The following is a 288,358-nucleotide window of genomic DNA, read 5'->3' as shown; positions in this document are numbered from 1 at the left end:
AAACTCCAAAACTCCGAAACTCCTAAAACTCCGATACTCCGAAACTCCAAAACTCCAAATCTCCAAAACTCCGAAACTCCGAAACTCCGAAACTCCAAAACACCAAAACTCCAAAACTCCGAAACTCCGAAACTCCAAAACTCCAAAACTCCGAAACTCCGAAACTCCGAAACTCCAAAACTCCAAAACTCCAAAACTCCGAAACTCCAAAACTCCAAAACTCCAAAACTCCAAAACTCCAAAACTCCGAAACTCCGAAACTCCAAAACTCCAAAACTCCAAAACTCCGAAACTCCAAAACTCCGAAACTCCAAAACTCCAAAACTCCAAAACTCCAAAACTCCGAAACTCCAAAACTCCAAAACTCCAAAACTCCAAAACTGCAAAACTCCAAAACTCCAAAACTCCGAAACTCCTAAACTCCAAAACTCCAAAACTCCAAAACTCCGAAACTCCAAAACTCCAAAACTCCAAAACTGCAAAACTCCAAAACTCCGAAACTCCAAAACTCCAAAACACCAAAACTCCAAAACTCCGAAACTCCGAAACTCCAAAACTCCAAAACTCTAGAACTCCGAAACTCCAAAACTCCAAAACTGCAAACTCCGAAACTCCAAAACTCCAAAACTCCAAAACTCCGAAACTCCGAAACTCCGAAACTCCGAAACTCCAAAACACCAAAACTCCAAAACTCCGAAACTCCAAAACTCCAAAACTCCGAAACTCCAAAACTCCAAAACTCCAAAACTGCAAAACTCCGAAACTCCGAAACTCCAAAACTCCAAAACTCCGAAACTCCAAAACTCCAAAACTCCAAAACTGCAAAACTCCAAAACTGCAAAACTCCAAAACTCCGAAACTCCAAAACTCCAAAACACCAAAACTCCAAAACTCCGAAACTCCGAAACTCCAAAACTCCAAAACTCTAGAACTCCGAAACTCCAAAACTCCAAAACTGCAAACTCCGAAACTCCAAAACTCCAAAACTCCGAAACTCCAAAACTCCAAAACTCCGAAACTCCGAAACTCCAAAACTCCAAAACTCCAAAACTCCGAAACTCCAAAACTCCAAAACTCCGAAACTCCAAAACTCCAAAACTCCAAAACTGCAAAACTCCGAAACTCCGAAACTCCAAAACTCCAAAACTCCGAAACTCCAAAACTCCAAAACTCCAAAACTGCAAAACTCCAAAACTGCAAAACTCCGAAACTCCAAAACTCCAAAACTCCGAAACTCCGAAACTCCGAAACTCCGAAACTCCAAAACTCCAAAACTCCAAAACTCCGAAACTCCGAAACTCCGAAACTCCAAAACTCCGAAACTCCAAAACTCCAAAACTCCAAAACTCCGAAACTCCAAAACTCCAAAACTCCAATACTCCGAAACTCCAAAACTCCGAAACTCCGAAACTCCAAAACTCCAAAACTCCGAAACTCCAAAACTCCGAAACTCCGAAACTCCAAAACTCCGAACCTCCAAAACTCCAAAACTCCAAAACTCCGAAACTCCAAAACTCCAAAACTCCAAAACTGCAAAACTCCAAAACTCCAAAACTCCAAAACTCCAAAACTCCAAAACTCCGAAACTCCAAAATCCAAAACTCCGAAACTCCGAAACTCCAAAACTCCAAAACTCCAAAACTCCAAAACTCCAAAACTCCGAAACTCCGAAACTCCAAAACTCCAAAACTCCAAAACTCCGAAACTCCGAAACTCCGAAACTCCAAAACTCCAAAACTCCAAAACTCCGAAACTCCGAAACTCCAAAACTCCAAAACTCCGAAACTCCGAAACTCCGAAACTCCGAAACTCCAAAACTCCAAAACTCCAAAACTCCGAAACTCCAAAACTCCGAAACTCCAAAACTCCGAAACTCCAAAACTCCAAAACTCCGAAACTCCGAAACTCCAAAACTCCAAAACTCCGAAACTCCAAAACTCCAAAACTCCAAAACTGCAAAACTCCAAAACTGCAAAACTCCGAAACTCCAAAACTCCAAAACTCCGAAACTCCGAAACTCCGAAACTCCGAAACTCCAAAACTCCAAAACTCCAAAACTCCGAAACTCCGAAACTCCGAAACTCCAAAACTCCGAAACTCCAAAACTCCAAAACTCCAAAACTCCGAAACTCCAAAACTCCAAAACTCCAATACTCCGAAACTCCAAAACTCCGAAACTCCGAAACTCCAAAACTCCAAAACTCCGAAACTCCAAAACTCCGAAACTCCGAAACTCCAAAACTCCGAACCTCCAAAACTCCAAAACTCCAAAACTCCGAAACTCCAAAACTCCAAAACTCCAAAACTCCAAAACTCCGAAACTCCAAAATCCAAAACTCCAAAACTCCAAAACTCCAAAACTCCGAAACTCGGAAACTCCAAAACTCCAAAACTCCGAAACTCCATAACTCCAAAACTCCGAAACTCCAAAACTCCAAAACTCCAAAACTCCAAAACTCCGAAACTCCGAAACTCCGAAACTCCAAAACTCCAAAACTCCAAAACTCCAAAACTCCAAAACTCCGAAACTCCGAAACTCCAAAACTCCAAAACTCCAAAACTCCAAAACTCCGAAACTCCGAAACTCCAAAACTCCAAAACTCTAGAACTCCGAAACTCCAAAACTCCAAAACTCCAAAACTCCAAAACTGCAAAACTCCAAAACTCCGAAACTCCAAAACTCCAAAACTCCAAAACTCCGAAACTCCAAAACTCCAGAACTCCAAAACTCCAAAACTGCAAAACTCCAAAACTCCAAAACTCCGAAACTCCGAAACTCCGAAACTCCGAAACTCCAAAACTCCGAAACTCCGAAACTCCAAAACTCCAAAACTCCGAAACTCCGAAACTCCAAAACTCCAAAACTCCGAAACTGCAAAACTCCAAAACTGCAAAACTCCGAAACTCCAAAACTCCAAAACTCCAAAACTCCGAAACTCCGAAACTCCAAAACTCCGAAACTCCGAAACTCCGAAACTCCAAAACTCCAAAACTCCAAAACTCCGAAACTCCTAAAACTCCGATACTCCGAAACTCCAAAACTCCAAATCTCCAAAACTCCGAAACTCCGAAACTCCGAAACTCCAAAACACCAAAACTCCAAAACTCCGAAACTCCGAAACTCCAAAACTCCAAAACTCCGAAACTCCGAAACTCCGAAACTCCAAAACTCCAAAACTCCAAAACTCCGAAACTCCAAAACTCCAAAACTCCAAAACTCCAAAACTCCAAAACTCCGAAACTCCGAAACTCCAAAACTCCAAAACTCCAAAACTCCGAAACTCCAAAACTCCGAAACTCCAAAACTCCAAAACTCCAAAACTCCAAAACTCCAAAACTCCGAAACTCCAAAACTCCAAAACTCCAAAACTCCAAAACTGCAAAACTCCAAAACTCCAAAACTCCGAAACTCCTAAACTCCAAAACTCCAAAACTCCAAAACTCCGAAACTCCAAAACTCCAAAACTCCAAAACTGCAAAACTCCAAAACTCCGAAACTCCAAAACTCCAAAACACCAAAACTCCAAAACTCCGAAACTCCGAAACTCCAAAACTCCAAAACTCTAGAACTCCGAAACTCCAAAACTCCAAAACTGCAAAACTCCGAAACTCCAAAACTCCAAAACTCCAAAACTCCGAAACTCCGAAACTCCGAAACTCCGAAACTCCAAAACACCAAAACTCCAAAACTCCGAAACTCCGAAACTCCAAAACTCCAAAACTCCGAAACTCCGAAACTCCAAAACTCCAAAACTCCAAAACTCCGAAACTCCAAAACTCCAAAACTCCGAAACTCCAAAACTCCAAAACTCCAAAACTGCAAAACTCCAAAACTCCAAAACTCCGAAACTCCGAAACTCCGAAACTCCAAAACTCCGAAACTCCGAAACTCCAAAACTCCAAAACTCCGAAACTCCGAAACTCCAAAACTCCAAAACTCCGAAACTGCAAAACTCCAAAACTGCAAAACTCCGAAACTCCAAAACTCCAAAACTCCAAAACTCCGAAACTCCGAAACTCCGAAACTCCAAAACTCCAAAACTCCGAAACTCCGAAACTCCAAAACTCCAAAACTCCAAAACTCCGAAACTCCTAAAACTCCGATACTCCGAAACTCCAAAACTCCAAAACTCCAAAACTCCGAAACTCCGAAACTCCGAAACTCCGAAACTCCAAAACACCAAAACTCCAAAACTCCGAAACTCCGAAACTCCAAAACTCCAAAACTCCGAAACTCCGAAACTCCGAAACTCCGAAACTCCAAAACTCCAAAACTCCAAAACTCCGAAACTCCTAAAACTCCGATACTCCGAAACTCCGAAACTCCGAAACTCCGAAACTCCAAAACACCAAAACTCCAAAACTCCGAAACTCCGAAACTCCAAAACTCCAAAACTCCGAAACTCCGAAACTCCGAAACTCCAAAACTCCAAAACTCCAAAACTCCGAAACTCCAAAACTCCAAAACTCCAAAACTCCGAAACTCCGAAACTCCAAAACTCCAAAACTCCAAAACTCCGAAACTCCAAAACTCCGAAACTCCAAAACTCCAAAACTCCAAAACTCCAAAACTCCAAAACTCCAAAACTCCGAAACTCCAAAACTCCAAAACTCCAAAACTCCAAAACTCCAAAACTCCAAAACTCCAAAACTCCAAAACTCCGAAACTCCGAAACTCCAAAACTCCAAAACTCCGAAACTGCAAAACTCCAAAACTGCAAAACTCCGAAACTCCAAAACTCCAAAACTCCAAAACTCCGAAACTCCGAAACTCCAAAACTCCGAAACTCCGAAACTCCGAAACTCCAAAACTCCAAAACTCCAAAACTCCGAAACTCCTAAAACTCCGATACTCCGAAACTCCAAAACTCCAAATCTCCAAAACTCCGAAACTCCGAAACTCCGAAACTCCAAAACACCAAAACTCCAAAACTCCGAAACTCCGAAACTCCAAAACTCCAAAACTCCGAAACTCCGAAACTCCGAAACTCCAAAACTCCAAAACTCCAAAACTCCGAAACTCCAAAACTCCAAAACTCCAAAACTCCAAAACTCCGAAACTCCGAAACTCCAAAACTCCAAAACTCCAAAACTCCGAAACTCCAAAACTCCGAAACTCCAAAACTCCAAAACTCCAAAACTCCAAAACTCCAAAACTCCGAAACTCCAAAACTCCAAAACTCCAAAACTCCAAAACTGCAAAACTCCAAAACTCCAAAACTCCGAAACTCCTAAACTCCAAAACTCCAAAACTCCAAAACTCCGAAACTCCAAAACTCCAAAACTCCAAAACTGCAAAACTCCAAAACTCCGAAACTCCAAAACTCCAAAACACCAAAACTCCAAAACTCCGAAACTCCGAAACTCCAAAACTCCAAAACTCTAGAACTCCGAAACTCCAAAACTCCAAAACTCCGAAACTCCAAAACTCCAAAACTCCAAAACTCCAAAACTGCAAAACTCCAAAACTCCAAAACTCCGAAACTCCTAAACTCCAAAACTCCAAAACTCCAAAACTCCGAAACTCCAAAACTCCAAAACTCCAAAACTGCAAAACTCCAAAACTCCGAAACTCCAAAACTCCAAAACACCAAAACTCCAAAACTCCGAAACTCCGAAACTCCAAAACTCCAAAACTCCAAAACTCCGAAACTCCGAAACTCCGAAACTCCGAAACTCCAAAACACCAAAACTCCAAAACTCCGAAACTCCGAAACTCCAAAACTCCAAAACTCCGAAACTCCGAAACTCCAAAACTCCAAAACTCCAAAACTCCGAAACTCCAAAACTCCAAAACTCCGAAACTCCAAAACTCCAAAACTCCAAAACTGCAAAACTCCAAAACTCCAAAACTCCGAAACTCCGAAACTCCGAAACTCCAAAACTCCGAAACTCCGAAACTCCAAAACTCCAAAACTCCGAAACTCCGAAACTCCAAAACTCCAAAACTCCGAAACTGCAAAACTCCAAAACTGCAAAACTCCGAAACTCCAAAACTCCAAAACTCCAAAACTCCGAAACTCCGAAACTCCGAAACTCCAAAACTCCAAAACTCCGAAACTCCGAAACTCCAAAACTCCAAAACTCCAAAACTCCGAAACTCCTAAAACTCCGATACTCCGAAACTCCAAAACTCCAAAACTCCAAAACTCCGAAACTCCGAAACTCCGAAACTCCGAAACTCCAAAACACCAAAACTCCAAAACTCCGAAACTCCGAAACTCCAAAACTCCAAAACTCCGAAACTCCGAAACTCCGAAACTCCGAAACTCCAAAACTCCAAAACTCCAAAACTCCGAAACTCCTAAAACTCCGATACTCCGAAACTCCGAAACTCCGAAACTCCAAAACACCAAAACTCCAAAACTCCGAAACTCCGAAACTCCAAAACTCCAAAACTCCGAAACTCCGAAACTCCGAAACTCCAAAACTCCAAAACTCCAAAACTCCGAAACTCCAAAACTCCAAAACTCCAAAACTCCGAAACTCCGAAACTCCAAAACTCCAAAACTCCAAAACTCCGAAACTCCAAAACTCCGAAACTCCAAAACTCCAAAACTCCAAAACTCCAAAACTCCAAAACTCCAAAACTCCGAAACTCCAAAACTCCAAAACTCCAAAACTCCAAAACTCCAAAACTCCAAAACTCCAAAACTCCAAAACTCCGAAACTCCGAAACTCCAAAACTCCAAAACTCCGAAACTGCAAAACTCCAAAACTGCAAAACTCCGAAACTCCAAAACTCCAAAACTCCAAAACTCCGAAACTCCGAAACTCCAAAACTCCGAAACTCCGAAACTCCGAAACTCCAAAACTCCAAAACTCCAAAACTCCAAAACTCCGAAACTCCTAAAACTCCGATACTCCGAAACTCCAAAACTCCAAATCTCCAAAACTCCGAAACTCCGAAACTCCGAAACTCCAAAACACCAAAACTCCAAAACTCCGAAACTCCGAAACTCCAAAACTCCAAAACTCCGAAACTCCGAAACTCCGAAACTCCAAAACTCCAAAACTCCAAAACTCCGAAACTCCAAAACTCCAAAACTCCAAAACTCCAAAACTCCGAAACTCCGAAACTCCAAAACTCCAAAACTCCAAAACTCCGAAACTCCAAAACTCCGAAACTCCAAAACTCCAAAACTCCAAAACTCCAAAACTCCAAAACTCCGAAACTCCAAAACTCCAAAACTCCAAAACTCCAAAACTGCAAAACTCCAAAACTCCAAAACTCCGAAACTCCTAAACTCCAAAACTCCAAAACTCCAAAACTCCGAAACTCCAAAACTCCAAAACTCCAAAACTGCAAAACTCCAAAACTCCGAAACTCCAAAACTCCAAAACACCAAAACTCCAAAACTCCGAAACTCCGAAACTCCAAAACTCCAAAACTCTAGAACTCCGAAACTCCAAAACTCCAAAACTGCAAAACTCCGAAACTCCAAAACTCCAAAACTCCAAAACTCCGAAACTCCGAAACTCCGAAACTCCGAAACTCCAAAACACCAAAACTCCAAAACTCCGAAACTCCGAAACTCCAAAACTCCAAAACTCCGAAACTCCGAAACTCCAAAACTCCAAAACTCCAAAACTCCGAAACTCCAAAACTCCAAAACTCCGAAACTCCAAAACTCCAAAACTCCAAAACTGCAAAACTCCGAAACTCCGAAACTCCAAAACTCCAAAACTCCGAAACTCCAAAACTCCAAAACTCCAAAACTGCAAAACTCCAAAACTGCAAAACTCCGAAACTCCAAAACTCCAAAACTCCGAAACTCCGAAACTCCGAAACTCCGAAACTCCAAAACTCCAAAACTCCAAAACTCCGAAACTCCGAAACTCCGAAACTCCAAAACTCCGAAACTCCAAAACTCCAAAACTCCAAAACTCCGAAACTCCAAAACTCCAAAACTCCAATACTCCGAAACTCCAAAACTCCGAAACTCCGAAACTCCAAAACTCCAAAACTCCGAAACTCCAAAACTCCGAAACTCCGAAACTCCAAAACTCCGAACCTCCAAAACTCCAAAACTCCAAAACTCCGAAACTCCAAAACTCCAAAACTCCAAAACTGCAAAACTCCAAAACTCCAAAACTCCAAAACTCCAAAACTCCGAAACTCCAAAATCCAAAACTCCAAAACTCCAAAACTCCGAAACTCCAAAACTCCAGAACTCCAAAACTCCAAAACTGCAAAACTCCAAAACTCCAAAACTCCGAAACTCCGAAACTCCGAAACTCCGAAACTCCAAAACTCCGAAACTCCGAAACTCCAAAACTCCAAAACTCCGAAACTCCGAAACTCCAAAACTCCAAAACTCCGAAACTGCAAAACTCCAAAACTGCAAAACTCCGAAACTCCAAAACTCCAAAACTCCAAAACTCCGAAACTCCGAAACTCCAAAACTCCGAAACTCCGAAACTCCGAAACTCCAAAACTCCAAAACTCCAAAACTCCGAAACTCCTAAAACTCCGATACTCCGAAACTCCAAAACTCCAAATCTCCAAAACTCCGAAACTCCGAAACTCCGAAACTCCAAAACACCAAAACTCCAAAACTCCGAAACTCCGAAACTCCAAAACTCCAAAACTCCGAAACTCCGAAACTCCGAAACTCCAAAACTCCAAAACTCCAAAACTCCGAAACTCCAAAACTCCAAAACTCCAAAACTCCAAAACTCCAAAACTCCGAAACTCCGAAACTCCAAAACTCCAAAACTCCAAAACTCCGAAACTCCAAAACTCCGAAACTCCAAAACTCCAAAACTCCGAAACTCCAAAACTCCAAAACTCCAAAACTCCAAAACCGCAAAACTCCAAAACTCCAAAACTCCGAAACTCCTAAACTCCAAAACTCCAAAACTCCAAAACTCCGAAACTCCAAAACTCCAAAACTCCAAAACTGCAAAACTCCAAAACTCCGAAACTCCAAAACTCCAAAACACCAAAACTCCAAAACTCCGAAACTCCGAAACTCCAAAACTCCAAAACTCTAGAACTCCGAAACTCCAAAACTCCAAAACTGCAAAACTCCGAAACTCCAAAACTCCAAAACTCCAAAACTCCGAAACTCCGAAACTCCGAAACTCCGAAACTCCAAAACACCAAAACTCCAAAACTCCGAAACTCCGAAACTCCAAAACTCCAAAACTCCGAAACTCCGAAACTCCAAAACTCCAAAACTCCAAAACTCCGAAACTCCAAAACTCCAAAACTCCGAAACTCCAAAACTCCAAAACTCCAAAACTGCAAAACTCCAAAACTCCAAAACTCCGAAACTCCGAAACTCCGAAACTCCAAAACTCCGAAACTCCGAAACTCCAAAACTCCAAAACTCCGAAACTCCGAAACTCCAAAACTCCAAAACTCCGAAACTGCAAAACTCCAAAACTGCAAAACTCCGAAACTCCAAAACTCCAAAACTCCAAAACTCCGAAACTCCGAAACTCCGAAACTCCAAAACTCCAAAACTCCGAAACTCCGAAACTCCAAAACTCCAAAACTCCAAAACTCCGAAACTCCTAAAACTCCGATACTCCGAAACTCCAAAACTCCAAAACTCCAAAACTCCGAAACTCCGAAACTCCGAAACTCCGAAACTCCAAAACACCAAAACTCCAAAACTCCGAAACTCCGAAACTCCAAAACTCCAAAACTCCGAAACTCCGAAACTCCGAAACTCCGAAACTCCAAAACTCCAAAACTCCAAAACTCCGAAACTCCTAAAACTCCGATACTCCGAAACTCCGAAACTCCGAAACTCCGAAACTCCGAAACTCCAAAACACCAAAACTCCAAAACTCCGAAACTCCGAAACTCCAAAACTCCAAAACTCCGAAACTCCGAAACTCCGAAACTCCAAAACTCCAAAACTCCAAAACTCCGAAACTCCAAAACTCCAAAACTCCAAAACTCCGAAACTCCGAAACTCCAAAACTCCAAAACTCCAAAACTCCGAAACTCCAAAACTCCGAAACTCCAAAACTCCAAAACTCCAAAACTCCAAAACTCCAAAACTCCAAAACTCCGAAACTCCAAAACTCCAAAACTCCAAAACTCCAAAACTCCAAAACTCCAAAACTCCAAAACTCCAAAACTCCGAAACTCCGAAACTCCAAAACTCCAAAACTCCGAAACTGCAAAACTCCAAAACTGCAAAACTCCGAAACTCCAAAACTCCAAAACTCCAAAACTCCGAAACTCCGAAACTCCAAAACTCCGAAACTCCGAAACTCCGAAACTCCAAAACTCCAAAACTCCAAAACTCCGAAACTCCTAAAACTCCGATACTCCGAAACTCCAAAACTCCAAATCTCCAAAACTCCGAAACTCCGAAACTCCGAAACTCCAAAACACCAAAACTCCAAAACTCCGAAACTCCGAAACTCCAAAACTCCAAAACTCCGAAACTCCGAAACTCCGAAACTCCAAAACTCCAAAACTCCAAAACTCCGAAACTCCAAAACTCCAAAACTCCAAAACTCCAAAACTCCGAAACTCCGAAACTCCAAAACTCCAAAACTCCAAAACTCCGAAACTCCAAAACTCCGAAACTCCAAAACTCCAAAACTCCAAAACTCCAAAACTCCAAAACTCCAGAAACTCCAAAACTCCAAAACTCCAAAACTCCAAAACTGCAAAACTCCAAAACTCCAAAACTCCGAAACTCCTAAACTCCAAAACTCCAAAACTCCAAAACTCCGAAACTCCAAAACTCCAAAACTCCAAAACTGCAAAACTCCAAAACTCCGAAACTCCAAAACTCCAAAACACCAAAACTCCAAAACTCCGAAACTCCGAAACTCCGAAACTCCAAAACTCCAAAACTCTAGAACTCCGAAACTCCAAAACTCCAAAACTGCAAAACTCCGAAACTCCAAAACTCCAAAACTCCAAAACTCCGAAACTCCGAAACTCCGAAACTCCGAAACTCCAAAACACCAAAACTCCAAAACTCCGAAACTCCGAAACTCCAAAACTCCAAAACTCCGAAACTCCGAAACTCCAAAACTCCAAAACTCCAAAACTCCGAAACTCCAAAACTCCAAAACTCCGAAACTCCAAAACTCCAAAACTCCAAAACTGCAAAACTCCGAAACTCCGAAACTCCAAAACTCCAAAACTCCGAAACTCCAAAACTCCAAAACTCCAAAACTGCAAAACTCCAAAACTGCAAAACTCCGAAACTCCAAAACTCCAAAACTCCGAAACTCCGAAACTCCGAAACTCCGAAACTCCAAAACTCCAAAACTCCAAAACTCCGAAACTCCGAAACTCCGAAACTCCAAAACTCCGAAACTCCAAAACTCCAAAACTCCAAAACTCCGAAACTCCAAAACTCCAAAACTCCAATACTCCGAAACTCCAAAACTCCGAAACTCCGAAACTCCAAAACTCCAAAACTCCGAAACTCCAAAACTCCGAAACTCCGAAACTCCAAAACTCCGAACCTCCAAAACTCCAAAACTCCAAAACTCCGAAACTCCAAAACTCCAAAACTCCAAAACTGCAAAACTCCAAAACTCCAAAACTCCAAAACTCCAAAACTCCGAAACTCCAAAATCCAAAACTCCGAAACTCCGAAACTCCAAAACTCCAAAACTCCAAAACTCCAAAACTCCAAAACTCCGAAACTCCGAAACTCCAAAACTCCAAAACTCCAAAACTCCGAAACTCCGAAACTCCGAAACTCCAAAACTCCAAAACTCCAAAACTCCGAAACTCCAAAACTCCAAAACTCCGAAACTCCGAAACTCCGAAACTCCGAAACTCCAAAACTCCAAAACTCCAAAACTCCGAAACTCCAAAACTCTGAAACTCCAAAACTCCGAAACTCCAAAACTCCAAAACTCCGAAACTCCGAAACTCCAAAACTCCAAAACTCCGAAACTCCAAAACTCCAAAACTCCAAAACTGCAAAACTCCAAAACTGCAAAACTCCGAAACTCCAAAACTCCAAAACTCCGAAACTCCGAAACTCCGAAACTCCGAAACTCCAAAACTCCAAAACTCCAAAACTCCGAAACTCCGAAACTCCGAAACTCCAAAACTCCGAAACTCCAAAACTCCAAAACTCCAAAACTCCGAAACTCCAAAACTCCAAAACTCCAATACTCCGAAACTCCAAAACTCCGAAACTCCGAAACTCCAAAACTCCAAAACTCCGAAACTCCAAAACTCCGAAACTCCGAAACTCCAAAACTCCGAACCTCCAAAACTCCAAAACTCCAAAACTCCGAAACTCCAAAACTCCAAAACTCCAAAACTCCAAAACTCCGAAACTCCAAAATCCAAAACTCCAAAACTCCAAAACTCCAAAACTCCGAAACTCGGAAACTCCAAAACTCCAAAACTCCGAAACTCCATAACTCCAAAACTCCGAAACTCCAAAACTCCAAAACTCCAAAACTCCAAAACTCCGAAACTCCGAAACTCCGAAACTCCAAAACTCCAAAACTCCAAAACTCCAAAACTCCGAAACTCCGAAACTCCAAAACTCCAAAACTCCAAAACTCCAAAACTCCAAAACTCCGAAACTCCGAAACTCCAAAACTCCAAAACTCTAGAACTCCGAAACTCCAAAACTCCAAAACTCCAAAACTCCAAAACTGCAAAACTCCAAAACTCCGAAACTCCAAAACTCCAAAACTCCAAAACTCCAAAACTCCGAAACTCCAAAACTCCAAAACTCCAAAACTCCAAAACTCCAAAACTCCGAAACTCCAAAATCCAAAACTCCAAAACTCCAAAACTCCAAAACTCCGAAACTCGGAAACTCCAAAACTCCAAAACTCCGAAACTCCATAACTCCAAAACTCCGAAACTCCAAAACTCCAAAACTCCAAAACTCCAAAACTCCGAAACTCCGAAACTCCGAAACTCCAAAACTCCAAAACTCCAAAACTCCAAAACTCCGAAACTCCGAAACTCCAAAACTCCAAAACTCCAAAACTCCAAAACTCCAAAACTCCGAAACTCCGAAACTCCAAAACTCCAAAACTCTAGAACTCCGAAACTCCAAAACTCCAAAACTCCAAAACTCCAAAACTGCAAAACTCCAAAACTCCGAAACTCCAAAACTCCAAAACTCCAAAACTCCAAAACTCCGAAACTCCAAAACTCCAGAACTCCAAAACTCCAAAACTGCAAAACTCCAAAACTCCAAAACTCCGAAACTCCGAAACTCCGAAACTCCGAAACTCCAAAACTCCGAAACTCCGAAACTCCAAAACTCCGAAACTCCGAAACTCCAAAACTCCAAAACTCCAAAACTCCGAAACTCCAAAACTCCGAAACTCCAAAACTCCAAAACTCCAAAACTCCAAAACTCCAAAACTCCAGAAACTCCAAAACTCCAAAACTCCAAAACTCCAAAACTGCAAAACTCCAAAACTCCAAAACTCCGAAACTCCTAAACTCCAAAACTCCAAAACTCCAAAACTCCGAAACTCCAAAACTCCAAAACTCCAAAACTGCAAAACTCCAAAACTCCGAAACTCCAAAACTCCAAAACACCAAAACTCCAAAACTCCGAAACTCCGAAACTCCGAAACTCCAAAACTCCAAAACTCTAGAACTCCGAAACTCCAAAACTCCAAAACTGCAAAACTCCGAAACTCCAAAACTCCAAAACTCCAAAACTCCGAAACTCCGAAACTCCGAAACTCCGAAACTCCAAAACACCAAAACTCCAAAACTCCGAAACTCCGAAACTCCAAAACTCCAAAACTCCGAAACTCCGAAACTCCAAAACTCCAAAACTCCAAAACTCCGAAACTCCAAAACTCCAAAACTCCGAAACTCCAAAACTCCAAAACTCCAAAACTGCAAAACTCCGAAACTCCGAAACTCCAAAACTCCAAAACTCCGAAACTCCAAAACTCCAAAACTCCAAAACTGCAAAACTCCAAAACTGCAAAACTCCGAAACTCCAAAACTCCAAAACTCCGAAACTCCGAAACTCCGAAACTCCGAAACTCCAAAACTCCAAAACTCCAAAACTCCGAAACTCCGAAACTCCGAAACTCCAAAACTCCGAAACTCCAAAACTCCAAAACTCCAAAACTCCGAAACTCCAAAACTCCAAAACTCCAATACTCCGAAACTCCAAAACTCCGAAACTCCGAAACTCCAAAACTCCAAAACTCCGAAACTCCAAAACTCCGAAACTCCGAAACTCCAAAACTCCGAACCTCCAAAACTCCAAAACTCCAAAACTCCGAAACTCCAAAACTCCAAAACTCCAAAACTGCAAAACTCCAAAACTCCAAAACTCCAAAACTCCAAAACTCCGAAACTCCAAAATCCAAAACTCCGAAACTCCGAAACTCCAAAACTCCAAAACTCCAAAACTCCAAAACTCCAAAACTCCGAAACTCCGAAACTCCAAAACTCCAAAACTCCAAAACTCCGAAACTCCGAAACTCCGAAACTCCAAAACTCCAAAACTCCAAAACTCCGAAACTCCAAAACTCCAAAACTCCGAAACTCCGAAACTCCGAAACTCCGAAACTCCAAAACTCCAAAACTCCAAAACTCCGAAACTCCAAAACTCTGAAACTCCAAAACTCCGAAACTCCAAAACTCCAAAACTCCGAAACTCCGAAACTCCAAAACTCCAAAACTCCGAAACTCCAAAACTCCAAAACTCCAAAACTGCAAAACTCCAAAACTGCAAAACTCCGAAACTCCAAAACTCCAAAACTCCGAAACTCCGAAACTCCGAAACTCCGAAACTCCAAAACTCCAAAACTCCAAAACTCCGAAACTCCGAAACTCCGAAACTCCAAAACTCCGAAACTCCAAAACTCCAAAACTCCAAAACTCCGAAACTCCAAAACTCCAAAACTCCAATACTCCGAAACTCCAAAACTCCGAAACTCCGAAACTCCAAAACTCCAAAACTCCGAAACTCCAAAACTCCGAAACTCCGAAACTCCAAAACTCCGAACCTCCAAAACTCCAAAACTCCAAAACTCCGAAACTCCAAAACTCCAAAACTCCAAAACTCCAAAACTCCGAAACTCCAAAATCCAAAACTCCAAAACTCCAAAACTCCAAAACTCCGAAACTCGGAAACTCCAAAACTCCAAAACTCCGAAACTCCATAACTCCAAAACTCCGAAACTCCAAAACTCCAAAACTCCAAAACTCCAAAACTCCGAAACTCCGAAACTCCGAAACTCCAAAACTCCAAAACTCCAAAACTCCAAAACTCCGAAACTCCGAAACTCCAAAACTCCAAAACTCCAAAACTCCAAAACTCCAAAACTCCGAAACTCCGAAACTCCAAAACTCCAAAACTCTAGAACTCCGAAACTCCAAAACTCCAAAACTCCAAAACTCCAAAACTGCAAAACTCCAAAACTCCGAAACTCCAAAACTCCAAAACTCCAAAACTCCAAAACTCCGAAACTCCAAAACTCCAAAACTCCAAAACTCCAAAACTCCAAAACTCCGAAACTCCAAAATCCAAAACTCCAAAACTCCAAAACTCCAAAACTCCGAAACTCGGAAACTCCAAAACTCCAAAACTCCGAAACTCCATAACTCCAAAACTCCGAAACTCCAAAACTCCAAAACTCCAAAACTCCAAAACTCCGAAACTCCGAAACTCCGAAACTCCAAAACTCCAAAACTCCAAAACTCCAAAACTCCGAAACTCCGAAACTCCAAAACTCCAAAACTCCAAAACTCCAAAACTCCAAAACTCCGAAACTCCGAAACTCCAAAACTCCAAAACTCTAGAACTCCGAAACTCCAAAACTCCAAAACTCCAAAACTCCAAAACTGCAAAACTCCAAAACTCCGAAACTCCAAAACTCCAAAACTCCAAAACTCCAAAACTCCGAAACTCCAAAACTCCAGAACTCCAAAACTCCAAAACTGCAAAACTCCAAAACTCCAAAACTCCGAAACTCCGAAACTCCGAAACTCCGAAACTCCAAAACTCCGAAACTCCGAAACTCCGAAACTCCATAACTCCAAAACTCCGAAACTCCAAAACTCCAAAACTCCAAAACTCCAAAACTCCGAAACTCCGAAACTCCGAAACTCCAAAACTCCAAAACTCCAAAACTCCAAAACTCCGAAACTCCGAAACTCCAAAACTCCAAAACTCCAAAACTCCAAAACTCCGAAACTCCGAAACTCCAAAACTCCAAAACTCTAGAACTCCGAAACTCCAAAACTCCAAAACTCCAAAACTCCAAAACTGCAAAACTCCAAAACTCCGAAACTCCAAAACTCCAAAACTCCAAAACTCCAAAACTGCGAAACTCCAAAACTCCAGAACTCCAAAACTCCAAAACTGCAAAACTCCAAAACTCCAAAACTCCGAAACTCCGAAACTCCGAAACTCCAAAACTCCAAAACTCCAAAACTCCAAAACTCCGAAACTCCGAAACTCCAAAACTCCAAAACTCCAAAACTCCAAAACTCCGAAACTCCGAAACTCCAAAACTCCAAAACTCTAGAACTCCGAAACTCCAAAACTCCAAAACTCCAAAACTCCAAAACTGCAAAACTCCAAAACTCCGAAACTCCAAAACTCCAAAACTCCAAAACTCCAAAACTCCGAAACTCCAAAACTCCAGAACTCCAAAACTCCAAAACTGCAAAACTCCAAAACTCCAAAACTCCAAAACTCCAAAACTCCAAAACTCCGAAACTCCAAAACTCCGAAACTCCAAAACTCCAAAACTCCAAAACTCCGAAACTCCAAAACTCCAAAACTCCAAAACTCCGAAACTCCGAAACTCCAAAACTCCAAAACTCCGAAACTCCAAAACTCCAAAACTCCAAAACTCCGAAACTCCAAAACTCCAAAACTCCAAAACTCCAAAACTGCAAAACTCCAAAATTCCAAAACTCTAAAACTCCAAAACTCCAAAACTCCGAAACTCCAAAACTCCAAAACTCCAATACTCCGAAACTCCAAAACTCCGAAACTCCGAAACTCCAAAACTCCAAAACTCCGAAACTCCAAAACTCCGAAACTCCGAAACTCCAAAACTCCGAAACTCCAAAACTCCAAAACTCCAAAACTCCGAAACTCCAAAACTCCAAAACTCCAAAACTCCAAAACTCCGAAACTCCAAAATCCAAAACTCCGAAACTCCGAAACTCCAAAACTCCAAAACTCCAAAACTCCAAAACTCCAAAACTCCGAAACTCCGAAACTCCAAAACTCCAAAACTCCAAAACTCCGAAACTCCGAAACTCCGAAACTCCAAAACTCCAAAACTCCAAAACTCCGAAACTCCGAAACTCCAAAACTCCAAAACTCCGAAACTCCGAAACTCCGAAACTCCGAAACTCCAAAACTCCAAAACTCCAAAACTCCGAAACTCCAAAACTCCGAAACTCCAAAACTCCGAAACTCCAAAACTCCAAAACTCCGAAACTCCGAAACTCCAAAACTCCAAAACTCCGAAACTCCAAAACTCCAAAACTCCAAAACTGCAAAACTCCAAAACTGCAAAACTCCGAAACTCCAAAACTCCAAAACTCCGAAACTCCGAAACTCCGAAACTCCAAAACTCCAAAACTCCAAAACTCCGAAACTCCGAAACTCCGAAACTCCAAAACTCCGAAACTCCAAAACTCCAAAACTCCAAAACTCCGAAACTCCAAAACTCCAAAACTCCAATACTCCGAAACTCCGAAACTCCAAAACTCCAAAACTCCAAAACTCCAAAACTCCAAAACTCCAAAACTCCAAAACTCCGAAACTCCAAAACTCCAAAACTCCAAAACTCCAAAACTCCAAAACTCCAAAACTCCGAAACTCCAAAACTCCAAAACTCCGAAACTCCAAAACTCCAAAACTCCAAAACTCCAAAACCGCAAAACTCCAAAACTCCAAAACTCCGAAACTCCTAAACTCCAAAACTCCAAAACTCCAAAACTCCGAAACTCCAAAACTCCAAAACTCCAAAACTGCAAAACTCCAAAACTCCGAAACTCCAAAACTCCAAAACACCAAAACTCCAAAACTCCGAAACTCCGAAACTCCAAAACTCCAAAACTCTAGAACTCCGAAACTCCAAAACTCCAAAACTGCAAAACTCCGAAACTCCAAAACTCCAAAACTCCAAAACTCCGAAACTCCGAAACTCCGAAACTCCGAAACTCCAAAACACCAAAACTCCAAAACTCCGAAACTCCGAAACTCCAAAACTCCAAAACTCCGAAACTCCGAAACTCCAAAACTCCAAAACTCCAAAACTCCGAAACTCCAAAACTCCAAAACTCCGAAACTCCAAAACTCCAAAACTCCAAAACTGCAAAACTCCAAAACTCCAAAACTCCGAAACTCCGAAACTCCGAAACTCCAAAACTCCGAAACTCCGAAACTCCAAAACTCCAAAACTCCGAAACTCCGAAACTCCAAAACTCCAAAACTCCGAAACTGCAAAACTCCAAAACTGCAAAACTCCGAAACTCCAAAACTCCAAAACTCCAAAACTCCGAAACTCCGAAACTCCGAAACTCCAAAACTCCAAAACTCCGAAACTCCGAAACTCCAAAACTCCAAAACTCCAAAACTCCGAAACTCCTAAAACTCCGATACTCCGAAACTCCAAAACTCCAAAACTCCAAAACTCCGAAACTCCGAAACTCCGAAACTCCGAAACTCCAAAACACCAAAACTCCAAAACTCCGAAACTCCGAAACTCCAAAACTCCAAAACTCCGAAACTCCGAAACTCCGAAACTCCGAAACTCCAAAACTCCAAAACTCCAAAACTCCGAAACTCCTAAAACTCCGATACTCCGAAACTCCGAAACTCCGAAACTCCGAAACTCCGAAACTCCAAAACACCAAAACTCCAAAACTCCGAAACTCCGAAACTCCAAAACTCCAAAACTCCGAAACTCCGAAACTCCGAAACTCCAAAACTCCAAAACTCCAAAACTCCGAAACTCCAAAACTCCAAAACTCCAAAACTCCGAAACTCCGAAACTCCAAAACTCCAAAACTCCAAAACTCCGAAACTCCAAAACTCCGAAACTCCAAAACTCCAAAACTCCAAAACTCCAAAACTCCAAAACTCCAAAACTCCGAAACTCCAAAACTCCAAAACTCCAAAACTCCAAAACTCCAAAACTCCAAAACTCCAAAACTCCAAAACTCCAAAACTCCGAAACTCCGAAACTCCAAAACTCCAAAACTCCGAAACTGCAAAACTCCAAAACTGCAAAACTCCGAAACTCCAAAACTCCAAAACTCCAAAACTCCGAAACTCCGAAACTCCAAAACTCCGAAACTCCGAAACTCCGAAACTCCAAAACTCCAAAACTCCAAAACTCCGAAACTCCTAAAACTCCGATACTCCGAAACTCCAAAACTCCAAATCTCCAAAACTCCGAAACTCCGAAACTCCGAAACTCCAAAACACCAAAACTCCAAAACTCCGAAACTCCGAAACTCCAAAACTCCAAAACTCCGAAACTCCGAAACTCCGAAACTCCAAAACTCCAAAACTCCAAAACTCCGAAACTCCAAAACTCCAAAACTCCAAAACTCCAAAACTCCGAAACTCCGAAACTCCAAAACTCCAAAACTCCAAAACTCCGAAACTCCAAAACTCCGAAACTCCAAAACTCCAAAACTCCAAAACTCCAAAACTCCAAAACTCCAGAAACTCCAAAACTCCAAAACTCCAAAACTCCAAAACTGCAAAACTCCAAAACTCCAAAACTCCGAAACTCCTAAACTCCAAAACTCCAAAACTCCAAAACTCCGAAACTCCAAAACTCCAAAACTCCAAAACTGCAAAACTCCAAAACTCCGAAACTCCAAAACTCCAAAACACCAAAACTCCAAAACTCCGAAACTCCGAAACTCCAAAACTCCAAAACTCTAGAACTCCGAAACTCCAAAACTCCAAAACTGCAAAACTCCGAAACTCCAAAACTCCAAAACTCCAAAACTCCGAAACTCCGAAACTCCGAAACTCCGAAACTCCAAAACACCAAAACTCCAAAACTCCGAAACTCCGAAACTCCAAAACTCCAAAACTCCGAAACTCCGAAACTCCAAAACTCCAAAACTCCAAAACTCCGAAACTCCAAAACTCCAAAACTCCGAAACTCCAAAACTCCAAAACTCCAAAACTGCAAAACTCCGAAACTCCGAAACTCCAAAACTCCAAAACTCCGAAACTCCAAAACTCCAAAACTCCAAAACTGCAAAACTCCAAAACTGCAAAACTCCGAAACTCCAAAACTCCAAAACTCCGAAACTCCGAAACTCCGAAACTCCGAAACTCCAAAACTCCAAAACTCCAAAACTCCGAAACTCCGAAACTCCGAAACTCCAAAACTCCGAAACTCCAAAACTCCAAAACTCCAAAACTCCGAAACTCCAAAACTCCAAAACTCCAATACTCCGAAACTCCAAAACTCCGAAACTCCGAAACTCCAAAACTCCAAAACTCCGAAACTCCAAAACTCCGAAACTCCGAAACTCCAAAACTCCGAACCTCCAAAACTCCAAAACTCCAAAACTCCGAAACTCCAAAACTCCAAAACTCCAAAACTGCAAAACTCCAAAACTCCAAAACTCCAAAACTCCAAAACTCCGAAACTCCAAAATCCAAAACTCCGAAACTCCGAAACTCCAAAACTCCAAAACTCCAAAACTCCAAAACTCCAAAACTCCGAAACTCCGAAACTCCAAAACTCCAAAACTCCAAAACTCCGAAACTCCGAAACTCCGAAACTCCAAAACTCCAAAACTCCAAAACTCCGAAACTCCGAAACTCCAAAACTCCAAAACTCCGAAACTCCGAAACTCCGAAACTCCGAAACTCCAAAACTCCAAAACTCCAAAACTCCGAAACTCCAAAACTCTGAAACTCCAAAACTCCGAAACTCCAAAACTCCAAAACTCCGAAACTCCGAAACTCCAAAACTCCAAAACTCCGAAACTCCAAAACTCCAAAACTCCAAAACTGCAAAACTCCAAAACTGCAAAACTCCGAAACTCCAAAACTCCAAAACTCCGAAACTCCGAAACTCCGAAACTCCGAAACTCCAAAACTCCAAAACTCCAAAACTCCGAAACTCCGAAACTCCGAAACTCCAAAACTCCGAAACTCCAAAACTCCAAAACTCCAAAACTCCGAAACTCCAAAACTCCAAAACTCCAATACTCCGAAACTCCAAAACTCCGAAACTCCGAAACTCCAAAACTCCAAAACTCCGAAACTCCAAAACTCCGAAACTCCGAAACTCCAAAACTCCGAACCTCCAAAACTCCAAAACTCCAAAACTCCGAAACTCCAAAACTCCAAAACTCCAAAACTCCAAAACTCCGAAACTCCAAAATCCAAAACTCCAAAACTCCAAAACTCCAAAACTCCGAAACTCGGAAACTCCAAAACTCCAAAACTCCGAAACTCCATAACTCCAAAACTCCGAAACTCCAAAACTCCAAAACTCCAAAACTCCAAAACTCCGAAACTCCGAAACTCCGAAACTCCAAAACTCCAAAACTCCAAAACTCCAAAACTCCGAAACTCCGAAACTCCAAAACTCCAAAACTCCAAAACTCCAAAACTCCAAAACTCCGAAACTCCGAAACTCCAAAACTCCAAAACTCTAGAACTCCGAAACTCCAAAACTCCAAAACTCCAAAACTCCAAAACTGCAAAACTCCAAAACTCCGAAACTCCAAAACTCCAAAACTCCAAAACTCCAAAACTCCGAAACTCCAAAACTCCAAAACTCCAAAACTCCAAAACTCCAAAACTCCGAAACTCCAAAATCCAAAACTCCAAAACTCCAAAACTCCAAAACTCCGAAACTCGGAAACTCCAAAACTCCAAAACTCCGAAACTCCATAACTCCAAAACTCCGAAACTCCAAAACTCCAAAACTCCAAAACTCCAAAACTCCGAAACTCCGAAACTCCGAAACTCCAAAACTCCAAAACTCCAAAACTCCAAAACTCCGAAACTCCGAAACTCCAAAACTCCAAAACTCCAAAACTCCAAAACTCCAAAACTCCGAAACTCCGAAACTCCAAAACTCCAAAACTCTAGAACTCCGAAACTCCAAAACTCCAAAACTCCAAAACTCCAAAACTGCAAAACTCCAAAACTCCGAAACTCCAAAACTCCAAAACTCCAAAACTCCAAAACTCCGAAACTCCAAAACTCCAGAACTCCAAAACTCCAAAACTGCAAAACTCCAAAACTCCAAAACTCCGAAACTCCGAAACTCCGAAACTCCGAAACTCCAAAACTCCGAAACTCCGAAACTCCGAAACTCCATAACTCCAAAACTCCGAAACTCCAAAACTCCAAAACTCCAAAACTCCAAAACTCCGAAACTCCGAAACTCCGAAACTCCAAAACTCCAAAACTCCAAAACTCCAAAACTCCGAAACTCCGAAACTCCAAAACTCCAAAACTCCAAAACTCCAAAACTCCGAAACTCCGAAACTCCAAAACTCCAAAACTCTAGAACTCCGAAACTCCAAAACTCCAAAACTCCAAAACTCCAAAACTGCAAAACTCCAAAACTCCGAAACTCCAAAACTCCAAAACTCCAAAACTCCAAAACTGCGAAACTCCAAAACTCCAGAACTCCAAAACTCCAAAACTGCAAAACTCCAAAACTCCAAAACTCCGAAACTCCGAAACTCCGAAACTCCAAAACTCCAAAACTCCAAAACTCCAAAACTCCGAAACTCCGAAACTCCAAAACTCCAAAACTCCAAAACTCCAAAACTCCGAAACTCCGAAACTCCAAAACTCCAAAACTCTAGAACTCCGAAACTCCAAAACTCCAAAACTCCAAAACTCCAAAACTGCAAAACTCCAAAACTCCGAAACTCCAAAACTCCAAAACTCCAAAACTCCAAAACTCCGAAACTCCAAAACTCCAGAACTCCAAAACTCCAAAACTGCAAAACTCCAAAACTCCAAAACTCCAAAACTCCAAAACTCCAAAACTCCGAAACTCCAAAACTCCGAAACTCCAAAACTCCAAAACTCCGAAACTCCAAAACTCCAAAACTCCAAAACTCCGAAACTCCGAAACTCCAAAACTCCAAAACTCCGAAACTCCAAAACTCCAAAACTCCAAAACTCCGAAACTCCAAAACTCCAAAACTCCAAAACTCCAAAACTGCAAAACTCCAAAATTCCAAAACTCTAAAACTCCAAAACTCCAAAACTCCGAAACTCCAAAACTCCAAAACTCCAATACTCCGAAACTCCAAAACTCCGAAACTCCGAAACTCCAAAACTCCAAAACTCCGAAACTCCAAAACTCCGAAACTCCGAAACTCCAAAACTCCGAAACTCCAAAACTCCAAAACTCCAAAACTCCGAAACTCCAAAACTCCAAAACTCCAAAACTCCAAAACTCCGAAACTCCAAAATCCAAAACTCCGAAACTCCGAAACTCCAAAACTCCAAAACTCCAAAACTCCAAAACTCCAAAACTCCGAAACTCCGAAACTCCAAAACTCCAAAACTCCAAAACTCCGAAACTCCGAAACTCCGAAACTCCAAAACTCCAAAACTCCAAAACTCCGAAACTCCGAAACTCCAAAACTCCAAAACTCCGAAACTCCGAAACTCCGAAACTCCGAAACTCCAAAACTCCAAAACTCCAAAACTCCGAAACTCCAAAACTCCGAAACTCCAAAACTCCGAAACTCCAAAACTCCAAAACTCCGAAACTCCGAAACTCCAAAACTCCAAAACTCCGAAACTCCAAAACTCCAAAACTCCAAAACTGCAAAACTCCAAAACTGCAAAACTCCGAAACTCCAAAACTCCAAAACTCCGAAACTCCGAAACTCCGAAACTCCAAAACTCCAAAACTCCAAAACTCCGAAACTCCGAAACTCCGAAACTCCAAAACTCCGAAACTCCAAAACTCCAAAACTCCAAAACTCCGAAACTCCAAAACTCCAAAACTCCAATACTCCGAAACTCCGAAACTCCAAAACTCCAAAACTCCAAAACTCCAAAACTCCAAAACTCCAAAACTCCAAAACTCCGAAACTCCAAAACTCCAAAACTCCAAAACTCCAAAACTCCAAAACTCCGAAACTCCAAAATCCAAAACTCCAAAACTCCAAAACTCCAAAACTCCGAAACTCGGAAACTCCAAAACTCCAAAACTCCGAAACTCCATAACTCCAAAACTCCGAAACTCCAAAACTCCAAAACTCCAAAACTCCAAAACTCCAAAACTCCAAAACTCCAAAACTCCGAAACTCCGAAACTCCGAAACTCCGAAACTCCGAAACTCCAAAACTCCGAAACTCCAAAACTCCAAAACTCCAAAACTCCGAAACTCCAAAACTCCAAAACTCCAATACTCCGAAACTCCGAAACTCCAAAACTCCAAAACTCCGAAACTCCGAAACTCCGAAACTCCAAAACTCCAAAACTCCAAAACTCCGAAACTCCGAAACTCCGAAACTCCAAAACTCCGAAACTCCAAAACTCCAAAACTCCAAAACTCCGAAACTCCGAAACTCCAAAACTCCAAAACTCCAAAACTCCAAAACTGCAAAACTCCAAAACTCCGAAACTCCAAAACTCCAAAACTCCAAAACTCCAAAACTCCGAAACTCCAAAACTCCAAAACTCCAAAACTCCAAAACTCCAAAACTCCGAAACTCCAAAATCCAAAACTCCAAAACTCCAAAACTCCAAAACTCCGAAACTCGGAAACTCCAAAACTCCAAAACTCCGAAACTCCATAACTCCAAAACTCCGAAACTCCAAAACTCCAAAACTCCAAAACTCCAAAACTCCGAAACTCCGAAACTCCGAAACTCCAAAACTCCAAAACTCCAAAACTCCAAAACTCCGAAACTCCGAAACTCCAAAACTCCAAAACTCCAAAACTCCAAAACTCCAAAACTCCAAAACTCCGAAACTCCGAAACTCCAAAACTCCAAAACTCTAGAACTCCGAAACTCCAAAACTCCAAAACTCCAAAACTCCAAAACTGCAAAACTCCAAAACTCCGAAACTCCAAAACTCCAAAACTCCAAAACTCCAAAACTCCGAAACTCCAAAACTCCAGAACTCCAAAACTCCAAAACTGCAAAACTCCAAAACTCCAAAACTCCGAAACTCCGAAACTCCGAAACTCCGAAACTCCAAAACTCCGAAACTCCGAAACTCCGAAACTCCATAACTCCAAAACTCCGAAACTCCAAAACTCCAAAACTCCAAAACTCCAAAACTCCGAAACTCCGAAACTCCGAAACTCCAAAACTCCAAAACTCCAAAACTCCAAAACTCCGAAACTCCGAAACTCCAAAACTCCAAAACTCCAAAACTCCAAAACTCCGAAACTCCGAAACTCCAAAACTCCAAAACTCTAGAACTCCGAAACTCCAAAACTCCAAAACTCCAAAACTCCAAAACTGCAAAACTCCAAAACTCCGAAACTCCAAAACTCCAAAACTCCAAAACTCCAAAACTCCGAAACTCCAAAACTCCAGAACTCCAAAACTCCAAAACTGCAAAACTCCAAAACTCCAAAACTCCGAAACTCCGAAACTCCGAAACTCCAAAACTCCAAAACTCCAAAACTCCAAAACTCCGAAACTCCGAAACTCCAAAACTCCAAAACTCCAAAACTCCAAAACTCCGAAACTCCGAAACTCCAAAACTCCAAAACTCTAGAACTCCGAAACTCCAAAACTCCAAAACTCCAAAACTCCAAAACTGCAAAACTCCAAAACTCCGAAACTCCAAAACTCCAAAACTCCAAAACTCCAAAACTCCGAAACTCCAAAACTCCAGAACTCCAAAACTCCAAAACTGCAAAACTCCAAAACTCCAAAACTCCAAAACTCCAAAACTCCAAAACTCCGAAACTCCAAAACTCCGAAACTCCAAAACTCCAAAACTCCGAAACTCCAAAACTCCAAAACTCCAAAACTCCGAAACTCCGAAACTCCAAAACTCCAAAACTCCGAAACTCCAAAACTCCAAAACTCCAAAACTCCGAAACTCCAAAACTCCAAAACTCCAAAACTCCAAAACTGCAAAACTCCAAAATTCCAAAACTCTAAAACTCCAAAACTCCAAAACTCCGAAACTCCAAAACTCCAAAACTCCAATACTCCGAAACTCCAAAACTCCGAAACTCCGAAACTCCAAAACTCCAAAACTCCGAAACTCCAAAACTCCGAAACTCCGAAACTCCAAAACTCCGAAACTCCAAAACTCCAAAACTCCAAAACTCCGAAACTCCAAAACTCCAAAACTCCAAAACTCCAAAACTCCGAAACTCCAAAATCCAAAACTCCGAAACTCCGAAACTCCAAAACTCCAAAACTCCAAAACTCCAAAACTCCAAAACTCCGAAACTCCGAAACTCCAAAACTCCAAAACTCCAAAACTCCGAAACTCCGAAACTCCGAAACTCCAAAACTCCAAAACTCCAAAACTCCGAAACTCCGAAACTCCAAAACTCCAAAACTCCGAAACTCCGAAACTCCGAAACTCCGAAACTCCAAAACTCCAAAACTCCAAAACTCCGAAACTCCAAAACTCCGAAACTCCAAAACTCCGAAACTCCAAAACTCCAAAACTCCGAAACTCCGAAACTCCAAAACTCCAAAACTCCGAAACTCCAAAACTCCAAAACTCCAAAACTGCAAAACTCCAAAACTGCAAAACTCCGAAACTCCAAAACTCCAAAACTCCGAAACTCCGAAACTCCGAAACTCCAAAACTCCAAAACTCCAAAACTCCGAAACTCCGAAACTCCGAAACTCCAAAACTCCGAAACTCCAAAACTCCAAAACTCCGAAACTCCGAAACTCCAAAACTCCAAAACTCCAATACTCCGAAACTCCAAAACTCCGAAACTCCGAAACTCCAAAACTCCAAAACTCCGAAACTCCAAAACTCCGAAACTCCGAAACTCCAAAACTCCGAACCTCCAAAACTCCAAAACTCCAAAACTCCGAAACTCCAAAACTCCAAAACTCCAAAACTCCAAAACTCCGAAACTCCAAAATCCAAAACTCCAAAACTCCAAAACTCCAAAACTCCGAAACTCGGAAACTCCAAAACTCCAAAACTCCGAAACTCCATAACTCCAAAACTCCGAAACTCCAAAACTCCAAAACTCCAAAACTCCAAAACTCCGAAACTCCGAAACTCCGAAACTCCAAAACTCCAAAACTCCAAAACTCCAAAACTCCAAAACTCCGAAACTCCGAAACTCCAAAACTCCAAAACTCCAAAACTCCAAAACTCCGAAACTCCGAAACTCCAAAACTCCAAAACTCTAGAACTCCGAAACTCCAAAACTCCAAAACTCCAAAACTCCAAAACTGCAAAACTCCAAAACTCCGAAACTCCAAAACTCCAAAACTCTAAAACTCCAAAACTCCGAAACTCCAAAACTCCAGAACTCCAAAACTCCAAAACTGCAAAACTCCAAATCTCCAAAACTCCGAAACTCCGAAACTCCGAAACTCCGAAACTCCAAAACTCCGAAACTCCGAAACTCCAAAACTCCAAAACTCCGAAACTCCGAAACTCCAAAACTCCAAAACTCCGAAACTGCAAAACTCCAAAACTGCAAAACTCCGAAACTCCAAAACTCCAAAACTCCAAAACTCCGAAACTCCGAAACTCCAAAACTCCGAAACTCCGAAACTCCGAAACTCCAAAACTCCAAAACTCCAAAACTCCGAAACTCCTAAAACTCCGATACTCCGAAACTCCAAAACTCCAAATCTCCAAAACTCCGAAACTCCGAAACTCCGAAACTCCAAAACACCAAAACTCCAAAACTCCGAAACTCCGAAACTCCAAAACTCCAAAACTCCGAAACTCCGAAACTCCGAAACTCCAAAACTCCAAAACTCCAAAACTCCGAAACTCCAAAACTCCAAAACTCCAAAACTCCAAAACTCCAAAACTCCGAAAGTCCGAAACTCCAAAACTCCAAAACTCCAAAACTCCGAAACTCCAAAACTCCGAAACTCCAAAACTCCAAAACTCCAAAACTCCAAAACTCCAAAACTCCGAAACTCCAAAACTCCAAAACTCCAAAACTCCAAAACTGCAAAACTCCAAAACTCCAAAACTCCGAAACTCCTAAACTCCAAAACTCCAAAACTCCAAAACTCCGAAACTCCAAAACTCCAAAACTCCAAAACTGCAAAACTCCAAAACTCCGAAACTCCAAAACTCCAAAACACCAAAACTCCAAAACTCCGAAACTCCGAAACTCCAAAACTCCAAAACTCTAGAACTCCGAAACTCCAAAACTCCAAAACTGCAAACTCCGAAACTCCAAAACTCCAAAACTCCAAAACTCCGAAACTCCGAAACTCCGAAACTCCGAAACTCCAAAACACCAAAACTCCAAAACTCCGAAACTCCGAAACTTCAAAACTCCAAAACTCCGAAACTCCGAAACTCCAAAACTCCAAAACTCCAAAACTCCGAAACTCCAAAACTCCAAAACTCCGAAACTCCAAAACTCCAAAACTCCAAAACTGCAAAACTCCGAAACTCCGAAACTCCAAAACTCCAAAACTCCGAAACTCCAAAACTCCAAAACTCCAAAACTGCAAAACTCCAAAACTGCAAAACTCCGAAACTCCAAAACTCCAAAACTCCGAAACTCCGAAACTCCGAAACTCCGAAACTCCAAAACTCCAAAACTCCAAAACTCCGAAACTCCGAAACTCCGAAACTCCAAAACTCCGAAACTCCAAAACTCCAAAACTCCAAAACTCCGAAACTCCAAAACTCCAAAACTCCAATACTCCGAAACTCCAAAACTCCGAAACTCCGAAACTCCAAAACTCCAAAACTCCGAAACTCCAAAACTCCGAAACTCCGAAACTCCAAAACTCCGAACCTCCAAAACTCCAAAACTCCAAAACTCCGAAACTCCAAAACTCCAAAACTCCAAAACTGCAAAACTCCAAAACTCCAAAACTCCAAAACTCCGAAACTCCAAAATCCAAAACTCCGAAACTCCGAAACTCCAAAACTCCAAAACTCCAAAACTCCAAAACTCCAAAACTCCGAAACTCCGAAACTCCAAAACTCCAAAACTCCGAAACTCCGAAACTCCGAAACTCCAAAACTCCAAAACTCCAAAACTCCGAAACTCCGAAACTCCAAAACTCCAAAACTCCGAAACTCCGAAACTCCGAAACTCCGAAACTCCAAAACTCCAAAACTCCAAAACTCCGAAACTCCAAAACTCCGAAACTCCAAAACTCCGAAACTCCAAAACTCCAAAACTCCGAAACTCCGAAACTCCAAAACTCCAAAACTCCGAAACTCCAAAACTCCAAAACTCCAAAACTGCAAAACTCCAAAACTGCAAAACTCCGAAACTCCAAAACTCCAAAACTCCGAAACTCCGAAACTCCGAAACTCCGAAACTCCAAAACTCCAAAACTCCAAAACTCCGAAACTCCGAAACTCCGAAACTCCAAAACTCCGAAACTCCAAAACTCCAAAACTCCAAAACTCCGAAACTCCAAAACTCCAAAACTCCAATACTCCGAAACTCCAAAACTCCGAAACTCCGAAACTCCAAAACTCCAAAACTCCGAAACTCCAAAACTCCGAAACTCCGAAACTCCAAAACTCCGAACCTCCAAAACTCCAAAACTCCAAAACTCCGAAACTCCAAAACTCCAAAACTCCAAAACTCCAAAACTCCGAAACTCCAAAATCCAAAACTCCAAAACTCCAAAACTCCAAAACTCCGAAACTCGGAAACTCCAAAACTCCAAAACTCCGAAACTCCATAACTCCAAAACTCCGAAACTCCAAAACTCCAAAACTCCAAAACTCCAAAACTCCGAAACTCCGAAACTCCGAAACTCCAAAACTCCAAAACTCCAAAACTCCAAAACTCCGAAACTCCGAAACTCCAAAACTCCAAAACTCCAAAACTCCAAAACTCCGAAACTCCGAAACTCCAAAACTCCAAAACTCTAGAACTCCGAAACTCCAAAACTCCAAAACTCCAAAACTCCAAAACTGCAAAACTCCAAAACTCCGAAACTCCAAAACTCCAAAACTCCAAAACTCCAAAACTCCGAAACTCCAAAACTCCAGAACTCCAAAACTGCAAAACTGCAAAACTCCAAAACTCCAAAACTCCGAAACTCCGAAACTCCGAAACTCCGAAACTCCAAAACTCCGAAACTCCGAAACTCCAAAACTCCAAAACTCCGAAACTCCGAAACTCCAAAACTCCAAAACTCCGAAACTGCAAAACTCCAAAACTGCAAAACTCCGAAACTCCAAAACTCCAAAACTCCGAAACTCCGAAACTCCAAAACTCCGAAACTCCGAAACTCCGAAACTCCAAAACTCCAAAACTCCAAAACTCCGAAACTCCTAAAACTCCGATACTCCGAAACTCCAAAACTCCAAATCTCCAAAACTCCGAAACTCCGAAACTCCGAAACTCCAAAACACCAAAACTCCAAAACTCCGAAACTCCGAAACTCCAAAACTCCAAAACTCCGAAACTCCGAAACTCCGAAACTCCAAAACTCCAAAACTCCAAAACTCCGAAACTCCAAAACTCCAAAACTCCAAAACTCCAAAACTCCAAAACTCCGAAACTCCGAAACTCCAAAACTCCAAAACTCCAAAACTCCGAAACTCCAAAACTCCGAAACTCCAAAACTCCAAAACTCCAAAACTCCAAAACTCCAAAACTCCGAAACTCCAAAACTCCAAAACTCCAAAACTCCAAAACTGCAAAACTCCAAAACTCCAAAACTCCGAAACTCCTAAACTCCAAAACTCCAAAACTCCGAAACTCCAAAACTCCAAAACTCCAAAACTGCAAAACTCCAAAACTCCGAAACTCCAAAACTCCAAAACACCAAAACTCCAAAACTCCGAAACTCCGAAACTCCAAAACTCCAAAACTCTAGAACTCCGAAACTCCAAAACTCCAAAACTGCAAAACTCCGAAACTCCAAAACTCCAAAACTCCAAAACTCCGAAACTCCGAAACTCCGAAACTCCAAAACTCCAAAACTCCAAAACTCCGAAACTCCGAAACTCCAAAACTCCGAAACTCCAAAACTCCAAAACTCCAAAACTCCGAAACTCCAAAACTCCAAAACTCCAATACTCCGAAACTCCAAAACTCCGAAACTCCGAAACTCCAAAACTCCAAAACTCCGAAACTCCAAAACTCCGAAACTCCGAAACTCCAAAACTCCGAACCTCCAAAACTCCAAAACTCCAAAACTCCGAAACTCCAAAACTCCAAAACTCCAAAACTGCAAAACTCCAAAACTCCAAAACTCCAAAACTCCGAAACTCCAAAATCCAAAACTCCGAAACTCCGAAACTCCAAAACTCCAAAACTCCAAAACTCCAAAACTCCAAAACTCCGAAACTCCGAAACTCCAAAACTCCAAAACTCCAAAACTCCGAAACTCCGAAACTCCGAAACTCCAAACTCCAAAACTCCAAAACTCCGAAACTCCGAAACTCCAAAACTCCAAAACTCCGAAACTCCGAAACTCCGAAACTCCGAAACTCCAAAACTCCAAAACTCCAAAACTCCGAAACTCCAAAACTCCGAAACTCCAAAACTCCGAAACTCCAAAACTCCAAAACTCCGAAACTCCGAAACTCCAAAACTCCAAAACTCCGAAACTCCAAAACTCCAAAACTCCAAAACTGCAAAACTCCAAAACTGCAAAACTCCGAAACTCCAAAACTCCAAAACTCCGAAACTCCGAAACTCCGAAACTCCGAAACTCCAAAACTCCAAAACTCCAAAACTCCGAAACTCCGAAACTCCGAAACTCCAAAACTCCGAAACTCCAAAACTCCAAAACTCCAAAACTCCGAAACTCCAAAACTCCAAAACTCCAATACTCCGAAACTCCAAAACTCCGAAACTCCGAAACTCCAAAACTCCAAAACTCCGAAACTCCAAAACTCCGAAACTCCGAAACTCCAAAACTCCGAACCTCCAAAACTCCAAAACTCCAAAACTCCGAAACTCCAAAACTCCAAAACTCCAAAACTCCAAAACTCCGAAACTCCAAAATCCAAAACTCCAAAACTCCAAAACTCCAAAACTCCGAAACTCGGAAACTCCAAAACTCCAAAACTCCGAAACTCCATAACTCCAAAACTCCGAAACTCCAAAACTCCAAAACTCCAAAACTCCAAAACTCCGAAACTCCGAAACTCCGAAACTCCAAAACTCCAAAACTCCAAAACTCCAAAACTCCGAAACTCCGAAACTCCAAAACTCCAAAACTCCAAAACTCCAAAACTCCGAAACTCCGAAACTCCAAAACTCCAAAACTCTAGAACTCCGAAACTCCAAAACTCCAAAACTCCAAAACTCCAAAACTGCAAAACTCCAAAACTCCGAAACTCCAAAACTCCAAAACTCCAAAACTCCGAAACTCCAAAACTCCAGAACTCCAAAACTCCAAAACTGCAAAACTCCAAAACTCCGAAACTCCGAAACTCCGAAACTCCGAAACTCCAAAACTCCGAAACTCCGAAACTCCAAAACTCCAAAACTCCGAAACTCCGAAACTCCAAAACTCCAAAACTCCGAAACTGCAAAACTCCAAAACTGCAAAACTCCGAAACTCCAAAACTCCAAAACTCCGAAACTCCGAAACTCCAAAACTCCGAAACTCCGAAACTCCGAAACTCCAAAACTCCAAAACTCCAAAACTCCGAAACTCCTAAAACTCCGATACTCCGAAACTCCAAAACTCCAAATCTCCAAAACTCCGAAACTCCGAAACTCCGAAACTCCAAAACACCAAAACTCCAAAACTCCGAAACTCCGAAACTCCAAAACTCCAAAACTCCGAAACTCCGAAACTCCAAAACTCCAAAACTCCAAAACTCCAAAACTCCAAAACTCCGAAACTCCGAAACTCCAAAACTCCAAAACTCCAAAACTCCGAAACTCCAAAACTCCGAAACTCCAAAACTCCAAAACTCCAAAACTCCAAAACTCCGAAACTCCAAAACTCCAAAACTCCAAAACTCCAAAACTGCAAAACTCCAAAACTCCAAAACTCCGAAACTCCTAAACTCCAAAACTCCAAAACTCCAAAACTCCGAAACTCCAAAACTCCAAAACTCCAAAACTGCAAAACTCCAAAACTCCGAAACTCCAAAACTCCAAAACACCAAAACTCCAAAACTCCGAAACTCCGAAACTCCAAAACTCCAAAACTCTAGAACTCCGAAACTCCAAAACTCCAAAACTGCAAAACTCCGAAACTCCAAAACTCCAAAACTCCAAAACTCCGAAACTCCGAAACTCCGAAACTCCGAAACTCCAAAACACCAAAACTCCAAAACTCCGAAACTCCGAAACTCCAAAACTCCAAAACTCCGAAACTCCGAAACTCCAAAACTCCAAAACTCCAAAACTCCGAAACTCCAAAACTCCAAAACTCCGAAACTCCAAAACTGCAAAACTCCAAAACTCCAAAACTCCGAAACTCCGAAACTCCGAAACTCCAAAACTCCGAAACTCCGAAACTCCAAAACTCCAAAACTCCGAAACTCCGAAACTCCAAAACTCCAAAACTCCGAAACTGCAAAACTCCAAAACTGCAAAACTCCGAAACTCCAAAACTCCAAAACTCCAAAACTCCGAAACTCCGAAACTCCGAAACTCCAAAACTCCAAAACTCCGAAACTCCGAAACTCCAAAACTCCAAAACTCCAAAACTCCGAAACTCCTAAAACTCCGATACTCCGAAACTCCAAAACTCCAAAACTCCAAAACTCCGAAACTCCGAAACTCCGAAACTCCGAAACTCCAAAACACCAAAACTCCAAAACTCCGAAACTCCGAAACTCCAAAACTCCAAAACTCCGAAACTCCGAAACTCCGAAACTCCGAAACTCCAAAACTCCAAAACTCCAAAACTCCGAAACTCCTAAAACTCCGATACTCCGAAACTCCGAAACTCCGAAACTCCGAAACTCCGAAACTCCAAAACACCAAAACTCCAAAACTCCGAAACTCCGAAACTCCAAAACTCCAAAACTCCGAAACTCCGAAACTCCGAAACTCCAAAACTCCAAAACTCCAAAACTCCGAAACTCCAAAACTCCAAAACTCCAAAACTCCGAAACTCCGAAACTCCAAAACTCCAAAACTCCAAAACTCCGAAACTCCAAAACTCCGAAACTCCAAAACTCCAAAACTCCAAAACTCCAAAACTCCAAAACTCCAAAACTCCGAAACTCCAAAACTCCAAAACTCCAAAACTCCAAAACTCCAAAACTCCAAAACTCCAAAACTCCGAAACTCCAAAACTCCAAAACTCCGAAACTCCGAAACTCCAAAACTCCGAAACTCCGAAACTCCAAAACTCCGAAACTCCAAAACTCCGAAACTCCGAAACTCCGAAACTCCAAAACTCCAAAACTCCGAAACTCCAAAACTCCGAAACTCCAAAACTCCAAAACTCCAAAACTCCAAAACTCCGAAACTCCAAAACTCCGAAACTCCAAAACTCCAAAACTCCGAAACTCCGAAACTCCAAAACTCCAAAACTCCGAAACTCCAAAACTCCAAAACTCCAAAACTGCAAAACTCCAAAACTGCAAAACTCCGAAACTCCAAAACTCCGAAACTCCGAAACTCCGAAACTCCGAAACTCCAAAACTCCAAAACTCCAAAACTCCGAAACTCGGAAACTCCAAAACTCCAAAATCCAAAACTCCAAAACTCCAAAACTCCGAAACTCGGAAACTCCAAAACTCCAAAACTCCGAAACTCCATAACTCCGAAACTCCGAAACTCCGAAACTCCGAAACTCCAAAAGTCCAAAACTCCAAAACTCCGAAACTCCAAAACTCCAAAACTCCAAAACTCCAAAACTCCAAAACTCCGAAACTCCGAAACTCCAAAACTCCAAAACTCCAAAACTCCGAAACTCCAAAACTCCGAAACTCCAAAACTCCAAAACTCCAAAACTCCAAAACTCCGAAACTCCAAAACTCCGAAACTCCAAAACTCCAAAACTCCGAAACTCCGAAACTCCAAAACTCCAAAACTCCGAAACTCCAAAACTCCAAAACAGCAGAACTCGAAAACTGCAAAACTCCGAAACTCCAAAACTCCAAAACTCCGAAACTCCGAAACTCCGAAACTCCGAAACTCCGAAACTCCGAAACTCCGAAACTCCAAAACTCCAAAACTCCAGAACTCCAAAACTCCGAAACTCCGAAACTCCGAAACTCCGAAACTCCAAAACTCCAAAACTCCAAAACTCCGAAACTCCAAAACTCCAAAACTCCAATACTCCGAAACTCCAAAACTCCGAAACTCCGAAACTCCAAAACTCCAAAACTCCGAAACTCCAAAACTCCGAAACTCCGAAACTCCAAAACTCCGAAACTCCAAAACTCCAAAACTCCAAAACTCCGAAACTCCAAAACTCCAAAACTCCAAAACTCCAAAACTCCGAAACTCCAAAATCCAAAACTCCAAAACTCCAAAACTCCAAAACTCCGAAACTCCGAAACTCGGAAACTCCAAAACTCCAAAACTCCGAAACTCCATAACTCCAAAACTCCGAAACTCCAAAACTCCAAAACTCCAAAACTCCAAAACTCCGAAACTCCAAAACTCCGAAACTCCAAAACTCCAAAACTCCGAAACTCCAAAACTCCAAAACTCCAAAACTCCGAAACTCCGAAACTCCAAAACTCCAAAACTCCGAAACTCCAAAACTCCGAAACTCCAAAACTCCAAAACTCCAAAACTCCAAAACTCCGAAACTCCTAAAACTCCGATACTCCGAAACTCCAAAACTCCAAAACTCCAAAACTCCGAAACTCCGAAACTCCGAAACTCCAAAACACCAAAACTCCAAAACTCCGAAACTCCGAAACTCCAAAACTCCAAAACTCCGAAACTCCGAAACTCCGAAACTCCGAAACTCCAAAACTCCAAAACTCCAAAACTCCGAAACTCCTAAAACTCCGATACTCCGAAACTCCGAAACTCCGAAACTCCGAAACTCCGAAACTCCAAAACACCAAAACTCCAAAACTCCGAAACTCCGAAACTCCAAAACTCCAAAACTCCGAAACTCCGAAACTCCGAAACTCCAAAACTCCAAAACTCCAAAACTCCGAAACTCCAAAACTCCAAAACTCCAAAACTCCGAAACTCCGAAACTCCAAAACTCCAAAACTCCAAAACTCCGAAACTCCAAAACTCCGAAACTCCAAAACTCCAAAACTCCAAAACTCCAAAACTCCAAAACTCCAAAACTCCGAAACTCCAAAACTCCAAAACTCCAAAACTCCAAAACTCCAAAACTCCAAAACTCCAAAACTCCGAAACTCCAAAACTCCAAAACTCCGAAACTCCAAAACTCCGAAACTCCGAAACTCCAAAACTCCGAAACTCCAAAACTCCGAAACTCCGAAACTCCGAAACTCCAAAACTCCAAAACTCCGAAACTCCAAAACTCCGAGACTCCAAAACTCCAAAACTCCAAAACTCCAAAACTCCGAAACTCCAAAACTCCGAAACTCCAAAACTCCAAAACTCCGAAACTCCGAAACTCCAAAACTCCAAAACTCCGAAACTCCAAAACTCCAAAACTCCAAAACTGCAAAACTCCAAAACTGCAAAACTCCGAAACTCCAAAACTCCGAAACTCCGAAACTCCGAAACTCCGAAACTCCAAAACTCCAAAACTCCAAAACTCCGAAACTCGGAAACTCCAAAACTCCAAAATCCAAAACTCCAAAACTCCAAAACTCCGAAACTCGGAAACTCCAAAACTCCAAAACTCCGAAACTCCATAACTCCGAAACTCCGAAACTCCGAAACTCCGAAACTCCAAAAGTCCAAAACTCCAAAACTCCGAAACTCCAAAACTCCAAAACTCCAAAACTCCAAAACTCCAAAACTCCGAAACTCCGAAACTCCAAAACTCCAAAACTCCAAAACTCCGAAACTCCAAAACTCCGAAACTCCAAAACTGCAAAACTCCAAAACTCCAAAACTCCGAAACTCCAAAACTCCGAAACTCCAAAACTCCAAAACTCCGAAACTCCGAAACTCCAAAACTCCAAAACTCCGAAACTCCAAAACTCCAAAACAGCAGAACTCGAAAACTGCAAAACTCCGAAACTCCAAAACTCCAAAACTCCGAAACTCCGAAACTCCGAAACTCCGAAACTCCGAAACTCCGAAACTCCGAAACTCCAAAACTCCAAAACTCCAAAACTCCAAAACTCCGAAACTCCGAAACTCCGAAACTCCAAAACTCCGAAACTCCAAAACTCCAAAACTCCAAAACTCCGAAACTCCAAAACTCCAAAACTCCAATACTCCGAAACTCCAAAACTCCGAAACTCCGAAACTCCAAAACTCCAAAACTCCGAAACTCCAAAACTCCGAAACTCCGAAACTCCAAAACTCCGAAACTCCAAAACTCCAAAACTCCAAAACTCCGAAACTCCAAAACTCCAAAACTCCAAAACTCCAAAACTCCGAAACTCCAAAATCCAAAACTCCAAAACTCCAAAACTCCAAAACTCCGAAACTCCGAAACTCGGAAACTCCAAAACTCCAAAACTCCGAAACTCCATAACTCCAAAACTCCGAAACTCCAAAACTCCAAAACTCCAAAACTCCAAAACTCCGAAACTCCAAAACTCCGAAACTCCAAAACTCCAAAACTCCGAAACTCCAAAACTCCAAAACTCCAAAACTCCGAAACTCCGAAACTCCAAAACTCCAAAACTCCGAAACTCCAAAACTCCGAAACTCCAAAACTCCAAAACTCCAAAACTCCAAAACTCCAAAACTCCGAAACTCCAAAACTCCGAAACTCCGAAACTCCAAAACTCCGAAACTCCAAAACTCCAAAACTCCAAAACTCCGAAACTCCAAAACTCCAAAACTCCGAAACTCCAAAATCCAAAACTCCAAAACTCCAAAACTCCGAAACTCCAAAACTCCGAAACTCCAAAACTCCAAAACTCCGAAACTCCGAAACTCCAAAACTCCAAAACTCCGAAACTCCAAAACTCCAAAACAGCAAAACTCGAAAACTGCAAAACTCCGAAACTCCAAAACTCCAAAACTCCGAAACTCCGAAACTCCGAAACTCCGAAACTCCGAAACTCCGAAACTCCGAAACTCCAAAACTCCAAAACTCCAAAACTCCGAAACTCCGAAACTCCGAAACTCCAAAACTCCGAAACTCCAAAACTCCAAAACTCCAAAACTCCGAAACTCCAAAACTCCGAAACTCCAAAACTCCAAAACTCCGAAACTCCGAAACTCCAAAACTCCAAAACTCCGAAACTCCAAAACTCCAAAACAGCAAAACTCGAAAACTGCAAAACTCCGAAACTCCAAAACTCCAAAACTCCGAAACTCCGAAACTCCGAAACTCCGAAACTCCGAAACTCCGAAACTCCGAAACTCCAAAACTCCAAAACTCCAAAACTCCAAAACTCCGAAACTCCGAAACTCCGAAACTCCAAAACTCCGAAACTCCAAAACTCCAAAACTCCAAAACTCCGAAACTCCAAAACTCCAAAACTCCAATACTCCGAAACTCCAAAACTCCGAAACTCCGAAACTCCAAAACTCCAAAACTCCGAAACTCCAAAACTCCGAAACTCCGAAACTCCAAAACTCCGAAACTCCAAAACTCCAAAACTCCAAAACTCCGAAACTCCAAAACTCCAAAACTCCAAAACTCCAAAACTCCGAAACTCCAAAATCCAAAACTCCAAAACTCCAATACTCCAAAACTCCGAAACTCCGAAACTCGGAAACTCCAAAACTCCAAAACTCCGAAACTCCATAACTCCAAAACTCCGAAACTCCAAAACTCCAAAACTCCAAAACTCCAAAACTCCAAAACTCCGAAACTCCAAAACTCCGAAACTCCAAAACTCCAAAACTCCGAAACTCCAAAACTCCAAAACTCCAAAACTCCGAAACTCCGAAACTCCAAAACTCCAAAGCTCCGAAACTCCAAAACTCCAAAACTCCAAAACTCCGAAACTCCAAAACTCCAAAACTCCAAAACTCCAAAACTCCAAAACTGCAAAACTCCAAAATTCCAAAACTCCAAAACTCCGAAACTCCGAAACTCCAAAACTCCAAAACTCCGAAACTCCAAAACTCCGAAACTCCGAAACTCCAAAACTCCGAAACTCCAAAACTCCAAAACTCCAAAACTCCGAAACTCCAAAACTCCAAAACTCCAAAACTCCAAAACTCCGAAACTCCAAAATCCAAAACTCCGAAACTCCGAAACTCCAAAACTCCAAAACTCCAAAACTCCAAAACTCCAAAACTCCGAAACTCCGAAACTCCAAAACTCCAAAACTCCAAAACTCCGAAACTCCGAAACTCCGAAACTCCGAAACTCCAAAACTCCAAAACTCCAAAACTCCGAAACTCCGAAACTCCAAAACTCCAAAACTCCGAAACTCCGAAACTCCGAAACTCCGAAACTCCAAAACTCCAAAACTCCAAAACTCCGAAACTCCAAAACTCCAAAACTCCAAAACTCCAAAACTCCGAAACTCCAAAACTCCGAAACTCCAAAACTCCAAAACTCCAAAACTCCAAAACTCCAAAACTCCAAAACTCCGAAACTCCAAAACTCCGAAACTCCGAAACTCCAAAACTCCGAAACTCCAAAACTCCAAAACTCCAAAACTCCGAAACTCCAAAACTCCAAAACTCCGAAACTCCAAAATCCAAAACTCCAAAACTCCAAAACTCCGAAACTCCAAAACTCCGAAACTCCAAAACTCCAAAACTCCGAAACTCCGAAACTCCAAAACTCCAAAACTCCGAAACTCCAAAACTCCAAAACAGCAAAACTCGAAAACTGCAAAACTCCGAAACTCCAAAACTCCAAAACTCCGAAACTCCGAAACTCCGAAACTCCGAAACTCCAAAACTCCAAAACTCCAAAACTCCGAAACTCCGAAACTCCGAAACTCCAAAACTCCGAAACTCCAAAACTCCAAAACTCCAAAACTCCGAAACTCCAAAACTCCGAAACTCCAAAACTCCAAAACTCCGAAACTCCGAAACTCCAAAACTCCAAAACTCCGAAACTCCAAAACTCCAAAACAGCAAAACTCGAAAACTGCAAAACTCCGAAACTCCAAAACTCCAAAACTCCGAAACTCCGAAACTCCGAAACTCCGAAACTCCGAAACTCCGAAACTCCGAAACTCCAAAACTCCAAAACTCCAAAACTCCAAAACTCCGAAACTCCGAAACTCCGAAACTCCAAAACTCCGAAACTCCAAAACTCCAAAACTCCAAAACTCCGAAACTCCAAAACTCCAAAACTCCAATACTCCGAAACTCCAAAACTCCGAAACTCCGAAACTCCAAAACTCCAAAACTCCGAAACTCCAAAACTCCGAAACTCCGAAACTCCAAAACTCCGAAACTCCAAAACTCCAAAACTCCAAAACTCCGAAACTCCAAAACTCCAAAACTCCAAAACTCCAAAACTCCGAAACTCCAAAATCCAAAACTCCAAAACTCCAATACTCCAAAACTCCGAAACTCCGAAACTCGGAAACTCCAAAACTCCAAAACTCCGAAACTCCATAACTCCAAAACTCCGAAACTCCAAAACTCCAAAACTCCAAAACTCCAAAACTCCGAAACTCCAAAACTCCGAAACTCCAAAACTCCAAAACTCCGAAACTCCAAAACTCCAAAACTCCAAAACTCCGAAACTCCGAAACTCCAAAACTCCAAAACTCCGAAACTCCAAAACTCCAAAACTCCAAAACTCCGAAACTCCAAAACTCCAAAACTCCAAAACTCCAAAACTCCAAAACTGCAAAACTCCAAAATTCCAAAACTCCAAAACTCCGAAACTCCGAAACTCCAAAACTCCAAAACTCCGAAACTCCAAAACTCCGAAACTCCGAAACTCCAAAACTCCGAAACTCCAAAACTCCAAAACTCCAAAACTCCGAAACTCCAAAACTCCAAAACTCCAAAACTCCAAAACTCCAAAACTCCAAAACTCCGAAACTCCAAAATCCAAAACTCCGAAACTCCGAAACTCCAAAACTCCAAAACTCCAAAACTCCAAAACTCCAAAACTCCGAAACTCCGAAACTCCAAAACTCCAAAACTCCAAAACTCCGAAACTCCGAAACTCCGAAACTCCGAAACTCCAAAACTCCAAAACTCCAAAACTCCGAAACTCCAAAACTCCAAAACTCCGAAACTCCGAAACTCCGAAACTCCGAAACTCCAAAACTCCAAAACTCCAAAACTCCGAAACTCCAAAACTCCAAAACTCCAAAACTCCAAAACTCCGAAACTCCGAAACTCCAAAACTCCAAAACTCCAAAACTCCGAAACTCCAAAACTCCGAAACTCCAAAACTCCAAAACTCCAAAACTCCAAAACTCCAAAACTCCGAAACTCCAAAACTCCGAAACTCCGAAACTCCAAAACTCCGAAACTCCAAAACTCCAAAACTCCAAAACTCCGAAACTCCAAAACTCCAAAACTCCGAAACTCCAAAATCCAAAACTCCAAAACTCCAAAACTCCGAAACTCGGAAACTCCAAAACTCCAAAACTCCGAAACTCCATAACTCCAAAACTCGGAAACTCCAAAACTCCAAAACTCCAAAACTCCAAAACTCCAAAACTCCGAAACTCCAAAACTCCGAAACTCCAAAACTCCAAAACTCCAAAACTACGAAACTCCGAAACTCCAAAACTCCAAAACTCCGAAACTCCAAAACTCCAAAACTCCAAAACTGCAAAACTCCAAAACTGCAAAACTCCGAAACTCCAAAACTCCAAAACTCCAAAACTCCGAAACTCCGAAACTCCAAAACTCCGAAACTCCGAAACTCCAAAACTCCAAAACTCCAAAACTCCGAAACTCCAAAACTCCGAAACTCCGAAACTCCAAAACTCCAAAACTCCAAAACTCCGAAACTCCGAAACTCCAAAACTCCGAAACTCCAAAACTCCAAAACTCCAATACTCCGAAACTCCAAAACTCCGAAACTCCGAAACTCCAAAACTCCAAAACTCCGAAACTCCAAAACTCCGAAACTCCGAAACTCCAAAACTCCGAAACTCCAAAACTCCAAAACTCCAAAACTCCGAAACTCCAAAACTCCAAAACTCCAAAACTCCAAAACTCCGAAACTCCAAAATCCAAAACTCCGAAACTCCGAAACTCCAAAACTCCAAAACTCCAAAACTCCAAAACTCCAAAACTCCGAAACTCCGAAACTCCAAAACTCCAAAACTCCAAAACTCCGAAACTCCGAAACTCCGAAACTCCAAAACTCCAAAACTCCAAAACTCCGAAACTCCGAAACTCCAAAACTCCAAAACTCCGAAACTCCGAAACTCCGAAACTCCGAAACTCCAAAACTCCAAAACTCCAAAACTCCGAAACTCCAAAACTCCGAAACTCCAAAACTCCGAAACTCCAAAACTCCAAAACTCCGAAACTCCGAAACTCCTAAAACTCCGATACTCCGAAACTCCAAAACTCCAAATCTCCAAAACTCCGAAACTCCGAAACTCCGAAACTCCAAAACTCCAAAACACCAAAACTCCAAAACTCCGAAACTCCGAAACTCCAAAACTCCAAAACTCCGAAACTCCGAAACTCCGAAACTCCAAAACTCCAAAACTCCAAAACTCCGAAACTCCAAAACTCCAAAACTCCAAAACTCCAAAACTCCAAAACTCCGAAACTCCGAAACTCCAAAACTCCGAAACTCCAAAACTCCAAAACTCCAAAACTCCGAAACTCCGAAACTCCAAAACTCCAAAACTCCGAAACTCCGAAACTCCGAAACTCCGAAACTCCAAAACTCCAAAACTCCAAAACTCCAAAACTCCAAAACTCCAAAACTCCAAAACTCCGAAACTCCAAAACTCCGAAACTCCAAAACTCCAAAACTCCAAAACTCCAAAACTCCAAAACTCCAAAACTCCGAAACTCCAAAACTCCGAAACTCCGAAACTCCAAAACTCCGAAACTCCAAAACTCCAAAACTCCAAAACTCCGAAACTCCAAAACTCCAAAACTCCGAAACTCCAAAATCCAAAACTCCAAAACTCCAAAACTCCGAAACTCCAAAACTCCGAAACTCCAAAACTCCAAAACTCCGAAACTCCGAAACTCCAAAACTCCAAAACTCCGAAACTCCAAAACTCCAAAACAGCAAAACTCGAAAACTGCAAAACTCCGAAACTCCAAAACTCCAAAACTCCGAAACTCCGAAACTCCGAAACTCCGAAACTCCAAAACTCCAAAACTCCAAAACTCCGAAACTCCGAAACTCCGAAACTCCAAAACTCCGAAACTCCAAAACTCCAAAACTCCAAAACTCCGAAACTCCAAAACTCCGAAACTCCAAAACTCCAAAACTCCGAAACTCCGAAACTCCAAAACTCCAAAACTCCGAAACTCCAAAACTCCAAAACAGCAAAACTCGAAAACTGCAAAACTCCGAAACTCCAAAACTCCAAAACTCCGAAACTCCGAAACTCCGAAACTCCGAAACTCCGAAACTCCGAAACTCCGAAACTCCAAAACTCCAAAACTCCAAAACTCCAAAACTCCGAAACTCCGAAACTCCGAAACTCCAAAACTCCGAAACTCCAAAACTCCAAAACTCCAAAACTCCGAAACTCCAAAACTCCAAAACTCCAATACTCCGAAACTCCAAAACTCCGAAACTCCGAAACTCCAAAACTCCAAAACTCCGAAACTCCAAAACTCCGAAACTCCGAAACTCCAAAACTCCGAAACTCCAAAACTCCAAAACTCCAAAACTCCGAAACTCCAAAACTCCAAAACTCCAAAACTCCAAAACTCCGAAACTCCAAAATCCAAAACTCCAAAACTCCAATACTCCAAAACTCCGAAACTCCGAAACTCGGAAACTCCAAAACTCCAAAACTCCGAAACTCCATAACTCCAAAACTCCGAAACTCCAAAACTCCAAAACTCCAAAACTCCAAAACTCCGAAACTCCAAAACTCCGAAACTCCAAAACTCCAAAACTCCGAAACTCCAAAACTCCAAAACTCCAAAACTCCGAAACTCCGAAACTCCAAAACTCCAAAACTCCGAAACTCCAAAACTCCAAAACTCCAAAACTCCGAAACTCCAAAACTCCAAAACTCCAAAACTCCAAAACTCCAAAACTGCAAAACTCCAAAATTCCAAAACTCCAAAACTCCGAAACTCCGAAACTCCAAAACTCCAAAACTCCGAAACTCCAAAACTCCGAAACTCCGAAACTCCAAAACTCCGAAACTCCAAAACTCCAAAACTCCAAAACTCCGAAACTCCAAAACTCCAAAACTCCAAAACTCCAAAACTCCAAAACTCCAAAACTCCGAAACTCCAAAATCCAAAACTCCGAAACTCCGAAACTCCAAAACTCCAAAACTCCAAAACTCCAAAACTCCAAAACTCCGAAACTCCGAAACTCCGAAACTCCAAAACTCCAAAACTCCAAAACTCCGAAACTCCGAAACTCCGAAACTCCGAAACTCCAAAACTCCAAAACTCCAAAACTCCGAAACTCCGAAACTCCAAAACTCCAAAACTCCGAAACTCCGAAACTCCGAAACTCCGAAACTCCAAAACTCCAAAACTCCAAAACTCCGAAACTCCAAAACTCCAAAACTCCAAAACTCCAAAACTCCGAAACTCCGAAACTCCAAAACTCCAAAACTCCAAAACTCCGAAACTCCAAAACTCCGAAACTCCAAAACTCCAAAACTCCAAAACTCCAAAACTCCAAAACTCCGAAACTCCAAAACTCCGAAACTCCGAAACTCCAAAACTCCGAAACTCCAAAACTCCAAAACTCCAAAACTCCGAAACTCCAAAACTCCAAAACTCCGAAACTCCAAAATCCAAAACTCCAAAACTCCAAAACTCCGAAACTCGGAAACTCCAAAACTCCAAAACTCCGAAACTCCATAACTCCAAAACTCGGAAACTCCAAAACTCCAAAACTCCAAAACTCCAAAACTCCAAAACTCCGAAACTCCAAAACTCCGAAACTCCAAAACTCCAAAACTCCAAAACTCCGAAACTCCGAAACTCCAAAACTCCAAAACTCCGAAACTCCAAAACTCCAAAACTCCAAAACTGCAAAACTCCAAAACTGCAAAACTCCGAAACTCCAAAACTCCAAAACTCCAAAACTCCGAAACTCCGAAACTCCAAAACTCCGAAACTCCGAAACTCCAAAACTCCAAAACTCCAAAACTCCGAAACTCCAAAACTCCGAAACTCCGAAACTCCAAAACTCCAAAACTCCAAAACTCCGAAACTCCGAAACTCCAAAACTCCGAAACTCCAAAACTCCAAAACTCCAATACTCCGAAACTCCAAAACTCCGAAACTCCGAAACTCCAAAACTCCAAAACTCCGAAACTCCAAAACTCCGAAACTCCGAAACTCCAAAACTCCGAAACTCCAAAACTCCAAAACTCCAAAACTCCGAAACTCCAAAACTCCAAAACTCCAAAACTCCAAAACTCCGAAACTCCAAAATCCAAAACTCCGAAACTCCGAAACTCCAAAACTCCAAAACTCCAAAACTCCAAAACTCCAAAACTCCGAAACTCCGAAACTCCAAAACTCCAAAACTCCAAAACTCCGAAACTCCGAAACTCCGAAACTCCAAAACTCCAAAACTCCAAAACTCCGAAACTCCGAAACTCCAAAACTCCAAAACTCCGAAACTCCGAAACTCCGAAACTCCGAAACTCCAAAACTCCAAAACTCCAAAACTCCGAAACTCCAAAACTCCGAAACTCCAAAACTCCGAAACTCCAAAACTCCAAAACTCCGAAACTCCGAAACTCCTAAAACTCCGATACTCCGAAACTCCAAAACTCCAAATCTCCAAAACTCCGAAACTCCGAAACTCCGAAACTCCAAAACACCAAAACTCCAAAACTCCGAAACTCCGAAACTCCAAAACTCCAAAACTCCGAAACTCCGAAACTCCGAAACTCCAAAACTCCAAAACTCCAAAACTCCGAAACTCCAAAACTCCAAAACTCCAAAACTCCAAAACTCCAAAACTCCGAAACTCCGAAACTCCAAAACTCCAAAACTCCAAAACTCCGAAACTCCAAAACTCCGAAACTCCAAAACTCCAAAACTCCAAAACTCCAAAACTCCAAAACTCCGAAACTCCAAAACTCCAAAACTCCAAAACTCCAAAACTGCAAAACTCCAAAACTCCAAAACTCCGAAACTCCTAAACTCCAAAACTCCAAAACTCCAAAACTCCGAAACTCCAAAACTCCAAAACTCCAAAACTGCAAAACTCCAAAACTCCGAAACTCCAAAACTCCAAAACACCAAAACTCCAAAACTCCGAAACTCCGAAACTCCAAAACTCCAAAACTCTAGAACTCCGAAACTCCAAAACTCCAAAACTGCAAAACTCCGAAACTCCAAAACTCCAAAACTCCAAAACTCCGAAACTCCGAAACTCCGAAACTCCAAAACTCCAAAACTCCGAAACTCCAAAACTCCAAAACTCCAAAACTGCAAAACTCCAAAACTGCAAAACTCCGAAACTCCAAAACTCCGAAACTCCGAAACTCCGAAACTCCGAAACTCCAAAACTCCAAAACTCCAAAACTCCGAAACTCGGAAACTCCAAAACTCCAAAATCCAAAACTCCAAAACTCCAAAACTCCGAAACTCGGAAACTCCAAAACTCCAAAACTCCGAAACTCCATAACTCCGAAACTCCGAAACTCCGAAACTCCGAAACTCCAAAAGTCCAAAACTCCAAAACTCCGAAACTCCAAAACTCCAAAACTCCAAAACTCCAAAACTCCAAAACTCCGAAACTCCGAAACTCCAAAACTCCAAAACTCCAAAACTCCGAAACTCCAAAACTCCGAAACTCCAAAACTCCAAAACTCCAAAACTCCAAAACTCCGAAACTCCAAAACTCCGAAACTCCAAAACTCCAAAACTCCGAAACTCCGAAACTCCAAAACTCCAAAACTCCGAAACTCCAAAACTCCAAAACAGCAGAACTCGAAAACTGCAAAACTCCGAAACTCCAAAACTCCAAAACTCCGAAACTCCGAAACTCCGAAACTCCGAAACTCCGAAACTCCGAAACTCCGAAACTCCAAAACTCCAAAACTCCAGAACTCCAAAACTCCGAAACTCCGAAACTCCGAAACTCCGAAACTCCAAAACTCCAAAACTCCAAAACTCCGAAACTCCAAAACTCCAAAACTCCAATACTCCGAAACTCCAAAACTCCGAAACTCCGAAACTCCAAAACTCCAAAACTCCGAAACTCCAAAACTCCGAAACTCCGAAACTCCAAAACTCCGAAACTCCAAAACTCCAAAACTCCAAAACTCCGAAACTCCAAAACTCCAAAACTCCAAAACTCCAAAACTCCGAAACTCCAAAATCCAAAACTCCAAAACTCCAAAACTCCAAAACTCCGAAACTCCGAAACTCGGAAACTCCAAAACTCCAAAACTCCGAAACTCCATAACTCCAAAACTCCGAAACTCCAAAACTCCAAAACTCCAAAACTCCAAAACTCCGAAACTCCAAAACTCCGAAACTCCAAAACTCCAAAACTCCGAAACTCCAAAACTCCAAAACTCCAAAACTCCGAAACTCCGAAACTCCAAAACTCCAAAACTCCGAAACTCCAAAACTCCGAAACTCCAAAACTCCAAAACTCCAAAACTCCAAAACTCCGAAACTCCTAAAACTCCGATACTCCGAAACTCCAAAACTCCAAAACTCCAAAACTCCGAAACTCCGAAACTCCGAAACTCCAAAACACCAAAACTCCAAAACTCCGAAACTCCGAAACTCCAAAACTCCAAAACTCCGAAACTCCGAAACTCCGAAACTCCGAAACTCCAAAACTCCAAAACTCCAAAACTCCGAAACTCCTAAAACTCCGATACTCCGAAACTCCGAAACTCCGAAACTCCGAAACTCCGAAACTCCAAAACACCAAAACTCCAAAACTCCGAAACTCCGAAACTCCAAAACTCCAAAACTCCGAAACTCCGAAACTCCGAAACTCCAAAACTCCAAAACTCCAAAACTCCGAAACTCCAAAACTCCAAAACTCCAAAACTCCGAAACTCCGAAACTCCAAAACTCCAAAACTCCAAAACTCCGAAACTCCAAAACTCCGAAACTCCAAAACTCCAAAACTCCAAAACTCCAAAACTCCAAAACTCCAAAACTCCGAAACTCCAAAACTCCAAAACTCCAAAACTCCAAAACTCCAAAACTCCGAAACTCCAAAACTCCAAAACTCCGAAACTCCGAAACTCCAAAACTCCGAAACTCCGAAACTCCAAAACTCCGAAACTCCAAAACTCCGAAACTCCGAAACTCCGAAACTCCAAAACTCCAAAACTCCGAAACTCCAAAACTCCGAGACTCCAAAACTCCAAAACTCCAAAACTCCAAAACTCCGAAACTCCAAAACTCCGAAACTCCAAAACTCCAAAACTCCGAAACTCCGAAACTCCAAAACTCCAAAACTCCGAAACTCCAAAACTCCAAAACTCCAAAACTGCAAAACTCCAAAACTGCAAAACTCCGAAACTCCAAAACTCCGAAACTCCGAAACTCCGAAACTCCGAAACTCCAAAACTCCAAAACTCCAAAACTCCGAAACTCGGAAACTCCAAAACTCCAAAATCCAAAACTCCAAAACTCCAAAACTCCGAAACTCGGAAACTCCAAAACTCCAAAACTCCGAAACTCCATAACTCCGAAACTCCGAAACTCCGAAACTCCGAAACTCCAAAAGTCCAAAACTCCAAAACTCCGAAACTCCAAAACTCCAAAACTCCAAAACTCCAAAACTCCAAAACTCCGAAACTCCGAAACTCCAAAACTCCAAAACTCCAAAACTCCGAAACTCCAAAACTCCGAAACTCCAAAACTGCAAAACTCCAAAACTCCAAAACTCCGAAACTCCAAAACTCCGAAACTCCAAAACTCCAAAACTCCGAAACTCCGAAACTCCAAAACTCCAAAACTCCGAAACTCCAAAACTCCAAAACAGCAGAACTCGAAAACTGCAAAACTCCGAAACTCCAAAACTCCAAAACTCCGAAACTCCGAAACTCCGAAACTCCGAAACTCCGAAACTCCGAAACTCCGAAACTCCAAAACTCCAAAACTCCAAAACTCCAAAACTCCGAAACTCCGAAACTCCGAAACTCCAAAACTCCGAAACTCCAAAACTCCAAAACTCCAAAACTCCGAAACTCCAAAACTCCAAAACTCCAATACTCCGAAACTCCAAAACTCCGAAACTCCGAAACTCCAAAACTCCAAAACTCCGAAACTCCAAAACTCCGAAACTCCGAAACTCCAAAACTCCGAAACTCCAAAACTCCAAAACTCCAAAACTCCGAAACTCCAAAACTCCAAAACTCCAAAACTCCAAAACTCCGAAACTCCAAAATCCAAAACTCCAAAACTCCAAAACTCCAAAACTCCGAAACTCCGAAACTCGGAAACTCCAAAACTCCAAAACTCCGAAACTCCATAACTCCAAAACTCCGAAACTCCAAAACTCCAAAACTCCAAAACTCCAAAACTCCGAAACTCCAAAACTCCGAAACTCCAAAACTCCAAAACTCCGAAACTCCAAAACTCCAAAACTCCAAAACTCCGAAACTCCGAAACTCCAAAACTCCAAAACTCCGAAACTCCAAAACTCCGAAACTCCAAAACTCCAAAACTCCAAAACTCCAAAACTCCAAAACTCCGAAACTCCAAAACTCCGAAACTCCGAAACTCCAAAACTCCGAAACTCCAAAACTCCAAAACTCCAAAACTCCGAAACTCCAAAACTCCAAAACTCCGAAACTCCAAAATCCAAAACTCCAAAACTCCAAAACTCCGAAACTCCAAAACTCCGAAACTCCAAAACTCCAAAACTCCGAAACTCCGAAACTCCAAAACTCCAAAACTCCGAAACTCCAAAACTCCAAAACAGCAAAACTCGAAAACTGCAAAACTCCGAAACTCCAAAACTCCAAAACTCCGAAACTCCGAAACTCCGAAACTCCGAAACTCCGAAACTCCGAAACTCCGAAACTCCAAAACTCCAAAACTCCAAAACTCCGAAACTCCGAAACTCCGAAACTCCAAAACTCCGAAACTCCAAAACTCCAAAACTCCAAAACTCCGAAACTCCAAAACTCCGAAACTCCAAAACTCCAAAACTCCGAAACTCCGAAACTCCAAAACTCCAAAACTCCGAAACTCCAAAACTCCAAAACAGCAAAACTCGAAAACTGCAAAACTCCGAAACTCCAAAACTCCAAAACTCCGAAACTCCGAAACTCCGAAACTCCGAAACTCCGAAACTCCGAAACTCCGAAACTCCAAAACTCCAAAACTCCAAAACTCCAAAACTCCGAAACTCCGAAACTCCGAAACTCCAAAACTCCGAAACTCCAAAACTCCAAAACTCCAAAACTCCGAAACTCCAAAACTCCAAAACTCCAATACTCCGAAACTCCAAAACTCCGAAACTCCGAAACTCCAAAACTCCAAAACTCCGAAACTCCAAAACTCCGAAACTCCGAAACTCCAAAACTCCGAAACTCCAAAACTCCAAAACTCCAAAACTCCGAAACTCCAAAACTCCAAAACTCCAAAACTCCAAAACTCCGAAACTCCAAAATCCAAAACTCCAAAACTCCAATACTCCAAAACTCCGAAACTCCGAAACTCGGAAACTCCAAAACTCCAAAACTCCGAAACTCCATAACTCCAAAACTCCGAAACTCCAAAACTCCAAAACTCCAAAACTCCAAAACTCCAAAACTCCGAAACTCCAAAACTCCGAAACTCCAAAACTCCAAAACTCCGAAACTCCAAAACTCCAAAACTCCAAAACTCCGAAACTCCGAAACTCCAAAACTCCAAAGCTCCGAAACTCCAAAACTCCAAAACTCCAAAACTCCGAAACTCCAAAACTCCAAAACTCCAAAACTCCAAAACTCCAAAACTGCAAAACTCCAAAATTCCAAAACTCCAAAACTCCGAAACTCCGAAACTCCAAAACTCCAAAACTCCGAAACTCCAAAACTCCGAAACTCCGAAACTCCAAAACTCCGAAACTCCAAAACTCCAAAACTCCAAAACTCCGAAACTCCAAAACTCCAAAACTCCAAAACTCCAAAACTCCGAAACTCCAAAATCCAAAACTCCGAAACTCCGAAACTCCAAAACTCCAAAACTCCAAAACTCCAAAACTCCAAAACTCCGAAACTCCGAAACTCCAAAACTCCAAAACTCCAAAACTCCGAAACTCCGAAACTCCGAAACTCCGAAACTCCAAAACTCCAAAACTCCAAAACTCCGAAACTCCGAAACTCCAAAACTCCAAAACTCCGAAACTCCGAAACTCCGAAACTCCGAAACTCCAAAACTCCAAAACTCCAAAACTCCGAAACTCCAAAACTCCAAAACTCCAAAACTCCAAAACTCCGAAACTCCAAAACTCCGAAACTCCAAAACTCCAAAACTCCAAAACTCCAAAACTCCAAAACTCCAAAACTCCGAAACTCCAAAACTCCGAAACTCCGAAACTCCAAAACTCCGAAACTCCAAAACTCCAAAACTCCAAAACTCCGAAACTCCAAAACTCCAAAACTCCGAAACTCCAAAATCCAAAACTCCAAAACTCCAAAACTCCGAAACTCCAAAACTCCGAAACTCCAAAACTCCAAAACTCCGAAACTCCGAAACTCCAAAACTCCAAAACTCCGAAACTCCAAAACTCCAAAACAGCAAAACTCGAAAACTGCAAAACTCCGAAACTCCAAAACTCCAAAACTCCGAAACTCCGAAACTCCGAAACTCCGAAACTCCAAAACTCCAAAACTCCAAAACTCCGAAACTCCGAAACTCCGAAACTCCAAAACTCCGAAACTCCAAAACTCCAAAACTCCAAAACTCCGAAACTCCAAAACTCCGAAACTCCAAAACTCCAAAACTCCGAAACTCCGAAACTCCAAAACTCCAAAACTCCGAAACTCCAAAACTCCAAAACAGCAAAACTCGAAAACTGCAAAACTCCGAAACTCCAAAACTCCAAAACTCCGAAACTCCGAAACTCCGAAACTCCGAAACTCCGAAACTCCGAAACTCCGAAACTCCAAAACTCCAAAACTCCAAAACTCCAAAACTCCGAAACTCCGAAACTCCGAAACTCCAAAACTCCGAAACTCCAAAACTCCAAAACTCCAAAACTCCGAAACTCCAAAACTCCAAAACTCCAATACTCCGAAACTCCAAAACTCCGAAACTCCGAAACTCCAAAACTCCAAAACTCCGAAACTCCAAAACTCCGAAACTCCGAAACTCCAAAACTCCGAAACTCCAAAACTCCAAAACTCCAAAACTCCGAAACTCCAAAACTCCAAAACTCCAAAACTCCAAAACTCCGAAACTCCAAAATCCAAAACTCCAAAACTCCAATACTCCAAAACTCCGAAACTCCGAAACTCGGAAACTCCAAAACTCCAAAACTCCGAAACTCCATAACTCCAAAACTCCGAAACTCCAAAACTCCAAAACTCCAAAACTCCAAAACTCCGAAACTCCAAAACTCCGAAACTCCAAAACTCCAAAACTCCGAAACTCCAAAACTCCAAAACTCCAAAACTCCGAAACTCCGAAACTCCAAAACTCCAAAACTCCGAAACTCCAAAACTCCAAAACTCCAAAACTCCGAAACTCCAAAACTCCAAAACTCCAAAACTCCAAAACTCCAAAACTGCAAAACTCCAAAATTCCAAAACTCCAAAACTCCGAAACTCCGAAACTCCAAAACTCCAAAACTCCGAAACTCCAAAACTCCGAAACTCCGAAACTCCAAAACTCCGAAACTCCAAAACTCCAAAACTCCAAAACTCCGAAACTCCAAAACTCCAAAACTCCAAAACTCCAAAACTCCAAAACTCCAAAACTCCGAAACTCCAAAATCCAAAACTCCGAAACTCCGAAACTCCAAAACTCCAAAACTCCAAAACTCCAAAACTCCAAAACTCCGAAACTCCGAAACTCCAAAACTCCAAAACTCCAAAACTCCGAAACTCCGAAACTCCGAAACTCCGAAACTCCAAAACTCCAAAACTCCAAAACTCCGAAACTCCAAAACTCCAAAACTCCGAAACTCCGAAACTCCGAAACTCCGAAACTCCAAAACTCCAAAACTCCAAAACTCCGAAACTCCAAAACTCCAAAACTCCAAAACTCCAAAACTCCGAAACTCCGAAACTCCAAAACTCCAAAACTCCAAAACTCCGAAACTCCAAAACTCCGAAACTCCAAAACTCCAAAACTCCAAAACTCCAAAACTCCAAAACTCCGAAACTCCAAAACTCCGAAACTCCGAAACTCCAAAACTCCGAAACTCCAAAACTCCAAAACTCCAAAACTCCGAAACTCCAAAACTCCAAAACTCCGAAACTCCAAAATCCAAAACTCCAAAACTCCAAAACTCCGAAACTCGGAAACTCCAAAACTCCAAAACTCCGAAACTCCATAACTCCAAAACTCGGAAACTCCAAAACTCCAAAACTCCAAAACTCCAAAACTCCAAAACTCCGAAACTCCAAAACTCCGAAACTCCAAAACTCCAAAACTCCAAAACTACGAAACTCCGAAACTCCAAAACTCCAAAACTCCGAAACTCCAAAACTCCAAAACTCCAAAACTGCAAAACTCCAAAACTGCAAAACTCCGAAACTCCAAAACTCCAAAACTCCAAAACTCCGAAACTCCGAAACTCCAAAACTCCGAAACTCCGAAACTCCAAAACTCCAAAACTCCAAAACTCCGAAACTCCAAAACTCCGAAACTCCGAAACTCCAAAACTCCAAAACTCCAAAACTCCGAAACTCCGAAACTCCAAAACTCCGAAACTCCAAAACTCCAAAACTCCAATACTCCGAAACTCCAAAACTCCGAAACTCCGAAACTCCAAAACTCCAAAACTCCGAAACTCCAAAACTCCGAAACTCCGAAACTCCAAAACTCCGAAACTCCAAAACTCCAAAACTCCAAAACTCCGAAACTCCAAAACTCCAAAACTCCAAAACTCCAAAACTCCGAAACTCCAAAATCCAAAACTCCGAAACTCCGAAACTCCAAAACTCCAAAACTCCAAAACTCCAAAACTCCAAAACTCCGAAACTCCGAAACTCCAAAACTCCAAAACTCCAAAACTCCGAAACTCCGAAACTCCGAAACTCCAAAACTCCAAAACTCCAAAACTCCGAAACTCCGAAACTCCAAAACTCCAAAACTCCGAAACTCCGAAACTCCGAAACTCCGAAACTCCAAAACTCCAAAACTCCAAAACTCCGAAACTCCAAAACTCCGAAACTCCAAAACTCCGAAACTCCAAAACTCCAAAACTCCGAAACTCCGAAACTCCTAAAACTCCGATACTCCGAAACTCCAAAACTCCAAATCTCCAAAACTCCGAAACTCCGAAACTCCGAAACTCCAAAACTCCAAAACACCAAAACTCCAAAACTCCGAAACTCCGAAACTCCAAAACTCCAAAACTCCGAAACTCCGAAACTCCGAAACTCCAAAACTCCAAAACTCCAAAACTCCGAAACTCCAAAACTCCAAAACTCCAAAACTCCAAAACTCCAAAACTCCGAAACTCCGAAACTCCAAAACTCCGAAACTCCAAAACTCCAAAACTCCAAAACTCCGAAACTCCGAAACTCCAAAACTCCAAAACTCCGAAACTCCGAAACTCCGAAACTCCGAAACTCCAAAACTCCAAAACTCCAAAACTCCAAAACTCCAAAACTCCAAAACTCCAAAACTCCGAAACTCCAAAACTCCGAAACTCCAAAACTCCAAAACTCCAAAACTCCAAAACTCCAAAACTCCAAAACTCCGAAACTCCAAAACTCCGAAACTCCGAAACTCCAAAACTCCGAAACTCCAAAACTCCAAAACTCCAAAACTCCGAAACTCCAAAACTCCAAAACTCCGAAACTCCAAAATCCAAAACTCCAAAACTCCAAAACTCCGAAACTCCAAAACTCCGAAACTCCAAAACTCCAAAACTCCGAAACTCCGAAACTCCAAAACTCCAAAACTCCGAAACTCCAAAACTCCAAAACAGCAAAACTCGAAAACTGCAAAACTCCGAAACTCCAAAACTCCAAAACTCCGAAACTCCGAAACTCCGAAACTCCGAAACTCCAAAACTCCAAAACTCCAAAACTCCGAAACTCCGAAACTCCGAAACTCCAAAACTCCGAAACTCCAAAACTCCAAAACTCCAAAACTCCGAAACTCCAAAACTCCGAAACTCCAAAACTCCAAAACTCCGAAACTCCGAAACTCCAAAACTCCAAAACTCCGAAACTCCAAAACTCCAAAACAGCAAAACTCGAAAACTGCAAAACTCCGAAACTCCAAAACTCCAAAACTCCGAAACTCCGAAACTCCGAAACTCCGAAACTCCGAAACTCCGAAACTCCGAAACTCCAAAACTCCAAAACTCCAAAACTCCAAAACTCCGAAACTCCGAAACTCCGAAACTCCAAAACTCCGAAACTCCAAAACTCCAAAACTCCAAAACTCCGAAACTCCAAAACTCCAAAACTCCAATACTCCGAAACTCCAAAACTCCGAAACTCCGAAACTCCAAAACTCCAAAACTCCGAAACTCCAAAACTCCGAAACTCCGAAACTCCAAAACTCCGAAACTCCAAAACTCCAAAACTCCAAAACTCCGAAACTCCAAAACTCCAAAACTCCAAAACTCCAAAACTCCGAAACTCCAAAATCCAAAACTCCAAAACTCCAATACTCCAAAACTCCGAAACTCCGAAACTCGGAAACTCCAAAACTCCAAAACTCCGAAACTCCATAACTCCAAAACTCCGAAACTCCAAAACTCCAAAACTCCAAAACTCCAAAACTCCGAAACTCCAAAACTCCGAAACTCCAAAACTCCAAAACTCCGAAACTCCAAAACTCCAAAACTCCAAAACTCCGAAACTCCGAAACTCCAAAACTCCAAAACTCCGAAACTCCAAAACTCCAAAACTCCAAAACTCCGAAACTCCAAAACTCCAAAACTCCAAAACTCCAAAACTCCAAAACTGCAAAACTCCAAAATTCCAAAACTCCAAAACTCCGAAACTCCGAAACTCCAAAACTCCAAAACTCCGAAACTCCAAAACTCCGAAACTCCGAAACTCCAAAACTCCGAAACTCCAAAACTCCAAAACTCCAAAACTCCGAAACTCCAAAACTCCAAAACTCCAAAACTCCAAAACTCCAAAACTCCAAAACTCCGAAACTCCAAAATCCAAAACTCCGAAACTCCGAAACTCCAAAACTCCAAAACTCCAAAACTCCAAAACTCCAAAACTCCGAAACTCCGAAACTCCGAAACTCCAAAACTCCAAAACTCCAAAACTCCGAAACTCCGAAACTCCGAAACTCCGAAACTCCAAAACTCCAAAACTCCAAAACTCCGAAACTCCGAAACTCCAAAACTCCAAAACTCCGAAACTCCGAAACTCCGAAACTCCGAAACTCCAAAACTCCAAAACTCCAAAACTCCGAAACTCCAAAACTCCAAAACTCCAAAACTCCAAAACTCCGAAACTCCGAAACTCCAAAACTCCAAAACTCCAAAACTCCGAAACTCCAAAACTCCGAAACTCCAAAACTCCAAAACTCCAAAACTCCAAAACTCCAAAACTCCGAAACTCCAAAACTCCGAAACTCCGAAACTCCAAAACTCCGAAACTCCAAAACTCCAAAACTCCAAAACTCCGAAACTCCAAAACTCCAAAACTCCGAAACTCCAAAATCCAAAACTCCAAAACTCCAAAACTCCGAAACTCGGAAACTCCAAAACTCCAAAACTCCGAAACTCCATAACTCCAAAACTCGGAAACTCCAAAACTCCAAAACTCCAAAACTCCAAAACTCCAAAACTCCGAAACTCCAAAACTCCGAAACTCCAAAACTCCAAAACTCCAAAACTCCGAAACTCCGAAACTCCAAAACTCCAAAACTCCGAAACTCCAAAACTCCAAAACTCCAAAACTGCAAAACTCCAAAACTGCAAAACTCCGAAACTCCAAAACTCCAAAACTCCAAAACTCCGAAACTCCGAAACTCCAAAACTCCGAAACTCCGAAACTCCAAAACTCCAAAACTCCAAAACTCCGAAACTCCAAAACTCCGAAACTCCGAAACTCCAAAACTCCAAAACTCCAAAACTCCGAAACTCCGAAACTCCAAAACTCCGAAACTCCAAAACTCCAAAACTCCAATACTCCGAAACTCCAAAACTCCGAAACTCCGAAACTCCAAAACTCCAAAACTCCGAAACTCCAAAACTCCGAAACTCCGAAACTCCAAAACTCCGAAACTCCAAAACTCCAAAACTCCAAAACTCCGAAACTCCAAAACTCCAAAACTCCAAAACTCCAAAACTCCGAAACTCCAAAATCCAAAACTCCGAAACTCCGAAACTCCAAAACTCCAAAACTCCAAAACTCCAAAACTCCAAAACTCCGAAACTCCGAAACTCCAAAACTCCAAAACTCCAAAACTCCGAAACTCCGAAACTCCGAAACTCCAAAACTCCAAAACTCCAAAACTCCGAAACTCCGAAACTCCAAAACTCCAAAACTCCGAAACTCCGAAACTCCGAAACTCCGAAACTCCAAAACTCCAAAACTCCAAAACTCCGAAACTCCAAAACTCCGAAACTCCAAAACTCCGAAACTCCAAAACTCCAAAACTCCGAAACTCCGAAACTCCTAAAACTCCGATACTCCGAAACTCCAAAACTCCAAATCTCCAAAACTCCGAAACTCCGAAACTCCGAAACTCCAAAACACCAAAACTCCAAAACTCCGAAACTCCGAAACTCCAAAACTCCAAAACTCCGAAACTCCGAAACTCCGAAACTCCAAAACTCCAAAACTCCAAAACTCCGAAACTCCAAAACTCCAAAACTCCAAAACTCCAAAACTCCAAAACTCCGAAACTCCGAAACTCCAAAACTCCAAAACTCCAAAACTCCGAAACTCCAAAACTCCGAAACTCCAAAACTCCAAAACTCCAAAACTCCAAAACTCCAAAACTCCGAAACTCCAAAACTCCAAAACTCCAAAACTCCAAAACTGCAAAACTCCAAAACTCCAAAACTCCGAAACTCCTAAACTCCAAAACTCCAAAACTCCAAAACTCCGAAACTCCAAAACTCCAAAACTCCAAAACTGCAAAACTCCAAAACTCCGAAACTCCAAAACTCCAAAACACCAAAACTCCAAAACTCCGAAACTCCGAAACTCCAAAACTCCAAAACTCTAGAACTCCGAAACTCCAAAACTCCAAAACTGCAAAACTCCGAAACTCCAAAACTCCAAAACTCCAAAACTCCGAAACTCCGAAACTCCGAAACTCCGAAACTCCAAAACACCAAAACTCCAAAACTCCGAAACTCCGAAACTCCAAAACTCCGAAACTCCAAAACTCCAAAACTCCAAAACTCCGAAACTCCAAAACTCCAAAACTCCGAAACTCCAAAATCCAAAACTCCAAAACTCCAAAACTCCGAAACTCCAAAACTCCGAAACTCCAAAACTCCAAAACTCCGAAACTCCGAAACTCCAAAACTCCAAAACTCCGAAACTCCAAAACTCCAAAACAGCAAAACTCGAAAACTGCAAAACTCCGAAACTCCAAAACTCCAAAACTCCGAAACTCCGAAACTCCGAAACTCCGAAACTCCGAAACTCCAAAACTCCAAAACTCCAAAACTCCGAAACTCCGAAACTCCGAAACTCCGAAACTCCGAAACTCCGAAACTCCAAAACTCCAAAACTCCAAAACTCCGAAACTCCAAAACTCCGAAACTCCAAAACTCCGAAACTCCAAAACTCCAAAACTCCGAAACTCCGAAACTCCTAAAACTCCGATACTCCGAAACTCCAAAACTCCAAATCTCCAAAACTCCGAAACTCCGAAACTCCGAAACTCCAAAACACCAAAACTCCAAAACTCCGAAACTCCGAAACTCCAAAACTCCAAAACTCCGAAACTCCGAAACTCCGAAACTCCAAAACTCCAAAACTCCAAAACTCCGAAACTCCAAAACTCCAAAACTCCAAAACTCCAAAACTCCAAAACTCCGAAACTCCGAAACTCCAAAACTCCAAAACTCCAAAACTCCGAAACTCCAAAACTCCGAAACTCCAAAACTCCAAAACTCCAAAACTCCAAAACTCCAAAACTCCGAAACTCCAAAACTCCAAAACTCCAAAACTCCAAAACGGCAAAACTCCAAAACTCCAAAACTCCGAAACTCCTAAACTCCAAAACTCCAAAACTCCAAAACTCCGAAACTCCAAAACTCCAAAACTCCAAAACTGCAAAACTCCAAAACTCCGAAACTCCAAAACTCCAAAACTCCAAAACTGCAAAACTCCAAAACTCCGAAACTCCAAAACTCCAAAACACCAAAACTCCAAAACTCCGAAACTCCGAAACTCCAAAACTCCAAAACTCTAGAACTCCGAAACTCCAAAACTCCAAAACTGCAAAACTCCGAAACTCCAAAACTCCAAAACTCCAAAACTCCGAAACTCCGAAACTCCGAAACTCCGAAACTCCAAAACACCAAAACTCCAAAACTCCGAAACTCCGAAACTCCAAAACTCCGAAACTCCAAAACTCCAAAACTCCAAAACTCCGAAACTCCAAAACTCCAAAACTCCGAAACTCCAAAATCCAAAACTCCAAAACTCCAAAACTCCGAAACTCCAAAACTCCGAAACTCCAAAACTCCAAAACTCCGAAACTCCGAAACTCCAAAACTCCAAAACTCCGAAACTCCAAAACTCCAAAACAGCAAAACTCGAAAACTGCAAAACTCCGAAACTCCAAAACTCCAAAACTCCGAAACTCCGAAACTCCGAAACTCCGAAACTCCGAAACTCCAAAACTCCAAAACTCCAAAACTCCGAAACTCCGAAACTCCGAAACTCCAAAACTCCGAAACTCCAAAACTCCAAAACTCCAAAACTCCGAAACTCCAAAACTCCGAAACTCCAAAACTCCAAAACTCCGAAACTCCGAAACTCCAAAACTCCAAAACTCCGAAACTCCAAAACTCCAAAACAGCAAAACTCGAAAACTGCAAAACTCCGAAACTCCAAAACTCCAAATCTCCGAAACTCCGAAACTCCGAAACTCCGAAACTCCGAAACTCCGAAACTCCGAAACTCCAAAACTCCAAAACTCCAAAACTCCAAAACTCCGAAACTCCGAAACTCCGAAACTCCAAAACTCCGAAACTCCAAAACTCCAAAACTCCAAAACTCCGAAACTCCAAAACTCCAAAACTCCAATACTCCGAAACTCCAAAACTCCGAAACTCCGAAACTCCAAAACTCCAAAACTCCGAAACTCCAAAACTCCGAAACTCCGAAACTCCAAAACTCCGAAACTCCAAAACTCCAAAACTCCAAAACTCCGAAACTCCAAAACTCCAAAACTCCAAAACTCCAAAACTCCGAAACTCCAAAATCCAAAACTCCAAAACTCCAATACTCCAAAACTCCGAAACTCCGAAACTCGGAAACTCCAAAACTCCAAAACTCCGAAACTCCATAACTCCAAAACTCCAAAACTCCAAAACTCCAAAACTCCAAAACTCCGAAACTCGGAAACTCCAAACCTCCAAAACTCCGAAACTCCATAACTCCAAAACTCGGAAACTCCAAAACTCCAAAACTCCAAAACTCCAAAACTCCAAAACTCCGAAACTCCAAAACTCCGAAACTCCAAAACTCCAAAACTCCAAAACTCCGAAACTCCGAAACTCCAAAACTCCAAAACTCCGAAACTCCAAAACTCCAAAACTCCAAAACTGCAAAACTCCAAAACTGCAAAACTCCGAAACTCCAAAACTCCAAAACTCCAAAACTCCGAAACTCCGAAACTCCAAAACTCCGAAACTCCGAAACTCCAAAACTCCAAAACTCCAAAACTCCGAAACTCCAAAACTCCGAAACTCCGAAACTCCAAAACTCCAAAACTCCAAAACTCCGAAACTCCGAAACTCCAAAACTCCGAAACTCCAAAACTCCAAAACTCCAATACTCCGAAACTCCAAAACTCCGAAACTCCGAAACTCCAAAACTCCAAAACTCCGAAACTCCAAAACTCCGAAACTCCGAAACTCCAAAACTCCGAAACTCCAAAACTCCAAAACTCCAAAACTCCGAAACTCCAAAACTCCAAAACTCCAAAACTCCAAAACTCCGAAACTCCAAAATCCAAAACTCCGAAACTCCGAAACTCCAAAACTCCAAAACTCCAAAACTCCGAAACTCCAAAACTCCGAAACTCCGAAACTCCAAAACTCCAAAACTCCAAAACTCCGAAACTCCGAAACTCCAAAACTCCGAAACTCCAAAACTCCAAAACTCCAATACTCCGAAACTCCAAAACTCCGAAACTCCGAAACTCCAAAACTCCAAAACTCCGAAACTCCAAAACTCCGAAACTCCGAAACTCCAAAACTCCGAAACTCCAAAACTCCAAAACTCCAAAACTCCGAAACTCCAAAACTCCAAAACTCCAAAACTCCAAAACTCCGAAACTCCAAAATCCAAAACTCCGAAACTCCGAAACTCCAAAACTCCAAAACTCCAAAACTCCAAAACTCCAAAACTCCGAAACTCCGAAACTCCAAAACTCCAAAACTCCAAAACTCCGAAACTCCGAAACTCCGAAACTCCAAAACTCCAAAACTCCAAAACTCCGAAACTCCGAAACTCCAAAACTCCAAAACTCCGAAACTCCGAAACTCCGAAACTCCGAAACTCCAAAACTCCAAAACTCCAAAACTCCGAAACTCCAAAACTCCGAAACTCCAAAACTCCGAAACTCCAAAACTCCAAAACTCCGAAACTCCGAAACTCCTAAAACTCCGATACTCCGAAACTCCAAAACTCCAAATCTCCAAAACTCCGAAACTCCGAAACTCCGAAACTCCAAAACACCAAAACTCCAAAACTCCGAAACTCCGAAACTCCAAAACTCCAAAACTCCGAAACTCCGAAACTCCGAAACTCCAAAACTCCAAAACTCCAAAACTCCGAAACTCCAAAACTCCAAAACTCCAAAACTCCAAAACTCCAAAACTCCGAAACTCCGAAACTCCAAAACTCCAAAACTCCAAAACTCCGAAACTCCAAAACTCCGAAACTCCAAAACTCCAAAACTCCAAAACTCCAAAACTCCAAAACTCCGAAACTCCAAAACTCCAAAACTCCAAAACTCCAAAACTGCAAAACTCCAAAACTCCAAAACTCCGAAACTCCTAAACTCCAAAACTCCAAAACTCCAAAACTCCGAAACTCCAAAACTCCAAAACTCCAAAACTGCAAAACTCCAAAACTCCGAAACTCCAAAACTCCAAAACACCAAAACTCCAAAACTCCGAAACTCCGAAACTCCAAAACTCCAAAACTGCAAAACTCCGAAACTCCAAAACTCCAAAACTCCAAAACTCCGAAACTCCGAAACTCCGAAACTCCGAAACTCCAAAACACCAAAACTCCAAAACTCCGAAACTCCGAAACTCCAAAACTCCGAAACTCCAAAACTCCAAAACTCCAAAACTCCGAAACTCCAAAACTCCAAAACTCCGAAACTCCAAAATCCAAAACTCCAAAACTCCAAAACTCCGAAACTCCAAAACTCCGAAACTCCAAAACTCCAAAACTCCGAAACTCCGAAACTCCAAAACTCCAAAACTCCGAAACTCCAAAACTCCAAAACAGCAAAACTCGAAAACTGCAAAACTCCGAAACTCCAAAACTCCAAAACTCCGAAACTCCGAAACTCCGAAACTCCGAAACTCCGAAACTCCGAAACTCCAAAACTCCAAAACTCCAAAACTCCGAAACTCCGAAACTCCGAAACTCCGAAACTCCGAAACTCCGAAACTCCAAAACTCCAAAACTCCAAAACTCCGAAACTCCAAAACTCCGAAACTCCAAAACTCCGAAACTCCAAAACTCCAAAACTCCGAAACTCCGAAACTCCTAAAACTCCGATACTCCGAAACTCCAAAACTCCAAATCTCCAAAACTCCGAAACTCCGAAACTCCGAAACTCCAAAACACCAAAACTCCAAAACTCCGAAACTCCGAAACTCCAAAACTCCAAAACTCCGAAACTCCGAAACTCCGAAACTCCAAAACTCCAAAACTCCAAAACTCCGAAACTCCAAAACTCCAAAACTCCAAAACTCCAAAACTCCAAAACTCCGAAACTCCGAAACTCCAAAACTCCAAAACTCCAAAACTCCGAAACTCCAAAACTCCGAAACTCCAAAACTCCAAAACTCCAAAACTCCAAAACTCCAAAACTCCGAAACTCCAAAACTCCAAAACTCCAAAACTCCAAAACTGCAAAACTCCAAAACTCCAAAACTCCGAAACTCCTAAACTCCAAAACTCCAAAACTCCAAAACTCCGAAACTCCAAAACTCCAAAACTCCAAAACTGCAAAACTCCAAAACTCCGAAACTCCAAAACTCCAAAACTCCAAAACTGCAAAACTCCAAAACTCCGAAACTCCAAAACTCCAAAACACCAAAACTCCAAAACTCCGAAACTCCGAAACTCCAAAACTCCAAAACTCTAGAACTCCGAAACTCCAAAACTCCAAAACTGCAAAACTCCGAAACTCCAAAACTCCAAAACTCCAAAACTCCGAAACTCCGAAACTCCGAAACTCCAAAACACCAAAACTCCAAAACTCCGAAACTCCGAAACTCCAAAACTCCGAAACTCCAAAACTCCAAAACTCCAAAACTCCGAAACTCCAAAACTCCAAAACTCCGAAACTCCAAAATCCAAAACTCCAAAACTCCAAAACTCCGAAACTCCAAAACTCCGAAACTCCAAAACTCCAAAACTCCGAAACTCCGAAACTCCAAAACTCCAAAACTCCGAAACTCCAAAACTCCAAAACAGCAAAACTCGAAAACTGCAAAACTCCGAAACTCCAAAACTCCAAAACTCCGAAACTCCGAAACTCCGAAACTCCGAAACTCCGAAACTCCAAAACTCCAAAACTCCAAAACTCCGAAACTCCGAAACTCCGAAACTCCAAAACTCCGAAACTCCAAAACTCCAAAACTCCAAAACTCCGAAACTCCAAAACTCCGAAACTCCAAAACTCCAAAACTCCGAAACTCCGAAACTCCAAAACTCCAAAACTCCGAAACTCCAAAACTCCAAAACAGCAAAACTCGAAAACTGCAAAACTCCGAAACTCCAAAACTCCAAAACTCCGAAACTCCGAAACTCCGAAACTCCGAAACTCCGAAACTCCGAAACTCCGAAACTCCAAAACTCCGAAACTCCAAAACTCCAAAACTCCGAAACTCCAAAACTCCAAAACACCAAAACTCCAAAACTCCGAAACTCCGAAACTCCAAAACTCCAAAACTCTAGAACTCCGAAACTCCAAAACTCCAAAACTGCAAAACTCCGAAACTCCAAAACTCCAAAACTCCAAAACTCCGAAACTCCGAAACTCCGAAACTCCGAAACTCCAAAACACCAAAACTCCAAAACTCCGAAACTCCGAAACTCCAAAACTCCGAAACTCCAAAACTCCAAAACTCCAAAACTCCGAAACTCCAAAACTCCAAAACTCCGAAACTCCAAAATCCAAAACTCCAAAACTCCAAAACTCCGAAACTCCAAAACTCCGAAACTCCAAAACTCCAAAACTCCGAAACTCCGAAACTCCAAAACTCCAAAACTCCGAAACTCCAAAACTCCAAAACAGCAAAACTCGAAAACTGCAAAACTCCGAAACTCCAAAACTCCAAAACTCCGAAACTCCGAAACTCCGAAACTCCGAAACTCCGAAACTCCAAAACTCCAAAACTCCAAAACTCCGAAACTCCGAAACTCCGAAACTCCAAAACTCCGAAACTCCAAAACTCCAAAACTCCAAAACTCCGAAACTCCAAAACTCCGAAACTCCAAAACTCCAAAACTCCGAAACTCCGAAACTCCAAAACTCCAAAACTCCGAAACTCCAAAACTCCAAAACAGCAAAACTCGAAAACTGCAAAACTCCGAAACTCCAAAACTCCAAATCTCCGAAACTCCGAAACTCCGAAACTCCGAAACTCCGAAACTCCGAAACTCCGAAACTCCAAAACTCCAAAACTCCAAAACTCCAAAACTCCGAAACTCCGAAACTCCGAAACTCCAAAACTCCGAAACTCCAAAACTCCAAAACTCCAAAACTCCGAAACTCCAAAACTCCAAAACTCCAATACTCCGAAACTCCAAAACTCCGAAACTCCGAAACTCCAAAACTCCAAAACTCCGAAACTCCAAAACTCCGAAACTCCGAAACTCCAAAACTCCGAAACTCCAAAACTCCAAAACTCCAAAACTCCGAAACTCCAAAACTCCAAAACTCCAAAACTCCAAAACTCCGAAACTCCAAAATCCAAAACTCCAAAACTCCAATACTCCAAAACTCCGAAACTCCGAAACTCGGAAACTCCAAAACTCCAAAACTCCGAAACTCCATAACTCCAAAACTCCGAAACTCCAAAACTCCAAAACTCCAAAACTCCAAAACTCCAAAACTCCGAAACTCGGAAACTCCAAACCTCCAAAACTCCGAAACTCCATAACTCCAAAACTCGGAAACTCCAAAACTCCAAAACTCCAAAACTCCAAAACTCCAAAACTCCGAAACTCCAAAACTCCGAAACTCCAAAACTCCAAAACTCCAAAACTCCGAAACTCCGAAACTCCAAAACTCCAAAACTCCGAAACTCCAAAACTCCAAAACTCCAAAACTGCAAAACTCCAAAACTGCAAAACTCCGAAACTCCAAAACTCCAAAACTCCAAAACTCCAAAACTCCGAAACTCCGAAACTCCAAAACTCCGAAACTCCGAAACTCCAAAACTCCAAAACTCCAAAACTCCGAAACTCCAAAACTCCGAAACTCCGAAACTCCAAAACTCCAAAACTCCAAAACTCCGAAACTCCGAAACTCCAAAACTCCGAAACTCCAAAACTCCAAAACTCCAATACTCCGAAACTCCAAAACTCCGAAACTCCGAAACTCCAAAACTCCAAAACTCCGAAACTCCAAAACTCCGAAACTCCGAAACTCCAAAACTCCGAAACTCCAAAACTCCAAAACTCCAAAACTCCGAAACTCCAAAACTCCAAAACTCCAAAACTCCAAAACTCCGAAACTCCAAAATCCAAAACTCCGAAACTCCGAAACTCCAAAACTCCAAAACTCCAAAACTCCGAAACTCCAAAACTCCGAAACTCCGAAACTCCAAAACTCCAAAACTCCAAAACTCCGAAACTCCGAAACTCCAAAACTCCGAAACTCCAAAACTCCAAAACTCCAATACTCCGAAACTCCAAAACTCCGAAACTCCGAAACTCCAAAACTCCAAAACTCCGAAACTCCAAAACTCCGAAACTCCGAAACTCCAAAACTCCGAAACTCCAAAACTCCAAAACTCCAAAACTCCGAAACTCCAAAACTCCAAAACTCCAAAACTCCAAAACTCCGAAACTCCAAAATCCAAAACTCCGAAACTCCGAAACTCCAAAACTCCAAAACTCCAAAACTCCAAAACTCCAAAACTCCGAAACTCCGAAACTCCAAAACTCCAAAACTCCAAAACTCCGAAACTCCGAAACTCCGAAACTCCAAAACTCCAAAACTCCAAAACTCCGAAACTCCGAAACTCCAAAACTCCAAAACTCCGAAACTCCGAAACTCCGAAACTCCGAAACTCCAAAACTCCAAAACTCCAAAACTCCGAAACTCCAAAACTCCGAAACTCCAAAACTCCGAAACTCCAAAACTCCAAAACTCCGAAACTCCGAAACTCCTAAAACTCCGATACTCCGAAACTCCAAAACTCCAAATCTCCAAAACTCCGAAACTCCGAAACTCCGAAACTCCAAAACACCAAAACTCCAAAACTCCGAAACTCCGAAACTCCAAAACTCCAAAACTCCGAAACTCCGAAACTCCGAAACTCCAAAACTCCAAAACTCCAAAACTCCGAAACTCCAAAACTCCAAAACTCCAAAACTCCAAAACTCCAAAACTCCGAAACTCCGAAACTCCAAAACTCCAAAACTCCAAAACTCCGAAACTCCAAAACTCCGAAACTCCAAAACTCCAAAACTCCAAAACTCCAAAACTCCGAAACTCCAAAACTCCAAAACTCCAAAACTCCAAAACTGCAAAACTCCAAAACTCCAAAACTCCGAAACTCCTAAACTCCAAAACTCCAAAACTCCAAAACTCCGAAACTCCAAAACTCCAAAACTCCAAAACTGCAAAACTCCAAAACTCCGAAACTCCAAAACTCCAAAACACCAAAACTCCAAAACTCCGAAACTCCGAAACTCCAAAACTCCAAAACTGCAAAACTCCGAAACTCCAAAACTCCAAAACTCCAAAACTCCGAAACTCCGAAACTCCGAAACTCCGAAACTCCAAAACACCAAAACTCCAAAACTCCGAAACTCCGAAACTCCAAAACTCCGAAACTCCAAAACTCCAAAACTCCAAAACTCCGAAACTCCAAAACTCCAAAACTCCGAAACTCCAAAATCCAAAACTCCAAAACTCCAAAACTCCGAAACTCCAAAACTCCGAAACTCCAAAACTCCAAAACTCCGAAACTCCGAAACTCCAAAACTCCAAAACTCCGAAACTCCAAAACTCCAAAACAGCAAAACTCGAAAACTGCAAAACTCCGAAACTCCAAAACTCCAAAACTCCGAAACTCCGAAACTCCGAAACTCCGAAACTCCGAAACTCCAAAACTCCAAAACTCCAAAACTCCGAAACTCCGAAACTCCGAAACTCCGAAACTCCGAAACTCCGAAACTCCAAAACTCCAAAACTCCAAAACTCCGAAACTCCAAAACTCCGAAACTCCAAAACTCCGAAACTCCAAAACTCCAAAACTCCGAAACTCCGAAACTCCTAAAACTCCGATACTCCGAAACTCCAAAACTCCAAATCTCCAAAACTCCGAAACTCCGAAACTCCGAAACTCCAAAACACCAAAACTCCAAAACTCCGAAACTCCGAAACTCCAAAACTCCAAAACTCCGAAACTCCGAAACTCCGAAACTCCAAAACTCCAAAACTCCAAAACTCCGAAACTCCAAAACTCCAAAACTCCAAAACTCCAAAACTCCAAAACTCCGAAACTCCGAAACTCCAAAACTCCAAAACTCCAAAACTCCGAAACTCCAAAACTCCGAAACTCCAAAACTCCAAAACTCCAAAACTCCAAAACTCCAAAACTCCGAAACTCCAAAACTCCAAAACTCCAAAACTCCAAAACTGCAAAACTCCAAAACTCCAAAACTCCGAAACTCCTAAACTCCAAAACTCCAAAACTCCAAAACTCCGAAACTCCAAAACTCCAAAACTCCAAAACTGCAAAACTCCAAAACTCCGAAACTCCAAAACTCCAAAACTCCAAAACTGCAAAACTCCAAAACTCCGAAACTCCAAAACTCCAAAACACCAAAACTCCAAAACTCCGAAACTCCGAAACTCCAAAACTCCAAAACTCTAGAACTCCGAAACTCCAAAACTCCAAAACTGCAAAACTCCGAAACTCCAAAACTCCAAAACTCCAAAACTCCGAAACTCCGAAACTCCGAAACTCCGAAACTCCAAAACACCAAAACTCCAAAACTCCGAAACTCCGAAACTCCAAAACTCCGAAACTCCAAAACTCCAAAACTCCAAAACTCCGAAACTCCAAAACTCCAAAACTCCGAAACTCCAAAATCCAAAACTCCAAAACTCCAAAACTCCGAAACTCCAAAACTCCGAAACTCCAAAACTCCAAAACTCCGAAACTCCGAAACTCCAAAACTCCAAAACTCCGAAACTCCAAAACTCCAAAACAGCAAAACTCGAAAACTGCAAAACTCCGAAACTCCAAAACTCCAAAACTCCGAAACTCCGAAACTCCGAAACTCCGAAACTCCGAAACTCCAAAACTCCAAAACTCCAAAACTCCGAAACTCCGAAACTCCGAAACTCCAAAACTCCGAAACTCCAAAACTCCAAAACTCCAAAACTCCGAAACTCCAAAACTCCGAAACTCCAAAACTCCAAAACTCCGAAACTCCGAAACTCCAAAACTCCAAAACTCCGAAACTCCAAAACTCCAAAACAGCAAAACTCGAAAACTGCAAAACTCCGAAACTCCAAAACTCCAAAACTCCGAAACTCCGAAACTCCGAAACTCCGAAACTCCGAAACTCCGAAACTCCGAAACTCCAAAACTCCGAAACTCCAAAACTCCAAAACTCCGAAACTCCAAAACTCCGAAACTCCGAAACTCCAAAACTCCGAAACTCCAAAACTCCAAAACTCCAAAACTCCGAAACTCCAAAACTCCAAAACTCCAAAACTCCAAAACTCCGAAACTCCAAAATCCAAAACTCCAAAACTCCAATACTCCAAAACTCCGAAACTCCGAAACTCGGAAACTCCAAAACTCCAAAACTCCGAAACTCCATAACTCCAAAACTCCGAAACTCCAAAACTCCAAAACTCCAAAACTCCAAAACTCCGAAACTCCAAAACTCCGAAACTCCAAAACTCCAAAACTCCGAAACTCCAAAACTCCAAAACTCCAAAACTCCGAAACTCCGAAACTCCAAAACTCCAAAACTCCGAAACTCCAAAACTCCAAAACTCCAAAACTCCGAAACTCCAAAACTCCAAAACTCCAAAACTCCAAAACTCCAAAACTGCAAAACTCCAAAATTCCAAAACTCCAAAACTCCGAAACTCCGAAACTCCAAAACTCCAAAACTCCGAAACTCCAAAACTCCGAAACTCCGAAACTCCAAAACTCCGAAACTCCAAAACTCCAAAACTCCAAAACTCCGAAACTCCAAAACTCCAAAACTCCAAAACTCCAAAACTCCAAAACTCCGAAACTCCAAAATCCAAAACTCCGAAACTCCGAAACTCCAAAACTCCAAAACTCCAAAACTCCAAAACTCCAAAACTCCGAAACTCCGAAACTCCAAAACTCCAAAACTTCGAAACTCCTAAAACTCCGATACTCCAAAACTCCAAAACTCCAAAACTCCAAAACTCCAAAACTCCGAAACTCCAAAACTCCGAAACTCCGAAACTCCAAAACTCCAAAACTCCAAAACTCCAAAACTCCAAAACTCCGAAACTCCGAAACTCCAAAACTCCGAAACTCCAAAACTCCGAAACTCCGAAACTCCAAAACTCCGAAACTCCAAAACTCCAAAACTCCAAAACTCCGAAACTCCAAAACTCCAAAACTCCAAAACTCCGAAACTCCGAAACTCCGAAACTCCGAAACTCCAAAACTCCAAAACTCCAAAACTCCGAAACTCCAAAACTCCAAAACTCCAAAACTCCAAAACTCCGAAACTCCGAAACTCCAAAACTCCAAAACTCCAAAACTCCGAAACTCCAAAACTCCGAAACTCCAAAACTCCAAAACTCCAAAACTCCAAAACTCCAAAACTCCGAAACTCCAAAACTCCGAAACTCCGAAACTCCAAAACTCCGAAACTCCAAAACTCCAAAACTCCAAAACTCCGAAACTCCAAAACTCCAAAACTCCGAAACTCCAAAATCCAAAACTCCAAAACTCCAAAACTCCAAAACTCCGAAACTCGGAAACTCCAAAACTCCAAAACTCCGAAACTCCATAACTCCAAAACTCGGAAACTCCAAAACTCCAAAACTCCAAAACTCCAAAACTCCAAAACTCCGAAACTCCAAAACTCCGAAACTCCAAAACTCCAAAACTCCAAAACTCCGAAACTCCGAAACTCCAAAACTCCAAAACTCCGAAACTCCAAAACTCCAAAACTCCAAAACTGCAAAACTCCAAAACTGCAAAACTCCGAAACTCCAAAACTCCAAAACTCCAAAACTCCGAAACTCCGAAACTCCAAAACTCCGAAACTCCGAAACTCCAAAACTCGGAAACTCCAAAACTCCAAAACTCCAAAACTCCAAAACTCCAAAACTCCGAAACTCCAAAACTCCGAAACTCCAAAACTCCAAAACTCCAAAACTCCGAAACTCCGAAACTCCAAAACTCCAAAACTCCAAAACTCCAAAACTCCAAAACTCCGAAACTCCAAAACTCCGAAACTCCGAAACTCCAAAACTCCAAAACTCCAAAACTCCGAAACTCCGAAACTCCAAAACTCCGAAACTCCAAAACTCCAAAACTCCAATACTCCGAAACTCCAAAACTCCGAAACTCCGAAACTCCAAAACTCCAAAACTCCGAAACTCCAAAACTCCGAAACTCCGAAACTCCAAAACTCCGAAACTCCAAAACTCCAAAACTCCAAAACTCCGAAACTCCAAAACTCCAAAACTCCAAAACTCCAAAACTCCGAAACTCGGAAACTCCAAAACTCCAAAACTCCGAAACTCCATAACTCCAAAACTCGGAAACTCCAAAACTCCAAAACTCCAAAACTCCAAAACTCCAAAACTCCGAAACTCCAAAACTCCGAAACTCCAAAACTCCAAAACTCCAAAACTCCGAAACTCCGAAACTCCAAAACTCCAAAACTCCGAAACTCCAAAACTCCAAAACTCCAAAACTGCAAAACTCCAAAACTGCAAAACTCCGAAACTCCAAAACTCCAAAACTCCAAAACTCCGAAACTCCGAAACTCCAAAACTCCGAAACTCCGAAACTCCAAAACTCCAAAACTCCAAAACTCCGAAACTCCAAAACTCCGAAACTCCGAAACTCCAAAACTCCAAAACTCCAAAACTCCGAAACTCCGAAACTCCAAAACTCCGAAACTCCAAAACTCCAAAACTCCAATACTCCGAAACTCCAAAACTCCGAAACTCCGAAACTCCAAAACTCCAAAACTCCGAAACTCCAAAACTCCGAAACTCCGAAACTCCAAAACTCCGAAACTCCAAAACTCCAAAACTCCAAAACTCCGAAACTCCAAAACTCCAAAACTCCAAAACTCCAAAACTCCGAAACTCCAAAATCCAAAACTCCGAAACTCCGAAACTCCAAAACTCCAAAACTCCAAAACTCCAAAACTCCAAAACTCCGAAACTCCGAAACTCCAAAACTCCAAAACTCCAAAACTCCGAAACTCCGAAACTCCGAAACTCCAAAACTCCAAAACTCCAAAACTCCGAAACTCCGAAACTCCAAAACTCCAAAACTCCGAAACTCCGAAACTCCGAAACTCCGAAACTCCAAAACTCCAAAACTCCAAAACTCCGAAACTCCAAAACTCCGAAACTCCAAAACTCCGAAACTCCAAAACTCCAAAACTCCGAAACTCCGAAACTCCAAAACTCCAAAACTCCGAAACTCCAAAACTCCAAAACTCCAAAACTGCAAAACTCCAAAACTGCAAAACTCCGAAACTCCAAAACTCCAAAACTCCGAAACTCCGAAACTCCGAAACTCCAAAACTCCAAAACTCCAAAACTCCGAAACTCCGAAACTCCGAAACTCCAAAACTCCGAAACTCCAAAACTCCAAAACTCCAAAACTCCGAAACTCCAAAACTCCAAAACTCCAATACTCCGAAACTCCAAAACTCCGAAACTCCGAAACTCCAAAACTCCAAAACTCCGAAACTCCAAAACTCCGAAACTCCGAAACTCCAAAACTCCGAACCTCCAAAACTCCAAAACTCCAAAACTCCGAAACTCCAAAACTCCAAAACTCCAAAACTCCAAAACTCCGAAACTCCAAAATCCAAAACTCCAAAACTCCAAAACTCCAAAACTCCGAAACTCGGAAACTCCAAAACTCCAAAACTCCGAAACTCCATAACTCCAAAACTCCGAAACTCCAAAACTCCAAAACTCCAAAACTCCAAAACTCCGAAACTCCGAAACTCCGAAACTCCAAAACTCCAAAACTCCAAAACTCCAAAACTCCGAAACTCCGAAACTCCAAAACTCCAAAACTCCAAAACTCCAAAACTCCGAAACTCCGAAACTCCAAAACTCCAAAACTCTAGAACTCCGAAACTCCAAAACTCCAAAACTCCAAAACTCCAAAACTGCAAAACTCCAAAACTCCGAAACTCCAAAACTCCAAAACTCCAAAACTCCAAAACTCCGAAACTCCAAAACTCCAGAACTCCAAAACTCCAAAACTGCAAAACTCCAAAACTCCAAAACTCCGAAACTCCGAAACTCCGAAACTCCGAAACTCCAAAACTCCGAAACTCCGAAACTCCAAAACTCCAAAACTCCGAAACTCCGAAACTCCAAAACTCCAAAACTCCGAAACTGCAAAACTCCAAAACTGCAAAACTCCGAAACTCCAAAACTGCAAAACTCCAAAACTCCGAAACTCCGAAACTCCAAAACTCCGAAACTCCGAAACTCCGAAACTCCAAAACTCCAAAACTCCAAAACTCCGAAACTCCTAAAACTCCGATACTCCGAAACTCCAAAACTCCAAATCTCCAAAACTCCGAAACTCCGAAACTCCGAAACTCCAAAACACCAAAACTCCAAAACTCCGAAACTCCGAAACTCCAAAACTCCAAAACTCCGAAACTCCGAAACTCCGAAACTCCGAAACTCCAAAACTCCAAAACTCCAAAACTCCGAAACTCCAAAACTCCAAAACTCCAAAACTCCAAAACTCCAAAACTCCGAAACTCCGAAACTCCAAAACTCCAAAACTCCAAAACTCCGAAACTCCAAAACTCCGAAACTCCAAAACTCCAAAACTCCAAAACTCCAAAACTCCAAAACTCCGAAACTCCAAAACTCCAAAACTCCAAAACTCCAAAACTGCAAAACTCCAAAACTCCAAAACTCCGAAACTCCTAAACTCCAAAACTCCAAAACTCCAAAACTCCGAAACTCCAAAACTCCAAAACTCCAAAACTGCAAAACTCCAAAACTCCGAAACTCCAAAACTCCAAAACACCAAAACTCCAAAACTCCGAAACTCCGAAACTCCAAAACTCCAAAACTCTAGAACTCCGAAACTCCAAAACTCCAAAACTGCAAAACTCCGAAACTCCAAAACTCCAAAACTCCAAAACTCCGAAACTCCGAAACTCCGAAACTCCGAAACTCCAAAACACCAAAACTCCAAAACTCCGAAACTCCGAAACTCCAAAACTCCAAAACTCCGAAACTCCGAAACTCCAAAACTCCAAAACTCCAAAACTCCGAAACTCCAAAACTCCAAAACTCCGAAACTCCAAAACTCCAAAACTCCAAAACTGCAAAACTCCAAAACTCCAAAACTCCGAAACTCCGAAACTCCGAAACTCCAAAACTCCGAAACTCCGAAACTCCAAAACTCCAAAACTCCGAAACTCCGAAACTCCAAAACTCCAAAACTCCGAAACTGCAAAACTCCAAAACTGCAAAACTCCGAAACTCCAAAACTCCAAAACTCCAAAACTCCGAAACTCCGAAACTCCGAAACTCCAAAACTCCAAAACTCCGAAACTCCGAAACTCCAAAACTCCAAAACTCCAAAACTCCGAAACTCCTAAAACTCCGATACTCCGAAACTCCAAAACTCCAAAACTCCAAAACTCCGAAACTCCGAAACTCCGAAACTCCGAAACTCCAAAACACCAAAACTCCAAAACTCCGAAACTCCAAAACTCCAAAACTCCGAAACTCCGAAACTCCGAAACTCCGAAACTCCAAAACTCCAAAACTCCAAAACTCCGAAACTCCTAAAACTCCGATACTCCGAAACTCCGAAACTCCGAAACTCCGAAACTCCAAAACACCAAAACTCCAAAACTCCGAAACTCCGAAACTCCAAAACTCCAAAACTCCGAAACTCCGAAACTCCGAAACTCCAAAACTCCAAAACTCCAAAACTCCGAAACTCCAAAACTCCAAAACTCCAAAACTCCGAAACTCCGAAACTCCAAAACTCCAAAACTCCAAAACTCCGAAACTCCAAAACTCCGAAACTCCAAAACTCCAAAACTCCAAAACTCCAAAACTCCAAAACTCCAAAACTCCGAAACTCCAAAACTCCAAAACTCCAAAACTCCAAAACTCCAAAACTCCAAAACTCCAAAACTCCAAAACTCCGAAACTCCAAAACTCCAAAACTCCGAAACTCCGAAACTCCAAAACTCCGAAACTCCGAAACTCCGAAACTCCAAAACTCCGAAACTCGAAAACTCCGAAACTCCGAAACTCCGAAACTCCAAAACTCCAAAACTCCGAAACTCCAAAACTCCGAAACTCCAAAACTCCAAAACTCCAAAACTCCAAAACTCCGAAACTCCAAAACTCCGAAACTCCAAAACTCCAAAACTCCGAAACTCCGAAACTCCAAAACTCCAAAACTCCGAAACTCCAAAACTCCAAAACTCCAAAACTGCAAAACTCCAAAACTGCAAAACTCCGAAACTCCAAAACTCCGAAACTCCGAAACTCCGAAACTCCAAAACTCCAAAACTCCAAAACTCCGAAACTCGGAAACTCCAAAACTCCAAAATCCAAAACTCCAAAACTCCAAAACTCCGAAACTCGGAAACTCCAAAACTCCAAAACTCCGAAACTCCATAACTCCGAAACTCCGAAACTCCGAAACTCCGAAACTCCAAAACTCCAAAACTCCAAAACTCCGAAACTCCAAAACTCCAAAACTCCAAAACTCCAAAACTCCAAAACTCCGAAACTCCGAAACTCCAAAACTCCAAAACTCCAAAACTCCGAAACTCCAAAACTCCGAAACTCCAAAACTCCAAAACTCCAAAACTCCAAAACTCCAAAACTCCGAAACTCCAAAACTCCAAAACTCCAAAACTCCAAAACTGCCAAACTGCAAAACTCCAAAACTCCGAAACTCCAAAACTCCAAAACTCCGAAACTCCGAAACTCCGAAACTCCAAAACTCCAAAACTCCGAAACTCCGAAACTCCGAAACTCCGAAACTCCAAAACTCCAAAACTCCAAAACTCCGAAACTCCAAAACTCCGAAACTCCAAAACTCCAAAACTCCAAAACTCCAAAACTCCGAAACTCCAAAACTCCGAAACTCCAAAACTCCAAAACTCCGAAACTCCGAAACTCCAAAACTCCAAAACTCCGAAACTCCAAAACTCCAAAACAGCAAAACTCGAAAACTGCAAAACTCCGAAACTCCAAAACTCCAAAACTCCGAAACTCCGAAACTCCGAAACTCCGAAACTCCGAAACTCCATAACTCCAAAACTCCGAAACTCCAAAACTCCAAAACTCCAAAACTCCAAAACTCCGAAACTCCGAAACTCCGAAACTCCAAAACTCCAAAACTCCAAAACTCCAAAACTCCGAAACTCCGAAACTCCAAAACTCCAAAACTCCAAAACTCCAAAACTCCGAAACTCCGAAACTCCAAAACTCCAAAACTCTAGAACTCCGAAACTCCAAAACTCCAAAACTCCAAAAGTCCAAAACTGCAAAACTCCAAAACTCCGAAACTCCAAAACTCCAAAACTCCAAAACTCCAAAACTCCGAAACTCCAAAACTCCAGAACTCCAAAACTCCAAAACTGCAAAACTCCAAAACTCCAAAACTCCAAAACTCCAAAACTACGAAACTCCAAAACTCCGAAACTCCAAAACTCCGAAACTCCGAAACTCCGAAACTCCAAAACTCCGAAACTCCAAAACTCCAAAACTCCGAAACTCCGAAACTCCAAAACTCCAAAACTCCGAAACTCCAAAGCTCCAAAACTCCAAAACTGCAAAACTCCAAAACTCCAAAACTCCGAAACTCCAAAACTCCAAAACTCCGAAACTCCGAAACTCCGAAACTCCAAAACTCCGAAACTCCGAAACTCCGAAACTCCAAAACTCCGAAACTCCAAAACTCCAAAACTCCAAAACTCCGAAACTCCAAAACTCCAAAACTCCAATACTCCGAAACTCCAAAACTCCGAAACTCCGAAACTCCAAAACTCCAAAACTCCGAAACTCCAAAACTCCGAAACTCCGAAACTCCAAAACTCCGAACCTCCAAAACTCCAAAACTCCAAAACTCCGAAACTCCAAAACTCCAAAACTCCAAAACTCCAAAACTCCGAAACTCCAAAATCCAAAACTCCAAAACTCCAAAACTCCGAAACTCGGAAACTCCAAAACTCCAAAACTCCGAAACTCCATAACTCCAAAACTCCGAAACTCCAAAACTCCAAAACTCCAAAACTCCGAAACTCCGAAACTCCGAAACTCCAAAACTCCAAAACTCCAAAACTCCAAAACTCCGAAACTCCGAAACTCCAAAACTCCAAAACTCCAAAACTCCAAAACTCCAAAACTCCGAAACTCCAAAACTCCAAAACTCTAGAACTCCGAAACTCCAAAACTCCAAAACTCCAAAGCTCCAAAACTGCAAAACTCCAAAACTCCGAAACTCCAAAACTCCAAAACTCCAAAACTCCGAAACTCCAAAACTCCAGAACTCCAAAACTCCAAAACTGCAAAACTCCAAAACTCCAAAACTCCGAAACTCCGAAACTCCGAAACTCCGAAACTCCAAAACTCCGAAACTCCGAAACTCCAAAACTCCAAAACTCCGAAACTCCGAAACTCCAAAACTCCAAAACTCCGAAACTGCAAAACTCCAAAACTGCAAAACTCCGAAACTCCAAAACTCCGAAACTCCAAAACTCCGAAACTCCGAAACTCCAAAACTCCGAAACTCCGAAACTCCAAAACTCCAAAACTCCAAAACTCCAAAACTCCTAAAACTCCGATACTCCGAAACTCCAAAACTCCAAATCTCCAAAACTCCGAAACTCCGAAACTCCGAAACTCCAAAACACCAAAACTCCAAAACTCCGAAACTCCGAAACTCCAAAACTCCAAAACTCCGAAACTCCGAAACTCCGAAACTCCAAAACTCCAAAACTCCAAAACTCCGAAACTCCGAAACTCCAAAACTCCGAAACTCCAAAACTCCAAAACTCCAATACTCCGAAACTCCAAAACTCCGAAACTCCGAAACTCCAAAACTCCAAAACTCCGAAACTCCAAAACTCCGAAACTCCGAAACTCCAAAACTCCGAAACTCCAAAACTCCAAAACTCCAAAACTCCGAAACTCCAAAACTCCAAAACTCCAAAACTCCAAAACTCCGAAACTCCAAAATCCAAAACTCCGAAACTCCGAAACTCCAAAACTCCAAAACTCCAAAACTCCAAAACTCCAAAACTCCGAAACTCCGAAACTCCAAAACTCCAAAACTCCAAAACTCCGAAACTCCGAAACTCCGAAACTCCAAAACTCCAAAACTCCGAAACTCCGAAACTCCAAAACTCCAAAACTCCGAAACTCCGAAACTCCGAAACTCCGAAACTCCAAAACTCCAAAACTCCAAAACTCCGAAACTCCAAAACTCCGAAACTCCAAAACTCCAAAATCCAAAACTCCAAAACTCCAAAACTCCAAAACTCCGAAACTCCAAAACTCCAAAACTCCGAAACTCCAAAACTCCAAAACTCCAAAACTCCAAAACTGCAAAACTCCAAAACTCCAAAACTCCGAAACTCCTAAACTCCAAAACTCCAAAACTCCAAAACTCCGAAACTCCAAAACTCCAAAACTCCAAAACTGCAAAACTCCAAAACTCCGAAACTCCAAAACTCCAAAACTCCAAAACTGCAAAACTCCAAAACTCCGAAACTCCAAAACTCCAAAACACCAAAACTCCAAAACTCCGAAACTCCGAAACTCCAAAACTCCAAAACTCTAGAACTCCGAAACTCCAAAACTCCAAAACTGCAAAACTCCGAAACTCCAAAACTCCAAAACTCCAAAACTCCGAAACTCCGAAACTCCGAAACTCCGAAACTCCAAAACACCAAAACTCCAAAACTCCGAAACTCCGAAACTCCAAAACTCCGAAACTCCAAAACTCCAAAACTCCAAAACTCCGAAACTCCAAAACTCCAAAACTCCGAAACTCCAAAATCCAAAACTCCAAAACTCCAAAACTCCGAAACTCCAAAACTCCGAAACTCCAAAACTCCAAAACTCCGAAACTCCGAAACTCCAAAACTCCAAAACTCCGAAACTCCAAAACTCCAAAACAGCAAAACTCGAAAACTGCAAAACTCCGAAACTCCAAAACTCCAAAACTCCGAAACTCCGAAACTCCGAAACTCCGAAACTCCGAAACTCCAAAACTCCAAAACTCCAAAACTCCGAAACTCCGAAACTCCGAAACTCCAAAACTCCGAAACTCCAAAACTCCAAAACTCCAAAACTCCGAAACTCCAAAACTCCGAAACTCCAAAACTCCAAAACTCCGAAACTCCGAAACTCCAAAACTCCAAAACTCCGAAACTCCAAAACTCCAAAACAGCAAAACTCGAAAACTGCAAAACTCCGAAACTCCAAAACTCCAAAACTCCGAAACTCCGAAACTCCGAAACTCCGAAACTCCGAAACTCCGAAACTCCGAAACTCCAAAACTCCAAAACTCCAAAACTCCAAAACTCCGAAACTCCGAAACTCCGAAACTCCAAAACTCCGAAACTCCAAAACTCCAAAACTCCAAAACTCCGAAACTCCAAAACTCCAAAACTCCAATACTCCGAAACTCCAAAACTCCGAAACTCCGAAACTCCAAAACTCCAAAACTCCGAAACTCCAAAACTCCGAAACTCCGAAACTCCAAAACTCCGAAACTCCAAAACTCCAAAACTCCAAAACTCCGAAACTCCAAAACTCCAAAACTCCAAAACTCCGAAACTCCAAAATCCAAAACTCCAAAACTCCAATACTCCAAAACTCCGAAACTCCGAAACTCGGAAACTCCAAAACTCCAAAACTCCGAAACTCCATAACTCCAAAACTCCGAAACTCCAAAACTCCAAAACTCCAAAACTCCAAAACTCCGAAACTCCAAAACTCCGAAACTCCAAAACTCCAAAACTCCGAAACTCCAAAACTCCAAAACTCCAAAACTCCGAAACTCCGAAACTCCAAAACTCCAAAACTCCGAAACTCCAAAACTCCAAAACTCCAAAACTCCGAAACTCCAAAACTCCAAAACTCCAAAACTCCAAAACTCCAAAACTGCAAAACTCCAAAATTCCAAAACTCCAAAACTCCGAAACTCCGAAACTCCAAAACTCCAAAACTCCGAAACTCCAAAACTCCGAAACTCCGAAACTCCAAAACTCCGAAACTCCAAAACTCCAAAACTCCAAAACTCCGAAACTCCAAAACTCCAAAACTCCAAAACTCCAAAACTCCAAAACTCCGAAACTCCAAAATCCAAAACTCCGAAACTCCGAAACTCCAAAACTCCAAAACTCCAAAACTCCAAAACTCCGAAACTCCGAAACTCCAAAACTCCAAAACTTCGAAACTCCTAAAACTCCGATACTCCGAAACTCCAAAACTCCAAAACTCCAAAACTCCAAAACTCCGAAACTCCAAAACTCCGAAACTCCGAAACTCCAAAACTCCAAAACTCCAAAACTCCAAAACTCCAAAACTCCGAAACTCCGAAACTCCAAAACTCCGAAACTCCAAAACTCCGAAACTCCGAAACTCCAAAACTCCGAAACTCCAAAACTCCAAAACTCCAAAACTCCGAAACTCCAAAACTCCAAAACTCCAAAACTCCGAAACTCCGAAACTCCGAAACTCCGAAACTCCAAAACTCCAAAACTCCAAAACTCCGAAACTCCAAAACTCCAAAACTCCAAAACTCCAAAACTCCGAAACTCCGAAACTCCAAAACTCCAAAACTCCAAAACTCCGAAACTCCAAAACTCCGAAACTCCAAAACTCCAAAACTCCAAAACTCCAAAACTCCAAAACTCCGAAACTCCAAAACTCCGAAACTCCGAAACTCCAAAACTCCGAAACTCCAAAACTCCAAAACTCCAAAACTCCGAAACTCCAAAACTCCAAAACTCCGAAACTCCAAAATCCAAAACTCCAAAACTCCAAAACTCCAAAACTCCGAAACTCGGAAACTCCAAAACTCCAAAACTCCGAAACTCCATAACTCCAAAACTCGGAAACTCCAAAACTCCAAAACTCCAAAACTCCAAAACTCCAAAACTCCGAAACTCCAAAACTCCGAAACTCCAAAACTCCAAAACTCCAAAACTCCGAAACTCCGAAACTCCAAAACTCCAAAACTCCGAAACTCCAAAACTCCAAAACTCCAAAACTGCAAAACTCCAAAACTGCAAAACTCCGAAACTCCAAAACTCCAAAACTCCAAAACTCCGAAACTCCGAAACTCCAAAACTCCGAAACTCCGAAACTCCAAAACTCGGAAACTCCAAAACTCCAAAACTCCAAAACTCCAAAACTCCAAAACTCCGAAACTCCAAAACTCCGAAACTCCAAAACTCCAAAACTCCAAAACTCCGAAACTCCGAAACTCCAAAACTCCAAAACTCCAAAACTCCAAAACTCCAAAACTCCGAAACTCCAAAACTCCGAAACTCCGAAACTCCAAAACTCCAAAACTCCAAAACTCCGAAACTCCGAAACTCCAAAACTCCGAAACTCCAAAACTCCAAAACTCCAATACTCCGAAACTCCAAAACTCCGAAACTCCGAAACTCCAAAACTCCAAAACTCCGAAACTCCAAAACTCCGAAACTCCGAAACTCCAAAACTCCGAAACTCCAAAACTCCAAAACTCCAAAACTCCGAAACTCCAAAACTCCAAAACTCCAAAACTCCAAAACTCCGAAACTCGGAAACTCCAAAACTCCAAAACTCCGAAACTCCATAACTCCAAAACTCGGAAACTCCAAAACTCCAAAACTCCAAAACTCCAAAACTCCAAAACTCCGAAACTCCAAAACTCCGAAACTCCAAAACTCCAAAACTCCAAAACTCCGAAACTCCGAAACTCCAAAACTCCAAAACTCCGAAACTCCAAAACTCCAAAACTCCAAAACTGCAAAACTCCAAAACTGCAAAACTCCGAAACTCCAAAACTCCAAAACTCCAAAACTCCGAAACTCCGAAACTCCAAAACTCCGAAACTCCGAAACTCCAAAACTCCAAAACTCCAAAACTCCGAAACTCCAAAACTCCGAAACTCCGAAACTCCAAAACTCCAAAACTCCAAAACTCCGAAACTCCGAAACTCCAAAACTCCGAAACTCCAAAACTCCAAAACTCCAATACTCCGAAACTCCAAAACTCCGAAACTCCGAAACTCCAAAACTCCAAAACTCCGAAACTCCAAAACTCCGAAACTCCGAAACTCCAAAACTCCGAAACTCCAAAACTCCAAAACTCCAAAACTCCGAAACTCCAAAACTCCAAAACTCCAAAACTCCAAAACTCCGAAACTCCAAAATCCAAAACTCCGAAACTCCGAAACTCCAAAACTCCAAAACTCCAAAACTCCAAAACTCCAAAACTCCGAAACTCCGAAACTCCAAAACTCCAAAACTCCAAAACTCCGAAACTCCGAAACTCCGAAACTCCAAAACTCCAAAACTCCAAAACTCCGAAACTCCGAAACTCCAAAACTCCAAAACTCCGAAACTCCGAAACTCCGAAACTCCGAAACTCCAAAACTCCAAAACTCCAAAACTCCGAAACTCCAAAACTCCGAAACTCCAAAACTCCGAAACTCCAAAACTCCAAAACTCCGAAACTCCGAAACTCCAAAACTCCAAAACTCCGAAACTCCAAAACTCCAAAACTCCAAAACTGCAAAACTCCAAAACTGCAAAACTCCGAAACTCCAAAACTCCAAAACTCCGAAACTCCGAAACTCCGAAACTCCAAAACTCCAAAACTCCAAAACTCCGAAACTCCGAAACTCCGAAACTCCAAAACTCCGAAACTCCAAAACTCCAAAACTCCAAAACTCCGAAACTCCAAAACTCCAAAACTCCAATACTCCGAAACTCCAAAACTCCGAAACTCCGAAACTCCAAAACTCCAAAACTCCGAAACTCCAAAACTCCGAAACTCCGAAACTCCAAAACTCCGAACCTCCAAAACTCCAAAACTCCAAAACTCCGAAACTCCAAAACTCCAAAACTCCAAAACTCCAAAACTCCGAAACTCCAAAATCCAAAACTCCAAAACTCCAAAACTCCAAAACTCCGAAACTGGGAAACTCCAAAACTCCAAAACTCCGAAACTCCATAACTCCAAAACTCCGAAACTCCAAAACTCCAAAACTCCAAAACTCCAAAACTCCGAAACTCCGAAACTCCGAAACTCCGAAACTCCGAAACTCCAAAACTCCGAAACTCCGAAACTCCAAAACTCCAAAACTCCAAAACTCCGAAACTCCTAAAACTCCGATACTCCGAAACTCCAAAACTCCAAAACTCCAAAACTCCGAAACTCCGAAACTCCGAAACTCCGAAACTCCAAAACACCAAAACTCCAAAACTCCGAAACTCCAAAACTCCAAAACTCCGAAACTCCGAAACTCCGAAACTCCGAAACTCCAAAACTCCAAAACTCCAAAACTCCGAAACTCCTAAAACTCCGATACTCCGAAACTCCGAAACTCCGAAACTCCGAAACTCCAAAACACCAAAACTCCAAAACTCCGAAACTCCGAAACTCCAAAACTCCAAAACTCCGAAACTCCGAAACTCCGAAACTCCAAAACTCCAAAACTCCAAAACTCCGAAACTCCAAAACTCCAAAACTCCAAAACTCCGAAACTCCGAAACTCCAAAACTCCAAAACTCCAAAACTCCGAAACTCCAAAACTCCGAAACTCCAAAACTCCAAAACTCCAAAACTCCAAAACTCCAAAACTCCAAAACTCCGAAACTCCAAAACTCCAAAACTCCAAAACTCCAAAACTCCAAAACTCCAAAACTCCAAAACTCCAAAACTCCGAAACTCCAAAACTCCAAAACTCCGAAACTCCGAAACTCCAAAACTCCGAAACTCCGAAACTCCGAAACTCCAAAACTCCGAAACTCGAAAACTCCGAAACTCCGAAACTCCGAAACTCCAAAACTCCAAAACTCCGAAACTCCAAAACTCCGAAACTCCAAAACTCCAAAACTCCAAAACTCCAAAACTCCGAAACTCCAAAACTCCGAAACTCCAAAACTCCAAAACTCCGAAACTCCGAAACTCCAAAACTCCAAAACTCCGAAACTCCAAAACTCCAAAACTCCAAAACTGCAAAACTCCAAAACTGCAAAACTCCGAAACTCCAAAACTCCGAAACTCCGAAACTCCGAAACTCCAAAACTCCAAAACTCCAAAACTCCGAAACTCGGAAACTCCAAAACTCCAAAATCCAAAACTCCAAAACTCCAAAACTCCGAAACTCGGAAACTCCAAAACTCCAAAACTCCGAAACTCCATAACTCCGAAACTCCGAAACTCCGAAACTCCGAAACTCCAAAACTCCAAAACTCCAAAACTCCGAAACTCCAAAACTCCAAAACTCCAAAACTCCAAAACTCCAAAACTCCGAAACTCCGAAACTCCAAAACTCCAAAACTCCAAAACTCCGAAACTCCAAAACTCCGAAACTCCAAAACTCCAAAACTCCAAAACTCCAAAACTCCAAAACTCCGAAACTCCAAAACTCCAAAACTCCAAAACTCCAAAACTGCCAAACTGCAAAACTCCAAAACTCCGAAACTCCAAAACTCCAAAACTCCGAAACTCCGAAACTCCGAAACTCCAAAACTCCAAAACTCCGAAACTCCGAAACTCCGAAACTCCGAAACTCCAAAACTCCAAAACTCCAAAACTCCGAAACTCCAAAACTCCGAAACTCCAAAACTCCAAAACTCCAAAACTCCAAAACTCCGAAACTCCAAAACTCCGAAACTCCAAAACTCCAAAACTCCGAAACTCCGAAACTCCAAAACTCCAAAACTCCGAAACTCCAAAACTCCAAAACAGCAAAACTCGAAAACTGCAAAACTCCGAAACTCCAAAACTCCAAAACTCCGAAACTCCGAAACTCCGAAACTCCGAAACTCCGAAACTCCATAACTCCAAAACTCCGAAACTCCAAAACTCCAAAACTCCAAAACTCCAAAACTCCGAAACTCCGAAACTCCGAAACTCCAAAACTCCAAAACTCCAAAACTCCAAAACTCCGAAACTCCGAAACTCCAAAACTCCAAAACTCCAAAACTCCAAAACTCCGAAACTCCGAAACTCCAAAACTCCAAAACTCTAGAACTCCGAAACTCCAAAACTCCAAAACTCCAAAAGTCCAAAACTGCAAAACTCCAAAACTCCGAAACTCCAAAACTCCAAAACTCCAAAACTCCAAAACTCCGAAACTCCAAAACTCCAGAACTCCAAAACTCCAAAACTGCAAAACTCCAAAACTCCAAAACTCCAAAACTCCAAAACTACGAAACTCCAAAACTCCGAAACTCCAAAACTCCGAAACTCCGAAACTCCGAAACTCCAAAACTCCGAAACTCCAAAACTCCAAAACTCCGAAACTCCGAAACTCCAAAACTCCAAAACTCCGAAACTCCAAAGCTCCAAAACTCCAAAACTGCAAAACTCCAAAACTCCAAAACTCCGAAACTCCAAAACTCCAAAACTCCGAAACTCCGAAACTCCGAAACTCCAAAACTCCGAAACTCCGAAACTCCGAAACTCCAAAACTCCGAAACTCCAAAACTCCAAAACTCCAAAACTCCGAAACTCCAAAACTCCAAAACTCCAATACTCCGAAACTCCAAAACTCCGAAACTCCGAAACTCCAAAACTCCAAAACTCCGAAACTCCAAAACTCCGAAACTCCGAAACTCCAAAACTCCGAACCTCCAAAACTCCAAAACTCCAAAACTCCGAAACTCCAAAACTCCAAAACTCCAAAACTCCAAAACTCCGAAACTCCAAAATCCAAAACTCCAAAACTCCAAAACTCCGAAACTCGGAAACTCCAAAACTCCAAAACTCCGAAACTCCATAACTCCAAAACTCCGAAACTCCAAAACTCCAAAACTCCAAAACTCCGAAACTCCGAAACTCCGAAACTCCAAAACTCCAAAACTCCAAAACTCCAAAACTCCGAAACTCCGAAACTCCAAAACTCCAAAACTCCAAAACTCCAAAACTCCAAAACTCCGAAACTCCAAAACTCCAAAACTCTAGAACTCCGAAACTCCAAAACTCCAAAACTCCAAAGCTCCAAAACTGCAAAACTCCAAAACTCCGAAACTCCAAAACTCCAAAACTCCAAAACTCCGAAACTCCAAAACTCCAGAACTCCAAAACTCCAAAACTGCAAAACTCCAAAACTCCAAAACTCCGAAACTCCGAAACTCCGAAACTCCGAAACTCCAAAACTCCGAAACTCCGAAACTCCAAAACTCCAAAACTCCGAAACTCCGAAACTCCAAAACTCCAAAACTCCGAAACTGCAAAACTCCAAAACTGCAAAACTCCGAAACTCCAAAACTCCGAAACTCCAAAACTCCGAAACTCCGAAACTCCAAAACTCCGAAACTCCGAAACTCCAAAACTCCAAAACTCCAAAACTCCAAAACTCCTAAAACTCCGATACTCCGAAACTCCAAAACTCCAAATCTCCAAAACTCCGAAACTCCGAAACTCCGAAACTCCAAAACACCAAAACTCCAAAACTCCGAAACTCCGAAACTCCAAAACTCCAAAACTCCGAAACTCCGAAACTCCGAAACTCCAAAACTCCAAAACTCCAAAACTCCGAAACTCCGAAACTCCAAAACTCCGAAACTCCAAAACTCCAAAACTCCAATACTCCGAAACTCCAAAACTCCGAAACTCCGAAACTCCAAAACTCCAAAACTCCGAAACTCCAAAACTCCGAAACTCCGAAACTCCAAAACTCCGAAACTCCAAAACTCCAAAACTCCAAAACTCCGAAACTCCAAAACTCCAAAACTCCAAAACTCCAAAACTCCGAAACTCCAAAATCCAAAACTCCGAAACTCCGAAACTCCAAAACTCCAAAACTCCAAAACTCCAAAACTCCAAAACTCCGAAACTCCGAAACTCCAAAACTCCAAAACTCCAAAACTCCGAAACTCCGAAACTCCGAAACTCCAAAACTCCAAAACTCCGAAACTCCGAAACTCCAAAACTCCAAAACTCCGAAACTCCGAAACTCCGAAACTCCGAAACTCCAAAACTCCAAAACTCCAAAACTCCGAAACTCCAAAACTCCGAAACTCCAAAACTCCAAAATCCAAAACTCCAAAACTCCAAAACTCCAAAACTCCGAAACTCCAAAACTCCAAAACTCCGAAACTCCAAAACTCCAAAACTCCAAAACTCCAAAACTGCAAAACTCCAAAACTCCAAAACTCCGAAACTCCTAAACTCCAAAACTCCAAAACTCCAAAACTCCGAAACTCCAAAACTCCAAAACTCCAAAACTGCAAAACTCCAAAACTCCGAAACTCCAAAACTCCAAAACTCCAAAACTGCAAAACTCCAAAACTCCGAAACTCCAAAACTCCAAAACACCAAAACTCCAAAACTCCGAAACTCCGAAACTCCAAAACTCCAAAACTCTAGAACTCCGAAACTCCAAAACTCCAAAACTGCAAAACTCCGAAACTCCAAAACTCCAAAACTCCAAAACTCCGAAACTCCGAAACTCCGAAACTCCGAAACTCCAAAACACCAAAACTCCAAAACTCCGAAACTCCGAAACTCCAAAACTCCGAAACTCCAAAACTCCAAAACTCCAAAACTCCGAAACTCCAAAACTCCAAAACTCCGAAACTCCAAAATCCAAAACTCCAAAACTCCAAAACTCCGAAACTCCAAAACTCCGAAACTCCAAAACTCCAAAACTCCGAAACTCCGAAACTCCAAAACTCCAAAACTCCGAAACTCCAAAACTCCAAAACAGCAAAACTCGAAAACTGCAAAACTCCGAAACTCCAAAACTCCAAAACTCCGAAACTCCGAAACTCCGAAACTCCGAAACTCCGAAACTCCAAAACTCCAAAACTCCAAAACTCCGAAACTCCGAAACTCCGAAACTCCAAAACTCCGAAACTCCAAAACTCCAAAACTCCAAAACTCCGAAACTCCAAAACTCCGAAACTCCAAAACTCCAAAACTCCGAAACTCCGAAACTCCAAAACTCCAAAACTCCGAAACTCCAAAACTCCAAAACAGCAAAACTCGAAAACTGCAAAACTCCGAAACTCCAAAACTCCAAAACTCCGAAACTCCGAAACTCCGAAACTCCGAAACTCCGAAACTCCGAAACTCCGAAACTCCAAAACTCCAAAACTCCAAAACTCCAAAACTCCGAAACTCCGAAACTCCGAAACTCCAAAACTCCGAAACTCCAAAACTCCAAAACTCCAAAACTCCGAAACTCCAAAACTCCAAAACTCCAATACTCCGAAACTCCAAAACTCCGAAACTCCGAAACTCCAAAACTCCAAAACTCCGAAACTCCAAAACTCCGAAACTCCGAAACTCCAAAACTCCGAAACTCCAAAACTCCAAAACTCCAAAACTCCGAAACTCCAAAACTCCAAAACTCCAAAACTCCGAAACTCCAAAATCCAAAACTCCAAAACTCCAATACTCCAAAACTCCGAAACTCCGAAACTCGGAAACTCCAAAACTCCAAAACTCCGAAACTCCATAACTCCAAAACTCCGAAACTCCAAAACTCCAAAACTCCAAAACTCCAAAACTCCGAAACTCCAAAACTCCGAAACTCCAAAACTCCAAAACTCCGAAACTCCAAAACTCCAAAACTCCAAAACTCCGAAACTCCGAAACTCCAAAACTCCAAAACTCCGAAACTCCAAAACTCCAAAACTCCAAAACTCCGAAACTCCAAAACTCCAAAACTCCAAAACTCCAAAACTCCAAAACTGCAAAACTCCAAAATTCCAAAACTCCAAAACTCCGAAACTCCGAAACTCCAAAACTCCAAAACTCCGAAACTCCAAAACTCCGAAACTCCGAAACTCCAAAACTCCGAAACTCCAAAACTCCAAAACTCCAAAACTCCGAAACTCCAAAACTCCAAAACTCCAAAACTCCAAAACTCCAAAACTCCGAAACTCCAAAATCCAAAACTCCGAAACTCCGAAACTCCAAAACTCCAAAACTCCAAAACTCCAAAACTCCGAAACTCCGAAACTCCAAAACTCCAAAACTTCGAAACTCCTAAAACTCCGATACTCCGAAACTCCAAAACTCCAAAACTCCAAAACTCCAAAACTCCGAAACTCCAAAACTCCGAAACTCCGAAACTCCAAAACTCCAAAACTCCAAAACTCCAAAACTCCAAAACTCCGAAACTCCGAAACTCCAAAACTCCGAAACTCCAAAACTCCGAAACTCCGAAACTCCAAAACTCCGAAACTCCAAAACTCCAAAACTCCAAAACTCCGAAACTCCAAAACTCCAAAACTCCAAAACTCCGAAACTCCGAAACTCCGAAACTCCGAAACTCCAAAACTCCAAAACTCCAAAACTCCGAAACTCCAAAACTCCAAAACTCCAAAACTCCAAAACTCCGAAACTCCGAAACTCCAAAACTCCAAAACTCCAAAACTCCGAAACTCCAAAACTCCGAAACTCCAAAACTCCAAAACTCCAAAACTCCAAAACTCCAAAACTCCGAAACTCCAAAACTCCGAAACTCCGAAACTCCAAAACTCCGAAACTCCAAAACTCCAAAACTCCAAAACTCCGAAACTCCAAAACTCCAAAACTCCGAAACTCCAAAATCCAAAACTCCAAAACTCCAAAACTCCAAAACTCCGAAACTCGGAAACTCCAAAACTCCAAAACTCCGAAACTCCATAACTCCAAAACTCGGAAACTCCAAAACTCCAAAACTCCAAAACTCCAAAACTCCAAAACTCCGAAACTCCAAAACTCCGAAACTCCAAAACTCCAAAACTCCAAAACTCCGAAACTCCGAAACTCCAAAACTCCAAAACTCCGAAACTCCAAAACTCCAAAACTCCAAAACTGCAAAACTCCAAAACTGCAAAACTCCGAAACTCCAAAACTCCAAAACTCCAAAACTCCGAAACTCCGAAACTCCAAAACTCCGAAACTCCGAAACTCCAAAACTCGGAAACTCCAAAACTCCAAAACTCCAAAACTCCAAAACTCCAAAACTCCGAAACTCCAAAACTCCGAAACTCCAAAACTCCAAAACTCCAAAACTCCGAAACTCCGAAACTCCAAAACTCCAAAACTCCAAAACTCCAAAACTCCAAAACTCCGAAACTCCAAAACTCCGAAACTCCGAAACTCCAAAACTCCAAAACTCCAAAACTCCGAAACTCCGAAACTCCAAAACTCCGAAACTCCAAAACTCCAAAACTCCAATACTCCGAAACTCCAAAACTCCGAAACTCCGAAACTCCAAAACTCCAAAACTCCGAAACTCCAAAACTCCGAAACTCCGAAACTCCAAAACTCCGAAACTCCAAAACTCCAAAACTCCAAAACTCCGAAACTCCAAAACTCCAAAACTCCAAAACTCCAAAACTCCGAAACTCGGAAACTCCAAAACTCCAAAACTCCGAAACTCCATAACTCCAAAACTCGGAAACTCCAAAACTCCAAAACTCCAAAACTCCAAAACTCCAAAACTCCGAAACTCCAAAACTCCGAAACTCCAAAACTCCAAAACTCCAAAACTCCGAAACTCCGAAACTCCAAAACTCCAAAACTCCGAAACTCCAAAACTCCAAAACTCCAAAACTGCAAAACTCCAAAACTGCAAAACTCCGAAACTCCAAAACTCCAAAACTCCAAAACTCCGAAACTCCGAAACTCCAAAACTCCGAAACTCCGAAACTCCAAAACTCCAAAACTCCAAAACTCCGAAACTCCAAAACTCCGAAACTCCGAAACTCCAAAACTCCAAAACTCCAAAACTCCGAAACTCCGAAACTCCAAAACTCCGAAACTCCAAAACTCCAAAACTCCAATACTCCGAAACTCCAAAACTCCGAAACTCCGAAACTCCAAAACTCCAAAACTCCGAAACTCCAAAACTCCGAAACTCCGAAACTCCAAAACTCCGAAACTCCAAAACTCCAAAACTCCAAAACTCCGAAACTCCAAAACTCCAAAACTCCAAAACTCCAAAACTCCGAAACTCCAAAATCCAAAACTCCGAAACTCCGAAACTCCAAAACTCCAAAACTCCAAAACTCCAAAACTCCAAAACTCCGAAACTCCGAAACTCCAAAACTCCAAAACTCCAAAACTCCGAAACTCCGAAACTCCGAAACTCCAAAACTCCAAAACTCCAAAACTCCGAAACTCCGAAACTCCAAAACTCCAAAACTCCGAAACTCCGAAACTCCGAAACTCCGAAACTCCAAAACTCCAAAACTCCAAAACTCCGAAACTCCAAAACTCCGAAACTCCAAAACTCCGAAACTCCAAAACTCCAAAACTCCGAAACTCCGAAACTCCAAAACTCCAAAACTCCGAAACTCCAAAACTCCAAAACTCCAAAACTGCAAAACTCCAAAACTGCAAAACTCCGAAACTCCAAAACTCCAAAACTCCGAAACTCCGAAACTCCGAAACTCCAAAACTCCAAAACTCCAAAACTCCGAAACTCCGAAACTCCGAAACTCCAAAACTCCGAAACTCCAAAACTCCAAAACTCCAAAACTCCGAAACTCCAAAACTCCAAAACTCCAATACTCCGAAACTCCAAAACTCCGAAACTCCGAAACTCCAAAACTCCAAAACTCCGAAACTCCAAAACTCCGAAACTCCGAAACTCCAAAACTCCGAACCTCCAAAACTCCAAAACTCCAAAACTCCGAAACTCCAAAACTCCAAAACTCCAAAACTCCAAAACTCCGAAACTCCAAAATCCAAAACTCCAAAACTCCAAAACTCCAAAACTCCGAAACTGGGAAACTCCAAAACTCCAAAACTCCGAAACTCCATAACTCCAAAACTCCGAAACTCCAAAACTCCAAAACTCCAAAACTCCAAAACTCCGAAACTCCGAAACTCCGAAACTCCGAAACTCCGAAACTCCAAAACTCCGAAACTCCGAAACTCCGAAACTCCAAAACTCCGAAACTCCAAAACTCCAAAACTCCAAAACTCCGAAACTCCAAAACTCCAAAACTCCAATACTCCGAAACTCCAAAACTCCGAAACTCCGAAACTCCAAAACTCCAAAACTCCGAAACTCCAAAACTCCGAAACTCCGAAACTCCAAAACTCCGAACCTCCAAAACTCCAAAACTCCAAAACTCCGAAACTCCAAAACTCCAAAACTCCAAAACTCCAAAACTCCGAAACTCCAAAATCCAAAACTCCAAAACTCCAAAACTCCGAAACTCGGAAACTCCAAAACTCCAAAACTCCGAAACTCCATAACTCCAAAACTCCGAAACTCCAAAACTCCAAAACTCCAAAACTCCGAAACTCCGAAACTCCGAAACTCCAAAACTCCAAAACTCCAAAACTCCAAAACTCCGAAACTCCGAAACTCCAAAACTCCAAAACTCCAAAACTCCAAAACTCCAAAACTCCGAAACTCCAAAACTCCAAAACTCTAGAACTCCGAAACTCCAAAACTCCAAAACTCCAAAGCTCCAAAACTGCAAAACTCCAAAACTCCGAAACTCCAAAACTCCAAAACTCCAAAACTCCGAAACTCCAAAACTCCAGAACTCCAAAACTCCAAAACTGCAAAACTCCAAAACTCCAAAACTCCGAAACTCCGAAACTCCGAAACTCCGAAACTCCAAAACTCCGAAACTCCGAAACTCCAAAACTCCAAAACTCCGAAACTCCGAAACTCCAAAACTCCAAAACTCCGAAACTGCAAAACTCCAAAACTGCAAAACTCCGAAACTCCAAAACTCCGAAACTCCAAAACTCCGAAACTCCGAAACTCCAAAACTCCGAAACTCCGAAACTCCAAAACTCCAAAACTCCAAAACTCCAAAACTCCTAAAACTCCGATACTCCGAAACTCCAAAACTCCAAATCTCCAAAACTCCGAAACTCCGAAACTCCGAAACTCCAAAACACCAAAACTCCAAAACTCCGAAACTCCGAAACTCCAAAACTCCAAAACTCCGAAACTCCGAAACTCCGAAACTCCAAAACTCCAAAACTCCAAAACTCCGAAACTCCGAAACTCCAAAACTCCGAAACTCCAAAACTCCAAAACTCCAATACTCCGAAACTCCAAAACTCCGAAACTCCGAAACTCCAAAACTCCAAAACTCCGAAACTCCAAAACTCCGAAACTCCGAAACTCCAAAACTCCGAAACTCCAAAACTCCAAAACTCCAAAACTCCGAAACTCCAAAACTCCAAAACTCCAAAACTCCAAAACTCCGAAACTCCAAAATCCAAAACTCCGAAACTCCGAAACTCCAAAACTCCAAAACTCCAAAACTCCAAAACTCCAAAACTCCGAAACTCCGAAACTCCAAAACTCCAAAACTCCAAAACTCCGAAACTCCGAAACTCCGAAACTCCAAAACTCCAAAACTCCGAAACTCCGAAACTCCAAAACTCCAAAACTCCGAAACTCCGAAACTCCGAAACTCCGAAACTCCAAAACTCCAAAACTCCAAAACTCCGAAACTCCAAAACTCCGAAACTCCAAAACTCCAAAATCCAAAACTCCAAAACTCCAAAACTCCAAAACTCCGAAACTCCAAAACTCCAAAACTCCGAAACTCCAAAACTCCAAAACTCCAAAACTCCAAAACTGCAAAACTCCAAAACTCCAAAACTCCGAAACTCCTAAACTCCAAAACTCCAAAACTCCAAAACTCCGAAACTCCAAAACTCCAAAACTCCAAAACTGCAAAACTCCAAAACTCCGAAACTCCAAAACTCCAAAACTCCAAAACTGCAAAACTCCAAAACTCCGAAACTCCAAAACTCCAAAACACCACAACTCCAAAACTCCGAAACTCCGAAACTCCAAAACTCCAAAACTCTAGAACTCCGAAACTCCAAAACTCCAAAACTGCAAAACTCCGAAACTCCAAAACTCCAAAACTCCAAAACTCCGAAACTCCGAAACTCCGAAACTCCGAAACTCCAAAACACCAAAACTCCAAAACTCCGAAACTCCGAAACTCCAAAACTCCGAAACTCCAAAACTCCAAAACTCCAAAACTCCGAAACTCCAAAACTCCAAAACTCCGAAACTCCAAAATCCAAAACTCCAAAACTCCAAAACTCCGAAACTCCAAAACTCCGAAACTCCAAAACTCCAAAACTCCGAAACTCCGAAACTCCAAAACTCCAAAACTCCGAAACTCCAAAACTCCAAAACAGCAAAACTCGAAAACTGCAAAACTCCGAAACTCCAAAACTCCAAAACTCCGAAACTCCGAAACTCCGAAACTCCGAAACTCCGAAACTCCAAAACTCCAAAACTCCAAAACTCCGAAACTCCGAAACTCCGAAACTCCAAAACTCCGAAACTCCAAAACTCCAAAACTCCAAAACTCCGAAACTCCAAAACTCCGAAACTCCAAAACTCCAAAACTCCGAAACTCCGAAACTCCAAAACTCCAAAACTCCGAAACTCCAAAACTCCAAAACAGCAAAACTCGAAAACTGCAAAACTCCGAAACTCCAAAACTCCAAAACTCCGAAACTCCGAAACTCCGAAACTCCGAAACTCCGAAACTCCGAAACTCCGAAACTCCAAAACTCCAAAACTCCAAAACTCCAAAACTCCGAAACTCCGAAACTCCGAAACTCCAAAACTCCGAAACTCCAAAACTCCAAAACTCCAAAACTCCGAAACTCCAAAACTCCAAAACTCCAATACTCCGAAACTCCAAAACTCCGAAACTCCGAAACTCCAAAACTCCAAAACTCCGAAACTCCAAAACTCCGAAACTCCGAAACTCCAAAACTCCGAAACTCCAAAACTCCAAAACTCCAAAACTCCGAAACTCCAAAACTCCAAAACTCCAAAACTCCGAAACTCCAAAATCCAAAACTCCAAAACTCCAATACTCCAAAACTCCGAAACTCCGAAACTCGGAAACTCCAAAACTCCAAAACTCCGAAACTCCATAACTCCAAAACTCCGAAACTCCAAAACTCCAAAACTCCAAAACTCCAAAACTCCGAAACTCCAAAACTCCGAAACTCCAAAACTCCAAAACTCCGAAACTCCAAAACTCCAAAACTCCAAAACTCCGAAACTCCGAAACTCCAAAACTCCAAAACTCCGAAACTCCAAAACTCCAAAACTCCAAAACTCCGAAACTCCAAAACTCCAAAACTCCAAAACTCCAAAACTCCAAAACTGCAAAACTCCAAAATTCCAAAACTCCAAAACTCCGAAACTCCGAAACTCCAAAACTCCAAAACTCCGAAACTCCAAAACTCCGAAACTCCGAAACTCCAAAACTCCGAAACTCCAAAACTCCAAAACTCCAAAACTCCGAAACTCCAAAACTCCAAAACTCCAAAACTCCAAAACTCCAAAACTCCGAAACTCCAAAATCCAAAACTCCGAAACTCCGAAACTCCAAAACTCCAAAACTCCAAAACTCCAAAACTCCGAAACTCCGAAACTCCAAAACTCCAAAACTTCGAAACTCCTAAAACTCCGATACTCCGAAACTCCAAAACTCCAAAACTCCAAAACCCCAAAACTCCGAAACTCCAAAACTCCGAAACTCCGAAACTCCAAAACTCCAAAACTCCAAAACTCCAAAACTCCAAAACTCCGAAACTCCGAAACTCCAAAACTCCGAAACTCCAAAACTCCGAAACTCCGAAACTCCAAAACTCCGAAACTCCAAAACTCCAAAACTCCAAAACTCCGAAACTCCAAAACTCCAAAACTCCAAAACTCCGAAACTCCGAAACTCCGAAACTCCGAAACTCCAAAACTCCAAAACTCCAAAACTCCGAAACTCCAAAACTCCAAAACTCCAAAACTCCAAAACTCCGAAACTCCGAAACTCCAAAACTCCAAAACTCCAAAACTCCGAAACTCCAAAACTCCGAAACTCCAAAACTCCAAAACTCCAAAACTCCAAAACTCCAAAACTCCGAAACTCCAAAACTCCGAAACTCCGAAACTCCAAAACTCCGAAACTCCAAAACTCCAAAACTCCAAAACTCCGAAACTCCAAAACTCCAAAACTCCGAAACTCCAAAATCCAAAACTCCAAAACTCCAAAACTCCAAAACTCCGAAACTCGGAAACTCCAAAACTCCAAAACTCCGAAACTCCATAACTCCAAAACTCGGAAACTCCAAAACTCCAAAACTCCAAAACTCCAAAACTCCGAAACTCCAAAACTCCGAAACTCCAAAACTCCAAAACTCCAAAACTCCGAAACTCCGAAACTCCAAAACTCCAAAACTCCGAAACTCCAAAACTCCAAAACTCCAAAACTGCAAAACTCCAAAACTGCAAAACTCCGAAACTCCAAAACTCCAAAACTCCAAAACTCCGAAACTCCGAAACTCCAAAACTCCGAAACTCCGAAACTCCAAAACTCGGAAACTCCAAAACTCCAAAACTCCAAAACTCCAAAACTCCAAAACTCCGAAACTCCAAAACTCCGAAACTCCAAAACTCCAAAACTCCAAAACTCCGAAACTCCGAAACTCCAAAACTCCAAAACTCCAAAACTCCAAAACTCCAAAACTCCGAAACTCCGAAACTCCAAAACTCCGAAACTCCAAAACTCCAAAACTCCAATACTCCGAAACTCCAAAACTCCGAAACTCCGAAACTCTAAAACTCCAAAACTCCGAAACTCCAAAACTCCGAAACTCCGAAACTCCAAAACTCCGAAACTCCAAAACTCCAAAACTCCAAAACTCCGAAACTCCAAAACTCCAAAACTCCAAAACTCCAAAACTCCGAAACTCGGAAACTCCAAAACTCCAAAACTCCGAAACTCCATAACTCCAAAACTCGGAAACTCCAAAACTCCAAAACTCCAAAACTCCAAAACTCCAAAACTCCGAAACTCCAAAACTCCGAAACTCCAAAACTCCAAAACTCCAAAACTCCGAAACTCCGAAACTCCAAAACTCCAAAACTCCGAAACTCCAAAACTCCAAAACTCCAAAACTGCAAAACTCCAAAACTGCAAAACTCCGAAACTCCAAAACTCCAAAACTCCAAAACTCCGAAACTCCGAAACTCCAAAACTCCGAAACTCCGAAACTCCAAAACTCCAAAACTCCAAAACTCCGAAACTCCAAAACTCCGAAACTCCGAAACTCCAAAACTCCAAAACTCCAAAACTCCGAAACTCCGAAACTCCAAAACTCCGAAACTCCAAAACTCCAAAACTCCAATACTCCGAAACTCCAAAACTCCGAAACTCCGAAACTCCAAAACTCCAAAACTCCGAAACTCCAAAACTCCGAAACTCCGAAACTCCAAAACTCCGAAACTCCAAAACTCCAAAACTCCAAAACTCCGAAACTCCAAAACTCCAAAACTCCAAAACTCCAAAACTCCGAAACTCCAAAATCCAAAACTCCGAAACTCCGAAACTCCAAAACTCCAAAACTCCAAAACTCCAAAACTCCAAAACTCCGAAACTCCGAAACTCCAAAACTCCAAAACTCCAAAACTCCGAAACTCCGAAACTCCGAAACTCCAAAACTCCAAAACTCCAAAACTCCGAAACTCCGAAACTCCAAAACTCCAAAACTCCGAAACTCCGAAACTCCGAAACTCCGAAACTCCAAAACTCCAAAACTCCAAAACTCCGAAACTCCAAAACTCCGAAACTCCAAAACTCCGAAACTCCAAAACTCCAAAACTCCGAAACTCCGAAACTCCAAAACTCCAAAACTCCGAAACTCCAAAACTCCAAAACTCCAAAACTGCAAAACTCCAAAACTGCAAAACTCCGAAACTCCAAAACTCCAAAACTCCGAAACTCCGAAACTCCGAAACTCCAAAACTCCAAAACTCCAAAACTCCGAAACTCCGAAACTCCGAAACTCCAAAACTCCGAAACTCCAAAACTCCAAAACTCCAAAACTCCGAAACTCCAAAACTCCAAAACTCCAATACTCCGAAACTCCAAAACTCCGAAACTCCGAAACTCCAAAACTCCAAAACTCCGAAACTCCAAAACTCCGAAACTCCGAAACTCCAAAACTCCGAACCTCCAAAACTCCAAAACTCCAAAACTCCGAAACTCCAAAACTCCAAAACTCCAAAACTCCAAAACTCCGAAACTCCAAAATCCAAAACTCCAAAACTCCAAAACTCCAAAACTCCGAAACTGGGAAACTCCAAAACTCCAAAACTCCGAAACTCCATAACTCCAAAACTCCGAAACTCCAAAACTCCAAAACTCCAAAACTCCAAAACTCCGAAACTCCGAAACTCCGAAACTCCAAAACTCCAAAACTCCAAAACTCCAAAACTCCGAAACTCCGAAACTCCAAAACTCCAAAACTCCAAAACTCCAAAACTCCGAAACTCCGAAACTCCCAAACTCCAAAACTCTAGAACTCCGAAACTCCAAAACTCCATAACTCCAAAACTCCAAAACTGCAAAACTCCAAAACTCCGAAACTCCAAAACTCCAAAACTCCAAAACTCCAAAACTCCGAAACTCCAAAACTCCAGAACTCCAAAACTCCAAAACTGCAAAACTCCAAAACTCCAAAACTCCGAAACTCCGAAACTCCGAAACTCCGAAACTCCAAAACTCCGAAACTCCGAAACTCCAAAACTCCAAAACTCCGAAACTCCGAAACTCCAAAACTCCAAAACTCCGAAACTGCAAAACTCCAAAACTGCAAAACTCCGAAACTCCAAAACTCCAAAACTCCAAAACTCCGAAACTCCGAAACTCCAAAACTCCGAAACTCCGAAACTCCGAAACTCCAAAACTCCAAAACTCCAAAACTCCGAAACTCCTAAAACTCCGATACTCCGAAACTCCAAAACTCCAAATCTCCAAAACTCCGAAACTCCGAAACTCCGAAACTCCAAAACACCAAAACTCCAAAACTCCGAAACTCCGAAACTCCAAAACTCCAAAACTCCGAAACTCCGAAACTCCGAAACTCCGAAACTCCAAAACTCCAAAACTCCAAAACTCCGAAACTCCAAAACTCCAAAACTCCAAAACTCCAAAACTCCAAAACTCCGAAACTCCGAAACTCCAAAACTCCAAAACTCCAAAACTCCGAAACTCCAAAACTCCGAAACTCCAAAACTCCAAAACTCCAAAACTCCAAAACTCCAAAACTCCGAAACTCCAAAACTCCAAAACTCCAAAACTCCAAAACTGCAAAACTCCAAAACTCCAAAACTCCGAAACTCCTAAACTCCAAAACTCCAAAACTCCAAAACTCCGAAACTCCAAAACTCCAAAACTCCAAAACTGCAAAACTCCAAAACTCCGAAACTCCAAAACTCCAAAACACCAAAACTCCAAAACTCCGAAACTCCGAAACTCCAAAACTCCAAAACTCTAGAACTCCGAAACTCCAAAACTCCAAAACTGCAAAACTCCGAAACTCCAAAACTCCAAAACTCCAAAACTCCGAAACTCCGAAACTCCGAAACTCCGAAACTCCAAAACACCAAAACTCCAAAACTCCGAAACTCCGAAACTCCAAAACTCCAAAACTCCGAAACTCCGAAACTCCAAAACTCCAAAACTCCAAAACTCCGAAACTCCAAAACTCCAAAACTCCGAAACTCCAAAACTCCAAAACTCCAAAACTGCAAAACTCCAAAACTCCAAAACTCCGAAACTCCGAAACTCCGAAACTCCAAAACTCCGAAACTCCGAAACTCCAAAACTCCAAAACTCCGAAACTCCGAAACTCCAAAACTCCAAAACTCCGAAACTGCAAAACTCCAAAACTGCAAAACTCCGAAACTCCAAAACTCCAAAACTCCAAAACTCCGAAACTCCGAAACTCCGAAACTCCAAAACTCCAAAACTCCGAAACTCCGAAACTCCAAAACTCCAAAACTCCAAAACTCCGAAACTCCTAAAACTCCGATACTCCGAAACTCCAAAACTCCAAAACTCCAAAACTCCGAAACTCCGAAACTCCGAAACTCCGAAACTCCAAAACACCAAAACTCCAAAACTCCGAAACTCCGAAACTCCAAAACTCCAAAACTCCGAAACTCCGAAACTCCGAAACTCCGAAACTCCAAAACTCCAAAACTCCAAAACTCCGAAACTCCTAAAACTCCGATACTCCGAAACTCCGAAACTCCGAAACTCCGAAACTCCAAAACACCAAAACTCCAAAACTCCGAAACTCCGAAACTCCAAAACTCCAAAACTCCGAAACTCCGAAACTCCAAAACTCCGAAACTCCAAAACTCCAAAACTCCAAAACTGCAAAACTCCAAAACTGCAAAACTCCGAAACTCCAAAACTCCGAAACTCCGAAACTCCGAAACTCCGAAACTCCAAAACTCCAAAACTCCAAAACTCCGAAACTCGGAAACTCCAAAACTCCAAAATCCAAAACTCCAAAACTCCAAAACTCCGAAACTCGGAAACTCCAAAACTCCAAAACTCCGAAACTCCATAACTCCGAAACTCCGAAACTCCGAAACTCCGAAACTCCAAAACTCCAAAACTCCAAAACTCCGAAACTCCAAAACTCCAAAACTCCAAAACTCCAAAACTCCAAAACTCCGAAACTCCGAAACTCCAAAACTCCAAAACTCCAAAACTCCGAAACTCCAAAACTCCGAAACTCCAAAACTCCAAAACTCCAAAACTCCAAAACTCCAAAACTCCGAAACTCCAAAACTCCAAAACTCCAAAACTCCAAAACTGCCAAACTGCAAAACTCCAAAACTCCGAAACTCCAAAACTCCAAAACTCCGAAACTCCGAAACTCCGAAACTCCAAAACTCCAAAACTCCGAAACTCCGAAACTCCGAAACTCCGAAACTCCAAAACTCCAAAACTCCAAAACTCCGAAACTCCAAAACTCCGAAACTCCAAAACTCCAAAACTCCAAAACTCCAAAACTCCGAAACTCCAAAACTCCGAAACTCCAAAACTCCAAAACTCCGAAACTCCGAAACTCCAAAACTCCAAAACTCCGAAACTCCAAAACTCCAAAACAGCAAAACTCGAAAACTGCAAAACTCCGAAACTCCAAAACTCCAAAACTCCGAAACTCCGAAACTCCGAAACTCCGAAACTCCGAAACTCCATAACTCCAAAACTCCGAAACTCCAAAACTCCAAAACTCCAAAACTCCAAAACTCCGAAACTCCGAAACTCCGAAACTCCAAAACTCCAAAACTCCAAAACTCCAAAACTCCGAAACTCCGAAACTCCAAAACTCCAAAACTCCAAAACTCCAAAACTCCGAAACTCCGAAACTCCAAAACTCCAAAACTCTAGAACTCCGAAACTCCAAAACTCCAAAACTCCAAAAGTCCAAAACTGCAAAACTCCAAAACTCCGAAACTCCAAAACTCCAAAACTCCAAAACTCCAAAACTCCGAAACTCCAAAACTCCAGAACTCCAAAACTCCAAAACTGCAAAACTCCAAAACTCCAAAACTCCAAAACTACGAAACTCCAAAACTCCGAAACTCCAAAACTCCGAAACTCCGAAACTCCGAAACTCCAAAACTCCGAAACTCCAAAACTCCAAAACTCCGAAACTCCGAAACTCCAAAACTCCAAAACTCCGAAACTCCAAAACTCCAAAACTCCAAAACTGCAAAACTCCAAAACTCCAAAACTCCGAAACTCCAAAACTCCAAAACTCCGAAACTCCGAAACTCCGAAACTCCAAAACTCCGAAACTCCGAAACTCCGAAACTCCAAAACTCCGAAACTCCAAAACTCCAAAACTCCAAAACTCCGAAACTCCAAAACTCCAAAACTCCAATACTCCGAAACTCCAAAACTCCGAAACTCCGAAACTCCAAAACTCCAAAACTCCGAAACTCCAAAACTCCGAAACTCCGAAACTCCAAAACTCCGAACCTCCAAAACTCCAAAACTCCAAAACTCCGAAACTCCAAAACTCCAAAACTCCAAAACTCCAAAACTCCGAAACTCCAAAATCCAAAACTCCAAAACTCCAAAACTCCGAAACTCGGAAACTCCAAAACTCCAAAACTCCGAAACTCCATAACTCCAAAACTCCGAAACTCCAAAACTCCAAAACTCCAAAACTCCGAAACTCCGAAACTCCGAAACTCCAAAACTCCAAAACTCCAAAACTCCAAAACTCCGAAACTCCGAAACTCCAAAACTCCAAAACTCCAAAACTCCAAAACTCCAAAACTCCGAAACTCCAAAACTCCAAAACTCTAGAACTCCGAAACTCCAAAACTCCAAAACTCCAAAGCTCCAAAACTGCAAAACTCCAAAACTCCGAAACTCCAAAACTCCAAAACTCCAAAACTCCGAAACTCCAAAACTCCAGAACTCCAAAACTCCAAAACTGCAAAACTCCAAAACTCCAAAACTCCGAAACTCCGAAACTCCGAAACTCCGAAACTCCAAAACTCCGAAACTCCGAAACTCCAAAACTCCAAAACTCCGAAACTCCGAAACTCCAAAACTCCAAAACTCCGAAACTGCAAAACTCCAAAACTGCAAAACTCCGAAACTCCAAAACTCCGAAACTCCAAAACTCCGAAACTCCGAAACTCCAAAACTCCGAAACTCCGAAACTCCAAAACTCCAAAACTCCAAAACTCCAAAACTCCTAAAACTCCGATACTCCGAAACTCCAAAACTCCAAATCTCCAAAACTCCGAAACTCCGAAACTCCGAAACTCCAAAACACCAAAACTCCAAAACTCCGAAACTCCGAAACTCCAAAACTCCAAAACTCCGAAACTCCGAAACTCCGAAACTCCAAAACTCCAAAACTCCAAAACTCCGAAACTCCGAAACTCCAAAACTCCGAAACTCCAAAACTCCAAAACTCCAATACTCCGAAACTCCAAAACTCCGAAACTCCGAAACTCCAAAACTCCAAAACTCCGAAACTCCAAAACTCCGAAACTCCGAAACTCCAAAACTCCGAAACTCCAAAACTCCAAAACTCCAAAACTCCGAAACTCCAAAACTCCAAAACTCCAAAACTCCAAAACTCCGAAACTCCAAAATCCAAAACTCCGAAACTCCGAAACTCCAAAACTCCAAAACTCCAAAACTCCAAAACTCCAAAACTCCGAAACTCCGAAACTCCAAAACTCCAAAACTCCAAAACTCCGAAACTCCGAAACTCCGAAACTCCAAAACTCCAAAACTCCAAAACTCCGAAACTCCGAAACTCCAAAACTCCAAAACTCCGAAACTCCGAAACTCCGAAACTCCGAAACTCCAAAACTCCAAAACTCCAAAACTCCGAAACTCCAAAACTCCGAAACTCCAAAACTCCAAAATCCAAAACTCCAAAACTCCAAAACTCCAAAACTCCGAAACTCCAAAACTCCAAAACTCCGAAACTCCAAAACTCCAAAACTCCAAAACTCCAAAACTGCAAAACTCCAAAACTCCAAAACTCCGAAACTCCTAAACTCCAAAACTCCAAAACTCCAAAACTCCGAAACTCCAAAACTCCAAAACTCCAAAACTGCAAAACTCCAAAACTCCGAAACTCCAAAACTCCAAAACTCCAAAACTGCAAAACTCCAAAACTCCGAAACTCCAAAACTCCAAAACACCAAAACTCCAAAACTCCGAAACTCCGAAACTCCAAAACTCCAAAACTCTAGAACTCCGAAACTCCAAAACTCCAAAACTGCAAAACTCCGAAACTCCAAAACTCCGAAACTCCAAAACTCCGAAACTCCAAAACTCCAAAACTCCGAAACTCCGAAACTCCACAACTCCAAAACTCCGAAACTCCAAAACTCCAAAACAGCAAAACTCGAAAACTGCAAAACTCCGAAACTCCAAAACTCCAAAACTCCGAAACTCCGAAACTCCGAAACTCCGAAACTCCGAAACTCCGAAACTCCGAAACTCCAAAACTCCAAAACTCCAAAACTCCAAAACTCCGAAACTCCGAAACTCCGAAACTCCAAAACTCCGAAACTCCAAAACTCCAAAACTCCAAAACTCCGAAACTCCAAAACTCCAAAACTCCAATACTCCGAAACTCCAAAACTCCGAAACTCCGAAACTCCAAAACTCCAAAACTCCGAAACTCCAAAACTCCGAAACTCCGAAACTCCAAAACTCCGAAACTCCAAAACTCCAAAACTCCGAAACTCCGAAACTCCAAAACTCCAAAACTCCGAAACTCCAAAACTCCAAAACAGCAAAACTCGAAAACTGCAAAACTCCGAAACTCCAAAACTCCAAAACTCCAAAACTCTAGAACTCCGAAACTCCAAAACTCCAAAACTGCAAAACTCCGAAACTCCAAAACTCCAAAACTCCAAAACTCCGAAACTCCGAAACTCCGAAACTCCGAAACTCCAAAACACCAAAACTCCAAAACTCCGAAACTCCGAAACTCCAAAACTCCGAAACTCCAAAACTCCAAAACTCCAAAACTCCGAAACTCCAAAACTCCAAAACTCCGAAACTCCAAAATCCAAAACTCCAAAACTCCAAAACTCCGAAACTCCAAAACTCCGAAACTCCAAAACTCCAAAACTCCGAAACTCCGAAACTCCAAAACTCCAAAACTCTAGAACTCCGAAACTCCAAAACTCCAAAACTCCAAAAGTCCAAAACTGCAAAACTCCAAAACTCCGAAACTCCAAAACTCCAAAACTCCAAAACTCCAAAACTCCGAAACTCCAAAACTCCAGAACTCCAAAACTCCAAAACTGCAAAACTCCAAAACTCCAAAACTCCAAAACTACGAAACTCCAAAACTCCGAAACTCCAAAACTCCGAAACTCCGAAACTCCGAAACTCCAAAACTCCGAAACTCCAAAACTCCAAAACTCCGAAACTCCGAAACTCCAAAACTCCAAAACTCCGAAACTCCAAAACTCCAAAACTCCAAAACTGCAAAACTCCAAAACTCCAAAACTCCGAAACTCCAAAACTCCAAAACTCCGAAACTCCGAAACTCCGAAACTCCAAAACTCCGAAACTCCGAAACTCCGAAACTCCAAAACTCCGAAACTCCAAAACTCCAAAACTCCAAAACTCCGAAACTCCAAAACTCCAAAACTCCAATACTCCGAAACTCCAAAACTCCGAAACTCCGAAACTCCAAAACTCCAAAACTCCGAAACTCCAAAACTCCGAAACTCCGAAACTCCAAAACTCCGAACCTCCAAAACTCCAAAACTCCAAAACTCCGAAACTCCAAAACTCCAAAACTCCAAAACTCCAAAACTCCGAACTCCAAAATCCAAAACTACAAAACTCCAAAACTCCGAAACTCGGAAACTCCAAAACTCCAAAACTCCGAAACTCCATAACTCCAAAACTCCGAAACTCCAAAACTCCAAAACTCCAAAACTCCGAAACTCCGAAACTCCGAAACTCCAAAACTCCAAAACTCCAAAACTCCAAAACTCCGAAACTCCGAAACTCCAAAACTCCAAAACTCCAAAACTCCAAAACTCCAAAACTCCGAAACTCCAAAACTCCAAAACTCTAGAACTCCGAAACTCCAAAACTCCAAAACTCCAAAGCTCCAAAACTGCAAAACTCCAAAACTCCGAAACTCCAAAACTCCAAAACTCCAAAACTCCGAAACTCCAAAACTCCAGAACTCCAAAACTCCAAAACTGCAAAACTCCAAAACTCCAAAACTCCGAAACTCCGAAACTCCGAAACTCCGAAACTCCAAAACTCCGAAACTCCGAAACTCCAAAACTCCAAAACTCCGAAACTCCGAAACTCCAAAACTCCAAAACTCCGAAACTGCAAAACTCCAAAACTGCAAAACTCCGAAACTCCAAAACTCCGAAACTCCAAAACTCCGAAACTCCGAAACTCCAAAACTCCGAAACTCCGAAACTCCAAAACTCCAAAACTCCAAAACTCCAAAACTCCTAAAACTCCGATACTCCGAAACTCCAAAACTCCAAATCTCCAAAACTCCGAAACTCCGAAACTCCGAAACTCCAAAACACCAAAACTCCAAAACTCCGAAACTCCGAAACTCCAAAACTCCAAAACTCCGAAACTCCGAAACTCCGAAACTCCAAAACTCCAAAACTCCAAAACTCCGAAACTCCGAAACTCCAAAACTCCGAAACTCCAAAACTCCAAAACTCCAATACTCCGAAACTCCAAAACTCCGAAACTCCGAAACTCCAAAACTCCAAAACTCCGAAACTCCAAAACTCCGAAACTCCGAAACTCCAAAACTCCGAAACTCCAAAACTCCAAAACTCCAAAACTCCGAAACTCCAAAACTCCAAAACTCCAAAACTCCAAAACTCCGAAACTCCAAAATCCAAAACTCCGAAACTCCGAAACTCCAAAACTCCAAAACTCCAAAACTCCAAAACTCCAAAACTCCGAAACTCCGAAACTCCAAAACTCCAAAACTCCAAAACTCCGAAACTCCGAAACTCCGAAACTCCAAAACTCCAAAACTCCAAAACTCCGAAACTCCGAAACTCCAAAACTCCAAAACTCCGAAACTCCGAAACTCCGAAACTCCGAAACTCCAAAACTCCAAAACTCCAAAACTCCGAAACTCCAAAACTCCGAAACTCCAAAACTCCAAAATCCAAAACTCCAAAACTCCAAAACTCCAAAACTCCGAAACTCCAAAACTCCAAAACTCCGAAACTCCAAAACTCCAAAACTCCAAAACTCCAAAACTGCAAAACTCCAAAACTCCAAAACTCCGAAACTCCTAAACTCCAAAACTCCAAAACTCCAAAACTCCGAAACTCCAAAACTCCAAAACTCCAAAACTGCAAAACTCCAAAACTCCGAAACTCCAAAACTCCAAAACTCCAAAACTGCAAAACTCCAAAACTCCGAAACTCCAAAACTCCAAAACACCAAAACTCCAAAACTCCGAAACTCCGAAACTCCAAAACTCCAAAACTCTAGAACTCCGAAACTCCAAAACTCCAAAACTGCAAAACTCCGAAACTCCAAAACTCCGAAACTCCAAAACTCCGAAACTCCAAAACTCCAAAACTCCGAAACTCCGAAACTCCACAACTCCAAAACTCCGAAACTCCAAAACTCCAAAACAGCAAAACTCGAAAACTGCAAAACTCCGAAACTCCAAAACTCCAAAACTCCGAAACTCCGAAACTCCGAAACTCCGAAACTCCGAAACTCCGAAACTCCGAAACTCCAAAACTCCAAAACTCCAAAACTCCAAAACTCCGAAACTCCGAAACTCCGAAACTCCAAAACTCCGAAACTCCAAAACTCCAAAACTCCAAAACTCCGAAACTCCAAAACTCCAAAACTCCAATACTCCGAAACTCCAAAACTCCGAAACTCCGAAACTCCAAAACTCCAAAACTCCGAAACTCCAAAACTCCGAAACTCCGAAACTCCAAAACTCCGAAACTCCAAAACTCCAAAACTCCGAAACTCCGAAACTCCAAAACTCCAAAACTCCGAAACTCCAAAACTCCAAAACAGCAAAACTCGAAAACTGCAAAACTCCGAAACTCCAAAACTCCAAAACTCCAAAACTCTAGAACTCCGAAACTCCAAAACTCCAAAACTGCAAAACTCCGAAACTCCAAAACTCCAAAACTCCAAAACTCCGAAACTCCGAAACTCCGAAACTCCGAAACTCCAAAACACCAAAACTCCAAAACTCCGAAACTCCGAAACTCCAAAACTCCGAAACTCCAAAACTCCAAAACTCCAAAACTCCGAAACTCCAAAACTCCAAAACTCCGAAACTCCAAAATCCAAAACTCCAAAACTCCAAAACTCCGAAACTCCAAAACTCCGAAACTCCAAAACTCCAAAACTCCGAAACTCCGAAACTCCAAAACTCCAAAACTCCGAAACTCCAAAACTCCAAAACAGCAAAACTCGAAAACTGCAAAACTCCGAAACTCCAAAACTCCAAAACTCCGAAACTCCGAAACTCCGAAACTCCGAAACTCCAAAACTCCAAAACTCCAAAACTCCGAAACTCCGAAACTCCGAAACTCCAAAACTCCGAAACTCCAAAACTCCAAAACTCCAAAACTCCGAAACTCCAAAACTCCGAAACTCCAAAACTCCAAAACTCCGAAACTCCGAAACTCCAAAACTCCAAAACTCCGAAACTCCAAAACTCCAAAACAGCAAAACTCGAAAACTGCAAAACTCCGAAACTCCAAAACTCCAAAACTCCGAAACTCCGAAACTCCGAAACTCCGAAACTCCGAAACTCCGAAACTCCGAAACTCCAAAACTCGAAAACTCCAAAACTCCAAAACTCCGAAACTCCGAAACTCCGAAACTCCAAAACTCCGAAACTCCAAAACTCCAAAACTCCAAAACTCCGAAACTCCAAAACTCCAAAACTCCAATACTCCGAAACTCCAAAACTCCGAAACTCCAAAACTCCGAAACTCCAAAACTCCAAAACTCCAAAACTCCAAAACTCCAAAACTCCAAAACTCCGAAACTCCAAAACTCCAAAACTCCAAAACTCCAAAACTCCAAAACTCCAAAACTCCAAAACTCCAAAACTCCGAAACTCCAAAACTCCAAAACTCCAAAACTCCGAAACTCCAAAACTCCGAAACTCCAAAACTCCAAAACTCCAAAACTCCAAAACTCCAAAACTCCAAAACTCCGAAACTCCAAAACTCCAAAACTCCAAAACTCCAAAACTCCAAAACTCCAAAACTCCAAAACTCCAAAACTCCGAAACTCCAAAACTCCAAAACTCCGAAACTCCGAAACTCCAAAACTCCGAAACTCCGAAACTCCGAAACTCCAAAACTCCGAAACTCCAAAACTCCGAAACTCCGAAACTCCGAAACTCCAAAACTCCAAAACTCCGAAACTCCAAAACTCCGAAACTCCAAAACTCCAAAACTCCAAAACTCCAAAACTCCGAAACTCCAAAACTCCGAAACTCCAAAACTCCAAAACTCCGAAACTCCGAAACTCCAAAACTCCAAAACTCCGAAACTCCAAAACTCCAAAACTCCAAAACTGCAAAACTCCAAAACTGCAAAACTCCGAAACTCCAAAACTCCGAAACTCCGAAACTCCGAAACTCCGAAACTCCAAAACTCCAAAACTCCAAAACTCCGAAACTCGGAAACTCCAAAACTCCAAAATCCAAAACTCCAAAACTCCAAAACTCCGAAACTCGGAAACTCCAAAACTCCAAAACTCCGAAACTCCATAACTCCGAAACTCCGAAACTCCGAAACTCCGAAACTCCAAAACTCCAAAACTCCAAAACTCCGAAACTCCAAAACTCCAAAACTCCAAAACTCCAAAACTCCAAAACTCCGAAACTCCGAAACTCCAAAACTCCAAAACTCCAAAACTCCGAAACTCCAAAACTCCGAAACTCCAAAACTCCAAAACTCCAAAACTCCAAAACTCCAAAACTCCGAAACTCCAAAACTCCAAAACTCCAAAACTCCAAAACTGCCAAACTGCAAAACTCCAAAACTCCGAAACTCCAAAACTCCAAAACTCCGAAACTCCGAAACTCCGAAACTCCAAAACTCCAAAACTCCGAAACTCCGAAACTCCGAAACTCCGAAACTCCAAAACTCCAAAACTCCAAAACTCCGAAACTCCAAAACTCCGAAACTCCAAAACTCCAAAACTCCAAAACTCCAAAACTCCGAAACTCCAAAACTCCGAAACTCCAAAACTCCAAAACTCCGAAACTCCGAAACTCCAAAACTCCAAAACTCCGAAACTCCAAAACTCCAAAACAGCAAAACTCGAAAACTGCAAAACTCCGAAACTCCAAAACTCCAAAACTCCGAAACTCCGAAACTCCGAAACTCCGAAACTCCGAAACTCCATAACTCCAAAACTCCGAAACTCCAAAACTCCAAAACTCCAAAACTCCAAAACTCCGAAACTCCGAAACTCCGAAACTCCAAAACTCCAAAACTCCAAAACTCCAAAACTCCGAAACTCCGAAACTCCAAAACTCCAAAACTCCAAAACTCCAAAACTCCGAAACTCCGAAACTCCAAAACTCCAAAACTCTAGAACTCCGAAACTCCAAAACTCCAAAACTCCAAAAGTCCAAAACTGCAAAACTCCAAAACTCCGAAACTCCAAAACTCCAAAACTCCAAAACTCCAAAACTCCGAAACTCCAAAACTCCAGAACTCCAAAACTCCAAAACTGCAAAACTCCAAAACTCCAAAACTCCAAAACTACGAAACTCCAAAACTCCGAAACTCCAAAACTCCGAAACTCCGAAACTCCGAAACTCCAAAACTCCGAAACTCCAAAACTCCAAAACTCCGAAACTCCGAAACTCCAAAACTCCAAAACTCCGAAACTCCAAAACTCCAAAACTCCAAAACTGCAAAACTCCAAAACTCCAAAACTCCGAAACTCCAAAACTCCAAAACTCCGAAACTCCGAAACTCCGAAACTCCAAAACTCCGAAACTCCGAAACTCCGAAACTCCAAAACTCCGAAACTCCAAAACTCCAAAACTCCAAAACTCCGAAACTCCAAAACTCCAAAACTCCAATACTCCGAAACTCCAAAACTCCGAAACTCCGAAACTCCAAAACTCCAAAACTCCGAAACTCCAAAACTCCGAAACTCCGAAACTCCAAAACTCCGAACCTCCAAAACTCCAAAACTCCAAAACTCCGAAACTCCAAAACTCCAAAACTCCAAAACTCCAAAACTCCGAAACTCCAAAATCCAAAACTCCAAAACTCCAAAACTCCGAAACTCGGAAACTCCAAAACTCCAAAACTCCGAAACTCCATAACTCCAAAACTCCGAAACTCCAAAACTCCAAAACTCCAAAACTCCGAAACTCCGAAACTCCGAAACTCCAAAACTCCAAAACTCCAAAACTCCAAAACTCCGAAACTCCGAAACTCCAAAACTCCAAAACTCCAAAACTCCAAAACTCCAAAACTCCGAAACTCCAAAACTCCAAAACTCTAGAACTCCGAAACTCCAAAACTCCAAAACTCCAAAGCTCCAAAACTGCAAAACTCCAAAACTCCGAAACTCCAAAACTCCAAAACTCCAAAACTCCGAAACTCCAAAACTCCAGAACTCCAAAACTCCAAAACTGCAAAACTCCAAAACTCCAAAACTCCGAAACTCCGAAACTCCGAAACTCCGAAACTCCAAAACTCCGAAACTCCGAAACTCCAAAACTCCAAAACTCCGAAACTCCGAAACTCCAAAACTCCAAAACTCCGAAACTGCAAAACTCCAAAACTGCAAAACTCCGAAACTCCAAAACTCCGAAACTCCAAAACTCCGAAACTCCGAAACTCCAAAACTCCGAAACTCCGAAACTCCAAAACTCCAAAACTCCAAAACTCCAAAACTCCTAAAACTCCGATACTCCGAAACTCCAAAACTCCAAATCTCCAAAACTCCGAAACTCCGAAACTCCGAAACTCCAAAACACCAAAACTCCAAAACTCCGAAACTCCGAAACTCCAAAACTCCAAAACTCCGAAACTCCGAAACTCCGAAACTCCAAAACTCCAAAACTCCAAAACTCCGAAACTCCGAAACTCCAAAACTCCGAAACTCCAAAACTCCAAAACTCCAATACTCCGAAACTCCAAAACTCCGAAACTCCGAAACTCCAAAACTCCAAAACTCCGAAACTCCAAAACTCCGAAACTCCGAAACTCCAAAACTCCGAAACTCCAAAACTCCAAAACTCCAAAACTCCGAAACTCCAAAACTCCAAAACTCCAAAACTCCAAAACTCCGAAACTCCAAAATCCAAAACTCCGAAACTCCGAAACTCCAAAACTCCAAAACTCCAAAACTCCAAAACTCCAAAACTCCGAAACTCCGAAACTCCAAAACTCCAAAACTCCAAAACTCCGAAACTCCGAAACTCCGAAACTCCAAAACTCCAAAACTCCAAAACTCCGAAACTCCGAAACTCCAAAACTCCAAAACTCCGAAACTCCGAAACTCCGAAACTCCGAAACTCCAAAACTCCAAAACTCCAAAACTCCGAAACTCCAAAACTCCGAAACTCCAAAACTCCAAAATCCAAAACTCCAAAACTCCAAAACTCCAAAACTCCGAAACTCCAAAACTCCAAAACTCCGAAACTCCAAAACTCCAAAACTCCAAAACTCCAAAACTGCAAAACTCCAAAACTCCAAAACTCCGAAACTCCTAAACTCCAAAACTCCAAAACTCCAAAACTCCGAAACTCCAAAACTCCAAAACTCCAAAACTGCAAAACTCCAAAACTCCGAAACTCCAAAACTCCAAAACTCCAAAACTGCAAAACTCCAAAACTCCGAAACTCCAAAACTCCAAAACACCAAAACTCCAAAACTCCGAAACTCCGAAACTCCAAAACTCCAAAACTCTAGAACTCCGAAACTCCAAAACTCCAAAACTGCAAAACTCCGAAACTCCAAAACTCCGAAACTCCAAAACTCCGAAACTCCAAAACTCCAAAACTCCGAAACTCCGAAACTCCACAACTCCAAAACTCCGAAACTCCAAAGCTCCAAAACAGCAAAACTCGAAAACTGCAAAACTCCGAAACTCCAAAACTCCAAAACTCCGAAACTCCGAAACTCCGAAACTCCGAAACTCCGAAACTCCGAAACTCCAAAACTCCAAAACTCCAAAACTCCAAAACTCCGAAACTCCGAAACTCCAAAACTCCGAAACTCCAAAACTCCAAAACTCCAAAACTCCGAAACTCCAAAACTCCAAAACTCCAATACTCCGAAACTCCACAACTCCAAAACTCCGAAACTCCAAAACTCCAAAACAGCAAAACTCGAAAACTGCAAAACTCCGAAACTCCAAAACTCCGAAACTCCGAAACTCCAAAACTCCGAAACTCCAAAACTCCAAAACTCCGAAACTCCGAAACTCCAAAACTCCAAAACTCCGAAACTCCAAAACTCCAAAACAGCAAAACTCGAAAACTGCAAAACTCCGAAACTCCAAAACTCCAAAACTCCAAAACTCTAGAACTCCGAAACTCCAAAACTCCAAAACTGCAAAACTCCGAAACTCCAAAACTCCAAAACTCCAAAACTCCGAAACTCCGAAACTCCGAAACTCCGAAACTCCAAAACACCAAAACTCCAAAACTCCGAAACTCCGAAACTCCAAAACTCCGAAACTCCAAAACTCCAAAACTCCAAAACTCCGAAACTCCAAAACTCCAAAACTCCGAAACTCCAAAATCCAAAACTCCAAAACTCCAAAACTCCGAAACTCCAAAACTCCGAAACTCCAAAACTCCAAAACTCCGAAACTCCGAAACTCCAAAACTCCAAAACTCCGAAACTCCAAAACTCCAAAACAGCAAAACTCGAAAACTGCAAAACTCCGAAACTCCAAAACTCCAAAACTCCGAAACTCCGAAACTCCGAAACTCCGAAACTCCGAAACTCCAAAACTCCAAAACTCCAAAACTCCGAAACTCCGAAACTCCGAAACTCCAAAACTCCGAAACTCCAAAACTCCAAAACTCCAAAACTCCGAAACTCCAAAACTCCGAAACTCCAAAACTCCAAAACTCCGAAACTCCGAAACTCCAAAACTCCAAAACTCCGAAACTCCAAAACTCCAAAACAGCAAGACTCGAAAACTGCAAAACTCCGAAACTCCAAAACTCCAAAACTCCGAAACTCCGAAACTCCGAAACTCCGAAACTCCGAAACTCCGAAACTCCGAAACTCCAAAACTCCAAAACTCCAAAACTCCAAAACTCCGAAACTCCGAAACTCCGAAACTCCAAAACTCCGAAACTCCAAAACTCCAAAACTCCAAAACTCCGAAACTCCAAAACTCCAAAACTCCAATACTCCGAAACTCCAAAACTCCGAAACTCCGAAACTCCAAAACTCCAAAACTCCGAAACTCCAAAACTCCGAAACTCCGAAACTCCAAAACTCCGAAACTCCAAAACTCCAAAACTCCAAAACTCCGAAACTCCAAAACTCCAAAACTCCAAAACTCCAAAACTCCGAAACTCCAAAATCCAAAACTCCAAAACTCCAATACTCCAAAACTCCGAAACTCCGAAACTCGGAAACTCCAAAACTCCAAAACTCCGAAACTCCATAACTCCAAAACTCCGAAACTCCAAAACTCCAAAACTCCAAAACTCCAAAACTCCGAAACTCCAAAACTCCGAAACTCCAAAACTCCAAAACTCCGAAACTCCAAAACTCCAAAACTCCAAAACTCCGAAACTCCGAAACTCCAAAACTCCAAAACTCCGAAACTCCAAAACTCCAAAACTCCAAAACTCCGAAACTCCAAAACTCCAAAACTCCAAAACTCCAAAACTCCAAAACTGCAAAACTCCAAAATTCCAAAACTCCAAAACTCCGAAACTCCGAAACTCCACAACTCCAAAACTCCGAAACTCCAAAACTCCAAAACAGCAAAACTCGAAAACTGCAAAACTCCGAAACTCCAAAACTCCAAAACTCCGAAACTCCGAAACTCCGAAACTCCGAAACTCCGAAACTCCGAAACTCCGAAACTCCAAAACTCCAAAACTCCAAAACTCCAAAACTCCGAAACTCCGAAACTCCAAAACTCCGAAACTCCAAAACTCCAAAACTCCAAAACTCCGAAACTCCAAAACTCCAAAACTCCAATACTCCGAAACTCCAAAACTCCGAAACTCCGAAACTCCAAAACTCCAAAACTCCGAAACTCCAAAACTCCGAAACTCCGAAACTCCAAAACTCCGAAACTCCAAAACTCCAAAACTCCGAAACTCCGAAACTCCAAAACTCCAAAACTCCGAAACTCCAAAACTCCAAAACAGCAAAACTCGAAAACTGCAAAACTCCGAAACTCCAAAACTCCAAAACTCCAAAACTCTAGAACTCCGAAACTCCAAAACTCCAAAACTGCAAAACTCCGAAACTCCAAAACTCCAAAACTCCAAAACTCCGAAACTCCGAAACTCCGAAACTCCGAAACTCCAAAACACCAAAACTCCAAAACTCCGAAACTCCGAAACTCCAAAACTCCGAAACTCCAAAACTCCAAAACTCCAAAACTCCGAAACTCCAAAACTCCAAAACTCCGAAACTCCAAAATCCAAAACTCCAAAACTCCAAAACTCCGAAACTCCAAAACTCCGAAACTCCAAAACTCCAAAACTCCGAAACTCCGAAACTCCAAAACTCCAAAACTCCGAAACTCCAAAACTCCAAAACAGCAAAACTCGAAAACTGCAAAACTCCGAAACTCCAAAACTCCAAAACTCCGAAACTCCGAAACTCCGAAACTCCGAAACTCCGAAACTCCAAAACTCCAAAACTCCAAAACTCCGAAACTCCGAAACTCCGAAACTCCAAAACTCCGAAACTCCAAAACTCCAAAACTCCAAAACTCCGAAACTCCAAAACTCCGAAACTCCAAAACTCCAAAACTCCGAAACTCCGAAACTCCAAAACTCCAAAACTCCGAAACTCCAAAACTCCAAAACAGCAAAACTCGAAAACTGCAAAACTCCGAAACTCCAAAACTCCAAAACTCCGAAACTCCGAAACTCCGAAACTCCGAAACTCCGAAACTCCGAAACTCCAAAACTCCAAAACTCCAAAACTCCAAAACTCCGAAACTCCGAAACTCCGAAACTCCAAAACTCCGAAACTCCAAAACTCCAAAACTCCAAAACTCCGAAACTCCAAAACTCCAAAACTCCAATACTCCGAAACTCCAAAACTCCGAAACTCCGAAACTCCAAAACTCCAAAACTCCGAAACTCCAAAACTCCGAAACTCCGAAACTCCAAAACTCCGAAACTCCAAAACTCCAAAACTCCAAAACTCCGAAACTCCAAAACTCCAAAACTCCAAAACTCCAAAACTCCGAAACTCCAAAATCCAAAACTCCAAAACTCCAATACTCCAAAACTCCGAAACTCCGAAACTCGGAAACTCCAAAACTCCAAAACTCCGAAACTCCATAACTCCAAAACTCCGAAACTCCAAAACTCCAAAACTCCAAAACTCCAAAACTCCGAAACTCCAAAACTCCGAAACTCCAAAACTCCAAAACTCCGAAACTCCAAAACTCCAAAACTCCAAAACTCCGAAACTCCGAAACTCCAAAACTCCAAAACTCCGAAACTCCAAAACTCCAAAACTCCAAAACTCCGAAACTCCAAAACTCCAAAACTCCAAAACTCCAAAACTCCAAAACTGCAAAACTCCAAAATTCCAAAACTCCAAAACTCCGAAACTCCGAAACTCCAAAACTCCAAAACTCCGAAACTCCAAAACTCCGAAACTCCGAAACTCCAAAACTCCGAAACTCCAAAACTCCAAAACTCCAAAACTCCGAAACTCCAAAACTCCAAAACTCCAAAACTCCAAAACTCCAAAACTCCGAAACTCCAAAATCCAAAACTCCGAAACTCCGAAACTCCAAAACTCCAAAACTCCAAAACTCCAAAACTCCAAAACTCCGAAACTCCGAAACTCCAAAACTCCAAAACTTCGAAACTCCTAAAACTCCGATACTCCGAAACTCCAAAACTCCAAAACTCCAAAACTCCAAAACTCCGAAACTCCAAAACTCCGAAACTCCGAAACTCCAAAACTCCAAAACTCCAAAACTCCAAAACTCCAAAACTCCGAAACTCCGAAACTCCAAAACTCCGAAACTCCAAAACTCCGAAACTCCGAAACTCCAAAACTCCGAAACTCCAAAACTCCAAAACTCCAAAACTCCGAAACTCCAAAACTCCAAAACTCCAAAACTCCGAAACTCCGAAACTCCGAAACTCCGAAACTCCAAAACTCCAAAACTCCAAAACTCCGAAACTCCAAAACTCCAAAACTCCAAAACTCCAAAACTCCGAAACTCCGAAACTCCAAAACTCCAAAACTCCAAAACTCCGAAACTCCAAAACTCCGAAACTCCAAAACTCCAAAACTCCAAAACTCCAAAACTCCAAAACTCCGAAACTCCAAAACTCCAAAACTCCGAAACTCCGAAACTCCGAAACTCCAAAACTCCAAAACTCCGAAACTCCGAAACTCCGAAACTCCGAAACTCCAAAACTCCAAAACTCCAAAACTCCGAAACTCCAAAACTCCGAAACTCCAAAACTCCAAAACTCCAAAACTCCAAAACTCCGAAACTCCAAAACTCCGAAACTCCAAAACTCCAAAACTCCGAAACTCCGAAACTCCAAAACTCCAAAACTCCGAAACTCCAAAACTCCAAAACAGCAAAACTCGAAAACTGCAAAACTCCGAAACTCCAAAACTCCAAAACTCCGAAACTCCGAAACTCCGAAACTCCGAAACTCCGAAACTCCATAACTCCAAAACTCCGAAACTCCAAAACTCCAAAACTCCAAAACTCCAAAACTCCGAAACTCCGAAACTCCGAAACTCCAAAACTCCAAAACTCCAAAACTCCAAAACTCCGAAACTCCGAAACTCCAAAACTCCAAAACTCCAAAACTCCAAAACTCCGAAACTCCGAAACTCCAAAACTCCAAAACTCTAGAACTCCGAAACTCCAAAACTCCAAAACTCCAAAAGTCCAAAACTGCAAAACTCCAAAACTCCGAAACTCCAAAACTCCAAAACTCCAAAACTCCAAAACTCCGAAACTCCAAAACTCCAGAACTCCAAAACTCCAAAACTGCAAAACTCCAAAACTCCAAAACTCCAAAACTACGAAACTCCAAAACTCCGAAACTCCAAAACTCCGAAACTCCGAAACTCCGAAACTCCAAAACTCCGAAACTCCAAAACTCCAAAACTCCGAAACTCCGAAACTCCAAAACTCCAAAACTCCGAAACTCCAAAACTCCAAAACTCCAAAACTGCAAAACTCCAAAACTCCAAAACTCCGAAACTCCAAAACTCCAAAACTCCGAAACTCCGAAACTCCGAAACTCCAAAACTCCGAAACTCCGAAACTCCGAAACTCCAAAACTCCGAAACTCCAAAACTCCAAAACTCCAAAACTCCGAAACTCCAAAACTCCAAAACTCCAATACTCCGAAACTCCAAAACTCCGAAACTCCGAAACTCCAAAACTCCAAAACTCCGAAACTCCAAAACTCCGAAACTCCGAAACTCCAAAACTCCGAACCTCCAAAACTCCAAAACTCCAAAACTCCGAAACTCCAAAACTCCAAAACTCCAAAACTCCAAAACTCCGAAACTCCAAAATCCAAAACTCCAAAACTCCAAAACTCCAAAACTCCGAAACTCGGAAACTCCAAAACTCCAAAACTCCGAAACTCCATAACTCCAAAACTCCGAAACTCCAAAACTCCAAAACTCCAAAACTCCGAAACTCCGAAACTCCGAAACTCCAAAACTCCAAAACTCCAAAACTCCAAAACTCCGAAACTCCGAAACTCCAAAACTCCAAAACTCCAAAACTCCAAAACTCCGAAACTCCAAAACTCCAAAACTCTAGAACTCCGAAACTCCAAAACTCCAAAACTCCAAAGCTCCAAAACTGCAAAACTCCAAAACTCCGAAACTCCAAAACTCCAAAACTCCAAAACTCCGAAACTCCAAAACTCCAGAACTCCAAAACTCCAAAACTGCAAAACTCCAAAACTCCAAAACTCCGAAACTCCGAAACTCCGAAACTCCGAAACTCCAAAACTCCGAAACTCCGAAACTCCAAAACTCCAAAACTCCGAAACTCCGAAACTCCAAAACTCCAAAACTCCGAAACTGCAAAACTCCAAAACTGCAAAACTCCGAAACTCCAAAACTCCGAAACTCCAAAACTCCGAAACTCCGAAACTCCAAAACTCCGAAACTCCGAAACTCCAAAACTCCAAAACTCCAAAACTCCAAAACTCCTAAAACTCCGATACTCCGAAACTCCAAAACTCCAAATCTCCAAAACTCCGAAACTCCGAAACTCCGAAACTCCAAAACACCAAAACTCCAAAACTCCGAAACTCCGAAACTCCAAAACTCCAAAACTCCGAAACTCCGAAACTCCGAAACTCCAAAACTCCAAAACTCCAAAACTCCGAAACTCCGAAACTCCAAAACTCCGAAACTCCAAAACTCCAAAACTCCAATACTCCGAAACTCCAAAACTCCGAAACTCCGAAACTCCAAAACTCCAAAACTCCGAAACTCCAAAACTCCGAAACTCCGAAACTCCAAAACTCCGAAACTCCAAAACTCCAAAACTCCGAAACTCCAAAACTCCAAAACTCCAAAACTCCAAAACTCCGAAACTCCAAAATCCAAAACTCCGAAACTCCGAAACTCCAAAACTCCAAAACTCCAAAACTCCAAAACTCCAAAACTCCGAAACTCCGAAACTCCAAAACTCCAAAACTCCAAAACTCCGAAACTCCGAAACTCCGAAACTCCAAAACTCCAAAACTCCAAAACTCCGAAACTCCGAAACTCCAAAACTCCAAAACTCCGAAACTCCGAAACTCCGAAACTCCGAAACTCCAAAACTCCAAAACTCCGAAACTCCAAAACTCCGAAACTCCAAAACTCCAAAATCCAAAACTCCAAAACTCCAAAACTCCAAAACTCCGAAACTCCAAAACTCCAAAACTCCGAAACTCCAAAACTCCAAAACTCCAAAACTCCAAAACTGCAAAACTCCAAAACTCCAAAACTCCGAAACTCCTAAACTCCAAAACTCCAAAACTCCAAAACTCCGAAACTCCAAAACTCCAAAACTCCAAAACTGCAAAACTCCAAAACTCCGAAACTCCAAAACTCCAAAACTCCAAAACTGCAAAACTCCAAAACTCCGAAACTCCAAAACTCCAAAACACCAAAACTCCAAAACTCCGAAACTCCGAAACTCCAAAACTCCAAAACTCTAGAACTCCGAAACTCCAAAACTCCAAAACTGCAAAACTCCGAAACTCCAAAACTCCGAAACTCCAAAACTCCAAAACTCCGAAACTCCGAAACTCCAAAACTCCAAAACTCCGAAACTCCAAAACTCCAAAACAGCAAAACTCGAAAACTGCAAAACTCCGAAACTCCAAAACTCCAAAACTCCGAAACTCCGAAACTCCGAAACTCCGAAACTCCGAAACTCCGAAACTCCAAAACTCCAAAACTCCAAAACTCCAAAACTCCGAAACTCCGAAACTCCGAAACTCCAAAACTCCGAAACTCCAAAACTCCAAAACTCCAAAACTCCGAAACTCCAAAACTCCAAAACTCCAATACTCCGAAACTCCAAAACTCCGAAACTCCGAAACTCCAAAACTCCAAAACTCCGAAACTCCAAAACTCCGAAACTCCGAAACTCCAAAACTCCGAAACTCCAAAACTCCAAAACTCCGAAACTCCGAAACTCCAAAACTCCAAAACTCCGAAACTCCAAAACTCCAAAACAGCAAAACTCGAAAACTGCAAAACTCCGAAACTCCAAAACTCCAAAACTCCGAAACTCCAAAACTCCGAAACTCCAAAACTCCAAAACTCCAAAACTCCGAAACTCCAAAACTCCAAAACTCCGAAACTCCAAAATCCAAAACTCCAAAACTCCAAAACTCCGAAACTCCAAAACTCCGAAACTCCAAAACTCCAAAACTCCGAAACTCCGAAACTCCAAAACTCCAAAACTCCGAAACTCCAAAACTCCAAAACAGCAAAACTCGAAAACTGCAAAACTCCGAAACTCCAAAACTCCAAAACTCCGAAACTCCGAAACTCCGAAACTCCGAAACTCCGAAACTCCGAAACTCCAAAACTCCAAAACTCCAAAACTCCGAAACTCCGAAACTCCGAAACTCCAAAACTCCGAAACTCCAAAACTCCAAAACTCCAAAACTCCAAAACTCCAAAACTCCAAAACTCCGAAACTCCAAAATCCAAAACTCCAAAACTCCAATACTCCAAAACTCCGAAACTCCGAAACTCGGAAACTCCAAAACTCCAAAACTCCGAAACTCCATAACTCCAAAACTCCGAAACTCCAAAACTCCAAAACTCCAAAACTCCAAAACTCCGAAACTCCAAAACTCCGAAACTCCAAAACTCCAAAACTCCGAAACTCCAAAACTCCAAAACTCCAAAACTCCGAAACTCCGAAACTCCAAAACTCCAAAACTCCGAAACTCCAAAACTCCAAAACTCCAAAACTCCGAAACTCCAAAACTCCAAAACTCCAAAACTCCAAAACTCCAAAACTGCAAAACTCCAAAATTCCAAAACTCCAAAACTCCGAAACTCCGAAACTCCAAAACTCCAAAACTCCGAAACTCCAAAACTCCGAAACTCCGAAACTCCAAAACTCCGAAACTCCAAAACTCCAAAACTCCAAAACTCCGAAACTCCAAAACTCCAAAACTCCAAAACTCCAAAACTCCAAAACTCCGAAACTCCAAAATCCAAAACTCCGAAACTCCGAAACTCCAAAACTCCAAAACTCCAAAACTCCAAAACTCCAAAACTCCGAAACTCCGAAACTCCAAAACTCCAAAACTTCGAAACTCCTAAAACTCCGATACTCCGAAACTCCAAAACTCCAAAACTCCAAAACTCCAAAACTCCGAAACTCCAAAACTCCGAAACTCCGAAACTCCAAAACTCCAAAACTCCAAAACTCCAAAACTCCAAAACTCCGAAACTCCGAAACTCCAAAACTCCGAAACTCCAAAACTCCGAAACTCCGAAACTCCAAAACTCCGAAACTCCAAAACTCCAAAACTCCAAAACTCCGAAACTCCAAAACTCCAAAACTCCAAAACTCCGAAACTCCGAAACTCCGAAACTCCGAAACTCCAAAACTCCAAAACTCCAAAACTCCGAAACTCCAAAACTCCAAAACTCCAAAACTCCAAAACTCCGAAACTCCGAAACTCCAAAACTCCAAAACTCCAAAACTCCGAAACTCCAAAACTCCGAAACTCCAAAACTCCAAAACTCCAAAACTCCAAAACTCCAAAACTCCGAAACTCCAAAACTCCGAAACTCCGAAACTCCAAAACTCCGAAACTCCAAAACTCCAAAACTCCAAAACTCCGAAACTCCAAAACTCCAAAACTCCGAAACTCCAAAATCCAAAACTCCAAAACTCCAAAACTCCAAAACTCCGAAACTCGGAAACTCCAAAACTCCAAAACTCCGAAACTCCATAACTCCAAAACTCGGAAACTCCAAAACTCCAAAACTCCAAAACTCCAAAACTCCAAAACTCCGAAACTCCAAAACTCCGAAACTCCAAAACTCCAAAACTCCAAAACTCCGAAACTCCGAAACTCCAAAACTCCAAAACTCCGAAACTCCAAAACTCCAAAACTCCAAAACTGCAAAACTCCAAAACTGCAAAACTCCGAAACTCCAAAACTCCAAAACTCCAAAACTCCGAAACTCCGAAACTCCAAAACTCCGAAACTCCGAAACTCCAAAACTCGGAAACTCCAAAACTCCAAAACTCCAAAACTCCAAAACTCCAAAACTCCGAAACTCCAAAACTCCGAAACTCCAAAACTCCAAAACTCCAAAACTCCGAAACTCCGAAACTCCAAAACTCCAAAACTCCAAAACTCCAAAACTCCAAAACTCCGAAACTCCAAAACTCCGAAACTCCGAAACTCCAAAACTCCAAAACTCCAAAACTCCGAAAGTCCGAAACTCCAAAACTCCGAAACTCCAAAACTCCAAAACTCCAATACTCCGAAACTCCAAAACTCCGAAACTCCGAAACTCCAAAACTCCAAAACTCCGAAACTCCAAAACTCCGAAACTCCGAAACTCCAAAACTCCGAAACTCCAAAACTCCAAAACTCCAAAACTCCGAAACTCCAAAACTCCAAAACTCCAAAACTCCAAAACTCCGAAACTCGGAAACTCCAAAACTCCAAAACTCCGAAACTCCATAACTCCAAAACTCGGAAACTCCAAAACTCCAAAACTCCAAAACTCCAAAACTCCAAAACTCCGAAACTCCTAAACTCCGAAACTCCAAAACTCCAAAACTCCAAAACTCCGAAACTCCGAAACTCCAAAACTCCAAAACTCCGAAACTCCAAAACTCCAAAACTCCAAAACTGCAAAACTCCAAAACTGCAAAACTCCGAAACTCCAAAACTCCAAAACTCCGAAACTCCGAAACTCCAAAACTCCGAAACTCCGAAACTCCAAAACTCCAAAACTCCAAAACTCCGAAACTCCAAAACTCCGAAACTCCGAAACTCCAAAACTCCAAAACTCCAAAACTCCGAAACTCCGAAACTCCAAAACTCCGAAACTCCAAAACTCCAAAACTCCAATACTCCGAAACTCCAAAACTCCGAAACTCCGAAACTCCAAAACTCCAAAACTCCGAAACTCCAAAACTCCGAAACTCCGAAACTCCAATACTCCGAAACTCCAAAACTCCAAAACTCCAAAACTCCGAAACTCCAAAACTCCAAAACTCCAAAACTCCAAAACTCCGAAACTCCAAAATCCAAAACTCCGAAACTCCGAAACTCCAAAACTCCAAAACTCCAAAACTCCAAAACTCCAAAACTCCGAAACTCCGAAACTCCAAAACTCCAAAACTCCAAAACTCCGAAACTCCGAAACTCCGAAACTCCAAAACTCCAAAACTCCAAAACTCCGAAACTCCGAAACTCCAAAACTCCAAAACTCCGAAACTCCGAAACTCCGAAACTCCGAAACTCCAAAACTCCAAAACTCCAAAACTCCGAAACTCCAAAACTCCGAAACTCCAAAACTCCGAAACTCCAAAACTCCAAAACTCCGAAACTCCGAAACTCCAAAACTCCAAAACTCCGAAACTCCAAAACTCCAAAACTCCAAAACTGCAAAACTCCAAAACTGCAAAACTCCGAAACTCCAAAACTCCAAAACTCCGAAACTCCGAAACTCCGAAACTCCAAAACTCCAAAACTCCAAAACTCCGAAACTCCGAAACTCCGAAACTCCAAAACTCCGAAACTCCAAAACTCCAAAACTCCAAAACTCCGAAACTCCAAAACTCCAAAACTCCAATACTCCGAAACTCCAAAACTCCGAAACTCCGAAACTCCAAAACTCCAAAACTCCGAAACTCCAAAACTCCGAAACTCCGAAACTCCAAAACTCCGAACCTCCAAAACTCCAAAACTCCAAAACTCCGAAACTCCAAAACTCCAAAACTCCAAAACTCCAAAACTCCGAAACTCCAAAATCCAAAACTCCAAAACTCCAAAACTCCAAAACTCCGAAACTCGGAAACTCCAAAACTCCAAAACTCCGAAACTCCATAACTCCAAAACTCCGAAACTCCAAAACTCCAAAACTCCAAAACTCCAAAACTCCGAAACTCCGAAACTCCGAAACTCCAAAACTCCAAAACTCCAAAACTCCAAAACTCCGAAACTCCGAAACTCCAAAACTCCAAAACTCCAAAACTCCAAAACTCCGAAACTCCGAAACTCCAAAACTCCAAAACTCTAGAACTCCGAAACTCCAAAACTCCAAAACTCCAAAACTCCAAAACTGCAAAACTCCAAAACTCCGAAACTCCAAAACTCCAAAACTCCAAAACTCCAAAACTCCGAAACTCCAAAACTCCAGAACTCCAAAACTCCAAAACTGCAAAACTCCAAAACTCCAAAACTCCGAAACTCCGAAACTCCGAAACTCCGAAACTCCAAAACTCCGAAACTCCGAAACTCCAAAACTCCAAAACTCCGAAACTCCGAAACTCCAAAACTCCAAAACTCCGAAACTGCAAAACTCCAAAACTGCAAAACTCCGAAACTCCAAAACTCCAAAACTCCAAAACTCCGAAACTCCGAAACTCCAAAACTCCGAAACTCCGAAACTCCGAAACTCCAAAACTCCAAAACTCCAAAACTCCGAAACTCCTAAAACTCCGATACTCCGAAACTCCAAAACTCCAAATCTCCAAAACTCCGAAACTCCGAAACTCCGAAACTCCAAAACACCAAAACTCCAAAACTCCGAAACTCCGAAACTCCAAAACTCCAAAACTCCGAAACTCCGAAACTCCGAAACTCCGAAACTCCAAAACTCCAAAACTCCAAAACTCCGAAACTCCAAAACTCCAAAACTCCAAAACTCCAAAACTCCAAAACTCCGAAACTCCGAAACTCCAAAACTCCAAAACTCCAAAACTCCGAAACTCCAAAACTCCGAAACTCCAAAACTCCAAAACTCCAAAACTCCAAAACTCCAAAACTCCGAAACTCCAAAACTCCAAAACTCCAAAACTCCAAAACTGCAAAACTCCAAAACTCCAAAACTCCGAAACTCCTAAACTCCAAAACTCCAAAACTCCAAAACTGCAAAACTCCAAAACTCCGAAACTCCAAAACTCCAAAACACCAAAACTCCAAAACTCCGAAACTCCGAAACTCCAAAACTCCAAAACTCTAGAACTCCGAAACTCCAAAACTCCAAAACTGCAAAACTCCGAAACTCCAAAACTCCAAAACTCCAAAACTCCGAAACTCCGAAACTCCGAAACTCCAAAACACCAAAACTCCAAAACTCCGAAACTCCGAAACTCCAAAACTCCAAAACTCCGAAACTCCGAAACTCCAAAACTCCAAAACTCCAAAACTCCGAAACTCCAAAACTCCAAAACTCCGAAACTCCAAAACTCCAAAACTCCAAAACTGCAAAACTCCAAAACTCCAAAACTCCGAAACTCCGAAACTCCGAAACTCCAAAACTCCGAAACTCCAAAACTCCAAAACTCCGAAACTCCGAAACTCCAAAACTCCAAAACTCCGAAACTGCAAAACTCCAAAACTGCAAAACTCCGAAACTCCAAAACTCCAAAACTCCAAAACTCCGAAACTCCGAAACTCCGAAACTCCAAAACTCCAAAACTCCGAAACTCCGAAACTCCAAAACTCCAAAACTCCAAAACTCCGAAACTCCTAAAACTCCGATACTCCGAAACTCCAAAACTCCAAAACTCCAAAACTCCGAAACTCCGAAACTCCGAAACTCCGAAACTCCAAAACACCAAAACTCCAAAACTCCGAAACTCCGAAACTCCAAAACTCCAAAACTCCGAAACTCCGAAACTCCGAAACTCCGAAACTCCAAAACTCCAAAACTCCAAAACTCCGAAACTCCTAAAACTCCGATACTCCGAAACTCCGAAACTCCGAAACTCCGAAACTCCAAAACACCAAAACTCCAAAACTCCGAAACTCCGAAACTCCAAAACTCCAAAACTCCGAAACTCCGAAACTCCGAAACTCCAAAACTCCAAAACTCCAAAACTCCGAAACTCCAAAACTCCAAAACTCCAAAACTCCGAAACTCCGAAACTCCAAAACTCCAAAACTCCAAAACTCCGAAACTCCAAAACTCCGAAACTCCAAAACTCCAAAACTCCAAAACTCCAAAACTCCAAAACTCCAAAACTCCGAAACTCCAAAACTCCAAAACTCCAAAACTCCAAAACTCCAAAACTCCAAAACTCCAAAACTCCGAAACTCCAAAACTCCAAAACTCCGAAACTCCGAAACTCCAAAACTCCGAAACTCCGAAACTCCGAAACTCCAAAACTCCGAAACTCCAAAACTCCGAAACTCCGAAACTCCGAAACTCCAAAACTCCAAAACTCCGAAACTCCAAAACTCCGAAACTCCAAAACTCCAAAACTCCAAAACTCCAAAACTCCGAAACTCCAAAACTCCGAAACTCCAAAACTCCAAAACTCCGAAACTCCGAAACTCCAAAACTCCAAAACTCCGAAACTCCAAAACTCCAAAACTCCAAAACTGCAAAACTCCAAAACTGCAAAACTCCGAAACTCCAAAACTCCGAAACTCCGAAACTCCGAAACTCCAAAACTCCAAAACTCCAAAACTCCGAAACTCGGAAACTCCAAAACTCCAAAATCCAAAACTCCAAAACTCCAAAACTCCGAAACTCCGAAACTCGGAAACTCCAAAACTCCAAAACTCCGAAACTCCATAACTCCGAAACTCCGAAACTCCGAAACTCCAAAACTCCAAAACTCCAAAACTCCGAAACTCCAAAACTCCAAAACTCCAAAACTCCAAAACTCCAAAACTCCGAAACTCCGAAACTCCAAAACTCCAAAACTCCAAAACTCCGAAACTCCAAAACTCCGAAACTCCAAAACTCCAAAACTCCAAAACTCCAAAACTCCAAAACTCCGAAACTCCAAAACTCCAAAACTCCAAAACTCCAAAACTGCCAAACTGCAAAACTCCAAAACTCCGAAACTCCAAAACTCGAAAACTCCGAAACTCCGAAACTCCGAAACTCCAAAACTCCAAAACTCCGAAACTCCGAAACTCCGAAACTCCGAAACTCCAAAACTCCAAAACTCCAAAACTCCGAAACTCCAAAACTCCGAAACTCCAAAACTCCAAAACTCCAAAACTCCGAAACTCCAAAACTCCGAAACTCCAAAACTCCAAAACTCCGAAACTCCGAAACTCCAAAACTCCAAAACTCCGAAACTCCAAAACTCCAAAACAGCAAAACTCGAAAACTGCAAAACTCCGAAACTCCAAAACTCCAAAACTCCGAAACTCCGAAACTCCGAAACTCCGAAACTCCGAAACTCCATAACTCCAAAACTCCGAAACTCCAAAACTCCAAAACTCCAAAACTCCAAAACTCCGAAACTCCGAAACTCCGAAACTCCAAAACTCCAAAACTCCAAAACTCCAAAACTCCGAAACTCCGAAACTCCAAAACTCCAAAACTCCAAAACTCCAAAACTCCGAAACTCCGAAACTCCAAAACTCCAAAACTCTAGAACTCCGAAACTCCAAAACTCCAAAACTCCAAAAGTCCAAAACTGCAAAACTCCAAAACTCCGAAACTCCAAAACTCCAAAACTCCAAAACTCCAAAACTCCGAAACTCCAAAACTCCAGAACTCCAAAACTCCAAAACTGCAAAACTCCAAAACTCCAAAACTCCAAAACTCCAAAACTACGAAACTCCAAAACTCCGAAACTCCAAAACTCCGAAACTCCGAAACTCCGAAACTCCAAAACTCCGAAACTCCAAAACTCCAAAACTCCGAAACTCCGAAACTCCAAAACTCCAAAACTCCGAAACTCCAAAACTCCAAAACTCCAAAACTGCAAAACTCCAAAACTCCAAAACTCCGAAACTCCAAAACTCCAAAACTCCGAAACTCCGAAACTCCGAAACTCCAAAACTCCGAAACTCCGAAACTCCGAAACTCCAAAACTCCGAAACTCCAAAACTCCAAAACTCCAAAACTCCGAAACTCCAAAACTCCAAAACTCCAATACTCCGAAACTCCAAAACTCCGAAACTCCGAAACTCCAAAACTCCAAAACTCCGAAACTCCAAAACTCCGAAACTCCGAAACTCCAAAACTCCGAACCTCCAAAACTCCAAAACTCCAAAACTCCGAAACTCCAAAACTCCAAAACTCCAAAACTCCAAAACTCCGAAACTCCAAAATCCAAAACTCCAAAACTCCAAAACTCCGAAACTCGGAAACTCCAAAACTCCAAAACTCCGAAACTCCATAACTCCAAAACTCCGAAACTCCAAAACTCCAAAACTCCAAAACTCCGAAACTCCGAAACTCCGAAACTCCAAAACTCCAAAACTCCAAAACTCCAAAACTCCGAAACTCCGAAACTCCAAAACTCCAAAACTCCAAAACTCCAAAACTCCAAAACTCCGAAACTCCAAAACTCCAAAACTCTAGAACTCCGAAACTCCAAAACTCCAAAACTCCAAAGCTCCAAAACTGCAAAACTCCAAAACTCCGAAACTCCAAAACTCCAAAACTCCAAAACTCCGAAACTCCAAAACTCCAGAACTCCAAAACTCCAAAACTGCAAAACTCCAAAACTCCAAAACTCCGAAACTCCGAAACTCCGAAACTCCGAAACTCCAAAACTCCGAAACTCCGAAACTCCAAAACTCCAAAACTCCGAAACTCCGAAACTCCAAAACTCCAAAACTCCGAAACTGCAAAACTCCAAAACTGCAAAACTCCGAAACTCCAAAACTCCGAAACTCCAAAACTCCGAAACTCCGAAACTCCAAAACTCCGAAACTCCGAAACTCCAAAACTCCAAAACTCCAAAACTCCAAAACTCCTAAAACTCCGATACTCCGAAACTCCAAAACTCCAAATCTCCAAAACTCCGAAACTCCGAAACTCCGAAACTCCAAAACACCAAAACTCCAAAACTCCGAAACTCCGAAACTCCAAAACTCCAAAACTCCGAAACTCCGAAACTCCGAAACTCCAAAACTCCAAAACTCCAAAACTCCGAAACTCCGAAACTCCAAAACTCCGAAACTCCAAAACTCCAAAACTCCAATACTCCGAAACTCCAAAACTCCGAAACTCCGAAACTCCAAAACTCCAAAACTCCGAAACTCCAAAACTCCGAAACTCCGAAACTCCAAAACTCCGAAACTCCAAAACTCCAAAACTCCAAAACTCCGAAACTCCAAAACTCCAAAACTCCAAAACTCCAAAACTCCGAAACTCCAAAATCCAAAACTCCGAAACTCCGAAACTCCAAAACTCCAAAACTCCAAAACTCCAAAACTCCAAAACTCCGAAACTCCGAAACTCCAAAACTCCAAAACTCCAAAACTCCGAAACTCCGAAACTCCGAAACTCCAAAACTCCAAAACTCCAAAACTCCGAAACTCCGAAACTCCAAAACTCCAAAACTCCGAAACTCCGAAACTCCGAAACTCCGAAACTCCAAAACTCCAAAACTCCAAAACTCCGAAACTCCAAAACTCCGAAACTCCAAAACTCCGAAACTCCAAAACTCCAAAACTCCGAAACTCCGAAACTCCAAAACTCCAAAACTCCGAAACTCCAAAACTCCAAAACTCCAAAACTGCAAAACTCCAAAACTGCAAAACTCCGAAACTCCAAAACTCCAAAACTCCGAAACTCCGAAACTCCGAAACTCCAAAACTCCAAAACTCCAAAACTCCGAAACTCCGAAACTCCGAAACTCCAAAACTCCGAAACTCCAAAACTCCAAAACTCCAAAACTCCGAAACTCCAAAACTCCAAAACTCCAATACTCCGAAACTCCAAAACTCCGAAACTCCGAAACTCCAAAACTCCAAAACTCCGAAACTCCAAAACTCCGAAACTCCGAAACTCCAAAACTCCGAACCTCCAAAACTCCAAAACTCCAAAACTCCGAAACTCCAAAACTCCAAAACTCCAAAACTCCAAAACTCCGAAACTCCAAAATCCAAAACTCCAAAACTCCAAAACTCCAAAACTCCGAAACTCGGAAACTCCAAAACTCCAAAACTCCGAAACTCCATAACTCCAAAACTCCGAAACTCCAAAACTCCAAAACTCCAAAACTCCAAAACTCCGAAACTCCGAAACTCCGAAACTCCAAAACTCCAAAACTCCAAAACTCCAAAACTCCGAAACTCCGAAACTCCAAAACTCCAAAACTCCAAAACTCCAAAACTCCGAAACTCCGAAACTCCAAAACTCCAAAACTCTAGAACTCCGAAACTCCAAAACTCCAAAACTCCAAAACTCCAAAACTGCAAAACTCCAAAACTCCGAAACTCCAAAACTCCAAAACTCCAAAACTCCAAAACTCCGAAACTCCAAAACTCCAGAACTCCAAAACTCCAAAACTGCAAAACTCCAAAACTCCAAAACTCCGAAACTCCGAAACTCCGAAACTCCGAAACTCCAAAACTCCGAAACTCCGAAACTCCAAAACTCCAAAACTCCGAAACTCCGAAACTCCAAAACTCCAAAACTCCGAAACTGCAAAACTCCAAAACTGCAAAACTCCGAAACTCCAAAACTCCAAAACTCCAAAACTCCGAAACTCCGAAACTCCAAAACTCCGAAACTCCGAAACTCCGAAACTCCAAAACTCCAAAACTCCAAAACTCCGAAACTCCTAAAACTCCGATACTCCGAAACTCCAAAACTCCAAATCTCCAAAACTCCGAAACTCCGAAACTCCGAAACTCCAAAACACCAAAACTCCAAAACTCCGAAACTCCGAAACTCCAAAACTCCAAAACTCCGAAACTCCGAAACTCCGAAACTCCGAAACTCCAAAACTCCAAAACTCCAAAACTCCGAAACTCCAAAACTCCAAAACTCCAAAACTCCAAAACTCCAAAACTCCGAAACTCCGAAACTCCAAAACTCCAAAACTCCAAAACTCCGAAACTCCAAAACTCCGAAACTCCAAAACTCCAAAACTCCAAAACTCCAAAACTCCGAAACTCCAAAACTCCAAAACTCCAAAACTCCAAAACTGCAAAACTCCAAAACTCCAAAACTCCGAAACTCCTAAACTCCAAAACTCCAAAACTCCAAAACTCCGAAACTCCAAAACTCCAAAACTCCAAAACTGCAAAACTCCAAAACTCCGAAACTCCAAAACTCCAAAACACCAAAACTCCAAAACTCCGAAACTCCGAAACTCCAAAACTCCAAAACTCTAGAACTCCGAAACTCCAAAACTCCAAAACTGCAAAACTCCGAAACTCCAAAACTCCAAAACTCCAAAACTCCGAAACTCCGAAACTCCGAAACTCCGAAACTCCAAAACACCAAAACTCCAAAACTCAGAAACTCCGAAACTCCAAAACTCCAAAACTCCGAAACTCCGAAACTCCAAAACTCCAAAACTCCAAAACTCCGAAACTCCAAAACTCCAAAACTCCGAAACTCCAAAACTCCAAAACTCCAAAACTGCAAAACTCCAAAACTCCAAAACTCCGAAACTCCGAAACTCCGAAACTCCAAAACTCCGAAACTCCGAAACTCCAAAACTCCAAAACTCCGAAACTCCGAAACTCCAAAACTCCAAAACTCCGAAACTGCAAAACTCCAAAACTGCAAAACTCCGAAACTCCAAAACTCCAAAACTCCAAAACTCCGAAACTCCGAAACTCCGAAACTCCAAAACTCCAAAACTCCGAAACTCCGAAACTCCAAAACTCCAAAACTCCAAAACTCCGAAACTCCTAAAACTCCGATACTCCGAAACTCCAAAACTCCAAAACTCCAAAACTCCGAAACTCCGAAACTCCGAAACTCCGAAACTCCAAAACACCAAAACTCCAAAACTCCGAAACTCCGAAACTCCAAAACTCCAAAACTCCAAAACTCCGAAACTCCGAAACTCCGAAACTCCGAAACTCCAAAACTCCAAAACTCCAAAACTCCGAAACTCCTAAAACTCCGATACTCCGAAACTCCGAAACTCCGAAACTCCGAAACTCCAAAACACCAAAACTCCAAAACTCCGAAACTCCGAAACTCCAAAACTCCAAAACTCCGAAACTCCGAAACTCCGAAACTCCAAAACTCCAAAACTCCAAAACTCCGAAACTCCAAAACTCCAAAACTCCAAAACTCCGAAACTCCGAAACTCCAAAACTCCAAAACTCCAAAACTCCGAAACTCCAAAACTCCGAAACTCCAAAACTCCAAAACTCCAAAACTCCAAAACTCCAAAACTCCAAAACTCCGAAACTCCAAAACTCCAAAACTCCAAAACTCCAAAACTCCAAAACTCCAAAACTCCAAAACTCCAAAACTCCGAAACTCCAAAACTCCAAAACTCCGAAACTCCGAAACTCCAAAACTCCGAAACTCCGAAACTCCGAAACTCCAAAACTCCGAAACTCCAAAACTCCGAAACTCCGAAACTCCGAAACTCCAAAACTCCAAAACTCCGAAACTCCAAAACTCCGAAACTCCAAAACTCCAAAACTCCAAAACTCCAAAACTCCAAAACTCCGAAACTCCAAAACTCCGAAACTCCAAAACTCCAAAACTCCGAAACTCCGAAACTCCAAAACTCCAAAACTCCGAAACTCCAAAACTCCAAAACTCCAAAACTGCAAAACTCCAAAACTGCAAAACTCCGAAACTCCAAAACTCCGAAACTCCGAAACTCCGAAACTCCGAAACTCCAAAACTCCAAAACTCCAAAACTCCGAAACTCGGAAACTCCAAAACTCCAAAATCCAAAACTCCAAAACTCCAAAACTCCGAAACTCGGAAACTCCAAAACTCCAAAACTCCGAAACTCCATAACTCCGAAACTCCGAAACTCCGAAACTCCGAAACTCCAAAACTCCAAAACTCCAAAACTCCGAAACTCCAAAACTCCAAAACTCCAAAACTCCGAAACTCCAAAACTCCGAAACTCCAAAACTCCAAAACTCCAAAACTCCAAAACTCCGAAACTCCAAAACTCCGAAACTCCAAAACTCCAAAACTCCGAAACTCCGAAACTCCAAAACTCCAAAACTCCGAAACTCCAAAACTCCAAAACAGCAAAACTCGAAAACTGCAAAACTCCGAAACTCCAAAACTCCAAAACTCCGAAACTCCGAAACTCCGAAACTCCGAAACTCCGAAACTCCATAACTCCAAAACTCCGAAACTCCAAAACTCCAAAACTCCAAAACTCCAAAACTCCGAAACTCCGAAACTCCGAAACTCCAAAACTCCAAAACTCCAAAACTCCAAAACTCCGAAACTCCGAAACTCCAAAACTCCAAAACTCCAAAACTCCAAAACTCCGAAACTCCGAAACTCCAAAACTCCAAAACTCTAGAACTCCGAAACTCCAAAACTCCAAAACTCCAAAAGTCCAAAACTGCAAAACTCCAAAACTCCGAAACTCCAAAACTCCAAAACTCCAAAACTCCAAAACTCCGAAACTCCAAAACTCCAGAACTCCAAAACTCCAAAACTGCAAAACTCCAAAACTCCAAAACTCCAAAACTCCAAAACTACGAAACTCCAAAACTCCGAAACTCCAAAACTCCGAAACTCCAAAACTCCAAAACTCCAAAACTCCGAAACTCCAAAACTCCAAAACTCCAAAACTCCAAAACTCCAAAACTGCAAAACTCCAAAATTCCAAAACTCTAAAACTCCAAAACTCCAAAACTCCGAAACTCCAAAACTCCAAAACTCCAAAACTCCAATACTCCGAAACTCCAAAACTCCGAAACTCCGAAACTCCAAAACTCCAAAACTCCGAAACTCCAAAACTCCGAAACTCCGAAACTCCAAAACTCCGAAACTCCAAAACTCCAAAACTCCAAAACTCCGAAACTCCAAAACTCCAAAACTCCAAAACTCCAAAACTCCGAAACTCCAAAATCCAAAACTCCGAAACTCCGAAACTCCAAAACTCCAAAACTCCAAAACTCCAAAACTCCAAAACTCCGAAACTCCGAAACTCCAAAACTCCAAAACTCCAAAACTCCGAAACTCCGAAACTCCGAAACTCCAAAACTCCAAAACTCCAAAACTCCGAAACTCCGAAACTCCAAAACTCCAAAACTCCGAAACTCCGAAACTCCGAAACTCCGAAACTCCAAAACTCCAAAACTCCAAAACTCCGAAACTCCAAAACTCCGAAACTCCAAAACTCCGAAACTCCAAAACTCCAAAACTCCAAAACTCCGAAACTCCGAAACTCCGAAACTCCAAAACTCCAAAACTCCAAAACTCCGAAACTCCGAAACTCCAAAACTCCAAAACTCCGAAACTCCGAAACTCCGAAACTCCGAAACTCCAAAACTCCAAAACTCCAAAACTCCGAAACTCCAAAACTCCGAAACTCCAAAACTCCGAAACTCCAAAACTCCAAAACTCCGAAACTCCGAAACTCCAAAACTCCGAAACTCCATAACTCCGAAACTCCGAAACTCCGAAACTCCGAAACTCCGAAACTCCAAAACTCCAAAACTCCAAAACTCCAAAACTCCAAAACTCCAAAACTCCAAAACTCCGAAACTCCAAAACTCCAAAACTCCGAAACTCCGAAACTCCAAAACTCCAAAACTCCAAAACTCCGAAACTCCAAAACTCCGAAACTCCAAAACTCCAAAACTCCAAAACTCCGAAACTCCGAAACTCCAAAACTCCAAAACTCCAAAACTCCGAAACTCCAAAACTCCGAAACTCCAAAACTCCAAAACTCCAAAACTCCAAAACTCCAAAACTCCGAAACTCCAAAACTCCAAAACTCCAAAACTCCAAAACTGCCAAACTGCAAAACTCCAAAACTCCGAAACTCCAAAACTCCAAAACTCCGAAACTCCGAAACTCCGAAACTCCAAAACTCCAAAACTCCAAAACTCCGAAACTCCGAAACTCCGAAACTCCAAAACTCCAAAACTCCAAAACTCCGAAACTCCAAAACTCCGAAACTCCAAAACTCCAAAACTCCAAAACTCCAAAACTCCGAAACTCCAAAACTCCGAAACTCCAAAACTCCAAAACTCCGAAACTCCGAAACTCCAAAACTCCAAAACACCGAAACTCCAAAACTCCAAAACAGCAAAACTCGAAAACTGCAAAACTCCGAAACTCCAAAACTCCAAAACTCCGAAACTCCCAAACTCCGAAACTCCGAAACTCCATAACTCCAAAACTCCGAAACTCCAAAACTCCAAAACTCCAAAACTCCAAAACTCCAAAACTCCGAAACTCCGAAACTCCGAAACTCCAAAACTCCAAAACTCCAAAACTCCAAAACTCCGAAACTCCGAAACTCCAAAACTCCAAAACTCCAAAACTCCAAAACTCCGAAACTCCGAAACTCCAAAACTCCAAAACTCTAGAACTCCGAAACTCCAAAACTCCAAAACTCCAAAACTCCAAAACTGCAAAACTCCAAAACTCCGAAACTCCAAAACTCCAAAACTCCAAAACTCCAAAACTCCGAAACTCCAAAACTCCAGAACTCCAAAACTCCAAAACTGCAAAACTCCAAAACTCCAAAACTCCAAAACTCCGAAACTCCAAAACTCCGAAACTCCAAAACTCCAAAACTCCGAAACTCCAAAACTCCAAAACTCCAAAACTCCGAAACTCCGAAACTCCGAAACTCCAAAACTCCAAAACTCCGAAACTCCAAAACTCCAAAACTCCAAAACTCCGAAACTCCAAAACTCCAAAACTCCAAAACTCCAAAACTCCAAAACTCCAAAACTGCAAAACTCCAAAATTCCAAAACTCTAAAACTCCAAAACTCCAAAACTCCGAAACTCCAAAACTCCAAAACTCCAATACTCCGAAACTCCAAAACTCCGAAACTCCGAAACTCCAAAACTCCAAAACTCCGAAACTCCAAAACTCCGAAACTCCGAAACTCCAAAACTCCGAAACTCCAAAACTCCAAAACTCCAAAACTCCGAAACTCCAAAACTCCAAAACTCCAAAACTCCAAAACTCCGAAACTCCAAAATCCAAAACTCCGAAACTCCGAAACTCCAAAACTCCAAAACTCCAAAACTCCAAAACTCCAAAACTCCGAAACTCCGAAACTCCAAAACTCCAAAACAGCAAAACTCGAAAACTGCAAAACTCCGAAACTCCAAAACTCCAAAACTCCGAAACTCCGAAACTCCGAAACTCCGAAACTCCATAACTCCAAAACTCCGAAACTCCAAAACTCCAAAACTCCAAAACTCCAAAACTCCAAAACTCCAAAACTCCAAAACTCCGAAACTCCGAAACTCCAAAACTCCAAAACTCCAAAACTCCGAAACTCCAAAACTCCGAAACTCCAAAACTCCAAAACTCCAAAACTCCAAAACTCCAAAACTCCGAAACTCCAAAACTCCAAAACTCCAAAACTCCAAAACTGCCAAACTGCAAAACTCCAAAACTCCGAAACTCCAAAACTCCAAAACTCCAAAACTCCGAAACTCCGAAACTCCGAAACTCCAAAACTCCAAAACTCCGAAACTCCGAAACTCCGAAACTCCGAAACTCCAAAACTCCAAAACTCCAAAACTCCGAAACTCCAAAACTCCGAAACTCCAAAACTCCAAAACTCCAAAACTCCAAAACTCCGAAACTCCAAAACTCCGAAACTCCAAAACTCCAAAACTCCGAAACTCCGAAACTCCAAAACTCCAAAACTCCGAAACTCCAAAACTCCAAAACAGCAAAACTCGAAAACTGCAAAACTCCGAAACTCCAAAACTCCAAAACTCCGAAACTCCGAAACTCCGAAACTCCGAAACTCCGAAACTCCATAACTCCAAAACTCCGAAACTCCAAAACTCCAAAACTCCAAAACTCCAAAACTCCAAAACTCCGAAACTCCGAAACTCCAAAACTCCAAAACTCCAAAACTCCAAAACTCCGAAACTCCGAAACTCCAAAACTCCAAAACTCCAAAACTCCAAAACTCCGAAACTCCGAAACTCCAAAACTCCAAAACTCTAGAACTCCGAAACTCCAAAACTCCAAAACTCCAAAACTCCAAAACTGCAAAACTCCAAAACTCCGAAACTCCAAAACTCCAAAACTCCAAAACTCCAAAACTCCGAAACTCCAAAACTCCAGAACTCCAAAACTCCAAAACTGCAAAACTCCAAAACTCCAAAACTCCAAAACTCCAAAACTCCGAAACTCCAAAACTCCGAAACTCCAAAACTGCAAAACTCCAAAATTCCAAAACTCCAAAACTCCGAAACTCCGAAACTCCAAAACTCCAAAACTCCGAAACTCCAAAACTCCGAAACTCCGAAACTCCAAAACTCCGAAACTCCAAAACTCCAAAACTCCAAAACTCCAAAACTCCGAAACTCCGAAACTCCAAAACTCCAAAACTCCAAAACTCCGAAACTCCGAAACTCCGAAACTCCAAAACTCCAAAACTCCAAAACTCCAAAACTCCAAAACTCCGAAACTCCAAAATCCAAAACTCCGAAACTCCGAAACTCCAAAACTCCAAAACTCCAAAACTCCAAAACTCCAAAACTCCGAAACTCCGAAACTCCAAAACTCCAAAACTCCAAAACTCCGAAACTCCGAAACTCCGAAACTCCGAAACTCCAAAACTCCAAAACTCCAAAACTCCGAAACTCCGAAACTCCAAAACTCCAAAACTCCGAAACTCCGAAACTCCGAAACTCCAAAACTCCGAAACTCCGAAACTCCAAAACTCCAAAACTCCGAAACTCCAAAACTCCAAAACAGCAAAACTCGAAAACTGCAAAACTCCGAAACTCCAAAACTCCAAAACTCCGAAACTCCGAAACTCCGAAACTCCGAAACTCCGAAACTCCGAAACTCCAAAACTCCAAAACTCCAAAACTCCGAAACTCCGAAACTCCGAAACTCCAAAACTCCGAAACTCCAAAACTCCAAAACTCCAAAACTCCGAAACTCCAAAACTCCGAAACTCCAAAACTCCAAAACTCCGAAACTCCGAAACTCCAAAACTCCAAAACTCCGAAACTCCAAAACTCCAAAACAGCAAAACTCGAAAACTGCAAAACTCCGAAACTCCAAAACTCCAAAACTCCGAAACTCCGAAACTCCGAAACTCCGAAACTCCGAAACTCCGAAACTCCGAAACTCCAAAACTCCAAAACTCCAAAACTCCAAAACTCCGAAACTCCGAAACTCCGAAACTCCAAAACTCCGAAACTCCAAAACTCCAAAACTCCAAAACTCCGAAACTCCAAAACTCCAAAACTCCAATACTCCGAAACTCCAAAACTCCGAAACTCCGAAACTCCAAAACTCCAAAACTCCGAAACTCCAAAACTCCGAAACTCCGAAACTCCAAAACTCCGAAACTCCAAAACTCCAAAACTCCAAAACTCCGAAACTCCAAAACTCCAAAACTCCAAAACTCCAAAACTCCGAAACTCCAAAATCCAAAACTCCAAAACTCCAATACTCCAAAACTCCGAAACTCCGAAACTCGGAAACTCCAAAACTCCAAAACTCCGAAACTCCATAACTCCAAAACTCCGAAACTCCAAAACTCCAAAACTCCAAAACTCCAAAACTCCGAAACTCCAAAACTCCGAAACTCCAAAACTCCAAAACTCCAAAACTCCAAAACTCCAAAACTCCAAAACTCCGAAACTCCGAAACTCCAAAACTCCAAAACTCCGAAACTCCAAAACTCCAAAACTCCAAAACTCCGAAACTCCAAAACTCCAAAACTCCAAAACTCCAAAACTCCAAAACTGCAAAACTCCAAAATTCCAAAACTCCAAAACTCCGAAACTCCGAAACTCCAAAACTCCAAAACTCCGAAACTCCAAAACTCCGAAACTCCGAAACTCCAAAACTCCGAAACTCCAAAACTCCAAAACTCCAAAACTCCGAAACTCCAAAACTCCAAAACTCCAAAACTCCAAAACTCCGAAACTCCAAAATCCAAAACTCCGAAACTCCGAAACTCCAAAACTCCAAAACTCCAAAACTCCAAAACTCCAAAACTCCGAAACTCCGAAACTCCAAAACTCCAAAACTCCAAAACTCCGAAACTCCGAAACTCCGAAACTCCGAAACTCCAAAACTCCAAAACTCCAAAACTCCGAAACTCCGAAACTCCAAAACTCCAAAACTCCGAAACTCCGAAACTCCGAAACTCCGAAACTCGGAAACTCCAAAACTCCAAAATCCAAAACTCCAAAACTCCAAAACTCCGAAACTCGGAAACTCCAAAACTCCAAAACTCCGAAACTCCATAACTCCGAAACTCCGAAACTCCGAAACTCCGAAACTCCAAAACTCCAAAACTCCAAAACTCCGAAACTCCAAAACTCCAAAACTCCAAAACTCCAAAACTCCAAAACTCCGAAACTCCGAAACTCCAAAACTCCAAAACTCCAAAACTCCGAAACTCCAAAACTCCGAAACTCCAAAACTCCAAAACTCCAAAACTCCAAAACTCCAAAACTCCAAAACTCCGAAACTCCAAAACTCCGAAACTCCAAAACTGCAAAACTCCAAAATTCCAAAACTCCAAAACTCCGAAACTCCGAAACTCCAAAACTCCAAAACTCCGAAACTCCAAAACTCCGAAACTCCGAAACTCCAAAACTCCGAAACTCCAAAACTCCAAAACTCCAAAACTCCAAAACTCCGAAACTCCGAAACTCCAAAACTCCAAAACTCCAAAACTCCGAAACTCCGAAACTCCGAAACTCCAAAACTCCAAAACTCCAAAACTCCAAAACTCCAAAACTCCGAAACTCCAAAATCCAAAACTCCGAAACTCCGAAACTCCAAAACTCCAAAACTCCAAAACTCCAAAACTCCAAAACTCCGAAACTCCGAAACTCCAAAACTCCAAAACTCCAAAACTCCGAAACTCCGAAACTCCGAAACTCCGAAACTCCAAAACTCCAAAACTCCAAAACTCCGAAACTCCGAAACTCCAAAACTCCAAAACTCCGAAACTCCGAAACTCCGAAACTCCAAAACTCCGAAACTCCGAAACTCCAAAACTCCAAAACTCCGAAACTCCAAAACTCCAAAACAGCAAAACTCGAAAACTGCAAAACTCCGAAACTCCAAAACTCCAAAACTCCGAAACTCCGAAACTCCGAAACTCCGAAACTCCGAAACTCCGAAACTCCAAAACTCCAAAACTCCAAAACTCCGAAACTCCGAAACTCCGAAACTCCAAAACTCCGAAACTCCAAAACTCCAAAACTCCAAAACTCCGAAACTCCAAAACTCCGAAACTCCAAAACTCCAAAACTCCGAAACTCCGAAACTCCAAAACTCCAAAACTCCGAAACTCCAAAACTCCAAAACAGCAAAACTCGAAAACTGCAAAACTCCGAAACTCCAAAACTCCAAAACTCCGAAACTCCGAAACTCCGAAACTCCGAAACTCCGAAACTCCGAAACTCCGAAACTCCAAAACTCCAAAACTCCAAAACTCCAAAACTCCGAAACTCCGAAACTCCGAAACTCCAAAACTCCGAAACTCCAAAACTCCAAAACTCCAAAACTCCGAAACTCCAAAACTCCAAAACTCCAATACTCCGAAACTCCAAAACTCCGAAACTCCGAAACTCCAAAACTCCAAAACTCCGAAACTCCAAAACTCCGAAACTCCGAAACTCCAAAACTCCGAAACTCCAAAACTCCAAAACTCCAAAACTCCGAAACTCCAAAACTCCAAAACTCCAAAACTCCAAAACTCCGAAACTCCAAAATCCAAAACTCCAAAACTCCAATACTCCAAAACTCCGAAACTCCGAAACTCGGAAACTCCAAAACTCCAAAACTCCGAAACTCCATAACTCCAAAACTCCGAAACTCCAAAACTCCAAAACTCCAAAACTCCAAAACTCCGAAACTCCAAAACTCCGAAACTCCAAAACTCCAAAACTCCAAAACTCCAAAACTCCAAAACTCCAAAACTCCGAAACTCCGAAACTCCAAAACTCCAAAACTCCGAAACTCCAAAACTCCAAAACTCCAAAACTCCGAAACTCCAAAACTCCAAAACTCCAAAACTCCAAAACTCCAAAACTGCAAAACTCCAAAATTCCAAAACTCCAAAACTCCGAAACTCCGAAACTCCAAAACTCCAAAACTCCGAAACTCCAAAACTCCGAAACTCCGAAACTCCAAAACTCCGAAACTCCAAAACTCCAAAACTCCAAAACTCCGAAACTCCAAAACTCCAAAACTCCAAAACTCCAAAACTCCGAAACTCCAAAATCCAAAACTCCGAAACTCCGAAACTCCAAAACTCCAAAACTCCAAAACTCCAAAACTCCAAAACTCCGAAACTCCGAAACTCCAAAACTCCAAAACTCCAAAACTCCGAAACTCCGAAACTCCGAAACTCCGAAACTCCAAAACTCCAAAACTCCAAAACTCCGAAACTCCGAAACTCCAAAACTCCAAAACTCCGAAACTCCGAAACTCCGAAACTCCGAAACTCGGAAACTCCAAAACTCCAAAATCCAAAACTCCAAAACTCCAAAACTCCGAAACTCGGAAACTCCAAAACTCCAAAACTCCGAAACTCCATAACTCCGAAACTCCGAAACTCCGAAACTCCGAAACTCCAAAACTCCAAAACTCCAAAACTCCGAAACTCCAAAACTCCAAAACTCCAAAACTCCAAAACTCCAAAACTCCGAAACTCCGAAACTCCAAAACTCCAAAACTCCAAAACTCCGAAACTCCAAAACTCCGAAACTCCAAAACTCCAAAACTCCAAAACTCCAAAACTCCAAAACTCCGAAACTCCAAAACTCCAAAACTCCAAAACTCCAAAACTGCCAAACTGCAAAACTCCAAAACTCCGAAACTCCAAAACTCCAAAACTCCGAAACTCCGAAACTCCGAAACTCCAAAACTCCAAAACTCCGAAACTCCGAAACTCCGAAACTCCAAAACTCCAAAACTCCAAAACTCCGAAACTCCAAAACTCCGAAACTCCAAAACTCCAAAACTCCAAAACTCCAAAACTCCGAAACTCCAAAACTCCGAAACTCCAAAACTCCAAAACTCCGAAACTCCGAAACTCCAAAACTCCAAAACACCGAAACTCCAAAACTCCAAAGCAGCAAAACTCGAAAACTGCAAAACTCCGAAACTCCAAAACTCCAAAACTCCGAAACTCCCAAACTCCGAAACTCCGAAACTCCATAACTCCAAAACTCCGAAACTCCAAAACTCCAAAACTCCAAAACTCCAAAACTCCGAAACTCCGAAACTCCGAAACTCCAAAACTCCAAAACTCCAAAACTCCAAAACTCCGAAACTCCGAAACTCCAAAACTCCAAAACTCCAAAACTCCAAAACTCCGAAACTCCGAAACTCCAAAACTCCAAAACTCTAGAACTCCGAAACTCCAAAACTCCAAAACTCCAAAACTCCAAAACTGCAAAACTCCAAAACTCCGAAACTCCAAAACTCCAAAACTCCAAAACTCCAAAACTCCGAAACTCCAAAACTCCAGAACTCCAAAACTCCAAAACTGCAAAACTCCAAAACTCCAAAACTCCAAAACTCCGAAACTCCAAAACTCCGAAACTCCAAAACTCCAAAACTCCGAAACTCCTAAACTCCAAAACTCCAAAACTCCGAAACTCCGAAACTCCGAAACTCCAAAACTCCAAAACTCCGAAACTCCAAAACTCCAAAACTCCAAAACTCCGAAACTCCAAAACTCCAAAACTCCAAAACTCCAAAACTCCAAAACTCCAAAACTGCAAAACTCCAAAATTCCAAAACTCTAAAACTCCAAAACTCCAAAACTCCGAAACTCCAAAACTCCAAAACTCCAATACTCCGAAACTCCAAAACTCCGAAACTCCGAAACTCCAAAACTCCAAAACTCCGAAACTCCAAAACTCCGAAACTCCGAAACTCCAAAACTCCGAAACTCCAAAACTCCAAAACTCCAAAACTCCGAAACTCCAAAACTCCAAAACTCCAAAACTCCAAAACTCCGAAACTCCAAAATCCAAAACTCCGAAACTCCGAAACTCCAAAACTCCAAAACTCCAAAACTCCAAAACTCCAAAACTCCGAAACTCCGAAACTCCAAAACTCCAAAACAGCAAAACTCGAAAACTGCAAAACTCCGAAACTCCAAAACTCCAAAACTCCGAAACTCCGAAACTCCGAAACTCCGAAACTCCATAACTCCAAAACTCCGAAACTCCAAAACTCCAAAACTCCAAAACTCCAAAACTCCAAAACTCCGAAACTCCGAAACTCCAAAACTCCAAAACTCCAAAACTCCGAAACTCCAAAACTCCGAAACTCCAAAACTCCAAAACTCCAAAACTCCAAAACTCCAAAACTCCGAAACTCCAAAACTCCAAAACTCCAAAACTCCAAAACTGCCAAACTGCAAAACTCCAAAACTCCGAAACTCCAAAACTCCAAAACTCCAAAACTCCGAAACTCCGAAACTCCGAAACTCCAAAACTCCAAAACTCCGAAACTCCGAAACTCCGAAACTCCGAAACTCCAAAACTCCAAAACTCCAAAACTCCGAAACTCCAAAACTCCGAAACTCCAAAACTCCAAAACTCCAAAACTCCAAAACTCCGAAACTCCAAAACTCCGAAACTCCAAAACTCCAAAACTCCGAAACTCCGAAACTCCAAAACTCCAAAACTCCGAAACTCCAAAACTCCAAAACAGCAAAACTCGAAAACTGCAAAACTCCGAAACTCCAAAACTCCAAAACTCCGAAACTCCGAAACTCCGAAACTCCGAAACTCCGAAACTCCATAACTCCAAAACTCCGAAACTCCAAAACTCCAAAACTCCAAAACTCCAAAACTCCGAAACTCCGAAACTCCGAAACTCCAAAACTCCAAAACTCCAAAACTCCAAAACTCCGAAACTCCGAAACTCCAAAACTCCAAAACTCCAAAACTCCAAAACTCCGAAACTCCGAAACTCCAAAACTCCAAAACTCTAGAACTCCGAAACTCCAAAACTCCAAAACTCCAAAACTCCAAAACTGCAAAACTCCAAAACTCCGAAACTCCAAAACTCCAAAACTCCAAAACTCCAAAACTCCGAAACTCCAAAACTCCAGAACTCCAAAACTCCAAAACTGCAAAACTCCAAAACTCCAAAACTCCAAAACTCCAAAACTCCGAAACTCCAAAACTCCGAAACTCCAAAACTGCAAAACTCCAAAATTCCAAAACTCCAAAACTCCGAAACTCCGAAACTCCAAAACTCCAAAACTCCGAAACTCCAAAACTCCGAAACTCCGAAACTCCAAAACTCCGAAACTCCAAAACTCCAAAACTCCAAAACTCCAAAACTCCGAAACTCCGAAACTCCAAAACTCCAAAACTCCAAAACTCCGAAACTCCGAAACTCCGAAACTCCAAAACTCCAAAACTCCAAAACTCCAAAACTCCAAAACTCCGAAACTCCAAAATCCAAAACTCCGAAACTCCGAAACTCCAAAACTCCAAAACTCCAAAACTCCAAAACTCCAAAACTCCGAAACTCCGAAACTCCAAAACTCCAAAACTCCAAAACTCCGAAACTCCGAAACTCCGAAACTCCGAAACTCCAAAACTCCAAAACTCCAAAACTCCGAAACTCCGAAACTCCAAAACTCCAAAACTCCGAAACTCCGAAACTCCGAAACTCCAAAACTCCGAAACTCCGAAACTCCAAAACTCCAAAACTCCGAAACTCCAAAACTCCAAAACAGCAAAACTCGAAAACTGCAAAACTCCGAAACTCCAAAACTCCAAAACTCCGAAACTCCGAAACTCCGAAACTCCGAAACTCCGAAACTCCAAAACTCCAAAACTCCAAAACTCCGAAACTCCGAAACTCCGAAACTCCGAAACTCCAAAACTCCGAAACTCCAAAACTCCAAAACTCCAAAACTCCGAAACTCCAAAACTCCGAAACTCCAAAACTCCAAAACTCCGAAACTCCGAAACTCCAAAACTCCAAAACTCCGAAACTCCAAAACTCCAAAACAGCAAAACTCGAAAACTGCAAAACTCCGAAACTCCAAAACTCCAAAACTCCGAAACTCCGAAACTCCGAAACTCCGAAACTCCGAAACTCCGAAACTCCGAAACTCCGAAACTCCAAAACTCCAAAACTCCAAAACTCCAAAACTCCGAAACTCCGAAACTCCGAAACTCCAAAACTCCGAAACTCCAAAACTCCAAAACTCCAAAACTCCGAAACTCCAAAACTCCAAAACTCCAATACTCCGAAACTCCAAAACTCCGAAACTCCGAAACTCCAAAACTCCAAAACTCCGAAACTCCAAAACTCCGAAACTCCGAAACTCCAAAACTCCGAAACTCCAAAACTCCAAAACTCCAAAACTCCGAAACTCCAAAACTCCAAAACTCCAAAACTCCAAAACTCCGAAACTCCAAAATCCAAAACTCCAAAACTCCAATACTCCAAAACTCCGAAACTCCGAAACTCGGAAACTCCAAAACTCCAAAACTCCGAAACTCCATAACTCCAAAACTCCGAAACTCCAAAACTCCAAAACTCCAAAACTCCAAAACTCCGAAACTCCAAAACTCCGAAACTCCAAAACTCCAAAACTCCAAAACTCCAAAACTCCAAAACTCCAAAACTCCGAAACTCCGAAACTCCAAAACTCCAAAACTCCGAAACTCCAAAACTCCAAAACTCCAAAACTCCGAAACTCCAAAACTCCAAAACTCCAAAACTCCAAAACTCCAAAACTGCAAAACTCCAAAATTCCAAAACTCCAAAACTCCGAAACTCCGAAACTCCAAAACTCCAAAACTCCGAAACTCCAAAACTCCGAAACTCCGAAACTCCAAAACTCCGAAACTCCAAAACTCCAAAACTCCAAAACTCCGAAACTCCAAAACTCCAAAACTCCAAAACTCCAAAACTCCGAAACTCCAAAATCCAAAACTCCGAAACTCCGAAACTCCAAAACTCCAAAACTCCAAAACTCCAAAACTCCAAAACTCCGAAACTCCGAAACTCCAAAACTCCAAAACTCCAAAACTCCGAAACTCCGAAACTCCGAAACTCCGAAACTCCAAAACTCCAAAACTCCAAAACTCCGAAACTCCGAAACTCCAAAACTCCAAAACTCCGAAACTCCGAAACTCCGAAACTCCGAAACTCCAAAACTCCAAAACTCCAAAACTCCGAAACTCCAAAACTCCAAAACTCCAAAACTCCGAAACTCCGAAACTCCAAAACTCCAAAACTCCAAAACTCCGAAACTCCAAAACTCCGAAACTCCAAAACTCCAAAACTCCAAAACTCCAAAACTCCAAAACTCCAAAACTCCGAAACTCCAAAACTCCGAAACTCCGAAACTCCAAAACTCCGAAACTCCAAAACTCCAAAACTCCAAAACTCCGAAACTCCAAAACTCCAAAACTCCGAAACTCCAAAATCCAAAACTCCAAAACTCCAAAACTCCAAAACTCCGAAACTCGGAAACTCCAAAACTCCAAAACTCCGAAACTCCATAACTCCAAAACTCGGAAACTCCAAAACTCCAAAACTCCAAAACTCCAAAACTCCGAAACTCCAAAACTCCGAAACTCCAAAACTCCAAAACTCCAAAACTCCGAAACTCCGAAACTCCAAAACTCCAAAACTCCGAAACTCCAAAACTCCAAAACTCCAAAACTGCAAAACTCCAAAACTGCAAAACTCCGAAACTCCAAAACTCCAAAACTCCAAAACTCCGAAACTCCGAAACTCCAAAACTCCGAAACTCCGAAACTCCAAAACTCCAAAACTCCAAAACTCCGAAACTCCAAAACTCCGAAACTCCGAAACTCCAAAACTCCAAAACTCCAAAACTCCGAAACTCCGAAACTCCAAAACTCCGAAACTCCAAAACTCCAAAACTCCAATACTCCGAAACTCCAAAACTCCGAAACTCCGAAACTCCAAAACTCCAAAACTCCGAAACTCCAAAACTCCGAAACTCCGAAACTCCAAAACTCCAAAACTCCAAAACTCCAAAACTCCGAAACTCCAAAACTCCAAAACTCCAAAACTCCAAAACTCCGAAACTCCAAAATCCAAAACTCCGAAACTCCGAAACTCCAAAACTCCAAAACTCCAAAACTCCAAAACTCCAAAACTCCGAAACTCCGAAACTCCAAAACTCCAAAACTCCAAAACTCCGAAACTCCGAAACTCCGAAACTCCAAAACTCCAAAACTCCAAAACTCCGAAACTCCGAAACTCCAAAACTCCAAAACTCCGAAACTCCGAAACTCCGAAACTCCGAAACTCCAAAACTCCAAAACTCCAAAACTCCGAAACTCCAAAACTCCGAAACTCCAAAACTCCGAAACTCCAAAACTCCAAAACTCCGAAACTCCGAAACTCCAAAACTCCAAAACTCCGAAACTCCAAAACTCCAAAACTCCAAAACTGCAAAACTCCAAAACTGCAAAACTCCGAAACTCCAAAACTCCAAAACTCCGAAACTCCGAAACTCCGAAACTCCGAAACTCCAAAACTCCAAAACTCCAAAACTCCGAAACTCCGAAACTCCGAAACTCCAAAACTCCGAAACTCCAAAACTCCAAAACTCCAAAACTCCGAAACTCCAAAACTCCAAAACTCCAATACTCCGAAACTCCAAAACTCCGAAACTCCGAAACTCCAAAACTCCAAAACTCCGAAACTCCAAAACTCCGAAACTCCGAAACTCCAAAACTCCGAACCTCCAAAACTCCAAAACTCCAAAACTCCGAAACTCCAAAACTCCAAAACTCCAAAACTCCAAAACTCCGAAACTCCAAAATCCAAAACTCCAAAACTCCAAAACTCCAAAACTCCGAAACTCGGAAACTCCAAAACTCCAAAACTCCGAAACTCCATAACTCCAAAACTCCGAAACTCCAAAACTCCAAAACTCCAAAACTCCAAAACTCCGAAACTCCGAAACTCCGAAACTCCAAAACTCCAAAACTCCAAAACTCCAAAACTCCGAAACTCCGAAACTCCAAAACTCCAAAACTCCAAAACTCCAAAACTCCGAAACTCCGAAACTCCAAAACTCCAAAACTCTAGAACTCCGAAACTCCAAAACTCCAAAACTCCAAAACTCCAAAACTGCAAAACTCCAAAACTCCGAAACTCCAAAACTCCAAAACTCCAAAACTCCAAAACTCCGAAACTCCAAAACTCCAGAACTCCAAAACTCCAAAACTGCAAAACTCCAAAACTCCAAAACTCCGAAACTCCGAAACTCCGAAACTCCGAAACTCCAAAACTCCGAAACTCCGAAACTCCAAAACTCCAAAACTCCGAAACTCCGAAACTCCAAAACTCCAAAACTCCGAAACTGCAAAACTCCAAAACTGCAAAACTCCGAAACTCCAAAACTCCAAAACTCCAAAACTCCGAAACTCCGAAACTCCAAAACTCCGAAACTCCGAAACTCCGAAACTCCAAAACTCCAAAACTCCAAAACTCCGAAACTCCTAAAACTCCGATACTCCGAAACTCCAAAACTCCAAATCTCCAAAACTCCGAAACTCCGAAACTCCGAAACTCCAAAACACCAAAACTCCAAAACTCCGAAACTCCGAAACTCCAAAACTCCAAAACTCCGAAACTCCGAAACTCCGAAACTCCGAAACTCCAAAACTCCAAAACTCCAAAACTCCGAAACTCCAAAACTCCAAAACTCCAAAACTCCAAAACTCCAAAACTCCGAAACTCCGAAACTCCAAAACTCCAAAACTCCAAAACTCCGAAACTCCAAAACTCCGAAACTCCAAAACTCCAAAACTCCAAAACTCCAAAACTCCAAAACTCCGAAACTCCAAAACTCCAAAACTCCAAAACTCCAAAACTGCAAAACTCCAAAACTCCAAAACTCCGAAACTCCTAAACTCCAAAACTCCAAAACTCCGAAACTCCAAAACTCCAAAACTCCAAAACTGCAAAACTCCAAAACTCCGAAACTCCAAAACTCCAAAACACCAAAACTCCAAAACTCCGAAACTCCGAAACTCCAAAACTCCAAAACTCTAGAACTCCGAAACTCCAAAACTCCAAAACTGCAAAACTCCGAAACTCCAAAACTCCAAAACTCCAAAACTCCGAAACTCCGAAACTCCGAAACTCCGAAACTCCAAAACACCAAAACTCCAAAACTCCGAAACTCCGAAACTCCAAAACTCCAAAACTCCGAAACTCCGAAACTCCAAAACTCCAAAACTCCAAAACTCCGAAACTCCAAAACTCCAAAACTCCGAAACTCCAAAACTCCAAAACTCCAAAACTGCAAAACTCCAAAACTCCAAAACTCCGAAACTCCGAAACTCCGAAACTCCAAAACTCCGAAACTCCGAAACTCCAAAACTCCAAAACTCCGAAACTCCGAAACTCCAAAACTCCAAAACTCCGAAACTGCAAAACTCCAAAACTGCAAAACTCCGAAACTCCAAAACTCCAAAACTCCAAAACTCCGAAACTCCGAAACTCCGAAACTCCAAAACTCCAAAACTCCGAAACTCCGAAACTCCAAAACTCCAAAACTCCAAAACTCCGAAACTCCTAAAACTCCGATACTCCGAAACTCCAAAACTCCAAAACTCCAAAACTCCGAAACTCCGAAACTCCGAAACTCCGAAACTCCGAAACTCCAAAACACCAAAACTCCAAAACTCCGAAACTCCGAAACTCCAAAACTCCAAAACTCCGAAACTCCGAAACTCCGAAACTCCAAAACTCCAAAACTCCAAAACTCCGAAACTCCTAAAACTCCGATACTCCGAAACTCCGAAACTCCGAAACTCCGAAACTCCGAAACTCCAAAACACCAAAACTCCAAAACTCCGAAACTCCGAAACTCCAAAACTCCAAAACTCCGAAACTCCGAAACTCCGAAACTCCAAAACTCCAAAACTCCAAAACTCCGAAACTCCAAAACTCCAAAACTCCAAAACTCCGAAACTCCGAAACTCCAAAACTCCAAAACTCCAAAACTCCGAAACTCCAAAACTCCGAAACTCCAAAACTCCAAAACTCCAAAACTCCAAAACTCCAAAACTCCAAAACTCCGAAACTCCAAAACTCCAAAACTCCAAAACTCCAAAACTCCAAAACTCCAAAACTCCAAAACTCCAAAACTCCGAAACTCCAAAACTCCAAAACTCCGAAACTCCGAAACTCCAAAACTCCGAAACTCCGAAACTCCGAAACTCCAAAACTCCGAAACTCCAAAACTCCGAAACTCCGAAACTCCGAAACTCCAAAACTCCAAAACTCCGAAACTCCAAAACTCCGAAACTCCAAAACTCCAAAACTCCAAAACTCCAAAACTCCGAAACTCCAAAACTCCGAAACTCCAAAACTCCAAAACTCCGAAACTCCGAAACTCCAAAACTCCAAAACTCCGAAACTCCAAAACTCCAAAACTCCAAAACTGCAAAACTCCAAAACTGCAAAACTCCGAAACTCCAAAACTCCGAAACTCCGAAACTCCGAAACTCCGAAACTCCAAAACTCCAAAACTCCAAAACTCCGAAACTCGGAAACTCCAAAACTCCAAAATCCAAAACTCCAAAACTCCAAAACTCCGAAACTCGGAAACTCCAAAACTCCAAAACTCCGAAACTCCATAACTCCGAAACTCCGAAACTCCGAAACTCCGAAACTCCAAAACTCCAAAACTCCAAAACTCCGAAACTCCAAAACTCCAAAACTCCAAAACTCCAAAACTCCAAAACTCCGAAACTCCGAAACTCCAAAACTCCAAAACTCCAAAACTCCGAAACTCCAAAACTCCGAAACTCCAAAACTCCAAAACTCCAAAACTCCAAAACTCCAAAACTCCGAAACTCCAAAACTCCAAAACTCCAAAACTGCCAAACTGCAAAACTCCAAAACTCCGAAACTCCGAAACTCCGAAACTCCAAAACTCCAAAACTCCGAAACTCCGAAACTCCGAAACTCCGAAACTCCAAAACTCCAAAACTCCAAAACTCCGAAACTCCAAAACTCCGAAACTCCAAAACTCCAAAACTCCAAAACTCCAAAACTCCGAAACTCCAAAACTCCGAAACTCCAAAACTCCAAAACTCCGAAACTCCGAAACTCCAAAACTCCAAAACTCCGAAACTCCAAAACTCCAAAACAGCAAAACTCGAAAACTGCAAAACTCCGAAACTCCAAAACTCCAAAACTCCGAAACTCCGAAACTCCGAAACTCCATAACTCCAAAACTCCGAAACTCCAAAACTCCAAAACTCCAAAACTCCAAAACTCCGAAACTCCGAAACTCCGAAACTCCAAAACTCCAAAACTCCAAAACTCCAAAACTCCGAAACTCCGAAACTCCAAAACTCCAAAACTCCAAAACTCCAAAACTCCGAAACTCCGAAACTCCAAAACTCCAAAACTCTAGAACTCCGAAACTCCAAAACTCCAAAACTCCAAAACTGCAAAACTCCAAAACTCCGAAACTCCAAAACTCCAAAACTCCAAAACTCCAAAACTCCGAAACTCCAAAACTCCAGAACTCCAAAACTCCAAAACTGCAAAACTCCAAAACTCCAAAACTCCAAAACTCCAAAACTCCGAAACTCCAAAACTCCGAAACTCCAAAACTCCAAAACTCCAAAACTCCAAAACTCCAAAACTCCAAAATCCAAAACTCCGAAACTCCGAAACTCCAAAACTCCAAAACTCCAAAACTCCAAAACTCCAAAACTCCGAAACTCCGAAACTCCGAAACTCCAAAACTCCAAAACTCCAAAACTGCAAAACTCCAAAATTCCAAAACTCTAAAACTCCAAAACTCCAAAACTCCGAAACTCCAAAACTCCAAAACTCCAATACTCCGAAACTCCAAAACTCCGAAACTCCGAAACTCCAAAACTCCAAAACTCCGAAACTCCAAAACTCCGAAACTCCAAAACTCCAAAACTCCAAAACTCCGAAACTCCAAAACTCCAAAACTCCAAAACTCCAAAACTCCGAAACTCCAAAATCCAAAACTCCGAAACTCCGAAACTCCAAAACTCCAAAACTCCAAAACTCCAAAACTCCAAAACTCCGAAACTCCGAAACTCCAAAACTCCAAAACTCCAAAACTCCGAAACTCCGAAACTCCGAAACTCCAAAACTCCAAAACTCCAAAACTCCGAAACTCCGAAACTCCAAAACTCCAAAACTCCGAAACTCCGAAACTCCGAAAGTCCGAAACTCCAAAACTCCAAAACTCCAAAACTCCGAAACTCCAAAACTCCGAAACTCCAAAACTCCGAAACTCCAAAACTCCAAAACTCCAAAACTCCGAAACTCCGAAACTCCGAAACTCCAAAACTCCAAAACTCCAAAACTCCGAAACTCCGAAACTCCAAAACTCCAAAACTCCGAAACTCCGAAACTCCGAAACTCCAAAACTCCAAAACTCCAAAACTCCGAAACTCCAAAACTCCGAAACTCCAAAACTCCGAAACTCCAAAACTCCAAAACTCCGAAACTCCGAAACTCCAAAACTCCGAAACTCCATAACTCCGAAACTCCGAAACTCCGAAACTCCGAAACTCCGAAACTCCAAAACTCCAAAACTCCAAAACTCCAAAACTCCAAAACTCCAAAACTCCAAAACTCCAAAACTCCGAAACTCCAAAACTCCAAAACTCCGAAACTCCGAAACTCCAAAACTCCGAAACTCCGAAACTCCGAGACTCCAAAACTCCGAAACTCCAAAACTCCGAAACTCCGAAACTCCGAAACTCCAAAACTCCAAAACTCCGAAACTCCAAAACTCCGAAACTCCAAAACTCCAAAACTCCAAAACTCCAAAACTCCGAAACTCCAAAACTCCGAAACTCCAAAACTCCAAAACTCCGAAACTCCGAAACTCCAAAACTCCAAAACTCCGAAACTCCAAAACTCCAAAACTCCAAAACTGCAAAACTCCAAAACTGCAAAACTCCGAAACTCCAAAACTCCGAAACTCCGAAACTCCGAAACTCCGAAACTCCAAAACTCCAAAACTCCAAAACTCCGAAACTCGGAAACTCCAAAACTCCAAAATCCAAAACTCCAAAACTCCAAAACTCCGAAACTCGGAAACTCCAAAACTCCAAAACTCCGAAACTCCATAACTCCGAAACTCCGAAACTCCGAAACTCCGAAACTCCAAAACTCCAAAACTCCAAAACTCCGAAACTCCAAAACTCCAAAACTCCAAAACTCCAAAACTCCAAAACTCCGAAACTCCGAAACTCCAAAACTCCAAAACTCCAAAACTCCGAAACTCCAAAACTCCGAAACTCCAAAACTCCAAAACTCCAAAACTCCAAAACTCCAAAACTCCGAAACTCCAAAACTCCAAAACTCCAAAACTCCAAAACTGCCAAACTGCAAAACTCCAAAACTCCGAAACTCCAAAACTCCAAAACTCCGAAACTCCGAAACTCCGAAACTCCAAAACTCCAAAACTCCGAAACTCCGAAACTCCGAAACTCCGAAACTCCAAAACTCCAAAACTCCAAAACTCCGAAACTCCAAAACTCCGAAACTCCAAAACTCCAAAACTCCAAAACTCCGAAACTCCAAAACTCCGAAACTCCAAAACTCCAAAACTCCGAAACTCCGAAACTCCAAAACTCCAAAACTCCGAAACTCCAAAACTCCAAAACAGCAAAACTCGAAAACTGCAAAACTCCGAAACTCCAAAACTCCAAAACTCCGAAACTCCGAAACTCCGAAACTCCGAAACTCCATAACTCCAAAACTCCGAAACTCCAAAACTCCAAAACTCCAAAACTCCAAAACTCCGAAACTCCGAAACTCCGAAACTCCAAAACTCCAAAACTCCAAAACTCCAAAACTCCGAAACTCCGAAACTCCAAAACTCCAAAACTCCAAAACTCCAAAACTCCGAAACTCCGAAACTCCAAAACTCCAAAACTCTAGAACTCCGAAACTCCAAAACTCCAAAACTCCAAAACTCCAAAACTGCAAAACTCCAAAACTCCGAAACTCCAAAACTCCAAAACTCCAAAACTCCAAAACTCCGAAACTCCAAAACTCCAGAACTCCAAAACTCCAAAACTGCAAAACTCCAAAACTCCAAAACTCCAAAACTCCAAAACTCCGAAACTCCAAAACTCCGAAACTCCAAAACTCCAAAACTCCGAAACTCCAAAACTCCAAAACTCCAAAACTCCGAAACTCCGAAACTCCAAAACTCCAAAACTCCGAAACTCCAAAACTCCAAAACTCCAAAACTCCGAAACTCCAAAACTCCAAAACTCCAAAACTCCAAAACTCCAAAACTGCAAAACTCCAAAATTCCAAAACTCTAAAACTCCAAAACTCCAAAACTCCGAAACTCCAAAACTCCAAAACTCCAATACTCCGAAACTCCAAAACTCCGAAACTCCGAAACTCCAAAACTCCAAAACTCCGAAACTCCAAAACTCCGAAACTCCGAAACTCCAAAACTCCGAAACTCCAAAACTCCAAAACTCCAAAACTCCGAAACTCCAAAACTCCAAAACTCCAAAACTCCAAAACTCCGAAACTCCAAAATCCAAAACTCCGAAACTCCGAAACTCCAAAACTCCAAAACTCCAAAACTCCAAAACTCCGAAACTCCGAAACTCCAAAACTCCAAAACAGCAAAACTCGAAAACTGCAAAACTCCGAAACTCCAAAACTCCAAAACTCCGAAACTCCAAAACTCCAAAACTCCAAAACTCCGAAACTCCAAAACTCCGAAACTCCAAAACTCCAAAACTCCGAAACTCCGAAACTCCAAAACTCCAAAACTCCGAAACTCCAAAACTCCAAAACAGCAAAACTCGAAAACTGCAAAACTCCGAAACTCCAAAACTCCAAAACTCCGAAACTCCGAAACTCCGAAACTCCGAAACTCCGAAACTCCGAAACTCCAAAACTCCAAAACTCCAAAACTCCAAAACTCCGAAACTCCGAAACTCCGAAACTCCAAAACTCCGAAACTCCAAAACTCCAAAACTCCAAAACTCCGAAACTCCAAAACTCCAAAACTCCAATACTCCGAAACTCCAAAACTCCGAAACTCCGAAACTCCAAAACTCCAAAACTCCGAAACTCCAAAACTCCGAAACTCCGAAACTCCAAAACTCCGAAACTCCAAAACTCCAAAACTCCGAAACTCCGAAACTCCAAAACTCCAAAACTCCAAAACTCCGAAACTCCAAAATCCAAAACTCCAAAACTCCAATACTCCAAAACTCCGAAACTCCGAAACTCGGAAACTCCAAAACTCCAAAACTCCGAAACTCCATAACTCCAAAACTCCGAAACTCCAAAACTCCAAAACTCCAAAACTCCAAAACTCCGAAACTCCAAAACTCCGAAACTCCAAAACTCCAAAACTCCAAAACTCCAAAACTCCAAAACTCCAAAACTCCGAAACTCCGAAACTCCAAAACTCCAAAACTCCGAAACTCCAAAACTCCAAAACTCCAAAACTCCGAAACTCCAAAACTCCAAAACTCCAAAACTCCAAAACTCCAAAACTGCAAAACTCCAAAATTCCAAAACTCCAAAACTCCGAAACTCCGAAACTCCAAAACTCCAAAACTCCGAAACTCCAAAACTCCGAAACTCCGAAACTCCAAAACTCCGAAACTCCAAAACTCCAAAACTCCAAAACTCCGAAACTCCAAAACTCCAAAACTCCAAAACTCCAAAACTCCAAAACTCCGAAACTCCAAAATCCAAAACTCCGAAACTCCGAAACTCCAAAACTCCAAAACTCCAAAACTCCAAAACTCCAAAACTCCAAAACTCCGAAACTCCGAAACTCCAAAACTCCAAAACTCCAAAACTCCGAAACTCCGAAACTCCGAAACTCCGAAACTCCAAAACTCCAAAACTCCAAAACTCCGAAACTCCGAAACTCCAAAACTCCAAAACTCCGAAACTCCGAAACTCCGAAACTCCGAAACTCCAAAACTCCAAAACTCCAAAACTCCGAAACTCCAAAACTCCAAAACTCCAAAACTCCAAAACTCCGAAACTCCGAAACTCCAAAACTCCAAAACTCCAAAACTCCGAAACTCCAAAACTCCGAAACTCCAAAACTCCAAAACTCCAAAACTCCAAAACTCCAAAACTCCAAAACTCCAAAACTCCGAAACTCCAAAACTCCGAAACTCCGAAACTCCAAAACTCCGAAACTCCAAAACTCCAAAACTCCAAAACTCCGAAACTCCAAAACTCCAAAACTCCGAAACTCCAAAATCCAAAACTCCAAAACTCCAAAACTCCAAAACTCCGAAACTCGGAAACTCCAAAACTCCAAAACTCCGAAACTCCATAACTCCAAAACTCGGAAACTCCAAAACTCCAAAACTCCAAAACTCCAAAACTCCGAAACTCCAAAACTCCGAAACTCCAAAACTCCAAAACTCCAAAACTCCGAAACTCCGAAACTCCAAAACTCCAAAACTCCGAAACTCCAAAACTCCAAAACTCCAAAACTGCAAAACTCCAAAACTGCAAAACTCCGAAACTCCAAAACTCCAAAACTCCAAAACTCCGAAACTCCGAAACTCCAAAACTCCGAAACTCCGAAACTCCAAAACTCCAAAACTCCAAAACTCCGAAACTCCAAAACTCCGAAACTCCGAAACTCCAAAACTCCAAAACTCCAAAACTCCGAAACTCCGAAACTCCAAAACTCCGAAACTCCAAAACTCCAAAACTCCAATACTCCGAAACTCCAAAACTCCGAAACTCCGAAACTCCAAAACTCCGAAACTCCAAAACTCCAAAACTCCAAAACTCCAAAACTCCAAAACTCCAAAACTCCAAAACTCCGAAACTCCAAAACTCCAAAACTCCAAAACTGCCAAACTGCAAAACTCCAAAACTCCGAAACTCCGAAACTCCGAAACTCCAAAACTCCAAAACTCCGAAACTCCGAAACTCCGAAACTCCGAAACTCCAAAACTCCAAAACTCCAAAACTCCGAAACTCCAAAACTCCGAAACTCCAAAACTCCAAAACTCCAAAACTCCAAAACTCCGAAACTCCAAAACTCCGAAACTCCAAAACTCCAAAACTCCGAAACTCCGAAACTCCAAAACTCCAAAACTCCGAAACTCCAAAACTCCAAAACAGCAAAACTCGAAAACTGCAAAACTCCGAAACTCCAAAACTCCAAAACTCCGAAACTCCGAAACTCCGAAACTCCATAACTCCAAAACTCCGAAACTCCAAAACTCCAAAACTCCAAAACTCCAAAACTCCGAAACTCCGAAACTCCGAAACTCCAAAACTCCAAAACTCCAAAACTCCAAAACTCCGAAACTCCGAAACTCCAAAACTCCAAAACTCCAAAACTCCAAAACTCCGAAACTCCGAAACTCCAAAACTCCAAAACTCTAGAACTCCGAAACTCCAAAACTCCAAAACTCCAAAACTCCAAAACTGCAAAACTCCAAAACTCCGAAACTCCAAAACTCCAAAACTCCAAAACTCCAAAACTCCGAAACTCCAAAACTCCAGAACTCCAAAACTCCAAAACTGCAAAACTCCAAAACTCCAAAACTCCAAAACTCCAAAACTCCGAAACTCCAAAACTCCGAAACTCCAAAACTCCAAAACTCCGAAACTCCAAAACTCCAAAACTCCAAAACTCCGAAACTCCGAAACTCCAAAACTCCAAAACTCCAAAACTCCAAAACTCCAAAACTCCAAAACTCCGAAACTCCAAAACTCCGAAACTCCAAAACTCCAAAACTCCGAAACTCCGAAACTCCAAAACTCCAAAACTCCGAAACTCCAAAACTCCAAAACTCCAAAACTGCAAAACTCCAAAACTGCAAAACTCCGAAACTCCAAAACTCCGAAACTCCGAAACTCCGAAACTCCGAAACTCCAAAACTCCGAAACTCGGAAACTCCAAAACTCCAAAATCCAAAACTCCAAAACTCCAAAACTCCGAAACTCGGAAACTCCAAAACTCCAAAACTCCGAAACTCCATAACTCCGAAACTCCGAAACTCCGAAACTCCGAAACTCCAAAACTCCAAAACTCCAAAACTCCGAAACTCCAAAACTCCAAAACTCCAAAACTCCAAAACTCCAAAACTCCGAAACTCCGAAACTCCAAAACTCCAAAACTCCAAAACTCCGAAACTCCAAAACTCCGAAACTCCAAAACTCCAAAACTCCAAAACTCCAAAACTCCAAAACTCCGAAACTCCAAAACTCCAAAACTCCAAAACTCCAAAACTGCCAAACTGCAAAACTCCAAAACTCCGAAACTCCAAAACTCCAAAACTCCGAAACTCCGAAACTCCGAAACTCCAAAACTCCAAAACTCCGAAACTCCGAAACTCCGAAACTCCGAAACTCCAAAACTCCAAAACTCCAAAACTCCGAAACTCCAAAACTCCGAAACTCCAAAACTCCAAAACTCCAAAACTCCGAAACTCCAAAACTCCGAAACTCCAAAACTCCAAAACTCCGAAACTCCGAAACTCCAAAACTCCAAAACTCCGAAACTCCAAAACTCCAAAACAGCAAAACTCGAAAACTGCAAAACTCCGAAACTCCAAAACTCCAAAACTCCGAAACTCCGAAACTCCGAAACTCCGAAACTCCATAACTCCAAAACTCCGAAACTCCAAAACTCCAAAACTCCAAAACTCCAAAACTCCGAAACTCCGAAACTCCGAAACTCCAAAACTCCAAAACTCCAAAACTCCAAAACTCCGAAACTCCGAAACTCCAAAACTCCAAAACTCCAAAACTCCAAAACTCCGAAACTCCGAAACTCCAAAACTCCAAAACTCTAGAACTCCGAAACTCCAAAACTCCAAAACTCCAAAACTCCAAAACTGCAAAACTCCAAAACTCCGAAACTCCAAAACTCCAAAACTCCAAAACTCCAAAACTCCGAAACTCCAAAACTCCAGAACTCCAAAACTCCAAAACTGCAAAACTCCAAAACTCCAAAACTCCAAAACTCCAAAACTCCGAAACTCCAAAACTCCGAAACTCCAAAACTCCAAAACTCCGAAACTCCAAAACTCCAAAACTCCAAAACTCCGAAACTCCGAAACTCCAAAACTCCAAAACTCCGAAACTCCAAAACTCCAAAACTCCAAAACTCCGAAACTCCAAAACTCCAAAACTCCAAAACTCCAAAACTCCAAAACTGCAAAACTCCAAAATTCCAAAACTCTAAAACTCCAAAACTCCAAAACTCCGAAACTCCAAAACTCCAAAACTCCAATACTCCGAAACTCCAAAACTCCGAAACTCCGAAACTCCAAAACTCCAAAACTCCGAAACTCCAAAACTCCGAAACTCCGAAACTCCAAAACTCCGAAACTCCAAAACTCCAAAACTCCAAAACTCCGAAACTCCAAAACTCCAAAACTCCAAAACTCCAAAACTCCAAAACTCCGAAACTCCAAAATCCAAAACTCCGAAACTCCGAAACTCCAAAACTCCAAAACTCCAAAACTCCAAAACTCCAAAACTCCGAAACTCCGAAACTCCAAAACTCCAAAACAGCAAAACTCGAAAACTGCAAAACTCCGAAACTCCAAAACTCCAAAACTCCGAAACTCCAAAACTCCAAAACTCCAAAACTCCGAAACTCCAAAACTCCGAAACTCCAAAACTCCAAAACTCCGAAACTCCGAAACTCCAAAACTCCAAAACTCCGAAACTCCAAAACTCCAAAACAGCAAAACTCGAAAACTGCAAAACTCCGAAACTCCAAAACTCCAAAACTCCGAAACTCCGAAACTCCGAAACTCCGAAACTCCGAAACTCCGAAACTCCAAAACTCCAAAACTCCAAAACTCCAAAACTCCGAAACTCCGAAACTCCGAAACTCCAAAACTCCAAAACTCCAAAACTCCAAAACTCCGAAACTCCAAAACTCCAAAACTCCAATACTCCGAAACTCCAAAACTCCGAAACTCCGAAACTCCAAAACTCCAAAACTCCGAAACTCCAAAACTCCGAAACTCCGAAACTCCAAAACTCCGAAACTCCAAAACTCCAAAACTCCAAAACTCCGAAACTCCAAAACTCCAAAACTCCAAAACTCCAAAACTCCGAAACTCCAAAATCCAAAACTCCAAAACTCCAATACTCCAAAACTCCGAAACTCCGAAACTCGGAAACTCCAAAACTCCAAAACTCCGAAACTCCATAACTCCAAAACTCCGAAACTCCAAAACTCCAAAACTCCAAAACTCCAAAACTCCGAAACTCCGAAACTCCAAAACTCCAAAACTCCAAAACTCCAAAACTCCAAAACTCCAAAACTCCGAAACTCCGAAACTCCAAAACTCCAAAACTCCGAAACTCCAAAACTCCAAAACTCCAAAACTCCGAAACTCCAAAACTCCAAAACTCCAAAACTCCAAAACTCCAAAACTGCAAAACTCCAAAATTCCAAAACTCCAAAACTCCGAAACTCCGAAACTCCAAAACTCCAAAACTCCGAAACTCCAAAACTCCGAAACTCCGAAACTCCAAAACTCCAAAACTCCAAAACTCCGAAACTCCAAAACTCCAAAACTCCAAAACTCCAAAACTCCAAAATTCCAAAACTCCGAAACTCCGAAACTCCGAAACTCCAAAACTCCAAAACTCCAAAACTCCGAAACTCCAAAACTCCGAAACTCCAAAACTCCAAAACTCCAAAACTCCGAAACTCCAAAACTCCGAAACTCCAAAACTCCAAAACTCCGAAACTCCGAAACTCCAAAACTCCAAAACTCCGAAACTCCAAAACTCCAAAACAGCAAAACTCGAAAACTGCAAAACTCCGAAACTCCAAAACTCCAAAACTCCGAAACTCCGAAACTCCGAAACTCCGAAACTCCATAACTCCAAAACTCCGAAACTCCAAAACTCCAAAACTCCAAAACTCCAAAACTCCGAAACTCCGAAACTCCGAAACTCCAAAACTCCAAAACTCCAAAACTCCAAAACTCCGAAACTCCGAAACTCCAAAACTCCAAAACTCCAAAACTCCAAAACTCCGAAACTCCGAAACTCCAAAACTCCAAAACTCTAGAACTCCGAAACTCCAAAACTCCAAAACTCCAAAACTCCAAAACTGCAAAACTCCAAAACTCCGAAACTCCAAAACTCCAAAACTCCAAAACTCCAAAACTCCGAAACTCCAAAACTCCAGAACTCCAAAACTCCAAAACTGCAAAACTCCAAAACTCCAAAACTCCAAAACTCCAAAACTCCGAAACTCCAAAACTCCGAAACTCCAAAACTCCAAAACTCCGAAACTCCAAAACTCCAAAACTCCAAAACTCCGAAACTCCGAAACTCCAAAACTCCAAAACTCCGAAACTCCAAAACTCCAAAACTCCAAAACTCCGAAACTCCAAAACTCCAAAACTCCAAAACTCCAAAACTCCAAAACTGCAAAACTCCAAAATTCCAAAACTCTAAAACTCCAAAACTCCAAAACTCCGAAACTCCAAAACTCCAAAACTCCAATACTCCGAAACTCCAAAACTCCGAAACTCCGAAACTCCAAAACTCCAAAACTCCGAAACTCCAAAACTCCGAAACTCCGAAACTCCAAAACTCCGAAACTCCAAAACTCCAAAACTCCAAAACTCCGAAACTCCAAAACTCCAAAACTCCAAAACTCCAAAACTCCAAAACTCCGAAACTCCAAAATCCAAAACTCCGAAACTCCGAAACTCCAAAACTCCAAAACTCCAAAACTCCAAAACTCCAAAACTCCGAAACTCCGAAACTCCAAAACTCCAAAACAGCAAAACTCGAAAACTGCAAAACTCCGAAACTCCAAAACTCCAAAACTCCGAAACTCCAAAACTCCAAAACTCCAAAACTCCGAAACTCCAAAACTCCGAAACTCCAAAACTCCAAAACTCCGAAACTCCGAAACTCCAAAACTCCAAAACTCCGAAACTCCAAAACTCCAAAACAGCAAAACTCGAAAACTGCAAAACTCCGAAACTCCAAAACTCCAAAACTCCGAAACTCCGAAACTCCGAAACTCCGAAACTCCGAAACTCCGAAACTCCAAAACTCCAAAACTCCAAAACTCCAAAACTCCGAAACTCCGAAACTCCGAAACTCCAAAACTCCAAAACTCCAAAACTCCAAAACTCCGAAACTCCAAAACTCCAAAACTCCAATACTCCGAAACTCCAAAACTCCGAAACTCCGAAACTCCAAAACTCCAAAACTCCGAAACTCCAAAACTCCGAAACTCCGAAACTCCAAAACTCCGAAACTCCAAAACTCCAAAACTCCAAAACTCCGAAACTCCAAAACTCCAAAACTCCAAAACTCCAAAACTCCGAAACTCCAAAATCCAAAACTCCAAAACTCCAATACTCCAAAACTCCGAAACTCCGAAACTCGGAAACTCCAAAACTCCAAAACTCCGAAACTCCATAACTCCAAAACTCCGAAACTCCAAAACTCCAAAACTCCAAAACTCCAAAACTCCGAAACTCCGAAACTCCAAAACTCCAAAACTCCAAAACTCCAAAACTCCAAAACTCCAAAACTCCGAAACTCCGAAACTCCAAAACTCCAAAACTCCGAAACTCCAAAACTCCAAAACTCCAAAACTCCGAAACTCCAAAACTCCAAAACTCCAAAACTCCAAAACTCCAAAACTGCAAAACTCCAAAATTCCAAAACTCCAAAACTCCGAAACTCCGAAACTCCAAAACTCCAAAACTCCGAAACTCCAAAACTCCGAAACTCCGAAACTCCAAAACTCCGAAACTCCAAAACTCCAAAACTCCAAAACTCCGAAACTCCAAAACTCCAAAACTCCAAAACTCCAAAACTCCGAAACTCCAAAATCCAAAACTCCGAAACTCCGAAACTCCAAAACTCCAAAACTCCAAAACTCCAAAACTCCAAAACTCCGAAACTCCGAAACTCCAAAACTCCAAAACTCCAAAACTCCGAAACTCCGAAACTCCGAAACTCCGAAACTCCAAAACTCCAAAACTCCAAAACTCCGAAACTCCGAAACTCCAAAACTCCAAAACTCCGAAACTCCGAAACTCCGAAACTCCGAAACTCCAAAACTCCAAAACTCCAAAACTCCGAAACTCCAAAACTCCAAAACTCCAAAACTCCAAAACTCCGAAACTCCGAAACTCCAAAACTCCAAAACTCCAAAACTCCGAAACTCCAAAACTCCGAAACTCCAAAACTCCAAAACTCCAAAACTCCAAAACTCCAAAACTCCAAAACTCCGAAACTCCAAAACTCCGAAACTCCGAAACTCCAAAACTCCGAAACTCCAAAACTCCAAAACTCCAAAACTCCGAAACTCCAAAACTCCAAAACTCCGAAACTCCAAAATCCAAAACTCCAAAACTCCAAAACTCCAAAACTCCGAAACTCGGAAACTCCAAAACTCCAAAACTCCGAAACTCCATAACTCCAAAACTCGGAAACTCCAAAACTCCAAAACTCCAAAACTCCAAAACTCCAAAACTCCGAAACTCCAAAACTCCGAAACTCCAAAACTCCAAAACTCCAAAACTCCGAAACTCCGAAACTCCAAAACTCCAAAACTCCGAAACTCCAAAACTCCAAAACTCCAAAACTGCAAAACTCCAAAACTGCAAAACTCCGAAACTCCAAAACTCCAAAACTCCAAAACTCCGAAACTCCGAAACTCCAAAACTCCGAAACTCCGAAACTCCAAAACTCCAAAACTCCAAAACTCCGAAACTCCAAAACTCCGAAACTCCGAAACTCCAAAACTCCAAAACTCCAAAACTCCGAAACTCCGAAACTCCAAAACTCCGAAACTCCAAAACTCCAAAACTGCAATACTCCGAAACTCCAAAACTCCGAAACTCCGAAACTCCAAAACTCCAAAACTCCGAAACTCCAAAACTCCGAAACTCCGAAACTCCAAAACTCCAAAACTCCAAAACTCCAAAACTCCGAAACTCCAAAACTCCAAAACTCCAAAACTCCAAAACTCCGAAACTCCAAAATCCAAAACTCCGAAACTCCGAAACTCCAAAACTCCAAAACTCCAAAACTCCAAAACTCCAAAACTCCGAAACTCCGAAACTCCAAAACTCCAAAACTCCAAAACTCCGAAACTCCGAAACTCCGAAACTCCAAAACTCCAAAACTCCAAAACTCCGAAACTCCGAAACTCCAAAACTCCAAAACTCCGAAACTCCGAAACTCCGAAACTCCAAAACTCCAAAACTCCAAAACTCCGAAACTCCAAAACTCCGAAACTCCAAAACTCCGAAACTCCAAAACTCCAAAACTCCGAAACTCCGAAACTCCAAAACTCCAAAACTCCGAAACTCCAAAACTCCAAAACTCCAAAACTGCAAAACTCCAAAACTGCAAAACTCCGAAACTCCAAAACTCCAAAACTCCGAAACTCCGAAACTCCGAAACTCCGAAACTCCAAAACTCCAAAACTCCAAAACTCCGAAACTCCGAAACTCCGAAACTCCAAAACTCCGAAACTCCAAAACTCCAAAACTCCAAAACTCCGAAACTCCAAAACTCCAAAACTCCAATACTCCGAAACTCCAAAACTCCGAAACTCCGAAACTCCAAAACTCCAAAACTCCGAAACTCCAAAACTCCGAAACTCCGAAACTCCAAAACTCCGAACCTCCAAAACTCCAAAACTCCAAAACTCCGAAACTCCAAAACTCCAAAACTCCAAAACTCCAAAACTCCGAAACTCCAAAATCCAAAACTCCAAAACTCCAAAACTCCAAAACTCCGAAACTCGGAAACTCCAAAACTCCAAAACTCCGAAACTCCATAACTCCAAAACTCCGAAACTCCAAAACTCCAAAACTCCAAAACTCCAAAACTCCGAAACTCCGAAACTCCGAAACTCCAAAACTCCAAAACTCCAAAACTCCAAAACTCCGAAACTCCGAAACTCCAAAACTCCAAAACTCCAAAACTCCAAAACTCCGAAACTCCGAAACTCCAAAACTCCAAAACTCTAGAACTCCGAAACTCCAAAACTCCAAAACTCCAAAACTCCAAAACTGCAAAACTCCAAAACTCCGAAACTCCAAAACTCCAAAACTCCAAAACTCCAAAACTCCGAAACTCCAAAACTCCAGAACTCCAAAACTCCAAAACTGCAAAACTCCAAAACTCCAAAACTCCGAAACTCCGAAACTCCGAAACTCCGAAACTCCAAAACTCCGAAACTCCGAAACTCCAAAACTCCAAAACTCCGAAACTCCGAAACTCCAAAACTCCAAAACTCCGAAACTGCAAAACTCCAAAACTGCAAAACTCCGAAACTCCAAAACTCCAAAACTCCAAAACTCCGAAACTCCGAAACTCCAAAACTCCGAAACTCCGAAACTCCGAAACTCCAAAACTCCAAAACTCCAAAACTCCGAAACTCCTAAAACTCCGATACTCCGAAACTCCAAAACTCCAAATCTCCAAAACTCCGAAACTCCTAAAACTCCGATACTCCGAAACACCAAAACTCCAAAACTCCGAAACTCCGAAACTCCAAAACTCCAAAACTCCGAAACTCCGAAACTCCGAAACTCCGAAACTCCAAAACTCCAAAACTCCAAAACTCCGAAACTCCAAAACTCCAAAACTCCAAAACTCCAAAACTCCAAAACTCCGAAACTCCGAAACTCCAAAACTCCAAAACTCCAAAACTCCGAAACTCCAAAACTCCGAAACTCCAAAACTCCAAAACTCCAAAACTCCAAAACTCCAAAACTCCGAAACTCCAAAACTCCAAAACTCCAAAACTCCAAAACTGCAAAACTCCAAAACTCCAAAACTCCGAAACTCCTAAACTCCAAAACTCCAAAACTCCAAAACTCCGAAACTCCAAAACTCCAAAACTCCAAAACTGCAAAACTCCAAAACTCCGAAACTCCAAAACTCCAAAACACCAAAACTCCAAAACTCCGAAACTCCGAAACTCCAAAACTCCAAAACTCTAGAACTCCGAAACTCCAAAACTCCAAAACTGCAAAACTCCGAAACTCCAAAACTCCAAAACTCCAAAACTCCGAAACTCCGAAACTCCGAAACTCCGAAACTCCAAAACACCAAAACTCCAAAACTCCGAAACTCCGAAACTCCAAAACTCCAAAACTCCGAAACTCCGAAACTCCAAAACTCCAAAACTCCAAAACTCCGAAACTCCAAAACTCCAAAACTCCGAAACTCCAAAACTCCAAAACTCCAAAACTGCAAAACTCCAAAACTCCAAAACTCCGAAACTCCGAAACTCCGAAACTCCAAAACTCCGAAACTCCGAAACTCCAAAACTCCAAAACTCCGAAACTCCGAAACTCCAAAACTCCAAAACTCCGAAACTGCAAAACTCCAAAACTACAAAACTCCGAAACTCCAAAACTCCAAAACTCCAAAACTCCGAAACTCCGAAACTCCGAAACTCCAAAACTCCAAAACTCCGAAACTCCAAAACTCCAAAACTCCAAAACTCCGAAACTCCTAAAACTCCGATACTCCGAAACTCCAAAACTCCAAAACTCCAAAACTCCGAAACTCCGAAACTCCGAAACTCCGAAACTCCAAAACACCAAAACTCCAAAACTCCGAAACTCCGAAACTCCAAAACTCCAAAACTCCGAAACTCCGAAACTCCGAAACTCCAAAACTCCAAAACTCCAAAACTCCGAAACTCCTAAAACTCCGATACTCCGAAACTCCGAAACTCCGAAACTCCGAAACTCCGAAACTCCAAAACACCAAAACTCCAAAACTCCGAAACTCCGAAACTCCAAAACTCCAAAACTCCGAAACTCCGAAACTCCGAAACTCCAAAACTCCAAAACTCCAAAACTCCGAAACTCCAAAACTCCAAAACTCCAAAACTCCGAAACTCCGAAACTCCAAAACTCCAAAACTCCAAAACTCCGAAACTCCAAAACTCCGAAACTCCAAAACTCCAAAACTCCAAAACTCCAAAACTCCAAAACTCCAAAACTCCGAAACTCCAAAACTCCAAAACTCCAAAACTCCAAAACTCCAAAACTCCAAAACTCCAAAACTCCGAAACTCCAAAACTCCAAAACTCCGAAACTCCGAAACTCCAAAACTCCGAAACTCCGAAACTCCGAAACTCCAAAACTCCGAAACTCCAAAACTCCGAAACTCCGAAACTCCGAAACTCCAAAACTCCAAAACTCCGAAACTCCAAAACTCCGAAACTCCAAAACTCCAAAACTCCAAAACTCCAAAACTCCGAAACTCCAAAACTCCGAAACTCCAAAACTCCGAAACTCCGAAACTCCGAAACTCCGAAACTCCAAAACTCCAAAACTCCAAAACTCCAAAACTCCGAAACTCCAAAACTCCGAAACTCCAAAACTCCGAAACTCCAAAACTCCAAAACTCCAAAACTCCGAAACTCCGAAACTCCGAAACTCCAAAACTCCAAAACTCCAAAACTCCGAAACTCCGAAACTCCAAAACTCCAAAACTCCGAAACTCCGAAACTCCGAAACTCCGAAACTCCAAAACTCCAAAACTCCAAAACTCCGAAACTCCAAAACTCCGAAACTCCAAAACTCCGAAACTCCAAAACTCCAAAACTCCGAAACTCCGAAACTCCAAAACTCCGAAACTCCATAACTCCGAAACTCCGAAACTCCGAAACTCCGAAACTCCGAAACTCCAAAACTCCAAAACTCCAAAACTCCAAAACTCCAAAACTCCAAAACTCCAAAACTCCAAAACTCCGAAACTCCAAAACTCCAAAACTCCGAAACTCCGAAACTCCAAAACTCCGAAACTCCGAAACTCCGAAACTCCAAAACTCCGAAACTCCAAAACTCCGAAACTCCGAAACTCCGAAACTCCAAAACTCCAAACTCCGAAACTCCAAAACTCCGAAACTCCAAAACTCCAAAACTCCAAAACTCCAAAACTCCGAAACTCCAAAACTCCGAAACTCCAAAACTCCAAAACTCCGAAACTCCGAAACTCCAAAACTCCAAAACTCCGAAACTCCAAAACTCCAAAACTGCAAAACTCCAAAACTGCAAAACTCCGAAACTCCAAAACTCCGAAACTCCGAAACTCCGAAACTCCGAAACTCCAAAACTCCAAAACTCCAAAACTCCGAAACTCGGAAACTCCAAAACTCCAAAATCCAAAACTCCAAAACTCCGAAACTCGGAAACTCCAAAACTCCAAAACTCCGAAACTCCATAACTCCGAAACTCCGAAACTCCGAAACTCCAAAACTCCAAAACTCCAAAACTCCGAAACTCCAAAACTCCAAAACTCCAAAACTCCAAAACTCCAAAACTCCGAAACTCCGAAACTCCAAAACTCCAAAACTCCAAAACTCCGAAACTCCAAAACTCCGAAACTCCAAAACTCCAAAACTCCAAAACTCCAAAACTCCAAAACTCCGAAACTCCAAAACTCCAAAACTCCAAAACTGCCAAACTGCAAAACTCCAAAACTCCGAAACTCCAAAACTCCAAAACTCCGAAACTCCGAAACTCCGAAACTCCAAAACTCCAAAACTCCGAAACTCCGAAACTCCGAAACTCCGAAACTCCAAAACTCCAAAACTCCAAAACTCCGAAACTCCAAAACTCCGAAACTCCAAAACTCCAAAACTCCAAAACTCCGAAACTCCAAAACTCCGAAACTCCAAAACTCCAAAACTCCGAAACTCCGAAACTCCAAAACTCCAAAACTCCGAAACTCCAAAACTCCAAAACAGCAAAACTCGAAAACTGCAAAACTCCGAAACTCCAAAACTCCAAAACTCCGAAACTCCGAAACTCCGAAACTCCGAAACTCCATAACTCCAAAACTCCGAAACTCCAAAACTCCAAAACTCCAAAACTCCAAAACTCCGAAACTCCGAAACTCCGAAACTCCAAAACTCCAAAACTCCAAAACTCCAAAACTCCGAAACTCCGAAACTCCAAAACTCCAAAACTCCAAAACTCCAAAACTCCGAAACTCCGAAACTCCAAAACTCCAAAACTCTAGAACTCCGAAACTCCAAAACTCCAAAACTCCAAAACTCCAAAACTGCAAAACTCCAAAACTCCGAAACTCCAAAACTCCAAAACTCCAAAACTCCAAAACTCCGAAACTCCAAAACTCCGAAACTCCAAAACTCCAAAACTCCGAAACTCCAAAACTCCAAAACTCCAAAACTCCGAAACTCCGAAACTCCAAAACTCCAAAACTCCGAAACTCCAAAACTCCAAAACTCCAAAACTCCGAAACTCCAAAACTCCAAAACTCCAAAACTCCAAAACTGCAAAACTCCAAAATTCCAAAACTCTAAAACTCCAAAACTCCAAAACTCCGAAACTCCAAAACTCCAAAACTCCAATACTCCGAAACTCCAAAACTCCGAAACTCCGAAACTCCAAAACTCCAAAACTCCGAAACTCCAAAACTCCGAAACTCCGAAACTCCAAAACTCCGAAACTCCAAAACTCCAAAACTCCAAAACTCCGAAACTCCAAAACTCCGAAACTCCAAAATCCAAAACTCCGAAACTCCGAAACTCCAAAACTCCAAAACTCCAAAACTCCAAAACTCCAAAACTCCGAAACTCCGAAACTCCAAAACTCCAAAACAGCAAAACTCGAAAACTGCAAAACTCCGAAACTCCGAAACTCCGAAACTCCAAAACTCCAAAACTCCAAAACTCCGAAACTCCAAAACTCCGAAACTCCAAAACTCCAAAACTCCAAAACTCCAAAACTCCAAAACTCCGAAACTCCAAAACTCCAAAACTCCAAAACTCCAAAACTGCCAAACTGCAAAACTCCAAAACTCCGAAACTCCAAAACTCCAAAACTCCAAAACTCCGAAACTCCGAAACTCCAAAACTCCAAAACTCCAAAACTCCGAAACTCCAAAACTCCAAAACTCCAAAACTGCCAAACTGCAAAACTCCAAAACTCCGAAACTCCAAAACTCCAAAACTCCAAAACTCCGAAACTCCGAAACTCCAAAACTCCAAAACTCCGAAACTCCGAAACTCCGAAACTCCGAAACTCCAAAACTCCAAAACTCCGAAACTCCAAAACTCCGAAACTCCAAAACTCCAAAACTCCAAAACTCCAAAACTCCGAAACTCCAAAACTCCGAAACTCCAAAACTCCAAAACTCCAAAACTCCGAAACTCCGAAACTCCAAAACTCCAAAACTCCGAAACTCCAAAACTCCAAAACAGCAAAACTGCAAAACTGCAAAACTCCGAAACTCCAAAACTCCAAAACTCCGAAACTCCGAAACTCCGAAACTCCGAAACTCCATAACTCCAAAACTCCGAAACTCCAAAACTCCAAAACTCCAAAACTCCAAAACTCCGAAACTCCGAAACTCCGAAACTCCAAAACTCCAAAACTCCAAAACTCCAAAACTCCAAAACTCCGAAACTCCGAAACTCCAAAACTCCAAAACTCTAGAACTCCGAAACTCCAAAACTCCAAAACTCCAAAACTCCAAAACTGCAAAACTCCAAAACTCCGAAACTCCAAAACTCCAAAACTCCAAAACTCCAAAACTCCAAAACTCCAAAACTCCAAAACTCCAAAACTCCAAAACTCCGAAACTCCAAAACTCCAGAACTCCAAAACTCCAAAACTGCAAAACTCCAAAACTCCAATACTCCGAAACTCCAAAACTCCGAAACTCCGAAACTCCAAAACTCCGAAACTCCAAAACTCCGAAACTCCAAAACTCCAAAACTCCAAAACTCCAAAACTCCAAAACTCCGAAACTCCAAAACTCCAAAACTCCAAAACTCCAAAACTGCAAAACTCCAAAACTCCAAAACTCCGAAACTCCTAAACTCCAAAACTCCAAAACTCCAAAACTCCGAAACTCCAAAACTCCAAAACTCCAAAACTGCAAAACTCCAAAACTCCGAAACTCCAAAACTCCAAAACACCAAAACTCCAAAACTCCGAAACTCCGAAACTCCAAAACTCCAAAACTCTAGAACTCCGAAACTCCAAAACTCCAAAACTGCAAAACTCCGAAACTCCAAAACTCCAAAACTCCAAAACTCCGAAACTCCGAAACTCCGAAACTCCGAAACTCCAAAACACCAAAACTCCAAAACTCCGAAACTCCGAAACTCCAAAACTCCAAAACTCCGAAACTCCGAAACTCCAAAACTCCAAAACTCCAAAACTCCGAAACTCCAAAACTCCAAAACTCCGAAACTCCAAAACTCCAAAACTCCAAAACTGCAAAACTCCAAAACTCCAAAACTCCGAAACTCCGAAACTCCGAAACTCCAAAACTCCGAAACTCCGAAACTCCAAAACTCCAAAACTCCGAAACTCCGAAACTCCAAAACTCCAAAACTCCGAAACTGCAAAACTCCAAAACTACAAAACTCCGAAACTCCAAAACTCCAAAACTCCAAAACTCCGAAACTCCGAAACTCCGAAACTCCAAAACTCCAAAACTCCGAAACTCCAAAACTCCAAAACTCCAAAACTCCGAAACTCCTAAAACTCCGATACTCCGAAACTCCAAAACTCCAAAACTCCAAAACTCCGAAACTCCGAAACTCCGAAACTCCGAAACTCCAAAACACCAAAACTCCAAAACTCCGAAACTCCGAAACTCCAAAACTCCAAAACTCCGAAACTCCGAAACTCCGAAACTCCAAAACTCCAAAACTCCAAAACTCCGAAACTCCTAAAACTCCGATACTCCGAAACTCCGAAACTCCGAAACTCCGAAACTCCGAAACTCCAAAACACCAAAACTCCAAAACTCCGAAACTCCGAAACTCCAAAACTCCAAAACTCCGAAACTCCGAAACTCCGAAACTCCAAAACTCCAAAACTCCAAAACTCCGAAACTCCAAAACTCCAAAACTCCAAAACTCCGAAACTCCGAAACTCCAAAACTCCAAAACTCCAAAACTCCGAAACTCCAAAACTCCGAAACTCCAAAACTCCAAAACTCCAAAACTCCAAAACTCCAAAACTCCAAAACTCCGAAACTCCAAAACTCCAAAACTCCAAAACTCCAAAACTCCAAAACTCCAAAACTCCAAAACTCCGAAACTCCAAAACTCCAAAACTCCGAAACTCCGAAACTCCAAAACTCCGAAACTCCGAAACTCCGAAACTCCAAAACTCCGAAACTCCAAAACTCCGAAACTCCGAAACTCCGAAACTCCAAAACTCCAAAACTCCGAAACTCCAAAACTCCGAAACTCCAAAACTCCAAAACTCCAAAACTCCAAAACTCCGAAACTCCAAAACTCCGAAACTCCGAAACTCCGAAACTCCGAAACTCCAAAACTCCAAAACTCCAAAACTCCGAAACTCGGAAACTCCAAAACTCCAAAATCCAAAACTCCAAAACTCCAAAACTCCGAAACTCGGAAACTCCAAAACTCCAAAACTCCGAAACTCCAAAATCCAAAACTCCGAAACTCCGAAACTCCAAAACTCCAAAACTCCAAAACTCCAAAACTCCAAAACTCCGAAACTCCGAAACTCCAAAACTCCAAAACTCCAAAACTCCGAAACTCCGAAACTCCGAAACTCCAAAACTCCAAAACTCCAAAACTCCGAAACTCCGAAACTCCAAAACTCCAAAACTCCGAAACTCCGAAACTCCGAAACTCCGAAACTCCAAAACTCCAAAACTCCAAAACTCCGAAACTCCAAAACTCCGAAACTCCAAAACTCCGAAACTCCAAAACTCCAAAACTCCAAAACTCCGAAACTCCGAAACTCCGAAACTCCAAAACTCCAAAACTCCAAAACTCCGAAACTCCGAAACTCCAAAACTCCAAAACTCCGAAACTCCGAAACTCCGAAACTCCGAAACTCCAAAACTCCAAAACTCCAAAACTCCGAAACTCCAAAACTCCGAAACTCCAAAACTCCGAAACTCCAAAACTCCAAAACTCCGAAACTCCGAAACTCCAAAACTCCGAAACTCCATAACTCCGAAACTCCGAAACTCCGAAACTCCGAAACTCCGAAACTCCAAAACTCCAAAACTCCAAAACTCCAAAACTCCAAAACTCCAAAACTCCAAAACTCCAAAACTCCGAAACTCCAAAACTCCAAAACTCCGAAACTCCGAAACTCCAAAACTCCGAAACTCCGAAACTCCGAAACTCCAAAACTCCGAAACTCCAAAACTCCGAAACTCCGAAACTCCGAAACTCCAAAACTCCAAAACTCCGAAACTCCAAAACTCCGAAACTCCAAAACTCCAAAACTCCAAAACTCCAAAACTCCGAAACTCCAAAACTCCGAAACTCCAAAACTCCAAAACTCCGAAACTCCGAAACTCCAAAACTCCAAAACTCCGAAACTCCAAAACTCCAAAACTGCAAAACTCCAAAACTGCAAAACTCCGAAACTCCAAAACTCCGAAACTCCGAAACTCCGAAACTCCGAAACTCCAAAACTCCAAAACTCCAAAACTCCGAAACTCGGAAACTCCAAAACTCCAAAATCCAAAACTCCAAAACTCCGAAACTCGGAAACTCCAAAACTCCAAAACTCCGAAACTCCATAACTCCGAAACTCCGAAACTCCGAAACTCCAAAACTCCAAAACTCCAAAACTCCGAAACTCCAAAACTCCAAAACTCCAAAACTCCAAAACTCCAAAACTCCGAAACTCCGAAACTCCAAAACTCCAAAACTCCAAAACTCCGAAACTCCAAAACTCCGAAACTCCAAAACTCCAAAACTCCAAAACTCCAAAACTCCGAAACTCCAAAACTCCAAAACTCCAAAACTGCCAAACTGCAAAACTCCAAAACTCCGAAACTCCAAAACTCCAAAACTCCGAAACTCCGAAACTCCGAAACTCCAAAACTCCAAAACTCCGAAACTCCGAAACTCCGAAACTCCGAAACTCCAAAACTCCAAAACTCCAAAACTCCGAAACTCCAAAACTCCGAAACTCCAAAACTCCAAAACTCCAAAACTCCGAAACTCCAAAACTCCGAAACTCCAAAACTCCAAAACTCCGAAACTCCGAAACTCCAAAACTCCAAAACTCCGAAACTCCAAAACTCCAAAACAGCAAAACTCGAAAACTGCAAAACTCCGAAACTCCAAAACTCCAAAACTCCGAAACTCCGAAACTCCGAAACTCCATAACTCCAAAACTCCGAAACTCCAAAACTCCAAAACTCCAAAACTCCAAAACTCCGAAACTCCGAAACTCCGAAACTCCAAAACTCCAAAACTCCAAAACTCCAAAACTCCGAAACTCCGAAACTCCAAAACTCCAAAACTCCAAAACTCCAAAACTCCGAAACTCCGAAACTCCAAAACTCCAAAACTCTAGAACTCCGAAACTCCAAAACTCCAAAACTCCAAAACTCCAAAACTGCAAAACTCCAAAACTCCGAAACTCCAAAACTCCAAAACTCCAAAACTCCAAAACTCCGAAACTCCAAAACTCCAGAACTCCAAAACTCCAAAACTGCAAAACTCCAAAACTCCAAAACTCCAAAACTCCAAAACTCCGAAACTCCAAAACTCCGAAACTCCAAAACTCCAAAACTCCGAAACTCCAAAACTCCAAAACTCCAAAACTCCGAAACTCCGAAACTCCAAAACTCCAAAACTCCGAAACTCCAAAACTCCAAAACTCCAAAACTCCGAAACTCCAAAACTCCAAAACTCCAAAACTCCAAAACTGCAAAACTCCAAAATTCCAAAACTCTAAAACTCCAAAACTCCAAAACTCCGAAACTCCAAAACTCCAAAACTCCAATACTCCGAAACTCCAAAACTCCGAAACTCCGAAACTCCAAAACTCCAAAACTCCGAAACTCCAAAACTCCGAAACTCCGAAACTCCAAAACTCCGAAACTCCAAAACTCCAAAACTCCAAAACTCCGAAACTCCAAAACTCCGAAACTCCAAAATCCAAAACTCCGAAACTCCGAAACTCCAAAACTCCAAAACTCCAAAACTCCAAAACTCCAAAACTCCGAAACTCCGAAACTCCAAAACTCCAAAACAGCAAAACTCGAAAACTGCAAAACTCCGAAACTCCGAAACTCCGAAACTCCAAAACTCCAAAACTCCAAAACTCCGAAACTCCAAAACTCCGAAACTCCAAAACTCCAAAACTCCAAAACTCCAAAACTCCAAAACTCCGAAACTCCAAAACTCCAAAACTCCAAAACTCCAAAACTGCCAAACTGCAAAACTCCAAAACTCCGAAACTCCAAAACTCCAAAACTCCAAAACTCCGAAACTCCGAAACTCCAAAACTCCAAAACTCCAAAACTCCGAAACTCCAAAACTCCAAAACTCCAAAACTCCAAAACTGCCAAACTGCAAAACTCCAAAACTCCGAAACTCCAAAACTCCAAAACTCCAAAACTCCGAAACTCCGAAACTCCAAAACTCCAAAACTCCGAAACTCCGAAACTCCGAAACTCCGAAACTCCAAAACTCCAAAACTCCGAAACTCCAAAACTCCGAAACTCCAAAACTCCAAAACTCCAAAACTCCGAAACTCCGAAACTCCGAAACTCCAAAACTCCGAAACTCCAAAACTCCGAAACTCCGAAACTCCGAAACTCCAAAACTCCAAAACTCCGAAACTCCAAAACTCCGAAACTCCAAAACTCCAAAACTCCAAAACTCCAAAACTCCGAAACTCCAAAACTCCGAAACTCCGAAACTCCGAAACTCCGAAACTCCAAAACTCCAAAACTCCAAAACTCCGAAACTCGGAAACTCCAAAACTCCAAAATCCAAAACTCCAAAACTCCAAAACTCCGAAACTCGGAAACTCCAAAACTCCAAAACTCCGAAACTCCAAAATCCAAAACTCCGAAACTCCGAAACTCCAAAACTCCAAAACTCCAAAACTCCAAAACTCCAAAACTCCGAAACTCCGAAACTCCAAAACTCCAAAACTCCAAAACTCCGAAACTCCGAAACTCCGAAACTCCAAAACTCCAAAACTCCAAAACTCCGAAACTCCGAAACTCCAAAACTCCAAAACTCCGAAACTCCGAAACTCCGAAACTCCGAAACTCCAAAACTCCAAAACTCCAAAACTCCGAAACTCCAAAACTCCGAAACTCCAAAACTCCGAAACTCCAAAACTCCAAAACTCCAAAACTCCGAAACTCCGAAACTCCGAAACTCCAAAACTCCAAAACTCCAAAACTCCGAAACTCCGAAACTCCAAAACTCCAAAACTCCGAAACTCCGAAACTCCGAAACTCCGAAACTCCAAAACTCCAAAACTCCAAAACTCCGAAACTCCAAAACTCCGAAACTCCAAAACTCCGAAACTCCAAAACTCCAAAACTCCGAAACTCCGAAACTCCAAAACTCCGAAACTCCATAACTCCGAAACTCCGAAACTCCGAAACTCCGAAACTCCGAAACTCCAAAACTCCAAAACTCCAAAACTCCAAAACTCCAAAACTCCAAAACTCCAAAACTCCAAAACTCCGAAACTCCAAAACTCCAAAACTCCGAAACTCCGAAACTCCAAAACTCCGAAACTCCGAAACTCCGAAACTCCAAAACTCCGAAACTCCAAAACTCCGAAACTCCGAAACTCCGAAACTCCAAAACTCCAAAACTCCGAAACTCCAAAACTCCGAAACTCCAAAACTCCAAAACTCCAAAACTCCAAAACTCCGAAACTCCAAAACTCCGAAACTCCAAAACTCCAAAACTCCGAAACTCCGAAACTCCAAAACTCCAAAACTCCGAAACTCCAAAACTCCAAAACTGCAAAACTCCAAAACTGCAAAACTCCGAAACTCCAAAACTCCGAAACTCCGAAACTCCGAAACTCCGAAACTCCAAAACTCCAAAACTCCAAAACTCCGAAACTCGGAAACTCCAAAACTCCAAAATCCAAAACTCCAAAACTCCGAAACTCGGAAACTCCAAAACTCCAAAACTCCGAAACTCCATAACTCCGAAACTCCGAAACTCCGAAACTCCAAAACTCCAAAACTCCAAAACTCCGAAACTCCAAAACTCCAAAACTCCAAAACTCCAAAACTCCAAAACTCCGAAACTCCGAAACTCCAAAACTCCAAAACTCCAAAACTCCGAAACTCCAAAACTCCGAAACTCCAAAACTCCAAAACTCCAAAACTCCAAAACTCCGAAACTCCAAAACTCCAAAACTCCAAAACTGCCAAACTGCAAAACTCCAAAACTCCGAAACTCCAAAACTCCAAAACTCCGAAACTCCGAAACTCCGAAACTCCAAAACTCCAAAACTCCGAAACTCCGAAACTCCGAAACTCCGAAACTCCAAAACTCCAAAACTCCAAAACTCCGAAACTCCAAAACTCCGAAACTCCAAAACTCCAAAACTCCAAAACTCCGAAACTCCAAAACTCCGAAACTCCAAAACTCCAAAACTCCGAAACTCCGAAACTCCAAAACTCCAAAACTCCGAAACTCCAAAACTCCAAAACAGCAAAACTCGAAAACTGCAAAACTCCGAAACTCCAAAACTCCAAAACTCCGAAACTCCGAAACTCCGAAACTCCATAACTCCAAAACTCCGAAACTCCAAAACTCCAAAACTCCAAAACTCCAAAACTCCGAAACTCCGAAACTCCGAAACTCCAAAACTCCAAAACTCCAAAACTCCAAAACTCCGAAACTCCGAAACTCCAAAACTCCAAAACTCCAAAACTCCAAAACTCCGAAACTCCGAAACTCCAAAACTCCAAAACTCTAGAACTCCGAAACTCCAAAACTCCAAAACTCCAAAACTCCAAAACTGCAAAACTCCAAAACTCCGAAACTCCAAAACTCCAAAACTCCAAAACTCCAAAACTCCGAAACTCCAAAACTCCAGAACTCCAAAACTCCAAAACTGCAAAACTCCAAAACTCCAAAACTCCAAAACTCCAAAACTCCGAAACTCCAAAACTCCGAAACTCCAAAACTCCAAAACTCCGAAACTCCAAAACTCCAAAACTCCAAAACTCCGAAACTCCGAAACTCCAAAACTCCAAAACTCCGAAACTCCAAAACTCCAAAACTCCAAAACTCCGAAACTCCAAAACTCCAAAACTCCAAAACTCCAAAACTGCAAAACTCCAAAATTCCAAAACTCTAAAACTCCAAAACTCCAAAACTCCGAAACTCCAAAACTCCAAAACTCCAATACTCCGAAACTCCAAAACTCCGAAACTCCGAAACTCCAAAACTCCAAAACTCCGAAACTCCAAAACTCCGAAACTCCGAAACTCCAAAACTCCGAAACTCCAAAACTCCAAAACTCCAAAACTCCGAAACTCCAAAACTCCGAAACTCCAAAATCCAAAACTCCGAAACTCCGAAACTCCAAAACTCCAAAACTCCAAAACTCCAAAACTCCGAAACTCCGAAACTCCAAAACTCCAAAACAGCAAAACTCGAAAACTGCAAAACTCCGAAACTCCGAAACTCCGAAACTCCAAAACTCCAAAACTCCAAAACTCCGAAACTCCAAAACTCCGAAACTCCAAAACTCCAAAACTCCAAAACTCCAAAACTCCAAAACTCCGAAACTCCAAAACTCCAAAACTCCAAAACTCCAAAACTGCCAAACTGCAAAACTCCAAAACTCCGAAACTCCAAAACTCCAAAACTCCAAAACTCCGAAACTCCGAAACTCCAAAACTCCAAAACTCCAAAACTCCGAAACTCCAAAACTCCAAAACTCCAAAACTCCAAAACTGCCAAACTGCAAAACTCCAAAACTCCGAAACTCCAAAACTCCAAAACTCCAAAACTCCGAAACTCCGAAACTCCAAAACTCCAAAACTCCGAAACTCCGAAACTCCGAAACTCCGAAACTCCAAAACTCCAAAACTCCGAAACTCCAAAACTCCGAAACTCCAAAACTCCAAAACTCCAAAACTCCAAAACTCCGAAACTCCAAAACTCCGAAACTCCAAAACTCCAAAACTCCAAAACTCCGAAACTCCGAAACTCCAAAACTCCAAAACTCCGAAACTCCAAAACTCCAAAACAGCAAAACTGCAAAACTGCAAAACTCCGAAACTCCAAAACTCCAAAACTCCGAAACTCCGAAACTCCGAAACTCCGAAACTCCATAACTCCAAAACTCCGAAACTCCAAAACTCCAAAACTCCAAAACTCCAAAACTCCGAAACTCCGAAACTCCGAAACTCCAAAACTCCAAAACTCCAAAACTCCAAAACTCCAAAACTCCGAAACTCCGAAACTCCAAAACTCCAAAACTCTAGAACTCCGAAACTCCAAAACTCCAAAACTCCAAAACTCCAAAACTGCAAAACTCCAAAACTCCGAAACTCCAAAACTCCAAAACTCCAAAACTCCAAAACTCCAAAACTCCAAAACTCCAAAACTCCAAAACTCCAAAACTCCGAAACTCCAAAACTCCAGAACTCCAAAACTCCAAAACTGCAAAACTCCAAAACTCCAATACTCCGAAACTCCAAAACTCCGAAACTCCGAAACTCCAAAACTCCGAAACTCCGAAACTCCAAAACTCCGAAACTCCGAAACTCCAAAACTCCGAAACTCCAAAACTCCAAAACTCCAAAACTCCGAAACTCCAAAACTCCAAAACTCCAAAACTCCAAAACTCCGAAACTCCAAAATCCAAAACTCCGAAACTCCGAAACTCCAAAACTCCAAAACTCCAAAACTCCAAAACTCCAAAACTCCGAAACTCCGAAACTCCAAAACTCCAAAACTCCAAAACTCCGAAACTCCGAAACTCCGAAACTCCAAAACTCCAAAACTCCAAAACTCCGAAACTCCGAAACTCCAAAACTCCGAAACTCCAAAACTCCAAAACTCCAAAACTCCGAAACTCCAAAACTCCAAAACTCCAAAACTCCAAAACTCCGAAACTCCAAAATCCAAAACTCCGAAACTCCGAAACTCCAAAACTCCAAAACTCCAAAACTCCAAAACTCCAAAACTCCGAAACTCCGAAACTCCAAAACTCCAAAACTCCAAAACTCCGAAACTCCGAAACTCCGAAACTCCAAAACTCCAAAACTCCAAAACTCCGAAACTCCGAAACTCCAAAAGTCCAAAACTCCGAAACTCCGAAACTCCGAAACTCCAAAACTCCAAAACTCCAAAACTCCGAAACTCCAAAACTCCGAAACTCCAAAACTCCGAAACTCCAAAACTCCAAAACTCCAAAACTCCGAAACTCCGAAACTCCGAAACTCCAAAACTCCAAAACTCCAAAACTCCGAAACTCCGAAACTCCAAAACTCCAAAACTCCGAAACTCCGAAACTCCGAAACTCCGAAACTCCAAAACTCCAAAACTCCAAAACTCCGAAACTCCAAAACTCCGAAACTCCAAAACTCCGAAACTCCAAAACTCCAAAACTCCGAAACTCCGAAACTCCAAAACTCCGAAACTCCATAACTCCGAAACTCCGAAACTCCGAAACTCCGAAACTCCAAAACTCCAAAACTCCAAAACTCCAAAACTCCAAAACTCCAAAACTCCAAAACTCCGAAACTCCAAAACTCCAAAACTCCGAAACTCCGAAACTCCAAAACTCCGAAACTCCGAAACTCCGAAACTCCAAAACTCCGAAACTCCAAAACTCCGAAACTCCGAAACTCCGAAACTCCAAAACTCCAAAACTCCGAAACTCCAAAACTCCGAAACTCCAAAACTCCAAAACTCCAAAACTCCAAAACTCCGAAACTCCAAAACTCAGAAACTCCAAAACTCCAAAACTCCGAAACTCCGAAACTCCAAAACTCCAAAACTCCGAAACTCCAAAACTCCAAAACTCCGAAACTCCGAAACTCCAAAACTCCAAAACTCCAAAACTCCGAAACTCCGAAACTCCGAAACTCCAAAACTCCAAAACTCCAAAACTCCGAAACTCCGAAACTCCGAAACTCCGAAACTCCAAAACTCCAAAACTCCAAAACTCCGAAACTCCGAAACTCCAAAACTCCAAAACTCCGAAACTCCGAAACTCCGAAACTCCGAAACTCCAAAACTCCAAAACTCCAAAACTCCGAAACTCCAAAACTCCAAAACTCCAAAACTCCAAAACTCCGAAACTCCGAAACTCCAAAACTCCAAAACTCCAAAACTCCGAAACTCCAAAACTCCGAAACTCCAAAACTCCAAAACTCCAAAACTCCAAAACTCCAAAACTCCAAAACTCCGAAACTCCAAAACTCCGAAACTCCGAAACTCCAAAACTCCGAAACTCCAAAACTCCAAAACTCCAAAACTCCGAAACTCCAAAACTCCAAAACTCCGAAACTCCAAAATCCAAAACTCCAAAACTCCAAAACTCCAAAACTCCGAAACTCGGAAACTCCAAAACTCCAAAACTCCGAAACTCCATAACTCCAAAACTCGGAAACTCCAAAACTCCAAAACTCCAAAACTCCAAAACTCCAAAACTCCGAAACTCCAAAACTCCGAAACTCCAAAACTCCAAAACTCCAAAACTCCGAAACTCCGAAACTCCAAAACTCCAAAACTCCGAAACTCCAAAACTCCAAAACTCCAAAACTGCAAAACTCCAAAACTGCAAAACTCCGAAACTCCAAAACTCCAAAACTCCAAAACTCCGAAACTCCGAAACTCCAAAACTCCGAAACTCCGAAACTCCAAAACTCCAAAACTCCAAAACTCCGAAACTCCAAAACTCCGAAACTCCGAAACTCCAAAACTCCAAAACTCCAAAACTCCGAAACTCCGAAACTCCAAAACTCCGAAACTCCAAAACTCCAAAACTCCAATACTCCGAAACTCCAAAACTCCGAAACTCCGAAACTCCAAAACTCCAAAACTCCGAAACTCCAAAACTCCGAAACTCCGAAACTCCAAAACTCCAAAACTCCAAAACTCCAAAACTCCGAAACTCCAAAACTCCAAAACTCCAAAACTCCAAAACTCCGAAACTCCAAAATCCAAAACTCCGAAACTCCGAAACTCCAAAACTCCAAAACTCCAAAACTCCAAAACTCCAAAACTCCGAAACTCCGAAACTCCAAAACTCCAAAACTCCAAAACTCCGAAACTCCGAAACTCCGAAACTCCAAAACTCCAAAACTCCAAAACTCCGAAACTCCGAAACTCCAAAACTCCAAAACTCCGAAACTCCGAAACTCCGAAACTCCGAAACTCCAAAACTCCAAAACTCCAAAACTCCGAAACTCCAAAACTCCGAAACTCCAAAACTCCGAAACTCCAAAACTCCAAAACTCCGAAACTCCGAAACTCCAAAACTCCAAAACTCCGAAACTCCAAAACTCCAAAACTCCAAAACTGCAAAACTCCAAAACTGCAAAACTCCGAAACTCCAAAACTCCAAAACTCCGAAACTCCGAAACTCCGAAACTCCGAAACTCCAAAACTCCAAAACTCCAAAACTCCGAAACTCCGAAACTCCGAAACTCCAAAACTCCGAAACTCCAAAACTCCAAAACTCCAAAACTCCGAAACTCCAAAACTCCAAAACTCCAATACTCCGAAACTCCAAAACTCCGAAACTCCGAAACTCCAAAACTCCAAAACTCCGAAACTCCAAAACTCCGAAACTCCGAAACTCCAAAACTCCGAACCTCCAAAACTCCAAAACTCCAAAACTCCGAAACTCCAAAACTCCAAAACTCCAAAACTCCAAAACTCCGAAACTCCAAAATCCAAAACTCCAAAACTCCAAAACTCCGAAACTCGGAAACTCCAAAACTCCAAAACTCCGAAACTCCATAACTCCAAAACTCCGAAACTCCAAAACTCCAAAACTCCAAAACTCCAAAACTCCGAAACTCCGAAACTCCGAAACTCCAAAACTCCAAAACTCCAAAACTCCAAAACTCCGAAACTCCGAAACTCCAAAACTCCAAAACTCCAAAACTCCAAAACTCCGAAACTCCGAAACTCCAAAACTCCAAAACTCTAGAACTCCGAAACTCCAAAACTCCAAAACTCCAAAACTCCAAAACTGCAAAACTCCAAAACTCCGAAACTCCAAAACTCCAAAACTCCAAAACTCCAAAACTCCGAAACTCCAAAACTCCAGAACTCCAAAACTCCAAAACTGCAAAACTCCAAAACTCCAAAACTCCGAAACTCCGAAACTCCGAAACTCCGAAACTCCAAAACTCCGAAACTCCGAAACTCCAAAACTCCAAAACTCCGAAACTCCGAAACTCCAAAACTCCAAAACTCCGAAACTGCAAAACTCCAAAACTGCAAAACTCCGAAACTCCAAAACTCCAAAACTCCAAAACTCCGAAACTCCGAAACTCCAAAACTCCGAAACTCCGAAACTCCGAAACTCCAAAACTCCAAAACTCCAAAACTCCGAAACTCCTAAAACTCCGATACTCCGAAACTCCAAAACTCCAAATCTCCAAAACTCCGAAACTCCTAAAACTCCGATACTCCGAAACACCAAAACTCCAAAACTCCGAAACTCCGAAACTCCAAAACTCCAAAACTCCGAAACTCCGAAACTCCGAAACTCCGAAACTCCGAAACTCCAAAACTCCAAAACTCCAAAACTCCGAAACTCCGAAACTCCGAAACTCCAAAACTCCAAAACTCCAAAACTCCGAAACTCCGAAACTCCGAAACTCCGAAACTCCAAAACTCGAAAACTCCAAAACTCCGAAACTCCGAAACTCCAAAACTCCAAAACTCCGAAACTCCGAAACTCCGAAACTCCGAAACTCCAAAACTCCAAAACTCCAAAACTCCGAAACTCCAAAACTCCAAAACTCCAAAACTCCAAAACTCCGAAACTCCGAAACTCCAAAACTCCAAAACTCCAAAACTCCGAAACTCCAAAACTCCGAAACTCCAAAACTCCAAAACTCCGAAACTCCAAAATCCAAAACTCCAAAACTCCAAAACTCCAAAACTCCGAAACTCGGAAACTCCAAAACTCCAAAACTCCGAAACTCCATAACTCCAAAACTCGGAAACTCCAAAACTCCAAAACTCCAAAACTCCAAAACTCCAAAACTCCGAAACTCCAAAACTCCGAAACTCCAAAACTCCAAAACTCCAAAACTCCGAAACTCCGAAACTCCAAAACTCCAAAACTCCGAAACTCCAAAACTCCAAAACTCCAAAACTGCAAAACTCCAAAACTGCAAAACTCCGAAACTCCAAAACTCCAAAACTCCAAAACTCCGAAACTCCGAAACTCCAAAACTCCGAAACTCCGAAACTCCAAAACTCCAAAACTCCAAAACTCCGAAACTCCAAAACTCCGAAACTCCGAAACTCCAAAACTCCAAAACTCCAAAACTCCGAAACTCCGAAACTCCAAAACTCCGAAACTCCAAAACTCCAAAACTCCAATACTCCGAAACTCCAAAACTCCGAAACTCCGAAACTCCAAAACTCCAAAACTCCGAAACTCCAAAACTCCGAAACTCCGAAACTCCAAAACTCCAAAACTCCAAAACTCCAAAACTCCGAAACTCCAAAACTCCAAAACTCCAAAACTCCAAAACTCCGAAACTCCAAAATCCAAAACTCCGAAACTCCGAAACTCCAAAACTCCAAAACTCCAAAACTCCAAAACTCCAAAACTCCGAAACTCCGAAACTCCAAAACTCCAAAACTCCAAAACTCCGAAACTCCGAAACTCCGAAACTCCAAAACTCCAAAACTCCAAAACTCCGAAACTCCGAAACTCCAAAACTCCAAAACTCCGAAACTCCGAAACTCCGAAACTCCGAAACTCCAAAACTCCAAAACTCCAAAACTCCGAAACTCCAAAACTCCGAAACTCCAAAACTCCGAAACTCCAAAACTCCAAAACTCCGAAACTCCGAAACTCCAAAACTCCAAAACTCCGAAACTCCAAAACTCCAAAACTCCAAAACTGCAAAACTCCAAAACTGCAAAACTCCGAAACTCCAAAACTCCAAAACTCCGAAACTCCGAAACTCCGAAACTCCGAAACTCCAAAACTCCAAAACTCCAAAACTCCGAAACTCCGAAACTCCGAAACTCCAAAACTCCGAAACTCCAAAACTCCAAAACTCCAAAACTCCGAAACTCCAAAACTCCAAAACTCCAATACTCCGAAACTCCAAAACTCCGAAACTCCGAAACTCCAAAACTCCAAAACTCCGAAACTCCAAAACTCCGAAACTCCGAAACTCCAAAACTCCGAACCTCCAAAACTCCAAAACTCCAAAACTCCGAAACTCCAAAACTCCAAAACTCCAAAACTCCAAAACTCCGAAACTCCAAAATCCAAAACTCCAAAACTCCAAAACTCCAAAACTCCGAAACTCGGAAACTCCAAAACTCCAAAACTCCGAAACTCCATAACTCCAAAACTCCGAAACTCCAAAACTCCAAAACTCCAAAACTCCAAAACTCCGAAACTCCGAAACTCCGAAACTCCAAAACTCCAAAACTCCAAAACTCCAAAACTCCGAAACTCCGAAACTCCAAAACTCCAAAACTCCAAAACTCCAAAACTCCGAAACTCCGAAACTCCAAAACTCCAAAACTCTAGAACTCCGAAACTCCAAAACTCCAAAACTCCAAAACTCCAAAACTGCAAAACTCCAAAACTCCGAAACTCCAAAACTCCAAAACTCCAAAACTCCAAAACTCCAAAACTCCAAAACTCCAAAACTCCAAAACTCCAAAACTCCGAAACTCCGAAACTCCGAAACTCGAAACTCCGAAACTCCAAAACTCCAAAACTCCGAAACTCCAAAACTCCAAAACTCCAAAACTCCGAAACTCCGAAACTCCAAAACTCCAAAACTCCAAAACTCCGAAACTCCAAAACTCCGAAACTCCAAAACTCCAAAACTCCAAAACTCCAAAACTCCAAAACTCCGAAACTCCAAAACTCCAAAACTCCAAAACTCCAAAACTGCAAAACTCCAAAACTCCAAAACTCCGAAACTCCAAAACTCCAAAACTCCGAAACTCCGAAACTCCGAAACTCCAAAACTCCGAAACTCCGAAACTCCGAAACTCCGAAACTCCAAAACTCCAAAACTCCGAAACTCCAAAACTCCGAAACTCCAAAACTCCAAAACTCCAAAACTCCAAAACTCCAAAACTCCGAAACTCCAAAACTCCGAAACTCCAAAACTCCAAAACTCCAAAACTCCGAAACTCCAAAACTCCAAAACTCCGAAACTCCGAAACTCCAAAACTCCAAAACTCCAAAACTCCAAAACTCCAAAACTCCGAAACTCCAAAACTCCGAAACTCCAAAACTCCAAAACTCCAAAACTCCAAAACTCCAAAACTCCGAAACTCCAAAACTCCAAAACTCCAAAACTCCGAAACTCCGAAACTCCGAAACTCCGAAACTCCGAAACTCCAAAACTCCAAAACTCCAAAACTCCAAAACTCCGAAACTCCGAAACTCCAAAACTCCAAAACTCTAGAACTCCGAAACTCCAAAACTCCAAAACTCCAAAAATGCAAAACTCCAAAACTCCAAAACTCCAAAACTCCGAAACTCCAAAACTCCGAAACTCCAAAACTCCAAAACTCCAAAACTCCGAAACTCCAAAACTCCAAAACTCCAAAACTCCAAAACTGCAAAACTCCAAAACTCCAAAACTCCGAAACTCCGAAACTCCGAAACTCCGAAACTCCAAAACTCCGAAACTCCGAAACTCCAAAACTCCAAAACTCCGAAACTCCGAACCTCCAAAACTCCAAAACTCCGAAACTGCAAAACTCCAAAACTGCAAAACTCCGAAACTCCAAAACTCCAAAACTCCGAAACTCCGAAACTCCAAAACTCCGAAACTCCGAAACTCCAAAACTCCAAAACTCCGAAACTCCTAAAACTCCGATACTCCGAAACTCCAAAACGCCAAAACTCCAAAACTCCGAAACTCCGAAACTCCGAAACTCCGAAACTCCAAAACACCAAAACTCCAAAACTCCGAAACTCCGAAACTCCAAAACTTCAAAACTCCGAAACTCCGAAACTCCGAAACTCCGAAACTCCAAAACTCCAAAACTCCGAAACTCCGAAACTCCGAAACTCCAAAACTCCAAAACTCCAAAACTCCGAAACTCCTAAAACTCCGATACTCCGAAACTCCGAAACTCCGAAACTCCGAAACTCCGAAACTCCAAAACACCAAAACTCCAAAACTCCGAAACTCCGAAACTCCAAAACTCCAAAACTCCGAAACTCCGAAACTCCGAAACTCCAAAACTCCAAAACTCCAAAACTCCGAAACTCCAAAACTCCAAAACTCCAAAACTCCGAAACTCCGAAACTCCAAAACTCCAAAACTCCAAAACTCCGAAACTCCGAAACTCCAAAACTCCGAAACTCCAAAACTCCAAAACTCCAAAACTCCAAAACTCCAAAACTCCAAAACTCCGAAACTCCAAAACTCCAAAACTCCAAAACTCCAAAACTCCAAAACTCCAAAACTCCAAAACTCCAAAACTCCGAAACTCCAAAACTCCAAAACTCCGAAACTCCGAAACTCCAAAACTCCGAAACTCCGAAACTCCGAAACTCCAAAACTCCGAAACTCCAAAACTCCGAAACTCCGAAACTCCGAAACTCCAAAACTCCAAAACTCCGAAACTCCAAAACTCCGAAACTCCAAAACTCCAAAACTCCAAAACTCCAAAACTCCGAAACTCCAAAACTCCGAAACTCCAACACTCCAAAACTCCGAAACTCCGAAACTCCAAAACTCCAAAACTCCGAAACTCCAAAACTCCAAAACTCCAAAACTGCAAAACTCCAAAACTGCAAAACTCCGAAACTCCAAAACTCCGAAACTCCGAAACTCCGAAACTCCGAAACTCCAAAACTCCAAAACTCCAAAACTCCGAAACTCGGAAACTCCAAAACTCCAAAATCCAAAACTCCAAAACTCCAAAACTCCGAAACTCGGAAACTCCAAAACTCCAAAACTCCGAAACTCCATAACTCCGAAACTCCGAAACTCCGAAACTCCGAAACTCCAAAACTCCAAAACTCCAAAACTCCGAAACTCCAAAATTCCAAAACTCCAAAACTCCAAAACTCCAAAACTCCGAAACTCCGAAACTCCAAAACTCCAAAACTCCAAAACTCCGAAACTCCAAAACTCCAAAACTCCGAAACTCCGAAACTCCAAAACTCCGAAACTCCGAAACTCCAAAACTCCAAAACTCCGAAACTCCTAAAACTCCGATACTCCGAAACTCCAAAACGCCAAAACTCCAAAACTCCGAAACTCCGAAACTCCGAAACTCCAAAACACCAAAACTCCAAAACTCCGAAACTCCGAAACTCCAAAACTTCAAAACTCCGAAACTCCGAAACTCCGAAACTCCGAAACTCCAAAACTCCAAAACTCCGAAACTCCGAAACTCCGAAACTCCAAAACTCCAAAACTCCAAAACTCCGAAACTCCTAAAACTCCGATACTCCGAAACTCCGAAACTCCGAAACTCCGAAACTCCGAAACTCCAAAACACCAAAACTCCAAAACTCCGAAACTCCGAAACTCCAAAACTCCAAAACTCCGAAACTCCGAAACTCCGAAACTCCAAAACTCCAAAACTCCAAAACTCCGAAACTCCAAAACTCCAAAACTCCAAAACTCCGAAACTCCGAAACTCCAAAACTCCAAAACTCCAAAACTCCGAAACTCCAAAACTCCGAAACTCCAAAACTCCAAAACTCCAAAACTCCAAAACTCCAAAACTCCAAAACTCCGAAACTCCAAAACTCCAAAACTCCAAAACTCCAAAACTCCAAAACTCCAAAACTCCAAAACTCCAAAACTCCGAAACTCCAAAACTCCAAAACTCCGAAACTCCGAAACTCCAAAACTCCGAAACTCCGAAACTCCGAAACTCCAAAACTCCGAAACTCCAAAACTCCGAAACTCCGAAACTCCGAAACTCCAAAACTCCAAAACTCCGAAACTCCAAAACTCCGAAACTCCAAAACTCCAAAACTCCAAAACTCCAAAACTCCGAAACTCCAAAACTCCGAAACTCCAAAACTCCAAAACTCCGAAACTCCGAAACTCCAAAACTCCAAAACTCCGAAACTCCAAAACTCCAAAACTCCAAAACTGCAAAACTCCAAAACTGCAAAACTCCGAAACTCCAAAACTCCGAAACTCCGAAACTCCGAAACTCCGAAACTCCAAAACTCCAAAACTCCAAAACTCCGAAACTCGGAAACTCCAAAACTCCAAAATCCAAAACTCCAAAACTCCAAAACTCCGAAACTCGGAAACTCCAAAACTCCAAAACTCCGAAACTCCATAACTCCGAAACTCCGAAACTCCGAAACTCCGAAACTCCAAAACTCCAAAACTCCAAAACTCCGAAACTCCAAAACTCCAAAACTCCAAAACTCCAAAACTCCAAAACTCCGAAACTCCGAAACTCCAAAACTCCAAAACTCCAAAACTCCGAAACTCCAAAACTCCGAAACTCCAAAACTCCAAAACTCCAAAACTCCGAAACTCCAAAACTCCAAAACTCCAAAACTCCAAAACTGCAAAACTCCAAACTCCAAAACTCCGAAACTCCAAAACTCCAAAACTCCAAAACTCCAAAACTCCGAAACTCCAAAACTCCAAAACTCCAAAGCTCCAAAACTGCAAAACTCCAAAACTCCAAAACTCCGAAACTCCAAAACTCCAAAACTCCAAAACTCCAAAACTCCAAAACTCCGAAACTCCGAAACTCCAAAACTCCAAAACTCTAGAACTCCAAAACTCCGAAACTCCAAAACTCCAAAACTCCGAAACTCCAAAACTCCAAAACTCCAAAACTCCGAAACTCCGAAACTCCAAAACTCCAAAACTCCGAAACTCCAAAACTCCAAAACTCCAAAACTGCAAAACTCCAAAACTGCAAAACTCCGAAACTCCAAAACTCCAAAACTCCAAAACTCCGAAACTCCGAAACTCCAAAACTCCGAAACTCCGAAACTCCAAAACTCCAAAACTCCAAAACTCCGAAACTCCGAAACTCCGAAACTCCAAAACTCCAAAACTCCAAAACTCCGAAACTCCGAAACTCCGAAACTCCAAAACTCCAAAACTCCAAAACTCCGAAACTCCGAAACTCCAAAACTCCGAAACTCCAAAACTCCAAAACTCCAAAACTCCCAAACTCCAAAACTCCAAAACTCCGAAACTCCAAAACTCCAAAACTCCGAAACTCCGAAACTCCGAAACTCCGAAACTCCGAAACTCCAAAACTCCAAAACTCCAAAACTCCAAAACTCCGAAACTCCGAAACTCCAAAACTCCAAAACTCTAGAACTCCGAAACTCCAAAACTCCAAAACTCCAAAACTCCAAAAATGCAAAACTCCAAAACTCCAAAACTCCAAAACTCCGAAACTCCAAAACTCCTAAATTCCAAAACTCCGAAACTCCAAAACTCCAAAACTCCAAAACTCCGAAACTCCAAAACTCCAAAACTCCAAAACTCCAAAACTGCAAAACTCCAAAACTCCAAAACTCCGAAACTCCGAAACTCCGAAACTCCGAAACTCCAAAACTCCGAAACTCCGAAACTCCAAAACTCCAAAACTCCGAAACTGCAAAACTCCAAAACTGCAAAACTCCGAAACTCCAAAACTCCAAAACTCCAAAACTCCAAAACTCCGAAACTCCGAAACTCCAAAACTCCGAAACTCCGAAACTCCAAAACTCCAAAACTCCAAAACTCCGAAACTCCTAAAACTCCGATACTCCGAAACTCCAAAACGCCAAAACTCCAAAACTCCGAAACTCCGAAACTCCGAAACTCCGAAACTCCAAAACACCAAAACTCCAAAACTCCGAAACTCCGAAACTCCAAAACTTCAAAACTCAAAAACTCCGAAACTCCGAAACTCCGAAACTCCAAAACTCCAAAACTCCAAAACTCCGAAACTCCAAAACTCCAAAACTCCAAAACTCCAAAACTCCGAAACTCCAAAACTCCGAAACTCCAAAACTCCAAAACTCCAAAACTCCAAAACTCCAAAACTGCAAAACTCCAAAACTCCAAAACTCCAAAACTCCTAAACTCCAAAACTCCAAAACTCCAAAACTCCAAAACTCCGAAACTCCGAAACTCCGAAACTCCAAAACTCCAAAACTCCGAAACTCCAAAACTCCAAAACTCCAAAACTCCAAAACTCCGAAACTCCGAAACTCCAAAACTCCAAAACTCCAAAACTCCGAAACTCCGAAACTCCGAAACTCCGAAACTCCAAAACTCCAAAACTCCGAAACTCCAAAACTCCGAAACTCCAAAACTCCAAAACTCCAAAACTCCGAAACTCCAAAACTCCGAAACTCCAAAACTCCAAAACTCCAAAACTCCAAAACTCCAAAACTCCAAAACTGCAAAACTCCAAAACTCCAAAACTCCGAAACTCCGAAACTCCAAAACTCCAAAACTCCAAAACTCCAAAACTCCGAAACTCCGAAACTCCGAAACTCGAAACTCCGAAACTCCAAAGCTCCAAAACTCCGAAACTCCAAAACTCCAAAACTCCAAAACTCCAAAACTCCGAAACTCCGAAACTCCAAAACTCCAAAACTCCAAAACTCCGAAACTCCAAAACTCCGAAACTCCAAAACTCCAAAACTCCAAAACTCCAAAACTCCAAAACTCCGAAACTCCAAAACTCCAAAACTCCAAAACTCCAAAACTGCAAAACTCCAAAACTCCAAAACTCCGAAACTCCAAAACTCCAAAACTCCGAAACTCCGAAACTCCGAAACTCCAAAACTCCGAAACTCCGAAACTCCGAAACTCCGAAACTCCAAAACTCCAAAACTCCGAAACTCCAAAACTCCGAAACTCCAAAACTCCAAAACTCCAAAACTCCAAAACTCCAAAACTCCGAAACTCCAAAACTCCGAAACTCCAAAACTCCAAAACTCCAAAACTCCGAAACTCCAAAACTCCAAAACTCCGAAACTCCGAAACTCCAAAACTCCAAAACTCCAAAACTCCAAAACTCCAAAACTCCGAAACTCCAAAACTCCGAAACTCCAAAACTCCAAAACTCCAAAACTCCAAAACTCCAAAACTCCGAAACTCCAAAACTCCAAAACTCCAAAACTCCGAAACTCCGAAACTCCGAAACTCCGAAACTCCGAAACTCCAAAACTCCAAAACTCCAAAACTCCAAAACTCCGAAACTCCGAAACTCCAAAACTCCAAAACTCTAGAACTCCGAAACTCCAAAACTCCAAAACTCCAAAAATGCAAAACTCCAAAACTCCAAAACTCCAAAACTCCGAAACTCCAAAACTCCGAAACTCCAAAACTCCAAAACTCCAAAACTCCGAAACTCCAAAACTCCAAAACTCCAAAACTCCAAAACTGCAAAACTCCAAAACTCCAAAACTCCGAAACTCCGAAACTCCGAAACTCCGAAACTCCAAAACTCCGAAACTCCGAAACTCCAAAACTCCAAAACTCCGAAACTCCGAAACTCCAAAACTCCAAAACTCCGAAACTGCAAAACTCCAAAACTGCAAAACTCCGAAACTCCAAAACTCCAAAACTCCGAAACTCCGAAACTCCAAAACTCCGAAACTCCGAAACTCCAAAACTCCAAAACTCCGAAACTCCTAAAACTCCGATACTCCGAAACTCCAAAACGCCAAAACTCCAAAACTCCGAAACTCCGAAACTCCGAAACTCCGAAACTCCAAAACACCAAAACTCCAAAACTCCGAAACTCCGAAACTCCAAAACTTCAAAACTCCGAAACTCCGAAACTCCGAAACTCCGAAACTCCAAAACTCCAAAACTCCGAAACTCCGAAACTCCGAAACTCCAAAACTCCAAAACTCCAAAACTCCGAAACTCCTAAAACTCCGATACTCCGAAACTCCGAAACTCCGAAACTCCGAAACTCCGAAACTCCAAAACACCAAAACTCCAAAACTCCGAAACTCCGAAACTCCAAAACTCCAAAACTCCGAAACTCCGAAACTCCGAAACTCCAAAACTCCAAAACTCCAAAACTCCGAAACTCCAAAACTCCAAAACTCCAAAACTCCGAAACTCCGAAACTCCAAAACTCCAAAACTCCAAAACTCCGAAACTCCAAAACTCCGAAACTCCAAAACTCCAAAACTCCAAAACTCCAAAACTCCAAAACTCCAAAACTCCGAAACTCCAAAACTCCAAAACTCCAAAACTCCAAAACTCCAAAACTCCAAAACTCCAAAACTCCAAAACTCCGAAACTCCAAAACTCCAAAACTCCGAAACTCCGAAACTCCAAAACTCCGAAACTCCGAAACTCCGAAACTCCAAAACTCCGAAACTCCAAAACTCCGAAACTCCGAAACTCCGAAACTCCAAAACTCCAAAACTCCGAAACTCCAAAACTCCGAAACTCCAAAACTCCAAAACTCCAAAACTCCAAAACTCCGAAACTCCAAAACTCCGAAACTCCAAAACTCCAAAACTCCGAAACTCCGAAACTCCAAAACTCCAAAACTCCGAAACTCCAAAACTCCAAAACTCCAAAACTGCAAAACTCCAAAACTGCAAAACTCCGAAACTCCAAAACTCCGAAACTCCGAAACTCCGAAACTCCGAAACTCCAAAACTCCAAAACTCCAAAACTCCGAAACTCGGAAACTCCAAAACTCCAAAATCCAAAACTCCAAAACTCCAAAACTCCGAAACTCGGAAACTCCAAAACTCCAAAACTCCGAAACTCCATAACTCCGAAACTCCGAAACTCCGAAACTCCGAAACTCCAAAACTCCAAAACTCCAAAACTCCGAAACTCCAAAACTCCAAAACTCCAAAACTCCAAAACTCCAAAACTCCAAAACTCCGAAACTCCAAAACTCCAAAACTCCAAAACTCCGAAACTCCAAAACTCCGAAACTCCAAAACTCCAAAACTCCAAAACTCCGAAACTCCGAAACTCCGAAACTCCAAAACTCCAAAACTGCCAAACTGCAAAACTCCAAAACTCCGAAACTCCGAAACTCCGAAACTCCAAAACTCCAAAACTCCGAAACTCCGAAACTCCGAAACTCCGAAACTCCAAAACTCCAAAACTCCAAAACTCCGAAACTCCAAAACTCCGAAACTCCAAAACTCCAAAACTCCAAAACTCCAAAACTCCGAAACTCCAAAACTCCGAAACTCCAAAACTCCAAAACTCCGAAACTCCGAAACTCCAAAACTCCAAAACTCCGAAACTCCAAAACTCCAAAACAGCAAAACTCGAAAACTGCAAAACTCCGAAACTCCAAAACTCCAAAACTCCGAAACTCCGAAACTCCGAAACTCCATAACTCCAAAACTCCGAAACTCCAAAACTCCAAAACTCCAAAACTCCAAAACTCCGAAACTCCGAAACTCCGAAACTCCAAAACTCCAAAACTCCAAAACTCCAAAACTCCGAAACTCCGAAACTCCAAAACTCCAAAACTCCAAAACTCCAAAACTCCGAAACTCCGAAACTCCAAAACTCCAAAACTCTAGAACTCCGAAACTCCAAAACTCCAAAACTCCAAAACTCCAAAACTGCAAAACTCCAAAACTCCGAAACTCCAAAACTCCAAAACTCCAAAACTCCAAAACTCCGAAACTCCAAAACTCCAGAACTCCAAAACTCCAAAACTGCAAAACTCCAAAACTCCAAAACTCCAAAACTCCGAAACTCCAAAACTCCGAAACTCCAAAACTCCAAAACTCCGAAACTCCAAAACTCCAAAACTCCAAAACTCCGAAACTCCGAAACTCCAAAACTCCAAAACTCCGAAACTCCAAAACTCCAAAACTCCAAAACTCCGAAACTCCAAAACTCCAAAACTCCAAAACTCCAAAACTCCAAAACTGCAAAACTCCAAAATTCCAAAACTCTAAAACTCCAAAACTCCAAAACTCCGAAACTCCAAAACTCCAAAACTCCAATACTCCGAAACTCCAAAACTCCGAAACTCCGAAACTCCAAAACTCCAAAACTCCGAAACTCCAAAACTCCGAAACTCCAAAACTCCAAAACTCCAAAACTCCGAAACTCCAAAACTCCAAAACTCCAAAACTCCAAAACTCCGAAACTCCAAAATCCAAAACTCCGAAACTCCGAAACTCCAAAACTCCAAAACTCCAAAACTCCAAAACTCCAAAACTCCAAAACTCCGAAACTCCGAAACTCCAAAACTCCAAAACTCCAAAACTCCGAAACTCCGAAACTCCGAAACTCCAAAACTCCAAAACTCCAAAACTCCGAAACTCCGAAACTCCAAAACTCCAAAACTCCGAAACTCCGAAACTCCGAAACTCCGAAACTCCAAAACTCCAAAACTCCAAAACTCCAAAACTCCGAAACTCCGAAACTCCGAAACTCCAAAACTCCAAAACTCCAAAACTCCGAAACTCCGAAACTCCAAAACTCCAAAACTCCGAAACTCCGAAACTCCGAAACTCCGAAACTCCAAAACTCCAAAACTCCAAAATCCAAAACTCCAAAACTCCAAAACTCCGAAACTCGGAAACTCCAAAACTCCAAAACTCCGAAACTCCATAACTCCGAAACTCCGAAACTCCGAAACTCCGAAACTCCAAAACTCCAAAACTCCAAAACTCCAAAACTCCGAAACTCCAAAACTCCAAAACTCCAAAACTCCAAAACTCCAAAACTCCGAAACTCCGAAACTCCAAAACTCCAAAACTCCAAAACTCCGAAACTCCAAAACTCCGAAACTCCAAAACTCCAAAACTCCAAAACTCCAAAACTCCAAAACTCCGAAACTCCAAAACTCCAAAACTCCAAAACTCCAAAACTGCCAAACTGCAAAACTCCAAAACTCCGAAACTCCAAAACTCCAAAACTCCGAAACTCCGAAACTCCGAAACTCCAAAACTCCAAAACTCCGAAACTCCGAAACTCCGAAACTCCGAAACTCCAAAACTCCAAAACTCCAAAACTCCGAAACTCCAAAACTCCGAAACTCCAAAACTCCAAAACTCCAAAACTCCGAAACTCCAAAACTCCGAAACTCCAAAACTCCAAAACTCCGAAACTCCGAAACTCCAAAACTCCAAAACTCCGAAACTCCAAAACTCCAAAACAGCAAAACTCGAAAACTGCAAAACTCCGAAACTCCAAAACTCCAAAACTCCGAAACTCCGAAACTCCGAAACTCCGAAACTCCATAACTCCAAAACTCCGAAACTCCAAAACTCCAAAACTCCAAAACTCCAAAACTCCGAAACTCCGAAACTCCGAAACTCCAAAACTCCAAAACTCCAAAACTCCAAAACTCCGAAACTCCGAAACTCCAAAACTCCAAAACTCCAAAACTCCAAAACTCCGAAACTCCGAAACTCCAAAACTCCAAAACTCTAGAACTCCGAAACTCCAAAACTCCAAAACTCCAAAACTCCAAAACTGCAAAACTCCAAAACTCCGAAACTCCAAAACTCCAAAACTCCAAAACTCCAAAACTCCGAAACTCCAAAACTCCAGAACTCCAAAACTCCAAAACTGCAAAACTCCAAAACTCCAAAACTCCAAAACTCCAAAACTCCGAAACTCCAAAACTCCGAAACTCCAAAACTCCAAAACTCCGAAACTCCAAAACTCCAAAACTCCAAAACTCCGAAACTCCGAAACTCCAAAACTCCAAAACTCCGAAACTCCAAAACTCCAAAACTCCAAAACTCCGAAACTCCAAAACTCCAAAACTCCAAAACTCCAAAACTCCAAAACTGCAAAACTCCAAAATTCCAAAACTCTAAAACTCCAAAACTCCAAAACTCCGAAACTCCAAAACTCCAAAACTCCAATACTCCGAAACTCCAAAACTCCGAAACTCCGAAACTCCAAAACTCCAAAACTCCGAAACTCCAAAACTCCGAAACTCCGAAACTCCAAAACTCCGAAACTCCAAAACTCCAAAACTCCAAAACTCCGAAACTCCAAAACTCCAAAACTCCAAAACTCCAAAACTCCGAAACTCCAAAATCCAAAACTCCGAAACTCCGAAACTCCAAAACTCCAAAACTCCAAAACTCCAAAACTCCAAAACTCCGAAACTCCGAAACTCCAAAACTCCAAAACAGCAAAACTCGAAAACTGCAAAACTCCGAAACTCCAAAACTCCAAAACTCCGAAACTCCGAAACTCCGAAACTCCGAAACTCCATAACTCCAAAACTCCGAAACTCCAAAACTCCAAAACTCCAAAACTCCAAAACTCCAAAACTCCAAAACTCCGAAACTCCGAAACTCCAAAACTCCAAAACTCCAAAACTCCGAAACTCCAAAACTCCGAAACTCCAAAACTCCAAAACTCCAAAACTCCAAAACTCCAAAACTCCGAAACTCCAAAACTCCAAAACTCCAAAACTCCAAAACTGCCAAACTGCAAAACTCCAAAACTCCGAAACTCCAAAACTCCAAAACTCCAAAACTCCGAAACTCCGAAACTCCAAAACTCCAAAACTCCGAAACTCCGAAACTCCGAAACTCCGAAACTCCAAAACTCCAAAACTCCGAAACTCCAAAACTCCGAAACTCCAAAACTCCAAAACTCCAAAACTCCAAAACTCCGAAACTCCAAAACTCCGAAACTCCAAAACTCCAAAACTCCGAAACTCCGAAACTCCAAAACTCCAAAACTCCGAAACTCCAAAACTCCAAAACAGCAAAACTCGAAAACTGCAAAACTCCGAAACTCCAAAACTCCAAAACTCCGAAACTCCGAAACTCCGAAACTCCGAAACTCCATAACTCCAAAACTCCGAAACTCCAAAACTCCAAAACTCCAAAACTCCAAAACTCCGAAACTCCGAAACTCCGAAACTCCAAAACTCCAAAACTCCAAAACTCCAAAACTCCAAAACTCCGAAACTCCGAAACTCCAAAACTCCAAAACTCCAAAACTCCAAAACTCCGAAACTCCGAAACTCCAAAACTCCAAAACTCTAGAACTCCGAAACTCCAAAACTCCAAAACTCCAAAACTCCAAAACTGCAAAACTCCAAAACTCCGAAACTCCAAAACTCCAAAACTCCAAAACTCCAAAACTCCGAAACTCCAAAACTCCAGAACTCCAAAACTCCAAAACTGCAAAACTCCAAAACTCCAAAACTCCAAAACTCCAAAACTCCGAAACTCCAAAACTCCGAAACTCCAAAACTCCAAAACTCCGAAACTCCAAAACTCCAAAACTCCAAAACTCCGAAACTCCGAAACTCCAAAACTCCAAAACTCCGAAACTCCAAAACTCCAAAACTCCAAAACTCCGAAACTCCAAAACTCCAAAACTCCAAAACTCCAAAACTCCAAAACTGCAAAACTCCAAAATTCCAAAACTCTAAAACTCCAAAACTCCAAAACTCCGAAACTCCAAAACTCGAAAACTCCAATACTCCGAAACTCCAAAACTCCGAAACTCCGAAACTCCAAAACTCCAAAACTCCGAAACTCCAAAACTCCGAAACTCCGAAACTCCAAAACTCCGAAACTCCAAAACTCCAAAACTCCAAAACTCCGAAACTCCAAAACTCCAAAACTCCAAAACTCCAAAACTCCGAAACTCCAAAATCCAAAACTCCGAAACTCCGAAACTCCAAAACTCCAAAACTCCAAAACTCCAAAACTCCAAAACTCCGAAACTCCGAAACTCCAAAACTCCAAAACTCCAAAACTCCGAAACTCCGAAACTCCGAAACTCCAAAACTCCAAAACTCCAAAACTCCGAAACTCCGAAACTCCAAAAGTCCAAAACTCCGAAACTCCGAAACTCCGAAACTCCGAAACTCCAAAACTCCAAAACTCCAAAACTCCGAAACTCCAAAACTCCGAAACTCCAAAACTCCGAAACTCCAAAACTCCAAAACTCCAAAACTCCGAAACTCCGAAACTCCGAAACTCCAAAACTCCAAAACTCCAAAACTCCGAAACTCCGAAACTCCAAAACTCCAAAACTCCGAAACTCCGAAACTCCGAAACTCCGAAACTCCAAAACTCCAAAACTCCAAAACTCCGAAACTCCAAAACTCCGAAACTCCAAAACTCCGAAACTCCAAAACTCCAAAACTCCGAAACTCCGAAACTCCAAAACTCCGAAACTCCATAACTCCGAAACTCCGAAACTCCGAAACTCCGAAACTCCAAAACTCCAAAACTCCAAAACTCCAAAACTCCAAAACTCCAAAACTCCAAAACTCCAAAACTCCGAAACTCCAAAACTCCAAAACTCCGAAACTCCAAAACTCCGAAACTCCGAAACTCCGAAACTCCAAAACTCCGAAACTCCAAAACTCCGAAACTCCGAAACTCCGAAACTCCAAAACTCCAAAACTCCGAAACTCCAAAACTCCGAAACTCCAAAACTCCAAAACTCCAAAACTCCAAAACTCCGAAACTCCAAAACTCAGAAACTCCAAAACTCCAAAACTCCGAAACTCCGAAACTCCAAAACTCCAAAACTCCGAAACTCCAAAACTCCAAAACTCCAAAACTGCAAAACTCCAAAACTGCAAAACTCCGAAACTCCAAAACTCCGAAACTCCGAAACTCCGAAACTCCGAAACTCCAAAACTCCAAAACTCCAAAACTCCGAAACTCGGAAACTCCAAAACTCCAAAATCCAAAACTCCAAAACTCCAAAACTCCGAAACTCGGAAACTCCAAAACTCCAAAACTCCGAAACTCCATAACTCCGAAACTCCGAAACTCCGAAACTCCGAAACTCCAAAACTCCAAAACTCCAAAACTCCGAAACTCCAAAACTCCAAAACTCCAAAACTCCAAAACTCCAAAACTCCAAAACTCCGAAACTCCGAAACTCCAAAACTCCAAAACTCCAAAACTCCGAAACTCCAAAACTCCGAAACTCCAAAACTCCAAAACTCCAAAACTCCAAAACTCCAAAACTCCGAAACTCCAAAACTCCAAAACTCCAAAACTCCAAAACTGCCAAACTGCAAAACTCCAAAACTCCGAAACTCCAAAACTCCAAAACTCCGAAACTCCGAAACTCCGAAACTCCAAAACTCCAAAACTCCGAAACTCCGAAACTCCGAAACTCCGAAACTCCAAAACTCCAAAACTCCAAAACTCCGAAACTCCAAAACTCCGAAACTCCAAAACTCCAAAACTCCAAAACTCCAAAACTCCGAAACTCCAAAACTCCGAAACTCCAAAACTCCAAAACTCCGAAACTCCGAAACTCCAAAACTCCAAAACTCCGAAACTCCAAAACTCCAAAACAGCAAAACTCGAAAACTGCAAAACTCCGAAACTCCAAAACTCCAAAACTCCGAAACTCCGAAACTCCGAAACTCCGAAACTCCATAACTCCAAAACTCCGAAACTCCAAAACTCCAAAACTCCAAAACTCCAAAACTCCGAAACTCCGAAACTCCGAAACTCCAAAACTCCAAAACTCCAAAACTCCAAAACTCCGAAACTCCGAAACTCCAAAACTCCAAAACTCCAAAACTCCGAAACTCCGAAACTCCAAAACTCCAAAACTCTAGAACTCCGAAACTCCAAAACTCCAAAACTCCAAAACTGCAAAACTCCAAAACTCCGAAACTCCAAAACACCAAAACTCCAAAACTCCAAAACTCCGAAACTCCAAAACTCCAGAACTCCAAAACTCCAAAACTGCACAACTCCAAAACTCCAAAACTCCAAAACTCCAAAACTCCGAAACTCCAAAACTCCGAAACTCCAAAACTCCAAAACTCCGAAACTCCAAAACTCCAAAACTCCAAAACTCCGAAACTCCGAAACTCCAAAACTCCAAAACTCCGAAACTCCAAAACTCCAAAACTCCAAAACTCCGAAACTCCAAAACTCCAAAACTCCAAAACTCCAAAACTCCAAAACTGCAAAACTCCAAAATTCCAAAACTCTAAAACTCCAAAACTCCAAAACTCCGAAACTCCAAAACTCCAAAACTCCAATACTCCGAAACTCCAAAACTCCGAAACTCCGAAACTCCAAAACTCCAAAACTCCGAAACTCCAAAACTCCGAAACTCCGAAACTCCAAAACTCCGAAACTCCAAAACTCCAAAACTCCAAAACTCCGAAACTCCAAAACTCCAAAACTCCAAAACTCCAAAACTCCGAAACTCCAAAACTCCAAAACTCCGAAACTCCGAAACTCCGAAACTCCGAAACTCCAAAACTCCAAAACTCCAAAACTCCGAAACTCCAAAACTCCAAAACTCCAATACTCCGAAACTCCAAAACTCCGAAACTCCGAAACTCCAAAACTCCAAAACTCCGAAACTCCAAAACTCCGAAATTCCGAAACTCCAAAACTCCGAACCTCCAAAACTCCAAAACTCCAAAACTCCGAAACTCCAAAACTCCAAAACTCCAAAACTCCAAAACTCCGAAACTCCAAAATCCAAAACTCCAAAACTCCAAAACTCCAAAACTCCGAAACTCGGAAACTCCAAAACTCCGAAACTCCATAACTCCAAAACTCCGAAACTCCATAACTCCAAAACTCCGAAACTCCAAAACTCCAAAACTCCAAAACTCCAAAACTCCGAAACTCCGAAACTCCGAAACTCCAAAACTCCAAAACTCCAAAACTCCAAAACTCCGAAACTCCGAAACTCCAAAACTCCAAAACTCCAAAACTCCAAAACTCCGAAACTCCGAAACTCCAAAACTCCAAAACTCTAGAACTCCGAAACTCCAAAACTCCAAAACTCCAAAACTCCAAAACTGCAAAACTCCAAAACTCCGAAACTCCAAAACTCCAAAACTCCAAAACTCCGAAACTCCAAAACTCCAGAACTCCAAAACTCCAAAACTGCAAAACTCCAAAACTCCAAAACTCCGAAACTCCGAAACTCCGAAACTCCGAAACTCCAAAACTCCGAAACTCCAAAACTCCAAAACTCCGAAACTCCGAAACTCCAAAACTCCAAAACTCCGAAACTGCAAAACTCCAAAACTGCAAAACTCCGAAACTCCAAAACTCCAAAACTCCAAAACTCCGAAACTCCGAAACTCCAAAACTCCGAAACTCCGAAACTCCGAAACTCCAAAACTCCAAAACTCCAAAACTCCGAAACTCCTAAAACTCCGACACTCCGAAACTCCAAAACTCCAAATCTCCAAAACTCCGAAACTCCGAAACTCCAAAACACCAAAACTCCAAAACTCCGAAACTCCGAAACTCCAAAACTCCAAAACTCCGAAACTCCGAAACTCCGAAACTCCAAAACTCCAAAACTCCAAAACTCCGAAACTCCAAAACTCCAAAACTCCAAAACTCCAAAACTCCAAAACTCCGAAACTCCGAAACTCCAAAACTCCAAAACTCCAAAACTCCGAAACTCCAAAACTCCGAAACTCCAAAACTCCAAAACTCCAAAACTCCAAAACTCCAAAACTCCGAAACTCCAAAACTCCAAAACTCCAAAACTCCAAAACTGCAAAACTCCAAAACTCCAAAACTCCGAAACTCCTAAACTCCAAAACTCCAAAACTCCAAAACTCCGAAACTCCAAAACTCCAAAACTCCAAAACTGCAAAACTCCAAAACTCCGAAACTCCAAAACTCCAAAACTCCAAAACACCAAAACTCCAAAACTCCGAAACTCCGAAACTCCAAAACTCCAAAACTCTAGAACTCCGAAACTCCAAAACTCCAAAACTGCAAAACTCCGAAACTCCAAAACTCCAAAACTCCAAAACTCCGAAACTCCGAAACTCCGAAACTCCGAAACTCCAAAACACCAAAACTCCAAAACTCCGAAACTCCGAAACTCCAAAACTCCAAAACTCCGAAACTCCGAAACTCCAAAACTCCAAAACTCCAAAACTCCGAAACTCCAAAACTCCAAAACTCCGAAACTCCAAAACTCCAAAACTCCAAAACTGCAAAACTCCAAAACTCCAAAACTCCGAAACTCCGAAACTCCGAAACTCCAAAACTCCGAAACTCCGAAACTCCAAAACTCCAAAACTCCGAAACTCCGAAACTCCAAAACTCCAAAACTCCGAAACTGCAAAACTCCAAAACTGCAAAACTCCGAAACTCCAAAACTCCAAAACTCCAAAACTCCGAAACTCCGAAACTCCGAAACTCCAAAACTCCAAAACTCCGAAACTCCGAAACTCCAAAACTCCAAAACTCCAAAACTCCGAAACTCCTAAAACTCCGATACTCCGAAACTCCAAAACTCCAAAACTCCAAAACTCCGAAACTCCGAAACTCCGAAACTCCGAAACTCCAAAACACCAAAACTCCAAAACTCCGAAACTCCGAAACTCCAAAACTCCAAAACTCCGAAACTCCGAAACTCCGAAACTCCGAAACTCCAAAACTCCAAAACTCCAAAACTCCGAAACTCCTAAAACTCCGATACTCCGAAACTCCGAAACTCCGAAACTCCGAAACTCCGAAACTCCAAAACACCAAAACTCCAAAACTCCGAAACTCCGAAACTCCAAAACTCCAAAACTCCGAAACTCCAAAACTCCAAAACTCCAAAACTCCGAAACTCCAAAACTCCGAAACTCCAAAACTCCAAAACTCCGAAACTCCGAAACTCCAAAACTCCAAAACTCCGAAACTGCAAAACTCCAAAACTGCAAAACTCCGAAACTCCAAAACTCCAAAACTCCAAAACTCCGAAACTCCGAAACTCCGAAACTCCAAAACTCCAAAACTCCGAAACTCCGAAACTCCAAAACTCCAAAACTCCAAAACTCCAAAACTCCAAAACTCCGAAACTCCGAAACTCCAAAACTCCAAAACTCCAAAACTCCAAAACTCCGAAACTCCGAAACTCCAAAACTCCAAAACTCTAGAACTCCGAAACTCCAAAACTCCAAAACTCCAAAACTCCAAAACTGCAAAACTCCAAAACTCCGAAACTCCAAAACTCCAAAACTCCAAAACTCCAAAACTCCGAAACTCCAAAACTCCAGAACTCCAAAACTCCAAAACTGCAAAACTCCAAAACTCCAAAACTCCGAAACTCCGAAACTCCGAAACTCCGAAACTCCAAAACTCCGAAACTCCGAAACTCCAAAACTCCAAAACTCCGAAACTCCGAAACTCCAAAACTCCAAAACTCCGAAACTGCAAAACTCCAAAACTGCAAAACTCCGAAACTCCAAAACTCCAAAACTCCAAAACTCCGAAACTCCGAAACTCCAAAACTCCGAAACTCCGAAACTCCGAAACTCCAAAACTCCAAAACTCCAAAACTCCGAAACTCCTAAAACTCCGATACTCCGAAACTCCAAAACTCCAAATCTCCAAAACTCCGAAACTCCGAAACTCCAAAACACCAAAACTCCAAAACTCCGAAACTCCGAAACTCCAAAACTCCAAAACTCCGAAACTCCGAAACTCCGAAACTCCAAAACTCCAAAACTCCAAAACTCCGAAACTCCAAAACTCCAAAACTCCAAAACTCCAAAACTCCAAAACTCCAAAACTCCAAAACTCCGAAACTCCAAAACTCCAAAACTCCAAAACTCCAAAACTGCAAAACTCCAAAACTCCAAAACTCCGAAACTCCTAAACTCCAAAACTCCAAAACTCCAAAACTCCGAAACTCCAAAACTCCAAAACTCCAAAACTGCAAAACTCCAAAACTCCGAAACTCCAAAACTCCAAAACTCCAAAACACCAAAACTCCAAAACTCCGAAACTCCGAAACTCCAAAACTCCAAAACTCTAGAACTCCGAAACTCCAAAACTCCAAAACTGCAAAACTCCGAAACTCCAAAACTCCAAAACTCCAAAACTCCGAAACTCCGAAACTCCGAAACTCCGAAACTCCAAAACACCAAAACTCCAAAACTCCGAAACTCCGAAACTCCAAAACTCCAAAACTCCGAAACTCCGAAACTCCAAAACTCCAAAACTCCAAAACTCCGAAACTCCAAAACTCCAAAACTCCGAAACTCCAAAACTCCAAAACTCCAAAACTGCAAAACTCCAAAACTCCAAAACTCCGAAACTCCGAAACTCCGAAACTCCAAAACTCCGAAACTCCGAAACTCCAAAACTCCAAAACTCCGAAACTCCGAAACTCCAAAACTCCAAAACTCCGAAACTGCAAAACTCCAAAACTGCAAAACTCCGAAACTCCAAAACTCCAAAACTCCAGAACTCCGAAACTCCGAAACTCCGAAACTCCAAAACTCCAAAACTCCGAAACTCCGAAACTCCAAAACTCCAAAACTCCAAAACTCCAAAACTCCGAAACTCCTAAAACTCCGATACTCCGAAACTCCAAAACTCCAAAACTCCAAAACTCCGAAACTCCGAAACTCCGAAACTCCGAAACTCCAAAACACCAAAACTCCAAAACTCCGAAACTCCGAAACTCCAAAACTCCAAAACTCCGAAACTCCGAAACTCCGAAACTCCGAAACTCCAAAACTCCAAAACTCCAAAACTCCGAAACTCCTAAAACTCCGATACTCCGAAACTCCGAAACTCCGAAACTCCGAAACTCCGAAACTCCAAAACACCAAAACTCCAAAACTCCGAAACTCCGAAACTCCAAAACTCCAAAACTCCGAAACTCCAAAACTCCAAAACTCCAAAACTCCGAAACTCCAAAACTCCGAAACTCCAAAACTCCAAAACTCCGAAACTCCGAAACTCCAAAACTCCAAAACTCCGAAACTGCAAAACTCCAAAACTGCAAAACTCCGAAACTCCAAAACTCCAAAACTCCAAAACTCCGAAACTCCGAAACTCCGAAACTCCAAAACTCCAAAACTCCGAAACTCCGAAACTCCAAAACTCCAAAACTCCAAAACTCCGAAACTCCTAAAACTCCGATACTCCGAAACTCCGAAACTCCAAAACACCAAAACTCCAAAACTCCGAAACTCCGAAACTCCAAAACTCCAAAACTCCGAAACTCCGAAACTCCGAAACTCCAAAACTCCAAAACTCCAAAACTCCGAAACTCCAAAACTCCAAAACTCCAAAACTCCGAAACTCCGAAACTCCAAAACTCCAAAACTCCAAAACTCCGAAACTCCAAAACTCCGAAACTCCAAAACTCCAAAACTCCAAAACTCCAAAACTCCAAAACTCCAAAACTCCGAAACTCCAAAACTCCGAAACTCCAAAACTCCAAAACTCCAAAACTCCAAAACTCCAAAACTCCGAAACTCCGAAACTCCAAAACTCCAAAACTCCAAAACTCCAAAACTCCAAAACTCCGAAACTCCAAAACTCCGAAACTCCAAAACTCCAAAACTCCGAAACTCCGAAACTCCAAAACTCCAAAACTCCGAAACTCCAAAACTCCAAAACTCCGAAACTCCAAAACTCCAAAACTCCAAAACTCCAAAACTCCGAAACTCCGAAACTCCGAAACTCCGAAACTCCGAAACTCCGAAACTCCGAAACTCCAAAACTCCAAAACTCCAAAACTCCAAAACTCCGAAACTCCGAAACTCCGAAACTCCAAAACTCCGAAACTCCAAAACTCCAAAACTCCAAAACTCCGAAACTCCAAAACTCCAAAACTCCAATACTCCGAAACTCCAAAACTCCGAAACTCCGAAACTCCAAAACTCCAAAACTCCGAAACTCCAAAACTCCGAAACTCCGAAACTCCAAAACTCCGAAACTCCAAAACTCCAAAACTCCAAAACTCCGAAACTCCAAAACTCCAAAACTCCAAAACTCCGAAACTCCAAAATCCAAAACTCCAAAACTCCAAAACTCCGAAACTCCGAAACTCGGAAACTCCAAAACTCCAAAACTCCGAAACTCCATAACTCCAAAACTCCGAAACTCCAAAACTCCAAAACTCCAAAACTCCAAAACTCCGAAACTCCAAAACTCCGAAACTCCAAAACTCCAAAACTCCGAAACTCCAAAACTCCAAAACTCCGAAACTCCGAAACTCCAAAACTCCAAAACTCCGAAACTCCAAAACTCCGAAACTCCAAAACTCCAAAACTCCAAAACTCCAAAACTCCAAAACTCCAAAACTCCGAAACTCCAAAACTCCGAAACTCCGAAACTCCAAAACTCCGAAACTCCAAAACTCCAAAACTCCAAAACTCCGAAACTCCAAAACTCCAAAACTCCGAAACTCCAAAACTCCAAAACTCCGAAACTCCAAAACTCCAAAACTCCAAAACTCCGAAACTCCAAAACTCCAAAACTCCAATACTCCGAAACTCCAAAACTCCGAAACTCCGAAACTCCAAAACTCCAAAACTCCGAAACTCCAAAACTCCGAAACTCCGAAACTCCAAAACTCCGAAACTCCAAAACTCCAAAACTCCAAAACTCCGAAACTCCAAAACTCCAAAACTCCAAAACTCCGAAACTCCAAAATCCAAAACTCCAAAACTCCAAAACTCCGAAACTCCGAAACTCGGAAACTCCAAAACTCCAAAACTCCGAAACTCCATAACTCCAAAACTCCGAAACTCCAAAACTCCAAAACTCCAAAACTCCAAAACTCCGAAACTCCAAAACTCCGAAACTCCAAAACTCCAAAACTCCGAAACTCCAAAACTCCAAAACTCCGAAACTCCGAAACTCCAAAACTCCAAAACTCCGAAACTCCAAAACTCCGAAACTCCAAAACTCCAAAACTCCAAAACTCCAAAACTCCAAAACTCCGAAACTCCAAAACTCCGAAACTCCGAAACTCCAAAACTCCGAAACTCCAAAACTCCAAAACTCCGAAACTCCAAAACTCCAAAACTCCAAAACTCCGAAACTCCGAAACTCCAAAACTCCAAAACTCCGAAACTCCAAAACTCCAAAACTCCAAAACTGCAAAACTCCAAAACTGCAAAACTCCGAAACTCCAAAACTCCAAAACTCCAAAACTCCGAAACTCCGAAACTCCAAAACTCCGAAACTCCGAAACTCCAAAACTCCAAAACTCCAAAACTCCGAAACTCCAAAACTCCGAAACTCCGAAACTCCAAAACTCCAAAACTCCAAAACTCCGAAACTCCGAAACTCCGAAACTCCGAAACTCCAAAACTCCAGAACTCCAAAACTCCGAAACTCCGAAACTCCAAAACTCCAAAACTCCGAAACTCCAAAACTCCAAAACTCCAAAACTCCGAAACTCCAAAACTCCGAAACTCCAAAACTCCAAAACTCCGAAACTCCGAAACTCCAAAACTCCAAAACTCCGAAACTGCAAAACTCCAAAACTGCAAAACTCCGAAACTCCAAAACTCCAAAACTCCAAAACTCCGAAACTCCGAAACTCCGAAACTCCAAAACTCCAAAACTCCGAAACTCCGAAACTCCAAAACTCCAAAACTCCAAAACTCCGAAACTCCTAAAACTCCGATACTCCGAAACTCCGAAACTCCAAAACACCAAAACTCCAAAACTCCGAAACTCCGAAACTCCAAAACTCCAAAACTCCGAAACTCCGAAACTCCGAAACTCCAAAACTCCAAAACTCCAAAACTCCGAAACTCCAAAACTCCAAAACTCCAAAACTCCGAAACTCCGAAACTCCAAAACTCCAAAACTCCAAAACTCCGAAACTCCAAAACTCCGAAACTCCAAAACTCCAAAACTCCAAAACTCCAAAACTCCAAAACTCCAAAACTCCGAAACTCCAAAACTCCGAAACTCCAAAACTCCAAAACTCCAAAACTCCAAAACTCCAAAACTCCGAAACTCCGAAACTCCAAAACTCCAAAACTCCAAAACTCCAAAACTCCAAAACTCCGAAACTCCAAAACTCCGAAACTCCAAAACTCCAAAACTCCGAAACTCCGAAACTCCAAAACTCCAAAACTCCGAAACTCCAAAACTCCAAAACTCCGAAACTCCAAAACTCCAAAACTCCAAAACTCCAAAACTCCGAAACTCCGAAACTCCGAAACTCCGAAACTCCGAAACTCCGAAACTCCGAAACTCCGAAACTCCAAAACTCCAAAACTCCAAAACTCCAAAACTCCGAAACTCCGAAACTCCGAAACTCCAAAACTCCAAAACTCCAAAACTCCGAAACTCCAAAACTCCAAAACTCCAATACTCCGAAACTCCAAAACTCCGAAACTCCGAAACTCCAAAACTCCAAAACTCCGAAACTCCAAAACTCCGAAACTCCGAAACTCCAAAACTCCGAAACTCCAAAACTCCAAAACTCCAAAACTCCGAAACTCCAAAACTCCAAAACTCCAAAACTCCGAAACTCCAAAATCCAAAACTCCAAAACTCCAAAACTCCGAAACTCCGAAACTCGGAAACTCCAAAACTCCAAAACTCCGAAACTCCATAACTCCAAAACTCCGAAACTCCAAAACTCCAAAACTCCAAAACTCCAAAACTCCGAAACTCCAAAACTCCGAAACTCCAAAACTCCAAAACTCCGAAACTCCAAAACTCCAAAACTCCGAAACTCCGAAACTCCAAAACTCCAAAACTCCGAAACTCCAAAACTCCGAAACTCCAAAACTCCAAAACTCCAAAACTCCAAAACTCCAAAACTCCAAAACTCCGAAACTCCAAAACTCCGAAACTCCGAAACTCCAAAACTCCGAAACTCCAAAACTCCAAAACTCCAAAACTCCGAAACTCCAAAACTCCAAAACTCCGAAACTCCAAAACTCCAAAACTCCGAAACTCCAAAACTCCAAAACTCCAAAACTCCGAAACTCCAAAACTCCAAAACTCCAATACTCCGAAACTCCAAAACTCCGAAACTCCGAAACTCCAAAACTCCAAAACTCCGAAACTCCAAAACTCCGAAACTCCGAAACTCCAAAACTCCGAAACTCCAAAACTCCAAAACTCCAAAACTCCGAAACTCCAAAACTCCAAAACTCCAAAACTCCGAAACTCCAAAATCCAAAACTCCAAAACTCCAAAACTCCGAAACTCCGAAACTCGGAAACTCCAAAACTCCAAAACTCCGAAACTCCATAACTCCAAAACTCCGAAACTCCAAAACTCCAAAACTCCAAAACTCCAAAACTCCGAAACTCCAAAACTCCGAAACTCCAAAACTCCAAAACTCCGAAACTCCAAAACTCCAAAACTCCGAAACTCCGAAACTCCAAAACTCCAAAACTCCGAAACTCCAAAACTCCGAAACTCCAAAACTCCAAAACTCCAAAACTCCAAAACTCCAAAACTCCGAAACTCCAAAACTCCGAAACTCCGAAACTCCAAAACTCCGAAACTCCAAAACTCCAAAACTCCGAAACTCCAAAACTCCAAAACTCCAAAACTCCGAAACTCCGAAACTCCAAAACTCCAAAACTCCGAAACTCCAAAACTCCAAAACTCCAAAACTGCAAAACTCCAAAACTGCAAAACTCCGAAACTCCAAAACTCCAAAACTCCAAAACTCCGAAACTCCGAAACTCCAAAACTCCGAAACTCCGAAACTCCAAAACTCCAAAACTCCAAAACTCCGAAACTCCAAAACTCCGAAACTCCGAAACTCCAAAACTCCAAAACTCCAAAACTCCGAAACTCCGAAACTCCGAAACTCCGAAACTCCAAAACTCCAGAACTCCAAAACTCCGAAACTCCGAAACTCCAAAACTCCAAAACTCCGAAACTCCGAAACTCCAAAACTCCAAAACTCCAAAACTCCGAAACTCCAAAACTCCAAAACTCCAAAACTCCAAAACTCCGAAACTCCGAAACTCCAAAACTCCAAAACTCCAAAACTCCGAAACTCCAAAACTCCGAAACTCCAAAACTCCAAAACTCCAAAACTCCAAAACTCCAAAACTCCGAAACTCCAAAACTCCAAAACTCCAAAACTCCAAAACTGCAAAACTCCAAAACTCCAAAACTCCGAAACTCCAAAACTCCAAAACTCCGAAACTCCGAAACTCCGAAACTCCAAAACTCCGAAACTCCGAAACTCCGAAACTCCAAAACTCCGAAACTCCAAAACTCCGAAACTCCGAAACTCCGAAACTCCAAAACTCCAAAACTCCGAAACTCCAAAACTCCGAAACTCCAAAACTCCAAAACTCCAAAACTCCAAAACTCCAAAACTCCAAAACTCCGAAACTCCAAAACTCCAAAACTCCAAAACTCCAAAACTCCAAAACTCCAAAACTGCAAAACTCCAAAACTCCAAAACTCCAAAACTCCGAAACTCCAAAACTCCAAAACTCCAAAACTCCAAAACTCCGAAACTCCGAAACTCCGAAACTCCGAAACTCCGAAACTCCAAAACTCCAAAACTCCGAAACTCCAAAACTCCAAAACTCCAAAACTCCAAAACTCCGAAACTCCGAAACTCCAAAACTCCAAAACTCCAAAACTCCGAAACTCCGAAACTCCGAAACTCCGAAACTCCAAAACTCCAAAACTCCGAAACTCCAAAACTCCGAAACTCCAAAACTCCAAAACTCCAAAACTCCGAAACTCCATAACTCCGAAACTCCAAAACTCCAAAACTCCAAAACTCCAAAACTCCAAAACTCCAAAACTGCAAAACTCCAAAACTCCAAAACTCCGAAACTCCGAAACTCCAAAACTCCAAAACTCCTAAACTCCAAAACTCCGAAACTCCGAAACTCCGAAACTCCGAAACTCCGAAACTCCAAAACTCCAAAACTCCGAAACTCCAAAACTCCAAAACTCCAAAACTCCAAAACTCCAAAACTCCAAAACTCCGAAACTCCGAAACTCCAAAACTCCAAAACTCCAAAACTCCGAAACTCCAAAACTCCGAAACTCCAAAACTCCAAAACTCCAAAACTCCAAAACTCCAAAACTCCGAAACTCCAAAACTCCAAAACTCCAAAACTCCAAAACTGCAAAACTCCAAAACTCCAAAACTCCGAAACTCCAAAACTCCAAAACTCCGAAACTCCGAAACTCCGAAACTCCAAAACTCCGAAACTCCGAAACTCCGAAACTCCAAAACTCCGAAACTCCAAAACTCCGAAACTCCGAAACTCCGAAACTCCGAAACTCCAAAACTCCAAAACTCCGAAACTCCAAAACTCCGAAACTCCAAAACTCCAAAACTCCAAAACTCCAAAACTCCAAAACTCCGAAACTCCAAAACTCCGAAACTCCAAAACTCCAAAACTCCAAAACTCCGAAACTCCAAAACTCCAAAACTCCGAAACTCCGAAACTCCAAAACTCCAAAACTCCAAAACTCCAAAACTCCAAAACTCCGAAACTCCAAAACTCCGAAACTCCGAAACTCCGAAACTCCAAAACTCCGAAACTCCAAAACTCCGAAACTCCGAAACTCCAAAACTCCAAAACTCCGAAACTCCAAAATCCAAAACTCCAAAACTCCAAAACTCCGAAACTCGGAAACTCCAAAACTCCAAAACTCCGAAACTCCATAACTCCAAAACTCCGAAACTCCAAAACTCCAAAACTCCAAAACTCCAAAACTCCGAAACTCCGAAACTCCGAAACTCCAAAACTCCAAAACTCCAAAACTCCAAAACTCCGAAACTCCGAAACTCCAAAACTCCAAAACTCCAAAACTCCAAAACTCCGAAACTCCGAAACTCCAAAACTCCAAAACTCTAGAACTCCGAAACTCCAAAACTCCAAAACTCCAAAACTCCAAAACTGCAAAACTCCAAAACTCCGAAACTCCAAAACTCCAAAACTCCAAAACTCCAAAACTCCGAAACTCCAAAACTCCAGAACTCCAAAACTCCAAAACTGCAAAACTCCAAAACTCCAAAACTCCGAAACTCCGAAACTCCGAAACTCCGAAACTCCAAAACTCCGAAACTCCGAAACTCCAAAACTCCAAAACTCCGAAACTCCGAAACTCCAAAACTCCAAAACTCCGAAACTGCAAAACTCCAAAACTGCAAAACTCCGAAACTCCAAAACTCCAAAACTCCAAAACTCCGAAACTCCGAAACTCCAAAACTCCGAAACTCCGAAACTCCGAAACTCCAAAACTCCAAAACTCCAAAACTCCGAAACTCCTAAAACTCCGATACTCCGAAACTCCAAAACTCCAAATCTCCAAAACTCCGAAACTCCGAAACTCCAAAACACCAAAACTCCAAAACTCCGAAACTCCGAAACTCCAAAACTCCAAAACTCCGAAACTCCGAAACTCCGAAACTCCAAAACTCCAAAACTCCAAAACTCCGAAACTCCAAAACTCCAAAACTCCAAAACTCCAAAACTCCGAAACTCCGAAACTCCAAAACTCCAAAACTCCAAAACTCCGAAACTCCAAAACTCCGAAACTCCAAAACTCCAAAACTCCAAAACTCCAAAACTCCAAAACTCCGAAACTCCAAAACTCCAAAACTCCAAAACTCCAAAACTGCAAAACTCCAAAACTCCAAAACTCCGAAACTCCTAAACTCCAAAACTCCAAAACTCCAAAACTCCGAAACTCCAAAACTCCAAAACTCCAAAACTGCAAAACTCCAAAACTCCGAAACTCCAAAACTCCAAAACTCCAAAACACCAAAACTCCAAAACTCCGAAACTCCGAAACTCCAAAACTCCAAAACTCTAGAACTCCGAAACTCCAAAACTCCAAAACTGCAAAACTCCGAAACTCCAAAACTCCAAAACTCCAAAACTCCGAAACTCCGAAACTCCGAAACTCCGAAACTCCAAAACACCAAAACTCCAAAACTCCGAAACTCCGAAACTCCAAAACTCCAAAACTCCGAAACTCCGAAACTCCAAAACTCCAAAACTCCAAAACTCCGAAACTCCAAAACTCCAAAACTCCGAAACTCCAAAACTCCAAAACTCCAAAACTGCAAAACTCCAAAACTCCAAAACTCCGAAACTCCGAAACTCCGAAACTCCAAAACTCCGAAACTCCGAAACTCCAAAACTCCAAAACTCCGAAACTCCGAAACTCCAAAACTCCAAAACTCCGAAACTGCAAAACTCCAAAACTGCAAAACTCCGAAACTCCAAAACTCCAAAACTCCAAAACTCCGAAACTCCGAAACTCCAAAACTCCAAAACTCCGAAACTCCGAAACTCCAAAACTCCAAAACTCCAAAACTCCGAAACTCCTAAAACTCCGATACTCCGAAACTCCAAAACTCCAAAACTCCAAAACTCCGAAACTCCGAAACTCCGAAACTCCGAAACTCCAAAACACCAAAACTCCAAAACTCCGAAACTCCGAAACTCCAAAACTCCAAAACTCCGAAACTCCGAAACTCCGAAACTCCGAAACTCCAAAACTCCAAAACTCCAAAACTCCGAAACTCCTAAAACTCCGATACTCCGAAACTCCGAAACTCCGAAACTCCGAAACTCCGAAACTCCAAAACACCAAAACTCCAAAACTCCGAAACTCCGAAACTCCAAAACTCCAAAACTCCGAAACTCCAAAACTCCAAAACTCCAAAACTCCGAAACTCCAAAACTCCGAAACTCCAAAACTCCAAAACTCCGAAACTCCGAAACTCCAAAACTCCAAAACTCCGAAACTGCAAAACTCCAAAACTGCAAAACTCCGAAACTCCAAAACTCCAAAACTCCAAAACTCCGAAACTCCGAAACTCCGAAACTCCAAAACTCCAAAACTCCGAAACTCCGAAACTCCAAAACTCCAAAACTCCAAAACTCCGAAACTCCTAAAACTCCGATACTCCGAAACTCCAAAACTCCAAAACTCCAAAACTCCGAAACTCCGAAACTCCGAAACTCCGAAACTCCAAAACACCAAAACTCCAAAACTCCGAAACTCCGAAACTCCAAAACTCCAAAACTCCGAAACTCCGAAACTCCGAAACTCCGAAACTCCAAAACTCCAAAACTCCAAAACTCCAAAACTCCGAAACTCCTAAAACTCCGATACTCCGAAACTCCGAAACTCCGAAACTCCGAAACTCCGAAACTCCAAAACACCAAAACTCCAAAACTCCGAAACTCCGAAACTCCAAAACTCCAAAACTCCGAAACTCCGAAACTCCGAAACTCCAAAACTCCAAAACTCCAAAACTCCGAAACTCCAAAACTCCAAAACTCCAAAACTCCGAAACTCCGAAACTCCAAAACTCCAAAACTCCAAAACTCCGAAACTCCAAAACTCCGAAACTCCAAAACTCCAAAACTCCAAAACTCCAAAACTCCAAAACTCCAAAACTCCGAAACTCCAAAACTCCGAAACTCCAAAACTCCAAAACTCCAAAACTCCAAAACTCCAAAACTCCGAAACTCCGAAACTCCAAAACTCCAAAACTCCAAAACTCCAAAACTCCAAAACTCCGAAACTCCAAAACTCCGAAACTCCAAAACTCCAAAACTCCGAAACTCCGAAACTCCAAAACTCCAAAACTCCGAAACTCCAAAACTCCAAAACTCCGAAACTCCAAAACTCCAAAACTCCAAAACTCCAAAACTCCAAAACTCCGAAACTCCGAAACTCCGAAACTCCGAAACTCCGAAACTCCGAAACTCCGAAACTCCGAAACTCCAAAACTCCAAAACTCCAAAACTCCAAAACTCCGAAACTCCGAAACTCCGAAACTCCAAAACTCCGAAACTCCAAAACTCCAAAACTCCAAAACTCCGAAACTCCAAAACTCCAAAACTCCAATACTCCGAAACTCCAAAACTCCGAAACTCCGAAACTCCAAAACTCCAAAACTCCGAAACTCCAAAACTCCGAAACTCCGAAACTCCAAAACTCCGAAACTCCAAAACTCCAAAACTCCAAAACTCCGAAACTCCAAAACTCCAAAACTCCAAAACTCCGAAACTCCAAAATCCAAAACTCCAAAACTCCAAAACTCCGAAACTCCGAAACTCGGAAACTCCAAAACTCCAAAACTCCGAAACTCCATAACTCCAAAACTCCGAAACTCCAAAACTCCAAAACTCCAAAACTCCGAAACTCCAAAACTCCGAAACTCCAAAACTCCAAAACTCCGAAACTCCAAAACTCCAAAACTCCGAAACTCCGAAACTCCAAAACTCCAAAACTCCGAAACTCCAAAACTCCGAAACTCCAAAACTCCAAAACTCCAAAACTCCAAAACTCCAAAACTCCAAAACTCCGAAACTCCAAAACTCCGAAACTCCGAAACTCCAAAACTCCGAAACTCCAAAACTCCAAAACTCCAAAACTCCGAAACTCCAAAACTCCAAAACTCCGAAACTCCAAAACTCCAAAACTCCGAAACTCCAAAACTCCAAAACTCCAAAACTCCGAAACTCCAAAACTCCAAAACTCCAATACTCCGAAACTCCAAAACTCCGAAACTCCGAAACTCCAAAACTCCAAAACTCCGAAACTCCAAAACTCCGAAACTCCGAAACTCCAAAACTCCGAAACTCCAAAACTCCAAAACTCCAAAACTCCGAAACTCCAAAACTCCAAAACTCCAAAACTCCGAAACTCCAAAATCCAAAACTCCAAAACTCCAAAACTCCGAAACTCCGAAACTCGGAAACTCCAAAACTCCAAAACTCCGAAACTCCATAACTCCAAAACTCCGAAACTCCAAAACTCCAAAACTCCAAAACTCCAAAACTCCGAAACTCCAAAACTCCGAAACTCCAAAACTCCAAAACTCCGAAACTCCAAAACTCCAAAACTCCGAAACTCCGAAACTCCAAAACTCCAAAACTCCGAAACTCCAAAACTCCGAAACTCCAAAACTCCAAAACTCCAAAACTCCAAAACTCCAAAACTCCAAAACTCCAAAACTCCGAAACTCCAAAACTCCGAAACTCCGAAACTCCAAAACTCCGAAACTCCAAAACTCCAAAACTCCGAAACTCCAAAACTCCAAAACTCCAAAACTCCGAAACTCCGAAACTCCAAAACTCCAAAACTCCGAAACTCCAAAACTCCAAAACTCCAAAACTGCAAAACTCCAAAACTGCAAAACTCCGAAACTCCAAAACTCCAAAACTCCAAAACTCCGAAACTCCGAAACTCCAAAACTCCGAAACTCCGAAACTCCAAAACTCCAAAACTCCAAAACTCCGAAACTCCAAAACTCCGAAACTCCGAAACTCCAAAACTCCAAAACTCCAAAACTCCGAAACTCCGAAACTCCGAAACTCCGAAACTCCAAAACTCCAGAACTCCAAAACTCCGAAACTCCGAAACTCCAAAACTCCAAAACTCCGAAACTCCAAAATCCAAAACTCCAAAACTCCAAAACTCCAAAACTCCAAAACTCCGAAACTCCAAAACTCCAAAACTCCGAAACTCCAAAACTCCAAAACTCTGAAACTCCGAAACTCCAAAACTCCAAAACTCCGAAACTCCAAAACTCCGAAACTCCAAAACTCCAAAACTCCAAAACTCCAAAACTCCAAAACTCCGAAACTCCAAAACTCCGAAACTCCGAAACTCCAAAACTCCGAAACTCCAAAACTCCAAAACTCCGAAACTCCAAAACTCCAAAACTCCAAAACTCCGAAACTCCGAAACTCCAAAACTCCAAAACTCCGAAACTCCAAAACTCCAAAACTCCAAAACTGCAAAACTCCAAAACTGCAAAACTCCGAAACTCCAAAACTCCAAAACTCCAAAACTCCGAAACTCCGAAACTCCAAAACTCCGAAACTCCGAAACTCCAAAACTCCAAAACTCCAAAACTCCGAAACTCCAAAACTCCGAAACTCCGAAACTCCAAAACTCCAAAACTCCAAAACTCCGAAACTCCGAAACTCCGAAACTCCGAAACTCCAAAACTCCAGAACTCCAAAACTCCGAAACTCCGAAACTCCAAAACTCCAAAACTCCGAAACTCCGAAACTCCAAAACTCCAAAACTCCAAAACTCCGAAACTCCAAAACTCCAAAACTCCAAAACTCCAAAACTCCGAAACTCCGAAACTCCAAAACTCCAAAACTCCAAAACTCCGAAACTCCAAAACTCCGAAACTCCAAAACTCCAAAACTCCAAAACTCCAAAACTCCAAAACTCCGAAACTCCAAAACTCCAAAACTCCAAAACTCCAAAACTGCAAAACTCCAAAACTCCAAAACTCCGAAACTCCAAAACTCCAAAACTCCGAAACTCCGAAACTCCGAAACTCCAAAACTCCGAAACTCCGAAACTCCGAAACTCCAAAACTCCGAAACTCCAAAACTCCGAAACTCCGAAACTCCGAAACTCCAAAACTCCAAAACTCCGAAACTCCAAAACTCCGAAACTCCAAAACTCCAAAACTCCAAAACTCCAAAACTCCGAAACTCCAAAACTCCGAAACTCCAAAACTCCAAAACTCCAAAACTCCAAAACTCCAAAACTCCAAAACTGCAAAACTCCAAAACTCCAAAACTCCAAAACTCCGAAACTCCAAAACTCCAAAACTCCAAAACTCCAAAACTCCGAAACTCCGAAACTCCGAAACTCCGAAACTCCGAAACTCCAAAACTCCAAAACTCCGAAACTCCAAAACTCCAAAACTCCAAAACTCCAAAACTCCGAAACTCCGAAACTCCAAAACTCCAAAACTCCAAAACTCCGAAACTCCGAAACTCCGAAACTCCGAAACTCCAAAACTCCAAAACTCCGAAACTCCAAAACTCCGAAACTCCAAAACTCCAAAACTCCAAAACTCCGAAACTCCATAACTCCGAAACTCCAAAACTCCAAAACTCCAAAACTCCAAAACTCCAAAACTCCAAAACTGCAAAACTCCAAAACTCCAAAACTCCGAAACTCCGAAACTCCAAAACTCCAAAACTCCTAAACTCCAAAACTCCGAAACTCCGAAACTCCGAAACTCCGAAACTCCGAAACTCCAAAACTCCAAAACTCCGAAACTCCAAAACTCCAAAACTCCAAAACTCCAAAACTCCAAAACTCCAAAACTCCGAAACTCCGAAACTCCAAAACTCCAAAACTCCAAAACTCCGAAACTCCAAAACTCCGAAACTCCAAAACTCCAAAACTCCAAAACTCCAAAACTCCAAAACTCCGAAACTCCAAAACTCCAAAACTCCAAAACTCCAAAACTGCAAAACTCCAAAACTCCAAAACTCCGAAACTCCAAAACTCCAAAACTCCGAAACTCCGAAACTCCGAAACTCCAAAACTCCGAAACTCCGAAACTCCGAAACTCCAAAACTCCGAAACTCCAAAACTCCGAAACTCCGAAACTCCGAAACTCCGAAACTCCAAAACTCCAAAACTCCGAAACTCCAAAACTCCGAAACTCCAAAACTCCAAAACTCCAAAACTCCAAAACTCCGAAACTCCAAAACTCCGAAACTCCAAAACTCCAAAACTCCAAAACTCCGAAACTCCAAAACTCCAAAACTCCGAAACTCCGAAACTCCAAAACTCCAAAACTCCAAAACTCCAAAACTCCAAAACTCCGAAACTCCAAAACTCCGAAACTCCGAAACTCCGAAACTCCAAAACTCCGAAACTCCAAAACTCCGAAACTCCGAAACTCCAAAACTCCAAAACTCCGAAACTCCAAAATCCAAAACTCCAAAACTCCAAAACTCCAAAACTCCGAAACTCGGAAACTCCAAAACTCCAAAACTCCGAAACTCCATAACTCCAAAACTCCGAAACTCCAAAACTCCAAAACTCCAAAACTCCAAAACTCCGAAACTCCGAAACTCCGAAACTCCAAAACTCCAAAACTCCAAAACTCCAAAACTCCGAAACTCCGAAACTCCAAAACTCCAAAACTCCAAAACTCCAAAACTCCGAAACTCCGAAACTCCAAAACTCCAAAACTCTAGAACTCCGAAACTCCAAAACTCCAAAACTCCAAAACTCCAAAACTGCAAAACTCCAAAACTCCGAAACTCCAAAACTCCAAAACTCCAAAACTCCAAAACTCCGAAACTCCAAAACTCCAGAACTCCAAAACTCCAAAACTGCAAAACTCCAAAACTCCAAAACTCCGAAACTCCGAAACTCCGAAACTCCGAAACTCCAAAACTCCGAAACTCCGAAACTCCAAAACTCCAAAACTCCGAAACTCCGAAACTCCAAAACTCCAAAACTCCGAAACTGCAAAACTCCAAAACTGCAAAACTCCGAAACTCCAAAACTCCAAAACTCCAAAACTCCGAAACTCCGAAACTCCAAAACTCCGAAACTCCGAAACTCCGAAACTCCAAAACTCCAAAACTCCAAAACTCCGAAACTCCTAAAACTCCGATACTCCGAAACTCCAAAACTCCAAATCTCCAAAACTCCGAAACTCCGAAACTCCAAAACACCAAAACTCCAAAACTCCGAAACTCCGAAACTCCAAAACTCCAAAACTCCGAAACTCCGAAACTCCGAAACTCCAAAACTCCAAAACTCCGAAACTCCGAAACTCCGAATCTCCGAAACTCCGAAACTCCAAAACTCCAAAACTCCAAAACTCCGAAACTCCAAAACTCCAAAACTCCAAAACTCCAAAACTCCAAAACTCCGAAACTCCAAAACTCCAAAACTCCAAAACTCCAAAACTGCAAAACTCCAAAACTCCAAAACTCCGAAACTCCAAAACTCCAAAACTCCGAAACTCCGAAACTCCAAAACTCCAAAACTCCGAAACTCCGAAACTCCAAAACTCCAAAACTCCAAAACTCCAAAACTCCAAAACTGCAAAACTCCAAAACTCCAAAACTCCGAAACTCCGAAACTCCGAAACTCCGAAACTCCAAAACTCCGAAACTCCGAAACTCCAAAACTCCAAAACTCCGAAACTCCGAAACTCCAAAACTCCAAAACTCCGAAACTGCAAAACTCCAAAACTGCAAAACTCCGAAACTCCAAAACTCCAAAACTCCAAAACTCCAAAAATGCAAAACTCCAAAACTCCAAAACTCCAAAACTCCGAAACTCCAAAACTCCGAAACTCCAAAACTCCGAAACTCCAAAACTCCAAAACTCCGAAACTCCAAAACTCCAAAACTCCAAAACTCCAAAACTGCAAAACTCCAAAACTCCAAAACTCCGAAACTCCGAAACTCCGAAACTCCGAAACTCCAAAACACCGAAACTCCGAAACTCCAAAACTCCAAAACTCCGAAACTCCGAAACTCCAAAACTCCAAAACTCCGAAACTGCAAAACTCCAAAACTGCAAAACTCCGAAACTCCAAAACTCCAAAACTCCAAAACTCCGAAACTCCGAAACTCCAAAACTCCGAAACTCCGAAACTCCAAAACTCCAAAACTCCAAAACTCCGAAACTCCTAAAACTCCGATACTCCGAAACTCCAAAACGCCAAAACTCCAAAACTCCGAAACTCCGAAACTCCAAAACACCAAAACTCCAAAACTCCAAAACTCCGAAACTCCAAAACTCCGATACTCCAAAACTCCAAAACTCCAAAACTCCAAAACTGCAAAACTCCAAAACTCCAAAACTCCAAAACTCCAAAACTCCGAAACTCCGAAACTCCGAAACTCCGAAACTCCAAAACTCCAAAACTCCGAAACTCCAAAACTCCAAAACTCCAAAACTCCAAAACTCCGAAACTCCGAAACTCCAAAACTCCAAAACTCCAAAACTCCGAAACTCCGAAACTCCGAAACTCCGAAACTCCAAAACTCCAAAACTCCGAAACTCCAAAACTCCGAAACTCCAAAACTCCAAAACTCCGAAACTCCAAAACTCCGAAACTCCAAAACTCCAAAACTCCAAAACTCCAAAACTGCAAAACTCCAAAACTCCAAAACTCCGAAACTCCGAAACTCCAAAACTCCAAAACTCCAAAACTCCAAAACTCCGAAACTCCGAAACTCCGAAACTCGAAACTCCGAAACTCCAAAACTCCAAAACTCCGAAACTCCAAAACTCCAAAACTCCAAAACTCCAAAACTCCGAAACTCCGAAACTCCAAAACTCCAAAACTCCGAAACTCCAAAACTCCGAAACTCCAAAACTCCAAAACTCCAAAACTCCAAAACTCCAAAACTCCGAAACTCCAAAACTCCAAAACTCCAAAACTCCAAAACTGCAAAACTCCAAAACTCCAAAACTCCGAAACTCCAAAACTCCAAAACTCCGAAACTCCGAAACTCCGAAACTCCAAAACTCCGAAACTCCGAAACTCCAAAACTCCGAAACTCCAAAACTCCGAAACTCCGAAACTCCGAAACTCCGAAACTCCAAAACTCCAAAACTCCGAAACTCCAAAACTCCGAAACTCCAAAACTCCAAAACTCCAAAACTCCAAAACTCCGAAACTCCAAAACTCCGAAACTCCAAAACTCCAAAACTCCAAAACTCCGAAACTCCAAAACTCCAAAACTCCGAAACTCCGAAACTCCAAAACTCCAAAACTCCAAAACTCCAAAACTCCAAAACTCCAAAACTCCGAAACTCCAAAACTCCGAAACTCCAAAACTCCAAAACTCCAAAACTCCAAAACTCCAAAACTCCGAAACTCCAAAACTCCAAAACTCCAAAACTCCGAAACTCCGAAACTCCGAAACTCCGAAACTCCGAAACTCCGAAACTCCGAAACTCCAAAACTCCAAAACTCCAAAACTCCGAAACTCCAAAACTCCAAAACTCCAAAACTCCAAAACTCCAAAACTCCGAAACTCCAAAACTCCAAAACTCCAAAACTCCAAAACTGCAAAACTCCAAAACTCCAAAACTCCGAAACTCCAAAACTCCAAAACTCCGAAACTCCGAAACTCCGAAACTCCAAAACTCCGAAACTCCGAAACTCCAAAACTCCAAAACTCCAAAACTCCAAAACTCCAAAACTGCAAAACTCCAAAACTCCAAAACTCCGAAACTCCGAAACTCCGAAACTCCGAAACTCCAAAACTCCGAAACTCCGAAACTCCAAAACTCCAAAACTCCGAAACTCCGAAACTCCAAAACTCCAAAACTCCGAAACTGCAAAACTCCAAAACTGCAAAACTCCGAAACTCCAAAACTCCAAAACTCCAAAACTCCGAAACTCCGAAACTCCAAAACTCCGAAACTCCGAAACTCCAAAACTCCAAAACTCCAAAACTCCGAAACTCCTAAAACTCAGATACTCCGAAACTCCAAAACGCCAAAACTCCAAAACTCCGAAACTCCGAAACTCCGAAACTCCAAAACACCAAAACTCCAAAACTCCAAAACTCCGAAACTCCAAAACTCCGAAACTCCAAAACTCCAAAACTCCAAAACTCCAAAACTGCAAAACTCCAAAACTCCAAAACTCCAAAACTCCAAAACTCCGAAACTCCGAAACTCCGAAACTCCAAAACTCCAAAACTCCGAAACTCCAAAACTCCAAAACTCCAAAACTCCAAAACTCCGAAACTCCGAAACTCCAAAACTCCAAAACTCCAAAACTCCGAAACTCCGAAACTCCGAAACTCCGAAACTCCAAAACTCCAAAACTCCGAAACTCCAAAACTCCGAAACTCCAAAACTCCAAAACTCCAAAACTCCGAAACTCCAAAACTCCGAAACTCCAAAACTCCAAAACTCCAAAACTCCAAAACTCCAAAACTCCAAAACTGCAAAACTCCAAAACTCCAAAACTCCGAAACTCCGAAACTCCAAAACTCCAAAACTCCAAAACTCCAGAACTCCGAAACTCCGAAACTCCGAAACTCGAAACTCCGAAACTCCAAAACTCCAAAACTCCGAAACTCCAAAACTCCAAAACTCCAAAACTCCGAAACTCCGAAACTCCAAAACTCCAAAACTCCAAAACTCCGAAACTCCAAAACTCCGAAACTCCAAAACTCCAAAACTCCAAAACTCCAAAACTCCAAAACTCCGAAACTCCAAAACTCTAAAACTCCAAAACTCCAAAACTGCAAAACTCCAAAACTCCAAAACTCCGAAACTCCAAAACTCCAAAACTCCGAAACTCCGAAACTCCGAAACTCCAAAACTCCGAAACTCCGAAACTCCAAAACTCCGAAACTCCAAAACTCCGAAACTCCGAAACTCCGAAACTCCGAAACTCCAAAACTCCAAAACTCCGAAACTCCAAAACTCCGAAACTCCAAAACTCCAAAACTCCAAAACTCCAAAACTCCGAAACTCCAAAACTCCGAAACTCCAAAACTCCAAAACTCCAAAACTCCGAAACTCCAAAACTCCAAAACTCCGAAACTCCGAAACTCCAAAACTCCAAAACTCCAAAACTCCGAAACTCCAAAACTCCGAAACTCCAAAACTCCAAAACTCCAAAACTCCAAAACTCCGAAACTCCAAAACTCCAAAACTCCAAAACTCCGAAACACCGAAACTCCGAAACTCCGAAACTCCGAAACTCCGAAACTCCAAAACTCCAAAACTCCAAAACTCCGAAACTCCAAAACTCCAAAACTCCAAAACTCCAAAACTCCAAAACTCCGAAACTCCAAAACTCCAAAACTCCAAAACTCCAAAACTGCAAAACTCCAAAACTCCAAAACTCCGAAACTCCAAAACTCCAAAACTCCGAAACTCCGAAACTCCGAAACTCCAAAACTCCGAAACTCCGAAACTCCAAAACTCCGAAACTCCAAAACTCCGAAACTCAGAAACTCCGAAACTCCGAAACTCCAAAACTCCAAAACTCCGAAACTCCAAAACTCCGAAACTCCAAAACTCCAAAACTCCAAAACTCCAAAACTCCGAAACTCCAAAACTCCGAAACTCCAAAACTCCAAAACTCCAAAACTCCGAAACTCCAAAACTCCAAAACTCCGAAACTCCGAAACTCCAAAACTCCAAAACTCCAAAACTCCAAAACTCCAAAACTCCGAAACTCCAAAACTCCGAAACTCCAAAACTCCAAAACTCCAAAACTCCGAAACTCCAAAACTCCAAAACTCCAAAACTCCAAAACTGCAAAACTCCAAAACTCCAAAACTCCGAAACTCCAAAACTCCAAAACTCCGAAACTCCGAAACTCCGAAACTCCAAAACTCCGAAACTCCGAAACTCCAAAACTCCGAAACTCCAAAACTCCGAAACTCCGAAACTCCAAAACTCCAAAACTCTAGAACTCCGAAACTCCAAAACTCCAAAACTCCAAAACTCCAAAAATGCAAAACTCCAAAACTCCAAAACTCCAAAACTCCGAAACTCCAAAACTCCGAAACTCCAAAACTCCAAAACTCCAAAACTCCGAAACTCCAAAACTCCAAAACTCCAAAACTCCAAAACTCCAAAACTGCAAAACTCCAAAACTCCAAAACTCCGAAACTCCGAAACTCCGAAACTCCAAAACTCCGAAACTCCGAAACTCCAAAACTCCAAAACTCCGAAACTCCGAAACTCCAAAACTCCAAAACTCCGAAACTGCAAAACTCCAAAACTGCAAAACTCCGAAACTCCAAAACTCCAAAACTCCGAAACTCCGAAACTCCAAAACTCCGAAACTCCGAAACTCCAAAACTCCAAAACTCCGAAACTCCTAAAACTCCGATACTCCGAAACTCCAAAACGCCAAAACTCCAAAACTCCGAAACTCCGAAACTCCGAAACTCCGAAACTCCAAAACACCAAAACTCCAAAACTCCGAAACTCCGAAACTCCAAAACTTCAAAACTCCGAAACTCCGAAACTCCGAAACTCCGAAACTCCAAAACTCCAAAACTCCAAAACTCCGAAACTCCAAAACTCCAAAACTCCAAAACTCCAAAACTCCGAAACTCCGAAACTCCAAAACTCCAAAACTCCAAAACTCCGAAACTCCAAAACTCCGAAACTCCAAAACTCCAAAACTCCAAAACTCCGAAACTCCAAAACTCCAAAACTCCAAAACTGCAAAACTCCAAACTCCAAAACTCCGAAACTCCAAAACTCCAAAACTCCAAAACTCCAAAACTCCGAAACTCCAAAACTCCAAAACTCCAAAACTCCAAAACTGCAAAACTCCAAAACTCCAAAACTCCGAAACTCCAAAACTCCAAAACTCCAAAACTCCAAAACTCCAAAACTCCGAAACTCCGAAACTCCAAAACTCCAAAACTCTAGAACTCCAAAACTCCGAAACTCCAAAACTCCAAAACTCCGAAACTCCAAAACTCCAAAACTCCAAAACTCCGAAACTCCGAAACTCCAAAACTCCAAAACTCCGAAACTCCAAAACTCCAAAACTCCAAAACTGCAAAACTCCAAAACTGCAAAACTCCGAAACTCCAAAACTCCAAAACTCCAAAACTCCGAAACTCCGAAACTCCAAAACTCCGAAACTCCGAAACTCCAAAACTCCAAAACTCCAAAACTCCGAAACTCCGAAACCCCGAAACTCCAAAACTCCAAAACTCCAAAACTCCGAAACTCCGAAACTCCGAAACTCCAAAACTCCAAAACTCCAAAACTCCGAAACTCCGAAACTCCAAAACTCCGAAACTCCAAAACTCCAAAACTCCAAAACTCCCAAACTCCAAAACTCCAAAACTCCGAAACTCCAAAACTCCAAAACTCCGAAACTCCGAAACTCCGAAACTCCGAAACTCCGAAACTCCAAAACTCCAAAACTCCAAAACTCCAAAACTCCGAAACTCCGAAACTCCAAAACTCCAAAACTCTAGAACTCCGAAACTCCAAAACTCCAAAACTCCAAAACTCCAAAAATGCAAAACTCCAAAACTCCAAAACTCCAAAACTCCGAAACTCCAAAACTCCTAAATTCCAAAACTCCGAAACTCCAAAACTCCAAAACTCCGAAACTCCAAAACTCCAAAACTCCAAAACTCCAAAACTGCAAAACTCCAAAACTCCAAAACTCCGAAACTCCGAAACTCCGAAACTCCGAAACTCCAAAACTCCGAAACTCCGAAACTCCAAAACTCCAAAACTCCGAAACTGCAAAACTCCAAAACTGCAAAACTCCGAAACTCCAAAACTCCAAAACTCCAAAACTCCGAAACTCCGAAACTCCAAAACTCCGAAACTCCGAAACTCCAAAACTCCAAAACTCCAAAACTCCGAAACTCCTAAAACTCCGATACTCCGAAACTCCAAAACGCCAAAACTCCAAAACTCCGAAACTCCGAAACTCCGAAACTCCGAAACTCCAAAACACCAAAACTCCAAAACTCCGAAACTCCGAAACTCCAAAACTTCAAAACTCAAAAACTCCGAAACTCCGAAACTCCGAAACTCCAAAACTCCAAAACTCCAAAACTCCGAAACTCCAAAACTCCAAAACTCCAAAACTCCAAAACTCCGAAACTCCAAAACTCCGAAACTCCAAAACTCCAAAACTCCAAAACTCCAAAACTCCAAAACTGCAAAACTCCAAAACTCCAAAACTCCAAAACTCCTAAACTCCAAAACTCCAAAACTCCAAAACTCCAAAACTCCGAAACTCCGAAACTCCGAAACTCCGAAACTCCGAAACTCCAAAACTCCAAAACTCCGAAACTCCAAAACTCCAAAACTCCAAAACTCCAAAACTCCGAAACTCCGAAACTCCAAAACTCCAAAACTCCAAAACTCCGAAACTCCGAAACTCCGAAACTCCGAAACTCCAAAACTCCAAAACTCCGAAACTCCAAAACTCCGAAACTCCAAAACTCCAAAACTCCAAAACTCCGAAACTCCAAAACTCCGAAACTCCAAAACTCCAAAACTCCAAAACTCCAAAACTCCAAAACTCCAAAACTGCAAAACTCCAAAACTCCAAAACTCCGAAACTCCGAAACTCCAAAACTCCAAAACTCCAAAACTCCAAAACTCCGAAACTCCGAAACTCCGAAACTCGAAACTCCGAAACTCCAAAACTCCAAAACTCCGAAACTCCAAAACTCCAAAACTCCAAAACTCCAAAACTCCGAAACTCCGAAACTCCAAAACTCCAAAACTCCAAAACTCCGAAACTCCAAAACTCCGAAACTCCAAAACTCCAAAACTCCAAAACTCCAAAACTCCAAAACTCCGAAACTCCAAAACTCCAAAACTCCAAAACTCCAAAACTGCAAAACTCCAAAACTCCAAAACTCCGAAACTCCAAAACTCCAAAACTCCGAAACTCCGAAACTCCGAAACTCCAAAACTCCGAAACTCCGAAACTCCGAAACTCCGAAACTCCAAAACTCCAAAACTCCGAAACTCCAAAACTCCGAAACTCCAAAACTCCAAAACTCCAAAACTCCAAAACTCCAAAACTCCGAAACTCCAAAACTCCGAAACTCCAAAACTCCAAAACTCCAAAACTCCGAAACTCCAAAACTCCAAAACTCCGAAACTCCGAAACTCCAAAACTCCAAAACTCCAAAACTCCAAAACTCCAAAACTCCGAAACTCCAAAACTCCGAAACTCCAAAACTCCAAAACTCCAAAACTCCAAAACTCCAAAACTCCGAAACTCCAAAACTCCAAAACTCCAAAACTCCGAAACTCCAAAACTCCAAAACTCCAAAACTCCAAAACTGCAAAACTCCAAAACTCCAAAACTCCGAAACTCCGAAACTCCGAAACTCCGAAACTCCAAAACTCCGAAACTCCGAAACTCCAAAACTCCAAAACTCCGAAACTCCGAAACTCCAAAACTCCAAAACTCCGAAACTGCAAAACTCCAAAACTGCAAAACTCCGAAACTCCAAAACTCCAAAACTCCGAAACTCCGAAACTCCAAAACTCCGAAACTCCGAAACTCCAAAACTCCAAAACTCCGAAACTCCTAAAACTCCGATACTCCGAAACTCCAAAACGCCAAAACTCCAAAACTCCGAAACTCCGAAACTCCGAAACTCCGAAACTCCAAAACACCAAAACTCCAAAACTCCGAAACTCCGAAACTCCAAAACTTCAAAACTCCGAAACTCCGAAACTCCGAAACTCCGAAACTCCAAAACTCCAAAACTCCAAAACTCCGAAACTCCGAAACTCCAAAACTCCAAAACTCCAAAACTCCGAAACTCCAAAACTCCGAAACTCCAAAACTCCAAAACTCCAAAACTCCGAAACTCCAAAACTCCAAAACTCCAAAACTCCAAAACTGCAAAACTCCAAACTCCAAAACTCCGAAACTCCAAAACTCCAAAACTCCAAAACTCCAAAACTCCGAAACTCCAAAACTCCAAAACTCCAAAACTCCAAAACTGCAAAACTCCAAAACTCCAAAACTCCGAAACTCCAAGACTCCAAAACTCCAAAACTCCAAAACTCCGAAACTCCGAAACTCCAAAACTCCAAAACTCTAGAACTCCAAAACTCCGGAACTCCAAAACTCCAAAACTCCAAAACTCCGAAACTCCGAAACTCCAAAACTCCAAAACTCCGAAACTCCAAAACTCCAAAACTCCAAAACTGCAAAACTCCAAAACTGCAAAACTCCGAAACTCCAAAACTCCAAAACTCCAAAACTCCGAAACTCCGAAACTCCAAAACTCCGAAACTCCGAAACTCCAAAACTCCAAAACTCCGAAACTCCGAAACTCCGAAACTCCAAAACTCCAAAACTCCAAAACTCCGAAACTCCGAAACTCCGAAACTCCAAAACTCCAAAACTCCAAAACTCCGAAACTCCGAAACTCCAAAACTCCGAAACTCCAAAACTCCAAAACTCCAAAACTCCCAAACTCCAAAACTCCAAAACTCCGAAACTCCAAAACTCCAAAACTCCAAAACTCCGAAACTCCGAAACTCCGAAACTCCGAAACTCCGAAACTCCAAAACTCCAAAACTCCAAAACTCCAAAACTCCGAAACTCCGAAACTCCAAAACTCCAAAACTCTAGAACTCCGAAACTCCAAAACTCCAAAACTCCAAAACTCCAAAAATGCAAAACTCCAAAACTCCAAAACTCCGAAACTCCAAAACTCCGAAACTCCAAAACTCCGAAACTCCAAAACTCCAAAACTCCAAAACTCCGAAACTCCAAAACTCCAAAACTCCAAAACTCCAAAACTGCAAAACTCCAAAACTCCAAAACTCCGAAACTCCGAAACTCCGAAACTCCAAAACTCCGAAACTCCGAAACTCCAAAACTCCAAAACTCCGAAACTCCGAAACTCCAAAACTCCAAAACTCCGAAACTGCAAAACTCCAAAACTGCAAAACTCCGAAACTCCAAAACTCCAAAACTCCAAAACTCCGAAACTCCGAAACTCCAAAACTTCAAAACTCCGAAACTCCGAAACTCCGAAACTCCGAAACTCCAAAACTCCAAAACTCCAAAACTCCGAAACTCCAAAACTCCAAAACTCCAAAACTCCAAAACTCCGAAACTCCGAAACTCCAAAACTCCAAAACTCCAAAACTCCGAAACTCCAAAACTCCGAAACTCCAAAACTCCAAAACTCCAAAACTCCAAAACTCCGAAACTCCAAAACTCCAAAACTCCAAAACTCCAAAACTGCAAAACTCCAAACTCCAAAACTCCGAAACTCCAAAACTCCAAAACTCCAAAACTCCAAAACTCCGAAACTCCAAAACTCCAAAACTCCAAAACTCCAAAACTGCAAAACTCCAAACTCCAAAACTCCGAAACTCCAAAACTCCAAAACTCCAAAACTCCGAAACTCCAAAACTCCAAAACTCCAAAACTCCAAAACTGCAAAACTCCAAAACTCCAAAACTCCGAAACTCCAAAACTCCAAAACTCCAAAACTCCGAAACTCCGAAACTCCAAAACTCCAAAACTCTAGAACTCCAAAACTCCGAAACTACAAAACTCCAAAACTCCGAAACTCCAAAACTCCAAAACTCCGAAACTCCGAAACTCCAAAACTCCAAAACTCCGAAACTCCGAAACTCCAAAACTCCAAAACTCCAAAACTCCAAAACTCCAAAACTCCGAAACTCCGAAACTCCAAAACTCCAAAACTCTAGAACTCCGAAACTCCAAAACTCCAAAACTCCAAAACTCCAAAAATGCAAAACTCCAAAACTCCAAAACTCCAAAACTCCGAAACTCCAAAACTCCGAAACTCCAAAACTCCAAAACTCCAAAACTCCAAAACTCCGAAACTCCAAAACTCCAAAACTCCAAAACTCCAAAACTGCAAAACTCCAAAACTCCAAAACTCCGAAACTCCGAAACTCCGAAACTCCGAAACTCCAAAACTCCGAAACTCCGAAACTCCAAAACTCCAAAACTCCGAAACTCCGAAACTCCAAAACTCCAAAACTCCGAAACTGCAAAACTCCAAAACTGCAAAACTCCGAAACTCCAAAACTCCAAAACTCCGAAACTCCGAAACTCCAAAACTCCGAAACTCCGAAACTCCAAAACTCCAAAACTCCGAAACTCCTAAAACTCCGATACTCCGAAACTCCAAAACGCCAAAACTCCAAAACTCCGAAACTCCGAAACTCCGAAACTCCGAAACTCCAAAACACCAAAACTCCAAAACTCCGAAACTCCGAAACTCCAAAACTTCAAAACTCCGAAACTCCGAAACTCCGAAACTCCGAAACTCCAAAACTCCAAAACTCCAAAACTCCGAAACTCCGAAACTCCAAAACTCCAAAACTCCAAAACTCCGAAACTCCAAAACTCCGAAACTCCAAAACTCCAAAACTCCAAAACTCCAAAACTCCGAAACTCCAAAACTCCAAAACTCCAAAACTCCAAAACTGCAAAACTCCAAACTCCAAAACTCCGAAACTCCAAAACTCCAAAACTCCAAAACTCCAAAACTCCGAAACTCCAAAACTCCAAAACTCCAAAACTCCAAAACTGCAAAACTCCAAAACTCCAAAACTCCAAAACTCCGAAACTCCAAGACTCCAAAACTCCAAAACTCCAAAACTCCGAAACTCCGAAACTCCAAAACTCCAAAACTCTAGAACTCCAAAACTCCGAAACTCCAAAACTCCAAAACTCCGAAACTCCAAAACTCCAAAACTCCGAAACTCCGAAACTCCAAAACTCCAAAACTCCGAAACTCCAAAACTCCAAAACTCCAAAACTGCAAAACTCCAAAACTGCAAAACTCCGAAACTCCAAAACTCCAAAACTCCAAAACTCCGAAACTCCGAAACTCCAAAACTCCGAAACTCCGAAACTCCAAAACTCCAAAACTCCGAAACTCCGAAACTCCAAAACTCCAAAACTCCGAAACTCCAAAACTCCAAAACTCCAAAACTGCAAAACTCCAAAACTGCAAAACTCCGAAACTCCAAAACTCCAAAACTCCAAAACTCCGAAACTCCGAAACTCCAAAACTCCGAAACTCCGAAACTCCAAAACTCCAAAACTCCAAAACTCCGAAACTCCGAAACTCCAAAACTCCGAAACTCCGAAACTCCAAAACTCCGAAACTCCGAAACTCCAAAACTCCAAAACTCCAAAACTCCAAAACTCCGAAACTCCAAAACTCCGAAACTCCAAAACTCCAAAACTCCAAAACTCCGAAACTCCAAAACTCCAAAACTCCGAAACTCCGAAACTCCAAAACTCCAAAACTCCAAAACTCCAAAACTCCAAAACTCCGAAACTCCAAAACTCCGAAACTCCAAAACTCCAAAACTCCAAAACTCCGAAACTCCAAAACTCCAAAACTCCAAAACTCCAAAACTGCAAAACTCCAAAACTCCAAAACTCCGAAACTCCAAAACTCCAAAACTCCGAAACTCCGAAACTCCGAAACTCCAAAACTCCGAAACTCCGAAACTCCAAAACTCCGAAACTCCAAAACTCCGAAACTCCGAAACTCCAAAACTCCAAAACTCTAGAACTCCGAAACTCCAAAACTCCAAAACTCCAAAACTCCAAAAATGCAAAACTCCAAAACTCCAAAACTCCGAAACTCCAAAACTCCGAAACTCCAAAACTCCAAAACTCCAAAACTCCGAAACTCCAAAACTCCAAAACTCCAAAACTCCAAAACTGCAAAACTCCAAAACTCCAAAACTCCGAAACTCCGAAACTCCGAAACTCCGAAACTCCAAAACTCCGAAACTCCGAAACTCCAAAACTCCAAAACTCCGAAACTCCGAAACTCCAAAACTCCAAAACTCCGAAACTGCAAAACTCCAAAACTGCAAAACTCCGAAACTCCAAAACTCCAAAACTCCGAAACTCCGAAACTCCAAAACTCCGAAACTCCGAAACTCCAAAACTCCAAAACTCCGAAACTCCTAAAACTCCGATACTCCGAAACTCCAAAACGCCAAAACTCCAAAACTCCGAAACTCCGAAACTCCGAAACTCCGAAACTCCAAAACACCAAAACTCCAAAACTCCGAAACTCCGAAACTCCAAAACTTCAAAACTCCGAAACTCCGAAACTCCGAAACTCCGAAACTCCAAAACTCCAAAACTCCAAAACTCCGAAACTCCAAAACTCCAAAACTCCAAAACTCCAAAACTCCGAAACTCCGAAACTCCAAAACTCCAAAACTCCAAAACTCCGAAACTCCAAAACTCCGAAACTCCAAAACTCCAAAACTCCAAAACTCCGAAACTCCAAAACTCCAAAACTCCAAAACTCCAAAACTGCAAAACTCCAAACTCCAAAACTCCGAAACTCCAAAACTCCAAAACTCCAAAACTCCAAAACTCCGAAACTCCAAAACTCCAAAACTCCAAAGCTCCAAAACTGCAAAACTCCAAAACTCCAAAACTCCGAAACTCCAAAACTCCAAAACTCCAAAACTCCAAAACTCCAAAACTCCGAAACTCCGAAACTCCAAAACTCCAAAACTCTAGAACTCCAAAACTCCGAAACTCCAAAACTCCAAAACTCCGAAACTCCAAAACTCCAAAACTCCAAAACTCCGAAACTCCGAAACTCCAAAACTCCAAAACTCCGAAACTCCAAAACTCCAAAACTCCAAAACTGCAAAACTCCAAAACTGCAAAACTCCGAAACTCCAAAACTCCAAAACTCCAAAACTCCGAAACTCCGAAACTCCAAAACTCCGAAACTCCGAAACTCCAAAACTCCAAAACTCCAAAACTCCGAAACTCCGAAACTCCGAAACTCCAAAACTCCAAAACTCCAAAACTCCGAAACTCCGAAACTCCGAAACTCCAAAACTCCAAAACTCCAAAACTCCGAAACTCCGAAACTCCAAAACTCCGAAACTCCAAAACTCCAAAACTCCAAAACTCCCAAACTCCAAAACTCCAAAACTCCGAAACTCCAAAACTCCAAAACTCCGAAACTCCGAAACTCCGAAACTCCGAAACTCCGAAACTCCAAAACTCCAAAACTCCAAAACTCCAAAACTCCGAAACTCCGAAACTCCAAAACTCCAAAACTCTAGAACTCCGAAACTCCAAAACTCCAAAACTCCAAAACTCCAAAAATGCAAAACTCCAAAACTCCAAAACTCCAAAACTCCGAAACTCCAAAACTCCTAAATTCCAAAACTCCGAAACTCCAAAACTCCAAAACTCCAAAACTCCGAAACTCCAAAACTCCAAAACTCCAAAACTCCAAAACTGCAAAACTCCAAAACTCCAAAACTCCGAAACTCCGAAACTCCGAAACTCCGAAACTCCAAAACTCCGAAACTCCGAAACTCCAAAACTCCAAAACTCCGAAACTGCAAAACTCCAAAACTGCAAAACTCCGAAACTCCAAAACTCCAAAACTCCAAAACTCCGAAACTCCGAAACTCCAAAACTCCGAAACTCCGAAACTCCAAAACTCCAAAACTCCAAAACTCCGAAACTCCTAAAACTCCGATACTCCGAAACTCCAAAACGCCAAAACTCCAAAACTCCGAAACTCCGAAACTCCGAAACTCCGAAACTCCGAAACTCCAAAACACCAAAACTCCAAAACTCCGAAACTCCGAAACTCCAAAACTTCAAAACTCAAAAACTCCGAAACTCCGAAACTCCGAAACTCCAAAACTCCAAAACTCCAAAACTCCGAAACTCCAAAACTCCAAAACTCCAAAACTCCAAAACTCCGAAACTCCAAAACTCCGAAACTCCAAAACTCCAAAACTCCAAAACTCCAAAACTCCAAAACTGCAAAACTCCAAAACTCCAAAACTCCAAAACTCCTAAACTCCAAAACTCCAAAACTCCAAAACTCCAAAACTCCGAAACTCCGAAACTCCGAAACTCCAAAACTCCAAAACTCCGAAACTCCAAAACTCCAAAACTCCAAAACTCCAAAACTCCGAAACTCCGAAACTCCAAAACTCCAAAACTCCAAAACTCCGAAACTCCGAAACTCCGAAACTCCGAAACTCCAAAACTCCAAAACTCCGAAACTCCAAAACTCCGAAACTCCAAAACTCCAAAACTCCAAAACTCCGAAACTCCAAAACTCCGAAACTCCAAAACTCCAAAACTCCAAAACTCCAAAACTCCAAAACTCCAAAACTGCAAAACTCCAAAACTCCAAAACTCCGAAACTCCGAAACTCCAAAACTCCAAAACTCCAAAACTCCAAAACTCCGAAACTCCGAAACTCCGAAACTCGAAACTCCGAAACTCCAAAACTCCAAAACTCCGAAACTCCAAAACTCCAAAACTCCAAAACTCCAAAACTCCGAAACTCCGAAACTCCAAAACTCCAAAACTCCAAAACTCCGAAACTCCAAAACTCCGAAACTCCAAAACTCCAAAACTCCAAAACTCCAAAACTCCAAAACTCCGAAACTCCAAAACTCCAAAACTCCAAAACTCCAAAACTGCAAAACTCCAAAACTCCAAAACTCCGAAACTCCAAAACTCCAAAACTCCGAAACTCCGAAACTCCGAAACTCCAAAACTCCGAAACTCCGAAACTCCGAAACTCCAAAACTCCAAAACTCCAAAACTCCGAAACTCCAAAACTCCAAAACTCCAAAACTCCAAAACTGCAAAACTCCAAAACTCCAAAACTCCGAAACTCCGAAACTCCGAAACTCCGAAACTCCAAAACTCCGAAACTCCGAAACTCCAAAACTCCAAAACTCCGAAACTCCGAAACTCCAAAACTCCAAAACTCCGAAACTGCAAAACTCCAAAACTGCAAAACTCCGAAACTCCAAAACTCCAAAACTCCGAAACTCCGAAACTCCAAAACTCCGAAACTCCGAAACTCCAAAACTCCAAAACTCCGAAACTCCTAAAACTCCGATACTCCGAAACTCCAAAACGCCAAAACTCCAAAACTCCGAAACTCCGAAACTCCGAAACTCCGAAACTCCAAAACACCAAAACTCCAAAACTCCGAAACTCCGAAACTCCAAAACTTCAAAACTCCGAAACTCCGAAACTCCGAAACTCCGAAACTCCAAAACTCCAAAACTCCAAAACTCCGAAACTCCGAAACTCCAAAACTCCAAAACTCCAAAACTCCGAAACTCCAAAACTCCGAAACTCCAAAACTCCAAAACTCCAAAACTCCAAAACTCCGAAACTCCAAAACTCCAAAACTCCAAAACTCCAAAACTGCAAAACTCCAAACTCCAAAACTCCGAAACTCCAAAACTCCAAAACTCCAAAACTCCAAAACTCCGAAACTCCAAAACTCCAAAACTCCAAAACTCCAAAACTGCAAAACTCCAAAACTCCAAAACTCCGAAACTCCAAGACTCCAAAACTCCAAAACTCCAAAACTCCGAAACTCCGAAACTCCAAAACTCCAAAACTCTAGAACTCCAAAACTCCGAAACTCCAAAACTCCAAAACTCCGAAACTCCAAAACTCCAAAACTCCGAAACTCCGAAACTCCAAAACTCCAAAACTCCGAAACTCCAAAACTCCAAAACTCCAAAACTGCAAAACTCCAAAACTGCAAAACTCCGAAACTCCAAAACTCCAAAACTCCAAAACTCCGAAACTCCGAAACTCCAAAACTCCGAAACTCCGAAACTCCAAAACTCCAAAACTCGAAACTCCGAAACTCCAAAACTCCAAAACTCCGAAACTCCAAAACTCCAAAACTCCAAAACTGCAAAACTCCAAAACTGCAAAACTCCGAAACTCCAAAACTCCAAAACTCCAAAACTCCGAAACTCCGAAACTCCAAAACTCCGAAACTCCGAAACTCCAAAACTCCAAAACTCCAAAACTCCGAAACTCCGAAACTCCAAAACTCCGAAACTCCGAAACTCCAAAACTCCGAAACTCCGAAACTCCAAAACTCCAAAACTCCAAAACTCCAAAACTCCGAAACTCCAAAACTCCGAAACTCCAAAACTCCAAAACTCCGAAACTCCAAAACTCCAAAACTCCGAAACTCCGAAACTCCAAAACTCCAAAACTCCAAAACTCCAAAACTCCAAAACTCCGAAACTCCAAAACTCCGAAACTCCAAAACTCCAAAACTCCAAAACTCCGAAACTCCAAAACTCCAAAACTCCAAAACTCCAAAACTGCAAAACTCCAAAACTCCAAAACTCCGAAACTCAAAACTCCAAAACTCCGAAACTCCGAAACTCCGAAACTCCAAAACTCCGAAACTCCGAAACTCCAAAACTCCGAAACTCCAAAACTCCGAAACTCCGAAACTCCAAAACTCCAAAACTCTAGAACTCCGAAACTCCAAAACTCCAAAACTCCAAAACTCCAAAAATGCAAAACTCCAAAACTCCAAAACTCCAAAACTCCGAAACTCCAAAACTCCGAAACTCCAAAACTCCAAAACTCCAAAACTCCGAAACTCCAAAACTCCAAAACTCCAAAACTCCAAAACTGCAAAACTCCAAAACTCCAAAACTCCGAAACTCCGAAACTCCGAAACTCCGAAACTCCAAAACTCCGAAACTCCGAAACTCCAAAACTCCAAAACTCCGAAACTCCGAAACTCCAAAACTCCAAAACTCCGAAACTGCAAAACTCCAAAACTGCAAAACTCCGAAACTCCAAAACTCCAAAACTCCGAAACTCCGAAACTCCAAAACTCCGAAACTCCGAAACTCCAAAACTCCAAAACTCCGAAACTCCTAAAACTCCGATACTCCGAAACTCCAAAACGCCAAAACTCCAAAACTCCGAAACTCCGAAACTCCGAAACTCCGAAACTCCAAAACACCAAAACTCCAAAACTCCGAAACTCCGAAACTCCAAAACTTCAAAACTCCGAAACTCCGAAACTCCGAAACTCCGAAACTCCAAAACTCCAAAACTCCAAAACTCCGAAACTCCAAAACTCCAAAACTCCAAAACTCCAAAACTCCGAAACTCCGAAACTCCAAAACTCCAAAACTCCAAAACTCCGAAACTCCAAAACTCCGAAACTCCAAAACTCCAAAACTCCAAAACTCCGAAACTCCAAAACTCCAAAACTCCAAAACTCCAAAACTGCAAAACTCCAAACTCCAAAACTCCGAAACTCCAAAACTCCAAAACTCCAAAACTCCAAAACTCCGAAACTCCAAAACTCCAAAACTCCAAAGCTCCAAAACTGCAAAACTCCAAAACTCCAAAACTCCGAAACTCCAAAACTCCAAAACTCCAAAACTCCAAAACTCCAAAACTCCGAAACTCCGAAACTCCAAAACTCCAAAACTCTAGAACTCCAAAACTCCGAAACTCCAAAACTCCAAAACTCCGAAACTCCAAAACTCCAAAACTCCAAAACTCCGAAACTCCGAAACTCCAAAACTCCAAAACTCCGAAACTCCAAAACTCCAAAACTCCAAAACTGCAAAACTCCAAAACTGCAAAACTCCGAAACTCCAAAACTCCAAAACTCCAAAACTCCGAAACTCCGAAACTCCAAAACTCCGAAACTCCGAAACTCCAAAACTCCAAAACTCCAAAACTCCGAAACTCCGAAACTCCGAAACTCCAAAACTCCAAAACTCCAAAACTCCGAAACTCCGAAACTCCGAAACTCCAAAACTCCAAAACTCCAAAACTCCGAAACTCCGAAACTCCAAAACTCCGAAACTCCAAAACTCCAAAACTCCAAAACTCCCAAACTCCAAAACTCCAAAACTCCGAAACTCCAAAACTCCAAAACTCCGAAACTCCGAAACTCCGAAACTCCGAAACTCCGAAACTCCAAAACTCCAAAACTCCAAAACTCCAAAACTCCGAAACTCCGAAACTCCAAAACTCCAAAACTCTAGAACTCCGAAACTCCAAAACTCCAAAACTCCAAAACTCCAAAAATGCAAAACTCCAAAACTCCAAAACTCCAAAACTCCGAAACTCCAAAACTCCTAAATTCCAAAACTCCGAAACTCCAAAACTCCAAAACTCCAAAACTCCGAAACTCCAAAACTCCAAAACTCCAAAACTCCAAAACTGCAAAACTCCAAAACTCCAAAACTCCGAAACTCCGAAACTCCGAAACTCCGAAACTCCAAAACTCCGAAACTCCGAAACTCCAAAACTCCAAAACTCCGAAACTGCAAAACTCCAAAACTGCAAAACTCCGAAACTCCAAAACTCCAAAACTCCAAAACTCCGAAACTCCGAAACTCCAAAACTCCGAAACTCCGAAACTCCAAAACTCCAAAACTCCAAAACTCCGAAACTCCTAAAACTCCGATACTCCGAAACTCCAAAACGCCAAAACTCCAAAACTCCGAAACTCCGAAACTCCGAAACTCCAAAACACCAAAACTCCAAAACTCCGAAACTCCGAAACTCCAAAACTTCAAAACTCAAAAACTCCGAAACTCCGAAACTCCGAAACTCCAAAACTCCAAAACTCCAAAACTCCGAAACTCCAAAACTCCAAAACTCCAAAACTCCAAAACTCCGAAACTCCAAAACTCCGAAACTCCAAAACTCCAAAACTCCAAAACTCCAAAACTCCAAAACTGCAAAACTCCAAAACTCCAAAACTCCAAAACTCCTAAACTCCAAAACTCCAAAACTCCAAAACTCCGAAACTCCGAACCTCCGAAACTCCAAAACTCCAAAACTCCGAAACTCCAAAACTCCAAAACTCCAAAACTCCAAAACTCCGAAACTCCGAAACTCCAAAACTCCAAAACTCCAAAACTCCGAAACTCCGAAACTCCGAAACTCCGAAACTCCAAAACTCCAAAACTCCGAAACTCCAAAACTCCGAAACTCCAAAACTCCAAAACTCCAAAACTCCGAAACTCCAAAACTCCGAAACTCCAAAACTCCAAAACTCCAAAACTCCAAAACTCCAAAACTCCAAAACTGCAAAACTCCAAAACTCCAAAACTCCGAAACTCCGAAACTCCAAAACTCCAAAACTCCAAAACTCCAAAACTCCGAAACTCCGAAACTCCGAAACTCGAAACTCCGAAACTCCAAAACTCCAAAACTCCGAAACTCCAAAACTCCAAAACTCCAAAACTCCAAAACTCCGAAACTCCGAAACTCCAAAACTCCAAAACTCCAAAACTCCGAAACTCCAAAACTCCGAAACTCCAAAACTCCAAAACTCCAAAACTCCAAAACTCCAAAACTCCGAAACTCCAAAACTCCAAAACTCCAAAACTCCAAAACTGCAAAACTCCAAAACTCCAAAACTCCGAAACTCCAAAACTCCAAAACTCCGAAACTCCGAAACTCCGAAACTCCAAAACTCCGAAACTCCGAAACTCCGAAACTCCGAAACTCCAAAACTCCAAAACTCCGAAACTCCAAAACTCCGAAACTCCAAAACTCCAAAACTCCAAAACTCCAAAACTCCAAAACTCCGAAACTCCAAAACTCCGAAACTCCAAAACTCCAAAACTCCAAAACTCCGAAACTCCAAAACTCCAAAACTCCGAAACTCCGAAACTCCAAAACTCCAAAACTCCAAAACTCCAAAACTCCAAAACTCCGAAACTCCAAAACTCCGAAACTCCAAAACTCCAAAACTCCAAAACTCCAAAACTCCAAAACTCCGAAACTCCAAAACTCCAAAACTCCAAAACTCCGAAACTCCGAAACTCCGAAACTCCGAAACTCCGAAACTCCAAAACTCCAAAACTCCAAAACTCCAAAACTCCGAAACTCCGAAACTCCAAAACTCCAAAACTCTAGAACTCCGAAACTCCAAAACTCCAAAACTCCAAAAATGCAAAACTCCAAAACTCCAAAACTCCAAAACTCCGAAACTCCAAAACTCCGAAACTCCAAAACTCCAAAACTCCAAAACTCCGAAACTCCAAAACTCCAAAACTCCAAAACTCCAAAACTGCAAAACTCCAAAACTCCAAAACTCCGAAACTCCGAAACTCCGAAACTCCGAAACTCCAAAACTCCGAAACTCCGAAACTCCAAAACTCCAAAACTCCGAAACTCCGAAACTCCAAAACTCCAAAACTCCGAAACTGCAAAACTCCAAAACTGCAAAACTCCGAAACTCCAAAACTCCAAAACTCCGAAACTCCGAAACTCCAAAACTCCGAAACTCCGAAACTCCAAAACTCCAAAACTCCGAAACTCCTAAAACTCCGATACTCCGAAACTCCAAAACGCCAAAACTCCAAAACTCCGAAACTCCGAAACTCCGAAACTCCGAAACTCCAAAACACCAAAACTCCAAAACTCCGAAACTCCGAAACTCCAAAACTTCAAAACTCCGAAACTCCGAAACTCCGAAACTCCGAAACTCCAAAACTCCAAAACTCCAAAACTCCGAAACTCCGAAACTCCAAAACTCCAAAACTCCAAAACTCCGAAACTCCAAAACTCCGAAACTCCAAAACTCCAAAACTCCAAAACTCCAAAACTCCGAAACTCCAAAACTCCAAAACTCCAAAACTCCAAAACTGCAAAACTCCAAACTCCAAAACTCCGAAACTCCAAAACTCCAAAACTCCAAAACTCCAAAACTCCGAAACTCCAAAACTCCAAAACTCCAAAACTCCAAAACTGCAAAACTCCAAAACTCCAAAACTCCGAAACTCCAAGACTCCAAAACTCCAAAACTCCAAAACTCCGAAACTCCGAAACTCCAAAACTCCAAAACTCTAGAACTCCAAAACTCCGGAACTCCAAAACTCCAAAACTCCGAAACTCCAAAACTCCAAAACTCCGAAACTCCGAAACTCCAAAACTCCAAAACTCCGAAACTCCAAAACTCCAAAACTCCAAAACTGCAAAACTCCAAAACTGCAAAACTCCGAAACTCCAAAACTCCAAAACTCCAAAACTCCGAAACTCCGAAACTCCAAAACTCCGAAACTCCGAAACTCCAAAACTCCAAAACTCCAAAACTCCGAAACTCCGAAACTCCGAAACTCCAAAACTCCAAAACTCCAAAACTCCGAAACTCCGAAACTCCGAAACTCCAAAACTCCAAAACTCCAAAACTCCGAAACTCCGAAACTCCAAAACTCCGAAACTCCAAAACTCCAAAACTCCAAAACTCCCAAACTCCAAAACTCCAAAACTCCGAAACTCCAAAACTCCAAAACTCCAAAACTCCGAAACTCCGAAACTCCGAAACTCCGAAACTCCGAAACTCCGAAACTCCAAAACTCCAAAACTCCAAAACTCCAAAACTCCGAAACTCCGAAACTCCAAAACTCCAAAACTCTAGAACTCCGAAACTCCAAAACTCCAAAACTCCAAAACTCCAAAAATGCAAAACTCCAAAACTCCAAAACTCCAAAACTCCGAAACTCCAAAACTCCGAAACTCCAAAACTCCGAAACTCCAAAACTCCAAAACTCCAAAACTCCGAAACTCCAAAACTCCAAAACTCCAAAACTCCAAAACTGCAAAACTCCAAAACTCCAAAACTCCGAAACTCCGAAACTCCGAAACTCCAAAACTCCGAAACTCCGAAACTCCAAAACTCCAAAACTCCGAAACTCCGAAACTCCAAAACTCCAAAACTCCGAAACTGCAAAACTCCAAAACTGCAAAACTCCGAAACTCCAAAACTCCAAAACTCCAAAACTCCGAAACTCCGAAACTCCAAAACTTCAAAACTCCGAAACTCCGAAACTCCGAAACTCCGAAACTCCGAAACTCCAAAACTCCAAAACTCCAAAACTCCGAAACTCCAAAACTCCAAAACTCCAAAACTCCAAAACTCCGAAACTCCGAAACTCCAAAACTCCAAAACTCCAAAACTCCGAAACTCCAAAACTCCGAAACTCCAAAACTCCAAAACTCCAAAACTCCAAAACTCCGAAACTCCAAAACTCCAAAACTCCAAAACTCCAAAACTGCAAAACTCCAAACTCCAAAACTCCGAAACTCCAAAACTCCAAAACTCCAAAACTCCGAAACTCCAAAACTCCAAAACTCCAAAACTCCAAAACTGCAAAACTCCAAAACTCCAAAACTCCGAAACTCCAAAACTCCAAAACTCCAAAACTCCGAAACTCCGAAACTCCAAAACTCCAAAACTCTAGAACTCCAAAACTCCGAAACTCCAAAACTCCAAAACTCCGAAACTCCAAAACTCCAAAACTCCGAAACTCCGAAACTCCAAAACTCCAAAACTCCGAAACTCCGAAACTCCAAAACTCCAAAACTCCAAAACTCCAAAACTCCAAAACTCCGAAACTCCGAAACTCCAAAACTCCAAAACTCTAGAACTCCGAAACTCCAAAACTCCAAAACTCCAAAACTCCAAAAATGCAAAACTCCAAAACTCCAAAACTCCAAAACTCCGAAACTCCAAAACTCCGAAACTCCAAAACTCCAAAACTCCAAAACTCCAAAACTCCGAAACTCCAAAACTCCAAAACTCCAAAACTCCAAAACTGCAAAACTCCAAAACTCCAAAACTCCGAAACTCCGAAACTCCGAAACTCCGAAACTCCAAAACTCCGAAACTCCGAAACTCCAAAACTCCAAAACTCCGAAACTCCGAAACTCCAAAACTCCAAAACTCCGAAACTGCAAAACTCCAAAACTGCAAAACTCCGAAACTCCAAAACTCCAAAACTCCGAAACTCCGAAACTCCAAAACTCCGAAACTCCGAAACTCCAAAACTCCAAAACTCCGAAACTCCAAAACTCCGAAACTCCAAAACTCCAAAACTCCAAAACTCCAAAACTCCGAAACTCCAAAACTCCAAAACTCCAAAACTCCAAAACTCCGAAACTCCGAAACTCCGAAACTACGAAACTCCGAAACTCCGAAACTCCAAAACTCCAAAACTCCAAAACTCCAAAACTCCGAAACTCCGAAACTCCAAAACTCCAAAACTCCAAAACTCCGAAACTCCAAAACTCCAAAACTCCAAAACTCCAAAACTGCAAAACTCCAAAACTCCAAAACTCCAAAACTCCAAAACTCCAAAACTGCAAAACTCCAAAACTCCAAAACTCCGAAACTCCAAAACTCCAAAACTCCAAAACTCCGAAACTCCGAAACTCCGAAACTCCAAAACTCCAAAACTCCAAAACTCCAAAACTCCAAAACTCCAAAACTCCAAAACTCCAAAACTGCAAAACTCCAAAACTCCAAAACTCCAAAACTCCGAAACTCCAAAACTCCAAAACTCCAAAACTCCAAAACTCCAAAACTCCAAAACTGCAAAACTCCAAAACTCCAAAACTCCGAAACTCCGAAACTCCAAAACTCCAAAACTCCGAAACTCCAAAACTCCGAAACTCCAAAACTCCAAAACTCCAAAACTCCAAAACTCCGAAACTCCAAAACTCCAAAACTCCAAAACTCCAAAACTCCGAAACTCCGAAACTCCGAAACTACGAAACTCCGAAACTCCGAAACTCCAAAACTCCAAAACTCCAAAACTCCAAAACTCCGAAACTCCGAAACTCCAAAACTCCAAAACTCCAAAACTCCGAAACTCCAAAACTCCAAAACTCCAAAACTCCAAAACTGCAAAACTCCAAAACTCCAAAACTCCAAAACTCCAAAACTCCAAAACTGCAAAACTCCAAAACTCCAAAACTCCGAAACTCCAAAACTGCAAAACTCCAAAACTCCAAAACTCCAAAACTCCAAAACTCCAAAACTGCAAAACTCCAAAACTCCAAAACTCCAAAACTCCAAAACTCCAAAACTGCAAAACTCCAAAACTCCAAAACTCCAAAACTCCGAAACTCCAAAACTCCAAAACTCCAAAACTCCAAAACTCCAAAACTCCAAAACTACAAAACTGCAAAACTCCAAAACTCCAAAACTCCGAAACTCCGAAACTCCAAAACTCCAAAACTCCGAAACTCCAAAACTCCGAAACTCCAAAACTCCAAAACTCCAAAACTCCAAAACTCCGAAACTCCAAAACTCCAAAACTCCAAAACTCCAAAACTGCAAAACTCCAAAACTCCAAAACTCCGAAACTCCGAAACTCCGAAACTCCGAAACTCCAAAACTCCGAAACTCCGAAACTCCAAAACTCCAAAACTCCGAAACTCCGAAACTCCAAAACTCCAAAACTCCGAAACTGCAAAACTCCAAAACTGCAAAACTCCGAAACTCCAAAACTCCAAAACTCCGAAACTCCGAAACTCCAAAACTCCGAAACTCCGAAACTCCAAAACTCCAAAACTCCGAAACTCCTAAAACTCCGATACTCCGAAACTCCAAAACGCCAAAACTCCAAAACTCCGAAACTCCGAAACTCCGAAACTCCGAAACTCCGAAACTCCAAAACACCAAAACTCCAAAACTCCGAAACTCCGAAACTCCAAAACTTCAAAACTCCGAAACTCCGAAACTCCGAAACTCCGAAACTCCAAAACTCCAAAACTCCAAAACTCCGAAACTCCGAAACTCCAAAACTCCAAAACTCCAAAACTCCGAAACTCCAAAACTCCGAAACTCCAAAACTCCAAAACTCCAAAACTCCAAAACTCCGAAACTCCGAAACTCCGAAACTACGAAACTCCGAAACTCCGAAACTCCAAAACTCCAAAACTCCAAAACTCCAAAACTCCGAAACTCCGAAACTCCAAAACTCCAAAACTCTAGAACTCCGAAACTCCAAAACTCCAAAACTCCAAAACTCCAAAAATGCAAAACTCCAAAACTCCAAAACTCCAAAACTCCGAAACTCCAAAACTCCGAAACTCCAAAACTCCGAAACTCCAAAACTCCAAAACTCCAAAACTCCGAAACTCCAAAACTCCAAAACTCCAAAACTCCAAAACTGCAAAACTCCAAAACTCCAAAACTCCGAAACTCCGAAACTCCGAAACTCCAAAACTCCGAAACTCCGAAACTCCAAAACTCCAAAACTCCGAAACTCCGAAACTCCAAAACTCCAAAACTCCGAAACTGCAAAACTCCAAAACTGCAAAACTCCGAAACTCCAAAACTCCAAAACTCCAAAACTCCGAAACTCCGAAACTCCAAAACTTCAAAACTCCGAAACTCCGAAACTCCGAAACTCCGAAACTCCAAAACTCCAAAACTCCAAAACTCCGAAACTCCAAAACTCCAAAACTCCAAAACTCCAAAACTCCGAAACTCCGAAACTCCAAAACTCCAAAACTCCAAAACTCCGAAACTCCAAAACTCCGAAACTCCAAAACTCCAAAACTCCAAAACTCCAAAACTCCGAAACTCCAAAACTCCAAAACTCCAAAACTCCAAAACTGCAAAACTCCAAACTCCAAAACTCCGAAACTCCAAAACTCCAAAACTCCAAAACTCCGAAACTCCAAAACTCCAAAACTCCAAAACTCCAAAACTGCAAAACTCCAAAACTCCAAAACTCCGAAACTCCAAAACTCCAAAACTCCAAAACTCCGAAACTCCGAAACTCCAAAACTCCAAAACTCTAGAACTCCAAAACTCCGAAACTCCAAAACTCCAAAACTCCGAAACTCCAAAACTCCAAAACTCCGAAACTCCGAAACTCCAAAACTCCAAAACTCCGAAACTCCGAAACTCCAAAACTCCAAAACTCCAAAACTCCAAAACTCCAAAACTCCGAAACTCCGAAACTCCAAAACTCCAAAACTCTAGAACTCCGAAACTCCAAAACTCCAAAACTCCAAAACTCCAAAAATGCAAAACTCCAAAACTCCAAAACTCCAAAACTCCAAAACTCCAAAACTCCGAAACTCCGAAACTCCAAAACTCCAAAACTCTAGAACTCCGAAACTCCAAAACTCCAAAACTCCAAAAATGCAAAACTCCAAAACTCCAAAACTCCAAAACTCCGAAACTCCAAAACTCCGAAACTCCAAAACTCCAAAACTCCAAAACTCCGAAACTCCAAAACTCCAAAACTCCAAAACTCCAAAACTGCAAAACTCCAAAACTCCAAAACTCCGAAACTCCGAAACTCCGAAACTCCGAAACTCCAAAACTCCGAAACTCCGAAACTCCAAAACTCCAAAACTCCGAAACTCCGAAACTCCAAAACTCCAAAACTCCGAAACTGCAAAACTCCAAAACTGCAAAACTCCGAAACTCCAAAACTCCAAAACTCCGAAACTCCGAAACTCCAAAACTCCGAAACTCCGAAACTCCAAAACTCCAAAACTCCGAAACTCCTAAAACTCCGATACTCCGAAACTCCAAAACGCCAAAACTCCAAAACTCCGAAACTCCGAAACTCCGAAACTCCGAAACTCCAAAACACCAAAACTCCAAAACTCCGAAACTCCGAAACTCCAAAACTTCAAAACTCCGAAACTCCGAAACTCCGAAACTCCGAAACTCCAAAACTCCAAAACTCCAAAACTCCGAAACTCCGAAACTCCAAAACTCCAAAACTCCAAAACTCCGAAACTCCAAAACTCCGAAACTCCAAAACTCCAAAACTCCAAAACTCCAAAACTCCGAAACTCCAAAACTCCAAAACTCCAAAACTCCAAAACTGCAAAACTCCAAACTCCAAAACTCCGAAACTCCAAAACTCCAAAACTCCAAAACTCCAAAACTCCGAAACTCCAAAACTCCAAAACTCCAAAACTCCAAAACTGCAAAACTCCAAAACTCCAAAACTCCGAAACTCCAAGACTCCAAAACTCCAAAACTCCAAAACTCCGAAACTCCGAAACTCCAAAACTCCAAAACTCTAGAACTCCAAAACTCCGGAACTCCAAAACTCCAAAACTCCGAAACTCCAAAACTCCAAAACTCCGAAACTCCGAAACTCCAAAACTCCAAAACTCCGAAACTCCAAAACTCCAAAACTGCAAAACTCCAAAACTGCAAAACTCCGAAACTCCAAAACTCCAAAACTCCAAAACTCCGAAACTCCGAAACTCCAAAACTCCGAAACTCCGAAACTCCAAAACTCCAAAACTCCAAAACTCCGAAACTCCGAAACTCCGAAACTCCAAAACTCCAAAACTCCAAAACTCCGAAACTCCGAAACTCCGAAACTCCAAAACTCCAAAACTCCAAAACTCCGAAACTCCGAAACTCCAAAACTCCGAAACTCCAAAACTCCAAAACTCCAAAACTCCCAAACTCCAAAACTCCAAAACTCCGAAACTCCAAAACTCCAAAACTCCAAAACTCCGAAACTCCGAAACTCCGAAACTCCGAAACTCCGAAACTCCGAAACTCCAAAACTCCAAAACTCCAAAACTCCAAAACTCCGAAACTCCGAAACTCCAAAACTCCAAAACTCTAGAACTCCGAAACTCCAAAACTCCAAAACTCCAAAACTCCAAAAATGCAAAACTCCAAAACTCCAAAACTCCAAAACTCCGAAACTCCAAAACTCCGAAACTCCAAAACTCCGAAACTCCAAAACTCCAAAACTCCAAAACTCCGAAACTCCAAAACTCCAAAACTCCAAAACTCCAAAACTGCAAAACTCCAAAACTCCAAAACTCCGAAACTCCGAAACTCCGAAACTCCAAAACTCCGAAACTCCGAAACTCCAAAACTCCAAAACTCCGAAACTCCGAAACTCCAAAACTCCAAAACTCCGAAACTGCAAAACTCCAAAACTGCAAAACTCCGAAACTCCAAAACTCCAAAACTCCAAAACTCCGAAACTCCGAAACTCCAAAACTTCAAAACTCCGAAACTCCGAAACTCCGAAACTCCGAAACTCCGAAACTCCAAAACTCCAAAACTCCAAAACTCCGAAACTCCAAAACTCCAAAACTCCAAAACTCCAAAACTCCGAAACTCCGAAACTCCAAAACTCCAAAACTCCAAAACTCCGAAACTCCAAAACTCCGAAACTCCAAAACTCCAAAACTCCAAAACTCCAAAACTCCGAAACTCCAAAACTCCAAAACTCCAAAACTCCAAAACTGCAAAACTCCAAACTCCAAAACTCCGAAACTCCAAAACTCCAAAACTCCAAAACTCCGAAACTCCAAAACTCCAAAACTCCAAAACTCCAAAACTGCAAAACTCCAAAACTCCAAAACTCCGAAACTCCAAAACTCCAAAACTCCAAAACTCCGAAACTCCGAAACTCCAAAACTCCAAAACTCTAGAACTCCAAAACTCCGAAACTCCAAAACTCCAAAACTCCGAAACTCCAAAACTCCAAAACTCCGAAACTCCGAAACTCCAAAACTCCAAAACTCCGAAACTCCGAAACTCCAAAACTCCAAAACTCCAAAACTCCAAAACTCCAAAACTCCGAAACTCCGAAACTCCAAAACTCCAAAACTCTAGAACTCCGAAACTCCAAAACTCCAAAACTCCAAAACTCCAAAAATGCAAAACTCCAAAACTCCAAAACTCCAAAACTCCGAAACTCCAAAACTCCGAAACTCCAAAACTCCAAAACTCCAAAACTCCAAAACTCCGAAACTCCAAAACTCCAAAACTCCAAAACTCCAAAACTGCAAAACTCCAAAACTCCAAAACTCCGAAACTCCGAAACTCCGAAACTCCGAAACTCCAAAACTCCGAAACTCCGAAACTCCAAAACTCCAAAACTCCGAAACTCCGAAACTCCAAAACTCCAAAACTCCGAAACTGCAAAACTCCAAAACTGCAAAACTCCGAAACTCCAAAACTCCAAAACTCCGAAACTCCGAAACTCCAAAACTCCGAAACTCCGAAACTCCAAAACTCCAAAACTCCGAAACTCCTAAAACTCCGATACTCCGAAACTCCAAAACGCCAAAACTCCAAAACTCCGAAACTCCGAAACTCCGAAACTCCGAAACTCCAAAACACCAAAACTCCAAAACTCCGAAACTCCGAAACTCCAAAACTTCAAAACTCCGAAACTCCGAAACTCCGAAACTCCGAAACTCCAAAACTCCAAAACTCCAAAACTCCGAAACTCCGAAACTCCAAAACTCCAAAACTCCAAAACTCCGAAACTCCAAAACTCCGAAACTCCAAAACTCCAAAACTCCAAAACTCCAAAACTCCGAAACTCCGAAACTCCGAAACTACGAAACTCCGAAACTCCGAAACTCCAAAACTCCAAAACTCCAAAACTCCAAAACTCCGAAACTCCGAAACTCCAAAACTCCAAAACTCTAGAACTCCGAAACTCCAAAACTCCAAAACTCCAAAACTCCAAAAATGCAAAACTCCAAAACTCCAAAACTCCAAAACTCCGAAACTCCAAAACTCCGAAACTCCAAAACTCCGAAACTCCAAAACTCCAAAACTCCAAAACTCCGAAACTCCAAAACTCCAAAACTCCAAAACTCCAAAACTGCAAAACTCCAAAACTCCAAAACTCCGAAACTCCGAAACTCCGAAACTCCAAAACTCCGAAACTCCGAAACTCCAAAACTCCAAAACTCCGAAACTCCGAAACTCCAAAACTCCAAAACTCCGAAACTGCAAAACTCCAAAACTGCAAAACTCCGAAACTCCAAAACTCCAAAACTCCAAAACTCCGAAACTCCGAAACTCCAAAACTTCAAAACTCCGAAACTCCGAAACTCCGAAACTCCGAAACTCCAAAACTCCAAAACTCCAAAACTCCGAAACTCCAAAACTCCAAAACTCCAAAACTCCAAAACTCCGAAACTCCGAAACTCCAAAACTCCAAAACTCCAAAACTCCGAAACTCCAAAACTCCGAAACTCCAAAACTCCAAAACTCCAAAACTCCAAAACTCCGAAACTCCAAAACTCCAAAACTCCAAAACTCCAAAACTGCAAAACTCCAAACTCCAAAACTCCGAAACTCCAAAACTCCAAAACTCCAAAACTCCGAAACTCCAAAACTCCAAAACTCCAAAACTCCAAAACTGCAAAACTCCAAAACTCCAAAACTCCGAAACTCCAAAACTCCAAAACTCCAAAACTCCGAAACTCCGAAACTCCAAAACTCCAAAACTCTAGAACTCCAAAACTCCGAAACTCCAAAACTCCAAAACTCCGAAACTCCAAAACTCCAAAACTCCGAAACTCCGAAACTCCAAAACTCCAAAACTCCGAAACTCCGAAACTCCAAAACTCCAAAACTCCAAAACTCCAAAACTCCAAAACTCCGAAACTCCGAAACTCCAAAACTCCAAAACTCTAGAACTCCGAAACTCCAAAACTCCAAAACTCCAAAACTCCAAAAATGCAAAACTCCAAAACTCCAAAACTCCAAAACTCCAAAACTCCGAAACTCCAAAACTCCGAAACTCCAAAACTCCAAAACTCCAAAACTCCAAAACTCCGAAACTCCAAAACTCCAAAACTCCAAAACTCCAAAACTGCAAAACTCCAAAACTCCAAAACTCCGAAACTCCGAAACTCCGAAACTCCGAAACTCCAAAACTCCGAAACTCCGAAACTCCAAAACTCCAAAACTCCGAAACTCCGAAACTCCAAAACTCCAAAACTCCGAAACTGCAAAACTCCAAAACTGCAAAACTCCGAAACTCCAAAACTCCAAAACTCCGAAACTCCGAAACTCCAAAACTCCGAAACTCCGAAACTCCAAAACTCCAAAACTCCGAAACTCCTAAAACTCCGATACTCCGAAACTCCAAAACGCCAAAACTCCAAAACTCCGAAACTCCGAAACTCCGAAACTCCGAAACTCCAAAACACCAAAACTCCAAAACTCCGAAACTCCGAAACTCCAAAACTTCAAAACTCCGAAACTCCGAAACTCCGAAACTCCGAAACTCCAAAACTCCAAAACTCCAAAACTCCGAAACTCCGAAACTCCAAAACTCCAAAACTCCAAAACTCCGAAACTCCAAAACTCCGAAACTCCAAAACTCCAAAACTCCAAAACTCCGAAACTCCAAAACTCCAAAACTCCAAAACTCCAAAACTGCAAAACTCCAAACTCCAAAACTCCGAAACTCCAAAACTCCAAAACTCCAAAACTCCAAAACTCCGAAACTCCAAAACTCCAAAACTCCAAAACTCCAAAACTGCAAAACTCCAAAACTCCAAAACTCCGAAACTCCAAGACTCCAAAACTCCAAAACTCCAAAACTCCGAAACTCCGAAACTCCAAAACTCCAAAACTCTAGAACTCCAAAACTCCGAAACTCCAAAACTCCAAAACTCCGAAACTCCAAAACTCCAAAACTCCGAAACTCCGAAACTCCAAAACTCCAAAACTCCGAAACTCCAAAACTCCAAAACTCCAAAACTGCAAAACTCCAAAACTGCAAAACTCCGAAACTCCAAAACTCCAAAACTCCAAAACTCCGAAACTCCGAAACTCCAAAACTCCGAAACTCCGAAACTCCAAAACTCCAAAACTCCGAAACTCCGAAACTCCAAAACTCCAAAACTCCGAAACTCCAAAACTCCAAAACTCCAAAACTGCAAAACTCCAAAACTGCAAAACTCCGAAACTCCAAAACTCCAAAACTCCAAAACTCCGAAACTCCGAAACTCCAAAACTCCGAAACTCCGAAACTCCAAAACTCCAAAACTCCAAAACTCCGAAACTCCGAAACTCCAAAACTCCGAAACTCCGAAACTCCAAAACTCCGAAACTCCGAAACTCCAAAACTCCAAAACTCCAAAACTCCGAAACTCCGAAACTCCGAAACTCCGAAACTCCAAAACTCCAAAACTCCGAAACTCCAAAACTCCAAAACTCCAAAACTCCAAAACTCCGAAACTCCGAAACTCCAAAACTCCAAAACTCCAAAACTCCGAAACTCCGAAACTCCGAAACTCCGAAACTCCAAAACTCCAAAACTCCGAAACTCCAAAACTCCGAAACTCCAAAACTCCAAAACTCCAAAACTCCGAAACTCCAAAACTCCGAAACTCCAAAACTCCAAAACTCCAAAATTCCAAAACTCCAAAACTGCAAAACTCCAAAACTCCAAAACTCCGAAACTCCGAAACTCCAAAACTCCAAAACTCCAAAACTCCAAAACTCCGAAACTCCGAAACTCCGAAACTCGAAACTCCGAAACTCCAAAACTCCAAAACTCCGAAACTCCAAAACTCCAAAACTCCAAAACTCCAAAACTCCAAAACTCCGAAACTCCGAAACTCCAAAACTCCAAAACTCCAAAACTCCGAAACTCCAAAACTCCGAAACTCCAAAACTCCAAAACTCCAAAACTCCAAAACTCCGAAACTCCAAAACTCCAAAACTCCAAAACTCCAAAACTGCAAAACTCCAAAACTCCAAAACTCCGAAACTCCAAAACTCCAAAACTCCGAAACTCCGAAACTCCGAAACTCCAAAACTCCGAAACTCCGAAACTCCGAAACTCCAAAACTCCGAAACTCCAAAACTCCGAAACTCCGAAACTCCGAAACTCCGAAACTCCAAAACTCCAAAACTCCGAAACTCCAAAACTCCGAAACTCCAAAACTCCAAAACTCCAAAACTCCAAAACTCCGAAACTCCGAAACTCCAAAACTCCGAAACTCCAAAACTCCAAAACTCCAAAACTCCGAAACTCCAAAACTCCAAAACTCCGAAACTCCGAAACTCCAAAACTCCAAAACTCCAAAACTCCAAAACTCCGAAACTCCAAAACTCCGAAACTCCAAAACTCCAAAACTCCAAAACTCCAAAACTCCAAAACTCCGAAACTCCAAAACTCCAAAACTCCAAAACTCCGAAACTCCGAAACTCCGAAACTCCGAAACTCCGAAACTCCAAAACTCCAAAACTCCAAAACTCCAAAACTCCGAAACTCCGAAACTCCAAAACTCCAAAACTCTAGAACTCCGAAACTCCAAAACTCCAAAACTCCAAAACTCCAAAAATGCAAAACTCCAAAACTCCAAAACTCCGAAACTCCAAAACTCCGAAACTCCAAAACTCCAAAACTCCAAAACTCCGAAACTCCAAAACTCCAAAACTCCAAAACTGCAAAACTGCAAAACTCCAAAACTCCAAAACTCCGAAACTCCGAAACTCCGAAACTCTGAAACTCCAAAACTCCGAAACTCCGAAACTCCAAAACTTCAAAACTCCGAAACTCCGAAACTCCAAAACTCCAAAACTCCGAAACTGCAAAACTCCAAAACTGCAAAACTCCGAAACTCCAAAACTCCAAAACTCCGAAACTCCGAAACTCCAAAACTCCGAAACTCCGAAACTCCAAAACTCCAAAACTCCGAAACTCCTAAAACTCCGATACTCCGAAACTCCAAAACGCCAAAACTCCAAAACTCCGAAACTCCAAAACTCCAAAACTCCAAAACTCCAAAACTGCAAAACTCCAAAACTCCAAAACTCCGAAACTCCGAAACTCCGAAACTCCGAAACTCCGAAACTCCAAAACTCCGAAACTCCGAAACTCCAAAACTCCAAAACTCCGAAACTGCAAAACTCCAAAACTGCAAAACTCCGAAACTCCAAAACTCCAAAACTCCAAAACTCCGAAACTCCGAAACTCCAAAACTCCGAAACTCCGAAACTCCAAAACTCCAAAACTCCGAAACTCCTAAAACTCCGATACTCCGAAACTCCAAAATGCCAAAACTCCAAAACTCCGAAACTCCAAAACTCCAAAACTCCAAAACTCCGAAACTCCGAAACTCCGAAACTCCGAAACTCCGAAACTCCAAAACTCCAAAACTCCAAAACTCCAAAACTCCGAAACTCCGAAACTCCAAAACTCCAAAACTCTAGAACTCCGAAACTCCAAAACTCCAAAACTCCAAAACTCCAAAAATGCAAAACTCCAAAACTCCAAAACTCCGAAACTCCAAAACTCCGAAACTCCAAAACTCCAAAACTCCAAAACTCCGAAACTCCAAAACTCCAAAACTCCAAAACTGCAAAACTGCAAAACTCCAAAACTCCAAAACTCCGAAACTCCGAAACTCTGAAACTCCAAAACTCCGAAACTCCGAAACTCCAAAACTTCAAAACTCCGAAACTCCGAAACTCCAAAACTCCAAAACTCCGAAACTGCAAAACTCCAAAACTGCAAAACTCCGAAACTCCAAAACTCCAAAACTCCGAAACTCCGAAACTCCAAAACTCCGAAACTCCGAAACTCCAAAACTCCAAAACTCCAAAACTCCGAAACTCCGAAACTCCGAAACTCCAAAACTCCAAAACTCCAAAACTCCGAAACTCCGAAACTCCAAAACTCCGAAACTCCAAAACTCCAAAACTCCAAAACTCTCAAACTCCAAAACTCCAAAACTCCGAAACTCCAAAACTCCAAAACTCCAAAACTCCGAAACTCCGAAACTCCGAAACTCCGAAACTCCGAAACTCCGAAACTCCAAAACTCCAAAACTCCAAAACTCCAAAACTCCAAAACTCCGAAACTCCGAAACTCCAAAACTCCAAAACTCTAGAACTCCGAAACTCCAAAACTCCAAAACTCCAAAACTCCAAAAATGCAAAACTCCAAAACTCCAAAACTCCAAAACTCCGAAACTCCAAAACTCCGAAACTCCAAAACTCCGAAACTCCAAAACTCCAAAACTCCAAAACTCCGAAACTCCAAAACTCCAAAACTCCAAAACTCCAAAACTCCAAAACTGCAAAACTCCAAAACTCCAAAACTCCGAAACTCCGAAACTCCGAAACTCCAAAACTCCGAAACTCCGAAACTCCAAAACTCCAAAACTCCGAAACTCCGAAACTCCAAAACTCCAAAACTCCGAAACTGCAAAACTCCAAAACTGCAAAACTCCGAAACTCCAAAACTCCAAAACTCCAAAACTCCGAAACTCCGAAACTCCAAAACTCCGAAACTCCGAAACTCCAAAACTCCAAAACTCCAAAACTCCGAAACTCCTAAAACTCCGATACTCCGAAACTCCAAAACGCCAAAACTCCAAAACTCCGAAACTCCGAAACTCCGAAACTCCGAAACTCCAAAACACCAAAACTCCAAAACTCCGAAACTCCGAAACTCCAAAACTTCAAAACTCCGAAACTCCGAAACTCCGAAACTCCGAAACTCCAAAACTCCAAAACTCCAAAACTCCGAAACTCCAAAACTCCAAAACTCCAAAACTCCAAAACTCCGAAACTCCGAAACTCCAAAACTCCAAAACTCCAAAACTCCGAAACTCCAAAACTCCGAAACTCCAAAACTCCAAAACTCCAAAACTCCAAAACTCCGAAACTCCAAAACTCCAAAACTCCAAAACTCCAAAACTGCAAAACTCCAAACTCCAAAACTCCGAAACTCCAAAACTCCAAAACTCCAAAACTCCGAAACTCCAAAACTCCAAAACTCCAAAACTCCAAAACTGCAAAACTCCAAAACTCCAAAACTCCGAAACTCCAAAACTCCAAAACTCCAAAACTCCAAAACTCCGAAACTCCGAAACTCCAAAACTCCAAAACTCTAGAACTCCAAAACTCCGAAACTCCAAAACTCCAAAACTCCGAAACTCCAAAACTCCAAAACTCCAAAACTCCGAAACTCCGAAACTCCAAAACTCCAAAACTCCGAAACTCCAAAACTCCAAAACTCCAAAACTGCAAAACTCCAAAACTGCAAAACTCCGAAACTCCAAAACTCCAAAACTCCAAAACTCCGAAACTCCGAAACTCCAAAACTCCGAAACTCCGAAACTCCAAAACTCCAAAACTCCAAAACTCCGAAACTCCGAAACTCCGAAACTCCAAAACTCCAAAACTCCAAAACTCCGAAACTCCGAAACTCCGAAACTCCAAAACTCCAAAACTCCAAAACTCCGAAACTCCAAAACTCCAAAACTCCGAAACTCCAAAACTCCGAAACTCCAAAACTCCAAAACTCCAAAACTCCAAAACTCCGAAACTCCAAAACTCCGAAACTCCAAAACTCCAAAACTCCAAAACTCCGAAACTCCAAAACTCCAAAACTCCGAAACTCCGAAACTCCAAAACTCCAAAACTCCAAAACTCCAAAACTCCGAAACTCCAAAACTCCGAAACTCCAAAACTCCAAAACTCCAAAACTCCAAAACTCCAAAACTCCGAAACTCCAAAACTCCAAAACTCCAAAACTCCGAAACTCCGAAACTCCGAAACTCCGAAACTCCGAAACTCCAAAACTCCAAAACTCCGAAACTCCAAAACTCCAAAACTCCAAAACTCCAAAACTCCAAAACTCCGAAACTCCAAAACTCCAAAACTCCAAAACTCCAAAACTCCAAAACTCCAAAACTCCAAAACTCCGAAACTCCGAAACTCCAAAACTCCAAAACTCCAAAACTCCGAAACTCCGAAACTCCGAAACTCCGAAACTCCGAAACTCCAAAACTCCAAAACTCCGAAACTCCAAAACTCCGAAACTCCAAAACTCCAAAACTCCAAAACTCCGAAACTCCAAAACTCCGAAACTCCAAAACTCCAAAACTCCGAAACTCCGAAACTCCAAAACTCCGAAACTCCGAAACTCCAAAACTCCAAAACTCCAAAACTCCGAAACTCCTAAAACTCCGATACTCCGAAACTCCAAAACGCCAAAACTCCAAAACTCCGAAACTCCGAAACTCCGAAACTCCGAAACTCCAAAACACCAAAACTCCAAAACTCCGAAACTCCGAAACTCCAAAACTTCAAAACTCCGAAACTCCGAAACTCCGAAACTCCGAAACTCCAAAACTCCAAAACTCCAAAACTCCGAAACTCCAAAACTCCAAAACTCCAAAACTCCAAAACTCCGAAACTCCGAAACTCCAAAACTCCAAAACTCCAAAACTCCAAAACTCCAAAACTCCGAAACTCCAAAACTCCAAAACTCCAAAACTCCGAAACTCCGAAACTCCGAAACTCCGAAACTCCGAAACTCCGAAACTCCAAAACTCCAAAACTCCGAAACTCCAAAACTCCAAAACTCCAAAACTCCAAAACTCCAAAACTCCGAAACTCCAAAACTCCAAAACTCCAAAACTCCAAAACTCCAAAACTCCAAAACTCCGAAACTCCGAAACTCCAAAACTCCAAAACTCCAAAACTCCGAAACTCCGAAACTCCGAAACTCCGAAACTCCAAAACTCCAAAACTCCGAAACTCCAAAACTCCGAAACTCCAAAACTCCAAAACTCCAAAACTCCGAAACTCCAAAACTCCGAAACTCCAAAACTCCAAAACTCCGAAACTCCGAAACTCCAAAACTCCGAAACTCCGAAACTCCAAAACTCCAAAACTCCAAAACTCCGAAACTCCTAAAACTCCGATACTCCGAAACTCCAAAACGCCAAAACTCCAAAACTCCGAAACTCCGAAACTCCGAAACTCCGAAACTCCAAAACACCAAAACTCCAAAACTCCGAAACTCCGAAACTCCAAAACTTCAAAACTCCGAAACTCCGAAACTCCGAAACTCCGAAACTCCAAAACTCCAAAACTCCAAAACTCCGAAACTCCAAAACTCCAAAACTCCAAAACTCCAAAACTCCGAAACTCCGAAACTCCAAAACTCCAAAACTCCAAAACTCCGAAACTCCAAAACTCCGAAACTCCAAAACTCCAAAACTCCAAAACTCCAAAACTCCGAAACTCCAAAACTCCAAAACTCCAAAACTCCAAAACTGCAAAACTCCAAACTCCAAAACTCCGAAACTCCAAAACTCCAAAACTCCAAAACTCCGAAACTCCAAAACTCCAAAACTCCAAAACTCCAAAACTGCAAAACTCCAAAACTCCAAAACTCCGAAACTCCAAAACTCCAAAACTCCAAAACTCCAAAACTCCGAAACTCCGAAACTCCAAAACTCCAAAACTCTAGAACTCCAAAACTCCGAAACTCCAAAACTCCAAAACTCCGAAACTCCAAAACTCCAAAACTCCAAAACTCCGAAACTCCGAAACTCCAAAACTCCAAAACTCCGAAACTCCAAAACTCCAAAACTCCAAAACTGCAAAACTCCAAAACTGCAAAACTCCGAAACTCCAAAACTCCAAAACTCCAAAACTCCGAAACTCCGAAACTCCAAAACTCCGAAACTCCGAAACTCCAAAACTCCAAAACTCCAAAACTCCGAAACTCCGAAACTCCGAAACTCCAAAACTCCAAAACTCCAAAACTCCGAAACTCCGAAACTCCGAAACTCCAAAACTCCAAAACTCCAAAACTCCGAAACTCCAAAACTCCAAAACTCCGAAACTCCAAAACTCCGAAACTCCAAAACTCCAAAACTCCAAAACTCCAAAACTCCGAAACTCCAAAACTCCGAAACTCCAAAACTCCAAAACTCCAAAACTCCGAAACTCCAAAACTCCAAAACTCCGAAACTCCGAAACTCCAAAACTCCAAAACTCCAAAACTCCAAAACTCCAAAACTCCGAAACTCCAAAACTCCGAAACTCCAAAACTCCAAAACTCCAAAACTCCAAAACTCCAAAACTCCGAAACTCCAAAACTCCAAAACTCCAAAACTCCGAAACTCCGAAACTCCGAAACTCCGAAACTCCGAAACTCCGAAACTCCAAAACTCCAAAACTCCGAAACTCCAAAACTCCAAAACTCCAAAACTCCAAAACTCCAAAACTCCGAAACTCCAAAACTCCAAAACTCCAAAACTCCAAAACTCCAAAACTCCAAAACTCCAAAACTCCGAAACTCCGAAACTCCAAAACTCCAAAACTCCAAAACTCCGAAACTCCGAAACTCCGAAACTCCGAAACTCCGAAACTCCAAAACTCCAAAACTCCGAAACTCCAAAACTCCGAAACTCCAAAACTCCAAAACTCCAAAACTCCGAAACTCCAAAACTCCGAAACTCCAAAACTCCAAAACTCCAAAACTCCAAAACTCCAAAACTGCAAAACTCCAAAACTCCAAAACTCCGAAACTCCGAAACTCCAAAACTCCAAAACTCCAAAACTCCGAAACTCCGAAACTCCGAAACTCGAAACTCCGAAACTCAAAAACTCCAAAACTCCGAAACTCCAAAACTCCAAAACTCCAAAACTCCAAAACTCCGAAACTCCGAAACTCCAAAACTCCAAAACTCCAAAACTCCGAAACTCCAAAACTCCGAAACTCCAAAACTCCAAAACTCCAAAACTCCAAAACTCCGAAACTCCAAAACTCCAAAACTCCAAAACTCCAAAACTGCAAAACTCCAAAACTCCAAAACTCCGAAACTCCAAAACTCCAAAACTCCGAAACTCCGAAACTCCGAAACTCCGAAACTCCAAAACTCCGAAACTCCGAAACTCCGAAACTCCAAAACTCCGAAACTCCAAAACTCCGAAACTCCGAAACTCCGAAACTCCGAAACTCCAAAACTCCAAAACTCCGAAACTCCAAAACTCCGAAACTCCAAAACTCCAAAACTCCAAAACTCCAAAACTCCGAAACTCCGAAACTCCAAAACTCCGAAACTCCAAAACTCCAAAACTCCAAAACTCCGAAACTCCAAAACTCCAAAACTCCGAAACTCCGAAACTCCAAAACTCCAAAACTCCAAAACTCCAAAACTCCGAAACTCCAAAACTCCGAAACTCCAAAACTCCAAAACTCCAAAACTCCAAAACTCCAAAACTCCGAAACTCCAAAACTCCAAAACTCCAAAACTCCGAAACTCCGAAACTCCGAAACTCCGAAACTCCGAAACTCCAAAACTCCAAAACTCCAAAACTCCAAAACTCCGAAACTCCGAAACTCCAAAACTCCAAAACTCTAGAACTCCGAAACTCCAAAACTCCAAAACTCCAAAACTCCAAAAATGCAAAACTCCAAAACTCCAAAACTCCGAAACTCCAAAACTCCGAAACTCCAAAACTCCAAAACTCCAAAACTCCGAAACTCCAAAACTCCAAAACTCCAAAACTGCAAAACTGCAAAACTCCAAAACTCCAAAACTCCGAAACTCCGAAACTCCGAAACTCTGAAACTCCAAAACTCCGAAACTCCGAAACTCCAAAACTTCAAAACTCCGAAACTCCGAAACTCCAAAACTCCAAAACTCCGAAACTGCAAAACTCCAAAACTGCAAAACTCCGAAACTCCAAAACTCCAAAACTCCGAAACTCCGAAACTCCAAAACTCCGAAACTCCGAAACTCCAAAACTCCAAAACTCCGAAACTCCTAAAACTCCGATACTCCGAAACTCCAAAACGCCAAAACTCCAAAACTCCGAAACTCCAAAACTCCAAAACTCCAAAACTCCAAAACTGCAAAACTCCAAAACTCCAAAACTCCGAAACTCCGAAACTCCGAAACTCCGAAACTCCAAAACTCCGAAACTCCGAAACTCCAAAACTCCAAAACTCCGAAACTGCAAAACTCCAAAACTGCAAAACTCCGAAACTCCAAAACTCCAAAACTCCAAAACTCCGAAACTCCGAAACTCCAAAACTCCGAAACTCCGAAACTCCAAAACTCCAAAACTCCAAAACTCCGAAACTCCTAAAACTCCGATACTCCGAAACTCCAAAACGCCAAAACTCCAAAACTCCGAAACTCCGAAACTCCGAAACTCCGAAACTCCAAAACACCAAAACTCCAAAACTCCGAAACTCCGAAACTCCAAAACTTCAAAACTCCGAAACTCCGAAACTCCGAAACTCCGCAACTCCAAAACTCCAAAACTCCAAAACTCCGAAACTCCAAAACTCCAAAACTCCAAAACTCCAAAACTCCGAAACTCCGAAACTCCAAAACTCCAAAACTCCAAAACTCCGAAACTCCAAAACTCCGAAACTCCAAAACTCCAAAACTCCAAAACTCCAAAACTCCGAAACTCCAAAACTCCAAAACTCCAAAACTCCAAAACTGCAAAACTCCAAACTCCAAAACTCCGAAACTCCAAAACTCCAAAACTCCAAAACTCCGAAACTCCAAAACTCCAAAACTCCAAAACTCCAAAACTCCAAAACTCCGAAACTCCAAAACTCCAAAACTCCAAAACTCCAAAACTCCGAAACTCCGAAACTCCGAAACTCCAAAACTCCAAAACTCTAGAACTCCAAAACTCCGAAACTCCAAAACTCCAAAACTCCGAAACTCCAAAACTCCGAAACTCCGAAACTCCGAAACTCCGAAACTCCAAAACTCCGAAACTCCGAAACTCCAAAACTCCAAAACTCCGAAACTCCGAAACTCCAAAACTCCAAAACTCCAAAACTCCGAAACTCCAAAACTCCGAAACTCCAAAACTCCAAAACTCCAAAACTCCAAAACTCCGAAACTCCAAAACTCCAAAACTCCAAAACTCCAAAACTCCAAAACTGCAAAACTCCAAACTCCAAAACTCCGAAACTCCAAAACTCCAAAACTCCAAAACTCCGAAACTCCAAAACTCCAAAACTCCAAAACTCCAAAACTGCAAAACTCCAAAACTCCAAAACTCCGAAACTCCAAAACTCCAAAACTCCAAAACTCCAAAACTCCGAAACTCCGAAACTCCAAAACTCCAAAACTCTAGAACTCCAAAACTCCGAAACTCCAAAACTCCAAAACTCCGAAACTCCAAAACTCCAAAACTCCAAAACTCCGAAACTCCGAAACTCCAAAACTCCAAAACTCCGAAACTCCAAAACTCCAAAACTCCAAAACTGCAAAACTCCAAAACTGCAAAACTCCGAAACTCCAAAACTCCAAAACTCCAAAACTCCAAAACTCCAAAACTCCGAAACTCCAAAACTCCAAAACTCCGAAACTCCAAAACTCCGAAACTCCAAAACTCCAAAACTCCAAAACTCCAAAACTCCGAAACTCCAAAACTCCGAAACTCCAAAACTCCAAAACTCCAAAACTCCGAAACTCCAAAACTCCAAAACTCCGAAACTCCGAAACTCCAAAACTCCAAAACTCCAAAACTCCAAAACTCCAAAACTCCGAAACTCCAAAACTCCGAAACTCCAAAACTCCAAAACTCCAAAACTCCAAAACTCCAAAACTCCGAAACTCCGAAACTCCGAAACTCCGAAACTCCGAAACTCCAAAACTCCAAAACTCCAAAACTCCGAAACTCCAAAACTCCAAAACTCCAAAACTCCAAAACTCCAAAACTCCGAAACTCCAAAACTCCAAAACTCCAAAACTCCAAAACTCCAAAACTCCAAAACTCCAAAACTCCGAAACTCCGAAACTCCAAAACTCCAAAACTCCAAAACTCCGAAACTCCGAAACTCCGAAACTCCGAAACTCCAAAACTCCAAAACTCCGAAACTCCAAAACTCCGAAACTCCAAAACTCCAAAACTCCAAAACTCCGAAACTCCAAAACTCCGAAACTCCAAAACTCCAAAACTCCAAAACTCCAAAACTGCAAAACTCCAAAACTGCAAAACTCCAAAACTCCAAAACTCCGAAACTCCGAAACTCCAAAACTCCAAAACTCCAAAACTCCAAAACTCCGAAACTCCGAAACTCCGAAACTCGAAACTCCGAAACTCCAAAACTCCAAAACTCCGAAACTCCAAAACTCCAAAACTCCAAAACTCCGAAACTCCGAAACTCCAAAACTCCAAAACTCCAAAACTCCGAAACTCCAAAACTCCGAAACTCCAAAACTCCAAAACTCCAAAACTCCAAAACTCCGAAACTCCAAAACTCCAAAACTCCAAAACTCCAAAACTGCAAAACTCCAAAACTCCAAAACTCCGAAACTCCAAAACTCCAAAACTCCGAAACTCCGAAACTCCGAAACTCCAAAACTCCGAAACTCCGAAACTCCGAAACTCCAAAACTCCGAAACTCCAAAACTCCGAAACTCCGAAACTCCGAAACTCCGAAACTCCAAAACTCCAAAACTCCGAAACTCCAAAACTCCGAAACTCCAAAACTCCAAAACTCCAAAACTCCAAAACTCCGAAACTCCGAAACTCCAAAACTCCGAAACTCCAAAACTCCAAAACTCCAAAACTCCGAAACTCCAAAACTCCAAAACTCCGAAACTCCGAAACTCCAAAACTCCAAAACTCCAAAACTCCAAAACTCCGAAACTCCAAAACTCCGAAACTCCAAAACTCCAAAACTCCAAAACTCCAAAACTCCAAAACTCCGAAACTCCAAAACTCCAAAACTCCAAAACTCCGAAACTCCGAAACTCCGAAACTCCGAAACTCCGAAACTCCAAAACTCCAAAACTCCAAAACTCCAAAACTCCGAAACTCCGAAACTCCAAAACTCCAAAACTCTAGAACTCCGAAACTCCAAAACTCCAAAACTCCAAAACTCCAAAAATGCAAAACTCCAAAACTCCAAAACTCCGAAACTCCAAAACTCCGAAACTCCAAAACTCCAAAACTCCAAAACTCCGAAACTCCAAAACTCCAAAACTCCAAAACTGCAAAACTGCAAAACTCCAAAACTCCAAAACTCCGAAACTCCGAAACTCCGAAACTCTGAAACTCCAAAACTCCGAAACTCCGAAACTCCAAAACTTCAAAACTCCGAAACTCCGAAACTCCAAAACTCCAAAACTCCGAAACTGCAAAACTCCAAAACTGCAAAACTCCGAAACTCCAAAACTCCAAAACTCCGAAACTCCGAAACTCCAAAACTCCGAAACTCCGAAACTCCAAAACTCCAAAACTCCGAAACTCCTAAAACTCCGATACTCCGAAACTCCAAAACGCCAAAACTCCAAAACTCCGAAACTCCAAAACTCCAAAACTCCAAAACTCCAAAACTCCAAAACTGCAAAACTCCAAAACTCCAAAACTCCGAAACTCCGAAACTCCGAAACTCCGAAACTCCAAAACTCCGAAACTCCGAAACTCCAAAACTCCAAAACTCCGAAACTGCAAAACTCCAAAACTGCAAAACTCCGAAACTCCAAAACTCCAAAACTCCAAAACTCCGAAACTCCGAAACTCCAAAACTCCGAAACTCCGAAACTCCAAAACTCCAAAACTCCAAAACTCCGAAACTCCTAAAACTCCGATACTCCGAAACTCCAAAACGCCAAAACTCCAAAACTCCGAAACTCCGAAACTCCGAAACTCCGAAACTCCAAAACACCAAAACTCCAAAACTCCGAAACTCCGAAACTCCAAAACTTCAAAACTCCGAAACTCCGAAACTCCGAAACTCCGAAACTCCAAAACTCCAAAACTCCAAAACTCCGAAACTCCAAAACTCCAAAACTCCAAAACTCCAAAACTCCGAAACTCCGAAACTCCAAAACTCCAAAACTCCAAAACTCCGAAACTCCAAAACTCCGAAACTCCAAAACTCCAAAACTCCAAAACTCCAAAACTCCGATACTCCAAAACTCCAAAACTCCGAAACTCCAAAACTGCAAAACTCCAAACTCCAAAACTCCGAAACTCCAAAACTCCAAAACTCCAAAACTCCGAAACTCCAAAACTCCAAAACTCCAAAACTGCAAAACTCCAAAACTCCAAAACTCCGAAACTCCAAAACTCCAAAACTCCAAAACTCCAAAACTCCGAAACTCCGAAACTCCGAAACTCCAAAACTCCAAAACTCCGAAACTCCGAAACTCCAAAACTCCAAAACTCCGAAACTCCAAAACTCCAAAACTCCAAAACTGCAAAACTCCAAAACTGCAAAACTCCGAAACTCCAAAACTCCAAAACTCCAAAACTCCGAAACTCCGAAACTCCAAAACTCCGAAACTCCGAAACTCCAAAACTCCAAAACTCCAAAACTCCGAAACTCCGAAACTCCGAAACTCCAAAACTCCAAAACTCCAAAACTCCGAAACTCCGAAACTCCGAAACTCCAAAACTCCAAAACTCCAAAACTCCGAAACTCCAAAACTCCAAAACTCCGAAACTCCAAAACTCCGAAACTCCAAAACTCCAAAACTCCAAAACTCCAAAACTCCGAAACTCCAAAACTCCGAAACTCCAAAACTCCAAAACTCCAAAACTCCGAAACTCCAAAACTCCAAAACTCCGAAACTCCGAAACTCCAAAACTCCAAAACTCCAAAACTCCAAAACTCCGAAACTCCGAAACTCCAAAACTCCGAAACTCCAAAACTCCAAAACTCCAAAACTCCAAAACTCCAAAACTCCGAAACTCCAAAACTCCAAAACTCCAAAACTCCGAAACTCCGAAACTCCGAAACTCCGAAACTCCGAAACTCCGAAACTCCAAAACTCCAAAACTCCAAAACTCCGAAACTCCAAAACTCCAAAACTCCAAAACTCCAAAACTCCAAAACTCCGAAACTCCAAAACTCCAAAACTCCAAAACTCCAAAACTCCAAAACTCCAAAACTCCAAAACTCCGAAACTCCAAAACTCCAAAACTCCGAAACTCCGAAACTCCGAAACTCCAAAACTCCGAAACTCCGAAACTCCAAAACTCCGAAACTCCAAAACTCCGAAACTCCGAAACTCCGAAACTCCAAAACTCCAAAACTCCGAAACTCCAAAACTCCGAAACTCCAAAACTCCAAAACTCCAAAACTCCAAAACTCCGAAACTCCAAAACTCCGAAACTCCAAAACTCCAAAACTCCAAAACTCCGAAACTCCAAAACTCCAAAACTCCGAAACTCCGAAACTCCAAAACTCCAAAACTCCAAAACTCCAAAACTCCAAAACTCCGAAACTCCAAAACTCCGAAACTCCAAAACTCCAAAACTCCAAAACTCCAAAACTCCGAAACTCCAAAACTCCAAAACTCCAAAACTCCAAAACTCCGAAACTCCAAAACTCCAAAACTCCAAAACTCCGAAACTCTGAAACTCCGAAACTCCGAAACTCCGAAACTCCAAAACTCCGAAACTCCGAAACTCCAAAACTCCAAAACTCCGAAACTCCGAAACTCCAAAACTCCAAAACTCCGAAACTGCAAAACTCCAAAACTGCAAAACTCCGAAACTCCAAAACTCCAAAACTCCGAAACTCCGAAACTCCAAAACTCCGAAACTCCGAAACTCCAAAACTCCAAAACTCCGAAACTCCTAAAACTCCGATACTCCGAAACTCCAAAACGCCAAAACTCCAAAACTCCGAAACTCCGAAACTCCGAAACTCCGAAACTCCAAAACACCAAAACTCCAAAACTCCGAAACTCCGAAACTCCAAAACTTCAAAACTCCGAAACTCCGAAACTCCGAAACTCCGAAACTCCAAAACTCCAAAACTCCAAAACTCCGAAACTCCAAAACTCCAAAACTCCAAAACTCCAAAACTCCGAAACTCCGAAACTCCAAAACTCCAAAACTCCAAAACTCCGAAACTCCAAAACTCCGAAACTCCAAAACTCCAAAACTCCAAAACTCCAAAACTCCGAAACTCCAAAACTCCAAAACTCCAAAACTCCAAAACTCCAAAACTGCAAAACTCCAAACTCCAAAACTCCGAAACTCCAAAACTCCAAAACTCCAAAACTCCAAAACTCCAAAACTCCGAAACTCCAAAACTCCAAAACTCCAAAACTCCAAAACTGCAAAACTCCAAAACTCCAAAACTCCGAAACTCCAAAACTCCAAAACTCCAAAACTCCAAAACTCCGAAACTCCGAAACTCCAAAACTCCAAAACTCTAGAACTCCAAAACTCCGAAACTCCAAAACTCCAAATCTCCGAAACTCCAAAACTCCAAAACTCCGAAACTCCGAAACTCCAAAACTCCAAAACTCCGAAACTCCAAAACTCCAAAACTCCAAAACTGCAAAACTCCAAAACTGCAAAACTCCGAAACTCCAAAACTCCAAAACTCCAAAACTCCGAAACTCCGAAACTCCAAAACTCCGAAACTCCGAAACTCCAAAACTCCGAAACTCCAAAACTCCGAAACTCCAAAACTCCAAAACTCCAAAACTCCCAAACTCCAAAACTCCAAAACTCCGAAACTCCAAAACTCCAAAGCTCCAAAACTCCGAAACTCCGAAACTCCGAAACTCCGAAACTCCGAAACTCCGAAACTCCAAAACTCCAAAACTCCAAAACTCCAAAACTCCAAAACTCCGAAACTCCGAAACTCCAAAACTCCAAAACTCTAGAACTCCGAAACTCCAAAACTCCAAAACTCCAAAACTCCAAAAATGCAAAACTCCAAAACTCCAAAACTCCAAAACTCCAAAACTCCGAAACTCCAAAACTCCGAAACTCCAAAACTCCGAAACTCCAAAACTCCAAAACTCCAAAACTCCGAAACTCCAAAACTCCAAAACTCCAAAACTCCAAAACTCCAAAACTGCAAAACTCCAAAACTCCAAAACTCCGAAACTCCGAAACTCCGAAACTCCAAAACTCCGAAACTCCGAAACTCCAAAACTCCAAAACTCCAAAACTCCAAAACTCCGAAACTCCGAAACTCCGAAACTCCGAAACTCCGAAACTCCGAAACTCCAAAACTCCGAAACTCCGAAACTCCAAAACTCCAAAACTCCGAAACTGCAAAACTCCAAAACTGCAAAACTCCGAAACTCCAAAACTCCGAAACTCCGAAACTCCGAAACTCCAAAACTCCAAAACTCCAAAACTCCGAAACTCCAAAACTCCAAAACTCCAAAACTCCAAAACTCCAAAACTCCGAAACTCCAAAACTCCGAAACTCCAAAACTCCAAAACTCCAAAACTCCAAAACTCCGAAACTCCAAAACTCCGAAACTCCAAAACTCCAAAACTCCAAAACTCCGAAACTCCAAAACTCCAAAACTCCGAAACTCCGAAACTCCAAAACTCCAAAACTCCAAAACTCCAAAACTCCAAAACTCCGAAACTCCAAAACTCCGAAACTCCAAAACTCCAAAACTCCAAAACTCCAAAACTCCAAAACTCCGAAACTCCAAAACTCCAAAACTCCAAAACTCCGAAACTCCGAAACTCCGAAACTCCGAAACTCCGAAACTCCAAAACTCCAAAACTCCAAAACTCCGAAACTCCAAAACTCCAAAACTCCAAAACTCCAAAACTCCAAAACTCCGAAACTCCAAAACTCCAAAACTCCAAAACTCCAAAACTCCAAAACTCCAAAACTCCAAAACTCCGAAACTCCAAAACTCCAAAACTCCGAAACTCCGAAACTCCGAAACTCCAAAACTCCGAAACTCCGAAACTCCAAAACTCCGAAACTCCAAAACTCCGAAACTCCGAAACTCCGAAACTCCAAAACTCCAAAACTCCGAAACTCCAAAACTCCGAAACTCCAAAACTCCAAAACTCCAAAACTCCAAAACTCCGAAACTCCAAAACTCCGAAACTCCAAAACTCCAAAACTCCAAAACTCCAAAACTCCGAAACTCCAAAACTCCAAAACTCCGAAACTCCGAAACTCCAAAACTCCAAAACTCCAAAACTCCAAAACTCCGAAACTCCAAAACTCCGAAACTCCAAAACTCCAAAACTCCAAAACTCCAAAACTCCGAAACTCCAAAACTCCAAAACTCCAAAACTCCAAAACTCCAAAACTCCGAAACTCCAAAACTCCAAAACTCCAAAACTCCGAAACTCTGAAACTCCGAAACTCCGAAACTCCGAAACTCCAAAACTCCGAAACTCCGAAACTCCAAAACTCCAAAACTCCGAAACTCCGAAACTCCAAAACTCCAAAACTCCGAAACTGCAAAACTCCAAAACTGCAAAACTCCGAAACTCCAAAACTCCAAAACTCCGAAACTCCGAAACTCCAAAACTCCGAAACTCCGAAACTCCAAAACTCCAAAACTCCGAAACTCCTAAAACTCCGATACTCCGAAACTCCAAAACGCCAAAACTCCAAAACTCCGAAACTCCGAAACTCCGAAACTCCGAAACTCCAAAACACCAAAACTCCAAAACTCCGAAACTCCGAAACTCCAAAACTTCAAAACTCCGAAACTCCGAAACTCCGAAACTCCGAAACTCCAAAACTCCAAAACTCCAAAACTCCGAAACTCCAAAACTCCAAAACTCCAAAACTCCAAAACTCCGAAACTCCGAAACTCCAAAACTCCAAAACTCCAAAACTCCGAAACTCCAAAACTCCGAAACTCCAAAACTCCAAAACTCCAAAACTCCAAAACTCCGAAACTCCAAAACTCCAAAACTCCAAAACTCCAAAACTGCAAAACTCCAAACTCCAAAACTCCGAAACTCCAAAACTCCAAAACTCCAAAACTCCAAAACTCCGAAACTCCAAAACTCCAAAACTCCAAAACTCCAAAACTGCAAAACTCCAAAACTCCAAAACTCCGAAACTCCAAAACTCCAAAACTCCAAAACTCCAAAACTCCGAAACTCCGAAACTCCAAAACTCCAAAACTCTAGAACTCCAAAACTCCGAAACTCCAAAACTCCAAATCTCCGAAACTCCAAAACTCCAAAACTCCAAAACTCCGAAACTCCGAAACTCCAAAACTCCAAAACTCCGAAACTCCAAAACTCCAAAACTCCAAAACTGCAAAACTCCAAAACTGCAAAACTCCGAAACTCCAAAACTCCAAAACTCCAAAACTCCGAAACTCCGAAACTCCAAAACTCCGAAACTCCGAAACTCCAAAACTCCGAAACTCCAAAACTCCGAAACTCCAAAACTCCAAAACTCCAAAACTCCCAAACTCCAAAACTCCAAAACTCCGAAACTCCAAAACTCCAAAACTCCAAAACTCCGAAACTCCGAAACTCCGAAACTCCGAAACTCCGAAACTCCGAAACTCCAAAACTCCAAAACTCCAAAACTCCAAAACTCCGAAACTCCGAAACTCCAAAACTCCAAAACTCTAGAACTCCGAAACTCCAAAACTCCAAAACTCCAAAACTCCAAAAATGCAAAACTCCAAAACTCCAAAACTCCAAAACTCCGAAACTCCAAAACTCCGAAACTCCAAAACTCCGAAACTCCAAAACTCCAAAACTCCAAAACTCCGAAACTCCAAAACTCCAAAACTCCAAAACTCCAAAACTCCAAAACTGCAAAACTCCAAAACTCCAAAACTCCAAAACTCCGAAACTCCGAAACTCCAAAACTCCGAAACTCCGAAACTCCAAAACTCCAAAACTCCGAAACTCCGAAACTCCAAAACTCCAAAACTCCGAAACTGCAAAACTCCAAAACTGCAAAACTCCGAAACTCCAAAACTCCAAAACTCCAAAACTCCGAAACTCCGAAACTCCAAAACTCCGAAACTCCGAAACTCCAAAACTCCAAAACTCCAAAACTCCGAAACTCCTAAAACTCCGATACTCCGAAACTCCAAAACGCCAAAACTCCAAAACTCCGAAACTCCGAAACTCCGAAACTCCGAAACTCCGAAACTCCAAAACACCAAAACTCCAAAACTCCGAAACTCCGAAACTCCAAAACTTCAAAACTCCGAAACTCCGAAACTCCGAAACTCCGAAACTCCAAAACTCCAAAACTCCAAAACTCCGAAACTCCAAAACTCCAAAACTCCAAAACTCCAAAACTCCGAAACTCCGAAACTCCAAAACTCCAAAACTCCAAAACTCCGAAACTCCAAAACTCCGAAACTCCAAAACTCCAAAACTGCAAAACTCCAAACTCCAAAACTCCGAAACTCCAAAACTCCAAAACTCCAAAACTCCGAAACTCCAAAACTCCAAAACTCCAAAACTCCGAAACTCCGAAACTCCAAAACTCCAAAACTCTAGAACTCCAAAACTCCGAAACTCCAAAACTCCAAAACTCCGAAACTCCAAAACTCCAAAACTCCAAAACTCCGAAACTCCGAAACTCCAAAACTCCAAAACTCCGAAACTCCAAAACTCCAAAACTCCAAAACTGCAAAACTCCAAAACTGCAAAACTCCGAAACTCCAAAACTCCAAAACTCCGAAACTCCGAAACTCCAAAACTCCAAAACTCCAAAACTCCAAAACTGCAAAACTCCAAAACTCCAAAACTCCGAAACTCCAAAACTGCAAAACTCCAAAACTCCAAAACTCCGAAACTCCGAAACTCCGAAACTCCAAAACTCCGAAACTCCGAAACTCCAAAACTCCAAAACTCCGAAACTGCAAAACTCCAAAACTGCAAAACTCCGAAACTCCAAAACTCCAAAACTCCAAAACTCCGAAACTCCGAAACTCCAAAACTCCGAAACTCCGAAACTCCAAAACTCCAAAACTCCAAAACTCCGAAACTCCTAAAACTCCGATACTCCGAAACTCCAAAACGCCAAAACTCCAAAACTCCGAAACTCCGAAACTCCGAAACTCCAAAACACCAAAACTCCAAAACTCCGAAACTCCGAAACTCCAAAACTTCAAAACTCCGAAACTCCGAAACTCCGAAACTCCGAAACTCCAAAACTCCAAAACTCCAAAACTCCGAAACTCCAAAACTCCAAAACTCCAAAACTCCAAAACTCCGAAACTCCGAAACTCCAAAACTCCAAAACTCCAAAACTCCGAAACTCCAAAACTCCGAAACTCCAAAACTCCAAAACTCCAAAACTCCGATACTCCAAAACTCCAAAACTCCGAAACTCCAAAACTGCAAAACTCCAAACTCCAAAACTCCGAAACTCCAAAACTCCAAAACTCCAAAACTCCGAAACTCCAAAACTCCAAAACTCCAAAACTGCAAAACTCCAAAACTCCAAAACTCCGAAACTCCAAAACTCCAAAACTCCAAAACTCCAAAACTCCGAAACTCCGAAACTCCGAAACTCCAAAACTCCAAAACTCCGAAACTCCGAAACTCCAAAACTCCAAAACTCCGAAACTCCAAAACTCCAAAACTCCAAAACTGCAAAACTCCAAAACTGCAAAACTCCGAAACTCCAAAACTCCAAAACTCCAAAACTCCGAAACTCCGAAACTCCAAAACTCCGAAACTCCGAAACTCCAAAACTCCAAAACTCCAAAACTCCGAAACTCCGAAACTCCGAAACTCCAAAACTCCAAAACTCCAAAACTCCGAAACTCCGAAACTCCGAAACTCCAAAACTCCAAAACTCCAAAACTCCGAAACTCCAAAACTCCAAAACTCCGAAACTCCAAAACTCCGAAACTCCAAAACTCCAAAACTCCAAAACTCCAAAACTCCGAAACTCCAAAACTCCGAAACTCCAAAACTCCAAAACTCCAAAACTCCGAAACTCCAAAACTCCAAAACTCCGAAACTCCGAAACTCCAAAACTCCAAAACTCCAAAACTCCAAAACTCCGAAACTCCGAAACTCCAAAACTCCGAAACTCCAAAACTCCAAAACTCCAAAACTCCAAAACTCCGAAACTCCAAAACTCCAAAACTCCAAAACTCCGAAACTCCGAAACTCCGAAACTCCGAAACTCCGAAACTCCGAAACTCCAAAACTCCAAAACTCCAAAACTCCGAAACTCCAAAACTCCAAAACTCCAAAACTCCAAAACTCCAAAACTCCGAAACTCCAAAACTCCAAAACTCCAAAACTCCAAAACTCCAAAACTCCAAAACTCCGAAACTCCAAAACTCCAAAACTCCGAAACTCCGAAACTCCGAAACTCCAAAACTCCGAAACTCCGAAACTCCAAAACTCCGAAACTCCAAAACTCCGAAACTCCGAAACTCCAAAACTCCAAAACTCCGAAACTCCAAAACTCCGAAACTCCAAAACTCCAAAACTCCAAAACTCCAAAACTCCGAAACTCCAAAACTCCGAAACTCCAAAACTCCAAAACTCCAAAACTCCGAAACTCCAAAACTCCAAAACTCCGAAACTCCGAAACTCCAAAACTCCAAAACTCCAAAACTCCAAAACTCCAAAACTCCGAAACTCCAAAACTCCGAAACTCCAAAACTCCAAAACTCCAAAACTCCAAAACTCCGAAACTCCAAAACTCCAAAACTCCAAAACTCCAAAACTCCAAAACTCCGAAACTCCAAAACTCCAAAACTCCAAAACTCCGAAACTCTGAAACTCCGAAACTCCGAAACTCCGAAACTCCAAAACTCCGAAACTCCGAAACTCCAAAACTCCAAAACTCCGAAACTCCGAAACTCCAAAACTCCAAAACTCCGAAACTGCAAAACTCCAAAACTGCAAAACTCCGAAACTCCAAAACTCCAAAACTCCGAAACTCCGAAACTCCAAAACTCCGAAACTCCGAAACTCCAAAACTCCAAAACTCCGAAACTCCTAAAACTCCGATACTCCGAAACTCCAAAACGCCAAAACTCCAAAACTCCGAAACTCCGAAACTCCGAAACTCCGAAACTCCAAAACACCAAAACTCCAAAACTCCGAAACTCCGAAACTCCAAAACTTCAAAACTCCGAAACTCCGAAACTCCGAAACTCCGAAACTCCAAAACTCCAAAACTCCAAAACTCCGAAACTCCAAAACTCCAAAACTCCAAAACTCCAAAACTCCGAAACTCCGAAACTCCAAAACTCCAAAACTCCAAAACTCCGAAACTCCAAAACTCCGAAACTCCAAAACTCCAAAACTCCAAAACTCCGCAACTCCAAAACTCCAAAACTCCAAAACTCCAAAACTGCAAAACTCCAAACTCCAAAACTCCGAAACTCCAAAACTCCAAAACTCCAAAACTCCAAAACTCCGAAACTCCAAAACTCCAAAACTCCAAAACTCCAAAACTGCAAAACTCCAAAACTCCAAAACTCCGAAACTCCAAAACTCCAAAACTCCAAAACTCCAAAACTCCGAAACTCCGAAACTCCAAAACTCCAAAACTCTAGAACTCCAAAACTCCGAAACTCCAAAACTCCAAATCTCCGAAACTCCAAAACTCCAAAACTCCAAAACTCCGAAACTCCGAAACTCCAAAACTCCAAAACTCCGAAACTCCAAAACTCCAAAACTCCAAAACTGCAAAACTCCAAAACTGCAAAACTCCGAAACTCCAAAACTCCAAAACTCCAAAACTCCGAAACTCCGAAACTCCAAAACTCCGAAACTCCGAAACTCCAAAACTCCGAAACTCCAAAACTCCGAAACTCCAAAACTCCAAAACTCCAAAACTCCCAAACTCCAAAACTCCAAAACTCCGAAACTCCAAAACTCCAAAGCTCCAAAACTCCGAAACTCCGAAACTCCGAAACTCCGAAACTCCGAAACTCCGAAACTCCAAAACTCCAAAACTCCAAAACTCCAAAACTCCGAAACTCCGAAACTCCAAAACTCCAAAACTCTAGAACTCCGAAACTCCAAAACTCCAAAACTCCAAAACTCCAAAAATGCAAAACTCCAAAACTCCAAAACTCCAAAACTCCGAAACTCCAAAACTCCGAAACTCCAAAACTCCGAAACTCCAAAACTCCAAAACTCCAAAACTCCGAAACTCCAAAACTCCAAAACTCCAAAACTCCAAAACTCCAAAACTGCAAAACTCCAAAACTCCAAAACTCCGAAACTCCGAAACTCCGAAACTCCAAAACTCCGAAACTCCGAAACTCCAAAACTCCAAAACTCCAAAACTCCAAAACTCCGAAACTCCGAAACTCCGAAACTCCGAAACTCCGAAACTCCGAAACTCCAAAACTCCGAAACTCCGAAACTCCAAAACTCCAAAACTCCGAAACTGCAAAACTCCAAAACTGCAAAACTCCGAAACTCCAAAACTCCGAAACTCCGAAACTCCGAAACTCCAAAACTCCAAAACTCCAAAACTCCGAAACTCCAAAACTCCAAAACTCCAAAACTCCAAAACTCCAAAACTCCGAAACTCCAAAACTCCGAAACTCCAAAACTCCAAAACTCCAAAACTCCAAAACTCCGAAACTCCAAAACTCCGAAACTCCAAAACTCCAAAACTCCAAAACTCCGAAACTCCAAAACTCCAAAACTCCGAAACTCCGAAACTCCAAAACTCCAAAACTCCAAAACTCCAAAACTCCAAAACTCCGAAACTCCAAAACTCCGAAACTCCAAAACTCCAAAACTCCAAAACTCCGAAACTCCAAAACTCCAAAACTCCAAAACTCCAAAACTCCAAAACTCCGAAACTCCAAAACTCCAAAACTCCAAAACTCCAAAACTCCAAAACTCCAAAACTCCGAAACTCCAAAACTCCAAAACTCCGAAACTCCAAAACTCCGAAACTCCAAAACTCCGAAACTCCGAAACTCCGAAACTCCAAAACTCCAAAACTCCGAAACTCCAAAACTCCGAAACTCCAAAACTCCAAAACTCCAAAACTCCAAAACTCCGAAACTCCAAAACTCCGAAACTCCAAAACTCCAAAACTCCAAAACTCCGAAACTCCGAAACTCCGAAACTCCAAAACTCCAAAACTCCGAAACTCCAAAACTCCGAAACTCCAAAACTCCAAAACTCCAAAACTCCAAAACTCCGAAACTCCAAAACTCCGAAACTCCAAAACTCCAAAACTCCAAAACTCCGAAACTCCAAAACTCCAAAACTCCGAAACTCCGAAACTCCAAAACTCCAAAACTCCAAAACTCCAAAACTCCGAAACTCCAAAACTCCGAAACTCCAAAACTCCAAAACTCCAAAACTCCAAAACTCCGAAACTCCAAAACTCCAAAACTCCAAAACTCCAAAACTCCGAAACTCCAAAACTCCAAAACTCCAAAACTCCGAAACTCTGAAACTCCGAAACTCCGAAACTCCGAAACTCCAAAACTCCGAAACTCCGAAACTCCAAAACTCCAAAACTCCGAAACTCCGAAACTCCAAAACTCCAAAACTCCGAAACTGCAAAACTCCAAAACTGCAAAACTCCGAAACTCCAAAACTCCAAAACTCCGAAACTCCGAAACTCCAAAACTCCGAAACTCCGAAACTCCAAAACTCCAAAACTCCGAAACTCCTAAAACTCCGATACTCCGAAACTCCAAAACGCCAAAACTCCAAAACTCCGAAACTCCGAAACTCCGAAACTCCGAAACTCCAAAACACCAAAACTCCAAAACTCCGAAACTCCGAAACTCCAAAACTTCAAAACTCCGAAACTCCGAAACTCCGAAACTCCGAAACTCCAAAACTCCAAAACTCCAAAACTCCGAAACTCCAAAACTCCAAAACTCCAAAACTCCAAAACTCCGAAACTCCGAAACTCCAAAACTCCAAAACTCCAAAACTCCGAAACTCCAAAACTCCGAAACTCCAAAACTCCAAAACTCCAAAACTCCAAAACTCCGAAACTCCAAAACTCCAAAACTCCAAAACTCCAAAACTGCAAAACTCCAAACTCCAAAACTCCGAAACTCCAAAACTCCAAAACTCCAAAACTCCAAAACTCCGAAACTCCAAAACTCCAAAACTCCAAAACTCCAAAACTGCAAAACTCCAAAACTCCAAAACTCCGAAACTCCAAAACTCCAAAACTCCAAAACTCCGAAACTCCGAAACTCCAAAACTCCAAAACTCTAGAACTCCAAAACTCCGAAACTCCAAAACTCCAAATCTCCGAAACTCCAAAACTCCAAAACTCCAAAACTCCGAAACTCCGAAACTCCAAAACTCCAAAACTCCGAAACTCCAAAACTCCAAAACTCCAAAACTGCAAAACTCCAAAACTGCAAAACTCCGAAACTCCAAAACTCCAAAACTCCAAAACTCCGAAACTCCGAAACTCCAAAACTCCGAAACTCCGAAACTCCAAAACTCCGAAACTCCAAAACTCCGAAACTCCAAAACTCCAAAACTCCAAAACTCCCAAACTCCAAAACTCCAAAACTCCGAAACTCCAAAACTCCAAAACTCCAAAACTCCGAAACTCCGAAACTCCGAAACTCCGAAACTCCGAAACTCCGAAACTCCAAAACTCCAAAACTCCAAAACTCCAAAACTCCGAAACTCCGAAACTCCAAAACTCCAAAACTCTAGAACTCCGAAACTCCAAAACTCCAAAACTCCAAAACTCCAAAAATGCAAAACTCCAAAACTCCAAAACTCCAAAACTCCGAAACTCCAAAACTCCGAAACTCCAAAACTCCGAAACTCCAAAACTCCAAAACTCCAAAACTCCGAAACTCCAAAACTCCAAAACTCCAAAACTCCAAAACTCCAAAACTGCAAAACTCCAAAACTCCAAAACTCCAAAACTCCGAAACTCCGAAACTCCAAAACTCCGAAACTCCGAAACTCCAAAACTCCAAAACTCCGAAACTCCGAAACTCCAAAACTCCAAAACTCCGAAACTGCAAAACTCCAAAACTGCAAAACTCCGAAACTCCAAAACTCCAAAACTCCAAAACTCCGAAACTCCGAAACTCCAAAACTCCGAAACTCCGAAACTCCAAAACTCCAAAACTCCAAAACTCCGAAACTCCTAAAACTCCGATACTCCGAAACTCCAAAACGCCAAAACTCCAAAACTCCGAAACTCCGAAACTCCGAAACTCCGAAACTCCAAAACACCAAAACTCCAAAACTCCGAAACTCCGAAACTCCAAAACTTCAAAACTCCGAAACTCCGAAACTCCGAAACTCCGAAACTCCAAAACTCCAAAACTCCAAAACTCCGAAACTCCAAAACTCCAAAACTCCAAAACTCCAAAACTCCGAAACTCCGAAACTCCAAAACTCCAAAACTCCAAAACTCCGAAACTCCAAAACTCCGAAACTCCAAAACTCCAAAACTGCAAAACTCCAAACTCCAAAACTCCGAAACTCCAAAACTCCAAAACTCCAAAACTCCGAAACTCCAAAACTCCAAAACTCCAAAACTCCGAAACTCCGAAACTCCAAAACTCCAAAACTCTAGAACTCCAAAACTCCGAAACTCCAAAACTCCAAAACTCCGAAACTCCAAAACTCCAAAACTCCAAAACTCCGAAACTCCGAAACTCCAAAACTCCAAAACTCCGAAACTCCAAAACTCCAAAACTCCAAAACTGCAAAACTCCAAAACTGCAAAACTCCGAAACTCCAAAACTCCAAAACTCCAAAACTCCGAAACTCCGAAACTCCAAAACTCCGAAACTCCGAAACTCCAAAACTCCAAAACTCCAAAACTCCGAAACTCCGAAACTCCGAAACTCCAAAACTCCAAAACTCCAAAACTCCGAAACTCCGAAACTCCGAAACTCCAAAACTCCAAAACTCCAAAACTCCGAAACTCCAAAACTCCAAAACTCCGAAACTCCAAAACTCCGAAACTCCAAAACTCCAAAACTCCAAAACTCCAAAACTCCGAAACTCCAAAACTCCGAAACTCCAAAACTCCAAAACTCCAAAACTCCGAAACTCCAAAACTCCAAAACTCCGAAACTCCGAAACTCCAAAACTCCAAAACTCCAAAACTCCAAAACTCCAAAACTCCGAAACTCCAAAACTCCGAAACTCCAAAACTCCAAAACTCCAAAACTCCAAAACTCCAAAACTCCGAAACTCCAAAACTCCAAAACTCCAAAACTCCGAAACTCCGAAACTCCGAAACTCCAAAACTCCAAAACTCCGAAACTCCAAAACTCCAAAGCTCCAAAACTCCGAAACTCCGAAACTCCGAAACTCCGAAACTCCGAAACTCCGAAACTCCAAAACTCCAAAACTCCAAAACTCCGAAACTCCAAAACTCCAAAACTCCAAAACTCCGAAACTCCGAAACTCCGAAACTCCGAAACTCCGAAACTCCGAAACTCCAAAACTCCAAAACTCCAAAACTCCGAAACTCCAAAACTCCAAAACTCCAAAACTCCAAAACTCCAAAACTCCGAAACTCCAAAACTCCAAAACTCCAAAACTCCAAAACTCCAAAACTCCAAAACTCCAAAACTCCGAAACTCCAAAACTCCAAAACTCCGAAACTCCGAAACTCCGAAACTCCAAAACTCCGAAACTCCGAAACTCCAAAACTCCGAAACTCCAAAACTCCGAAACTCCGAAACTCCGAAACTCCAAAACTCCAAAACTCCGAAACTCCAAAACTCCGAAACTCCAAAACTCCAAAACTCCGAAACTCCAAAACTCCGAAACTCCAAAACTCCAAAACTCCAAAACTCCGAAACTCCAAAACTCCAAAACTCCGAAACTCCGAAACTCCAAAACTCCAAAACTCCAAAACTCCAAAACTCCAAAACTCCGAAACTCCAAAACTCCGAAACTCCAAAACTCCAAAACTCCAAAACTCCAAAACTCCGAAACTCCAAAACTCCAAAACTCCAAAACTCCAAAACTCCAAAACTCCGAAACTCCAAAACTCCAAAACTCCAAAACTCCGAAACTCTGAAACTCCGAAACTCCGAAACTCCGAAACTCCAAAACTCCGAAACTCCGAAACTCCAAAACTCCAAAACTCCGAAACTCCGAAACTCCAAAACTCCAAAACTCCGAAACTGCAAAACTCCAAAACTGCAAAACTCCGAAACTCCAAAACTCCAAAACTCCGAAACTCCGAAACTCCAAAACTCCGAAACTCCGAAACTCCAAAACTCCAAAACTCCGAAACTCCTAAAACTCCGATACTCCGAAACTCCAAAACGCCAAAACTCCAAAACTCCGAAACTCCGAAACTCCGAAACTCCGAAACTCCAAAACACCAAAACTCCAAAACTCCGAAACTCCGAAACTCCAAAACTTCAAAACTCCGAAACTCCGAAACTCCGAAACTCCGAAACTCCAAAACTCCAAAACTCCAAAACTCCGAAACTCCAAAACTCCAAAACTCCAAAACTCCAAAACTCCGAAACTCCGAAACTCCAAAACTCCAAAACTCCAAAACTCCGAAACTCCAAAACTCCGAAACTCCAAAACTCCAAAACTCCAAAACTCCAAAACTCCGAAACTCCAAAACTCCAAAACTCCAAAACTCCAAAACTGCAAAACTCCAAACTCCAAAACTCCGAAACTCCAAAACTCCAAAACTCCAAAACTCCAAAACTCCGAAACTCCAAAACTCCAAAACTCCAAAACTCCAAAACTGCAAAACTCCAAAACTCCAAAACTCCGAAACTCCAAAACTCCAAAACTCCAAAACTCCAAAACTCCGAAACTCCGAAACTCCAAAACTCCAAAACTCTAGAACTCCAAAACTCCGAAACTCCAAAACTCCAAATCTCCGAAACTCCAAAACTCCAAAACTCCAAAACTCCGAAACTCCGAAACTCCAAAACTCCAAAACTCCGAAACTCCAAAACTCCAAAACTCCAAAACTGCAAAACTCCAAAACTGCAAAACTCCGAAACTCCAAAACTCCAAAACTCCAAAACTCCGAAACTCCGAAACTCCAAAACTCCGAAACTCCGAAACTCCAAAACTCCGAAACTCCAAAACTCCGAAACTCCAAAACTCCAAAACTCCAAAACTCCCAAACTCCAAAACTCCAAAACTCCGAAACTCCAAAACTCCAAAGCTCCAAAACTCCGAAACTCCGAAACTCCGAAACTCCGAAACTCCGAAACTCCAAAACTCCAAAACTCCAAAACTCCAAAACTCCAAAACTCCGAAACTCCGAAACTCCAAAACTCCAAAACTCTAGAACTCCGAAACTCCAAAACTCCAAAACTCCAAAACTCCAAAAATGCAAAACTCCAAAACTCCAAAACTCCAAAACTCCGAAACTCCAAAACTCCGAAACTCCAAAACTCCGAAACTCCAAAACTCCAAAACTCCGAAACTCCGAAACTCCGAAACTCCAAAACTCCAAAACTCCGAAACTCCAAAACTCCGAAACTCCAAAACTCCAAAACTCCAAAACTCCAAAACTCCGAAACTCCAAAACTCCGAAACTCCAAAACTCCAAAACTCCAAAACTCCGAAACTCCGAAACTCCGAAACTCCAAAACTCCAAAACTCCGAAACTCCAAAACTCCGAAACTCCAAAACTCCAAAACTCCAAAACTCCAAAACTCCGAAACTCCAAAACTCCGAAACTCCAAAACTCCAAAACTCCAAAACTCCGAAACTCCAAAACTCCAAAACTCCGAAACTCCGAAACTCCAAAACTCCAAAACTCCAAAACTCCAAAACTCCGAAACTCCAAAACTCCGAAACTCCAAAACTCCAAAACTCCAAAACTCCAAAACTCCGAAACTCCAAAACTCCAAAACTCCAAAACTCCAAAACTCCGAAACTCCAAAACTCCAAAACTCCAAAACTCCGAAACTCTGAAACTCCGAAACTCCGAAACTCCGAAACTCCAAAACTCCGAAACTCCGAAACTCCAAAACTCCAAAACTCCGAAACTCCGAAACTCCAAAACTCCAAAACTCCGAAACTGCAAAACTCCAAAACTGCAAAACTCCGAAACTCCAAAACTCCAAAACTCCGAAACTCCGAAACTCCAAAACTCCGAAACTCCGAAACTCCAAAACTCCAAAACTCCGAAACTCCTAAAACTCCGATACTCCGAAACTCCAAAACGCCAAAACTCCAAAACTCCGAAACTCCGAAACTCCGAAACTCCGAAACTCCAAAACACCAAAACTCCAAAACTCCGAAACTCCGAAACTCCAAAACTTCAAAACTCCGAAACTCCGAAACTCCGAAACTCCGAAACTCCAAAACTCCAAAACTCCAAAACTCCGAAACTCCAAAACTCCAAAACTCCAAAACTCCAAAACTCCGAAACTCCGAAACTCCAAAACTCCAAAACTCCAAAACTCCGAAACTCCAAAACTCCGAAACTCCAAAACTCCAAAACTCCAAAACTCCAAAACTCCGAAACTCCAAAACTCCAAAACTCCAAAACTCCAAAACTGCAAAACTCCAAACTCCAAAACTCCGAAACTCCAAAACTCCAAAACTCCAAAACTCCAAAACTCCGAAACTCCAAAACTCCAAAACTCCAAAACTCCAAAACTGCAAAACTCCAAAACTCCAAAACTCCGAAACTCCAAAACTCCAAAACTCCAAAACTCCGAAACTCCGAAACTCCAAAACTCCAAAACTCTAGAACTCCAAAACTCCGAAACTCCAAAACTCCAAATCTCCGAAACTCCAAAACTCCAAAACTCCAAAACTCCGAAACTCCGAAACTCCAAAACTCCAAAACTCCGAAACTCCAAAACTCCAAAACTCCAAAACTGCAAAACTCCAAAACTGCAAAACTCCGAAACTCCAAAACTCCAAAACTCCAAAACTCCGAAACTCCGAAACTCCAAAACTCCGAAACTCCGAAACTCCAAAACTCCGAAACTCCAAAACTCCGAAACTCCAAAACTCCAAAACTCCAAAACTCCCAAACTCCAAAACTCCAAAACTCCGAAACTCCAAAACTCCAAAACTCCAAAACTCCGAAACTCCGAAACTCCGAAACTCCGAAACTCCGAAACTCCGAAACTCCAAAACTCCAAAACTCCAAAACTCCAAAACTCCGAAACTCCGAAACTCCAAAACTCCAAAACTCTAGAACTCCGAAACTCCAAAACTCCAAAACTCCAAAACTCCAAAAATGCAAAACTCCAAAACTCCAAAACTCCAAAACTCCGAAACTCCAAAACTCCGAAACTCCAAAACTCCGAAACTCCAAAACTCCAAAACTCCAAAACTCCGAAACTCCAAAACTCCAAAACTCCAAAACTCCAAAACTCCAAAACTGCAAAACTCCAAAACTCCAAAACTCCAAAACTCCGAAACTCCGAAACTCCAAAACTCCGAAACTCCGAAACTCCAAAACTCCAAAACTCCGAAACTCCGAAACTCCAAAACTCCAAAACTCCGAAACTGCAAAACTCCAAAACTGCAAAACTCCGAAACTCCAAAACTCCAAAACTCCAAAACTCCGAAACTCCGAAACTCCAAAACTCCGAAACTCCGAAACTCCAAAACTCCAAAACTCCAAAACTCCGAAACTCCTAAAACTCCGATACTCCGAAACTCCAAAACGCCAAAACTCCAAAACTCCGAAACTCCGAAACTCCGAAACTCCGAAACTCCAAAACACCAAAACTCCAAAACTCCGAAACTCCGAAACTCCAAAACTTCAAAACTCCGAAACTCCGAAACTCCGAAACTCCGAAACTCCAAAACTCCAAAACTCCAAAACTCCGAAACTCCAAAACTCCAAAACTCCAAAACTCCAAAACTCCGAAACTCCGAAACTCCAAAACTCCAAAACTCCAAAACTCCGAAACTCCAAAACTCCGAAACTCCAAAACTCCAAAACTGCAAAACTCCAAACTCCAAAACTCCGAAACTCCAAAACTCCAAAACTCCAAAACTCCGAAACTCCAAAACTCCAAAACTCCAAAACTCCGAAACTCCGAAACTCCAAAACTCCAAAACTCTAGAACTCCAAAACTCCGAAACTCCAAAACTCCAAAACTCCGAAACTCCAAAACTCCAAAACTCCAAAACTCCGAAACTCCGAAACTCCAAAACTCCAAAACTCCGAAACTCCAAAACTCCAAAACTCCAAAACTGCAAAACTCCAAAACTGCAAAACTCCGAAACTCCAAAACTCCAAAACTCCAAAACTCCGAAACTCCGAAACTCCAAAACTCCGAAACTCCGAAACTCCAAAACTCCAAAACTCCAAAACTCCGAAACTCCGAAACTCCGAAACTCCAAAACTCCAAAACTCCAAAACTCCGAAACTCCGAAACTCCGAAACTCCAAAACTCCAAAACTCCAAAACTCCGAAACTCCAAAACTCCAAAACTCCGAAACTCCAAAACTCCGAAACTCCAAAACTCCAAAACTCCAAAACTCCAAAACTCCGAAACTCCAAAACTCCGAAACTCCAAAACTCCAAAACTCCAAAACTCCGAAACTCCAAAACTCCAAAACTCCGAAACTCCGAAACTCCAAAACTCCAAAACTCCAAAACTCCAAAACTCCAAAACTCCGAAACTCCAAAACTCCGAAACTCCAAAACTCCAAAACTCCAAAACTCCAAAACTCCAAAACTCCGAAACTCCAAAACTCCAAAACTCCAAAACTCCGAAACTCCGAAACTCCGAAACTCCAAAACTCCAAAACTCCGAAACTCCAAAACTCCAAAGCTCCAAAACTCCGAAACTCCGAAACTCCGAAACTCCGAAACTCCGAAACTCCGAAACTCCAAAACTCCAAAACTCCAAAACTCCGAAACTCCAAAACTCCAAAACTCCAAAACTCCGAAACTCCGAAACTCCGAAACTCCGAAACTCCGAAACTCCGAAACTCCAAAACTCCAAAACTCCAAAACTCCGAAACTCCAAAACTCCAAAACTCCAAAACTCCAAAACTCCAAAACTCCGAAACTCCAAAACTCCAAAACTCCAAAACTCCAAAACTCCAAAACTCCAAAACTCCAAAACTCCGAAACTCCAAAACTCCAAAACTCCGAAACTCCGAAACTCCGAAACTCCAAAACTCCGAAACTCCGAAACTCCAAAACTCCGAAACTCCAAAACTCCGAAACTCCGAAACTCCGAAACTCCAAAACTCCAAAACTCCGAAACTCCAAAACTCCGAAACTCCAAAACTCCAAAACTCCGAAACTCCAAAACTCCGAAACTCCAAAACTCCAAAACTCCAAAACTCCGAAACTCCAAAACTCCAAAACTCCGAAACTCCGAAACTCCAAAACTCCAAAACTCCAAAACTCCAAAACTCCAAAACTCCGAAACTCCAAAACTCCGAAACTCCAAAACTCCAAAACTCCAAAACTCCAAAACTCCGAAACTCCAAAACTCCAAAACTCCAAAACTCCAAAACTCCAAAACTCCGAAACTCCAAAACTCCAAAACTCCAAAACTCCGAAACTCTGAAACTCCGAAACTCCGAAACTCCGAAACTCCAAAACTCCGAAACTCCGAAACTCCAAAACTCCAAAACTCCGAAACTCCGAAACTCCAAAACTCCAAAACTCCGAAACTGCAAAACTCCAAAACTGCAAAACTCCGAAACTCCAAAACTCCAAAACTCCGAAACTCCGAAACTCCAAAACTCCGAAACTCCGAAACTCCAAAACTCCAAAACTCCGAAACTCCTAAAACTCCGATACTCCGAAACTCCAAAACGCCAAAACTCCAAAACTCCGAAACTCCGAAACTCCGAAACTCCGAAACTCCAAAACACCAAAACTCCAAAACTCCGAAACTCCGAAACTCCAAAACTTCAAAACTCCGAAACTCCGAAACTCCGAAACTCCGAAACTCCAAAACTCCAAAACTCCAAAACTCCGAAACTCCAAAACTCCAAAACTCCAAAACTCCAAAACTCCGAAACTCCGAAACTCCAAAACTCCAAAACTCCAAAACTCCGAAACTCCAAAACTCCGAAACTCCAAAACTCCAAAACTCCAAAACTCCAAAACTCCGAAACTCCAAAACTCCAAAACTCCAAAACTCCAAAACTGCAAAACTCCAAACTCCAAAACTCCGAAACTCCAAAACTCCAAAACTCCAAAACTCCAAAACTCCGAAACTCCAAAACTCCAAAACTCCAAAACTCCAAAACTGCAAAACTCCAAAACTCCAAAACTCCGAAACTCCAAAACTCCAAAACTCCGAAACTCCAAAACTCCGAAACTCCAAAACTCCAAAACTCCAAAACTCCCAAACTCCAAAACTCCAAAACTCCGAAACTCCAAAACTCCAAAGCTCCAAAACTCCGAAACTCCGAAACTCCGAAACTCCGAAACTCCGAAACTCCAAAACTCCAAAACTCCAAAACTCCAAAACTCCAAAACTCCGAAACTCCGAAACTCCAAAACTCCAAAACTCTAGAACTCCGAAACTCCAAAACTCCAAAACTCCAAAACTCCAAAAATGCAAAACTCCAAAACTCCAAAACTCCAAAACTCCGAAACTCCAAAACTCCGAAACTCCAAAACTCCGAAACTCCAAAACTCCAAAACTCCAAAACTCCGAAACTCCAAAACTCCAAAACTCCAAAACTCCAAAACTCCAAAACTGCAAAACTCCAAAACTCCAAAACTCCGAAACTCCGAAACTCCGAAACTCCAAAACTCCGAAACTCCGAAACTCCAAAACTCCAAAACTCCAAAACTCCAAAACTCCGAAACTCCGAAACTCCGAAACTCCGAAACTCCGAAACTCCGAAACTCCAAAACTCCGAAACTCCGAAACTCCAAAACTCCAAAACTCCGAAACTGCAAAACTCCAAAACTGCAAAACTCCGAAACTCCAAAACTCCGAAACTCCGAAACTCCGAAACTCCAAAACTCCAAAACTCCAAAACTCCGAAACTCCAAAACTCCAAAACTCCAAAACTCCAAAACTCCAAAACTCCGAAACTCCAAAACTCCGAAACTCCAAAACTCCAAAACTCCAAAACTCCAAAACTCCGAAACTCCAAAACTCCGAAACTCCAAAACTCCAAAACTCCAAAACTCCGAAACTCCAAAACTCCAAAACTCCGAAACTCCGAAACTCCAAAACTCCAAAACTCCAAAACTCCAAAACTCCAAAACTCCGAAACTCCAAAACTCCGAAACTCCAAAACTCCAAAACTCCAAAACTCCAAAACTCCAAAACTCCGAAACTCCAAAACTCCAAAACTCCAAAACTCCGAAACTCCGAAACTCCGAAACTCCGAAACTCCGAAACTCCAAAACTCCAAAACTCCAAAACTCCGAAACTCCAAAACTCCAAAACTCCAAAACTCCAAAACTCCAAAACTCCGAAACTCCAAAACTCCAAAACTCCAAAACTCCAAAACTCCAAAACTCCAAAACTCCAAAACTCCGAAACTCCAAAACTCCAAAACTCCGAAACTCCGAAACTCCGAAACTCCAAAACTCCGAAACTCCGAAACTCCAAAACTCCGAAACTCCAAAACTCCGAAACTCCGAAACTCCGAAACTCCAAAACTCCAAAACTCCGAAACTCCAAAACTCCGAAACTCCAAAACTCCAAAACTCCAAAACTCCAAAACTCCGAAACTCCAAAACTCCGAAACTCCAAAACTCCAAAACTCCAAAACTCCGAAACTCCAAAACTCCAAAACTCCGAAACTCCGAAACTCCAAAACTCCAAAACTCCAAAACTCCAAAACTCCGAAACTCCAAAACTCCGAAACTCCAAAACTCCAAAACTCCAAAACTCCAAAACTCCGAAACTCCAAAACTCCAAAACTCCAAAACTCCAAAACTCCAAAACTCCGAAACTCCAAAACTCCAAAACTCCAAAACTCCGAAACTCTGAAACTCCGAAACTCCGAAACTCCGAAACTCCAAAACTCCGAAACTCCGAAACTCCAAAACTCCAAAACTCCGAAACTCCGAAACTCCAAAACTCCAAAACTCCGAAACTGCAAAACTCCAAAACTGCAAAACTCCGAAACTCCAAAACTCCAAAACTCCGAAACTCCGAAACTCCAAAACTCCGAAACTCCGA

The sequence above is a fragment of the Amblyomma mixtum genome, unplaced genomic scaffold (genome assembly GCF_055824585.1).
Source record: "Amblyomma mixtum isolate Tamu unplaced genomic scaffold, ASM5582458v1 scaffold_12, whole genome shotgun sequence".
Lineage (NCBI taxonomy): Eukaryota > Metazoa > Arthropoda > Arachnida > Ixodida > Ixodidae > Amblyomma > Amblyomma mixtum.
This window is presented reverse-complemented; position numbering follows the sequence as displayed.